The sequence below is a fragment of the Acartia tonsa genome, chromosome 6 (genome assembly GCF_053477335.1).
Source record: "Acartia tonsa isolate MP-2025a chromosome 6, ASM5347733v1, whole genome shotgun sequence".
Taxonomy (NCBI): Eukaryota; Metazoa; Arthropoda; class Copepoda; order Calanoida; family Acartiidae; genus Acartia; species Acartia tonsa.
Genome location: NC_137265.1, coordinates 9,479,981 through 9,765,835, shown reverse-complemented (window position 1 = coordinate 9,765,835; position 285,855 = coordinate 9,479,981). Strand labels below are relative to the sequence as shown.

The 285,855-nt window shown below is 32.8% G+C and overlaps 7 protein-coding genes and 4 long non-coding RNA genes across 15 annotated transcripts; 7 read left to right on the top strand and 4 right to left on the bottom strand.

Moving 5' to 3' along the window:
- Positions 1–21,931: 21,931 nt before the first annotated feature.
- On the top strand, positions 21,932–24,055 carry LOC145322090 (uncharacterized). Its single transcript, XM_080163860.1, has 3 exons — positions 21,932–22,054; positions 22,816–22,875; positions 23,900–24,055. Exons 1-3 carry the CDS (start codon positions 21,932–21,934, stop codon positions 24,053–24,055), a joined length of 339 nt encoding a protein of 112 aa, XP_080019986.1.
- Positions 24,056–29,438: 5,383 nt separating this feature from the next.
- Positions 29,439–31,373, top strand: LOC145323256 (uncharacterized). The gene is made up of 3 exons (XR_013880897.1): positions 29,439–29,557; positions 30,029–30,119; positions 30,912–31,373. It is a non-coding gene; the product is annotated as an uncharacterized LOC145323256 (long non-coding RNA).
- Positions 31,374–50,245: 18,872 nt separating this feature from the next.
- LOC145321778 (uncharacterized) lies at positions 50,246–51,164 on the bottom strand. The gene is made up of 3 exons (XR_013880406.1): positions 51,106–51,164; positions 50,716–50,765; positions 50,246–50,414 (listed from the first exon to the last, which is right to left on the bottom strand). It is a non-coding gene; the product is annotated as an uncharacterized LOC145321778 (long non-coding RNA).
- Positions 51,165–54,022: 2,858 nt separating this feature from the next.
- Positions 54,023–55,096, top strand: LOC145323255 (uncharacterized). The gene is made up of 3 exons (XR_013880896.1): positions 54,023–54,103; positions 54,638–54,728; positions 54,930–55,096. It is a non-coding gene; the product is annotated as an uncharacterized LOC145323255 (long non-coding RNA).
- A 14,974-nt stretch (positions 55,097–70,070) lies between these two features.
- LOC145321807 (heat shock 70 kDa protein cognate 4-like) lies at positions 70,071–87,278 on the bottom strand. 2 transcript variants are annotated; one of them, XM_080163431.1, is made up of 19 exons: positions 87,118–87,278; positions 86,139–86,244; positions 85,419–85,492; positions 84,989–85,033; positions 84,741–84,822; positions 84,230–84,300; positions 83,641–83,725; positions 82,891–83,035; positions 82,395–82,583; positions 81,674–81,827; positions 81,012–81,089; positions 78,706–78,796; positions 78,262–78,365; positions 74,676–74,838; positions 74,162–74,253; positions 73,875–73,967; positions 73,109–73,173; positions 72,298–72,401; positions 70,071–70,256 (listed from the first exon to the last, which is right to left on the bottom strand). In XM_080163431.1, exons 1-19 carry the CDS (start codon positions 87,214–87,216, stop codon positions 70,159–70,161), a joined length of 1,938 nt encoding a protein of 645 aa, XP_080019557.1. In that variant the 5' UTR covers positions 87,217–87,278; the 3' UTR covers positions 70,071–70,158. The 2 variants fall into 2 exon arrangements, with proteins under 2 accessions (XP_080019557.1, XP_080019558.1); XM_080163432.1 differs by lacking the exons at positions 84,741–84,822; positions 84,989–85,033; positions 85,419–85,492; positions 86,139–86,244; positions 87,118–87,278 and adding an exon at positions 84,612–84,646.
- Positions 87,279–93,673: 6,395 nt separating this feature from the next.
- LOC145321806 (uncharacterized) lies at positions 93,674–256,872 on the bottom strand. 4 transcript variants are annotated; one of them, XM_080163426.1, is made up of 42 exons: positions 256,644–256,872; positions 256,041–256,300; positions 255,455–255,508; positions 254,402–254,516; positions 253,523–254,081; positions 235,758–235,950; positions 234,181–234,220; positions 232,794–232,930; positions 231,425–231,504; positions 227,189–227,290; positions 226,524–226,584; positions 225,434–225,515; positions 213,811–213,864; positions 210,483–210,567; positions 208,375–208,429; positions 192,753–192,867; positions 184,998–185,101; positions 181,157–181,298; positions 173,366–173,466; positions 173,095–173,185; positions 172,275–172,343; positions 156,735–156,830; positions 156,095–156,161; positions 155,684–155,742; positions 155,048–155,093; positions 154,335–154,355; positions 153,785–153,854; positions 149,663–149,742; positions 148,965–149,046; positions 147,103–147,196; positions 146,619–146,866; positions 144,502–144,717; positions 142,180–142,309; positions 141,355–141,420; positions 139,499–139,561; positions 138,966–139,091; positions 108,085–108,237; positions 107,631–107,801; positions 105,470–105,664; positions 105,154–105,207; positions 100,575–100,650; positions 93,674–95,944 (listed from the first exon to the last, which is right to left on the bottom strand). In XM_080163426.1, exons 1-42 carry the CDS (start codon positions 256,715–256,717, stop codon positions 95,840–95,842), a joined length of 4,791 nt encoding a protein of 1,596 aa, XP_080019552.1. In that variant the 5' UTR covers positions 256,718–256,872; the 3' UTR covers positions 93,674–95,839. The 4 variants fall into 4 exon arrangements, with proteins under 4 accessions (XP_080019552.1, XP_080019554.1, XP_080019555.1 ...); XM_080163428.1 differs by having other exon boundaries at positions 100,581–100,650; XM_080163429.1 differs by having other exon boundaries at positions 253,886–254,081.
- LOC145321776 (uncharacterized) lies at positions 244,395–246,380 on the top strand. Its single transcript, XM_080163383.1, has 2 exons — positions 244,395–244,740; positions 245,435–246,380. The coding sequence occupies exons 1-2, from the start codon at positions 244,644–244,646 to the stop codon at positions 246,253–246,255; spliced, it is 918 nt and encodes a 305-aa protein (XP_080019509.1). The 5' UTR covers positions 244,395–244,643; the 3' UTR covers positions 246,256–246,380.
- Positions 248,062–248,715, top strand: LOC145321777 (uncharacterized). The gene is made up of 2 exons (XM_080163384.1): positions 248,062–248,251; positions 248,555–248,715. Exons 1-2 carry the CDS (start codon positions 248,062–248,064, stop codon positions 248,713–248,715), a joined length of 351 nt encoding a protein of 116 aa, XP_080019510.1.
- LOC145321773 (uncharacterized) lies at positions 248,894–250,664 on the top strand. The gene is made up of 2 exons (XM_080163381.1): positions 248,894–249,956; positions 250,138–250,664. Exons 1-2 carry the CDS (start codon positions 248,894–248,896, stop codon positions 250,662–250,664), a joined length of 1,590 nt encoding a protein of 529 aa, XP_080019507.1.
- LOC145321774 (uncharacterized) lies at positions 251,424–253,370 on the top strand. Its single transcript, XM_080163382.1, has 2 exons — positions 251,424–251,629; positions 251,853–253,370. Exons 1-2 carry the CDS (start codon positions 251,424–251,426, stop codon positions 252,964–252,966), a joined length of 1,320 nt encoding a protein of 439 aa, XP_080019508.1. The 3' UTR covers positions 252,967–253,370.
- A 15,164-nt stretch (positions 256,873–272,036) lies between the features above and the next one.
- Positions 272,037–274,936, bottom strand: LOC145321805 (uncharacterized). The gene is made up of 3 exons (XR_013880420.1): positions 274,889–274,936; positions 274,233–274,302; positions 272,037–272,135 (listed from the first exon to the last, which is right to left on the bottom strand). It is a non-coding gene; the product is annotated as an uncharacterized LOC145321805 (long non-coding RNA).
- Between the last annotated feature and the right edge of the window lie 10,919 nt (positions 274,937–285,855).

Genomic DNA, 285,855 nt, shown 5'->3' with positions numbered 1-285,855 from the left:
GATCCTTGTATCAAATGTCTCTTTCTTCCCATAATCTTTGTGACACCATCTAATAAATATTCAATTTTAGGGTTAGTAGATTCTGTGCTAGAGATGTGGTCGTGGCTGATGAAACATTGTCTGGGGTGTAAAGATAAATTCAGAAGAAACAAGTCAGAGAGGAAGAAAGTCATCATTGATAAATGGTATTAGAATCCCCTGAATCATTCGAATACATCCCCTAATCCCTCCCCACCCCACATCAATATTTGATACATTTTATATTTTCTAGCTGTTGCGCTCCTAGAATCTAGGGGGTCTATATGAAGGGTTAGCTTAAATGGCCTAAAATCATGCCAAGAATTTTTAAAATGAAATAGCCTGTAATCATCCCATTCCATATGAAGGAAAAATTATAAACCTTCCCTGCTCCTAAAAGAAGATTCACTATAAAGGTGAACCATATCAGTTCAGCGGTTAGTGAGATCCTTCGTTACAGATAAATTAATACTTTTTAGAATATCAAAATTTATGATGTCCCTCTAAGCTATTTTGAGGTAGTGGGACTCCCAATAAAAACATATACCCCTCCCAAAAAATTACAAATAAAGTATTCAAGTTTTTATACCTTTATTTAAGCCACTCGAATTATATAATCTTACTTTTAAAAACACATAAGCATTTATGCAATGCTTTAAAATTAGTAATTTGAATTATGTACTACCTAACAAAATGATGATATATTATTATGTACTATATGTAAAGGCACAAGTCACATGTAAAAATTGAAATAAATTGTAAACATTAAATTTTGACATACAAATGTTCTGAAGCGTAGTAACTCCACAAGTCAACAATTAGATCTGTTGGTAAAGCTACTGGTTTTGCCCAATATAAGCTGTGAAAATTCACAAGATTGGAGAGATTGGAGAAAGTCGCTCAATATGTCGTCATAAAAATGAGGGAGATGAGAGGAGAAGGGACAAAGAAACCCCCCTAAAAAAGATATGGACAATCACCCATTCTTATGACATCACATGTCTTTTTTTGACCGACTTCCTCCATTTACGATTTGGAGTTACTCTCCCACAACCTTTATAGGCTTAAACCTGAAGACTAATACTAAGCATTCCGAAAAAATGGACATTTTTTGTTCATATATGTATGAAGGATGATTAAAAATCTAAAACTTTATTGTTGCGTCTCTTTTGTTCATAATCATTCTGTTTAAATGTGTAGGAGCTTTGCAAACCATTTATTTAGATAGATAGATAGATATGTTTTTCAACATAAGCATACAAAAAAAATAATAAAATTATTACACATATTCACATATTTTTATGCATAGTTTGGTACTTTCATAACCTGGGATGGCCGTTGCATAAACTGAAAAGACCAGTTTAGGACAAACATATTCAAATAAATTTTATAAGGTTTCTAGCTACATCGAATTTTAATAAGATAATTATATCGTATATAACATATGACATAAAAATTGGTTTATACAGAACAAATAAATAGTATGGTATTAGAAATGCTATTTACACTATGATACAATGGGGTTAGAAAATTGTTAAAATTTTACAGCAAATTTAGGTAGATTTTAATTATTTCTACATACAAAACATTTTTGCTTATTGCAATTAAACTCTTGTACTTATCTAATGATTTCTTTATAATGAGATTTTTAGTGGAATTTTTAGTTTCAGAACACCTTATAGCAGTGTCTAGGTTGTTCCATATTTTAACAAAGCAAACATTGAGAAAAGTTATTATTGAATGAGTTTGGCATTTGTCCTGCAAGGAAACTTTTTACAAAGTTACCTATATTAACTATCTTAATATCTTCAAGTTTAAGTAAATCAAGCTTTACAAGTAATGCATCTAAATGAGCATTGTACTTTGCATTGCGACATATCTCACAGCTTGCTTTTGTTATAATAATAATCTATTCATTCCCTCATATTTAGCTTTACCCCATGTTATAATAGAAAATTCCAAGTGCGATTTTTCAATTTTAGTTGGTACAAACTTTTTCAATTAATTTAAAACAAAATTAGCACTAGCAACTTTGTTAATAACTGAGTTTATATGGTGTTCCCATGTTATAAACTCATCTAAATGAACACCTACAAATTTAAAATATTTAATATTACAATCATTCCCTATTCTTTCAATTTTTTCACCACCTATTTTTATGTTTAGTGAATCTTGGACACACTGCATTTGTTTGATTCTAAAAACCATAAACTTAGTTTTGGCAACATTAAGTGAAAGTTTATTTGCTTGAAATACATATTGAGAACGATTATTAAAATAAGAATGAAACCATATATTTGATAAACCTTTAAAACCATAATGGTTTAGCTTGGTTAAAAGAATTTTGACATTGCAAGTATCAAATGCCTTTTTTAAGTCAATGAAGCATCCCAGTGTTTATTCTGGTGTTTGAGAATCAAGACCTTGGTATATTTTATTCAATAGCTGAATTAAAGGCTGGGATGTGTTGTGCTTGGGTCTAAATCCATACTGATGTTTATAAAGAATATTGAACTTGTTTAAACATTTGACAGGCAACTATTTTTTCCAGAAGCTTAGAAAAGGCATTTGATATACTAATAGGTCTATAGTTATCAAATGAATTATTTCTTCCTGATTTAAAGATTGGCAAAATTTTAGCGCATTTATAACTGTTTGGAACAAAGCCATGTTTAAATGATAGATTAAATAGGTGTACAACAGGATCTATAATACTTGGCATAATTTCTTTTAAAAGTTTAGTAGAAATATTGTCAGGCCCAAAACAAAAAATAATAGTTCTAAGCTTACTTTTGAACGTCAACCTGTTTTTTTGTTAAGAAAACTTTCTTAATATAACTGAACTAAGTAACAAGTACAGTTTTCATTTTGGGACTTACCTTCTTGGGGCTAGTGGGGCAAAAGACCCCCCAAAACACTTCTTACATGAAATCTGTAATGGTTACTAAGTTTGGTTATGTTAAAAAAGTGTTCTTAAAAAAAACAGGTTGATATTCAAAAATAAGCTCAGAACTCATATTTTTAGTGTTTTGGAGGGTCTTTTGGTCCACAAGCCCCTAGAAAGAAAGTCCCAAAATGAAATGTGTAATGGTTACCTAGTTCATTTAAAGTTCTTTAAAAAAATCAGGTTGATATTTTTAAAAATAAGCTCAGAACTCATATCTTTAGTTTTGGGGGTCTTTTGCCTTACTTGCCCCTAGAAGTCCCGAAATGAAATCTGTAAAGGTTACTGAGTTCGCTTATGTTAAATTTAAAAAAATAGGTTGATATCTTTAAATATAAGCTCAGAACTCATAATTTTAGTGTTTTTTTTTTGGGGGGGGGGGTCTTTTGCTCCAAAACCCCCTAGAAGGAAAGTCCCAAAATAAGATCTGTAACAGTTGCTTAGTTTGGTTATGTTTAAAAAGTTTTCTTAAAAAAAATCAGGTTGATATCTTCAAAAATAAGCCCAGAACTCATATTTTTAGTTTTTAGTTTATTTAAGGCCCTAAAAGGAAAGTCCCAAAATGAAATCTGTAAAGGTTACTGAGTTTAGTTATGTTAACAAAGTTTTCTTTAAAAAATCAGGTTTATATCTTTAGAAATAAGCTCAGAACTTATATTTTTAGTTTTTAAGGGGGTCTTTTGCTCCAAAACCCCCTAGAAGGAAAGTGCCAAAATTCAATTTTCAAAGTTTTAATTGTACTTTGCTTTTTACTGTGGGTTGATATCTCTTTTACTTTTTGAGATAACTACTGTTGGCCGAAGATGGAGGCAAGTAGGGGCACAGTAAAACGCTTCTATCTTATATAATATCATCTCAGAAAATTTTTTCGTTTAAGCAACTTTTTTAAATAAATAATGAAATTAAGTAAAAATCTACGAAATTAAAAAAAATAAAAATATTTTTCCAATAAGTAGTGTCCTGATTATTAATGTTTTTTAAAGGTAAAAACATATCTAATTTTGTTTTTATGAAGGTGGTTGGGGACCTGACAAAAATATCAAACTTTGTCTACACCCAGATTCAATGACAATGCCTCTAAAATTTAGAAAAGAATTTGTAAGTTAAACTTAAACGTTCTTATCGCCATAAGCCTCAACGAAATTAAGCTATTAAAATATTGAATTTAATTACATATAACACAAAAAGATAATTTTCAAGTCTTGATATTTTAAAAACTACGTGGTAGAAAATTGAAATTCTTCCAGATATATGCCATATAAATGTAGTTTTAACCATTAACTAGAAAAAAATATGCGGTTCACAAAATTAAGTTCAAATGCATTTCGTGCAACTACCCCTTTAAAGACAATGCCTCTAATTTAAAAACTTGACTTTTTGCCATTATCAAATAAATTTTTGCAGTTGCGTGAAGCAGCTTATAGTGCCTATACAAAAACTAAGTCATATAATATGAATAACCAATGATACTTGATAGGCCAGTGGGCCACATTTATTAAAACCAATGGTAAAATGTATATTGATCTATCATAGGTCATTTGTATCATATGACGTCATTTTTTACAGGCACTATAAGCTGCTTCAGTGGCGTGCGGTAGGGAAGCGTAAGGGGATGTCAACACCCCCATAAAATTGAAATTCCGATGCCTGTCTTACATTTTTTCATCCCAAAATCACTCCCACACCCCTGGTAAAGCCACTGTTAAAAAAGATATTTAAAGATAATTTTTAAAAAAATTTAGAATCATTAGTTGATAATAAAGAATATAAAAAGTTTCAAACTTACAAAACAAACTAATAAATGGATTATGTCAAATTATGCTTCAATAATTAATTATGTTTTGTTAACAATAATGAAAACATTTATGAAAGAAAAGATAAACTAAACAAATTCTTTAATTAAATTAAACTTTTGTGCAAAAAATTGTAGAATAAAATTTCTTTTGAGTCATTCCTATTCAGTGATGTCTGCAGGATTTTGACAAAATTGTTTAAACCCCTTGTTGCTGTCAACAAATGGGGTAAGCACCCCCCCCTTTTTAAAGTTTATGCTTTTAACATTTGCTTAGCTCCTCAAGAAACTGATACTTCTGGTTTTGAAACCAAAGGATTGATTCAAACCTGGGATAAGGGATAGGAAACCTGGCCATTAATTAGGTCCTGGCCTAGATTCTAAAGGGATATTGCAACTTTTACCAATTCCTAATTAAATAACATCACTGGCGGACGCTCTCAAGTAGCTATTGCTCTAAACAAATAAGGATCGGCCTGTTTTGTATCAACCAATAGACAATTGTCGGATGAGAATATAAAAAAGAAATGTTGTTTTTTAAATTTTTAAACTTTATACGGAATTGATTGAAACACCTCAGTACTATTATATGCTAAAAAGTACAAAAATATTATTCATGGAACAAGAAGAATTGATAGAATGTTACCCAAGTGCTAATTTACTTGTACTAAATTTATTTAGAACTTTAAAGGAAGCCTGCAAGAAATACCACGCTTTAACTGCTGAAAGATTGCCACAAGTAGACCAAATACCCCAAATTTGAAGCCTTCAGCTTCTATAACAAAAAAGTTCTAGGCATTTTAAAATGACATTTTATGTACAATGGAAATTTTGAAAGAATTGCAATGCTCATGTTGAAAACTTTAAAATTAAACTACGTGGCCTAGAAACAAAATTATAAGCTTATTTTTGTCATAAATTTAGGTTTCCAGTAACTAATTATATTTTTACAATAAAAATACCAATTTTTATAGTCAAAATCATTAAAAAAAATTAAGTTTTACTTGCGTTGTACCGAATGTACTGTAGCCAATCAGAAGGCTGAATCAGCTTAACAACCAATCACAGCTAAGCTTGTATTAGTTTACCCCTTTGTTTCCGCTATGATTTTCGTTTAAAAATGCAATTTAAATCGAATTTTTTTCATAGATTTTGACTATGAAATGTGGTGTTTTTATTGTAAAAATGTAATCAGTTACAGGCAATCTGAGTTTCTGACAAAGATAAGGTTAAAATTTTATGTCTAGGCAACGTAATTTAATATTGTTTTTTTCTTTTATGCGCATTGGAAATCTTTCAAAAATTCCATTGTACATAAAATGCTATTTTGAAATGCCTAGAACTTTTTTGTTATTGAAGCTGAAGGCTTATAATTTGGGGTATTGGGTCTTCTTGTGGCAGTCTTTCAGCAGTTAAAGCGTGTTATTTCTTGCAGGCGTCCTTTAATAAGCAATGATAAAATAATGTTTCAAAATAAAATTTTACTCTTTAACCCTTAACGGTCGGGGGGGGGGGGGGCGTTAAACGCCCCCCCTTCCGTTTTTTTCTATCTCATCTTCTGTGTGTGAAAGATAAAGAGCTCAAACTTCGTGACTTTTTAAGTATAGGTATGACACATAACTGAGAGTTGAAATTTTTTTAATATCTCCATCCTGGCAGGGTCATCCAGGTAAAGAGCAAAAATATTTTTTTTGACTAAAATAAAGCATTTTATCATACCAAAATACTAAAATATCCTCTAGTAGTACATCCTTATATGAAATACAGGTGTTCAAGTCACTTTTAGGTTCCAGGTATGATCCTGCAGGTCCTGATCCTCCAGGTCTCCAGAAATCTTTGCAGCTGCCAAGTACAGCTGCGGTCGCTGAAATTTATATTTTGATATTTCTAATGAAAAATTTACATAAAGATAAACATTTTCTGGAAAAAAATTGTTCTTCTAGCTTCAAAAATAAAAAAATTACAGCCGTTTGAAATTTTTAACCCCTTACAGTCGGGCCCCTTGCCGCACCTTAATCAGTCGGAGGGGGGGGGGGCGTTCAACGCCCCCCCCCTATCATCTCAGTTCCTATTAGAGCTAGAGGGCTAAATTTTTTTGTGCAAGTCCCATGTGTTATGATGAATTTCCGACCTTAAGTAAGTCAAGGTCAATTTTCGCTTCCTTCACCCTTTTATTTAACAACCTTTGTTTTTAGGTCCTATTTTACTTATAAATTTCAAACAGCTGTAATTTTTTTTATTTTTGAACCTAGAATAAAATTTTTTTTGCAGACAATGTTTATCTTTATGTAAATTTTATATTTGAAATATCAAAATATAATTTCAGCGGCCGCAGCTGTACTTGGCAGCTGCCAGCCGCCGCAGTCGGCGGTCGGCGGGAAAACGGCGGCGGATCTTTATGAAATTTTAATACATTATGTAGACACGTAAGATAAGCTTAAGTTTGAAATTTGAAGTCTCCAAGTCAAAAATTGCGGCCACAGGAGCCTTTTAAAGATTTCTGGAGACCTGGAAGATCAGGACCTGCAGGATCATACCTGGAATCTAAAATTGACTTGAACACCTGTATTTAATATGAGGATGTACTACTAGAGGATATTTTAGTATTTTGGTAAGATAAAATGCTTTGTTTAAGTCAAACAAATATGTTTGCTCTTTACCTGGATGACCCTGCCAGGTTTGCTGGCATCCTGTGCCCGCCAGGATGGAGATATTCAAAAAATTTCAACTCTTAGTTATGTCTCATACCCACACTTAAAAAGTCAAGTAGTTTGGGCTCTTTATCTTTCACACAAAGAAAATGAGATAGAAAAAACCGGATGGATATTTACAGCCCTCTGTTGAGGAAAATGAACTTTTATGCAGACAAAACACATACATTTCTATCTATCCAAGTTGAAATCCTAATAACTAAATTAGGAAAAAGAATATTTTTAATTTAACCTAAAGTTGAATGAAATGTTGTATAAAGTTTTCATTAATTTATTAACAATAAATTGGTAGCTTGTCTCCACCCATAAATTAAACATTTTGTTTGTTGAGTCATTACCTTACAACAATGCTTATGAGTTTTTCAAAAAACATGTGACCTTAATTTTATTAAATTTTAAGCCACGTGAAATACTATTTGACTTATGAAAGCTTATTTTTAATAAAACTGTGTACAACATCTTTTCTATAAGAAGTACATCAGTTGATTTGTTTGTTTCATATGAATTTTTACATTGTATTTTTTGCAAGATAAATCATAAAATATTCTAGAGATCACTTTCTTCAATTAATGTTTGATATGGAAAATGAAAACATTTTTTTCATAAAAAAAGATAGATAGATATTTATTAATTCCACTAATTATAACAAATTTTTATATAAGCTCATTACATTGAATAAACAATAGCAATAATAATATATTAAATATAACTAGGAAGATCATGGCACTACATTTGTATAATAGATACTATTGTAGGTTTACCCATGACTTAATTTTAATTTCTATGTTACTGATTGTGAGAAGACGGCGAAGGATAAGGCAGGCTGAAGGCTGAGAGAATGTTCATAAGTAATTATTTTATGGACATGTACAAGGGTTATTGTGTAGGTTTTAGTAGCAGATATTGCAATTATGATCGCTACAGTTTATGAATAGTTTGTATTTATCTATAAAGTGTTTTAGTATTGCTTTTTAAAATTTTTTTCTGTTTTTTATTTGTTTTAATTCTATATTTAGTTCATTCCAGTCTTTGGGAATGGTAAATTTTGTTATAGATGATTTGTTTGCTCCGTTTATTTCAAGTTCCAAATATTCCTGCGTAGTCTCTCATGTGGAACTTCTTTTTTTATTAAGTTTAGAATTGCAGTTGGTGCGTATTCATAGAAAACGGAGTGTCCTATTAGTAGGTTATTGTATGTGATTAGATCTTTGAATTTGAGAATTTTGTATTTCTTAAAGAGTGGTTCAGTGTGGATTCTTCTGGATGAACCATGTATGTTTAAAATGATACGTTTTTGTATAGTAGTGATTGTATTTAAAGCTTTTGTGTTGTTTGGTGCCCAAATGCTAATTCCATATTCTATGAAAGGCTTACCTAGTGCATTGTAGCATAGTATTTTTTGCTTTGTTGGAATCTCTTTTTTTATGTTTCTTAAGATATGATTGCATGTATTTAATTTACTTATTGTTTTATTGATGTGGCTATTAAAATTTGCTTTTTCATCTAATAGAAATCCTAGGAATTTGAAAGAGGATTCTTGAGTATTAATGTGATTGCTTTTAACAGTTTGTATGATGGTATCATTTATTTTAATGTTAATTTCTTGTTTTGTGTTGAAATTTATAATTCTGGTTTTAGTGGGGTTTAGTGTTAGTTTATTGTGGTTGAACCATTCAGTGATTTCTGCCATTAAAGTGTTTCCTAGAGCTTCTATTTCTGTTTTGTTTTTGCCACTTACTGCAATCATGGTGTCATCTGCAAAGAGATTTATGAAACATTTGATCATGTCTGGTAAATCATTTATATAAATGATGAAAAGTAATGGTCCTAGTATTGATCCTTGTGGCACCCCAATTTTTGAAGCTAGAAAGTTGGAGAATTTTTCTCCGATTTTGCATGTATGTGTTCTGCCATTTAGATAATTTTTGAACCAGTTGAGTTCTGTATTTTGTATTCCTATTTTTTTGAGTTTGGTTAGTAGTATGTTTATGTCAACGGTGTCAAATGCTTTGGTAAGATCTATGAATATGGAAGATGTTGACATCTTTTTATCTTTGTCCTTTTCAATTTTTTCCATAGTTGCAATCATTGCATGGATACATGAGTGTAATGATCTGAATCCAAATTGCTTGCATGAAAGTATATTGTTTTTTTCTAAGTACATTCTTAGTTGGTGAGCAACAACTTTTTCAAGCACTTTGGAAATGGCATTTATAAGAGCAATTGGTCTGTAGTTGTTAGGATCGGTTTTGCTGCCTTTTTTGTAGATTGCAACGATGATTGCTGCTTTTAATCTGGTGTGGACAATACCTGAGTGTAGCGAGCTGTTTATTATATTAACTAATACTCTGGGTATTTTTTGTAGGATGGTTTTGATTATGACACTTGGGATTCCATCTGGTCCTGCAGATAGTTTAGGTTTTAGTGTCTTATTTATTTTTGTTATATCATCAGCTGTTATGTTTTTGAATTTGAATCTAGTGTTTTGTTCATGTATGTTATTTATGTATTCTTGTTGTTTTGTATTGTCTGTATGAATTTTATTTGATAGCTCTGTACCAATTCCATTAAAGAATTTGTTTAGCTCTGTAGCAATGTCGATATCTTCAGTTAGTTCTTTATTGTTAATTATTATTTTGTCAGGTTTAGTATTTTTTTTGTTATTAGTGTGTCTATTTGTGGCTTTGTTGATTGATCTCCACATAGCTTTGGAGTCGTGTTTAGTTTTTTTTAATTCATTTTCATAGTATTTAATTTTTGCTTTCCTAATTTTGGATTGTAGCTCTTTTTTAAACTCTACGTGTTGATATGATAGAAGATAGATAGATAGATAGATAGATATGGATTTAAACATAAGAATACAAAATGATAATAAAATTATTACACAGATTCACATAATTTTATGCATAGTTTGATACTTTTAAAACCTAGGTTGTCAGTTGCAAAAGCTGAAAATATCAATGTTTCTACTTATTTTTTAGACCCTTCTATTTTATCTATTACTAGCAGCTTTGCCCTATATAGAAGTGTTCTTAAAGCTATTGAGATATTATCTAAAAATATTTCATATCAAATTTAGTCTCTAGCTAAATTAAACCCAGGAATATTATCTATTATTACAATGTTTCAATTGCAGTTATCTTTCATATATATATATATATATACAGTATGACCCTCGAAAAAGTATTTTTTAGGGTATACAGCCCTTATTTCTTAATGTATCATAAAAAATAGCATATGTCCTTGTTCTTTGTACATTTCCACACAAACATATATAAAAATTCTAATTTCACCTCCATTAACACCTGAGATTTTTAGAAGTTTTAAAAAAGTGACTGAGAAAAAGAATTTTTTTTTGTTTCCCACTATTTTTGGATGGTTACATTATGTCTTTCTGGTAACTGAAGAATGATAAACAAAGAAAAACAAGGTAACTAATTATTTCTTTTTTATTCCACCAAAAAATATAAATTTTTAAAGGCAAAAAATACTACTGAATGAATTGATTATTTGCAAATTTCAGGCTATTTACTTACCCTTATTTTTGAAAAGGATTAATTATGACTAATTATGACAGTTGCTCCGCCCCCTTTTTGACATCTAAATCACTTAATAGGGGGTTAATTAGGCTTTTTAGACTAAAATATCATTATAATGTAATTTTATTTACCTTATAACTTTTTTGTTATTAAAGTTAGGATTTTTAAAGAAAAACAATATTCCTGCTATATTCATAAAGATTTATTTGGTTTTTAAATCTAAAACAATTTTGCCTCATAAGTAAGTTTTTCAAAATATCATTTCACAAAAAAGACTCAAAAAATATGTGTAAAAAAATGCTTTTAACTTAAAACCTAAATTTTTTGTTTCATTTTTGTATAAAGTTTCTGCTAGTAACAAAAATAATAGGACTTCTATCTTAATTTTGCCAAAAAAAGTCAATTTATGTTAAAAGTTACTTTTTGCTCAGTCACTTTTTCAAAACTTTAGCTCTAAAAATCTCCAGTGTTAATGGAGGTAAAATTAATTTTTTTATATATGCTTGTGTGGAAATATACAGAGAACACGGATATATGCTATTTTTGATGATACATTAAGAAATAATGGCTGTATACCCTAAAAGATACTTTTTCGAGGGTCATACTGTATGTTTTATATGATTTAAAATTAATTAAATTTTTATCTACGCGTAAAAGCATAATACAGTAAATCTTTTCTATAGTAATTTTTTAACAAGTATATCACTTGATCTTTTTATTTAACATTGACTTTTGTTTTTCATTTATATTTTTTTATCATGCCCACATTTTTAGATGTAATAACTACATGATTAAAATATTATATATCATATATTAATATTTTAACTTAATAATGATATCATCCTTGTTACTAAGCTCACTATTCAAAAAATAAATGTAAAATTATAGATGTATATTTCAGACATCTAACAAAGACCCTTATGTTAACAGACAAAAACAAAATTTGCTTTCTCAATTCACCTGTGGAAAGGGACAACTTAATAGAAAATATATTTTCAGCCTGAACTTTTATTAAGTTTTAAGGGGGGGGGGGGTAATTACACCCCCAAGGAAATTTTATCCCCTAGGTAAAAATGTTATGGTGGTTAAAAAAAATTGCTGCAAGCTTCGCGCGCCTTTTACTTCCACCCCAAAAAAAAGGCTTGGATGCCCCTGTGCTTGCCAGGTTTTGTAAAAAGAAGTCTGATTAGCTCATAACCCTCTATTCTTTTATTTTAATATTTAAATGGGCATGTGACCTCTACCAGCCAAAATATTGTTGCTCAATTGATATAATTAAGGGTTAAGTAAAAAAAACCCTAAAAACAAAGGTTGTTAAATAAAAGGGTGAAGGAAGCGAAAATTGACTTAGACTAATAATAGGTCGGAAATTCATTATCAAACAGGGGACTTGCAGAAAAAAATTAGCCCTCTAGCTCTAATATGAACTGAGTTGAACGCCCCCCCGACCGATTAAGGTGCGGCAAGGGGCCCGACTGTAAAGGGTTAATAAGGCTAACCCAATTTAGATTTAGGGTAGCTGCATTACTTAAAAAACATCTAGTATTCAAACCAATCAGCTGATCAAATTGTAATAGACTTCATTTGTTGGGTTGTTATTATCTGAAACATTTATTTTCTTTTTAATTCTAAAACGTTTTACAAAAAAAAGGACCATATCGGTTCAGTGGATAGCAAGTGCCTTTGTTACAAATAGATATACATACATCCCGTTATTTTCCTATAAGGACTAGCGGCTACATACCCTTAAAGCCTCTAGGGGCACTTGGGGAAAGGGAGGGGAGGGGGGGGGGGGAGAGTCATAACTACACTTAAGATCATAGTTTTTTCAAAAATTTTATAGGGATATGTTTTGTTCAGGAGCAATTTATCTTTAAATGGTGGAGGCACCCTTTCCCAAAATAGTTATTAACATTCCCAGGACATATAAAATGCTTTAATGTAAAGAAAAACCATATCTGTCTAACAGTTAGCGAGATCCTTTGAGATAAATAGATATAAGGCATCATGTTACTTTTTTTTAAGGATAAAAATCAAGGATCAAAATTTGAAAAAAAAGAGTTATGCGACAGGTTTGTGGGTAAAATGATGCGCGGAGTATCAAAATGCTGTTTTGTTCATTAATCCATTTATAAAAATCAATATTATAAACATGAACTTACAAACAGACATTGTATATTATCATAATATATTTAGTCTGCTATGTAAACCAAAACAAACCTTTTTCTTCCTTCATACAGGGATGATTTTTGTACAAAAAAAAACCAAAAACATAAATTATCTTCAATTTAATTTGATATTATTGTACAATATTTTTATATATATAATTAAAGAAATATATCCATAAAATCTTTACCTGTCATAAAGACAACATATGAAAACAACATCCTGATAAGGAATTTAAAATTTATATTTAATTTTCAAATTTATTTTATGCTCAAGAAGGGACGAGAAGGAATTGAATCTCAACAGTAACTTGTTATTTTGCTTGTATATTTTTTATCATATTTATTTGTTTACAGTTTAGTGGTAAAGTGTGTTAATACTTTGTTTCGAGTCTATGCCATTGTGATATGTATGTGTTAGTTTTGAATAATAGTAATTGGTCAACTCTCTTCATAAAAACACTTATTATTTACCGGTTTTTAGAAAATACAATTTAAAAGAAGAAATGTTTGCCTTGCTTTCATGAATTCATTAGCATTTCATATTTACAGAATTTATAGTCCAAATGAAGCTATGAACAAACAAATTTAGAAACATACATCTAAATTTCTTTGGTCAAGTCCTTCTGGCTATAGATTTAAAGTAGCTACTGTATGGCCACATTCTTTGATAAAATATATAATAATGAATGTCCAGAATTTATTTTTCTAAAAGAAAATTTTTATTCATTTAATATTTATTATGAGTGTTTTAAAGGGGATGACTTCATACAAATAACTTTACTTATACTTATAGCAAAGGATTGGGCTCTAAAAGCAAGCAAAGAAGAATGCATTATAAGGTGGAATAAGGATAACTTTTTCTACCAAACTTTACTTTTAGCGCCATTTACCTTAAAACTACTTAATTCCATTGGATTAAATTACAGTTTAGTTACTAATTTTAAAGATTTTGTTTTAGGATATAAGGACAATACAAAATATTTGAGTTGTTAGATAACATCCGATCTCCATTCTTATAAAAAAGTAATATGATATCAATATAAATTGAAAGATAACATAATGTTTTAACACATATACATATATATAAATATGTGTATTATGTAATATTATCAAGTTTAATTTATTTATGATTTTTCTAGTAAGAAGAATAAATCATTTAAACACATTTTAAATAAATAGTAATTATTAATTGTAAAAGAAAAGTAAGGAATCACAAAGTCAACTAGGACTGTACAAATACGTGATCCCTAATTAGTTTTTAAGAATTTGTTGATACTTGGAGATGTAGATAGTTGTTGGTAAAGGTTATCAGATAATATTTTCTTTACAAAAAATTAGAAATATATAAGAAAAATTAATTATATAAGGAAAAAAATACTGATGAGCTATTACTGAAATTAAAAAGAAAAAAGAGGTACAGTCCCTTTAGTGGCAACACACATTAAGGGGCGATTCTTCGTATTTTTCATAGTAGCTTTTCTCTTATTTATAGGCCCTGCGGTGGGCTCTAACCCTGCGGGGCCAATTGCCTAACCCTGTGGGGCAATCACCTAACCCAATATAACCTAACCTAAAATAACCTATACAAAGCCATTTTGAAAATACAACGAATCTCCCCTTAAGGGGCGTTGCCACGAAAGGGACTATTCCCGAAAAAAGAATAGAGTATTAGTTTTAACTTATATATAGGCGCTAATTAGATCAATATTTTAAACATTAAAACCTAGTCTAAAATCGCTAAAACTTCCTAGTGCGAGTAAAAATGTCAATGTTTACTATAACAAGGATGACAGCATCCATAAAAGTGAAGCTCTGAAACTGTAGGACAAACGGACATGAACTCTAGTATAGTGTCAGTAGAAGCAAATTTTAATTAAATTTGTTGCAAAACTGCAGAAATACATAATAATGTTTAAGGACATTCTTACATTTTTAGGACTTGATTATAGAAATGCTTCGCTTATAACATTGTACTTTGTTGTAATAGGAATCAGAATTTCAAAAATCAGATAATTCTAAAATACAAATATTTAATATCAAAAAAGTAAAAAATCAACATGTTTAAAAGGACATACGCTTTCTAAATAGTGTCCAACGTTAACTACTACAGGAATCACCATGCAAAGTTTGAAATCGATAGAACAATTCTAACATGCCTAAATTAACTAAAAAAGCTATTAGTAACGGACGGACGTATGGACGGACCGACCCTAATTATAGAAAAGCTTCGCTTTTAAAAATATTGATATTCTTTAATGATGGAGGTAGAAACGTTACCTTGATTTATACATTGCACATAGGGGCAACAAGGGGATTCAATTCACCACCCCCAAATCAAGTTTTAATCATTCTATGAGTATTATCATACCCAATGTACATCAGATTTCAAAGGAATTGTAAAAATACGCTTTTTAAGTAAGCTTTCTAAAGTCTGAAAGTCAAGATATGCAAAAATTTTCTTACAGAAAAAGGCATATATTTTGTGTTTCACCAACAATTTTAAAAGTATTATAAAATCTCTTAGAATTAACGTAATTAGACAAAATAACTTCAGGTGAGTCATGCACTACATGTATTTTGACAATATAAAAGAAAAAAACACAGATTAAAGATATTAGTCCTAAATAATTCTAGTTGAAGTTAAGATTTTAGTTTATTTTTGTTTGTTTTATAATCAACATTTAAGTAGACAGTAAGAGGAAACACGTTTTCACTGGTTGCCACTGACTAAAAATACGATATTTGATTACCCAAAGACATATTATAATCGCCTGTACTGGTCTCATTTACCCCCCCGCGCCCCCGTAGGGGTTTTTAGCGCGTTTTCTGAGGTTGGGTGCACGAAAAGTTTGTTAGGAAAATCTTTTAAATGTGCTTTTAAAGTCAAAATGTGAGATGTAATACATATAAATAAAAGACGCAAAAACATAGTTATGAGAAATATTTATTTGATCAGACTTTGAATTAAAGTTGATAATGAATATTTTCAAGTTCTATTGCACTAAATGATTGAGAGGGGAGGAAGGGGGGGCTAAACCTAAATCTAAACCTCTTTATGTTTGATGTTTTAATGTAACTGAATAATCGTTTCTATGGATTATTACAAATATCAGGGATCTAAAGGGATAAGACAAAGGTCAATAAATTGATGTACATCCCCAATGGTAATACACAAAATTACCCCTTGTGTAGATTAAAGTTAGTGGTTAAAACGTTTGAACGCACAACTGTAAAACTTTGGGGACTAGTTTTTTAAACAGCCCAATATCCCCTCTCTCACTGCGGAAAGGTAAAGATAATATTCAAATAACGAAGTGTTCTAATAATCATTCTAAATTCGAATTAGCAAGTAGTCTATCTGTCTGTCTATTGGTAATGCTTTGTTTTTAAATTATGTAGTTACATGGTCTTCATGTTTAGCATAAGCAGTTTTATTTAGAAAGGGAGAGGACATTGCACTAGTCCCAAAACTTCAAAGTTTAATAATAACGTTTTTATATTCGTTGGCATAACAACTTTAGGAAATTTGATTGATGTTTTTTTGGTTGGTTCATTAAGATGAGTATCAAAACTTTTCAACCGCTAATTGTCATCTACAGACAATCAATTTTGTAATATGATTTATTATTTTATGTATCAATATTGGGGATGTACATACATTAATCGGTTATTGTTTTGTTCCTTATATCCCTGGGCGTTAATCTATAATAAAAAGTAGCTTAATGTCTGTTTGTCTGTAAGATCTCGGTAACCACTAAACCGATTATATTCTACTCTTCAGGGAATATATCTACTGGTCCTGTGGTGGTTTAAAGCTATTTTACAAAAAAAATCCTCTAATTTTTTTCATATTTCTATAATTAGGATCGGTCCGTCCGTACGTCTGTTACAGTTAGCTCTTTTAGTTAATTTAAACAGGCTAGAATTGTCCTATCAATTTCAAACTTTTCATGCCGTTTTCTACAACAGTTAGGTATGACTTAGAAAGCACAGCAACTCTATTATCGTTACCAGAAAGTCGATACATCCATTTATAACAAGCTGATTTTTTAATTTTATGACAACAAATAATGGTTTTGAATGTTAAAAATATCCTATTCATCTGATTTTTGAATACTGATTCCTAGTACAATAAAGTATAGTGTTATAAGCGAAGCATCTCTATAAAAAAAGTCCTAAAAACGTCAGTATGTCCTTAAACAGTAACATGTATTTAATCAGTTTTAATTACAATTTTGTATAGACATGCATTAATATTTAGTTCTGACACTTCACAAGTGTTAGTGTTCGTTTGTCCTTCCATTTCAGAGCTTCGCTTCTATGGATGTTGTCATCCTTGTTTAATTACCTCTTAGAGCAAAGCCCATAGAGGCTAGGGGCGAAACTGCTAGTATACATATAAACAGTAAACAAGAATCATAATATCATCCTTATACTAAAGTAACAGGATGTCTGTGTTTGTACCAAAGGATCTCGCTAACCGCTGAACCGATCGGGTTCTCCTTAACAGGGTAGCTTTTCATATGTCCCAGGAAGGTTTATAACTATTTTGGGGGAGGGTACCACCACCCTCCCAAGAGAAATCACCCCTAGAAAAAAATTACCCCTCCCGAAAAAGAGACGTGAACGAAACATAAACCAATTATTTCTGTAATTAGATATTTTAAATAAAAAAAAACATTAAAAGTGCCACTAGAGGCCTCTAGGGTTGTAGCCGCTAGTTATAAATATAGTTATTAGCCAATAAAAATTTATGTCAATCATGCTCAAATTTATAATGGATTTATTAATAAGTGAAACTTGTAGCTTGCTAAAATAAGAATACCCATCCACCCCTTTACACCATCCTCTCCCCTTCTACTGAAGACAGATGGATAGACAGATTGGTAGACAGATGGATAGAGGGATGGATAGATGGATGGATAGATAGATGGATGAGTAGATGGATGAGTAGATGGATGAGTAGATGGATAGATAGATGGATGAGTAGATGGATAGACAGATGGATAGACAGATGGATAGACAGATGGATAGACAGATGGATAGACAGATGGATAGACAGATGGATAGACAGATGGATAGACGGATGTATAGATGGATGGATGGATAGATAAATGGATAGATAAATGGATAGATAAATGGATAGATAGATGGATAGATAGATGGATGGATATATGGATAGTTGATGGATAGATAGATAAATAGTTGATGGATAGATAGATGGATCGATAGATGGATAGATAGATGGATAGATGGATAGATAGATAGATGGATAGATAGATAGATGGATGGATAGATAGATGGATAGATAGATGGATAGATAGATGGATAGATAGATGGATAGATAGATGGATAGATAGATGGATAGATAGATGGATAGATAGATGAATAGATAGATGAATAGATAGATGGATATATAGATGGATATATAGATGGATAGATAGATGTATAGATAGATGAATAGATAGATGGATTGATAGATGGATAGATAGATGTATAGATAGATGTATAGATAGATGAATAGATAGATGGATCGATAGATGGATATATAGATGGATATATAGATGGATAGATAGATGTATAGATAGATGTATAGATAGATGAATAAATAGATGGATAGATAGATGGTAAGATAGATTGATAGATATTTGGATAATTAGATGGATAGATAGATAGATGGATAGAAAGATGGATATATAGATGGATAGATAGATGGATAAATAGATAGATTGATAGATAGATAGATAGATGGATAGATAGATGGATAGATTGATGGATAGATAGATGGATAGATAGATTGATAGATAGATGGATAGAAAGAAGGATGGATAGATAGATTAATAGATAGATGGATAGGTTAAGGAGGCGCTATTTTTGGGGAGGGGTTATTCCGGTAATTTTCCATCTACCTTCATTAAATGACCTTTATCTCCATGTTTCTTTCAAATGACAGAAAAAAACATAAAAGCAAATTTGTTCGTTGTTAAATTGCCTACAAAAAAGTATAAAATGAAATTTTTGTGGGATGAATTTTAAGGGTACTAAATAATTAAATCCCCTTTTTGATTGATTTGCCCCAATGTGCATTGCAGTGTATAAAATGCACTCTAAAATAAAACATAATTAGTGCGTTCACATAAAGTGTCTATTGAGCACTGATTTCACATCCCCCTTTAAATTTTAAATGAACGAAAAAAAAGGAAGTAAAATTTTTTCTTATCCTATTATATAAAGTAGTAAGCGTTTTTTGTTTGTCTCGAAGGATCTCGATAACTGCTAAACCAATATTGTTCTCCTTTACAGTGAAGCTTCCTATAGGTCCTGGGAAGGTTTTAAACTATTTTTGGGGAGGGTGAGTTCAGCCTTCACCAAAAAAATATTTTTTTGCTCTTTTGTATTTCTTCAAAACAAAGCAAAAATGCAAATAAAACTATTATGACAATGTCATTTAAGTCTCCTTCCATTGTTGCCCTTTATTTTAAGCAAATGCACAAGCAAAAGATTTGGTCAGCACATCCTTCTTTGAATTTAAGAAAAATTGACAAAAAATTGTTTCCAGACATGGAAAGTTTTAAATATAGTTTTAATATTATACTTAATTTACCCATAACTATGTATTTTAAGGGTTTTCTTTTTGAACAATTTACTCGTACATTAGTAAGCTCTAACAAGCTTTTTAAATGGAATATTATTGAAAGCAATTTATGCAAATCATGCAAAATTATAAATGACAGTGAACATGCAATTTTTGAATGCAGGTTTGCAAAATATTTCGCTCACTGTATGGCCACATTTTTGGATAAAATATATAATAATGAATGTCCAGAATTTATTTTTCTAAAAGAAAATTCTTATTCATCTAATATTTATTATGAGTGTTTTAAAGGGAATGACTTCACACAAATAACTTTACTTATACTTATAGCAAAGGATAGGGCTCTAAAAGCAAGAAAAGGAGAATGCATTATAAGGTGGAATGAGGATAACTTTTTCTCCCAAACTTTACTTTTAGCGCCATTTACCTTAAAACTACTTAATTCCATTGGATTAAATTACAGTTTAGTAACTAATTTTAAAGATTTTGTTTTAGGATATAAGGACAATACAAAATATTTGAGTTGTTAGATAACATCCGATCTCCATTCTTATAAAAAAGTAATATGATATCAATATAAATTGATAGATAACATAATGTTTTAACACATATACATATATATAAATATGTGTATTATCATAGAATAAGGAGGAATAGAAGTGAAAACCCTAAAAATTTCTGGTAAATTAGAAGGAATCTTTGACTTGCGCAGTAAAGACAATAATGCTAAAGTACAAATCACAATGACTAGTTGGACAAAATTAGAAAAGAATAAAGAATAGAGTAATGGTTCCAACTTATATATATAGGCGCTAATTAGATTAATATTTTAAACATTAAAACCTAATCTAAAATCGCTAAAACTTCCTAGTGTGTGTAAAAATGTCAATATTTACTATAACAAGGATGACAACATCCATAAAAGCGAAGCTCTGAAACTGTAGGACAAACGGACATGAACACTAACTTATAGTGTCAGAACTGAATAACCATAATATAAATGAAGCAAAATTTTAAGTAAATTTGTTGCAAAACTGCATAAATACATAATAATGTTTAAGGACATACTTACATTTTTAGGACTTGATTATAGAAATGCTTCGCTTATAACGTTGTACTTTGTTGTAACAGTAATCAGAATTCCAAAAATCAGATGAATCGGATAATTCTAACATACAAAAATTTAATATCAAAAAAGTAAAAAATCAACATGTTTAAAATAGTCTAAATAGTGTCTAACGTTAACTACTACAAGAATCACCATGCAAAGTTTGAAATTGATAGGACAACTCTAACATGCCTAAATTAACGAAAAAAGCTATCCGTAACGGACGGACGTACGGACGGACTGACCCTAAATATAGAAAAGCTTCTTTTTTAAAAATATTAATAATCTTTAATGATAGAGGTAGAAAAATTACCTTAATTTATACATTGCAGTGTATAAAATGCACTCTAAAATAAAACATATTTAGTGCGTTCACATAAAGTGTCAATTGAGCACTGATTTCACATCCCCCCTTAATTTTTAAATGGACGAAAAATAAGGAAGTATAATTTTTTTCTCATGTCTAACAAAGCAGTTCCTATACCTGTGGTGTTATAACCCTGCGGGGCTACCCATTGCCCAATATTTGAACTTAGCCTGACCTACAGTAGTAAAAATCAAACGAAAACTACCTCAACTTATTTATTTTAAAAATAAGTGGAAGGGGGTTATAAGTGAAAGTATTATAAGCATTTTGTGTTCAAGATTAAATACTAAATAATGTTCTTCAATATTTTTGTACTAAATAAAAAATTCAAATTAGAGTGAAAATGGTTAATTATAAAATTATTTTATTTTTTCTAAAATGTGTACTTAGTGTTATTTTCTTTTTGCAAATGATCAGGAAATCTTATAAATCAATAATTTTTTATATGTTTTAGCAAAGGCCTTAGACCACAAAATTTATCCGCTAAAGAAATGTAAGGGGGGGGGGAGGGGACTTTTGAAACAAAAGTGACAACATTTATTATACGCGAAGCACAAAAAACTTGAAAAGCAGCCAAGAAAATCTTATCTCCCCAATACTTTTCTGAAGTAATGGACGAGCAGAAAGACAAAATCATTATAAAGTAGTTCGAGGTTTTAAATGCGGTTGAATAAATAGTTATAAGATATATGAATAGAGCCGTGGACCATTATTTTGCCAAGCCAGTGGTGTATGAGAAATCTACAACATCCTTCGATAACATTGCAATGCCCGATGTTTACATGTGTCAAAATGACCAATTTAGCTATCAGGTTTGGTTTATATTTAATAACAATGCCAAGGACATCCAAGCTTTAGTTGAGGGGGTTAAACAAGGTGTCACATGTATTCATTCCAACTTCTAATTACAATAATTAATATCATATAATGTATGGCGCAGTTTTTTTTTAAATCAAAGCTTTTCTATAATTATGGTCAATCCGTCCGTCTGTCCGGAGCGGATAGATTTTTTCGTTAATTTAGGCATGTTAGAATTGTCCTATTGATTTCAAACTTTGCTTGGTAATTCATGTAGTAGTTAGGTACGATTTAGAAAGTGTAGCATCGGTATAATTGTTACCAGAATGTCCGTATGTTCATTTTAAACCTATTGATTATTACCTTTTTAAAAATAAATTTTATGTGATTTTATATTCCGATTTATCAATTTTTTTGGAATACTAATTCCTAGGACAACAAAGTACAATGTAAATATATTTAGGCAGTTTTTCAACATATTTACTTACAATTTTTTTCGACTTTTATACATTTATATTCTAATTATTCAATTCTGACACTCTACAAGTGTTAATGTTCGTTTGTCCTACCATTTCAGAGCTCAGCTTTTATGGAAGCTGTCATCCTTGTTTTAAAGGGAATTGAACCAAACAAACATAATATAATACTTTAATTGCTAACATGTAATTCTAAAGTTGTTAAATTTTAGAACGATTTCGGTTACTCTGCTAATGCTGGCCTAATAAAAGGTGAAATAAGCAAAAATAAGGTTGGTCCTTTATATAATTCTATTTAGAATGATTTTGGATATACTGGTAATGATGAACTATTAAGAGGATTAATTAGCAACTATGAGGTTGGTACTTCATCAACAAGGAATGTAATGTAATGTCCTTATTATTTTTGTTGTTGTTTTATATTCTAAATATTTTTTTTTCTTTTAACTTGTATATTATCTACTATAAAGGCTATCCAATATTATCTCTTTTACAAGATTGTCTTTTGACATTGTAGATAATTCTTATTTGAATGTTTTTTCCTTTTTTTTTTTCATTTAACTTTAATTTTATTGTTTGTCTATAAATGTTTAATACCTGTATTACAATACTGGTATCATCATTTTTTGTTATGTGTTAAACAGATAGGAAGGTGAAATTAGTTTTCTAAAAGCAGAAATATAATCTATGATTACGGTTTTGTCCCTATAAAAAAAGGTTATGTATGATTTCATTTTTACCTCTCCTGGTAATGATATCATCATAAGCCGATATGATTTTTGTAATGTACTATTCCACTTTCAATAGAATCGAAACTGGAATGGTACATTAATGTTTACATACAAGCATAATCATAAACATTGATTTCATTACATAAATTGATATAATAGTAATGTTAAATGTACCAGTTATTTTTTAGTTTTTTACATAAATTTTTTCAAAAAAACATTTTATTTTATGCATTACTAGCGGCTACGCCCCTAGAGGCCACTAGGGGCACTTGAGGAGGAGAGAGTCGAATTTGATAATTCAATTTCTTATTTTAGATTTTAAAAGAAAAAGTTAAAAAAAATTTACGTTTGACGTTTATTTTTCGTTGAACTCTCTTTCTAAAATTGGTAAATTAAATAGTTATAAACCTTCCCGGGACATATGAGAATCTACCCTGTTAAGGAGAACCCAATCGGTTCAGTGGTTAGCGAGATCCTTCGGTACACACAGACAGACAGACACACAGACAAACATCCTGTTACTTTAGTATAAGGATAACGGTTAACCCTTTCTCCCTCTAATGTTTTACTTTAATGTTTTAATTAGATAATATTTCCATTTTTAAGGTGTATAACAATACCATATTTCTTAAAATTACAATTTTAATTTTAGCCTTATGATTGGAGAGGAAAAAGATTAAATAATACGTTTGAGGAAGTGAGAAATGGATCATATTCCGCGGATTATTCAACTTTTGAGATCAGAAAACCAGGAAATATTATCCTTTCTTCTACATACATTTTTTTTTCATTATTATACACAAAGTAGTAAGCTCTTTTTGTCTATAGTGAAGGATCTTGCTAACCACTGAACTTATATGGTTCTCCTTTACTATGAAGCTTCTTTTAGGTCCTTGTATGGATTTAGACTATTTTATTTTTATTATTAAACCTAATAATTGTCTGATGGGCAAATTGATGCTTTACACCGCAATCATAGGGCTTAGGGCTGACAACCCTATCCCATATCCATAAAAAGCCACATTGTTACAGAAACACTGACAAATTGTCAGCGGCCTATGCTCCAACTGTGGAGTGAAAAGGGCTTGTTACTGTTTTACTTTTTATCTACCCAATCTACACGCTTCCTTCATTCTGTTTTTTTACAGAGAGGCAGAGGGATATTTTGAATTACAAAGTAGCTTCTTTAAATTGAATGTAATGAAAGTGCAAAGATAATAGATTAATTATATCAGAAAACATTACAACTGAAGATTTGTTTATTCAATCTGATGGATTTTGTAAGAAGCTTGGTAATATACCAGGGATGAAGGGATCAGTTATAATACATAATACATTGTAGAACGATGTCCGTCTGTATATCTGTCTGTATAAAGCTTAAGATCTCGGTAAGCGCTGAACTGATTGTGCTCTACTATTCAGGGATTATAGATACTGATCCTGCAGTGGAACATCCCCATTCCCAAACCCAAAAATAATGATTACTGTGATAACTTTTCATCATGCAATGCAACTTTACTTGATTTATCTTCTCATTGGGCGAAGCCTCAGTAAATAAATATAATAGTTACCCTTTTAAAATACACAATAAATTTTACTTGCCATAGATACTAACCTGTCAACCTAAAACCTTCATAAGATCAACATAAGTAAATCTTGTCTGGATCTAGTATAATCATAATATGAGGTGATTTACTTAGTTGGCATCTGAACAATAGAAAATTTATATTATTGGTGCTTAGTTTAGGTTGGGTTAGGTTTAGTAAAGTGTAGAAGTGCCCAGAAGGTATATTACCTAATGGGTATATGTCCCTTTAGGGGTAAAGCCTCGAACAAGAGGCTAGAAATAGGCTTTTTTCTAATGCCGCGGTTATTATCGAGTAATTTTTTTCATCTTAACCCACTGAACCTCTGATATTGTGCTGTAGTTGGAATTGAAGTTGACTTGGCATTTAAGAATGATGTCCATCTGTACATGGTTGATCCATTCACAGCAAATACAGTTTTTATTCAAAAGGAACCATATTTTAAAACACTTGACGATTAATCTTTGATGTGTTGAACTTTAGAGGATCATCTTTTTAAAATCTAATCTACGAAATTATTTCTATGTAAGCTTTTGATTTTTAGTTGCAAATTAAATTACACTGTATCATTTTCATGTAAAAGTTCAGTTAAAAGGACAAATTGGACCAAACATGATGTATGAAAATTATCCGAAAAGTTGTGATAAAAAAGGTTTGTGTTTAAATAGGCCATAAAATGTTCTAAAAACATAATTATGTCTTTTTATTGATTATCCATAGATTCGTAGTGTTTGGACCTAATTCGTCATGACAACTTTGTTTGGGACACTAAGAAACTATGACTAATCAATCAGTTAATCAATGATTGAATAATAAAATGTGGTTTAACAAGGATGGCATATTTGGAGACACTATGTCAGTTTTGAGAAATACTGATTTTTACATTGGAAAAATATTCAAAGGAAATGCTCAATAAAATATTATTAATTTTCAAACTTCTTATGTTCTTTTATAGATAACAGGGTTTTTAAACGGATAGCTCTTAATACATTTAGGTATATTAGAATTGTCCTAGTGATTTCAAACTTGGCATGGTAATTTCTGTAGTAGTTAAAAGCGATTTAAGAAGTTTAACAACTCTAAATCGTTACCAGAATGTCTATAGATTGCAATTTAAAACAAATTGATTTTTAATCTTGTCTTGACAGGCAGTTGAGTAGAGATCTTATACTGCTAGCAGCGTAGTGGCAACAGACAAGCACCATAACAACTGTCCAACGGAGTTAATGACTTTGTGTTTACAAATTCTATTTTATTGATAGAATGAAAACAAAGGACCTAAAACAAAAAGAATAACATTAGAATTATCAAATACATATAAATACAGTGGATTAAATTCTTTTAAAGGATTGCTTTCATGAAAAAATAAAGAGGTTTTGTTATAACCATGTTTCTTTGGTTTTGGAAATCAGATCATTTTTAAGCCTTAAATAATAAAACACATTAATGTAATTAAGTAAAACTATTATTAAAATATTTGGAAAACATAATAATATTATCAACATAACATTTTATATATATAAATTGGCCCTTTTTTGATATAAATAGATGAAAAGAATAAACTTATTTTTTACTTTAAAATAAAGGCAAAAACATTCTATAATTCAGTTCCTACATTCGTCACGCATGAAATAAACATACCTGGTCAATTATCCGTGCAAGCAGGACAGTTTTACAGGTGAAATTTAACATACAGGCATGATTCTTTCACAGAAGAAACACACACATCATACTGCGCTTATTCTCCGATAATACAAAGAAATTGGCGTAGAGAGATGCGCACGCTTCAAAAAAATGCTGCACTTAGGATTTTGCTCAATTCGCCAGAAAAGGTTGCCGTCAACATCTTCATATAAGGAATTAAACAAGGAAATTGATTTTCACATGAGTGCACGACAAAAAGACATGAAAAACAGGATTCCTGTCGATACAAACCTTTTAACGATAACTTTTTTATGTGATATAGTTCCTAAAAAATCGTGTAAATTGATATTTTCTATACTAAATTATATTGCATATACTTTCCTTGAACTGAAGCACTGGAAAGTGTCATGTGTGATGTCATAAAATAAGTATATTATCCATCTGCTTTTTAGGAGTTTCCTTTTCCACTTCTCCTCCTGTCCCTCTTTTTTTAAACATATTTTTATGACGTCACACAGGACACTTTCTAGTGCTTCTTCACATTTAAGTTAAAAATTAACCAACTGTCTATTTCATTATTAAGCATTTTATGATATTTAGTTAATTTTGAGATGTATGATAATTCAATTGAGAAGAATGATTTGTGTACCTCATATGAAGAGAAAAATAGGAAAACTATCTTGATTACATATTATAATTAATATTTACATCTTAAAGCATAATTCGTTGTAAGCGAATATGTATTCCTTATATAAAGTAACACGGTCTCTGTCTGTCTATTTGCACCAAAGGATCTTGGTAACCGCTGAATTAGACGGTTCTCCTTTATAGCATAGCTTCTTCCCTGACTAATTTATAACTATTTTTGGGGAGGGTAACACCACCCTCCTTTGAGTATCGCCCCTAGAAAAAAAATATCTCCAACAATATTTTCATTTTTAAAAAAATTTGACAGTGGGAGGGCCTACTCCGTCGCCCCCCCCCCCCCCTCTTTATTAAGGGCTTCTAGGGGCGTAGCTGCAAGTAATGTATAGTTCGCTAAACTATCAGGGAGGGAGGAGACATTGATCTGTAAATTACACTATCAAGTAAAGTTTCATAACTGACTCCAAAACTTTTATTGAATTTTGATTGGTTGGTTCTAAACTTTTCAGAAAAAAATTTTATTCTTAAGAAGGGGTCAGTTTCATTAACATAATTGTAAATGTTCATCTATGTATCGTCCATTGTCTTATCCCTTATATATGAAATAAAAGTAAAAGGGAGAGGGCAGTGTAGTATTTAACATGAGAATAGGATCAATAAAAAAATATACTTCAAAAATTACATACATGAATACTGGTCTTTGGGTTTGTAACAAGCAAAAAAACAAAAGAAGACGAAGAAAGTCCCTCAAAAAATCAGCATGTTACGTCATAAAAACGAGGAATTATCCATCTTTTTTAGGGGTTTTCTTTCCCACTCCTCCTCTCAGCATCCATCATTTTTATGACGTCATTGGGGGACTTTCTTCGTCTTCAAAACAAACATTAATGAGATAGTAATCAAGAACAATGTTTAGTTCCTATGGTAAATGTGTTGAGAAGGCAATGAAAGATAAATTTCTGACCTGGATTGGATGTACACCTCCCTGGTTTCCTGACCAATCTGATGTCTGCCAGGGTTCTGTTTATATCAAGGAATATAGAGAGTGTATGATCGCTAAGTATGTGGATGAACATGCGACTGTGGCATAATATGCTCGTTGTCAGAAAGGAGTTAGGTTCTTATCTCGACCCAACAATGTGTCATTACTTAATTAAAAAGGTTATTTTCTGATGATATGTAAGATGCACGACATTAATACTTGAAAGTAGGGGGAATACCTGGGCCAAAAACAGACACAACTATTCACCAAGCAATAGGTTACCTAAATAAAAATAGATAAATCAATAGGTTGATTGTCTGTATGAGTTCACATGGAAGATTTAACTCAGAGAGCCATCAAAATAAGATCTAATTTACAATCAGCTAACTATTAGTCATTTTATAGGACTCTAACTTTCCTAATTTCTGCATCTTACTTTCCATATTACTTTTTACAATTACAAGGACCCTGCCTTTACAGCTCCACTGGATGATCTGGCCTATAATCTTCTGACCAACAATGATATTGGATCTACTTGTCTACCCTCCTGCAAACATTTGATTCTCACTGCTAAACTCATTTTTCACAGGAATATAAAAATCTGGTTACTTTAACTTTTCTTGATTTCCAATTCACATTACTTAATTCAATTCATCTACGTCTGTCTGTCGGCCCGTCTGTAATGCTACAAGGAAATGTAATTTTCTCGGTTGATATTTTGAGAGACTGTTAAATTTTTTTGTATAAAGATACCTCATACCAAATTTTCAAGTTTACAACTTACTTGTTGTGTTTCTAAGCCATTTTACAAACCAAATATATTTTTAATTTAAGGAGAGGGGTTGGATATTAGAGTTTAACATCCCCTTGTCTGTGAAGTGGGTGTAATACCTAAATTTTGCCATTGAGGAGGAATATACCCTCTGCTTCTCTCTTTCTTTATCTTACTTTATGATAATTGAACATCTTACTATAACCAGGGATAAGGGATAGGAAACCTGGCAATAAATTAGGTCCCAGCCTGTTTCGCTAGGGATAATGCAACATTTATCATAAAAAGTTATATTTTTACTTTAGACTAGCTACCTGAATTTTATTCTATACTTTATCTACACATACACACAGCTATTTCATTAGCGTTGATAATGAACTAATGCACCATACCATAACTGTTTTTTTAGGCCTAGGCTTGAAATAGGCCTGAAATAGTATTTTCCTACGTTTCATATCCCTTATCCCTGTCTATAACTCTCTTCATCCGTTGTTCCATTCTTGATATTTTTACTTTGCCACCTCTTGTGTTAAGAGCACCTAGATGTTAGTGGCGCAACGCGACGACAAGCATAAACAAGAATGAAATTAAACAAAATAACCTGATTAAATAACAACAATATACAGAGAAACCTATGTAAAGACAAGTAGGCTAAAATTCACCATCAACAAAAATATAAGCGTAAGAATTTATTGTTTTAACTTTTCAAATGTGAAATTTTTCTATAATTAGGGTCAGTCCGTCCATAACAGTTATAATTGTCCAATGAAAGTATGTCCTTAAAATTTACGCAATTTTACAACAAATTTATGTAAAATTTAGTTTAGACTTACAAATTAATGTTATGCTTATAGGTTCTTACGCTCTTCATGTGTTATTGTCCGATTTAAAAATTTTTTTTTGTTAAAAGTATCAAAATTTTATTTCCCGTTGTTTTGAGCATTCAGTATGTAATTTACTTTGACCGTCAGTCTGTTAGTCTTAGTACTGATATATAAGTATTAAAAAATTAAAAACAAATGTTGAAAAGGTTTCGTCATTTTTTCCCCAATATACATGTTTTTGACAACTAATCTTTAAATTCTTATACATAATTTTTGTGCTTCGCTACTTATGGATGTTGTCATCCTTGTTAATTTTCTATCTATCTAGGTAAATAAGAAAACGCATAGTTATGATATGTTTACACTATTGGTTGAGGTTGGTAGCGCTCTTGGTCTCTGGCTTGGCCTCAGTGCCCTAGGTATGCTAATCCTTATATTAAAGTAACAGGATGTCTGTCAGTCTGTCTGCCTGTGTGCATAAAAGGATCTCACTAACCGCTGTACCTATATGGTTCACATTTACAGTGAAGCTTTATCTAGGTCCTGGGTAGGTTTATAACTATTTTGTGGAAGGGTACCTCAAATTTCCTAGGAGAAATTAACCCTACCCCCCCATTATTTCTTCTTTTTAAAACTAAATGTAAGATTTGACTCTCTCAACCCCCCCCCCCCTCTTCCCCTCTCCTTCTTTGGTTCAGTGGAATTTAAAATGTTTGGTCTAAATTGGAGGTTGAACGTTATTTAACAAATCCTCTTAAAAAATTATATTATTAACATAATGACTTAGATCTTTGCAGGGATCTTAGGGGATAAGACAATGGACGATAATTTGTGTACATGTTCAATAGTAGTAAAAAATTCCCCGTATGTGTATTAAGGATATTGGTTGAAAAGTTTTGAACCAACCAATAAGAATTCAATTCTAGCACAAAAAGTTTTTGAGCCAACAAATAAGAAAAAGTTGTTTACTAAAGTAATTTGCAGTTCAATGCAGGGAGGGAGGAAACATTGGTCTTTTTATTACACTAGTCCCTAAAGTTGCATAATGACGTTCTCGTATTTGATGGCTTACCAACTTTAGGGGACTACTTCAACATTAGAGATGTACATCAATTTATCGGCCATTGTCTTATCTCTTTAGATCCTTGTATCAAATGTCTCTTTAGTTCCCATAATCTTTGTGACACAATCTCATAAATATTCAATTTTAGGGTTGGTAGACTCTGTGCTAGAGATGTGGTCGTGGCTGATGAAACATTGTCTGGGGTGTAAAGAAAAATTCAGAAAAGACAAGTCTGAGAAAAAGAAAGTCATCATTGATAAATGGTATTAGATTCCCCTGAATCATTCAATTACATCCCCTAACCCTCCCCAATTCCATACCAATATCTAATACATTTTATATTTTCTAGCTGTTGCGCTCCTAGCATCTAGGGGGTCTATATGAAGGGTTAGCTTAAATGGCCTAAAATCATGCCCAGAAATATCCTGTAACCATCCTGTTACCTATAAGGAGGTTCCCTATGAAGGAATAATTATAAACCTTACCTGCTCCTAAAAGAAGATTCACTATAAAGGAGAACCATATCGGTTCAGCGGTTAGCGAGATCCTTCGTTACAGATAAATTAATACTTTTTAGGATATCAAAATTTATGATGGCCCTATGAGCATGGTCGTAAGCTATTTTGAGGAAGTGGTACATACTACTTCCAATAAAAAAAAACATATTCCCCTCTATAAAAAACGTGACTGTAAAAAGACATTTAATTATTTATGCAATTTGTTAAAATTATATAAAATATGAATTTTGAACTACCTAACAAAATGATGATATATTATTATGTACCATATATAATGGCATACGACGCATATATAAATTGAAATAAATTGTAAACATTTAATTTTGACTTAAAAATTAATAATTTGAAGCGTAGTTACTCTACAAGTCCACAATTCATATCTGTTGGTAGAGCTACTGCTTTTGCTCCTTTCCTCTATAAGCTGTGAAAATTCAGGGGATTTGAGGTAAATGGAGAAATTCGCTCAATGTGACGACATAAAAATGAGGGAGATGAGAGGAGAAGTGGGAAGGAAACCACCTAAAAAAGAGATGGATAATCACTCATTCTTATGACGTCATATGTCTTTTTTTGCGCGTCTTTCTCCATTTACTATTTAGGCGTACTCTCTCACAACCCTTATAGGCTAAAACCTGCTGAAGACTAATGCTGAGCATTCCAAAAAAATTGGACATGCTTTTTTTTACATATGTATGAGGTATAATTAAAAATCTACCATTTTATTGGTGCGTCACTTTTATTAATGATTATCCTTGTTAAATGCGTAGGAGCTTTGCAAATCATTTATTTGTCTTCTTCATAAAAAATAATACCAAGTATAAGAATATTCATAAATAGCGAAGCGACAATTAAACTAAAAAAAACGACAATAAACTGTTATGCAAAATTAGTATATATAACTGGACTAATATGTTTTTTGTTTTAGCATTTGATAGGTTATTTTAGGTGAGGATATATGATTGCCCTGTGGGGTGACAGCCCCCCACAGGGGCAAAAAATATGAAAAAAAGCTACTGCAAAAATACGACGAAACCCGCTACTTCGTTTTCTTTCCATGATCCATATAATTGCATGTCACATTAAGAAATTAAAAGATGAAGTATTTTAAATATAGAACAAAAAACATATTTAAATTATCCTTTTTTGTTTGAACCAGTCTGTACAGGTTTGTGTATGCATGCATGCGGGATACATCAGCAGTATGTATAAACTGTTCTCATTCGTTAACTAAAAATTTTTAAACTTTAACCCTTTACAGTCGGGCCCCTTGCCGCACAAGCGGTGAATCTTTATGAGATATTAATATGTTATGTAGACATGTAAGAAAAGCTTAGTTTAAAATTTGAAGTCTCTAAGTCAAAAATTGCGACCACAGGAGCCTTTTAAAGATTTCTGGAGACCTGGAGGATCAGGACCTGCAGGGTTATACCTGGAACCTGAAATTGACTTGAACACATGTATTCAATATTAGGAGGTACTACTAGAGAATATTTTAGTATTTTGGTCAGATAAAATGCTTTGTTTAAGTCAAAAAAATAATTTTGCTCTTACCTGGATGACCCTGCCAGGTTTGCAGACATCCAGTGCCCGCCAGGATGGAGATATTCAATAAATACCCATACATAAAAAGTCACGCAGTTTGGGTTCTTTATCTTTCACACACAGACAATGAGATAGAAAAAACCGGAGGGGGGGGGGGGTCTTCAACGACCCTCCCCGCCCCGACCGTTAAGGGTTAATTCAAACTTGATTGGTGGGTTTAAAAGAGTTGTGTTTAAACTTTTACACTAATTATTTGAATCTATAAAAAAGGGATAATTTTGTTTATCAGAGATTTACTTCAATTAATTGTCTATTGTCTTATCCCCGATAGTAAATGTTAAAGTCATGTTGCGCAAAATCGTTCGATCGAAGCGGCCATGCCAAAGACAAATGGACAAACGAACGTACGAACAAACGCACTAAATATAGAGTAGATACGATTACAATAATTTATCATTGTTATTAATGCTCTTCATGTTGAATATTAGTTGACATATTTTGCTAAAAATGCCAAGGATACAGAGGTGGATTCTTAAAAAAAAATTGCCCCACTAATCGCTCAGTGGGGCAAAATTGTTTTCGTGAAAAATCCACCAAAATCACAGTAAAAATCTACAAAAATTAAACAAAATCATATGTGTTAATAACCCTTTTATGATTTTGTTTAATTTTTGTAGATTTTTAATGTGATTTTGGTGGATTTTTCACGAAAACAATTTTGCCCCACTAAGCGATTAGTGGAGCAATTTATTTTAAGAATCCACCTCAGGGATAAGACAATGATTGATAATCAATCTTCAAACCCTTAGTTTTTTTTCAAGGGGGAAGAAAGGAATGTAGACCTGATGCAGTGTCGAAACACTTCCCATTACGCTTAGTATTTATTCCTTTCCTTAAAAATCCCCTGTCCCTCATTTATGAAATTTTAGGTATAAGGGTATAAACCCTGTTTGGCTACTTAGCTCCCAATATAACCTAACCTAACAAGACCTAAACTAACCCCTCCCCCTTTTTTTTAAATTTAATTTATAATTAGAGTTATGGGGAATTGTGTGCTTGACAAGGCACTTTGTTTAAATTGTTTCTAACAAATATTTTGACAAATAAACCTTTTATAATGAAAAGTTTATAGAAAGCATATTTTTATGTGTTACTACAGGATATTTACTGAATTGTACAATTTAGATTTTTTAGTTATTTAGTTTGGTTATATTGGCAGTTATTTTTGCCAAAATTAATGTATGTTTGAACTAAATAAAACCCGCGACCGTTGCTCAACACGTAGCGCATCCGCTCGTCGTCGGGAAGGTGATAGGTTCGAATCTCGGTCCGACACCACGTCATAACTAAAGACGTTAAAAATGGTTTCTACTGTTGCTATGTCAGGTGCGCGACATAAATAGTTAGCCTTGGCCCAAAACAGGCGCAACTCACTACCATGCACAGTCAGGACTTCTCAGACAAAGGTCGTGCAATCAAAGGGTTGGTTGTCTGATATGGCAAATGGACGCTTTACACCGCAATCATAGGGCTTAGGGCTGACAACCCTATCCCATATCCATATAAAGTCACATTGTTACAGAAACACTGACAAATTGTCAGCGGCCTATGCTCCCCCTGTGGAGTGAAGAGGGCTTGTTACTGTTACTGAACTAAATAAAACATTTGACTTCTTATTTGTAGAACCGAATAAGCAAATTTAGTTGAGTGCACAAAGTTTTGCAAGGTAGGGGCGAAAACTTTAACATACATACCCCTTTGACATACCCCTTGACTTGAATTAAAAGGGGTGTGGTATTATCTCCAGGATGGTATGATGCTTAGGGTGTAAGACAGGAAAGAAGGGAGAGTAGGGGAAAGTAACCAAAATACTCGGCAAAAGAAGGAGAGTAGGGGACCAAAATACTCGGCAAAACTTTTAAAATGTATATGGTGGTTGTTTCTACCCCCCTCTACTTACACCCCCCATCTGAGCCATTTATTAGAGATAGATTGTTATTATTTTACATTAATCACATTCCTAATTTTTAAAACCTAATAGTTCTTTCTCTGTCCCACTCTGTTAATTAGAAATTACAAATCCTTAACTTATATTTTAACATCTGATGAAGGATACAAATTTAGGTGAATTGATTGTCTGTCAGTTTTCAATTACATACTTGACATTGTTTTGATAAAAGATTTATGCATTATAAAAATCAATAAATCAATTGTCTAATAAAAGAGTACTATTTAGTATGCTTGTTTTTTTCGACAAGAAAGTTTAATACAGAAGAATAACTGAATAAAATTCAGAGAATAAAACTACTTTATAAGTCTAATTATTTCATTAGTCCGCCCTAAAACACATGTTTGTGATGTTGGCTACTTTTAAGTAGCGAAGCTACTGTATACTTCGACTAGTCTGTTTGTCAGTCCGTAACGATAATTGGAGGTTTTTTCACAAAAAAAATTTTGCCTCACAAGCGAGTACGCTAGCCTAATTTTTTTTAAAGAATCCACCTCTGTTTTGAAGTTTTCACATTTTAAAAAATGTACGACGAAATTTTTGGGTAATTATGTCTGATTCAGCAAAGCTTTGTACTAAGAAATTATACTGTTTACAGCTGACTTTTATCTATGTGTGAAATGAAAAAAAAACATCTGTTTATAACAAAATGTGTTGTGTACACAATTTCAACCAATGAGATCTTTTGAATGTTCCTTAAGGATTCTCCTATTGGTGGAATCAGACATTTACTTAGTTAATCGGTCTGTCAGTCATGCTAAAAAATATAAATATTGTATATAAAAAAATTTAAAAACAGATGTGAAAGGTTTCGTGATTTCTATAAATTTATCTTGAACAAGGATGACAACATCCATAAAAGCGAAGTACTGAAACGGTAGGACAAACGGACATTAACACTTGTATAATGTCAGAACTGAATAATCAAAATATTATAGTATAAGAGTTGAAGCAAAATTGTAAGTAAATTTGTTGAAAAACTGCTTGATACAGGATAATGTTAATGGACATACTTACATTTTTAGGACTTGATTATAGAGTTGCTTTGCTTATAATATTGTACTTTGTTGTCCTAGGAATCAATATACCAAAAATCAGATCAAACGGATAATTAGATCGCATAAAAAATCAACATGTTTAAAATGGACGTACGGACATTCTGGTAATGATTATAGAGTTGCTACGCTTTCTAAATCGTACCTTACTACTTCAGGAATCATAATGCAAAGTTTGAAATTGATAGGACAATTCTAACATGCCTAAATTAACGAAAAAAGCTATCTATCTCGGACGCACGGACGTACGGACGGACCGACCCTAATTATAGATAAGCTTCGCTTTCAACAAGTTTTCATTGAGGATGAATTTCATTATGATAATTTTATAGATAAAATATGAAAAAGATCAAGTTGATATTGATTGTATTAAGATGTTCTCTATTTGTTATATTCTTCTTACAAATGATCAGGACGGTTTTTAAACAAAATAAAAGATTTCTAAAATTAAGAGTTATAAAAAATTTGGACATTTTAGGTTATAAATAATCCTATGCTCAAAATTTAAAAGTAAATGAGTTATTTAAGCAAACAAAATATAGCATAAATGGATATTTAAATCCCAAGGTATTAAATGATCGAGCGATAGCATAAGAAATATGAAATTATGTGTGTCATTTAAATGAAAATTAAATGGTTCTCATGTTAAAAAAAAGTTTCCCACGGGTACAAAAATGAATTTAAATGAAATTTAAATATGTACCATTTAAATCAAAATAAATGGTTCACACGTTTGAAAAATTTTCCCACGCATGAAATTCTTGAAAAAACCTAATTAAATGGATATTTAAACAAACCCAATATCGCGTTTTTTGCAATGGAATGAGTTATTTAAATGTCTGTTTGATAAGATCTCGAAATTAGCTGGTAGAGGGTTACAAGAATAGAACCTTGAAAGACAAGTTAATACACCCCAAATTGTGACAAAATTACCTCTCAATTAAGTAAAATAAAATTATTTGTTCAAAAGTTTGTATACTTGTCATTTATATTTAAAATCATGATATAAACTTTGCTCCAAAGTTTTTTACACAGATTTTTCAGTCATAGCTAGATGACCTTTCTTCTTATTAAAGGGAAACTTATAACGTTTAGAAATCATTTTTTTAAAGCGAAGCTTTTCTATAAATAAGGTTGGTCCATCCATACGTCCATATTTCCGTATCCTGTATCTAAGCTCTTTTGCAAAAAAAATTATTTACAATTTTCGCTTAGGCTTAAATACTGCTTTTTCAGTTCAGACACTCTACAAAGTTAATGTTTGTTTGTCCTATTATTTCAGAGGTTCGCTTTAATAGGTGTTGTCATCCTTGTTATTCTTATGTAGCCGAAAAATATAATAAACAACATTTTAAAAATTATATTTTATGAAAACCATCACCACTGCAGAGCAGTACAACACTATCTGGCTAAACCAATTGTATTTGAGGATGCAACAACTAACTTTAATCAGGAATTTAAAAAGATATAAAATTACAAGATTTGTATTAATGATTTTCCTTGTAATCATTCTGTAAAATCTATCTAGAAAATAAAAGGTTAGGGGGGTTGTCTGTGGACAGTAAAGTTTTTTTTGTGCACAAAGTTGATTGAATGTTGATTGATAGGTTCAAACTGGTAGTAACCAAACTTTTCCACCAATAGAATTAATCTATGAAAAGGGTAATTTTGTTTATGAAAATTAAGAATTACAACATTTTATTGTCCATTGACTTGTCCCTCTAAAGCCCTGAGGTGAATTCTTAAAAAAAAAATTAAGAACTAAAATTTTAGTGGGGCAAAATTATCCCCTCTAAATTTTTTTAGTTTGTCCCACTGATTTTAGTGGGACAAACCGATTTTAGTGGGGAAAAAGTTTTTTAAGAATTCACCTCTGGACTTGAGATATATTTTTTCATCACTGCATGAATTCCAATAGTGTTAATCTCTCTCATTTATAAATCCTTTTAATTTCTGATCTTTAATAGATTCCGTTGCCTGATGTTTATGTATGTGAAAATGATCAATATAACTACGAGGTTTTCAATTAGGATCAATTTAAAAATCCTTCAGATATGTTTGTTCTAATTTATGATATGTTGCTCTTTAAAATTAATTGAACCTAAAGTTGATGGCAAATATTTTCATTGTAATCAAATGTTTTCTAAGAATTCATTTAATTTAGGCTTAGTATTGTTGTTCTATCCTATTATAAAAGTAACAGAATGTCTGTTTGTTTGTTGCTTAAGAACTAATAGACTGATATGGTAGTCCTTTACAATAAAGCTTCTTATAGTTCCAAGGAGGTATAAAACTGTTTTGGGAGAGGGCAACTAAACCCTCCCAAGATAAAAAAGGACCCTAAAATTTGTTATTCTTTTTTTTCTTTTTAAAACTAAAATTCTGTGTGAATATTCGATTTCTTTTCCTCCTTTCATTAAGTGTCACTTGAGGCCTTTAGGAGTGTAGGTGTGTAATGTAAACAATTAATTTTATTTAAAATTGATCCTAAATGTCATGTCAGAATGAATTTGGATATTCCAGCAATGCAGGATTATTAAAAGGACACCAAGGCGACCAAAAGGAATTTTAACCACATCAAAAATATAATAATATGATATAACATGTAAAAAGATTAATTGTTTGAACATTTTCTTAAGATACGTCAAAACTATGTTGAAATGTCAGTCGTATATAGGCATAAACGAGTAAATTGTAAAATTTAGTACAATGCTAATTAGAAAATAGAAAATTAGAGGGGAATGAAAAGGTTGGTTGTCCGTTATTTAAAATTTATAGGATCCATCAGTTGGTTATAGGTAAGTTTAAATAATAACAAATATAATAGAAAGCAATAAGTAAAAATATCTTGACTTTTTCGAGTAAATTTTGCATTACGGAAGGGTTTTTCTAAACATGTAAAGCTTTTTCTCTGCCTTTTTTTGCTTAATCTGCCTCCCAGAGGCTTGGGGCATAGCTGCTAGTTTAATAATTTGATGAAAAAATAAAGTTTTATGACTGGAGAGGAAAAAATCAAAATAATACCTTTGACGAAGTCATCAGCGGAACCTTTATTGTCAATTATACTACATTTAAAATAAATTTTCCAGGAACATTAAATATTCTATGTAAACTAAAATATTAGCATAATATATTTTGCAAGACTTTAGCAAAGCATTTGTTGAAATATTTCAAAGATAATCTTTTGAGTTTGAATTCGGGACTTTTCTTCTTTTAGATGGGGATTTAATTTCCCTACACCAATAAATTAGTTCAAAACCTATGTGAATCTTATCTGAAATTTTCAGCCTTACCAAACAGACAAATACACATCACACTACTTTTATAAAGACACCAATAACAAAATAATGTTTACATAACAATAAATGGGAATAGTCGTAACATCGCCCAATAAGGGGCGGTTCGTCGTATTTTTGAAATGGCTTTTTATAGGTTATTTTAGGTTAGGTTAGGTTATATTAGGTTAGGTGATTGCCACACAGGGTTAGAGCACCCCGCATGGGCTAGAAATAAGCTACTGTGAAAAATACGAAGAATAAGGTGCGATGTTACGAAATGGACTAGACCCCAATAAATAAATAAAAATATTAATGTTTCAAAGATGGAATCGGATTGAGGGATCTATTTATCCAATCTGATGGATACTGCAAGAAGCTGTTAAATCTGACAGTAGAAACAGAACTAGATTTGTATTTTAAAAATAATATTCATCTCTACATAGTGAATCCGTATACAGCAAATAACATTTTTATACACAAGGAACATATTTTTACTCAAAAGTTATTCCTTATGTAAAAGTAACATGATGTCCGTCTTTGTATGTGTAGCAAAGAGAATAGAAATAGAAGAATAGAAGCATATTCTGAACCCTTTTTTCGTCAAATCTAAGAAGGAACATTTCTAGCAGACAAAAGTATAGTTTACTTTCGACTCAAGCTGATGTGGATTCTTAAGAAATTATAGACTCGCTACACGATAGTGAGACAAAATTATTTTTGTGAAAAATCATCCAAAAGCACATTAATAATCTACAAAAATTAAACAAAATCATATGTTAATAACCCTTTTAAGATTTTATTTAGTTTTTGTAAATTTTTTATTCGATTTTGGGGGATTTTTCACAAAATAAATTTTGCCTCACCAGCGAGTAGCCAGCCTAACTTTTTTTTTAAGAATCCACCTCGTTACTAAGCTTTCAAATTTAAACGAAATTTTTGGGCAATTAATTCTGATTCCGCAAAGCTTTCTACTAAGAAAATATACTGTTTACAGCTGACTTTTATCTAAGTGTGAAATGAAAAAAAAACATGCATTTGTAACAAGATGTGTACAAAATTTCAACCAATGAAATTAAATGTATGTACCGATGCGATTCTCCTATTGGCTCAATCAGACATTCCCTCTCTTTCTTAGTACCTTTATTGCAAAGAGTGTTGCTTACCGCTGAACCAGCCAATATGTTTCTCCTTTACAGTGAACCTTCAATAGGTCTAGGAAAGGCTTTATTTAAGAAATTTTAACTCCACCTTGAGATAAATCACCCATGTAAAAAATACTTCTAAAAATAAAAAAATAATAAAGTTAAAATTAAAATTTCCTTGATGCAGGCTAGGCCTAATAATATCTAGGTATTTTGAATCGACAAGCTTAACACAAGGGCTTGTATTGTTTATGAGAGAAAAGAGTGAAATGCGGTAGAAAGATAGAAGTACAAATTTGCTTAAAGAGTGGCATTGCTACTAAGTTAGAATATTAAAGAAAGGCAAAGTTCATGTATATGGAGCATAATATCAAGCAGAATTGCAGTAAGGAAGAAAGCAGACACGGTTACTTATAGAAAAGCCTTGCTATTAAAAACTATGTTTGAACAAGGATGGGGTTCTTGGCGACAGGATGTCAATCATTAGAAATAATGATAAATTCTTTATTGGAAAAATATTTAGAGGAACAGCTGAATTACTTAAAAGGACATAATTATTTAGGGAAATTAGTTTCATATGGTTCTTCTATAAAAAAAATTTTTTGCTTGCTTTTTAGAATAGCCCTCTACATTTATTTTTAATTTATTTTTACTGGGGTCGTTACCGAAAATAGTTAATACCTGTAAAGCTATGTAAAGCTTCACTTTAAAAGAGAACCATGTCATGGCAGCGGTTAGCGAGATCTTTCGCTATACACTGCAGGAAGACAACCTGTTACTTTTATAAAAAAAATTGTATCTTAGAAATATGTTACTACCAAAAAGTAGAGAATATCTCGTAGTAATCTTTATCCTTATAATAAAGTAAAAGATGTCTGTTTGTCTGTTTGTTTGTACTGAAGAATCTAGCTAACCTCTGAACCTATCGGGTTTTCCTTAACAGGGTAGCTTTTCATAGGTCCAAGAAGGTTTATAACTCTATAGGGGGACCACCACCCTCCCAAGAGAAATTACCCCTGAGAAAAAATTAATCCCTGCCCCCTCAAATTAAAAAAAAATAAAATGAAAATTATGTTGGGAGGAGTCAACCTAACCCCTCCCCCCCCTCCCAAAAAATTAACTTTTTTTAAAAAACTAAATTAAAAAAAATTGTTTTGGGATAAAGTAGTAAAATGTACTTAAAGATATATATATATACAAGGTGTTTCAAATAAAACTGCGTTTTTCGGTTTTGGGAAACAACCAGTAGGAGTATGAAAAAAATAATTATATATTCATATTCTCTATAAAAATATGGATTAATTTTATAAAAGGTGTTTTTTAATATCTCTTAAAACAACAGCGCTTTTTAGAGCTTTTAGAATTCAAAATGTATGTGTGTTGCTTTATTCTTGTAGAATTTAGGGCTATAACGTTCAAGTAAATTCTTCTTTTGACTTGAAAACCACATTATAGCATGCTAAACGAAATATTCTAATAATTACATTTAAAATTTATTTTAAAAATGCTTATTTTTAGAGAACAAATGATTAACTTTTTTCTTGATTTAATTATGATTCAATTTGCCAGTATTACAATAAAACCCATGTTCGTTCCTCACTCCTCCCCCTTTAATCTCCTAATCCCCTTTGATTGATGTATGACATATTAACTCACATAACAAGTAATTAAAGAAAAAGACTTTTTAGTGACTATTTTGAATCAAGATAACTTACTTATTTTTAAAAATATTGAAATATTATGAAATAAAAAGTTACTTGTTTTATTCTTCAATGCCCACAGTATTATAAGAGATTCTTTACTAAAAATGACTTTGCCCTAGAGAAGTAGAAAAACTAAATTCTGAAGAACCTAAAAAGCTCTTTGCATGTAGCAAAAAAAGAAAATATGTAAAAAATTTAAAATGGGGACATTGATTTAACCTTTTATTTCTTTAATATTGTACTTTACAAACTATATGTTGCAAAATAAATGAGTTATTTGATTATAATTGTTATCACAGTTTTAGCATCAGGCATTTTTACCCTACATGTACCTATCAGCACAGCCGCATTTTTAGAGATATCGAAAAAAACCTTAAGTAAATGTTATGTACACTTTTACAGAGAATATGGACCTATAATTATTTTTTTCATGCTCCTTCTGGTTGATTCCCAAAACTGGAAAACGCAGTTTTTTTTTAAACACATTGTATATAGATATATTTGATGAAAATTCAGTTTCAATAAAAATAGTGACTTATGAGATGTATGACAACTCCATAGAAAAAGATGAAAAATGTTTTGATTATGAAGATACAAATAGGAAATATTCTTAATCATTCTTCATTATATAATACTAGCGGCTACACCCCCTAGAGGCCTCTAGTGGCATTTAAATGTTTTATTTTTATTTTAAATATCTAATTTGAGAAATAATTTGTCTATGGTACTATCAGCTGTTAAATTCATGTCTCTATGCAGTACCACTAGGCTAGCGACACTACGCAACGGGAATTTTTCAATAAACCTTTCCGGGACCAATGAGAAGCTACCCTGTTAAGGAGAACCCGATCGGTTCAGAGGTTAGCAAGATCCTTTGGTACAAACACACAAACAGACAGACATCCTGTTACTTTAGTATAAGGATTTGCTTTTTATTGACACACCCCTTATAACTTTAATGCCCCACTAAAATCAAACTCGAGGTTCTTATAATGTAGACAACAGGAGTGGTGTATTTTTATTGTCAGAGGTTGATACGTCCCCACTTGGAGCCCATCCTTTTACATGATCAACAAGAATATTAATAAAACTTATCAGTACCTATGGTGATTGCATAGAGGAGAATATGAAGAATAATTTTATTAAATGGCTAGGCACATAAATTCATATTTTGTTTTTGATCAAGGATAATTATGCTTAATTGCAGCGAAATAGTGTTTTGGGTTATTTTTAAAAGCGAAGATTTTCTATAATTAGGGTCGGTCCGTCCGTCCGTCCGTAACGGATAGCTTTTTTCGTTAATTTAGGACTTAGGTTAGAAATGTCCCATCGATTTCAAATTTTGCATGGTGATTCCTTTAATAGTTAGGTACGATTTAGAAAGCGTAGCAACTCTATAATCATCACCAAAATGTCCATACGTCCATTTTAAACATGTTTTTTAACAACAAATTGTTATGTGATCTAATTATCCGATTGATCTGATTATTGGTATATTGATTTCTGGGACAACAAAGTATAATTTAATAAGCAAAGCAACTCTATAATCAAGTCCTAAAAATGTAAATATGTCCATAAACATTATCCTGAATCAAGCAGTTTTTCAACAAATTTACTTACAATTTTGCTTTGACTCTTATACATCTATATTATGATTATTCAGTTCTGACACTATACAAGTGTTAATGTCCGTTTGTCCTACCATTTCAGTGCTTCGCTTTTATTGATGTTGTCATCCTTTTTTTGTTTGGGATTCAAGGGAATGCAAAAAGGTTTCTTGTTTTTTTTATGACAATGAAAACTTGCTTTATAACTTACTTTGTCTGTTTGTCGATCCACATTTTTTGTTGTGCTTCGCTACTTATGGATGTTATCACTCTTGTTCCCTTTTTTAATTCGGTCTATTTACAGAGTGCGCAACCTAGGGACAACAGATAGCGTCAAGTGTGGCGTAATAAAAATGATAGAGTTTAACTTAAAGTCGAAAGATAAAACATTATGATAACCGGTTCTACCCCATCCCTTATTCTCTTCCCCACTTTCAGATTGTAAAAGTGACGCAAATTTCAGACCCCAGATTTGGCGATTTGAAAAAAAATTTCTTTATATTATAGCGAATTAGATAATCTATCGAGCATCGCTTTTATCTTATAGAGAAAAATAGTAAATCAAACGGCGAAAACTGAGATCTGAAATTTGCGTCACCCTGCCAATATGACGCAAGACGCATGACCGCTACGACCGTGGCAATATATTAAACCCAATCAAAAATACGTCTAAAAAGGAGGGATGAGAAGAGACGTGGGACAGGAAACCCCTAAAAAAGAGATGGATTATAGACGTATTTGTAATACGTCAAACATGACACTTTCAGCTGTACCAGCAATCTAATATTTTAGATATAAAATTTGAAATTTCTATTACAGGGTGTACTCCCCCCTGGTTACCTGATCAGAAAAATGTGTGTAAAGATACGGTTTACATCAAGGAACTTTAATTAAGGACATTGAAATTGTTATTCCAGTATGACTCCGAAACAGAGTAATATCCGCTGGATCTCAGCCATACTGAAAAATCATGTATTGCATCATATTACAGACATTTTCTATGAATATTAAGATAAAAATCATAAAATTAATACCAGTTTTGCTAGTCTGAGCTTACCCTCTTGAGGCCAAAAATTTTTTTAATCTAATGATTTTCAATTTTAATATATGTTGGACATTCGGTGTTTTCCCTCCTTGGTTTTCATATAACAAGTATACAATAAAATCCAGACACGACAAATCGGACGGACAAACGAACATTGAAAAACACAAAATGACTGTAGTTTTGATATAAAAACTTAAAAAAAAAAAAAAAAAAAATTCTGACATCTGGTTAAAAATTTTATTTGAATGTGTTGTTAAATAGCTAAATCGGAGTCGGACCGAACTTTTAAAAGTAAGCTTTGCTTTTATAATTAAAATCATTTACTTTATATGTGCTTAGAAAACTAATATTTGTTTGAGAGATAAGAGCTAGTGTATATAGAAATACTTTATATAAAATCCAATTATATAAAGAAAAGGTTTTTCTCGTATTCATTCGAATCCAGTGGATAGGAACCGGTTCTCATCCATACGAAAAACTATGTCTAGCATCGTATTATATCCAGTTTTCTACGAATATAAAATGTACAATCATCAGATTGAAATCAGTCTTTTTAGCGCGTGCCTTCGGCACATCGGGGCTAAAAAAACTGGTTTTTATCTTATAATTGTACATTCTATATCCGCGGAAGGCTGTTTATAATACGATGCGAGAAATAAATATTTTTTTTGTCTGTAGCTCAACTACTGAACAATTTGAGTTTCCCATTGTAGTAAAGCTTCAAATGGGTCTTGAGATGGTTCTAGGCAATTTTTTTGCCATTTCCTTCCCCTTTGATTTATCCTGTAGATGCTGGAGACTAAGCCGCTAGTGATAGTTGTGTCATCTAGCCCTAATCTAGATTTTAGTAACAAAATTTATTGTATTTAATGAGATAATGTTGCTATTATCATATTCAAAATAAATACAATAATAACCTTTAAAATATTTAAACACTAGTCTCTTATTGGACATAAAATGACATCCAATAAGAAACAGGAATAAAAATATGGGAAAGAAAATTATTTTTTTTTTCAAAATTAATTCTAGGCATATTGGAATAATAAATATAGGGGAAAGAAAATTATTTTTTTTCAAATTTATTTCTCTTTATACTGGAATAAATATTATTTTTTTTAAATTTTACTATCAACCAATAAGATATAGGCATGTTATCATAAAAATTTAGAAAACAATAATTTTTATTCCAACATTATCAAAATTAAAGGAATCGACAAAGAAATAATAATTTTTTCCAAACTTTTACTACCTCATGCCTATTTCTTATTGGTCAACATCAGAGATCGGTTTTTAATAAATGCCGCGTTTTTTCGACAATTTTTTAGACATTGTTTGATTGAACGAAGACGATGGGAGAGTATACAACATAAGAATTTAAAATTTTAAAATTGTTATTTTAGCCATACAACTTAAATCCATTTTCGCTGCATATTTATCAATGCATCTTATTAGATCTGTATTAGACATTATACAAATGGACAAAATAATAATCTTAAAATTTTGAATACTTTAGTTGTATACTCTGCTAAAAACCTTATTCCATCTTGAAGATCAATGCCCCGTACGATTTTAACAGAGTATACAAAACTTGAAAATTATATTTTTTCCAACATTTACATAATTATACAATTTCATATTTTAAAGAAAGGAATTGATAAAAAAAATTTTATTCCAAACTTTTACTACATCATGCCTATTTCTTATTGGTTGACACCAGGATTAAAAAAAAATAATATTTTTTCCAACATTTTCATGATTATACAACACTGCGAATTTTAAAAGAAAAAAAGTTGACCCTTAAAATTCCACCTTGAAGTGATACTTTTCTAATAGTTTATAGTCCACTAAGTCGTAAGCAGTAAAAATTAAAATCCATTAAGTCCCTTCTAACGAGATATTGGCAACTTTTTGCACACATTTTCGCAAACGGCAATTATTTCCTTTATTTGGAGTTTTGGTTAATAACATTTTCATAAAAGTTTTCAGTAATAATCATTTAAGATCCATTGTTGAGAAGAAATGACTGAAAAAGTGTGTTTCCATGCAAAATAAGCTTAAAATCTAATGATTTTAAAAATTAGCGATTTAATAGTAAAAAAAAAATATTTTTAACTTTTTGATAGCCTGAATATGTTTAATTTAGTTTTTTTTATATATTCTATTCTTTAAAAAGACAGGCATATTCTTTCAGATTTGAAAAAAATTTAAAAAATTAAAAATCGGAATTAATCAAAATTAATCTATAGCCTTTAAAAAATACTTTTGATATTTTTAACCTATATAATCAATAAAATCAATGGAAAATAAAATATTTTTATAAAACAAACTTTTGGAAAAGGTTTAAGATAACTTCATAAAAGTAGCATTTAAATAGAATATTTTTCTTGTCTTTTTAAAAAATGCAAATTAAACATAGTTAACGACTATTTAATTAGCAAGAATGGTAATAAAATATTTCAATAACTGCTTAAACCTTTTTGTGGCCATGTTATTTACTTAAACAGAAATTCTATTTTGTCAGAATTATAAAAATAATGAAGTATTTTCAAAAAAGCTTGCAAAATAAACGTAATTTTATCAAACCTCCTCACAGTTTATAGAGGGTATTGTTGTAAAATGTTAATTATCAAAATAAAATCTTCAATTTACAACGTTTAAAACACCTAAAAGTAAATTCTAAGCAAAATTAGATTTATTTCCTAGATTTAGAGTAGCTGCGCTACTTAAAAAAACATCTAGTATTAAAACCAATCAGCTGATCAAATTGCTATAGACATTATTTGTTGGGTTGTTATTAACTGAAACATTTATTTTCTTTTTAATTCTAAAACGATGCTGGCCATGCTAAAAACGCTACGCCCCCAGCAATCATTATGGGCACTAGAATTTAATCCCCTCTATTTTTTAATTTAAGTTTTACAAAAAAAAACAAGGACCACATCTGTTCAGCGGATAACGAGTTCCCTTGCTAGAGACAGATATACATACATCCCGTTATTTCAATATAAGGACTAGCGGCTACGTACCCTTAAATCCTCTAGGGACACTTGGGGATAGGAAGGGGAGGGAGGGGGGGGGGGTGGAGAGTCGCAACTACACTTAAGATCATAGTTTTTCAAAAATTTTAGAGGGTTATTTTTTGTTAGGAGCAATTTTTATATTGTGGAGGTACCCTTTCCCAAAATAGTTATAAACATGGCCAGGACATATGTATATAAAGCTTTAATGTAAAGAAAAACACTATCTGTCTAGCAGTTAGCGAGATCCTTTGAGACAAATAGATAAATAGACATCATGTTACTGTTATATAAGGATAAAAATCAAAGACACCCAAGCTTTTTTTGGGATTCAAATTAAAAAAAGAGTTATGCGACAGGTTTGTGGGAAAATGATGCACGGAGTATCAAAATGCAGTTTCACACTAACTTGAAACTTATATTGTGGGATCAGAACAAAAATTTTAGTATTATTTTTTTATGAACATTCTTCTTATTAATATTTTTGACAAACTGAATTTGTGATATATTTTTATTCATGAAAGTACCCCCTTGCAAAAATTTCAGAACAAACTAACATGCTAAAATTTATTGGGTTATACTTTGATCATTGTCAAAATAAAACATTTATGACAACAACCATTAGTAGCAAAGCACAAAAAATCTTGTAATGGTCAAATGCACAAAGTGAGAGCAGATGTTAAGTTTTCTTAACAAATACAAATGAGAGGAGAGAATATGTAATATGTCTTTTGAAGCATGACCAACAGACAGACAAAAAGACATTGTAAAGAATAAATGTCAAAAGAATCTTCACTGAATATTTCAGCTGTCTCCAATAAGACCTAAGAAAATTACATTTTCCCCTTAGTGTTACGGACTAACTAACACACAGAAAAAGTGAATTATAGAGTAGCTTCACCACTAAAGATTTGATTCTGAATAGTATTAGCTCAAACACCCCCTCACTCCTAAACAAAGCAGCTTCACATTGCTGAAATCTAATATGAATTATCATAAACATTAACAGTCCTTTTAAAGAAGATTGTAATTATAGAGTAGCAGCACTTAACTACTTAACTATAATTAAAGAAGAAAGTTATTTGTAGATACAAATTTATTTAAATATGCTCTGATGAAAATTCAATTGTAGCTCTCAGTAGAAAATAAAATATTAATAAAAAATAAAATAAAGGCAGCCGTTAGTAATATTTAAGTAAAAAAGGACCTAAAAACAAAGGTTGTTTAATAAAAGGATGAAGAAAGCGAAAATTTACTTTGACTCACTTATAGTCGGAAATTTATTATCAAACAGGGGACATACACAGAAATTTTAAGACCTCTAGCTCACATAGTGGCTCAGATAATAGGGGAGGGGGCGTCGAACACCACCCCCTCACCCCCGACCGATAAAGATGCGGCAAGGGGCCCGACTGTTAAGAATTAAGTAAATTATACAATATGACATTTAGTCAAATTTCAAACAAATATTTTTTCATTAATTCATTTATAAAAATCAATATTATAAATATGAACTCACAAAGAGACGTTGTATGTTATCATAATACATTTAGTCTGCTATGTAAAACAAAACAAATTTTTTTCTTCTTTCATTGCAGGGATGTTTCTGGTACAAAAAAAACAAAAAAAATAAATTATTTTTAATTTAATTTGATATTACCGTACAATATTTTTTTATATACATAATTTAAGAAATATATTCATAACATCTTCACCTGTCATAAAGACGACATATAAAATCAACATCCTGATAAGGATATTAAAGTTTATGTTAAAAATTTTCAAATTCATTTTATGCTTAAGAAGGAACGAGAAGGAATTGAATCTCAACATTAACTTGTTATTTTGCTTGTATATTTATCATATTTGTTTACAGTTTATTGGTAAAGTTTGGTAATACTTTATTTCGAGTCTATCATGCAGTGACAATTTCATATTTTAAAGAAAGGAATTGATAAAAAAAAATTTTATTCCAAACTTTTACTACATCATGCCTATTTCTTATTGGTTGACACCAGAATTTAAAAAAAAATAATATTTTTTCCAACATTTTCATAATTATACAATTTCATATTTTAAAGAAAGGAATTGATAAAAAAATTTTATTCCAAACTTTTACTACATCATGCCTATTTCTTGGTTGACATCAGGATTGTTAAAAAAATAATATTTTTTCCAACATTACACAATAAGGAAATTTCTTATTTTGAAAAAGGAATTTATACAAAAGAAATAATTTCTATTCCTAACTTTTTCTATATTATGCCTATTTCTTATTGGTTGATTCTAGGATTAAAAGAACATAGTATTCCAACATTAAAAAAAAGATGCAGCTAAATTATTTTGGGGTATATTTTTTGTTACAGACAAAGCCCAAGCTTTTTCTGAGGGGGGAGACCCCCCTCAACCCCCCCTTCCCCTGAGGGGGGAAACCCCCCTAGACCCCACCCCTGACGCTCACAGAATCTTTTAAAACATTACACTTAAAACTAACAAAAGTTTAAACATTCAGGAAAACTCGAGTTATAGAGTAGGTTTGCCAAACAAAAATTTTATAAATACACAAATAAATCAAATTAACATTTATTTTAGGGTAAACATTTAACAAAATAGATATAAAATAACCAGTTGATTTCTTCATGTGTAATTTTGCAAGCAGACACCAAAATCGTTGCCACATCTCCAAGTGACTTTTACATAATCAATAACAGGCAGAATGGAAGGAAGCTAATTCTCCTAAAATATAACAATTATTTTGATAGGTTGGTAATAAAATCTATTTGTCTTTCTATTAAAGCATTAATCTTTGCAATTTTAAAATCACAAGTTTAATATTTATAGGACAATTATAACATGTCTAAGTTTGTTAATATTGATGTACTTACCAACAGAAAGTCCGTCAGGCAGACACACGGACAGACAGACTTACGGACACAGATTTACAAACAGACAGATGTGGATAAACAGTTGAAGTGACATACAGACGAATGAACAAACGGGCATTAATTATAGAGAAGCTAGATTTAACAAAACTTACCATGCAAACTCTCGCAGCAAAAAATGGTAGATTCAAGTTTTCTGACAAGCCTAAAATATTTTATATAATTATATTTCTTATAAAAATATTGATAATAATAGCTGCGCCCCCAAGCTTCCATGTACAAAGAATGGACAGAAAAAAATGGCCTAAAACCATCCCAGGACCTTTGTAAAGCTAAACTGAAAAAAAAACCATTCGGACCAGTAATTTCTGAGATCATAAGTATCAGACAAAAAACATTAATACTTTATGTAATAGTTCAAGACATTAATAAAGCTTCCCTGAAAATTACAATTTAATCGAACAAGCATTTTTTTTAGATAATTAGCTTCAGGCAAAAAAACAATGTACTTTATATAATAAAATAACACTGAACAAAATACCTACGTTTTATCTGACATAACCTCCGCCTAAATTAATGTTCAAATGATTACTAAGTTAGAAAATATTGTCGTACATTATATTAAAGAACTTTATAGGTCAGCTGAATCTTAGTTTCCGATTTTGTATGTGTCACCGTCATCCTATCTAAATATTTACTACTAGTTTAAAAAGCTTCAAACTTCTAAAAAAAATCAAAATTTAGTTTTCACAACTATTTTTACGTTTTATTAAATGGAGTTCCAATTAAAAAAAGGGAGGACTTATACTATGGGTAGGGGGGGGGGGGCGTTGGGGATTAATAGAAAAACTATTATACCCCCCCCCCCCTTTCCTTTCAGCTTTTCCCTTTGACTGGATTAGCTGATAATAGCTTTTGCAATAGTTAGGTTATCTGTCGTACAACTTTGGAAATCAGGGAACAAACGGGTAATCAATTTTTAGTTGATCATTTTATTTTCAGAAAAAAGGGGTAAATATAAAGATTTCAAATAATTAGCTAAAATGAAAAATTAAGTTATTTTTATAAAACAGAAAAATTTCATTGTTACAAAAAGGAAGGTATAAAAAATATATTTTTGAAGAAAATATTTATCTTTTGAAGAGAGAGAGGGGAAGAGATAGAAATAGCATGTGAGTGAGAGAGAAAAAAAGAATTAGATGAAGTGGTGGGGGGGTAAATATATAAGTGAAAGAAGAGAGAATGAGATGGGGTATGGGGAGGGAGGGGAAAAGGAAACAGACAGAAAGAGAGAGAGGGGAGGGAAAGAAAGGCACAGAGAACCAATGAACGTACAGTATAATTACCCTTGTAATATGTATTATTTCAGTTTTGAGTTTTTAAGACAGAGTTTTAAATCCAACAAACCCAAGTATCGTATTTTAATAATATTGTTAATACAATAAAGGTCATTTAAAATCATTTCATCAATATTAAGGTCAAGTGACAAAAATTTTAATTTCCACCTACTTCGCCCCCACAGGGGGGGCAACAGTAGACGGACAATTCAAATTTTTGATCACATGACCAAATTGTTGAAATAATTTTAAAATCCTTTATCGCATTCACAATATTACGTAAATATGATAAATAACTATTAAAGTGTAATTTTAGTAATTGATATGGTTTTCAGCCATTAATAAAGTTAAGTGAAAACTGATAAAGAAAGAATTATGGATTATCAATGAAATTGATTAGATTGTATTTATATACAAATATCAAACTTATACACTTACGTTTCTTTATATATTATAGAAATTTATTTTGCATAGTTCAAAATTTAATATAATTAATTGATAACAAAAACGATTTAATATTTTTTGTTAAAAATATCTTAATAACTTATAGAATTTTAAGTTTAAAAAAAATAGACCTCTTGCGGGAATGAATTAAACTACGTTATTTAGACTTTTGGTATAAAGTTTGAAGTTTATGCATCCAACTATATAACGAAGAAATAAATGTTATGGTTTGTAGGGCTACGCCCCCTAGAGGCCTCTAGAAGCACTTGAGGTGGATGGTGGAGGTGAAGTCGACCCCCACCCATTTTCAATTTTAGTTCAGAAAAGAAAAAGTAAAGCGAAGTTTTGGAGCTAATTTTTTCTAGAGGCAATTTAACTTGGGAGGGTGGAGATTCCATCTTCCTGAATAGTTGAAACCTCTACCTGGACAAAAAAGTAGCTTCACTGTAAAGAAGAACCAGTTCAGCGATTAGCGAGATCCTTACTACTATATATCATAGGACTAGCGGCTACGCCCCTAGAGGCCTCTAGGAGCACTTAAGGAGTGGGGAGTCGAATTTGATAACCCATTTTTTTATTTTAGATTTTATAAGAAAAAGCAAAAAAAAATTTTGGGGGTGGAAAAAATTTTTTTTTTTTTTTTTGGTCGGGGTGCCCCTCTTCATAATTTATAATTTTAGTTAAAAAACGTTACATTTTTTTATGGGGGGGGGGGGGTATTTTCATTTTTTGGGGGGTTGGGGGTGTCCCACCCCCCAAGAAAATAGTTATAAACCTTCCAGGGACCTATGAGAAGCTACCCTGTTAAGGAGAACCCGATCGGTTCAGCAGTTAGCGAGATCCTTCGGTACAGACACACAGATACACAGACACACAAACATCCTGTTACTTTAGTATAAGGATAAGATATTGCAAATAGCTTGCAAATAGGACCTAGAAATATGCTCCTAAAGTTAAAACAAATCTAGGATAAAAATGACAAAGCTGCTTATGATAGTTTGGCCTACAACTTACTTACCAACAATGATATAGGATAGAGGACCCGCGGATTTTGTTTTGTTGGAGTTTTGAAACCAAGCCATAATGTTTTTACTAGATGGTGTTTTATGACTAGTTCAAAAGCACCAGTCTCTAGAAAATTAGACAAAAAGGCTTTATTAATACTAATGTTTTCTAAAACAATATATTAAATGTCCTTAATAAAATTGCCTGTTTAAAATAATTGATATTTTTGTGATCTTGTTTTTTTATTTCTAACATTGCAAAATGCGTGGATCCTTTAAAATAGGTTCTGACTGTTTGCCACCCTGTAAATCGATGGTTCTAACTGCTAAACTTATTTTTCACAGGACATTAGTTGCTTGGTTTTAGTATAAATGCATATGTAAAATATAATATTAATTCTTGGTTTGTAAATTTTTAAATCACATTCTATGCACTAAAATTCTAACTTTTCCTACTAACGAACTAAATCAGAAATTTTAAACTTACAGAAAATCATAAAACCACTTTTCGTCTTTAGGGGAGGATGGATTTGTCAAGAAAACACCTTAAAACCATCCCAAGACATATATAAACCTACCCTAAAAAGAATTGCTCATTCGAACCTGCTAGTTCCGAGATCTTTAACTGCAGACAATAACCCCTTACGACTTTATATTATAGGATACATTTAAACATATTTTAAAACCTTGCAATTTATTTTAGAGAAACTTATACAGTATCCAACAGATTAAAGTTCACTCTGAGTAATGAAATAAATGTAAGCCTTTATATCTAACTACTAGCGGATGCGCCTCTACCATCTAGGGATTCTCTAATCAAAGGGTTAAGGAATTACAGCCAAAGAAAGTTAAAATACAGCCTAAAACCATTCTAAGACTTAAATAAAAAATAGCATAAACTCATTACCAGACCTATGTAAAGCTTCTCTTAAATGGAGAACTCAATTGGTTTATTAGTTATCAAAATCTTCAGAAAAAAAAACTTACTTCTTTATATAATGGGATATCCTTCTGCCTATCTATATCCTTAGCTGTCTATCTATCTATCTTACTTATCTATCTGTTTATCTATTTATCTATCTATCTATCTAGGTATATAAGAAGACATATAGCTATGACATGTTTAGCCTTATAGTATAAGTTGGTAGTGCCCATATATCTATCTATCTATCTTTCTATCTTTCTATCTTTCTATCTATCTATCTATCTATTTATCTAGGTACATAACAAGACATACAGCTATGCCTATAGCCTTATAGTAGAAGTTGATAGTTCCCTATCTATCTATCTAGGTACATAAGAAGACCTATAGTTATGACATGTTCAGCCTTATAGTAGAAGTTGGTAGTGCCCTGGGGCTATGGCTTGGTTTAAGTGCTTTAGGTAAGTTTTAAGAAGTTGCTTATAGTGCCTATAAAAAAGAACATCATGCAATACAAATGACCAATGATAGGCCAGTATACATTTCAATTGACCAATGGTAAAATATACACTGGTCTATCGGGTACGACTCCACTGCACACGCCACTAGTTTAATTTTTTAACTTCAAACTCATTAATGTCGTCATCCTTGTCTCATTTCAGGATTAGTAGATTCGGCGTTGTCAGTTTGGTCTTGGTTATTGAAACATGCTATCAACATTGGAGTAATTTCTAGTAAATCAGCTAGAGGAAGAAAAAATAAATTGAAAAGAAAGAAAATAACGACTTCTTCTGCAAAAATATGAAGTTTTTAAAAGATTATATAAGGATAAAACAGGGTCTATAATCTATTATATTTTTCTAAATTTTCATGCCTTCAATTTATCCATAAACCTTATACTTAACTTATTGTTTTTTTTGTTTCGAAAATAAATGTTTTATTCATTTACTATATTTTACTTATTTTCAAAGAGAAAAATACAGGTTGCGTGAAAAAACTTGTTTATGAAAATTATAGTACATCAATAAGAAAAAAAGATATTTTTATATGCAGGTTACTAACTTGGCTCAATATATATTGAAAAACGCTTTGTCGGTGTCCTTGAAATGCCTATGAAGCACTATATTCCCTACCTCACATTTTTAAATTAAATTGAAAATAAGGGGGAGATTTTATCCCTTTTCCTAACCCCTGCGAGGTAACTTAGTATCAAATATAACCTAACCTAACCATACCTTAAGTAATAAACAAACAATTTCCCCCTTCTATTTTCAATTTATGTGAAAGTAAGTGGGGTTCCTTGGTTCGACAAGATTCTTTGAAGAAAATTACCAGTTTTTCTTTAGAATTGTTACCTTAGCAACAAACTTTAATAAATGCAAAATCAAAATGACAATCCGTGAATTTTTAAGTGTTGAATATTCATAGACCGTAAAGGATAGGACAATGGGGATAAAAATAATGAATGTTCATTAGGGTGGGTCGATTTTGAACAATGTTTTTCTGAGACCAAAGCGGGGATCTGCAAACGATTTGTATGAGTATAATACACCTCTGGGTGATTTAAAATTTATCCTAAGTCTTAAAACCGCTGACAACCAGACGTTCAATTGTATAGCTATTTGTAAATGGGTGTCAAAAATTTATTGAATCAGAACTATGGCTTTATGGTGCTCCCAGGAAAGGCATTGAGGAGTAGAATCAGGAACTTTTGACCGTTTCAAAATATCTCGTTCCTAGCCTGAGAAAATCTAAAAAAAACTCTACAAATTAGACAATTCTCAATACACCTTTAAAAATGGTGGTTTTTTATTCATTTCTAAGGCTAGGAATGAGATATTTTGAAACGGACAAAAGTTCCCGATTCTACTCCTCAAGGCCTTTCCTGGGAGCACCATGAAGCCAACATTCTCATTCAATATTTTTTTACTGTCATTGACAAATAGCTATACAATTTTATGTCTGGTCGTTGGTAAAAGGTTGGTAAATAAAGGGTAAGGAAGCGAAATATGACTTTGACTGACTAATAGTCGGAAATTCATTATATAACTGGGGAAATGCACAAAAATATTTAGCCCTCTAGCACTAATAGAAACTGAGATAATAAGTAGAGATGACTTGAATATTGTCTTTGCATATTTTTTTTTATTAATGAAATACATTTTTAAGTGGTCGCATTCTAAACATCATTTTAAAAAAAATCTTTTTTGGTCAGAAATTTTTTTAAAGTTAGTTTTATCTAGCTGTTGCACATCCCCTCTTTGTCTAAATCCGATATGAAACGCCCTAATGTTCATCCCCATTAATAACAAACAAACGTAGATTTGATTAAGTTGGAGAAAAGTGTGTACAATACTACTTTGAAGCGACAAGTCAAGAGTTTAAATGAACCCAAAGTTTTTGATCTAAGGAAGGAGTGAGCATGTTTATGGAATATTGGGTACAAATATAATTTATAGTCGATTGTTTCCTCCCTCCCTGTCAGTTTTAGAATTATGAACAAAAAATAAATTTTAAAACTTTATAAAGACATTATCATTATTTTTTAAAAATTACAGCATTAAAGATTTAGGTAATGTTTTTTTTTTCATAAAAGTTGCTTTGAATGCTGTTTAAAGATGTCGGATAACAAGGATTAGACATATATATCTTCAATTATAAAGTTTGACTACAACTTAATGGATGTGTATTAGAGAGATAGACCAATTTAGAAATAGGGAAACCAATTTATGATGATGTTAAAAGATTTTTTTTATAACTGCAAAATTTATATTGTGACAAAGTACGTTTGATTTACAACTTAATATTTATTATTATCTTACCTCTATTTTGAAATGATTCTCCTTTGCAGTTAAGCTTTTTATAGAAGAATTTTAGAACTATTTTGGGAGGGTACAAAGATAAATCGCCCCAAGAAAAATATCACACCCATATTATTGTTAGTTTAGTTTTTATTTTTAAAATTAAAAAAAAGTGGAGTTGGACTTTTGAAAACCCTCCCTTCCATAGATGCAAAGCAAAAATAATCCAATGCATTTGTGGTATTCGGCAACCGTGAGCCATGCCTATGGCACCCCTGACCGGGGTTCGGGGAAGGGCCACAGGCCCTCCCCCGAGTCCTGGGGAAGGGGTCTGCCGACCCCCTCCCTATGCCTAAAATTAATGATTGAATCTGACAAGCTTTATTATGGTTAAGCTGCATTGTTAATTCCCCCCACCCTTTCCAGGGATGGGGGATCATTATTGCCCAAACTGACTATTGTATATGTATTATAATGCTTTTATGTTATGATTATTTATTCCTATCTGTGTAACTATTGTTTGTTGTATATAGCTTTAGTATTCCTTAGACCTTCAATAAAGGGACAACTGAAATAGATGTTGTTTGTTATTTAGTGATTATTAGAGAAGCGTAGCTTCTCTATAGTAAGGTGTCCACGTCTGTTCACACTGCCGTAGTCTAACCGAACTCTGGTGTCTGCCATTTATCCTCGGCGGATACCACACATTGTCACAGTCAAAAGTACATTTAAGTAAATTCTTAGGGCAAGTTTTAGATCTTTATGGTACAGTTGTTTCAAATTGCTAAAGCTTATTAATATGTTCTGATGTCTAAAACTAACTAATTCAAACTCTCGTTTTCTTTGACTGTAATTATGTAACTTTACAAAGTGTCATAAAAATCAGCTATGTGACGTCATAAAAATCAGGGATTATTCATCTCTTTTTTTATAGGTTTTCTGTCCGACTTCTCCCCTCATCTCCCTCATTTTTATGACGGCACATGCCTGATGTTTGAGACACTTGGTAAAGTTACTTAATTTTTAGTTGAGCTCTTAGTCAATTTTAGATCAATGTAATCAAAAGTTACCTTTTGTAACTAAACGTTTTTCAAAAAGTTTAATTTGAACAAAAAAAGAAGTGTTCCATTACAATGTAAAAAGTTATATTTTTGTAATGCAGAGATTTGTTGGTATTGAGGCGTGCCCGCCCATGGAGAAAAAGCAAGGACAAGATCTTAAAGTAGCTTTGAAGCAAGTGTATTATAAAAAGTGTACCATATAACTCCGACCCCGTCCCTAGCATCTAGGGGAAAGAGAAAAAAATCCTGAAACCATCCAATTATTCCCAAGACTTAAATTTAAATATAGGATGGCTTAAAACCAACCTGGTAACTATATAAAGTTTCCTTGAATTGAAGATAGAAAATAGAATAGAAAATTTGTATACATACATTAAATATAATGTATTGTTTGTTTTATTTGTGTTGATTAAGGATTGCGTGTCTTGAGACACTAGACTGCTTGAATACTGTATTCAAAACTAACCTTTATGGATGGGAAAACAGACAGTTTTAAACAAATAATGCACTGATTGAAAATGTTATGAGTATAAGTGTGTGAATATTGCAAATTTGACTGTGATTGTTGCTATATTACCAATGGAGGCAACTCTGGTACAATACACATACGTCATACTATAATTATACAAATGCTTTGTCATATAAAAACTAAAGCAAGGCATGGCCTGTGTAGTGTGTATATGTATTCTGTATTCTGTATTGCCACCAAATCTTATCCTAATGCAAAAATTAACATAATGGGCAAAGACCAGTCCAGATTATGACACTATCCAACAGGAGTGTCACATGGTATTATTCTTAACAGAGGTGCCATATAGAAATATTCTTGTGCTATATGAATTCTGTATTGTCACCAAATCTTATCCTAATGCAAAAATTAACATAATGGGATTGGGCAAAGACCAGTCCAGATTATGACACTATCCAACTGGGGTGTCACATGGTATTATTCATAAAAGGGTTGCCAGATTAATTCATTATTGACAGGGGTGCCAGAATGTTAAATCATTGACATACACTATCTAAAAAGTTAAAGGGGGTATTATTCTTAAAAGAGGTGCCAGATGGTTCTATTATTGACTGGCACTATCTAACAGAGGTGTCACATTGTAATATTCTTGTCAGTGTTATCATTTGGTTATATTCTTGATGGACACTATCTACCAGGGAAGCCAGATGTTTGTATTATTGAAAGGGCTGCCAGATTGTTGTATTTTTTACAGACACTATCTAACAAAGGTGGTTTTATTCTTAACAGAGGTGTCAGATGTTGTATTACATTTTAATATTTTGCTTAACATCAATGCCAAAATTTAAGAAATTGTGCAGTTTAGCTTTAAGCTATGCATGATTTAATAGGCAAAAATCTTTCCAAATTAAGACACTATTTAACAATTTAAATAGTAAATTGCAATATCTTGAAGGAAGGACCTGCTTTGATTTAGTTCCTTTGTCAAGAAAACTATAATAACTAACAGTTGGACAATCTTTACAACACTTTAATATTCTTTTGTCTTTGTAATGTTATGTTATGACCTCGCAGTGTATTATTTTGTAGGATGATAAATAATTATTGTGACTGCATAGTGAATACTACAACAATACACACCACAACCATACTCCATACTGCTGCATTATTAACCAACAATGTTTGTGCTATAAAGTTTGGTTTCCCTTACTCTGTCTATATATCTGCATTATTAACTAACTTAGTTTGTGCTATAATGTTTAGTTTCCCTTGCTCTGTATGTCTATCTGCATTATTAACTAACTTAGTTTGTGATATAAAGTTTAGTTTCCCTTGCTCTGTCTGTCTATCTGCATTATTAACTAACTTAGTTTGTGGTATAAAGTTTAGTTTCCCTTGCTCTGTCTGTCTATCTGCATTATTAACTAACTTAGTTTGTGCTATAAAGTTTGGTTTCCCCTACTCTGTCTGTATATCTGCATTATTAACTCAATTAGTTTGTGCTACAAAGTTTAGTTTCCCTCGCTCTGTATGTCTATCTGCATTATTAACTAACAATGTTGATTCTATATAGTTTAGTTTCCCTTGCTCTGTCTGTCTATCTGCATTATTAACTAACTTAGTTTGTGCTATAACGTTTAGTTTCCCTTCCTCTGTATGTCTATCTGCATTATTAACTAACTTAGTTTGTGCTTTAAAGTTTAGTTTCCCTTGCTCTGTATGTCTATCTGCATTATTAACTAACAATATTTGTGCTATAAAGTTTAGTTTCCCTTGCTCTGTCTGTCTATCTGCACTATTAACTGACAATGTTTGTGTTATAAAGTTTAGTTTCCCTTGCTCTGTATGTCTATCTGCATTATTAACTAACTTAGTTTGTGCTATAAAGTTTAGTTTCCCTTGCTCTGTCTGTCTATCTGCATTATTAACTAACTTAGTTTGTGCTATAACGTTTAGTTTCCCTTGCTCTGTCTGTCTATCTGCATTATTAACTTAGAATGTTGGTTATATAAAGTTTAGTTTCCCTTACTCTGTTTGTCTATCTTCCTGTGTAAATATATCTGCAATGCTAAGCTTTCTTTAGATATCTCAATTGATTCTAGTTGGAATTGTATAATTTATTGAACTTGCTTACATATTGTACCCACCTAAAAGTTCACTCAACAAAAAATGATTGAAAAGGTATGAAATATTGTAGTATATGAAAAAAAGTTGTTGTTTTAATCCTTTGTTTTTGTAGATAGGGAGGTTGGGGTCAATTTTTGTATTAGGAGCTTCAAACCAAGGTTTTCTATAATTAAGGTCGGTCCATCAATCCGTCCGTAAGTCCGTTCTTCGTCAGTCCATAACGGTTAGCTCTTTTAGTTAATTTAGGCATGTTAGATAGGGAGGTTGGGGTCAATCTTTTATTTGGGGCTTCAAACCAAGGTGTCGTCGTAGTTCCATTAACCCCCATATTTTTGTTCTCACATAAAAAACGGTTGGGGGATGATGTTTCATATCTTGGGGGGTTGGTTTTCCCACGAAAATAGATTAAAAATACCAAAGAACCAGTTAGACATAGTTCTACTTTATATTACAAATAATTTGTTACAACTAATTGTTTACATTCGAGTAATCAGTAAACTTCGGAAGCGATAAGACGTGTCTCACCCTAGCTTAGAGACAGGTTATGTATTAATCCTTCCGGCCGGATTTATAGTGTAGGGTGCTCTATAAATTTTGTTATATATTTTTTTGGAAAAAAAAATAAACATGGCTAGTGAAAGAGATATTGCTGACACATCTAATATGGCTAGTGAAAAAGATACTGCTGACATATCTAACAAGGCTAGTGAAAAAGATATTGCTGACATAACAAAGATTCTAAAGGACAATAACATGAGCATTGAAACTTTAAAAGAGCTAGTATCAGTGATATCAGTCAAACAGAATAATGCTAACTTTAGATCAACTACCATAAGTGACCTTCAGTTGGAGAGTAATAACCATCAGCAGTACTTGCGGAATTGGTCCATAAGGCTCCATGGTGTTTCTGTGCCTGCTGACCTACTGCATGAAGCTGGAGAAGACTTTGCTTGCATGTTCACAGCTTACAACAAAGTTATCTATCCTGTTCTGGCCACGTTGGTTGTACATCCTGATAGCTGGAAGCCTGGCCTTCTAACTAAAGTACCAAAATGCTCATCTCTATTAAGCAATGGTCACTTTGTTGGTAAACAAGTTGAAGGTAAACCTAGGACAATAATCATCCGGTTTACCTCCAGATACCTTAGAAACCTCTTCCTCAAACACAAATTTGAAAACATGCCTAAGCCATCAGCATCTGATATTACAAAAGGCATTCGGTTTTATGCTGCCTACCCAGACCTAACTCACAGAAACCATGCCTATGTGATGGGTTTGAAGGAGGACCAAAGAGTTAAGGCTGCCTGGGCATTTGATGGTCACATAAAGTTTACACTAAAGGCTGACAAAGCCTTTACTGGTGCTGCGGCTAATCCTGTCAAGCCTGAAGTTTACAGAGTTAAGGATATTAGAGTCCCACCCTCTATCTGTGTTGACCAGGCTGCAGCAAATAAAACTGAATTTTCTCCCAGAAGAAGCAGGAAAGATTATGATAGGCGTTATACTAGATCCTATGTAGCAGAGAAGCATAATGGAGAACCAACCAAAAAAGCTGAAGAAAACCATGGTGGAGGGCGTGGAGGCCAACCTGGAGGCCCCAGTGGACAATCTGTTGGACGTGGTAGACACTCAGGAGGCCGTGGAGGTCAATCTGGAGGACGTGGCAGACAATCTGGAGGTCGTGGAGGTCAGTCTGTTGGACATAGTAGAGCCCCAAATGGCCGTGGTGGAGCTTCTGGAGTGAGAGCAGATACAAGAGCCCGCAGTCCAGCACCATCAAGAAGCCCCCATGAGAGATGGCAGGCAGCCACAATTAATTCCAATTCTAAATCATTTCAGGATAAATTTAAAGGTGAATCTAATTTTGGAAAATTACCTACTGACCAGGATATTTTAATCAACAAATTCAATGCTGCAAATTTGAATGAACAATGCTAAAACTTATATAAAATATTATTTAGCTTTTTTTCTGTATTGCTATTCTTATCCTAACTATGAGTTTGTTTCTTCAACAATTTACCTTTAAATTTTCATAATCATACAGAAGTTAGCAGGTTTTTTTTCACATTTCTTAAATTTCTTACTGTGTTTGGTTTTCATTTTCTTTTTTATTAGAAATCCTCAAGGCCCTTTTTATTTTTTTTTTAATTTAATGATTATTTAAGGCACCCTAATATATCTATAAATCCATTTTAACCTGACCATAATTTTCACCTGTGCTCATTCACAGGATCAATTTCTCCTTTCTGCACGGATTATCATCCCCCTTCCCCTTTATTCTGCCGCCATAATTTTATATCTCCGAGTTCCCATAAATCTTTTAAACCAACTCCTCCCCTTTCCCTTTTATTCTGCCGGCCCCATTTCATATCTTTGTTTTCCCATGGTTAATTTAAAGCAACTCCTCCCCTTTTTTTTGCGTGTATGTGAGAAATATTATCTTATTGGATATTATGTTTAAATGGAGGAATTAATTCATCAAAATGGAGTTAATGCATTACAAAATCGAAATTGGCATAGGCTTCTTTTTTCAGAAAACTCTGACTTTGATGTAGATTTAGATATATACAAAGACATTGATATTGATTCTTCATATTATTGCCCAGAAAGTTTTAGCCAAAAATTTAAAAATTCTAAAAATATCTCACTTCTAAGTATAAATATACAATCTCTAAACTCTAAATTTTCTAGTTTATCCGATTTAATTGCATTCTGGAAAAGTAAAGGGGTTGTATTTGACATAATTTGTTTGCAAGAGACTTTCTCCATAATTATGCCATCCATGTATGGACTTAATGACTACCATCAAGTTTTATACAAAACAAGGAAAACTTTTGTAGGTGGCGGGGTTGGCTTTTATATTAACAAATCCTTAAAATTTTCTATATTAAATGAATATTCTATCTTTCATGAAAAAATAATTGAATGTTTATTCATTGAAATTGAACTTGGCAATAGAAAAAAACTTCTTGTAGGTAATTTCTATCGTAGCCCAAGTAAAGGAGTAAATAATATAACAGCTTCTATGCAAACTGAAATGTTTCTTGAGCATTTTCAGGGTATTTTAGACTCTATTTCTCAACGCAAATGTAAAGCAATCATTTGTGGGGATTTTAATCTTGATCTTCTTTCCTTTAATTCTCATAATCACACTGCTGAGTTTATTGATATGTTGTTTTCAGCTGGCTTTTTGCAACTTATTTCTAACCCAACAAGAGTATCCAGCCATAATAATCTTAATTCAGCAACCTTAATTGATCACATTTGGACTAATGATGTTAAAGACCAAATGGTGGCTGGAATAATCACCACCTATTTAAGTGATCATTTCTCAACTTTTCACATTATTAAAACAAACAAATATCAGCCAACCCCAAAAGTAATTTCAAGTCGAGATTTCTCTGAAAATAATATTGCAAATTTTAAAGAAAAATTAACTAACTTACCTTTTACTGAAGTCTATAACCATAATAACCCTACAGATAGCTATGAAACTTTTCAGAAAATATTTAAGGAAGCATTTGATCAGAACTTTCCATTGAAAGAAATTCGTTTTAATAAAAACTATCACATGATAGAACCCTGGATGACCAGGGGGATTCTTAGGTCTAGGGCTAGAAAATTTCAGTTACAGTCTCAGCTTTCAAAAAATCCGTCGGAAGTGAATAAAGAATTGTATAGAAAATATAAAAATGCTTACAACAAAGTTTTAAAAACGGCCAAAAAAGTATATTACAGCAATCTTCTTTTAGCTAACCAGGGAAACCTTAAAAAAAATTGGCAGATTATAAAACAAGTCGCTGGGCTTAAGTCAAATAATAATTTCTCAACTGAAAAACTTGTAATAGATGGTACTGATATTATTGGTGAAAACAACATGGGTCAAGCATTTAATAGGCACTTTTCAAATATTGCACATAATATTAGGCAAACTATCAATCCTACTGACAGGCCACCTGATAGTTATCTTGAAGAATCTGAATTTTTATTTAACATTCCACGTATTACACCAGCTAACATTATTGAAATTGTCAATAATTTTGAAAGTAAAAAGTCTGTTGATTATTTTGGAGTATCCTCCTTCTTGTTAAAACAAATTATTACACCAATTCTAGATCCATTGTGTTTTATTTTTAATCAATCTTTAGAATCTGGAAATGTACCAGATCAATTTAAAATGGCAAAAATAACTGCTGTATTTAAAAATGGCGGTGATCCTTTTAATTTAAATGACTATAGGCCAATTTCACTTCTTTTAATCTTTTCTAAAATATTAGAAAAATACATTGCTAACCACTTGCAAGATTATTTGTCTGAAAATAATTTGATTAATGAACTTCAGTTTGGCTTTCAAGCTAAAAATTCTACATTTCATCCTATGATACACTTACTAAATCATGTGAGTAAAGCTATGAATAAAAAAGAATACACAATTGGCATCTTTTGTGACATTAGAAAAGCATTTGATTGCGTGCCTAAACAGACACTTTTAATGAAACTTCGTAAATTTGGTATTCATGGTAATATGCTTAGTTGGTTTGAGTCCTATCTTTCCAATCGAACTCAATTTGTAAGGCTTGGGCTATTTGACTCTGAACCATTAGAAGTAGATAGTGGTGTGCCTCAAGGTAGCATTTTAGGACCAATCTTGTTCTTGATATTTTTTAATGATCTTCCAAAGTCAACATTACTTAAACTTCTCCTTTTTTGTGATGACACAACAATCTTAGCCTCGGGAAAAAACCTTAATGATCTTATTTCGTTTGTTAACACTGAACTTCAAAATATTTCTCAATGGTTCAGAGCCAATCAGATGTGTTTACATCCCAACAAAACCAAATTTACAATATTTTCCCCATCCCCATCCCTTATACCTTGGAATGAAATTAACCTTTACTTTGATGAAAATGATCCCAATACACTGAATCCAAATCCATTACTTAAACATAAAATTGACTTTGTAAACCATGAAAGTGAAATCCCTGCAATCAAGTTTTTGGGCATTTACCTAGATCCAGCCCTAAATTTTAAGTTTCATATAAAAGAATTAAACAAAAAACTATCTAAATCTCTCTTTTGCTTAAGGAAATGTCAAAGCCTTTTAACAGAAAGTGCTATGAAATCTTTGTATTTTTCTATTTTTCACTGCCATTTGGTTTATGGAATTCAAATATATACTTGTGCATCGCCTTCAATTCTTAATGCCATCAAAATAAAGCAAAAAATGGCTGTAAGATGTATAAAACAAGCAACATATTATGGTCACTCTGGTCCGATCTTTAAAAATCTTCAAATTCTACCTTTTGACTCTTTGTGTATCTTTTTTAAACTTAAGCTTATGTATGAATACAAAAACGATCTGTTGCCTAGGTCTTTTAACAACATGTGGCCCCGTAGGGGTGATTTAATTGCCAATTATAATCTTAGAAATGATGATAATCTAACTATACCTGCTTCTCGCCTTTCTCTAGTTGAAAGACTACCTTACTGTTCCTTACCAACTCTATGGAATAATTTTAATGATATTGACAACATAAGAAATAGTTTGACTAAAAAGCAATTTATAAGCAAGCTTAAAAAGTGCCTACTAAATAGAATTGTAACCACATGTAATAGAATTTTATGCCGCTCATGTCTTTTGAGAAATTTAAATTAAGTAATAGCTTTAACTCCATACTTCATCTATTATCAATTTTATTTTTAAAAAATATTCTAATATCTAATGTTCTAGTCCTCTCACACACACCCTTCCTCACTCCCTCATTTTCACATTGGAATGAAATATAATCCGTTTAGTTAATTTCTGTTGTTGTTTCATATTCCTATTTTATTTTCTTTAAACTTGTATATCATCTATTGCAAAGGCTATCCAATATTACCTCTCACGAGATTGTTTAGTCCTTTGACACTGTACATAATTATTATTTGATCTGTCCTTAATATTTTATTCATATTCAATTTTTTTGTTTGTATATGAATATTTAATACCTGTATTATAACACTGTTATTATTTTTACTTGTTATGTGTGTCATAAAATAAATATCTAATCTAATCTAATCTACATTATGTATTTCTAATATTTTTATTTTATCTTTGCTTGTTATGCCTGAATTCGTTCTTGTTACATACACAAACATAATATGGACTATTAGAAACATGTATAACATGTAATTTAAATTTATGTTATATTTTTACATGTAGATAGTATCTCTTTGGTCAAAATTTTGATTTATTTTTGTAAAAATCAATGGTTTTAAATTTAACTGTTAAAAGATATTTATATTATGTTTGGTTCTCCTTCAAAAGATTCTACACAGCTATTAAAACAAATATTTAAGTTTATGTTAAATCTTCTAAACTTTTTCAAACTCTGCCAAAGGATTTCTGATACTATAAGGTAAACTGAAATCTTAGCAATTCTATAATCAGCATAAAAGATTCCATAGATTTTTTATCATTTTTTTAAGAAAAGAAAATATAATTATAATACATAAGACTGATTTTTTTCATTAAAATGGCTATTTTTAAAGAAAAGTATGTAAACGTTAGTATGTCCAAAAAGACGTATATTTGACAATTTTAGATGTAAAAATGCCAGTGTTAGATCAATGTATATTTGTCAGCATACCCAGTAATTTGTTGTCGAATCAATACAAGCAATTTTGACAAGAAAACATCCACTTTATTTCTGTAAGTTGTAGAAACGGGAAAGTACCGTCCGGGGTCCAAATACTGTAGAAGTAATATTTTATTCTTGGATATAGTTCTAAAATTTAATTGCACAGCTATGACTATTACCAAAACTACAGAAATCTTATAAATCCCTTATTCTGTAACATGAAATTTAAAATTATGAATTTAATTCTTTTTTTGTCCAAGATTTGTATGTGATACATTAAGAAATTAGAAATATTGGCGCAGTCATTTAGGCTTGCTCGCATTCTTTCTCAAATATATTTTACACCAGTGAACCTTTTTCTATATTTAGCTTATCCGTTGTGACTTTTTTTCATCAAAATGTTTATTTGACAACAGATTTTGATGTAATTGAATTGATAATGTATTTTTGAAATGATAAACTTGTGACGGTAAGGCATATTTTTCTTTTTATGATTTTAATTCTTAACAACAAATGTTCAATCGTAAATGTTCGTTTTTCCTTTTCCATGATTTATCAGATTCGTCGCTGAAAGAAATTGTATCCCTATTTAAGATAGAGAGAAAAGTTTGATAAGTTTCTTAAATAAAAGTTTCTTTTGAAAATGCACTGTCGAATGTTTTGCAAATGTCAAAAATACTTTAACCCTTAACGGTCGGGGGGGGGGGGGGCGTTGAACGCCCCCCCCCCCATCCGGTTTTTTCTATCTCATTTTCTGTGTGTGAAAGATAAAGAGCCCAAACTGCGTGACTTTTCAAGTTTGGGTATGACACATAACCGAGAGTTGGAATTTTTTGAATATCTCCATCCTGGCGGGCATAGGATGCCAGCAAACCTGGCAGGGTCATCCAGGTAAAGAGCAAAAATATTTTTTTGACTTAAAAAAAGCATTTTATCTTACCAAAATACTAAAATATCCTCTAGTAGTACATCTTCATATTAAATACAGGTGTTCAAGTCAATTTCAGGTTCCAGGTATGATCCTGCAGGTCCTGATCCTCCAGGTCTCCAGAAATCTTTAAATGGCTCCTGTGGCCGCAATTTTTGACTTAGAGACTTCAAATTTTAAACTTAAGCTTTTCTTACATGTCTACATAACGTATTAAAATTTCATAAAGATCCGCAGCCGTTTTCCCGCCGACCGCCGACTGCGGCGGCTGGCAGCTGCCAAGTACATCTGCGGCCACTGAAATTTATATTTTGATATTTGAAATATAAAATTTACATAAAGATTAACATTTTCTGCAAAAAAATTTTTATTCTAGCTTCAAAAATAACAAAATTACAGCCGTTTGAAATTTTTAAGTAAAAAAGGACCTAAAAACAAAGGTTGTTAAATAAAAGGGTGAAGGAAGCGAAAATTGACCTTGACTTACTTAAGGTCGGAAATTCATCATAACACAGGGGACTTACACAAATTTTAGCCCTCTAGCTCTAATAGGAACTGAGATAACATGGGGGGGCGTTGAACGCCCCCCCCCCCCCCGACTGATTAAGGTGCGGCAAGGGGCCCGACTGTAAGGGGTTAAAATCAAAGTCCATGTCAAATGACCAAACTATATATTACTTTAAAATATATTAATAATAGTTAAAAGATTAAGGTACAGTACAAATAATATGTTAAATTAATTCTTTTATTCCCTTCAACTTGAAATGAAATAAAAACAACTTTGTATTTGTTGCTATATTTGTTTAAGCTCCAATCGTAATGGTATTTTTTATACAACGTCCTCTGCAGTTGTTAAAATTTAACATGTGAGATAACAAAATAATATTTTTTTGACTGATTTGAAAATATTAATTTGTACAATAATTACCAATGATTTTTTTACTACAGGGTCATTCAAGAGAAATGATTTTTTTTAAAACTTAATAATGCATAGAAAATAAAACAATTATGTAAAATCCTTTGGATATTTCGAAAACCTATTATGAGACATTTATGTTTCAAACATTTGAAAATGATTATTTCAACAAATTATGCCCTAAAAACCGGTTTTTCCAAAGGCCTTTTTTTCGAAGATTTATTGATTTAAAGGTTGTAAAAAAAATGCGCACCTTTTTGAAATTTAAATTGCGCAGCTTGTATTAATAGTAGAAAAATGTTATGCATATTGTTAGAATCGTCATAAGCTCTGTATTTTTAATATATAAAAACCATTCATGTGCTACGTATAGTATAGGAGCTACGAGGTAAAAAGTTCCAATTACTTAAAACTTTTCAACCTTTTTTCTCACATTTTTCAATATAGCTCCTAAACTACAAATAGCACAAAAACGGGTCTTATATTTCCAAAAACTAGAGCTTATGACGATTCCAACAGTATGCGCAACATTTTTCTACTATTAACATAAGTCACGCAATTTGAAAATTAAAAATGTATGTATTTTTTGCACAACCTTTAAATCCATAAATCTTCGAAAAAAAGGTCTTTGGAAAAACCGGTTTTTTGGGCATAATTTGTTGAAATAATAATTTTTTATATTTGTAACATAAATGTCTCATAATAGGTTTTCCAAATATAAAAAGCATTTTACATAATTGTTTTATTTTCTATGCATAATTAAGTTTTTTTAAAAATCATTTCTCTTGAATGACCCTGTATATTTGGCTTGTTAGCTTGTTAATGCTACATAAAAACATTGCCCATGTATTTAATATATTGATAATGAATAAAATAAAATAAATTAATATATATTTATTGATTCTTTAAGTTAGACTTTTTTATTATAATCTACAAATGTATAAAGTGGAGAATAGAGATCTTGGATATTTAATCAACTTCTTCAATGGTGGGACCAGCACCTCCCTGGCCAGCTCCGGGAGCTGCTCCGGCTCCAGGTGGAGCTCCAGCACCGGCTTCTGGACCACCTACAAATAATATATATTTCTAAACAATTTTGCTGGGATCCGAACCTTTAACGTCTAACTGGTATAATGTTATAAGTATAACTCTTATTTGAAATTTTTTGCAATTGTTAAGTTTTTTAAAATTAATCATTTATAAAAAATCTTTAGCAATCTACAAGTTAGGAAAATAAAAAGATTTTGTTTTTGTATTTCACAGCTTAAAGTTTTCAATATGTTTTGTTGATCTAAATGTTTGTGTGTGTGTGTGTGTGTGTGTGTGTGTGCGTGTGTGTGGATTTGTGTGTGGTTAATTGTGTAAATATAAGTTGAAAGTTTTGTGTTTAATGTGGTGTGCGAGTGTGTGTGGGTATGTGTGTGAGCGTGTGTATTTGTGTCGATCAAACTTTCTTTATTTGTTCATCTGTCTAGGTTAGGCTGGCCATAATCATCTTTTGAATTTAAAAATGCGGAGCATCTTCAAAAGGGTTCGTTTTTTTCACACTACTCTATTTCACACTATTTCATATGAGAATTTTTTTTTGGGGGGGGTGGTGGGATTTTCCCTTCTTTAAGTTAAAATTACCCTCAGTATCAAGATTTTCAACTCCCCTCCCCCCTCTATAAAAAAGCTGCTTGCATCTCTTGTTTAAAAAAAGTTTTAAGCTTTTAATTGCGTCTACATAAGTAGATTTCCTCGACCTACAATAACTTATTTTTTTTAAAATTGCCTTATTGTTTCTATCTATTTTAATACAGTGCAGTGTTAAAATATCAATAGATTAAAACGAAATCAGGCTAAAAACAAAAAAACCCACTCTAATATGTAACAGTCTTTGTTTGTTTGTCATTTGGTTTGTTTCACAAATAAATTATTCACACAGTTAGATTTTAATCATTTCTTCTTTAATAATTGTTCGTATTCCAATATGGATTCGAAACCGATTAATATCCAATCTATTAGAAATTTTTCTAAGCCATACTGAAAAATCATTTATCGTATCTTATTATAGACAATAACCATCACATAATTTTCATTTTACTATCTGTAGAAATCAGTCTCATACGATGCGATAAATAAGAATTAGGGTTGGGCCGGATATCCGGTGTGGCCGGATATCCGGCCATTTTCAATATCCGGCCGGATACCGGATATTGAAACTATCCGGCCGGATATCCGGCTCTATAATTTTTTATACTTTACACCAAAAATCTCTGCTTTTTAAAATTTTAAATGGCTATAATTTTCTTATTATTGAAGCTAGAAGAACATTTTTTCTGAACAAGTTTAACTTTATGTAAATTTATATAAGATTTCTGAAGAAATTTTTTTTTGCTACTTTAGTATCTGGTAATTTGGCCGGTTATCCGGCCGGATATCCGGTAATTTTGCCGGATAACCGGATATTTGCCGGATATCCGGTCGGTTACCGGATATCCGGCGTTTGAAATCAGCCGGATATCCAGTATCCGGTATCCGGCCAAAAAAGTATCCGGCCCAACCCTAATTTCACTTCAATCAAAAATAAATCTAAAAAAAATTTGAAAGTGAAACTTTGGTTAAGTAGGTATTTTGAAAGCCCCGGTAAGATAGGCTCTGCTACAAGAGCTGCAAAGCTTTAATTTAAGAGGTGTCAGTGGTTCACTTGAAGGTTCAAGGGATATACCATATTTATTAAAGCTAGATAACACAAGTAAAGTGTGAATTGTAGAATCTATAATAGGGTAAAATTCCTTTTTCTGCCAGTTAAAACCCACTTTTATTATTTAATAACTGATGAAATTATTCGAATGCTTCTAATTGTTAAGTCTAATTGGGGGGGGGGGGGGGGGGGGGTATGAATATTGGTGGTATAAGAAATAATCAGGTAGGAAGCGAAATATGGACTGTAAATTCGAGTTTTAAAAACATGTCCTCTGATTTGTTGGATTAACAACTTTGGGCACTTTTCAAAATCTTAATTGTTTTGTTCAAACTTTTCAACCAATGCTTTAATTCATAGTCATAGGTGATGTACAGTAATTCATCGTCCATTTTCATATCCCTCTGTAAATAAAACTTTACCTGCACCATAGAGGTTCTGAATAATAGGATTAAAGATTCCCTCCAGTTCTTTTTGTTTATCTTCAAACTCATCCTTTTCAGCCGTCTGGTTAGCATCCAACCATCTTAATTTACAGGATGTTTCAAGAGAAATGTATTTTATTAAAAATTAATTTGCATAATAAAAACAATTATATAAAATGCTGTATATTTGGAATACCTATATATGACATTTTTGTTTCAAATATTTAAAAATGACTATTTCAACAAATTATTCCTTAAAAACCGGTTTTTCCAAAATGCATTTTTTTAAGATTGAGGGGCCATGACAAATTTAAAGTTCAAAAATGCAAACATTTTTAATATTCCAACTGCACTGGTATAGTTGATACTAGAAAAATGTAATGTATATCATTAGAATCGTCATAAGCTCAAGTTTTTAGAAATATAACTTTCTTTTTTTGTGCTATTTGTAGTTTAGGAGCTACTTTTAAAAATGTGAGAAAGGTTGAAAAAATGTTTTAAGTCAGTTTAGACAATTTACCACGTAGCTCCTATCCTATAGGAAGCACATGAATGGTTTTTATATATCCAAAACCTAGAGCATATGACGGTTCCAACAGTATTCATAATATTTTTCTCCTATTCACACAAGCCGTCCAGTTTGAATTGATATAGTATTAGATACAGGGTGTCAGGTAAGTATCCAGCCAGCTTAATATTTTATCAGATACAGAGCTCATATAGAGAAATTTTATGTGTAGATTTCATCTTTACACAAAATAACATTGTATATAGTCCAGTGATGATAAAAAAAAGTAGAATAACTTACTTAATAGTCTCATCACATTTATCCATGATAGTTTTTCTATCACCGCCAGGAATCTTGTCTTTCACCTAAACAAATAACTGTACAATATCAATGTTGAAATATAAATATATATTTATATTTTTCTCTTCTTATATTTAAAACCTATATTGTTAGTTAAAATCCATCTTGGACTCTCCTGGCTTTTCTTAGCCCAAATCTAGCTTATCATCCTCTATAGTGGACTTCATGTTGAAAAATAACTCTACAGGCTGCTCTAGACTCCAATCTTACCTTATCATCCTTTATAGTGGACTTCATGTTGAAACAATACCTCTCCAGGCTGTTCTAGGCTCCAATCTTACCTTATCGTCCTCCATAGTGGACTTTATGTTGAAATAATAACTCTCCAGGCTATTCTAGGATCCAATCTTACCTTATCGTCCTCCATAGTGGACTTCATGTTGAACCAACAATCCTCCAGGCTGTTCTAGGCTCCAATCTTACCTTATCATCCTCAATAGTGGACTTTATGTTAAAGCAATAACTCTCCAGGCTGTTCTAGGCTCCAATCTTACCTTATCATCCTCCATAGTGGGCTTCATGTTGAAACAATAGCTCTCCAGGCTGTTCTAGGATCCAATCTTACCTTATCATCCTCCATGGTGGACTTCATGTTGAAACAGTAACTCTCCAGGCTATTATAGGATCCAATCTTACCTTATCATCCTCCATGGTGGACTTCATGTTGAAAAATAACTCTCCAGGCTGTTCTAGGCTCCAATCTTACCTTATCGTCCTCCATAGTGGACTTCATGTTGAAGCAATAGCTCTCCAGGCTGTTCTTGGCTCCAATCCTGTCTCTCTGCTTTTCATCTTCAGCCTAAATGGAGAATAATATATATTACTTGTAAAAAAAAATTCCATACCGGCCAACTGCATCAGTCTGTATGTTAGTCAGTATAGCTCAAATGTTCTTAAATTTACTTCACTACTTTTACAATTCCACCATCCCTATATGGCTATCCCTATATGGCTATTAGAAGAAGGAAGGACATTTGAATTAGTAAAAAGTACCTTATATTGTTCAGCATCATTAACCATCTTCTCAATATCTTCCTTGGACAATCTTCCCTTGTCATTGGTAATAGTGATCTTGTTCTCCTTGCCTAAATATTATTACCACTTTTTTTTGCGTTAGGATATGATCTCAGTTTCATTGGAAAACTTTTTAGAAGCACAAGGGTTGTGGGCAAAATATCACATATTTAGTAATGTAAACTATTTTTTCTCCCCATACTGTAATGTAAAAGAATAAAAATCTAAAGACGTAATATTTACATGCTGCCCCTCATTGGTCAATGTAACCATAATCTTTTGTGATTGGCTGTTTAATTTCTAATCCTACTTAATTGACCAAATATGACTCATGCAATACACAATGTTTCTTCAAACTTTTCTCAAATAATAAAGTCAACATTATTGTATTTCATACAATAAATAGCAAACACATTATTACAGTTGAAAAAAAGAATAATTCAAGCTTGTAATAATAGTACATGTATGTGATTATTAGAACAGCAACCAATACCTGTAGATTTATCCATAGCAGACACGTTGAGGATACCATTGGCGTCAATATCAAAAGTGACCTCAATCTGTGGAACACCCCTAGGTGCGGGGGGAATACCGGTCAGCTCAAACTTGCCCAGAAGGTTGTTGTCCTTGGTCATGGCACGCTCACCCTCAAATACCTAGATAAAACAATAAGAATAAATTTCATGAGAAGACATCCCAACACTCAACTTTAAAAGGGGAGAGACATTAATCTGTAAATTACACCGGTACCCAAAGTTTTATGAAAACCCTTTATCATTATTTAACTTTGGGAACTTTTATGAATTTTAATTGGCTGATACCAAATAGCAGTGTCAAAACTTTTACCCCATAGTTATAATCTACAGAATATTAAACCTTATTCTTTATATTATGGGGATATCATCAAATTTTGTCTTATACCTTTGGGCTTTTTTTTAATCGGATTTATTATTTCTAAAAGCATTAATTGCATTTAAAATAAGCTCTCTAACCAAACTTGTATAATTATTGCAGATAAATCTTATGCCTTAAATTTATTATTACAATTTCATTTTAAGGACACAACATTTGTAATTTAGAATCAGGGGCGTGCCCAAATTTGGGGTACAACAATTAACCAAACTGTACTATGTCGTCACTTCAGGTTTTTTCTCTTATCGAGCCACTAAAGGATCATTCCCATATAAACGACCCCTTAAATAGTGGATGTAAATATTCATTTATTTCCCCGGTTTCATTATTTATATCCCTGGTATCATTTTTAGAAGATTTTAAATTTTTTTTGGAAGATTTTAGAAATTTTATTAATTACTAAAAGAAAGAAAAATGATACCAGGGAAATAAATGAAATTTAAAGTGTGTTACTTTTTTATATGTTTCATCAATATTTGGCCACAACTCAGTCAAAAATGCTTACAAAATAGACCTTTTTCGACCTAAGATGCTCAAATACTTCCTTTACAAGCCGCATCAATCAGTTTTGAGATATCTCTATATTTCAAGGAAAATTTATAAAAAAAAGTCAAATTTGGGTGTTACCTTTTTATATGCTTAGATACCATAAAATCAATAAAAAAATACTTATTTATACTTTTCTCTCATTTTTAAAAATTTGATTCTGTTAAAGTAAATATTCTTGAAGGGATTTTTGCATTGATTTTACAGGAACATAATATTTGGTGGAAATAAATGATCTTCAAAGCATATAAAAAGGTAACACACAAATTTGCCTTTTTTGTCAATTTTCCTTGAAATATGGAGATATCTCAAAACTGATTGATGGGGCTTGTAAAGGAACTATTTGAGTGCTTTAGGTCGAAAAAGGTATGTTTTGTAAGCATTTTTGACTGAGTTGTGGCAAAATAATGATGAAACATATAAAAAAGTAACACACTTTAAAAACCAAAATTAAACCACATTTTAGCATAAAAATGAGTTTTTGTTTAAATGAGAATGATATTCCTATCCAGTTTTTTTGTTTAGGAATGAATATTTTTTCTAAACAAAAAACTGGATAGGAATACCCCATTTACACTTCCCTAATCATTTATGATTCATCTTCCTAAACCAACGAAATTGCATATTTTTTGGGTTGTACACATTTTCTGTGTGCTTCGCACACCCCCCACTGGTAAATTTACGAGCACGCGCCTGTTTGTAATCTACATAAATGAATTTTGCACTGCTGCTCTTCTGTAATTTCGGACAGGGACAATTGATGTGAAAAACAAGGATGACAGCAACAATGAGAAGTATTATTTTATCACCCATTATCCTCTTCTTCTTTGAATAAAAACAGCTCTGATATATACAATATCACACTCAAAAAACGGCCAGATTTACAGGCACGAAAACAACACCTAAACATGCAAACACACACACACACACAAACATGCACATAGATACACCAAAATATGCACACACACGCACAAACATGCAGATACATACACACACACACCATTGCACCAATATATTTGGCCTACATGTTCTGAGAAAAAAAAAATCAAGAATCACTCAATTTATTAGTAGACTACAACACCCCCCCCCCCTTTAACAGCTGTATCATAATTTATTTAGAAGAAAACTTTATAAGGGGTACATAGCTCTACCGGGGACGATTTTAAACCTTGCTTAACATAACATAACAGTTTCACAATAAGTAAATAATTAAAGGGAGATACTTTGAGTTGTGCCATTTACATAAAAAGAGAATTTGCTGAAAAAATGTAAATGCAACTTTGGAAAGTGATTTGAAATGCAAGGAGGGAGGAAGGTGCAAAATATAAAAGGATCAAAGGGTGACAGCCGCTGAAAATGTAAAAGGTCGTTCAGATTTTACCGTGTGCATTTTTGGGACTTTAGGATAAAGGTTGTTGTTAGTTTACCAAGAGGATAATTAGACAGATTTTTTTTATTTTTGTTAAAAGAGAAGCTACATTTACTGTCGACCCGTCTGTTATTGATATATTATCGTTAATTTAGGCACGTTAGAATCGTCTATAGATTTTAAACTAAGTATAATATAATCCTGTAAAAGTTTGAGAAAAAAAGTATATAAAATAATTATCCTATTCACTTGATTTTTAGATTCCTTGGCGGCACGATTAAGCATGATGTTAAAAGGGAATGATCTCTAAAATCAAGTATGAAAATAAAGCATCCTTCATTTATATATATGTTTTCATACTTGTTTTATATTATGCGACGGCCATTCCCTTTAAACAAAATTGAAAAGTGGCAGGAAGCCAACAAATATTTAATTTCAAAATATTTTTAAATCCTGTGAAAATATCAAGTAAAGTCACATGAAAGTACCTTCCTACGTAAATATAAACCTCTTTTCCAAATAGGTATGCTTAACTACAACATAGCTTAACCCATTGATAGATACCTAACCTTATTGAGTTTATATAAGCTTTTTAAAACTTATTTAATAAATCATATATTTTAATTGTATGAATTAACTTTGATTGCAACACACTCCCCAAACGGTTGGTTTCTGTGTTATTTTTCAAGTTAGGGGATGATACTTTATCTAAAAAAAAATATTTTGTCTTTAATTTGTATTCAAATCAAAATGGTAAGCATTATAATGACGATAAATTAATCAACCCTCTGAAAATTAATAAATAATATCTGCCTTTTTATTCTTAAATTTTTTGGGGGTAAAGGTTGTATGTGAACAATCCCACACAATTTTAATCTCCCTAGGGGGTAGGTTAGTTGATTACAATTGGGTAGAAGATTAATTTATCTTTAATAGTTGTATCCGTGGTATAAAACTGCAGATGTGACACAAATGATTTATTACAATTCTACATTTATGCATCTTTCTTCCTACATATTAATTCATTTTATCTCTCTATTTCTATCTTTCTCGCTCTCTCCTTCTCATCTCTTTTATTCTTCATCTCTCTTTCTCTCTTTATATATATGTTAATAAAATTAAATAGGGGAAAGGGTCATTTTTTCTGTTCGGAGGGTGATGGTACCCTCCAACAAAATAATTCCAATCCTTCCAAGGACCTATGGTTAATGCACAGACAGAAACATATCATGTGACTTTTCTATAATTATACCTGAATAAGTACACCAGGCTGGTTGTCACTATAGGTTGTAAAGGTTTGAGTCTGCTTGGTGGGAATAGTCGTGTTCCTCTTGATCAGACTGGTCATCACACCACCTAAATAAATATTTTCTTTTATGGTGCTTTCCCTTAAAGTGACCCCCAAACTTTTAAAATAAATTGAAAATAAGGTGGGATAGCTTTTATCTAATGTCTAGTCCCTGCCTAACCCAATATAAGATGATGTAAAAAGTAAAAACAAAACCCACAGATAACTCGTACCCCCCCTCCTATTTTAATTTTATTTTAAAATGAAATTGAAAATGTTATACTTAGGAAACTCCAAAGCCTAGTCTAGCCTTAAAAATTTCATAGAATTTGGCCAAAAATTACAAACAATTAAAAGACATCTTTGAGACATCTAGTGAGTGTAAAATGAACTAAATTTAACACTGACCTGCAGTCTCAATACCAAGAGAGAGAGGGCTGACATCAAGGAGAAGAAGGTCCTGGACAGCCTCGCTCTGGTCACCACTTAAGATAGCAGCCTTAATATACAAATATTATATATCAATACCAAGAGAGAGAGGGCTGACATCAAGGAGAAGAAGGTCCTGGACAGCCTCGCTCTGGTCACCACTCAAGATAGCAGCCTTAATATACAAATATTATATCCCAATACCAAGAGCGAGAGGACTGACATCAAGGAGAAGAAGATCCTGGACAGCCTCGCTCTGGTCACCACACAGGATAGCAGCCTTAACATTGAAATATTGAATCCATTTTTTCTTTTAGAATAAGGATAATTATGTAGCGTCTATAGTGCCAATAAAAAAATGACGTCATACAATACAAATGACCAATGATAGGCCAATATACATTTTATTTGATAATAAGATTGTCTGATAAGATCTTTGGAGTAATGGGACACGTTTTCCGTGTTTAAAAGAACAATTAACTGTTATGCTTTGATAATATCATAATTCATCATTTATTTGTGAAAATGTTGAGATGGGTAGGACTTTGTCAAGTAGGTGTGACTATAATGCTACTGGTCCCCAAAGTTTAATAAACACGTTCTTCCATTTGTTGGGTTGCAAACTTGAGGGAGTTTATCAGATTTTTATTAGGTTGCATAAACTATCAGTATAATTTTTTCCACAGTTGATTAAATCTACAGAAGGAGTAATTTTGTTAATCATAATTGGGCGTGTGTGAACCATCGTCTGTTGGATAATGATTGTTGTCTAGAGAGTTGAGTTTAACAGAAAATAAAATGAAGCCTTTTTTGTACACAAAGTTTAAAGTTTGCAGTTGACAGGAACAAAATTGGGGCATCAAGTCGAAAATATAGAAAAGGGTCTGTTTGCGGCCAAAAGCCCATGTTCCACCCGCAATTGATATAATTGGGACAATTAAAGGTCTACAAATTATTACTATTGCCAATAATGAAGCAGCTTACAATACCTATAAAAAATGAGGTCTTAATTGAGTACAATTGGTCAATTTAAATCATATTTGTCCATCAAAGTATTGTATGACGTCATTATTGTATAGGCCTCCCAATAATGCAAAGTAAGCGGGTGTTTTTGTGTATTTACGGGTTCAGAAAAACCACTTAATAGTAACTTTAAACAAAATCTTATTTACTTCAGATTATGCATTTCAGAAGAATTTGCAAATGTAGTCCGTAAGACAGAAAGACCTACTTTCGTATTTTCGATCTGATCCAAATTATGTCTGTTGCTTTATATCAAAGAACATTGAAGAAACAAACATTTACAACAAACGGACCTGACTTATCTTGAAGAAGGAAAAAATTACTTAATGAATTAAGTTTTCAATAAATACACAAGAAAGAAAAAACTCTAATAGTCTGAAGGGGGGTTGGGGTACAAATTCCCTTCTAATATAACGTCAATAAGGATAATTTGGCGAAATATTTTAACGTTTGTTCACATTTTTTGGAGAGAGTATAAAGAGCTTCCAAAATACATGCCTTTAGCATGACTTTAACAAAGTATTTAACTTTGGGAAAAAAATAATATAAAGATTTGCTCCTAATTGTGATAGAAAAATATCAACTTCTTTAGATAAAAGTTATTGGGGGGAAAGTTTGGAAACTGCTTGATTGAATAATCCAATCAAGATTTTTAAAATGTCAAATGTCTCTTCCCTCCATAATACGAAATACGAAAAGTTCAGGTATAGATAAAGTTATGGAAAGTGTCATGTGTGACGTCATAAAAATACGTAGAAAAAGAATGCTTGAGAGAAGTGGGAAAGGAAACCCCTAAACAAGAGGTATTTTATGACGTCACACATGGCACTTTTCAGCGCTTCCCTCTGGCAAAAAGTAAACTATACCTGAACAGCAGCCCCATCGGGTACAGCTTTATCAGAATTGATATTTTTGTTCAGCTCCTTACCATAATCTGAACTGTACGCTGGTAAAATATAAACTATACCTGAACAGCAGCTCCATAGGCAACAGCTTCATCAGGATTAATACTCTTGTTCAGCTCCTTACCCATAATCTGAACTGTGCGCTGGTAAAATATAAACTATACCTGAACAGCAGCTCCATAGGCCACAGCCTCGAGTCATCAGGATTGATACTCTTGTTCATGACCTACAACTCTGGCAAAATGCAAAGTATACCTGAACAGCAGCTCCATAGGCCACAGCTTCATCAGAATTGATACTCTTGTTCATGTATACAGATAGATATGACCTGCAACTATAGTAAAATATAAACTATACCTGAACAGCAGCGCCATAGGCCACAGCTTCATCAGGATTAATACTCTTGTTCAGTTCCTTACCCATGAACAAATCCTGTTGAAATTTATGTCAAGAATTTTTATTAATGCAACTTTTTAAAAGATAACGAGTGGATTTTTTAGCGCAGTTACTGTTTTCATCTGTCTGAACGTCGTTCAAAAACTAAAAGATAATTAAGAGTACAGTCTCTACGCATCTTTCTCTACGCACATAATGAATACTACAAACACCTAGTACACTAATAACAGAAATACGCTTTTGATTTAATTTTTTTAAAAATAATCTACTATATCCTTTATTATTACTACATATTAGTTTGCATATTAGTAGATATGTCTGTCCGTTCGTCTTTCTGTAACGTCTTAGGGAAATGTGATTTTCTCAGCTGCTATGTAAGATAGACAGTTGAAAGTTTTTGTGAAGATTGCCTTTTTTATGGTGCGTGCATACAGTACATAATTTACTTAGCCCGTCGATCTGTCAATCATACTTAAAAATACTTTTTACTTTATGATATAGTTGGTGCTCTGCTTCTAATGGATGTTGTGATCTTTATTAAATCTAAAATGCTACTTTTGGACAAATTATTCCTTGTTAAACTTATAAATTCCTTTTGTTTATAAAAATTCTTTACATTCCTGAAGCAGTTTCTGGATCTTGGGGATCCTGGTGGAACCACCAACCAAGACAATCTCATGGATATCAGACTTGTCCATCTTGGCGTCCCTCAGGGATTTCTCCACGGGCTCCATGGTGCCACGGAACAGGTCAGCGTTCAGCTCCTCAAATCTGGCTCTGAATATGATATCATTTATGTCAGAAGCTAATCACTGTACCATGCAGGACTTAAATCTAAAAATTAAAATAGCCTAAAACTATCCCGGGAACTATGTGAAGCTTTTCTTAAAATCGAGAACTCAATCTGTGTAACAGTTATTGAAATCTTAAGCTTCAGACAAAAAAAAATCTTAATACTTTATTGTATAGGATAGTAAAAAATATAGGTAAAATTTTACGAAAAAAAATGATAAAAGCCAAATTTAATCAACGATTAAAACATTAAAATTTTATGTAAACAAAATGTTTCTGTGTTAAAAAGGTGAAACTAACAAAGGGAGAGGCGACATTGGGCTGTTAATTTCACTAATCCCCAAAGTTTTATAATAACGTTTTATTTTTCGTTGGCATAACATCTTTTGAGACTTACGTGAATTTTGATTGGTTGGTTCATCTAGTTGAATGTTCAAACGTTTCAACCTCTTATTTTAATGTACAGAAGGGGTAAATTTGTGTATAATCATTGGGGATGTACATACATTTATCAGCCATTGTCTTATCCCTGTAGAACCCTGGAAAACTAACCTTGTAATGCTGGTATAGAAATCAATACCCTCGAACAGGGAGTCGATCTCGATGTTAGCCTGAGCACTGGCCGACAGGGTTCTCTTGGCGCGTTCACAAGCTGTGCGCAGACGTCTGACGGCGCGCTTGTTGCCGGAGCAATCCTTCTTGTGCTTGCGCTTAAACTCCTGGATGAAGTGGTTCACCATCCTGATGTAAACAAGAAAACAATCAGATATTCAACAAAAAAGAAAATTTTGGTAGATACAAGTTTCTAGTAGTAATGGAAATATTTCCAGAAATGGAGGGGACATTGGGCTATAAACTATGGTGGTAACTAATGTTTCATAAACCACATTATATCATTCGTTGGCTCAAAAGCTTCTTACTAAATATGATTGGCTTGTTCAAACTCAAAGTGTCCAAACCTTTCAACCAATAAAATACACTATAGTAGGGGGTAATACTGCGGATAAACGGACATACATCCTATTACTCTATATATCATTATCCATACCTGTTATCAAAATCCTCTCCACCCAGATGGGTATCACCGCTGGTAGCCTTAACCTCGAAGATACCATCCTCAATGGTAAGGATGGACACATCAAAGGTACCGCCTCCAAGGTCGTAGATAAGCACGTGCTTCTCTCCGGTAACCTATTTGGCCAAGGTCAAGTTTTTTTTCATAACAATTTATATTGATTCTATATAATGTACTAGCGGCTACGCTCCTAGAGGCCTCTAGGGGAACTTGAGAAGAGGGGAGTTGAATCCCAACAGCCAATTTTAAAAGAAAAAGTTTTTTTAAAAATTGTGCGATTTTTATGTTGCGTTCAATTCTCTACGAATATTTAAATTTTTCAAGATTTTTTTGTGATTTCTCTTGGGAGGGTGGTGGTACCCTCCCCTAAAATAGTTATAAACCTTTCCGGGACCTATGAGAAGCTACCCTGTCAAGGAGAACCCGATCGGTTCAGCGGTTAGCGAGATCCATCGGTACAGACAGACAACGGACAAACACACATCCTGTTACTTCATTATAAGGATAATGGGGAAATCGTTTTTCAATTAAAGGAAAACTGCCAATTGCTGTGATTAATATCAACAAAGAAAATACTGTAATAAAGGGAAATATCTTACCAAAATTAGAAGGCAAGGTATTTGAAAATTTATTTGATTTTAATTATTTAATCTTTCCAAATATTAAGTAAAAAAGAAAAAAAAAACTTTATTTAGACAGGGAAAAAAAAACTTGTTGATTCCTTTTTGTCAAGACCATAGGCGATGGCAGCGGCTGTAGGCTCGTTGATAATACGCAGAACGTTTAGACCAGAGATCACACCAGCATCCTCAATTTTAGAATAGTAGCGCTGTTACATTATAAAAGGCATCAATTTAGGATGCTAACATGGACATCATTTATTGGTCAGTTTATTCATCCACAAGGAACGGATGGGAATGGGGTAAAGGTGGCGGATAGGGGTGGATCTAAAGATTTTAAAATAAAATGCATAGAAAGTATGTGGATACTGAAATAATTTCTAATTTCTATTTGGTCCCCTGTATTTTTGTACACATAACTTTTTAAATTTGTTATCAGCCTGTATATAATAGCTGTAAGTTTTTAGTTTGAACTTAGATAAATCATAGCAATTCAGAGAAAAAGCTCTAAGGAAGCTAAGCAGTACAAGTTTTCTAGCATTTTTTATCTAATTTAAAAGTCAAATAATTTGGGTTTATATATTTTAAATACTTCAAGTATTACTGAAATTAGATGCTTTATCCCTCGTGGAAGGTTAGGAAAAAGGGGGAGGGAAACAAAGTAAAAAGACAAGAAAAACATTAAATATTACCTTAGTAGCTTGTCTCTGAGAGTCATTAAAGTAAGCAGGTACAGTAATGACAGCATTGGTTACTGTACTACCTACAAAATTAACAGTAATTACAGTAATTCAGTGTGTATGGACCATGACCAATTTAAAAGGTGTTACTGTTCAAAAATATTTTGTATATCGTTAGAATTGCCATAAACACATTTTTTTGGAAATATATGAAACATATTTGTGCTGTTTGTAGTTTGGGAGCCACGTTGAAAAACGCAAGAAAGATTTAAAAGTTTAAAGTCAGTTGGAACATTTTACCACGAAACTCCTAAACTATGAGTAGCACAGTAATGGTTCTTATATATCCAAAAACTTGTATTACTTATCCAGGTAAGAAACTATTGTCACTTACCCAAGTAGGCATCAGCAGTTTCCTTCATCTTGGAAAGGACCATGGAATAAACTATTATCACTTACCCAAGCAAGCCTCAGCAGTTCCTTCATCTTGGTAAGAACCATGGAAGAAACTATTATCACTTACCCAAGTAAGCCTCAGCAGTTTCCTTCATCTTGGTAAGGACCATGGAAGAGACCTCCTCTGGGAAAAATGCCTTATTCTCTCCCTGAATAAACAAAATTATAACAAGGTTTGAAATTTTTTAAAAGTAGAAATCCAAAAAAAACTACAAAGTATTATAATTAAATTGTGTAAAAACGAAAAAGTCTTAATCTAAAGCCGTGGAAATATTTGTTAAACTCTAAATATTTGACAATATAAAATCTAATTACCTTGTATTCAACCTCCAGCTTAGGCTTGCCACAGTCATTAATGACCTAAAAAGAATTTTTATTACTACTAAATAGTTCTTATGTATTTTCTTCGTTTATAACAATTGCAGCACAATATCAAACAATTTGATGACACACTATTTTTATCTTTTTGATTGTATTTTTGGTAATAGTTATTTCTCGCATCGTAGGAAAGACAGCTTTCTGCGAATATTAAAATAAAAAATATGAGATTAAAACCAGCATTGATTTTATGATTTTCATTTTATTATTTGTGGAAAATTGTCAGTAATACGATGCTATAAATGATTTTTCAGTATGGCTAAAATTGGTTCTAATCCACCGGATATCAATTGGTTTCGAAGCCATATTATAAAAGTTTTACAAAATACATGTAGCTGTAATTCCGCAGGCTGTAAAAATTAATTACCTTGAATGGCCAATGTTTCATATCACTCTGAACAGTGGCATCGTCAAACTTACGACCAATCAGACGCTTAGCATCTAAACACAAAATTGAAAAGGTATGTTTTTTTTATGGTAATGCCATAAATAAAAGCAAAGCTTAACAATTTAACCTAGAAAGATTCACTTTTAAAACTTTTCGATGTGCATATTTTGAAACAACTCCTAGCAGTTTGACTTTGGCAAAATAGTTGATTATCATCTTAACTTTTATTAAAAATCTGATTTTACACAAAAAAAAACACAATTTTATTATTATTTTATTGGGAGATTTTTGTTGTTTTTATTTAACATTAGATAGTTTTTTATATCTAATTGTTTAAAGCCCTTTTTCTTTGTAATAATTATAACAATATAAAATCAATTCACATGAATCCTACTTTAGATTAGGTCCACCCCAATATCCTTCTGCATAGAAAAATAGAAATAATAAAAACACTACTCAACAGCCAAACTAATTAGGTAGTTTAACTCAAACTAATACAACCCTACTTCCCTATTTATAATTAAAATAATTATATTTCCACCTCTGTACGGGACAAAAAACCATAATTCCATAATAAGGCTTTTCTAAATCTTACTTAACTTAAATTGACATTAAATAAGCATCAAAAATATATTTTTCAATATATTTTTTGGTGGTCCATATACAATTGAAGGGAAATCACTACTAAATTATACTTACCAAAGATGGTGTTGTTAGGATTCATAGCAACCTGATTTTTGGCAGCATCACCGATCAGACGCTCAGTGTCAGTGAAGGCAACATAACTGGGGGTGGTACGGTTACCCTGAAAAATAAGATCAGACGCTCAGTGTCAGTGAAGGCAACATAACTAAGGGTGGTACGGTTACCCTGAAAAATAAGATCAGACACTCAGTGTCAGTAAAGGCAACATAACTAAGGGTGGTACGGTTACCATGAATAATAAGATCAGACGCTCAGTGTCAGTGAAGGCAACATAGCTGAAGGTGGTACGGTTACCCTGAATAATAAGATCAGACGCTCAGTGTCAGTAAAGGCAACATAACTAGGGGTGGTACGGTTACCCTGATAAACAATTGTCCTGTTTTATAATGTAGTAAGGCTTTGTTGTATTAAAATATCAATAACTATTCAACAAATTGATTTTTCATTTTTAGCATATCTTCGAATTGGTCTTAGAACGGTTTTAGGCTATTTAATTTTAAGATACAAGTCTTGGTATGTTATTATTCTATTTTCTTATGTCTGTCCGTTTCTTTGTTTGTCTATAGCTTAAGATCCCACAGAAATTAAGGTATCCAAAAGTGTTAACTTTATCTTTATTATATTTCTATTTGACCAGCAACTTTAGTGCAAAGTGCAAATAGTTGTCAGTAAGATATTAGGTTCGATTCTCATCCCTGACAACGTAATGGCTAATGTTTAGTATAGATTGTTCCTACTGGTGCTATAGTACATGGATAATATCCTTTTATAAAAGTAACAGGGTGTCTTACTGACTCTGAGTCTGTATAATTGTTTGTACTTAATGAGTTTCCTTTCAGCGAATTTCAAGAACGGTTTGATATATTTAATTGCCCGTACAAAAATTAAATAATCACCCCCACAAGATGAATTCATATGAAGGTGGTGGTTGGAACCCGCCCGCCCCCCTCAAGACCCTTAAAGAATGTCTTACCTGGTCGTTAGCGATGATTTCGACCTTGCCATGCTGAAACACGCCAACACAAGAGTAGGTGGTGCCGAGATCGATTCCCACAGCGTTATTCTTACCCATTTCTATACTGAAATCATATCAATATATATTTTAATAATTAATTTGTATGCAGATTATAGTAACTGGACAAAGTGTCTCAAAAATCAGCTATGTGACGTCATAAAAATGAGGGACAATCCATCTCTTTTTTAATGGTTTTCTTTCCCACTTCTCCTCTCATCTATCTCATTTTTATGACGTCAAAAAACTGATTTTTGAGACATTGTTTCCAGTAACTAGAGTATAGAGTAAACATGGTAAATCTATTTTCTTTATTGATTTAAAATAAAAGATAATAATTTATACTTGATTTTAATAAATAACGAATGACATTTTGGTTGTGTTATTTTAGAAGGCCTAACTCTGATTTAATCTACCCCACATTCCCTTAAGAGGCAAAATTTCACGATTTACCACCCTTGCTTCTAGTGTATAACTGTATAATATAAAATATTATAATATAATGGAGCACGCACACGAGACAAAATGTTAAAATGTGCGTCTGCATATCATTTAATTCTTATATGCACATTCACATAGTGGCACAATTCCAACTTTTGCCAAAACTTCCTTTATATGGAATAGTTAATTATCACAAATCGTATCATAGACAGTTTTCCTCGGGTTAGTAAAGTGAAAAATTTAAGGATTATTTCCAGTTTTGTTAGCCTGGACCTTCGTAGAAAATTGTCTATTATACAATACGATACATGAATTTTGAGCAAGGCTCAGATCCAGTTATAATCCAAGCGGATATTAATTGGTTTCGAAGCCAAACTGTAAAAGATATTCCTTGTTGTTTAATAGAATTGTTTCATACAAATGAAGGTATACCCCTCCCTAAATTAGATAAAAGCCTTTATAACATTTTTTGCTTCGCCCCTAGCCCATTAGGAAGGACAAGAGAAGCCATTTTAAAATCCTACCTAAAAAGAACAATTAATTCCGACTAGCATTTTCTGAAATCTTAAAACAAAAACTGTAATTTCCTAAATTAACCATTGTTACTAGATGCCTTTGCCTACCCGGTTGTTTTAACGCTTATTTAATAATGAAATGAATTAAACGAAATAACAGTATTAATATATATAATATAGGCATTGAGAATAAAGTGCGTTTCTGCCACGTTTCACAAATAGATAGAAAGCTGTATAATAGAAAAGGATGGAAATAAGGGTTGGGGAAATGGGAAGGAAAGGGCAGGGGGGAAATTATACAAGTTACTCTAGTGTGTAACACTAGCAGACACCGGTCAACTTATACTTAGTAGAGCCCTGACAAACTATCATTATTTGTTGAAAGGATAAATTTTTTTTCACATTTTGAATATTTTTTTGTTGTTGAAGTTTATACTATCACATTTTACTTTAAATTAAAACATGTGTCAGTGTGACTGTGGGTATCCAGCTAAATATAGAAAACAGCTAAGAAATAAAAAAAAATTATCTTTGGATTCAGACCCATTAAGCTGTTTTTGAAAGGGGGAGTGGTGATCGAACCAAAAAATAAATTAAGCTTTAATTATTAAGCTTTCTTTAGGCCCTAAAAAAAACATTTTTTGTATGTTTTGCTTTTTTAAATGGTCAAAGAAGTAATCATATGTATTTAAAGGTAGTTTTAAATGGACCTCCATCATTTAATCATAGACTAATATTGTATTATAGATTTAAAACAAATGTACTTTGTTATTAAAGATCGTATCAAATATTTAAAACAACATAAGATCTAAAGAGACAAACCAATGGAAGACAAATAGAGGTACACCCCCAAACTAAATAACCCCTTCCACAGACAAATAGATAAATAGTTTCTACAAAAATCAATCAATATCTAATAAAATAATCCATTTTTAGTCTATGAATGAGAGTACACTTTTTAAACTTTGGGTACCAGTGTAATTTACAGTCGAGTGCCCCTTGATTTATTGTCTCATTTTATCCCTATTTCAAGTTTATTCATCCATTAAAAACTTTTAGTTAAGATTTAACAAAATTGCAGATATAAGTTTAATATTTAATCTTTTTCTTATTATTACAAATTTCTTTGCAATATGTCCTAGCTTCTATTTATAATTTTTGAAGGTATCTGTACTTTCAATATAATTGTAAATATTTTCTTAAATCATTTGATGAGCACAATTTTCCTTGCTAGTCTCTAGGGAAGGCGACCAGAAGTGGATTCTTAAAAAAATTAGGACAGCTGAATCGGCTTTGGTAGCTAAATCACCAAAATTAATTTTGTAAAAATCCTCCAAAATCATTTTAAAAATCTACAAAAATATAATAAAATCTTTTGTTAATAGTACCCTTCTTTGATTTTTAAACACTCTTCTTTAAATTTATAGTTTAAGTATAGAATAAAATTTTGTGATCTGGCTACCATAGCCGATTCAGCAATGCTTAATTTTATAGTAACCCACCTCAGCTGTCAGTTGCTTCGTGTCAAGATGAAGATGGGTTAACCTAACATTTAGTTTTTAATAATGTAGGGTCCTTTTTAATTGTAATTGGGGGGGGGGGGGGGGGTACTACTGTAACTCCCTCTCTCGCCCATATAAGATATGACTACGTAGGTACGACCTTCATTTAGCAGTTTTCGGGATCTTAAGCTTCATATGCGTTATGGACAGATAATTATTTAATTTGCATTATAAATAATGAGGCTTAACCGATATGGTTCTCCTTTATAGTTTAGCTTATTATAGGTCCAGGGAAGGTTTAAAACTATTTTTTCCAAGGAAAATCACCCTTAGAACAAAATCCCCCCCCCCCCCCTAAAAAAAACTTAAAGTGTAAAATGATGGTGTAGCGTCTCGAATTTCTCCCCACTTTTAGAGGCTTCAAGGGGCGTAGCCGTTAGTTCTTCCAAATAGGATTTTTAAAAGTGAAGCTTTTCTATACTTAGGGTCGGTCCGTCCGTACGTCCGTCCGAAACGGATAGCCTTTTGCGTTAATTTAGGCACGTTAGAATTTCAAATTTTGCATGGTGATTTCTTTAGTAGTTAGGTACGATTTAGAAAGCGTAGCAACTCTATATTCGTTACCATTATGTCCATTATGATATAATCATCCGATTGATCTGATTTTTAGAGGACTGATTCCTATTACAATAAGGTACAATAATATAAGTGAAGCATCTCTATAATCAAGTCCGATGCTGCGCAAAATGGTACAAAAAAATTGACGTCATATAATAAAATAACCAATGAAAGGCAAGTATATATTTTACCATTGGTCAATTACAATGTATACTGGCCTCTCATTGGACAACTTTATAGTATGACGTCATTTTTTTGTACCATTTTGCGCAGCATCATCAAGTCCTAAAAATGCCAGTATGTCCTTAAACAGAATTGGGTATTTTCGCAACAAATTTACGTATAATTTTGTCAAAACATATGTTAATATTTATACTTTGTATATTCAGTGCTGACACTTCACAAGAGTTAATGTTCGTCTGTCATACCGTTTCAGAGCTTCGCTTTTATGGATGTTGTCATCCTTGTTTTTGTGAAGTTTACCATATCAAAAATAGGATTATAAAATAAGATAAAAATGCAGACATACTTACTACTTAGTACTTACATTTTAAGAGAGGTTATAGAAATGTTTCGCTTTTTACATTGTATCCAAATGTTACAGGAATCACCATGACAAGTTGAAACCTTTATGTCCATTATAACATGCTTAGATAAAGCTATCCATTTGGACGTTCGACTTTAAATTAGAAAAGCTTTTTATACTTTCAATAGACACAAGCTAATTCACCCTACCAAAACACAGTAATCTAACCCCTTACCTAACTATATTAGATTACACTCTGTATAAATTTACTTAGTGTATGTATGTGTTGTAAAAACCAGGTAAAAATCTCTCGAACATACAAGTGAACCTATGGATCCCTCCCCACTACTTGTTTTCATTAGAGAATTATCACCCTAGATGGTATGTCAGATGCAATAATTCGTACAAATTAAAAAAGATTTTCTAACAGACGATTTTTGTTTTGAATCACATATGACTCATTCCTTTCCAATAATACGACGAAATACTTTTGCCATCCTTTTCGTATGAAATCTAACTATTATAGGTGACGTATTATAGATTAATGAAATAATAGTTATTTCTCGCATCGTATTATTAACAGCTTTCCGCGGATATAAAATGTACAATAAGGAGATTAAAACCATACAATGCTAGACATGATTTTTTTCGTATGGATGAGAACCAGTCCTAATCCAGTGGATATTAATCGGCTTAGAATGAATACGAGAAATAATTTTCCTTTTCATACCAAAGTATGTACATGTTCTAACCAATATGATGAAGCCAGATTGATTCTACACTGTCTTCTTTTTGGTCCAATTTACTGTTAGGTATCTAGATCTACTATATTTAGCTCAACCCTTGCGGAGAACTCTGGCTGTAGGACTTATTTAACCTAACTATCTAAAAATTAAAATAAGCATAAATTTTTTTTCATTTTTTCAAAAAAAAATTGTGAACCACTTTAAGTTTATGGGAAATTGTCAAAAAAGCCTAATGATTGGTAAGATTAATCGTATTAAAGTGCGTACTACACAAGAATTAATACCTCCATAAAAACGAAGCTCCATTAATAAGTAAAAATCAAAAGATAATTTTGAGACAAAATGTGCTATTTAAATGTCAAATGTTATAAAATTGCATAAATATAAGATGCTTAATACTTAAATACTTACCAATTATATATAGAATACGTGGAGAATTGTGACATGGGAATTTTGTAGTCAATTTAGGTTGCTAATGTAGCCCTCAGATATTGGTCAATAGGTTCCTCCATTGTCAGGGGGGATGGGAGGTATCATGATATTAACCAGCGGGGTGAATCATTTTATCGGGGTATGCAAGAATCACAATATCCACTCTATATATATCCATTAATACACCATTCGGACGTATAAACTTACATACTTACCTAAATTTTGATACGCTTCGCCTTTAAAAGCTCAAACAAGGTTTTAAGCAAAAAGAGGCATCAATTCTTAACTGCAGAGGAAAGGCTTTTACCTGGAGTTCCGGCAGCCGCATATTTTCATCAATTTCTAGATTTAAAATGGCGTCTGCGGATGGATTATAAGCGGTTCAACAGTTTAGCTGCTGAAGATTGTCAATAAAATAGTACTGGCATTCGACTGCGGATTTTCAAACAATATGGCTGCGGCTACCAGATCTTTCTTTTCTTTACCTACATACGTTTTTGTATAACACAGATCTTATGTATACTCTAGAAGTTGTATGTTTGTCTGTCTTTATTTCTGTATGTTTTTCTATGTTTTATTAACATACATCGGGCTGTTAGATTTTTTATATAAGCCAATTGGACGGACAAATGAAATGATAGAGTAGATGTACATTCATGAGACAGCGCAAAATTACACCAAAAAATGACGTCAAACAATAAAGTTTTCCAATTAGATGCAAGTATTCATTGTAATTTACCAATACTCGCCTCTCATTGGTTATTTTATCTTATGACGTCATTTTTTGTGCCATTTTGCACTAAAAAAACTGGTTTTAATCTTATGAATGTACATTTTTATAATTGTAGAAAGCTGGATATAATACGATGCTAGACATAGTTTTTTCGTATGGATGAGAACCGGTTCTTATCCACCGGATTCGAATGAATAAAAGAAAATTTATCATTTATTTACCAATATTTTGTAAAATGAATAAGTTAATTGAATCTAATTGTTATCACAGATTCAGCATCAGGCATTTTTCCCCTACATGTAACTATCACTACAGCCAAATTTTTAGAGATATCAAATAACACCTTAAGTAAATTTTTATGTATACTTTTACAGAGAACATGCACCTATGTATAATTATTTTTTTATGCTCCTTTCGCTTGATTCTACAAACCAGAAAAACGCAGTTTTTTCTAAACAATGTGTATGTAGCAACTTTACTAAGTGTCTAAAAAAAATCATTTATGTGAAGTCATAAAAATGAGGAAGATGATAGGAGACGTGGGAAAGAAAACCATCAAAAAAGAAAATGATAATCCCTCATTTTTATGACGTCAAATGGCTGATTTTTTAGACCCACCCCTTTTATTTACTCGTATGTTACTTAAACTTTCCCCTTCTTATATATCTTAATATAAAACAGGTGCATTTTTGTCATGAAAACTGTGAATTTGACAGCCTCATCGAATTTTATGTGTGTGAAAATGACAATACAACTGTGTTTATGACAGCAGTAAAGATGTAACTTTGACAGTAGATAAAAAAATATTGCCAAAGATTCAGCAAAAAACGAAATTGATAAAATCACAATTACTGTATTTTTGCTAGTGGTAGAAATGGCAGCACCCCGTCCCCTCCCTTCTTGATAACTTTGACTAACTTTGACATGGTAGGTCAATGACATGGCTATGACGTTCAGACATAATCTAATAAATTTTCTAATCAACAACCAATAAAAATAAGGTATTTTGGTTTGCAAAATTTATTCTAAATTCTATAATTTTCTAATATCACAATGAATAGTGGTAAACGCTTGAAAATAACAGTTTTGAGCAGATTCAAGCTTTATACACACATCATTAATTAATTCAATCACACACTCACGCAACCTCGCGCTCTTCAAGGTTTCTACAAGGTTCCCTTGATAGTTCTTTTGTTAATCAATTAAAGGGAATGGGCATTAAAATTTTCTTATAAATTTGGACTTTTATTAGTAATTGTTGTAAATAACAAATGTAATTTTCAAGTATTATTATTAGATAAACACAGAAGTAGTATTTTTGCTTGATTTTTAATATAATTTTTTTAATTACATTCCCTTTAATTAAACTTTTCAATTAAAAGTTTTGTAATGTAGAAACCATTGAAAAGCGTTCATATAACAACAAATGTAAAGATAGAAATATATTTTAGAGTTGATTTTGCAAGCATTTTGGTTTAATTAAAGTTTTCTTGGATAATTGTTGGGAATATTTTGTTAGAACGTATGCTGTTTATATATATATATATATATATACTGTTTTTATCATATATATTCATACAATGGGCATAAACCGCAGTCTTATTTGGGGGGTATAATTTAAATAGGCGTTTAAGCAGTAGAGAACATATCAATTTATAATGGTTTAATATCTTTTTAATTGGGTGTTGGTATGAATAAATAATTTTAACTAAGATAATAAAAAAAATCTCCTTTCAAAATAATTAAATATTGGGGTTGACTATTGAGATTTTTTTCTTCTAAGAGTTAAGGCTCTAAAATTCAAGTCTTACAACAAAGAAACACAGCCTAAACAACAATTTTCCCTTTTTAAGTTTAAAAAGGAAGAAATAGTTTATTATAATTACAGTTTCTGTTATAGAGACTTGGTTTAGTAGTCCCCACTGATTGAAAAAAAAGTGTAAAACTAATGAAATAAATGAAGTAATGATTACTCTATCTATCTTTTTTTAACGCGGCATTGAGTCATTTAGTTTTATCAAACAACATTTTTAAGTATTTTCGGAGATTTTAGCTTCATAAGGTTTCCAATAGCTTCATCATCTAATATATTTTTTTAAAAACATTAATATGATATAAATAAAAATTCTAATCAAGATTTGATCACAAATATTTTAATAAGAATAAGAAGAAAATATCTAATTTTAGATTGATTCACAAATATAACAATTTTACTCTTTTTGTTGTAATGAATTGATTGTTTTTATCAAATAATAATCTTTGTAGAAATTTATAACGGATATAAATATTTTTCATAACTGCTCTACCATGTGGTAACAATTTTCATTAACTAATAACTATACATAACTAATTTGTATTTAAAGTGTTCGTGAACATTTTAAAAAATCCGTTAGCAATTAGATTTATTTTTTTCAGCAAAATGCTTCATGATCACTTTAAACCCTAAAATGTTTGGAAAATTGTGAAAATGTTAAAGTTTTCATTTTTTATTAATATTTACAAGCGAAGCTTTTAATAGTTTTTTTTCATTAAAGAAAAAACGGATAGTACAAGATTTCTTTTTTTATTATCACTGATTAACTTATTTGTATTTTAGTCGTCTAAAATATAAAAGATAGAAAAAGCTGTTTGTGTTTTTAATTAATGTCTTTTACACTAAAATGCTGAAAAAGGAAGGGAATATTTTTTTGTGTCTTTGTGTCAAGAAAGAAAAAGTGTTATGGAATATGTAGTATAATATTTAGCTAGCGTATAAAAATGAAATATGGTCCCTAGTTTGTAGTTAGTATTTTGACACAAGATAATGCAAAATTCTTCCTAATTTGAAAATGTTAAAAACTGTGTTAGAAATTGAAATATTAAATGACTGCATTTCTTAATATAATAGTCCACTTGATATAGTAACTGAATTTTTAATTTAACAAAACTAGTTTCTACCTTAAAAAAAATTTTAATTGTCAAAGATTGTCATTGGCTCAAAAATTTCATTAAATATTTCTAAACATTAATTTTTATTGAAAAAAAAACATTATTTCTTATATTGTTAATTATTTTTTTTATGTAAATAAAATTTTGGCAGAAACAAGTTTTGTTAAAAATTCATGTGTGACATAGGAAAAACTGTAGATGTTAATTGTTGTTGGATATTTGTGGTATAATTGAGTTATGGACTATCTTTTCTCCTTTTTAGATTTGTTACTAGAGCTAGCTCCGAATACAACGCAGTGTCGAACTCTTTTCCATAACATCATTCCCTCCTCCCCATTGCTTGTTACCTAAATAAAATACATAAAGGTTAGGTTTACCTATCTATAATAAAAAGTAGAATGATGTCTGTCCGTCTGCCTGTCTTTCCGACCCTTAGGATCTCGGTAACCACTGAACTGATTGGGTTTTACTCTTCAGGGAATATACCTACTGGTCCTGTGGTGGTTTTAGGCTATTTTATTTGGGGGTGAGACAACCCCAACCCCCCTAAAAACAAGAAATCCCCCTTCCTTTTTTTTTGGGATGCAGAAGCAGGTAATTAAAATATTGATGCAGCACCACCCTTAAAACTATTTTTTTAAGGCAGGTAATTAAAACATTGGTGCTGCACCACCACCTTTTTTTAAATTACCTCTGGGGGCAAAGCTAGTAGACTACAAAAAAAGATTTTGACCTATATATTAAACAAGGATGACAACATCCATAAGTAACGAAGCACAAAAAATCGTAGATGGGAATACGTACAGGTAGATTTAAAAGGTTTTTACTAAAATCAAGAATAGATTTATTGGATAAAATAAATATTAAACCTTGTTTTATTTTGTATGATGACGATGGTCAAAGTAAATTATATTAAAGATGCTCATAACAATGGGAAAAATTATTTTGATACTGATATCCCATTAAATTGTTAAATTGGATCAAAATAAACAAAGATCTTGGGAAATATGTAAAACATATAAAAATAGCCAGAAACCAGATAAAGGGCAGTCTGGCCGCCATGGTTGTTTTCTTAAAAGACGGGAAATTTAATTTTGATATCTACAACTGAAAAAATTTTGAAAATCGGACTATAAACACTAAAGATATGGAGAAAAATGTTAAAAATATAAAAAAAACAGCCTAAAACCTGCTGAAAAGGCAGTCTGGCCGTCATGGTTGTCTTCTTTAAAAGACGGGAAATTTAATTTTCATATCTATAACTGAAAAAATTTTGAAAATCGGACCATACACTGAAGATTTGGAGAAAAATATAAAAATAGCCCAAAACCTGCTAAAAAGGCATTCTGGCCTTCATGATTGTTTCTTTAAAAGACAGGAAATTTAATTTTGATATCTGTAACTGAAAAAATTTTGAAAATTGGACCATAAACACTGAAGATATGGAGAAAAAATAGCCTAAAACCTGCTAAAAATCGGTCCGACCGCAAATGATGTTGTATAGTCAATTGTGCTCCTTGATAATGTGAATGTTGTCAAAAAATTTCAGCATTCTATCTTTTAAAGGAGCTGAGTAAATCCCATTTCCCCCATAGTGTTACGGACTGACGGACTGACGGACTGACGGACTGACTGACTGACTGACTGACGGACGGACGGACAAAGTGAATTATAGAGTAGCTTCGCTACTAAAAAGCATACGGACATTTTTTATACAGGAATACCAACAAGCTAATAACTTTAAAACAAAGGTCATTATGAGTGTAGCAGTGCAAAATAAAAAAATCAAATAAACATTAAAATAAAAAAGCAAAGATTATATTGACATATATAGCTTAGTAAATTTTAATTGAAACAAGGATGACAAAATCCTTTGAAGCAATGATCTAAAATCAGAAGAAAGGACAAACGAACAATAACACTCGTAAAGTGTCAAAACTCAATAAGCAGAACATTAATTTATAAGTAAACCCCGAACCACTTCATTATGCAATCTATATTTTGCTGGATATTTTGTCTATGGTAGTCCATAAGTGTACAGCTTTACAGTATATTGTTTCTATTTGTTAAAGCAACACGTAGGATAAAAGAAAAAGATTCTTGTTAAAGTAAAATGCTTATATATCAATTGAAATCTAAATTTTTTATTTTTTACTGATCCACTTCATTATGCAAATCAAAATAAAATCAATGGGAAAACGTTCGTTTTGCACTTTTCTCCACTTTTCAAAATTGATTATGATAAAATAACAATTTTTTAAGGGATTTATGCATTAATTATAATGAAAAACAGTTTAAGGTAGATTTTAATGATTTTTCTAACTAATAAATAATTTTAAAAAAAGAAATTCTATTCCTATCACTTTAGAGGACAGCTGCTGACCCTCAGTCTTATGGATGAAGCTAAATACATGTTAAAAATAAAAATAACCCTCAAAAATATACAAAAATGTTTTTTGATGTGTTAAAAAAATCCATTTTAAAATCTTGATTTTGAGGACGATGGCCTTTAAGATGCTCTTACTGGTGGGGATGGTGAGCTAAATGTTATCAAAGTGCATGCCCATAATGAATACTTATATATTGAACTATGGTCCAATTTTTGTAGTCATAGCAGCCTCCAGCCACGCAATATTAAAAAAGAAAAAAAATACAATTTTAATTACTAAAATTCATAAAGTAAATAATGTAGTTTTTTGATAATGGTTATGTTTCATGTCGTGAGGCTCTATTGGAGGCTGCTATGACTACAAAAAATGGTACATAGGTTAATAGACAAGTTGTTGTAATGGTCATGTACTTAGATAACATTTGGCTCACCATCACCACCAGTAAGAACATCTTTAAGGCCATCATCCTCAAAATAAAGATTTTAAAATGGATTTTTTTAACACATCAAAAAATATTTTTGTGTACATTTGAGGGTTATTTTTATCTTTAACATGTATTTAGCTTCATCCATAAGACTGGGGGTCAGCAGCTGTCCTCTAAAGTGATAGGGATTGAATTTCATTTTTAAAATTATCTATTAGTTAGAAAAATCATTAAAATCTACCTTATACTGTTTTTCATTATAATTAATGCATAAATCCCTTAAAAAATTGTTATTTTATCATAATCAATTTTGAAAAGTGGAGAAAAGTGCAAAACAAACGTTTTCCCATTGATTTTATTTTGATTTGCATAATGAAGTGGATCAGTAGAAAATCAAAAAATATAGATTTCAATTGATATATAAGCATTTTACTTTTAAAAAAATCTTTTTCTTTTATCATACGTGTTGCTTTAACAAATAGAAACAATGTACTGTAAAACTGTATACTTATGGACTACCATAGACAAAATATCCAGGAAAATATAGATTGCATAATGAAGTGGTTCGGGGTTTATATACAAAATTATGTTGCAAAATTCATAAATACAGGATACAGTAAAAGGACACACTTTCTTTTTAAGGATATGATTATAGAGATGCATCGCATATAATATTGTACCTTTATGTCCTAGAAATCATTATCACAAAATCAGCAGATGAATAGGATGATTATATAATACAAATTTTTTTTGTCAAAAAGTTAAAAATGGTAAAATGGACGTACGGATATTCTGGTAAAAATTATAGAGTTGTTGCTACGTTTTCTATATCGTACCTAACTACTACAGGAATCAACAGGCAAAGTTTGAAACCGATAGGACAATTCTGGAGACGCGATCCCCAATTTTCAAATTCTTTGAACGTACATATAAGACTTTTACGGAAATGCTTCGCACCCAGATTATCTATCTATGTTCAATATAAAGTTAACACTATATAAGAGTAGAATCTAAATATTTGATTGATGTGCCTCTGTAATTATCAAGTAACATTCAGGCACGAGACACAATTACTTTAGCTAGGCCCAAGGCATTGTTTGTATCCTTTTATGTATTCATAGGCCTACCTTTACCAATATAACACCATATATGGGTAACGCTAGCCTATTCATGGTAAATTGAATGTGATTCCTTAATATTATATGTTTATTAAAGACATCTAGTTTATTGTTAAAGTAATCATGTAACCAATTAGTACAAGTATGTATGCCTACAACCATGCCTGATTTACGTCACAAGTTAACATACAGACACTTTATTGAACAGACAAACACTAAGATCCTTATTATAAGCTGATGTTATAGCATGTATCTCTTAAAATAAGTTAGTTATTTATTGACTCTCCTACCATCAAGTTCTCTTCTGGCTTTAAAAGGTAATGACTTAGTTGTTTGGCATGCATTGTAGTTTAAATTTAGGACCCTTAGTACTTAGCATGAATTGAGCTTAGGCCTTATGTTAGAATTCTAACACTTAGCACAATTCAATGCTTGGGACTTAGGGCACTTTTCTGTCCTACACTACTTATAATTTTAACACTTATCCTGTAAATATTTTCATACTTAACTTATTCACTTGTAATATAAATACACTTTATAAAACATTTTCCTTCCTTAATACTTAATATACTTATATAATTCCGATCGAATATCAAAACCAACCATTTATTCTTAGATTAAAGCAATATAATACTTCGCGTGGGTCTTTTGTTGAGCTTCCACCAGCTCAACCAAATTCGTATTATACTTGTGGGAATAGAGGGATAAGCATTCTAAATAGACGAACCGACGATGAGAATGTCTATGTGTATTGCAGTAAAAATAGGTTTTCAGTAGTACTCATAGAAGAGCGTTCTCCATACCATAATATTGGACAAACGCCCCATTCGCACTACCAATTCTAACCTGTTTAAACTTACGAAAAGAGCTGTCCCAGAAGGACGTACGGACCGATCCTAATTGAATAAAAGCTTAGCTCTTAAAAACATATGAAAAAAAGAAACTTATATGCAAAGAAAAGAACGTCCTTAGAAGAAAATAAAAAGTGGCTTCGCTATTAAAAATGTAAAACAAGGATAAAGCTAAAGCAAAGAAGCGTGTATACCTTAACCTGATTAAGTTGGTCCATGCCACTGAAGTGAGTTGGAACACTCTGAACTTTGGATACTGGTCCGTGACTTCTAAATATTTTCATTATTCAGGGGGTGAAACATGAGAATATTGGGGTTTAGTCCCTTTCGTAACATCGCACCTTGTGGGGCGATTCATTATATTTTTCACGGTAGCTTTTCTCCTTTTTCTAGCCCCTGCGGGGGGCTCTAACCCTGTGGGGCAATCACCTAACCCAATATAACCTAACCTAACCTAAAATAACCTATAAAAGCCATTTTAAAAATATGACGAATCGCCCCTTATGGGGCGATGTTACGAAAGGGACTATTCCCGAATATTGTATTTATTTATGTGAAGCACATTACTATAAATAAATTAAAACGGATATAGAATACGTGGATATTGTGCCAAGGGAATTTTTTTCGTCAATTTAGGTTGCTAATATATTCCTGTGTTATTGGTCAGGGGAGGGGATATGGGTTAAAGTAATAAGAAAGTGGGAAATGGGGGGTATCGTTTTATTGGCCAGCTAGGAGATACATTTTGCTTGTTTATGGAAAAATCTCTCACAATATCCATGTATTCTATATCCATTGCTATCAATCTTGGACACACAGAAAACTGTCCCGAATTTGTATTAATTTTGAGGAACAAGACTCCAGTTACGTCATATTTTTCTTTCCCGAAAAAGGGTAGGGTGAAAGAAAAAAAAAGGGAAGGGGGAAAGAAAAAAGAGATGGGAGAAAAGGGGGTTTTCCCCATCTCTTTGGAAGAGATTTTCTTCCCCCCTTCCCTTTTTCGGGAAAGAAAAATATGACGTCACTGGTGTCTTGTTCCTCAAAATTAATACAAATTCGGGACAGTTTTCTGTGTGTCTCAATCTTGTAAATTAATTGTGGGTTAAATCTGAACCTACCTTAATAATAATCTTTCACGTTTTACCTCCCATATATTTTGTAAATTAAATCAATAATTTTTGGGGACACAACCAAATCTGTCCCGATTTTGTATCACTTTTGAAAAGTGCGATTCCTGTGACGTCATATAAAAAGAGAAGGGGGGAAGAAAATCTCTTCCCTTTTCTCCCATCTCTTTTGAAGAGATTTTCTTCCCCCCCCCTTCCCTTTTTCTTTCCCAAAACGTATATGACGTAACTGAATCGCACTTTTCAAAGTGATACAAAATCGGGACAGATTGGGTTGTGTCATTTTTGGGCCTTCGCCCATTTTCAATCATAATTTTAGATGACAGAAATTTATGTATTTCTTTATAAAACAAGGATGACAACATCCATAAAAGCTTAGCTCTAAAACGATATGACAGACGAACATTAACTTTTGTTAGTGTCAGAACTGAATATACAAAATATGAAAATAGAAGATTTAACAAAATTATACGTAAATTTGTTGCAAAACTTCTTAAATACAGAATTCTGTTTAAGGACATACTGACATTTTTAATACTTGATTATAGAGATGCTTCGCTCATAATATTGTACCTTATTGTAATAGGAATCACTAATAAAAAAATCAGATCGATCGGATGATTTTATCACATAAAAAATTCTTTTAAATGTTTAAAATGGACGTACGAACATTCTGGTAACGATTATAGAGTTGCTACGCTTTCTAAGTCGTACCTAACTACTACAGGAATCACCATGCAAAGTTTGAAATCGATACGACAATTTTAACATGCCTAAATTAACGAATAAAAGCTAACTATCTCGGACGGACGTACGGACGGACCCTAATTATAGAAAAGCTTCGCTTTAAAAAAAGTATGATGTATGATCAAATAAGAAATTATAATAATTGGGAGCACTTTGACTTAAAAATGGCGTTTGTTATTGACTTACATGTTTGGATTAATTTATTGTTTCATATATTTATCTTGTTTCAATCCTGGTTTCAATGAACAAGAAAAGAAATTTCATTTAGAGAAACTATTTTGCCTCTAAGTTTTCCCATAATAATATAAGTATAACTACCAATGCAAAAAGAAAATCATAAATCTATATCAAATGTACTTTTTACAGCTGGAGAATTTGGTGGCAAGCATTTTTGTCAATAAAATATCACTTCCTTGTTATGTAGAAGCATTAAGTACATGTCGTAAAAATAATTTCTATTGAATTTTTGTAAATATTTGATAATTATTCATTTCATAATACAGTGTGAAAGGAATAAATCTATTTCGCAAAAAACATAATACCAAATGATGAAATAAATTGCGAATAAGCTTTTTATCCTATGCCCAACCCCGGCGGGGGCCCTAACACTTAGGAGCTATCAAGTATCCAATATTACGCAACCTAACCAAGACCCAAAGAAATAAATTAAACACCAAAAAAATCATTCCTTATTTTCAATTTATTTTAAACTAAGGGGGGGGGGGTATATGTGCTCGAATAGAAACTTTAAGTGAAACCACCAATTGTTCCACCCTGTAAATTTATATTAAAGCCATACAAAAAGCGATCATAGATTAATGTTTCATTTGATTAGCATTAATTATCAGTCACATAAATATTCAATAAAAAACAAGGATAACGGTGACCATAACTAGCAAATCAATGACAAAAAATAAGGTTTAAGTCAGGATACTAAGAAGATAATGTACATCCCCAATAATGATACACAAAATTACCCTTTATTTAGATTACAATTAGATGCTAATACGTTTGGACACTCAGCCTAATGAATTAACTAATCAAAATTCGATAAAAGTCCCCAATATTGTTAAGCCAACGAATAAGAAAACGTTATTATAAAATTTTGGGGACTAGTGTAATAAACAGTCCACTTGTCCCCTCCCTCCCTGGGTTTAAGAGCAAGAAGAGTAAGAGCCAATTTAATTTAAAGCAGTTTTTATTTCCTAATTATAAAATCCGCCAAAGAAATTAAAAGAAATACAAATTCATGTCCTCGTCAACTACAGATATCTGACGTACGTACGTACTTTTATTTATAGAGTAGCTGAAACAATAAAAATATTTGTTGAATAATTCATTAAGTAAATATTTATGTTTATTGATTGGATTTATACAAAAGCTGTAATTTTTATGTTCTAAGAAGCGTAGCTGTTATGTAATTAGCTTTGTCTGTAAGTAATTAAGTCTGTAATAGATGATTTTTAATGCACCGACTACTTTACAACTAGAGCATATCTTCAAGTCATCAAAAAGGGGACAGTAGAAAGTGTCATATGTGACGTCATAAAGATACGTCTATCATCCATCTCTTTTTAAAATCTCCTTCCTTTATAGACTTATTTTTTTGACGTCACACATGACACTTTTCGCTATTCTATCAAACAGTTATTTAACAATGTTGGAATTTTCTGAGCTTACTAAAGCTTCACATTTTAACACAAAACAATAAAAGCAGCTGAGCGGCTAACCCATGGCTGCTTTAAAAAACTGCTTTATATCTTTTATCCGCAACCAGGCGATACAATTTTAAGCATATTTCTCTACCTAAGAGACTTGAAGCATACAAAAAGCTTTTAATTATTTTTTCATGCCATTTATGGCTTTACTATAAATCTATTAGAATATTATTGTTATTCAACTATATTTTAAAGCAATTCAAGCAGTTCCTCTATTTATACCTATCGGGTCAAGAAAAAATAAAAATGACCTATGATAGACCAGTATACATTTATATTGGTCAATTGTAAAATGTATACTGGCCTATTATTGGACATTTGTATTGTATGACGTTATTATTATTATTAGGCACTATAAGCTGCTTCTTGATCCTACATATCTTACATTTAAACAGAATTGTATCGAGGAATAACAAATCCACACTCAAAATAGAAACATATTTAAACTTTTATATTTAAATTATGATGCATCATTATCGTATTTTAACTGATAATGTAAAAATAAGAGCATGAAAAACGCACACTAGAATTCATACATTTTCGCTTAAAATACTACATAGTTACGTATCGCATTTTCGTAATATTGCACATACGGAATGGATTTCCAATAATTCTGTCAATAAAATAATCACATGGCAAAAAGTTGTAAATATTACGAAAATACGAAAGACAACTTTTACAATATTTTCATATTTTTCACTATGGAAAGGCGTCCTGTCTTATTGGGTGTTTTAAATTACCAGGCCTAGCTATTCTAACAATCAATTCTACAAAAAAAATCACGAAACCTTTGAAAGTTATATATTTTTTAATGTAACTGAAGAGGGGTGGGTGAGAAGGGGAGGAAAGGGGGTTGTAAGAAAATTTCCCTTTAGATTTGATTGTCAGAATATTCATTCCCTTTTCCCTGTAAATTACAAATATATCTTTAAACAGAACTAAATCAGCTTTCATGAAAAATTATGCCTTTAGAATTTTAAAGAAGCTCACAATTCTTTCATATATAAAAAAAATCTTAGGAGAAAAGGAAATTTTATTCTTATAATAAAAACGATAGATAGATTAACACACTTTATGGAGATCACCGTTTTAGAGAACATATGATGAGAAGCCATAAAATGTTTGAATTGGTGGAAAAGGTGAAAGCAAAACTCCTTTTTTTAAGAAGGCGTAAAAATTACCTTGAAACAGGAGCTGTAGTTTGAGCAGAGTTTGTGTTCGGGACAGTTGAAGCTCTAAACAATTTAATTCACTACAATTTAAAAAACATATACCTAATAATACCTCTTTACAACCCACCTATCACACGCCTATAGCTGAAACATATATTAAAAACCAACCCAATCTTGAATGTACCCTTCAGGTAGTCTAGCAATACCGTAGGGCTATCCTATATCAACTTTATGAAAAAACTGATGAACCCAACTTAACCTAACCTAAAAAGCTTTCCTACAATTGAACGTTATCTCTTTCAATTATTGTTTAAATATAACTTACACAGACGAGGGTTGATTCATAGCATTAGCTGTACTTGTGCTCGGAGGGTAGCCCCCACCCCCGGACCCTGAGTAGGGAGGGCCCCCAGAATTTGTTGAATATGGGGGACCCTGTGGCCCCACCACTCCGCTGGAATATGGTGGCCCCGGTGGGGCGGAGGGAGACCCACTTCTCCCACATTCATCTGGATTATCCCTAAAACAAGGAAAATAATGTCAATAAGAAGCGAAGCAACAAAAAGTAAATATATTAAAAGAACAGCAAACTGTAATACAGTATTAATTTAGAAAAGCGTTCAACGAATAATCGGTGGCTTCCCTAAAAAAACAGAACCACCCTTATTTTGAAAAAAATGTAAATAAGGGTTTTTGTGTTTTTTACATCCTTATACTAAAGTAACAGGATGTTTGTCTGTTTGTCTGTTTGTTTGTCTGTGTGTCTGTATGTTTGTACAGAAGGATCTCGCTAACCACTAAACCGATCGGGTTTTCCTTAACAGGGTAGCTTCTCATAGGTCCCGGGAAGGTTTATAACTATTTTCTTGGGGGTTGGGACACCCTCCCCCCCCAAAAAAAAAATTTTCTTTTAAAATCTAAAATTAGAAATTGGGTTATCAAATTCGATTCCCCCATCCTCAAGTGCCCCTAGAGGCCTCTAGGGGGCGTAGCCGGTAGTCTTCTATATGAGGTAGTAATCTTTTTTTCTGTATCTAAGGTTTTCGCTAATCGCTGAACCGATATTGTTTTCTATATAGGTCCTTAGAAGGTTTGAGGCTATTTTTCTGTCCTTACATATCCTTTCGAATAAAGAGCCCCTAAATGCTAGGGAGGCAGCCACTAGTATTCCTATATTTTAATACTTGCGAAGATACAATCATAAGAACATTATATCCTAGATATAGAGTAACTGCGCTCTAAACATTAAAGTTTTCTTTAAAAACTTTGTATTTCTTGGATTCTCTCTGCATTTGGGACATATTTATTAACCATAAAGTGAATGGATGAAAAGAATTTTCTTATAAAATAGTTTTGTGTGGATATCTGTTTTTTTTTGTTAAACTTTCAATTCTGTGGTAATAGGCATTCATCCTTACATAAAAAAAACAGGATGTCTGGGTGTCTGTGTGAAGCTTAAGATCTCGCTAACTGCTGAAACGATATGGTTCTCCTTTGCAGCGGAGCTTCTTATAGGTCTAGGAAAGGTTTATAACTAGGGTCATAGTAAAGGTACCTCCTTCAAGAGCTCTCAAAGGCCTCTAGGGGCGTAGCTGCTATTTATACTAAAGAAATAGCTTAAAATTTACTTATTTGTCGTGGAAGTGAAGGGTTCGAACCCAATTAATGTATTAAGAAACACATGTAAAAAATGCTACTGGTGCTTTGTTAGACACGTGTCAATTATGGGAAAATGTCCTGGGAAATAAACAGAGAAAATTCAATACCATGTAAAATTAGGACTTACAGAAACAAGGATGACAACATCCATAAAAGCGAAGCACTGAAACGGTAGGACAATCGGACATTAACACTTGTATAGTATCTGAACTGAAAAATCGGAACATAAATGTATAAATGTCGAATCAAAATTGTAGGTAAATTTGTTGAAAAACTGCTTAAAAACAGGATAATGTTTATGGACATACTTACATTTTTGGACTTGATTATAGAGTTGCTTCGCTTATAATATTGTTCTTTGTTGTCCCAAAAATCAATATAACAAAAATCAGATCAAACGGATAATTAAAACACTTGAAAATTTGTTGTTAAAAAAGTAGAAAAATCAACATGTTTAAAATGGACGTACGGACATTCTGGTAATGATTATAGAGTTGCTACGCTTTCTAAATCGTACCCAACTACTACAGGAATCATCATGCAAAGTTTGAAATCGATAGGACAATTCTAACATGCCTAAATTAACGAATAAAAGCTATCTATCTCGGACGGACGTACGGACGGACGGACCTACCCTAATTATAGAAAAGCTTCGCTTTTAAAAATTCAAATTATGAAAGGGTTGGTTGTAATCATAAAAGAAAAGAAAATACTTTACCTTTACGATTAAAATCAAGAATTGTACCAAAAACCTTTGTTGTTCAAATTTCAATGCTAAATACAGGATTTTTGAAACCTTAGACAATTGTGCAAGAAATATATAATACCTGTACATTTTATCAGAAAGCCTGTTACCCCCTGGCCCTCCTCTGGGGTCCATACCACCCCTGTCACCCCCTGGCCCTCCTCTCGGGTCCATGCCACCCCTGTCACTTCCTCCCCGGGGGTCTCCACCTCCCCGTCTGTCCATGTCACTATTCTGATGCATACCATCATCTATTTCAAAGGATATATTATTTGTTTGTTATGAATTTAATAATGTCAACTTTTCTTGGTGTACTGATGTACAGACCCTAACTTTACCTTCCAGTTGAAAACTAAAAGATGAAGCTTTTTATAGTGTCTATAAAAATGACGTCATATTGGCCAATAATTTGTAAATTCAAATGTATAATGACCTGCCATTGGTAATTTAGTCTGTGTCATTGGTTATTGTATGATTTCATTTTTTAAAGGCACTATAAAGAGATAAACATATAAAAAATTTTAATATCCTTTCCTGGATCCATTTTTCCTTGTGCCGGGCCCCTGCCACCCCCACCATCATACATCCCCCCATCAGGACCACCGCCACCGCCACCTCTGTGGTCGTTGGGATGATCCTCCGTCTCAAAGGACGCGTCATAATGGCCTTCGGTGACTATTGATGAATCTTGAAAGGAGGATTAGGTTCTTTTTTTTTTCAGCAGGGCAAGTTGGTGGCGGAAAGCAAAAAATGCAACCAAAAAATGATTTAATGTAATGAAAACATTAAAAATTAAAAAAAGAACAAAAGCTCCTATCATATATGATCACCATTGATGTAGAGTCTTGAAAAAATCACCTGGTGCAACACAAAGATTCAGTTTTAGCTGGCAAATTTTTTTTAAAAAATGGTCGCGGATTTTTTAGTTCGAGGATTTATTTTTTATTTAAGTTATCAAAATCAGTTGGAATCACATGAAAGTATCAAAAATGATAAAAAAAAATTTTCTCGTATTCATTCTAATCCGGTGGATAGAAACCGGTTCTCATCCATACGAAAAAACTATGTCTAGCATCGTATTATATCCAGCATTCTACGAATATACAAATGTACAATCATAAGATTAAAGCCAGTTTTTTTAGCCGGCGCCTTCAGCACCTCGGGGCTAAAAAAACTAGTATTAATCTCATAATTGTACTTTCTATATCCGCGGAAAGCCGTTTATAATACGATGCGAGAAATAACTATTATTGATATTGATAAATGTAGCTTACTTTTATGTGATTCCAAATTTTGTAAAGGCTTTATCTTATTTTTAATTAAAACTTTAATATCTTATTAAGCAATGATTTAGATAACTCTTATTTAGAATCTACAAATAAAAAAAAAGGAATTTGACGCTACTTAATAACTAGGGATATAGGGATAAGACAATAGACGATAAATTAGTCTTTATTTTCATTTTTTGGTGACTGAAAAATATAAGGGTAAAAAGGGGGTAGACAAAATTAACCGTCAAAGTCCTCTCCCTTCCTGGTAATGACTAATAATAATAAGGAATTAGGCATGCAGTAATCTAAATAAAAATATATAAAAAAAGTTCTATAATCAAAATATAAAAGTGTAATAATAATTTAAAGAAAATCTGTCCTTTATTACAAAAAAAACTTTATATATAAATTCTATTCTTTAAATTTTTTCTCGTAATAAAGTGACTTGTTCTAGTTCCTTCTCCTACTTTAGCCGTTATTCTAAAAACCTTCCTTTGATTGGTAATTATATGCGCGAAGGGTGCAATTTTTTTAACATCTCCTAAAATTTAAGGGTTGTGTATTTTTTATCTTGTTTTAGGATGGTGTAGACCCTTAGCAAGTGGGGTATAAATTGGGGAGGGGGGTTGTTACATCTCCCTTCTGCACGTCTCTGCTTTCAATGTATATTGCACTGCTGGATATTAGAACACAGAACACAAAAATTCAGCAGTTATGTTGCTAAGATTAATTGTGCTATACATGGGCATCTACATTTATATATTTTACACACAACTGGTAGTCAGAGTTTTTTTCTTACAGAAGATGCTTAATTTTTTTATTATTTGTTCTTTTCTGAAGATTAGGATTTTAATGACTACTGAACCGATTGAGTTCTCTATTGTAGTTAAGCTTCACATAAGTCATTGAGTGGTTTTAAGCTATTTCTTAAAGATTCAAGTCTTGGCTATTTTTCAATCTTTGAATACAGAGCCATTAGGTGCCATGAGAAAGTTTATAAGGGGGTATTATTCTTGGGTTCAGTTTATCGATAAACTTTTAATTGACTAAAACCTTCCTAGGACAAATACAGTTTAAGAGATCTTACTGGTCAAAGAACACTCAAGCATACTTTAGAATGTGGAATAGATTTTGTAAATGTTTTGTAATTGTAACCCCTCATGTTGAATGTCCAGTTGTGCAATGTAATCTACAGGGTCTGCATTATGAGTTGTCCTTATTTGTAAGAAAATTATTTATCATTTTAAAAAAGTAACAGGATCTGTATCTGTCTCTGTGTGTGTGTATCAAATGATCTTGTTAACCACTGAACCGATAAGGTTTTTCTTTACAGTTGAGGTTTTCATAGGTTCTGGGAAGGTTTATAACTATTTTGGAAGAACGCCAACCTCCCAAGAGAAATCGCCTGTAGGGGATGGGGTCGACTGTTTCCTCACCTTGCCTCAAGTGCCATATAATCTTGAATAAAATTCAATGACTAAATTTTTAAAAATGACAAATAATCTCTTTAACATAGTAAAGTCATTAATATTATAGGATAGAGTCAAAACTCAAAAAATACAAATTATGTTATTTGCAGTTTTTTTGACTAAACCAACTTGTCTGAATCGCAAAATATACCTAATTCTAAGTGTCAAAGCCATAAATTATAAAGAAAATATGAAAAAAATCAATCATCCAAGTTAAAAAAGATTTTAAAAGTTTTTAGGAAAAATAAAGATTTAAAGTCAGAAACAATACAGTTTTGGGACCCTGTACATTGGTAGCCTACTACAAGAAGAGAATATGCAATTCTGCATTCAGTTAGTGCATCCGCTGGGATACATTAACATGGAGGGTGGGCGTAGAGGGGTGGGGGTAACATCTAGGGTGGCCATTCACTTCCGCCTATTGTCATATCCGTAGGGAGGGAAGGGACATTGGGCTGTTTATTGCACTAGTCCGCAAATTATTATAATTAGGTTTTCTTATTCATTGGCTTGAAAACTTTGGGGACTAGAATTTTGATTGAATGGTTCATTATGTTAAGAGTTTAAACGTTTTAACCCCTTATTGTAATCTATAGAAGGGGTAATTTTTGCTTCATCTATATGGATTTACTTCAACTTATCGGCCACTGTCCTATCCCTTTCGACCCCTGCAAAATAATCCCTTATAGCAAACGTAGGAAATAAATATGAGTTAAATAAGAAAGGAATCCAAAGACTATGAATTTAATTGTGGTTATCTAGTAATATACGATTCTGCTAAAGTGATATATTTGCGGAAGTTAATGAACACCAACATTGAGTTCTATTTCAAGATACATCTTGCTGGCTGTTAGCTCCCTCTCACTCACTAGCTCTCAACCTAGCAAACATCTCAACCATGTTTTATACTTTTCCAGTCGTCATTCTTTAATTTTATTTTATTGTATCAAAATTTGCAAGCTGCATTTTATTACTTTAGAGGGGCCACTTTTAATTTAATTTAAATTAAACGATATTTTTAAAAATCTATGGCATAAATAATTTTAAACAAGATTCTGCTTCAAATTGTGTAAGGCCATATACTAAGTAGTTAGACTATACATATAAATCATTTTTGGTATATTTTTAGTTGCTTATGTAAATGCATTAAGAAATTTTTTTTTGTCTATAGTGACATACATGACCAATATAGTATCCCATTTTTTTATGTCCCTTCATTCGCAGTCAAATTGTCCAAAACTTCTTAATTTGTTTTTTCTCTTTTAATCTCACATCATAACTAATTAATTCTTTCTATGTAACAATTAGTGTTTAGAAAATGTCCTTAATTGTTTTTGCTTCTTTATTACATTATTTTTGACAAAATTGTTCTTGTTTTGTCAATTTTAAGAAAATTTTAAAACATTGTATATATGTTATTCAATATGAGCCCATAGTGTTTGGTGTGACTGGCTTACAAAGCAAAGTAAAACAAAGATGTCTATATTATGATCATTACTAGCCCATAGTGTGTCTGAGTGACTGTAAAAAAGATGTATATATTATGTCCAACACTAGCCCATAGTGTGTGTGAGTGGCTTACAAAGTCTAGTATAACAAAGATGTATATATTATGTCCAATACTAGCCCATAATGTGTGTTAGTGGCTATAACAAAGATGTATATATTATGTTCAATACTAGCCCATAGTGTGTGTGAGTGGCTTACAAAGCCTAGTATAACAAAGAGTGCATTGTCTTTAAATGAGCACAAATTTATGGTTCTATGTGTGGTGTGTGTTTGTTGGGGCATCCACGGAGTTTGCCCTGTGGAACTACATAAACCATACAAAATGAAATTAGAGGGAAATCCATTGAAACAATAATGTTTAATATGTAAAATTTTAAAATTTGAAATTAATCAATTTTAGAAATTTAAACGGCATAATTATTCAATGAAATGCCGTATTAAAGAATCTCTTTTTATTTTGTGTTTAAAGACTTTTAGGTTAAGATGAATTCCTAGCATAAATTATCATCTTTAAGGGTCGAATATTTAGAAAAGGGTATATTATTTCAATTTATGTGAGTGTAAACTGGCAATTAATAGTGGAAGAAAAAGATGGTATATATATGTAAAAACCAAAGGAATTTTTAAAAAAAATTGTTACCAAAACCTCCTTAAAAAATCGCTTACACTGCTTGACACTGGAAGATTATTTTAAACCTTGTTTTATTTATTATGGTCCGGGTTATACAATTCAACATGGCCAAACCCGTGGTACCTCGCTGTGTGTGTTTAGTTGAGTGCAGGACATTAGATTTATAATATGGGGTCTAGTTTAGTTTAAATACAGTATAGTGCAGCTACAAAATAGTTCAGGCAGATCAAGGGATAGGACAATAGAGATTAGATTTATAATATGGGGTCTAGTTTAGTTTAAATACAGTATAGTGCAGCTACAAAATAGTTCAGGCAGATCAAGGGATAGGACAATAGACATTAGATTTATAATATAGGGTCTAGTTTAGTTTAAATACAGTATAGTGCAGCTACAAAATAGTTCAGGCAGATCAAGGGATAGGACAATAGACATTAGATTTATAATATGGGGTCTAGTTTAGTTTAAATACAGTATAGTGCAGCTACAAAATAGTTCAGGCAGATCAAGGGATAGGACAATAGACATTAGATTTATAATATGGGGTCTAGTTTAGTTTAAATACAGTATAGTGCAGCTACAAAATAGTTCAGGCAGATCAAGGGATAAGACAATAGAGATTAGATTTATAATATGGGGCCTAGTTTAGTTTAAATACAGTATAGTGCAGCTACAAAATAGTTCAGGCAGATCAAGGGATAAGACAATGGACATTAATTTGATGTTCATCACATATTAAGATGATAAAATTACCCTTTCTTTAGATTTAAACTAATATACAATTCTGGTTTGAACGAACCTATCCATCATCATTATAATAAAGTAACAGGATGTCTGTCTGTTTGTACCAAAGGATCTCGCTAACCGCTGAACTGATATTATTCTCCTTTACAGGGTAGCTTCTCTGGGTCCTTGGAAGGTTTATAACTATTTTGGGGGAGGGTACGTTTTAACTTTTTCTTTTTAAATGTAAAATATTAAATGGTTAGTAGAAATAAACATTTCTCCCCCTCAAGTGCCCCTAGAGGCCTCTAGGGACGTAGCAACTAGTATATAATTAAAGTACCGAAAGTTATTAACCAATAAATAAGATTATAAAACTGTGGGTACCAGTATAATTTACGGTCGAATGTCCCCTCCCTCCCTGAAATATTTACATTATTTATTATGCTGCCAACTGGAAAATTAAACAAGGACATGTATGTCCCTATCTGGCGCAGCAATAACTAGTAGAAATAAAGAAATTAATACAAAAATCTAATTTTAATAAGTTATTGTCTTTTGATTATCAAACGGAAAATAATGGATTTATTATTACTTGTTCTCTAATAAAGTGAAACTCACAGCAGGCTAAAATAACAATACCCCCCATCCACCCCCTTTACTCCATCACATCCCCTACTACTGGATGAAAGAGCTGACCAAAAATTGACGTATAAATTAATATAACTCTTTCAAAATGAAAAACTTAAGCAGAAAAGAATAGAAAATTGGCTCGAGCAATACACAGTAAACCTGTGTGTGCGAATGGGGCGTTTGTCCATATTTAGGTATGGAGACCGCTCTTCTATGAGTACTACTAAAACCTAATTTTAATGCAATACACATAGACACTCTCATCGTCGGTTCGTTTGTTTAGAATGCTTAACCCTCTATTCCCACAAGTATAATACGAATTTGGTTGAGCTGGTGGAAGCTCAACAAAAGACCCACGCGAAGTATTATGTTGCTTTAACCTAAGAATAAATGGTTGGTTTTGATATTCGATCAGAATTATATAAGTATATTAAGTATTAAGGAAGGAAAATGTTTTTATAAAGTGTATTTATATCACAAGTGCATAAGTTAAGTATGGAAATATTTACAGGATAAGTGTTAAAATTATAAGTAGAGTAGGACAGAAATGTGCCCTAAGTCCCAAGCAGTGAATTGTGCTAAGTGTTAGAGTTCTAACATAAGGCCTGAGCTCAATTCATGCTAAGTACTAAGGGGCCTAAATTTAAACTACAATGCATGCCAAACAACTAAGTCATTACCTTTTTAAAGCCAGAAAGAGAAGTTGATGGTAGGAGAGTTAGTAAATAACTGAATAAATTCAAGAGGTACATGCTATAACATTAGCTCTGGACCAGGATTTTAGTGTTTGTCTGTGCAATTAAATATCTGTGTGTTAATATGTGACGTAAATCAGGCATAGTTGTAGGCATACATATATGTACTGGATGTTTATATGATTACATTAACTATAAACATAATATCTTTAATAAACATATACTATTAGCAAATCACATACAGATTACCATGAATAGGCTTTCGTTACCCATATATGGTGTCATATAGGTAGAAACAGGCCTATGAATGCATAAATTGATACAAATAATGCCTTGGGCCTAGCTAAAGTAATTGTGTCTTGCCCCTGAGTGCTACTAGTTAATTGCAGGGCACGTGTCAATCAAAGGTTCATAATATGATCTATATAGTGTTGATTTTATATCAAGCATAGATAGATAGTTGTGGATGCGAAGCATTTCTGTAAAAGTCTCATATGTACGTTCAAAGAATTTGAAAATTGAGGATCGCATCTCCAATGGGGGTAAGTTGTTAAAAAAGAAAAAAGAGAAAAAGAAAAAGTTTAGTAGTCCCAGTATATAGGCATATATAATAAACTATAAATGTATTCCAAGCTAAGTTAAATACGCTTTCCATTAAGAAAGTATGATTTGCGTATCTTCATAGCTGGGTATACAAGATGATAAACCTCCCAAATAGAATACATTCTTTTCTTGAGGGGTTTAGTTTTATCTAACTTTGTCACATCAATAAATGTTTTTGCATTGGTTGTTCTGGATAGTTCAGCTTCTTCTGATGATGAACTAGGTGGTGAAGTGCTCTCGTTCGAAGTGTAGGTTGAGGTTGGGGGTGAGGTAGATATGTAGCCAAGGGCGTCCACTTGTGCTACCTCGTTTCCATTCTCGTCCAAGGTGATTGAGTGATTTTCCAGGTCATAGTAGAGTTGGTTGAGGTCATCGGTAGAGAGGGATAGTGTGCTGCTGGAGCTGGTGTCACTATCGGTCTCCACTCTACTATCTTCTCTGGTAGTCAGGGCTGTATTTAACAGGAAATTCCTGATGGTGATGGACAGGTTCTCTGAGAATCCATCGTACTCAGGTGTGGTGATGATGTTGTTGTTCTCGTCTATTGTGTCAAGGTGTTGACAGGAACACAACCGCAATCCGTCCAAGGTAGGGTGGTGGTAGGGCTCCAATACTCCATGATCATCTAGGTTATCTCCAGGCTGGTCCATGGTAGATCCTAAAAAGAGTTAGTGCGCGTGCTCCAACCGGTTCCTTGGGGTATCCTGGCTATGGTAATCTAAACAAAAGAAATTTTAATAATCTTTTATTAATCCTTTTATCCCTGGGATATTCTAGAAATTCTTTCGTTACAGATAGACCTATAATGGATTGGTTAGTTATCTCTATTTCTGTTAAATATAACTGTTTCCTGAATATAAACAATATTTTATATAAAAATGTATAAGTACAATTAGTATTTACATATCGTATTATTTTCTTTGGTTACATTACTCGTATATATGTAAAAATATAAGATTTTACTAACAAAAGTTGGTAACCCTTTGTTTGTATATTTTGTATATGTACATATGGTTTATACCATTGTTGGTATTAGCCGTATTTATATTAATTTTAACATGAATAAATTTTAATCATTTTAAAGACTAATATCTTACATTACGTCGCTATTAAGTGTACCTTTTAAACTTAATATCTATAAAATATATCGTTCGACGTCCGTAATTAAATTTTACGTAACAATAAGTTGTCAACCCTTTGTTTATGTTTGGGCGGTCAAAAGTGATAGGGGTTGGCTTTGAGCGAGGTTATAAAAAGCTGGCGGCCCAGTAATTATGCTCATTTATATAATAATTGTCTTTGCGAGCGGAGCTTGCGTTCGAGTGTTTAATTTTACCGCTAAATTCCAAGAGAAATTATATAAAAGTGATAAAATATAGTAACCCGTTTGTTTTATATGACTGTTTTTATGTTATAGATTGTTGATGTGCTCATTATTGCATTCGTTAGCCATTATTTAAGACCCAAGAATCTTATTTTTCTTCGTCGATAAGGCCTTTATCACTGTATTTTTCAAATGAAAGTGGGTTTGAAGCGATATGGGTACATCTTCAATATATGACAATTTTGTTCTATATAATATTTGTAGTTTTGATAGGACATATCTGAGTCAGCAAGTAAATTGACGTACCTTGTTTTGGTTACGTTTCCCGTCTGCAAAAGTTAAATTGGTTCATCGTAAACAAAACTTATAATGACACAGATATATTCCATCATTCTACTTGTTTTAACTTTTGATTACAGCGTCCCCTTTGTATAATCAAAACTTATTTGTGTCCTGATTCAAATTTTCTAAAACAAAAATTTTTTTTCTATAGGTTTTAAAATAAGGTTTTCTTTTTACGTAATTCAATTATAATGACGTTAATTGATAGATTATTTACGTTACGAGTAACTCAACCATATTATATAAAAAAATGGTCGCTTACAAAAATTATATTTAGCTAGCTTTATCTAAAGTGTTTTTAAAACATCATTGAAGATATTCAGATTTAGCTAGTACATAAGTTTCTAATTGCTTGATACATCATAATGAATATGTTTTTGATAGCTCAGCGATAGCTATTTTTAAGCGTTGAATCATGTAAAGTTAATTACATATTCTTTAACTTAATTGAGTCTAATAAAACAAAGTTTTAATGTTTAAATAGCTTAACGATAGCTATTTTTAAGCGTTGAATCATGTAAAATTAATTACATATTCTTTAATTTAAAAATTTTACTTTTAGATACTAAATCAAAGTTTTAATGGTTAGGAGGTTCAACCATAGTTGCTTAAAATACAAAAAAAATTATTCGTGTGTACAGTCTTTTTCATAAAATTAACTTTACTATATTGCCTTTCAGAATCACTAGTCCTCTTATTTTAAATTTACATTCGCTCATAATGTATGTGCCTGACAGCCTGGACGCGCATCAGAATATTAAGGAAAGATTCGAGGAATCAATGAGGGCGGCTGCGGCCACTCTCGCCAATTCCTCGTTTCTTGAAAATTCCTTAGACGACTCGAGTTCAGTGTACAGCGACCAGTCTGGGATGCCAAGCCTTGCTGATGTCGATGACTATGGGGGCACAAGTACTGTAGAGTCCGAAAGGGATCAAGGGGAGATGTTCGGCAACGAGCATCTCTCACTGATGCTTAGTAGAACGATACAAATCATTTGGTCTCTCCTCAATTCGGTGATGCAGAACTCCTGCGGTGACATTGGTGACGATGTTGCCGGAGGTGATTCTGGGTCTGCCGAGTTGGGGAGAGACCAGAAGACGAGTCTGGACACCTTCAACATGGATGGCTTAATTAACATGTTGTTGGGGTTTGGCTTGTTTTCATGTGCTCTTATAGTGGTCTTCTTCGGCGCTGTAGGGCTTGAGACTCTCACACGTGTTGACAACACCTCAGACAGGTCGTTGGCTCGCTGGATAAGAGATGTATGTACGCGCCTCCGAAACATAGGCGTCAGGACCATTGAGCTTCTCCACTGCAGTAACAGGACCAACAGGACTAGAGCTGGGGCTATGTTGCCAACTGCGGAGCCGTCGGACACCATGTATGAAGCCGCGTCCTCTGAGATTGATGATATTCTGTCGGATACACAGGTGAGTTTTCTTCTGTTGTATATTTCTTTTTTTTTGTTTTGTATAATTTTCTTCTAGCCACCCGTTTTGTCTAATAAAGCATCATGTTGGTGTATGGTTGTTCTGTCCTATTCTCACTTCCTCAACATTGACTTTCGGCTCTTCCATATATATCACTCACCGTTTGTCGTCGTTTTATGTCGCCAGAGAAACCTGCTCGGTTACCGCAATTAAGTTGAGATACCAGTTAACATTTACTAAAATCTTAAGTAGCAACCTAATATTATTTCCCTCTGGGGAAGTTAAGAGTTTGCTCGTGCCGTACGTTTCTCATTGGGGTTTAAATGTTAGATCAAGACTTTAATGTTTTCCTTTTGTTTTAGGCTCCCTCTGCTAGTCCATCGACTCCAGCAGAAGTGAGGTCCAGGATTGGCCTGTTTGCCGTACACTGTTTGTCTGCTACTGAGGATCGGATTACTGGAAGAAGTGTGCCTGTGGGCTTGGAAACCTCGACGGGAAGTCCTGGCTTCCGTCCGTTGATTGTGGATCAAACAGAGCGCTTACATGTAAGTATCCATGCTTTAGTTTTCTATTAAATTTCAGAAAGAGGCTGTATATTTGTACACGTATCTAGAGGTATTTGCAACTAAAATTCTTTTATTGGTAGAATATTAATCTTAAAATGTATGGTTGCATAAGCATTTTTGAACCGATCTAAGATTTTAATTCTAGTATAAAGTGGGTTGAATTGCTACCTAATCATATAGCTTTACAGGATTTTAGGCATTCTCATTTCCTGATTTTCCTAGACTCATTGTTAACATTGCGATTAAACTAATAAGATTTATTATATTTTAGGCGACCAACTCAGTTAATCTGGAGGAGCACTATACAAACATGCTAAGGTTTAGCCCACCCAGTTCTGGAGGGTCTGCAGAAGGATCTAGCTACAGTTCATCCCTATGCTTGAGTCGAATTGATTCCCCATCTGCAGCGGACCTTTCAGCGGTAAGTTTGCTACATTCGTTTAATATTATTAGTCGCCAGAACTACGTGACATGAGGTACAGAAGTTGGTGACTTTAGCTATGCGTATTCACAATAAGTTATTTTAATCATGGTGCTATTTCCGTTCCATTGGTTAGCATCATGACTTTAGCAGAATTAATAAAAATTTTCTAAAAGTATCAAGGCTGCTCAATTATCTATATGGGTAGACATTATTATATTTCTCCCTGATTATTTGTTAAGATTTTCTATTTTCACTAATATTTACTTCCCTATTTTAGGAAGCGGAGAATACCCTTCCTCTGGTGAACGTGTTCGAGATTGATATACCCTCCAGCCAGTTCGGTTCCATGGGTAGTGAGATTCGGTTCCCATTGCCAGAGAGAGTGGTTGGAGGTTTAGAGCGGCTGCGTCTTACAGTCGAGACTCCCACCCCATCTCTTCCACCAGAGACTGCCTCAGAGACTGCTAGCCTGACCTCAATTGTGCGTTCGTCGGATAACAGCAGAGAGGAGTCCGATGCTGAAGGTGTCCCTCGGCGACGGGGTTCTGCTGGCCCTAAGCGTACGCGTTGAAGTGGCGAATGTTAGCTTGGTCATAGACATTGTAAATTTTATTAGACAAAGACTGCTCAGACACCTGTGACAAAATTCTTAATCTATGTAACTAGTCGAAATAGTGATTACTATTCAGTAAAATATTAACGTTATGACTTTCATACTGTACAAGACCAAATAATTTACACCATTGTTATTTTGTTATACCATTACATGTTAGCTTGTAAGGAACCTAGTATGTAAGGAAATATTGGTATAAGGTTGTATTTTCTTTCCCCTAATTTAAAACTTCGTGTAATCTCAATTACTTTCGTCCTAGTTGAACTAAATTTCTTTCCTCAATATTATACTTACAATTTTAATTTCAGCCTTATATCACAATTTATTCATTCTTGTTAGCTTTAAGGGTTATGTATATAGATATTTAATCGAACTTGCGCCTCAGTACCTTTTCTCTGATCTTTTCATTTATATCCATCCCTGTGCATTAATCGTGAATTTTAATTGTGCTGTGATATATATATAGAGGACCTGTAAATAGCATATATTTTTGTAGCCAGTATCTAAGTAGACTGAAGGACTGATGTTTAGCCAAAGCTATTTAAATATGCTTATTCAAGTACTTATTGGAGAGATATGTAAAGACTGTTTGTAAATTTTAATATTTGAGCAACTAAAGTAGTTCCATGGATCGGGTAATTTCATTAAGGAAGATTATTTAACTTACTAAGATTTAGAATATATATCATTCCTCTTCAAAACTATAGATCTTTTATATCCCTTTAATTCTTGCTACAATAACCGTAAAACTTAAGTTTCGGGGTAAAATTTTCTTAGGTCTGTTATTAAAGTTAAATCTAAAAATTTTTTATTTCCACTAAATAGAATTTTCCTAATTCAAGTAGAGTTGTTGATAGGCGGTGTGCCTATATATATATATAAGTTTTTGCATTTATTGCTCAACTATTTTTAATGATCTCGGAATTTTTCTTATGTGCCAATATACAGCTTAAGTCCCAAAAAAAAAATATTAACTAAATTTGTTAAAACTTGTCAGAAATCTTTCTTATTATCACAATTTTGTTTTTCAAAGAATTTTGTTAAATGAAAGTGTATATTCTGTTTTCGAAACTGTCTTAACTTTATAATTTTCACCAAAGAGAAATATTTGTCAAATTTTTATACCTTTTCTAAAGATTATCTACTTTTGTTAAAATAAATATAGAGATTTTTAAGTAACATACATAACTTGTTAATTACTGGTTTAATATTGTATAAAATTACGTAGCTTACTCTATAAGCGTTACTTGTTTGTTTGTCACGTTAATAGTGATAATAATTAAATTAAATTGTTACCTTTAGGAAGCGTTTAGCTTAGTTTTAAAGCTTGCTTATTTTATAACAATTAAAATGAGTAATAATATTACCTACTATGTTCTTTTGGTATCATAGTCACTATATATGTGGTTTATTTTCTTACCGTTTCTATCATTATCCTTTTAGATAACTCATATAATAATAACGTGGAGATTTTTATAAGAAGCATACAAGAATACAAGTACAATATTGTATAGGTAACTACGAGAGTATTATATTTTCCGGTTGGCAAGGTCTTTTATATCATTGGGAATGTCCGTTAGTCTTTCCATCTGAATGCTTTAGAAGTTAAGTCATAGGAACATGTTATTTTGTATATTTATCTAACTATTCTGTTTGAGTTTCTAGGTCGATAACTAGCGGTATGTGCGGCGGGGTGACCTCTCCGGCCGTAGATTACCGTTAGGTTGTGATGATGTGCGTCTGGTCGTTGAGGGACAAGCGTTCTACCGCGTATACGCAAACTCCTCTGAAATACTCTTAATATTCTTTTCAAGAGTCTGACTAGGAATGTAGTGATCCTGTCTAATATTATATCCATGATAATTGTTATTGACACGTATATAGCTATTTCTTCTATATGAGCGAAGATAGTTCTAATGGTCAATGGTTCTTTAGGTTTTGGTGGGCACAGTGCTTCTGACGCAAATGGTAAAGTTCGTGCCGTGGTCTGTCGGTCATATCCTAATGCGAACTGTGCTATTGTATCTCCTAATGTGAGATTATATGATCCTCCTGTTATAATAAAAGGAGTGGATGTAATAGTTATTGATGCATTCTCTAAACTGCGATTAGTATTTTCGCTCAAGCTAGTAAAGACAATTCCATCTTGCACATGAGTGTAGGGATAAGTCTGTTTTGCCAAAGGGCAGTGCTTGGTTATCAATGTTTCATTAACGCTAAGTAGTCCTTTAAGGCACTGGTCAGCTTCAACTGGTAGATAAGCGTTATAATAAGATTGTCTGTAAACTCTTTTGGTTTTATCCAAGTAATAAATGGAATCGATATAGCACTCATCAAAAGGAATTGGTGCGTATCTGTAGATTTTTATTGGCTCAGAACTTAATTCCATGGATAGGATAGTGGTGAATGATGTGGTGCCACCACTTAAACGACTTTGGACTTCTAATCCAAGATTATGAGTATAGTCCAAGTTAAGTTCTTGCCTTACAAAAGTTTTAATAGAGTCTGTGATGTCTGTCTTTGCAAGATCTCGAATTAGAGTAAGTCTGAAATTCAAGTCTGCTTTAAGATCTTCTAAGTTTGTGATGGCTAAGTTGCTCAAGCTATCAACATAAGAGTATTCTGCTGTTTGCACAAAGTTAGCTGCTTTGGCATGAAGGATTATACCACTTACAATTTGTGGTACTATCTCCGCAAGCAATAACTGTGTAAAGTCAAACTTATCATGATCTAGCTTATAAGAAAGCTTATTTACGTTATTAGTCACTTCAATGCGGTTAGAACTTATTAAAGGAGTTATTGTTTCAATAGCTTCCTTGATGTCGCGAATAAGTTTTATTACTTCATTAAGCAAGTCCTTAATCTTTTTGGTATATAACTTGCCTATAAGTTTAGTTTGTGCTGAAGTGAATGTGCGTCCGTCGTAGCTAATGTCTACTTGATTCTTCAGGCCATCATAGATTGCTATTTCAGGCGCTGTATTGTCTACAGATATATCAACTTGAATGGATCGAATTGCTACAGCTGTGTAGCCTATATATTCTCCACTTTGATAGTGAGTGGGTATCAAGTCTGTCATTGTGTCTGCTGTTGTACTATAGTAGTACATACTTAGTATTATTAATATTATCTTAGAATACATTGTTAAACAGTTAAGTTTATTTACTAGATGCTTATATTCACAATCAAAAGCTATTTTTCTGACTGGTACACTTACACTAATAGTTAAGGTCTTCACTGCTTGGAGTTCTATGATAAACTGACTTATTTTTCCAAAATCTATTTATTATCCCACTTTCGCTACTGCTAGATCCTGAGTGGGCGTTTCCGGTTTCAAACTATAATTAAAGTTTTTGACATATTTTTTTTGTATGTAGATTGGTTATAAGCTTAATAACTAATCAAGTTCATCTCAATTCAAGGCATTTATATATAGGTTGTCTAATAATGTTTTTATGCTTGCGTGATTTACACAAAAGTATTAGATATTTTAACTTTTAACTCAATTTTGTATATATTGGGTTACGCAGTGACATGCGTATAATTGTACAGTTTGTATTACTCGTTTGACTCTGTTTAGATTATACAGATTCAAAACTTATACATATACAATTTTCCTTTTATTATATATTTTTGTGTATAAATATTTTTGAAGGGATCGACTTATTTAGTCGACATGTATTGTATATGGTTGGTCTCCCCCTGTCAAGAGAGAAGACGTAAATTTTACCACTGGACACATAACCTTGAGTGGGAAAATTCTACATAAATTATGATATCTCTGTTATCAGATTAGAATAACATGCTATTATATTGTTCCCGAGTTTACAGGGTAAACGGAAATGCAAGTGATTGTTATTGGATTTGATTTATATCTCTTGAAATTTGATATTATAATTTATGTTTAATGTTATATAGATATGAATTCTGTACGTGTGCCGAATTATAGGCTTTGTATTAATTAAGTTTGTGTTTTGTTATGATGATAGTCATTATGTTGCTTATTTGTGCATAAATGAATGACTTGTGCACATAGTTTTTTTGTCGCAGATTTTTGCTTTGGCCAAACTTGTAAGCGGAAGCGTCTAGCTTAGTTAGTTATCTTTTAGTCCATGACTTTATTGTAAGACTTTATAATTACTCTTTTGTATTCTCTATGAAAGTGTCAAAATATTAGCCGATTGGTTTGAAACTCTTTAATTTTGAAAGGGTATTTAACTTGTCTGTATTTATATCAGATCTCCTTTCAACCATGTTTATTTTGAACACTTGCAATTTATTAATATGTGAGAGGGTATGTGTGATATTAGGATTGGTCTCACGTGGAAGGTATTTAGTTAATTCCATGAATTTCTGTAAGTTTACTTTATATATATATTATTTTTTTTATGTGATTTTTAGTTGTAATTTTATCTTTAATTTAGCAATTAAAACATGTTTTGGTATCCTTTTTTTTTTAATAGATATAGGGGAGTTTTATTATTTAAACTTTTAAATATCCCTGTTTTATCAAAAATTGCGTACAGCATATAATATTGCGTAAGGAAAGAAGAGCAAAAGTGTTCCCTTCTTATAGTATGAGCTATAATTAGTTCATATGATTTATAACTTAAATATTTTATGGCATTATTATTAGTTGTGTTGTTGTTATAACAGTTCAAATCTACTTTGGTTAGAATTGTAATATACCTGTTATTTATTTGTTTGACAAGATGCATTGGTATTTGGGTTATATTTTAGTTCTGAAGGAATTTTCGCTTGAAGTTTTTAAAGTTTTAAAGAAGTCTGAGTACAATATGCAAGAAAGTAAAACTTAATTTTGTTTTGACTGAAATTTTCTTTAAGGGAAGGCAATGGGTTTTGCGTAATTACTAGATCTTTAAATAAAAATCATTGATGGGTGAAATTGTGGTATATCACAATATATACTGTTATTGTGTTTCCATACTAAAAGTATGAAAAGTATAGTTTTGTTCGTACAGACTTTAATCAATTTTGTCTTTATCACTATTATATACAAATTAGATGCACTTTTGCCACAGTATGGTTTTGGGTACATGTTTCAGGCATTATTAAAGACTGATGGGTTAAGTATCTGAGATGTGTTTCTTAGACTTAATGTTAACTGCAAGGTTACTGGGGAATTATAATTCATAGGGTTTTCAAGATAATCAAAATTCAAGCGATTCAATACGGTTTTTCCTTGCTTGCAAATGCAATGATAAGTTTAGTATCTTATCACCAGGGGTGATATAGTATTGTATGCTTATATAAAGATTAGATCAGGTGGTAAAAGTGGTTTGTGAGTTCTAATATTGCAGTATATAATAAGACTATTACATAAAAGCTAGAAGTGGTACTAGCTTTATTTGACAGGGTTATTTACATGTCAATGTGCTAGTTAATTCTACCAAAATTGGTCCAATTGCCAAACTTTCATAGTGTCCTCTAAGTTTCACCGTTGTGCTAGGACTGAGATGAAAGTTCATCCAACCCGAAGGTATACGTGGGATCGAATGTGCTATTGGTTCATTTATGCCTATTGTTATGAATATGCACATAAAAAAGTTTTTTTTTGTAAAAACTGTAAGTTCATATATCTTTTGAAAACTGCTATGCTTGGTTCAATTTATACTGCACTAGACCTGTAATTCTAGAGCCAAGGAAAAATTACAACTTTTCAAGGTAAGTGAAATTTTCTCAAACTAAATTTTTGTCTTTTATGTGCGTATTTTCCACAACTTTCTTCAGAATATTCAAAATATATGTTCAGTAATTCTGACTTCGTTTTTTTTTTTTGAAATAGTAGTGTATGAAATTTTCAATCTTGACCATACACCTTAACCTAATTTCTACAACATCATTTATGTGTTCAATGAATTTACTGTATTCAGGAGTAGATGAGACTGGAGTTTTATTTAGCATTAAGATGATAATCAGATTAAGATCACTCATGATGTGTGAGTGCCCTGTTTGACAGCTGTATGAATTAAAGTGTATATATCAGCTTAATAAGTTAATCAATGTAATAATTGATTTTGTGTTTCAGATTGGTATAAGAGTGTCATTGGTTTGGCTACTAGTAACTAGAGTGATCTAATTAATAGCTGGCGTGTTTCGTGCTATGGCAAGTTGATCCAATTCGTCATCAGATTCGTCTACTTCTGGTAGCATAGGTAGTCCATATATGAATGATCCTGAGAAGTCAAAATCAACGACTACCTCTCTGACAATAGATTGGTCGCTGGACTCTATGTAACCAGTGATAACTGTGTTGGTGATAGTGTGATCGGAGTTGTTGATTATTAAAGCTCTGCCACTGAGTTGTCCATCATCATTGATAATGAGTTGTGTTTGTCCAGGTAAGATTTTGATTCCTGCATTTTCGTTTGAAATATGATCGTCGCTGAGGATTACTTGTGTTCCAGGTGCTAGGTTGAAAAAGTGGTTGATATTCATTACTATTACTTGGGTTTCTTTAGCTTTGATCTTTTTAACTACTCCTGTACAGAGCTGGAGCTCAAGTTCAGAACAGAAGATACTGCTCAGCGGTCCTTCAGGGTGAAGAATAGAATACAAACACGGTGCTAGCCGGTATTTGTCTGTGACAGGCGTCCATGTTAGCTGTAGGCTTCTAATACCATTTAGTCCAATTATCATAGGTGCGACATCCTCATGGTTTTCAGCTACAATTGAGAAGGGAATTGGGTAGTGACGGCTTGAGAATGATGTGGGGCGAATCATGAGAGTTACTTCTCTGGGCTCGGGGATCTTGTGATCTGCACGTGTAACTGGTAGATCATGACTTTCTTCCAGCTGATTTTCATCATCGTTCATTACTATACCGAACAACTTGCTATAGTACCTGGCTGATATGATGTTTTTATCTGTTGCTGAGTCAAGTAAAGCTGTCATGCGTACATCATAGTCATATTTACAATCTATTTCTTCCGGCATACAACCAGAGCAATGGAGGTACAATTTTCTTTCTTCCTCTTTTGCTGGTGTAATGTTATTTCCTACTTGATCTTTAGGCTCATTGGGAACCATTTCTGCTGTGGCAGCTGTGATTCCACTGAGGGTACAATCTCTAGATGATTCCTCAGCATTGGCTTTAGCCCAGTCTTCATATGTTTGCCTGAAGACACCACTAGGTCTCACCTTACCACTATGGTATAATTCCATCATGGCTGGCCTTCCAGGACATAAGTGTCGAGAATGGTATAACTCTTTACCATATGTCTTATAACAGTTTGTACAGAAAGCTGATGTCAATACAGTTGGGTATAATCGCCCTGTATCATCACATAGTAATCTGCATCCATCAGATATGTCATGAGAATATTGTCCACATGCTACACAGTAGCGTCCAGGTGATAACCTATAAGAAGCCTGATAATCCCGTTTGGTATTCCTCTGAGAATGCCTGTCCCTGTTATCCCTGTGATGAGGTTTGGGATTGGGTGACTTTGTAGCCATTTCTTTAACGGTGGATTTTCTTCTATGATAATTTGAGATGGCCTCTATTTTGGCAACTTGTCTGTCTCTATAGTTAGCTCTTCTCTCTTTAGATTTCGAAGTGTTGGTGGTGTGGATTCTCTTGTGTTCTATACTCGTTGTACAGTTTGTGCAGAGATGCCTTCCAACTTCAAGTGAGCCACTCGTATTAGGTCTACCAAGTTGTATTGTGTTCAGTTTTTGCGAGAGTAGAAGTTCTTCTGCTGGTTCTGCTACTCTTGTCCGCCTGTGGGAAACAGTTTTCCATGAGTCTGATAAGTTAGCTTGTGTTGCTAGTGAGGCCAGAGATATCGCATTCACCTCAGGGCTCATATTCCTTTTGTCAATTTGTTCTGACTCTTCTAAATTGGATATTTGTATTTCCTCATAAGCATCGGAGTCTCTAATGTCTGTATTAGCTGAAGGGGTGTTCATACCAGGTGTTGTCGAGCGTCCCCGACAAGGAGTGGTTTCCTTACCAGCTTCATCATCCTGCTGGCCTTGCTTGCGGGCAGATGACATGATAACAGTTGTAAAGTCTTAGAACTAATTGTAAGTTCTTTCTAGATGCCAGTGGAATGTTGTACTATTTTTATGATAAAAATAGCGGAAGTTCGAGATGATTACAAATAATGGGTATAGTTTAAAACAATCAAGAATCTGTTTAAGTTAACAACTCTTTGCTTTAACTTGTGTTTAGCTATAGATGGGTATGATATATGCTTCACCTATAGTTGTTTCTACGTCGTATATACGTACGTGTGAGCTTTTGATTGATATTCTAAAGATGTGCGCTAATGCACCCTTATCCTTAATTAGGCTCAACTGTAGAAACACTCCTACTTAACTTTTATATAGTTTTATTTATGGAGTCAATTTGAGCTAGTTAGCTATTCAAATTGGTTATTAAGTTAAGTAATGTTTGCAGCGGAGTTAATTTGGGTATGCTTATATACTATCACAAATTAACTTTTAGTTTGCTCAGGAGTCGACTTTCCTAGCAAATTATGGTTGTCGAGAAAAGAAACAGCAATTTATAATCCTTGTTGAACTCTTACTTCACTTCAAGGATATGTGTTTATAGCTTACGATCTACTTATTCCTGTAAGGCTATTATGAATATAACTTACTAAGGTTCACTCCCAAAGGATCGTCTATATTCTAATAATATTGCAACAATTTTGCCTGAATGTCAAAGATCTCGCCACCTCTTACTTATAGTTGTATTAGGGGTTTCCTTCCAATCCTATAACGTAATTTGCGCAAAATTGGGGCTTCACTTATGACTTCAATTCTTATAACTGTAGTGGGATATACAATTTAGATATACCTATATTTATATATGTAAAGATTGTTTTCAAAATTATCTGACCGGATGTAATCTAATTATAATTAGTAGTATTACAATATTCAAGTGCAAGTTTACTCTGAGGAAGTGTGAGATCCTACACTAGGTGGCCAACCTAGAATGTGGAGGTTGTCAATCAAACTTCAAAGGAGCCTATCGACTTTGAATTAAGCAATACTTATTCTTTTTTTTTTTCTGAAAACTAATCTGACTGATTTTAGTGCACTTTTTTTTCTAACTTATCTAAAAGTAATTTGTTAGGTTATAAAAATTCTGGGCTATATGTAGACACACTTTTATGTTACTTGGTTATAGTCTATGTGCTAGTAAGCCTAAGTAAACATACGTTTCTCGATATAAAATTTTATGATTCCGGATATTTAAAGACAGTAGGGTACTTTTCCGTAGTACTTCTGCTACTTCTTTTAGAGACGTCCTACTCTCCCAAGGTAGGCTGCTGCAACCTCCTGCTGCGTTTGGTGTATAGAACTTTGTCTCTTAAAGTGTGCTATTCAGTACATATAGGGCCTATATTGTTGACTATACTTTTATATCACTAATGGTCACTATCACTAGTAATTAACTTGTCTTCACTTTCACTGCTGAATCCTGGTGGTACATGAAATAGAAATGTTAGCATTTGCAAAGTGAGTAAAAATTTAGTTTTCATGTCCTACTTATTGATGAGTGAACTGTTTATTGTATCTATGTATGTGTTTGTAAGGAACATACAAACAAAAGATTTTCTAAGTTAAGATTGAATTAAAAACTTTCTAAGTCAAAATAAAATAGAATCACTCTAAGTCCAAAGTTGGAAAATTTTGACTAAGTCCAAAAAGTTTCTAATGAAATTATTCTAAGTACAAAATCAATAAATTTTGGCCTAGGAAAAATCAAAGATTATCTTAAGTACAAAAAGTTAGCAAATTTTAACTAAGTCAAAAAAAATTTTTTTTTTTTTAAAATTATACCAAGTACAAAATCAGTGAATTTTGACTAAGTCCAAAAATCTTTCAATGAAATCATGCTAAGTACAAAAATAGTGGAATTTTCTTGAGACAAAAGAAATAGAATTACTCTAAGTCCAGACGTGGAATATTTTGTCCGAGATGAAATTTCCTAACAGTTCATTCACAAAGCTACTTTAGAGATTGCCTATAAGTCAAAAGAAGTAGAATCGCTCTAAGTCCATTATTGGAATATTTTGACTAAATGCAAATCTAGCTAAGTTAAGGATTTTAAAATTTATAAAGTATTAGAGTGTTAGAATTATCCTTCACCAAAAGAAGTAGAATCTCTCTAAGTCCATGATTGGAATATTTTGGCTAAGACAAAAATACTCTAAGACAAAATTTTCTTTTAAGTGTGGAAAATGAAATTTGTTAATCTAGTTGGAAAAATCGTGATTATTACAAGTCCGAATTTTGGTAAATTTCCAACCAAGTTCACAATTTCATAAAAATTTACTATAAGTCCAGAAATTCGAGATTCTCTCTGTAACAAAAGAAATAGAAACGGTGCTAAGTCCAAAAGTGGAATATTTTGCTCAGAGTCTCAGGAATTATTTCTCTGATTGCATATAGCAATTTGTCTACACTTATATCATTCCAACCGATCGATGTTGAGAATATCTTTGAGACTTTGAAATATTTTGTTTAACTCAGAATTTTAGAGGCGATAATTATTTTGATACATCCGCATATAAATCAGAATTGCATTAAGAATATAAGTCCTAGGCATGTATAAGTAAGTGCAAATCTCAGAAAATCGGTTCTAACGGCACCAAAGTATTAGTACAGTTTAACTTGTGTATAAATGCTACAAGTTTGTAATAATCTTTTGGCCCTTTACTACGACTCAAGAGTACTAACTGCTTTCGGCATATTGTTTCAGAAACATGGCTCCAAAGACAATATGTATCCCAACTAACAGCGTTTCCCGTGTTCTATAGGATTTGCTCCTAAGTTTTCATTTAATAAGGCAGTTCAAAATGGTCCTTTACAAATAGTATTTTGATAGCTTATAAATGAAAAGTTACTCCATGCTTGATTCTTAATAAGTTCTGGTTTAAGTATCAAAGATTCAAGTATTTCAACACTTAGAGAATTTTCGAATAAGTAAAAATCATACTAAGTCCGAAGATTTATATATATACTCCGCCACCTAGCACAACTCCTAAATTTCAAAATTCTGACTAAGTCCAGAAATCAAAATTTTGCACATAGCTCAATCATAGATTATTCCAACCCAAGTGTTTTACTAAAGGGAGGCGGACATGGAGGTGCCGGTGTGCTGGTATTCTCTAGGGCCTCTAGAGTGTCAACCAGTGCGAGTGTCCTTATAGGGCGGCGACCAATGGCCACAAATATGCTAGCATTCTCTAGGGCCTCTAGAGTGTCGGCTAGTGCAACTGCTCGTACACGAGGCTCTCAATTGCATTTGTGTCGTGCCTTTCAGTCCCTATCTCTTCAAACGCCTCATAGTCCTAACCTTGCTCTCAAATAGTATCACAGGTTTTGGTAAATCCGATTTTGCCATAGCTACAATTATTCGATTTTGGTAAAAATACCTGCCTTAGGCGGTTCGGGTACGGTAAGGAAAAAAAGAAAAAAAATTTATGAAGTAAAATTTTCCAAGATACAACCGGTAAGTTGCACCATTGTGTGTGCGAATGGGGCGTTTGTCCATATTTAGGTATGGAGACCGCTCTTCTATGAGTACTACTAAAACCTAATTTTAATGCAATACACATAGACACTCTCATCGTCGGTTCGTTTGTTTAGAATGCTTAACCCTCTATTCCCACAAGTATAATACGAATTTGGTTGAGCTGGTGGAAGCTCAACAAAAGACCCACGCGAAGTATTATGTTGCTTTAACCTAAGAATAAATGGTTGGTTTTGATATTCGATCAGAATTATATAAGTATATTAAGTATTAAGGAAGGAAAATGTTTTTATAAAGTGTATTTATATCACAAGTGCATAAGTTAAGTATGGAAATATTTACAGGATAAGTGTTAAAATTATAAGTAGAGTAGGACAGAAATGTGCCCTAAGTCCCAAGCAGTGAATTGTGCTAAGTGTTAGAGTTCTAACATAAGGCCTGAGCTCAATTCATGCTAAGTACTAAGGGGCCTAAATTTAAACTACAATGCATGCCAAACAACTAAGTCATTACCTTTTTAAAGCCAGAAAGAGAAGTTGATGGTAGGAGAGTTAGTAAATAACTGAATAAATTCAAGAGGTACATGCTATAACATTAGCTCTGGACCAGGATTTTAGTGTTTGTCTGTGCAATTAAATATCTGTGTGTTAATATGTGACGTAAATCAGGCATAGTTGTAGGCATACATATATGTACTGGATGTTTATATGATTACATTAACTATAAACATAATATCTTTAATAAACATATACTATTAGCAAATCACATACAGATTACCATGAATAGGCTTTCGTTACCCATATATGGTGTCATATAGGTAGAAACAGGCCTATGAATGCATAAATTGATACAAATAATGCCTTGGGCCTAGCTAAAGTAATTGTGTCTTGCCCCTGAGTGCTACTAGTTAATTGCAGGGCACGTGTCAATCAAAGGTTCATAATATGATCTATATAGTGTTGATTTTATATCAAGCATAGATAGATAGTTGTGGATGCGAAGCATTTCTGTAAAAGTCTCATATGTACGTTCAAAGAATTTGAAAATTGAGGATCGCATCTCCAAACCATTTGTGGGCCCCACTGGTAACTTTAAATAAAAATAAATAGAGCCATATTTTTATTGGTTTGCTTAAGATAATAGAGGCAATAAAAAGATTATTTAATGCTTTTTATAATAGTTATTTATCTCATCGCTTTATAGACAGCTTTCCGGTGATATAAAAATGATAATTATAAGATTAAGACCAGTTTTGTTAGCACTGAGGGGCGGAAGGGCCGGGCAAATAAAACTGGTATCAATTCTAAGATTTTTATTTTAATATTCGTGGAAATTTTATGTAATTCAATGATATACATGATTTTTCAGTATTGGCGAGTACAGGTTTTAATCCACAGGATATCAATCGGTTTCAAAGCCATACTTGAAATGTTATCCTTTTGCAATTATATTTCTATTTCTGTAAGTTTTTAGAGCACTTAGATTTTTCGTAAAAAAAAACAAATACAATTGTTTATGCTTATTTAGAAATCTAAAATTAGTAATTATTTTTTGTGTATATTTAAATTAAGAATTTCAATTTTACAAAGTAGCAAAGCTTGCCACAAGGACTCTAGCTACTTATAAAAGCGGGAAGTTTGTAAATATTTTACTCAACACACTAAATTGTTACAATTTTCATGAGAAATACGCATTTTATAAGGCATACAAAACGCTCTAATTTTCGTTCTATTTACCGTAATTTTGTAATTTTTTTTGCTTGTTATTTCATTTTACATATACTTTTATCATTTTATCAAAAAAAAATTTATCTTTTTTCATCAATTTTTGGAGAAATTAATGCTTAAACTAAGGGTATCTTTAAACGCAAAATTGACGCACTTAGAATTAAAAATGCGTATTGAGTACAAAGGGGGGATAATTTCAAGACATGCATGTTCTAAAGATATCTTTATTTCCATAAAATTTTAATGTTTAGTCCACCGGAGATTACCCTGAAAATCATATATCAATTTAGGAAGATAATTTTTGTAGAATAGTTACTGAATTTACAACTTTATGTTCTCTGAAAGTATAGTTAAGATCAAAGGCGTGCAAAAGGTTGGTGTAGGGGTTGTTTACACCACCCTTGTAAAATTAAGGGGGATGGATACACCTCCCTAGGTGTCCACCCATGTCCACCCTCTTGACAAGAGCCTACACCCTCAGATACACCCCTCTATAAATTCCAAGCGGGTATAAAGGAAATAAATTTACACCCCTTAAAATAAAGTGGGGATGGGGGTGTTTAAGGAGGGTGTATTTAAGCAAGTCACTGATTCAGATAATTCTATGCTATCTATTTTAGGTAAATTAATTACCAGACTTTACTAACAAAAATCTTGCAATATTCTGTACAACTGTACTGTACAACTTTTAATTAGTAAATTGAGACATGAGGAAACTCTCATACATATGTAGGGGGGGGGGGAGTTAATGCAACCATCCCATAATCAATTAATCCAAATTTTGTTATGAAAATTGGCATGTGTAATCCTTAGTAGGTCTGTTTTTCAAAATTTAACAAAAAGTTAAGCTTAGGGGGGGGGGGGATTAAGGCAACCATCACGTAATCAATGCACAAATGGCACCTAGATTCGAGTTTCATGACAAAACTTGGCATGAGTAATCCTTGGTAGATCTTTTTTCCCAAAATGGAACAAAAAGTTGGAAAAGTAATGGCTAATGGCTGTTTAGCCATTTTTGGGCTATTTTCAGGGCAAATCCAGCAATAATTACGTAGGAATCATCCATTAGGGATAGGTTTTAATGGGTGTTGAGCTGAAAAATACTACCAAAAATAGTGGCAGCTGGGTAATGGCTTATAAGTATATAAAAAATTGAACATTTCCATGGAATTAAACTTTTCTGAATTAACATTATAACTTTATGTCATGGACATATTACTAAAAACACTTTTTTAATTTCTAGATTTCGCTGTCATAACAGCTGAAAACTGCCAAAAATGGCTGAGAACAGCTGTCAACAGCCAAAAGTATATATTGTAGATTAAATCATCCCGCCATGAAAAACTTTTGAAAAAAATTTGCATCCAGTAAAAATGTGGTTGATTTAAGCAAAAAAATGACCCATTCTAAATATTTTTTTCTGTGATGCAATAATTGTGACCTTACAAGCACTTCAAAGTTTTTGAAATCTGCTAAAAGAATGTTTTTTTAGTTCTTTGTGTGATCTCAACTTTAAAGATTTTTACAAAATTTCAATTCTAGTATGTAAATATAAACCTGAAATTTACCAAAAAAATGGAGCAGTCTCAATAATAACATATGAAGGTGTAGCAAGAAATCTGTAAAGTCAAATTCCATTTTTGCAGTTTTTCTTACCTAACTTAAAAAAAAATTTTAATTTTGTTTTTCTTTTAGATGTAGTAACTACTGGACCAGGCAATTACAAAATTTTAGCTCAATATATATAAAATTTGCTCACCCTCCAGCACCAAACCCCACTTTATTGATAAGAAGACCATTAATTTTATTTGGGGTTTCCCTCAAAGTTTTTACACAGATAGTGTTCATATTTATAGTAAATTATGGCCTCAAATATTGTATTATTTATGTATGCAATTTTTAATTTGGAAGATGTGACATGTCTAGGGTAGGTTTTTTCAAAAACATACCTTTGCTTTAATGTATGTTAAATTATACCAATAACCATATTTTAATTTTCAGTACCACCAACTTCCCAGCTAGAACTGGCTGAAAACAGCTGGGAGTGGCCAAGAGTATGATAAGTAGATAGGGCTTTTGATGTATCTAAGGGTAGGTATTTATGGGTGCTGAGCTCAAAAATACCACAAAAAATTCATTTGGCAGCTTGCTAATGGCCGCAGCTCAGCTGGGAGCGGCCAAGAGTAGAATGAGTAGATAGGGCTTGTGACATGTCTCTAGGTAGGTTTTTAACAGTCTGTGTAACAGCCCCAGCTGCCAAATGGATGGACCCCCACTATTTATAGTAGTATTTTTGAGCTCAGTACCAATAAAAACCTACCCCTAGACATGTCACAAGCCCTATATACTCTTCATACTCTTAGCCGCTCCCAGCCATTTTTAGCCAGATCTAGCAGCTGGTACAAGAAATTTTAAAAATGGATATTTAAAGCAAAAATATGTTTCAAAAAGTTGATTCCTATGCAATTAATGATAGTTTCGCCCTGAATATAGCCCAAAAACGGCTAAATGACTGAGCCGCCAGCTGTTAGCCGTCACTTTTCCAACTTTTTGTTCCATTTTGGGAAAATAGATGTACCAAGGATTACTCATGCCAAGTTTTGTAACGAAATTCGAATTCTAAGTGCAATTTGTGCATTGATTACGCGATGGTTGCATTAAGCCCCCCCCCCCCTCCCCCTTAAACTTGAGTTAATTCCTTTAATGATCTTGATAGATATATGTTTATAACTTTTAATATATTTTACAATAGTTTTTAAAGTTAATGTTGGGAGGGAGATATATCCCAATCCTCTTTTTATAAAAAAAATTTTAAAATGTAATAAATTTCTTATGTAAAGTAGTTGTAGTTTTGGTAAAATCTTAATAAAATCGCCCTTGATTTTAGTTAAAGGCTGTTAAAAGTCATAAGTGGGGTGTCAAAAAATTTAGTTGTTAATAAATTAATGGAATATAACCTGATATTATAAATTTGAAAAATATTTTTGATGTACAAAGAGATTAAAGGAACATGTATTATACTTTTCTTCATAGAAGAAATTGAATCATTTTTTATTTGTTTTTTTCAACACAAGGTTATTTGTGTACCTCTTGGTACAAGATACCACCATATTATTATTAGTTAAATCTAATTTTTCATAAATTAAGTGAATAAGTCTGTTAGACCAAGGAGGGTAGAAACTCAGCAGATAGACAGACAGACGGGCAAGAAGAATCATCAAAGTTTTACTAAAATAGACAATTAATTAGATAAAATCCAATAGAGAACCTGTGTATGATCAGACAGACAGAGGGACAGACAGACAGAGGGACAGACAGACAGACAGAGGGACAGGTAAATAGTAACAGACAGTGTTTGAGGCATTAACAAATTACAATTAGGCTATGCTAGATGATTCATTGAAATCCAAAAGAGAGGCAGTTAGACAGATAGACAGACAAGTGGTGGGACAGACAGACAAAAGGACAGACAGACAGAGGGACAGACAGACAAATGGGTATTGCCTAAAACAGTTTGGCTGCTATATGAATCATTAAAACCCACCGTAGAAAAGAAATTTACATTAGTTTCTTATTACGCTACTCAACGCCCCCCCCCCTCCCCCACTCAAAGGGGTATATTATTTCTTAAAATCAATAAGTGATCTTTCAGATTAATAAAATTGAATGTACTTTTTATTTCATCAATTTATCTTAAATAGAACGAAAGTTATAATCATTTTATTGTCTACAAGAAAAATGCTTTGAGTAAAAATCAACATAATTGTCAGTAAAAACGTCATATTTATGCATATTTACACAGTAAATAAATTTTAAAATTGTATTTTATTGTAATGAGTTACTTAAGGGGGTTGTATGAATTATCAAAAAACTAAAAAAAACCTAATTTGGTTAAATTAGTCCAAGTAATGATTGATTTAGTACAGTACGTATGAATAAGGTGTCAATTTCCTTTCAGAGTCATTGTGTTGCGAATGTATAAAATTTTTCTAAAAGCTAAATACTAAAGAGAAAATGTAAACACAAAATTCTTATATAAAAGTAACAGTTTGTCTGTGAGTCTGTCTGTCTGTGTGTGTACCAAAGGATCTTGCTAACTGCTGAACCGATATGGTTCTCCTTTACAGTGAAGCTTCTTATAGGTCCAGAAAGGTTCATTTAGGGGAGGGTACCTACACCTTCCCAAGAGAAATCACCACTGGAAAAAATATCCCCCCTGCCTCCCAAAAAAGTAAAATAGTAAAGCAAGAAAATAACAATACCCTAAACATATTTATTTGGGCATAAAAAATTAAACATATCATAAAATCAACCCTCGTAAAAGTGTTGTAATAGACAGATGGACAGATTAAGTTAATTAAATAATAAATGTTTCTTGGTCACCAAAGCATCACAAAAATCCGGCTAATTACCGAAGGACAGATGTAATGTTGAAATTATAGAATAGTTTCTGTACTAAGAATATTTTGTGTTCTCTAAGATTAAAATAATGTATAAATAAATAAGATAAAATTTATAATAAAAATTTGTAAAAAAAATAACATTAGGGACGTTCATTTTCACAAACTGAAAGATAGAGCGTAAAAAACCCTTGCTCAAAATATAATCATTGTTATATTATGAATACAATAAATAGTTATAAATGAATCTTATGAAGTTTGTTGTGTTGTTTATAGGTTTTTTGTAGTAATTGATAATTTTGTAGGGTTGGCAATCCGTGTAATTTTTGGACCGGATTCGGATTCTTACAAGAATCCGTTTGAAAATAAAACGGATTCTCCGCGGATTCCGTATTCTTTTTTTTGACGGATTCTGGATTTAGAATTCTAGCAATATTTTAAAGGCTTTTAAAAAAATAAGTTAAGGATTCCGGATTCGGATTGCCAACCCTAATTTTGAAATTATGTAAACGTAAACATAACACATAACACAATTGCATTGATTTCTTGTATATTAATAAGGTTAAAAAGATATAGTATAAAGCATGAAAAAAGCCATTGATTTGCCTGGATTAATAGAAACTGAATTTTTCAGAACCACCAAAAAATTTTGGGAAAATTTGCGTAAATTGAGCCTTTTTTCAGATTGTACTAAATGAGCCACCCTTATAAACATGCATCATATTTTATTAAATCTTTAAAAATCGTCTAAATATCAAATATTTTATATATAAAAAAATATTCCTAATTGTTTTCATATAAAATATTTAATATTAAACTATTGTGTGATAACAAAAGATTTTAATTACAAACTAAAAATTGTTTGAAAATTTTACAAAAAAAACAGTAAATAAATAATAACCTAATAGCTCTGTGTTCAACCTAATTGATTTTAAACCAAGGACAATAATATCCATAAGTAGAGCAGCATTAAGAGTTAATATAAAGGGTAAAAAAGAACAACAAACTGTATATTACAAAAGCTTGTTTTTGCAACTAAGGTGGATTCTTTTTAAAAATTGAGGTCGCTGCATCGCTGGTGAGGCCAAACTGTTTTTGTGAAAAATCCAGCAAAACCACCTAAAAAATCTATAAAAAAAAATTTTTAAATCTTATGTTAACAACCCTTTATTTATTCATTTCATTTTTGTAGATTTTTGAGGATTTTCACAAAAACAATTTTGCTTCACCAGCGATGCAGCGCCCCTAATTTTTAAAAGAATACACCTCTGTTGTGTACATAATACAGAGTTAGATATAAAGAAGAGGCATGCATAATTCTAATGAATTTACGGAGTTACGCACGGACATGCCGTAATCATTGAGTAGCTGCGCTTCCAAAGATAAATTACTCTTAATTTTTGGTAAATCAAAATTAGGGAAACTAAAGTTAAAGTAATATTCTTCTAATTTTTATAATAATAGCCCACTTAACATAATAAAAGAGTGCAAATTACTAATGCAAACTACTGCAAACTAATTACTAGCATGAAAGAACCTTTCCTATGCTGTGCTGGTGTAAGCGGTCATACTGAGCAGACACGGAGCTGGGGAAGTGACCGGTCATGTGACCACCGTGACCGCGCATACCACCCTCCATTGCAAGATCTCTTGGTCCATGACCACCGTACCTGGAAATAATTATTTGCTATCGCTGCTCCATAAAACGAAATGTCCGTACGTCCGTCAGAAATATTTTGAGGCAACGTATTTTTTCTAAAGGTAGACTTTCGGTTTACATTTTCCGTATGTCTGATTGGCTTTTCTTAGATGTAACAATTTTTGTTTGGATGTAGTTAGTGAAAACAAAAACAAATATTAATTGATTTTTTAGCAGTTTTGTTTTAAATAAAATACATACATATCCGATATTTAAAACCATTATATAGGAAAGCCCATTTACAATAAATCAATTATAACTGTTATAATCCTTTTTTTTATATTCAGAATATTTTACTAATAAATCCTACCTATGTACTAAATGAGTAAAAAGTCAAGCGCCTGACAAAGCAGCAATTATATAAACAAGTGTTGTTACCTGGAATTTCTATTTTGTTGTGAGTTTGAACTTGGCATGTCTAGTCCTGGTACGTTCATCACACTAAAAAAAGATAAAGTTTTAAATCAATAGGATTATTCTGTTGTCGGTTTGATTTAGGCCACTTTAATTATAGTATGGGGAATGTCATTGCTTGTAAGCAAGTTGATTAATTAATTAAGCACTTTCCAATAAAGATCGTGCAAGAAAAGGATAGGTTTCCAGTTTGCATACACAAAACAAAAATATGGTTTAATTCAAAAAGTTTAATTGATCCTCCTATTAAAGATTTTAGTTTGTCCGTTAAATATCTCTAACTACTTAACTGATTAACTACAATTTTAGGAAAGCTACATATAGGTCACTATAATGGTTTTAGGATATTTGTTTGAACCCTCACCACCCCAACTAATACAGAGCACCAAGTGGTAATGGCACACCCGCTAGTTCTTTTATAATATGATTGGATTGGATGATTTTTTTCAGAAATGCTTTATAATGTTAATTGACATTTTGGTAAGATTAGCTGAACCCTCCATAAAAAAATTAATTGCCCCAGGATAAATATTACTCCACCCCCTTGATAAAGACGGTAATGATTTTATTCCAAAGTTAAGGTAATGTCCTGTTCAAAATTGCATTCATCAAATATACCATCTACACACACACACACACAATTTTTGCAAAAGTTGTATGCACTTCTGTGTGTGTGTGTGTGTGTGTGTGTGTGTGTGTGTGTGTGTGTGTGTGTGGTGTGTGGGACACAAATTGCACACATCCAATTTTTGGCTAACAAAATTGGGCCATCACTATTCACCAGATTTGATTCAGCTATAGCTCAAACTCATACTATATGCTCGTACACACACACACACACACACACACACACACACACACACACACACACACACACACAAACCCACAAACACAATGCACAAGTATCTACACAGAAAAAAGCAGATATTTAAAGTGGTTTAGCGACCACAATTGCAAAACAAGAACATTATCATTTAAAAAAGCAAATATAACAATTTTAAAATTTCAAGTTTTTTGCAATATTTAAAAAAAATCCTTAATTGTTGCCCAACTGTGGACTGCAAAAAAGTTTGCGAGTTAAAATACAAAAGTTTAAGATTTGAATGAAGAAATAGAGAGAGAAAATAGAAAGAAAGTGGGTATTGGCAGGGATCTTAGGGGATAAGATTAATAAAGAAAGTGTCCTAACTTTTTTGATCTTTTAAAATAACTAGTCGGTGTTTTTATTAAGTAGTAGATGTGAAATGATCCATAGAATTTAGATATGCAATAGGTTTTTTTTGTAGACCTCTTATTTTTGAAGTAATTTAAGTTTTTAAAAAAAAACTAAGTTGGTTTTAAGGTACTAAAACGCAACAAAAAAGAAGAAAATTGCCATTACGACAAAAAATTGTAAGATCTTTAATTTGACACCTTACTTTTTTAATTCTGTTGAGTAATTATTGAAAAAATCTATTTTGTTGAACCCCGTTCAATAAAAAATTTGAACTTTGGGAGCTCGTCACGAATAGGTTTTAAAAAATTACTAAAGTTAGAACACGTTCTTTATGAAAATACCCAAAAGTAGTTCTGTGGTCGCTAGACGTTTTGTAGGAAAAATAGATGTAGAATATACGTGGATAATATGACAGTGGAAAAATTGTTGGCAACATACCTTGCTAACATAGAAATCGTTTATTGGCCAGTTCGATCATCCAGTATGAGGGGAAAGGATAAGGGGACGGAAAAGGGGAATCGTTATTTTAGCCAGCTGAAAGTTTTACTTTATTAGAAAACATGAAAATCTGGTGTGATTAAGGGAAATCACCAATATTGTTTACCTGGGATCTAAGTCTTTAGTTTTGATGTTGTTGATTTCTGCTAAGCTCGGCGGCCGGGATGAATACCTATAATAAAATAATTTTTTTTGAAACAATTATAATTTTGTCTATAAAATAAATTTTTTACTAGATTCTCTATCAGACATTGTCAATAATTAACTGAATAAAATATATTTGTAGTTTATTTAACCAAAGCATTTAAAATCTGCTAATAAACAAGGAGGACATATTTCTATGGTCAAACGGTCTGATGTATGATTCTATAAATATAATGACGTTTTTATTTTGTTCATAGATACATATAACACTCTCAATCAATCAAAAACAATTAAATTTTTGTAAAATGGCATTTCTTGATTTTAATCAAACTCTAATTTTTTGAGTGAACAACATTTATATCAAAGTTCTAGTAGAACAAAGCATTCTCATTAATATGTTTAGCATAGTTACACTAGTTACAAATGTTAAGGTCTTTAGTATGACGGAGTGTGGTCCATAACTAAACCTTACGACTATCCTATAATAATTAATCGTATTTACCGCGCAGAGAGAGGAGACATTGTACTTTAAATTACACTCGTACTCAAAGTTTTATAAACATTTGGTTTGTTTCAAATTAGTATTGTCCAAACTTTTTAACCACTAGTTTTAAGGGAAGGGATAATTTTGTTTATTATCATAAGGAAAGTATACCAATTTATCATTTAATGTCCTATCTCTCAAGGCCCCTGCCATTTGCGCCAATGCCGCGAGTTAGATAATGGTTAGACTAAAATATCTGAACTATGCACCAGATTCAACTCATCCAGTGTGTCCAGATCATACCTGGAATCTGAGAGGCCAGGAATTTCTGGAATAATGGACAGTTTTCTGTGTGGGGAGGAGGGAAGGCGCGGAGAGCCCCCCGGGGCCGGGGAGGGCACCTCTTCACTCCCGTCTACGTTTCCGATATAACCTGAAATTCAAATTAAATATGTAAGAAAGCAATTCTATATTTTACAGTAACAGGATGTGTGTTTGTCTGTACCGAAAGATAGTTCTAACCACTAGACCAATATTGGTCTCCTTTATAGTTAAGCTTAGTAATAGATTTTTATTTTAGTATTCGTGGAAAATTGTGTGAAAGTCGATGTTATACATGATTTTTCAGTGTGGCTGAGAACCGGTTCTAATCCACTTGATAATAATCGGTTTGAAAGCCATACTGGAGAGAATTTTTTTAGCATCGTTTACTGCCAGACTGACTTACGTATGGCCATACTAATAATGCATTGTTAAAGTTTTGAAGAAAAAAAAATGTTGGGAAAATGTAAAATATAGAAAGATAAATTTAAAATTTATTTTTATCCGCAGAGGTCGCCAATTTCTTTCACAATAAAAACTAGAAGCCAAAATTCTGGATCAGGTCGAATATACAAATTAAGATACTTTTTTCTTCTTCTAACTTTATATAGCAGTTTTTTTTTATCTTTATGCAGTTCAATACGTTTAATAAATTAAATATATGGCTTTAATAGTTTATAAGATAAAATTGACATGGTATTTATTCTTTAAAACATTAAATTCGAGCTATTATATTTGCCGACATTAAGGCTTTACAGAAAGTAATCTTGAAGCTCTTTATAGATAGTGCTAATATAAATGGGGATGAATTTAAAAACTTTTGGCCGAAAAATACCGAATAACGTCAAATTAGAAATTTATCCCTTTTTTTAATGGCACTAAAAAGAGCTTCAGTGGTCTTTGCTGACATATTATCGACATAACAATGTTTTCATAAAATTTTGTCCACATATTACATACTATAGGCTTCAAAGTTCATGGTTCTTGTCGTTTAACCGTTGGCAGTCTTTAAATTTGCACGATAAAAAAAACTTTCTTCGCTTATCCGACTTGACCCCAAAATTTTTATTCCATCTCAGAGAGACTTTGAATTGGCAACAGTTGAGTGCATTTCTTCTCATGCTATACAGTAAGGTAAATAAATAGTTTACTGTGTAATGGCATGGGGTATCTGTATTTTCTTCTCATGCTATACAGTTAGACACATAAATGGTTTGCTGTGAATTGGGAAGGTGTATATGTATTTTCTTCTCAAGCTATATAGTTAGGTACATAAACTGTTTGTATGTACTGGGAGAGGGAGGGTCTTTGAATTGGCAACAGTTTAGTGCATTTTCTTCTCATGCTATACAGTTAGGTACATTAATGATTTGATGTTTAATGGTACCCTGTAACTAATATAACAAAATCTAAATCTATTTCAAAATAACAGGGGTGGGGGAAGGACAAGCTGGGTCTATGATCGAATAGGCATTTTAAGAGCTTCAATTTACCAAAGAAAAATAGAAACGTATTCATTTCTCATTACAACATAATCTATTCGTATTTCATAGAACTTAAAAGTACAGGCGGATACTAATCCATTATTATTATCATTTTTTTTATCTTTCATCAAAAATCGTTTGTCTTTTGCTTTCAAAATTAGAGTAAAACAATAGAGGAAGAAAGGATAAAATAACTCCCCATTGTACTGTCCTAACCTTGTCCCGACTTCCAATTGGGTCATTGAAAATCAACCAATTGTGTGGTGTGTATTAACACAGCCAAGTAGCAGAAAACTATTTGGTAGCAGACGAATAAGGTCATTGAAAAATTTGGGGAGGTAGTTATCTGTATACACAATATACATCTATACTATAGATCTGTTCATTCAAAAACAAAAGTAATGTTGAAAAAATGAATATGCATTGTCTAGAGACTCACTATGTAGAATGAGGAGTCAAGCACTTTTTGAAAAAGGTTAATATTAAGATCTAATTATTATTTTTTTAAATTTGTGGAAAGGTTTTTTAATAATAAAAAATAAGATAAAAAAGTACATTAAATAATCTTTTAGTATGAAAAGTTTGATTCCATACAGTAAGACGTTTAAGCTTTTTTTTCGAAATTCCCCCCCCCCCCTCACCCAATTTAAGCCGGGGTAAACTTTACATGGCAATGTCACCGCTAAATTCTATTAGGGGTAGGTGTGATATGTCAGAATTTGTTTTAAGGGTTTCAAGGGATTTGGAGTCTAAGGGTATCACCCCCCTCCCCTCCCCTCCCGACCTCATTATCGTCACTGCCATTGTCTATCACTTTTACCTGGCAGTTTAGAAATAGAAAAGTCTTCAAGGTTTGGCTCCAGTGTGAAGGTTGATGGCAGCATCGAAGTTGGGGGCGGAAAGGCGGGTGGGCCGCCCAGGGAGGTTGCAGACATCATGGAGGCTGCCTGGCTGACTGAGGGGTTCAGATAGCTGGAGTACTGGTGCCAGCTCTCCTCGTCCATCCGTCCATACTCACCTTCCAGCCCACCATAAACTAAATATTATTCCTGTAAGGTTTTTATTTCTCTGTAGCTTAATATTTCGATAACTACTAACCGATTGAGTTCCTTCTATTAGGAAATCTTCAAGTTTGTCCGGGATTGGTTTTAGGTAATTTTATTTTTAGATTTAACATCTGGGGTGGTTTCAAGCTATTATTTTCTGCCCATACTCCTTACCCATTCGAATACATCGCCTCTAGATAAAACTATAAATAAGGACAATTATGTCATAAAGTATTCAGGGATAAGACAATCGATATAAACTCTTATTTTAATACACAATTATATAACGTAGATTATGCTTATTTGGTTGAAAAGTTTAGACAGTGAAAATCTATAACAACAATAAAGAATTATCCAAAGTATGGAATGTTTCAAGTTAACGAATGAGCATTTTAATACAACCCTATTTTTCAGTACCTTTCAGGTAATATTCATTTATATAGCACTCGGGAGGGTTTTAGGCTATTACATGAAGACGAAGAAAGTCCCTAAAAAAATCAGCATGTTATGTCATAAAAACGAGGTATTATCCATCTCTTTTTTAGAGTTTTTCTTTCCCACTCCTCCTCTCCTCATCCCTTATTTTTATGACATAATTGAGGGACTTTCGTTGTCTTCCTATTACATCTTTGAATTGGTTTTAGGCTATTTTTCTGCCTCTTTAACTTTCCCTATCAAATAAAGATCCCCTAGTTGCTTAGTTTATAATTGAAAAGAATAAGACATAAGAGCTATTGTTAATTGTTTTTTTTGTTGTGAGTGTATGTATGTGTGTGTGTGTGTGTGTGTGTGTATGTGTGTCTACCTTGTGAGATTAATTTCTAATTTAGATTGTCTAATGTATTGCCAATTTATTTCTTGTGGTGTTATATCACTTCCCCCTGTTGTCACATCCAAAGAGAGTTTAATTGTTGCACAACACACAATAAAATCCTTGAATAAAATTAACAGGATTTGTGTCTGTCTGTGTGTACGAAAGGACCAAGCTAACCGCTGAAACTTTATGGTTCTACTTTTCGGTGTAGCTTCTTATAGGTTCTTGGGAAGTTTATAATTATTTTGAGTTTGGGTACCACCACCCTCCCTAGAGAAATTGCCCCCATATCAAGTCGCTATTGCTATATAACTTAGATTAGGTAGTTAATAGTGGTTCGAGAAGCATAGGTAAAGAGGCAATTTGTAATCATGGAAGTTTGATTAGGTGATACATTAAGCGGAATTGAGAAAACACCTATTCTTCTGAATGGTAAATGAAAACAAGTAAGAGACGGGGAACAAATCCCCTTTTTTCTTTGGTGGACCCCCATAACCCCCATATTCGCTAATGTAATTGATCTATTTCTGATTATCCCTTCAGATTGGGCTTCATAAGAGTACCACGCTTTGTTTTTGCCTCACTGAGCCCCGCCAAATTTAAGGTCTTTGCATATTTTAAAAAATAATTTGGATGGGATGTGGTAAATGCAACACTAGCAAAAAACGTGATTATACCAGAGACGAGATGTCGTGAAGGTTAAGAAAAGAGACAAAAAGATAATAATACTCTAAAAGTTAAATTTTATTTAATTTATAGAATTTAGATAATACTAGATTTTGTCAGAGAGAGAAGGGACCATAGGCTATTAATTACATTAGTTCCCAAAGTCTTAAAATAACGTTTTCTTATTCGTTGGCTTAACAACTTTGGGGACTTTGTTGAATTTTGATTGGTTGATGCATTAAGTTGAGTGTGTAAACGTTTCAACTACAATTTTAAACTACAGAAGAGGCAATTATTGTGTCATCATTGAGGATGGATATCAATTTATCGGCCTTTGTCTTATCCCTTTAGATCGCTAAGATTTTGTACCTTGATATTAAATGTCCAAAACCAGGCAAAATTAGTTGTTACCTTGTTGATTTGTGATAAAATCTTCTTGGAAGCTTAGGTTAGTTCTTCCCCCCTTGCCTCCAGACCCTCCAGAAGCTCCGCCCCCCAGGTATTGTGAGGCCAGGGAGCCCTCCATGTGAGAAGGGGCGGGCAGACTGCTGGGACCCAGCACCCCCTCCATGTGTGGGGGGAGGGAGGAGAATGTGGAAGTTGGAAGGGGAAGGGAGGCGTGTAGTGAGGGATTTGATGAGTTTCTTTGAGCTGCTTCTCTATAATATAAATATTATATTATATATTTTGATTAAACAAGGACATTTATATCCATAAGTACAGTAATTACGATCAGACAATATCTTTCATGGTGAAAATGAACAATAAAAATATTTTTTTTAGAAATGCTAATAACAAAGAATTTTTCATAGTTCTTCTGTAAACTTACCATGAAAAAGGACTCATGTACAAACTTACTAAAATGCCCTAGTCATAGAGTAGCAACTATACTAACCTTGCATGAAGATAGTCTACAATATTGGAAGGATTTGGACACCGATTATAAGGCAAGTTTTCAGGTAGCACTTCGCAAAACAACGGCTTCAAATCTAAAATATAAAGCAATTGAAATTTACAGCAAAAAATAAATAAATTAAAAAGAATTTTTAAAATCAACAGAAGAGACGTCAACTATTTTAACTATTTTACCTGGGTGTACAGAAAAAAAATCCCTGTCCTCCTTTGCCCCAGCTATATTCATATAATACTGGGTGTGTACTTAAAGGTGTGTACCTGGGTGTATACTACTAGGTGTGTGTGTGTACCTAAGTGAATAATACTAGGCATACCTGGGTGTAAAGCAAATATTTACTGTCTTGCTTTGCCCCTGCTGCATTCATATAATACCATATGTGTACCTGGGTGTATAATACTATGTGTGTACCTGGGTGTATAGCAAATATTCCCTATCCTGCTTTGCCCCTGCTACATTTATATGATACTAGGTGTGAACCTGGGAGTATAATACTATGTGTGTACCTGGGTGTATAATACTATGTGTGTACCTGGGTGTAAATAATACTAGGTGTGTACCTGGGTGTATAATACTAGATCTGTACCTGGGTGTATAAAACTAGGTGTGTACCTGGGTGTAAATAATACTAGGTGTGTACCTGGGTGTATAATACTAGATCTGTGGATCTTGGACAAAGTAGCTTCGGACAAAGTAGCTTCGGACAAAGTAGCTTCGGACAAAGTAGCTTCAGGACAAAGTAGCTTCCGGACAAAGTAGCTTCAGGACATTTACTTAAGAAAAGTAGCTTCTAATAGTAATAAAGGTTATGGCCGCAGCGCTCGGCCCCCTGGCCTGCCTAGCCGCGGGCGCTCGGCCCCCTTGCCTATAACCTAACCTAACCTAACCTATGTAAGAATGTTTAATGTACATTAACTTCTAATTTTATTGAAAGACAAAACTTTAACAATTTTAACAAAAAGTGGATCGTGGATTTTACTAAAAAGGGTTCGGCGATTTTTTTATAATTTTTAATTCGTTTTAACATTTTTTCAAATTTTTACAATTTCTGTCCGCCTTTCTGTCTGTCTGTCTGTCATTTTGTCTGTCTATTTGTCTGTCTTTATGTCTGTCTTTATGCCTTTTTCTATGTCTCTCTTTCTGTGTAGACATTTCTGAAGTAAAACGTCCTAAAATTTTTCAAAAGTTATTAAATAAAAAAATCTTCCAAATTTAAGGATAAAATCCACCACTGCTGTTAAAAAAGTTGAACAATAAAATCCAATATGGCGATAAAACACACAGGGACGAAATTCAAAACCGAAATTTCTTTCTTGAATAACTTTGTCTACAGGGTGAAATTTAAAAATCCGTCCGACAGTTGTCCCAAAGTCTGTGTTGGCTACCCAACGGCATGGTTTCGAACCCGATACAACCTTGCATTAAAAATATCGACCCTTACCTCACACTTAATAAATGTGATATCACTTGAAAAGTTTTTAGGGGGTTTTACTTAAAAGATGTCGCATTAGGAGGTTTGTCGTTTAGGAGGTTTTTTCTATTTATCCACAAGAAGCTACTTTTCTTAAGTAAATGTCCGGAAGCTACTTTGTCCGGAAGCTACTTTGTCCGGAAGCTACTTTGTCCGAAGCTACTTTGTCCGAAGCTACTTTGTACGAAGCTACTTTGTCCAAGATCCAGATCTGTACCTGGGTGTATAAAACTAGGTGTGTACCTGGGTGTATAATACCAGATGTGTACCTGGGTGTATAATACTATGTGTGTACCTGGGTGTATAATACTAGATGTGTACCTGGGTGTATAAAACTAGGTGTGTACCCTGGTGTATAATACTATGTGTGTACCTGGGTGTATAGCAAATATTCCCTGTCCTGCTTTGCCCCTGCTACATTCATTCACATAGAAGCAGAACAACAGATAACAGCCCTGAAATATAAATTTCTAATCAAAAAGTCTTCAAAGAAATATAAAGCAAATCTAATTTATCCTTTAATTGCTGTTTTGAGCAAATAAAATCTATTTAATCTTTATTATATTCTATCTGTAAGTTCCCTATTTGTGAAACAATCAAAATGTCTACAAAAAAAATTAGTGAACATATATTAAAAAACTTAAAAAGTAGTTTCTCTCAAAGAGTTTAGTGAAGCACAGAAAACCCAAGCCCCTCACCCTTTTTTGAAATAATTTGAAAAAAAATTGGGGTGGGATTGTTTTACTTTATGTCAGATTAGGTTGGGTACAGATATCACAGGTAAAAAGTAAGATTATTAAAAAATAGGGGGGAAGGGGGGTTCTGTGCTTGCTGGGCTCCTTTAAAGTGAAGCTTTTTATATGTCCAATGTAAGTTCATAACTATTTTGGAGTTAGGGTAACTCCAACCTCCCAAGAGAAATCGTTCTGTAAACCACCCCCCCCCCTCCCCCAATTTTTAGGCCTTTTTTTGAAAATTAAAACTGAAAGTGGAGTGCATACTTATTCCTACCCTCCCGTTCTATCAAGAGACCTCTCGGGGCGTAGCCACTAGTATTATCATTTAGTTTACCTGAAATAGTTGAGGTAGGGAGAGAGTGTCCCATCTGTGAAATTGATTGCAACGCATATGAAATCTTTCTTGTGGAGAGCCTAAACAAAATTATAGTTAGATACTTGATTTGAATGCTATGTAACCCTTTTAAGTTCAGCTAAATACATGAATGCATTAATTACACAGATTAGCTTTTATGATTCGAAGGCATATTTTTTGCCATTTAGAAAAATTCCGCAAAAACTTTTGAGTTTTTAAAATTATAATTTGAAATAGATAAGTATTTTTTCAATCCAAATTTGGAATTTGAAAATAAATGTATTCTAATTAAGAAATAATTTAGAAATAGTATTGTAAAATTTTTGTCTAAATATTCAAATATTCAAGAGAATTTTACCAAATTTGTGGTACAAAAATTTGCATGCTAATTTATACTACACTATAAAAAAAAATCCTCTCTTTCATTACACTTAAGAATTAGGTCTAATATCTGTATCAAGCCAGGAATCTTAATGATAAGAAAATAGATGATAAACTTATGTACATCCCCAATAATGATAAACAAAATTACCTCTTGTAGATTAAAATCCTTAGTTGAAAACTTTGGAATTGATCAATAACACAATAAAAAGTTGTTATGGCAACGAATAGGATAACGGTGTTATAAAACTTTGGGTACCAGTGAAATTGACAGTCCAACGCATCCATTTAGAACACAGTAATAGTGTCTGAATGATTATGACGTAACAAAAAAATTAGCCAAGGAGAGGCCACTATAAATTTTACCATTGGTCAATAACGGCCTCTCTTTGGTTAATTTTTTTTTGTTACGTCATAATCAGTCAGACACTATTACAGTGTTCATCCATTTATGCCAAAACACCTAATTTTGAATGGCATGATTTATTTTCGATCCGAAAAGATAAAATTTACCCCGAGAGAGAGAGGGGACAGTAGGCTGTTTATTACACTAGTCCCCAAAGTTTTATAATAACTTTTTTCTATTCGTTGTCTAAACAATTTCGATTGGTTGGTTCATTAAGTTGAGTGTTCATACGTTTCAACCTATTATCTTAATCTACAGAAGGGTTATTTGTCTTATCCCTTTAGATCCCTGGATTTAACCGCCTTTTTTATTTGTTTGTTTGCAACTTTTAACCCAGTAGTAAATATTTTTACAGTGTGCTGTACAATACAATCCTCGGAATCAAGACAAAGACTCAAAAATTTGTTGTCAAAAAAGTAAAAAATTCAGCTTGTTTTGAATGGACGTACGGACTTTCTGGTAACGATTATAGAATTGATGCACTTTCTAAGCCGTACCTAACTATTATAAAAATCAGCATGCAAAGTTTGAAATCGATAGGACAATTCTAACCTGTTTAAATTAACGAAAAGAGCTAACTGTGACGGACGGACGTACAGATGGACGGGCCGACCATAATTATAGAAAAGCTTTGCTTTTTAGAATAAGCAATATTTTAGTACATCTCGTTAAGACAAAATGCAAAAAGAAAGTAAAATAATATACAGTAAAAATGTCATCACAATAAGACGATTAAAAATAAGCTTATGGGCAACATTAATAATAATAGTATGAATTTTAACATTTGTACTTCAACAATTATGTCGTACAAACGGATAAGTTTAAAAGTAGCTGCGCTACTAAAATTTGTTTTAACAACCCCCAATCAAACAAGAAGAAGAAAGCCAAGAAAAAATTTAGTTTCTAGTTTATGGGTTTGCACTTCTGAGGCGGTTTTTATCAATGTTTTCCGTTATAGCTCAACATTACATAAATTTTAACATTTTAGTACATGGTTTTAGTTGCTGTATATATCCAATATAGGCTGCGTCCCCAGTATCTAGGGATATTTGTATGAATATGAAAGTGCAGAAAAATAACTTAAAATCATACAACGACTTTTTTTATAAAAAAATAGCTTAAAACCATACTGGGACTAATGAGAAGCTATAATGTAAAGGAGAACCATATCAGTTCAGCGGTTAGCGAGATCATTCGCAACAGACAAAAAAAACTTACTACTTTATAAAATAGGACTAGTGGCTACGTCCCTAGAAGCCTTTAAGGGCACTTGATGAGGGGGAATTGAAATCATTCAATTCTTTATTTTAGATTTAAAAAGAAAAAAAATTGGGTTTGATGTTTTTTGGGTGGGTGCTAAATTTTTTCTAGGGACGATTTTTCTTGGGAGGTACCCTCCCCCAAAATAGAAATAAACTTTTAGAGTATCAATAAGTAGCTACCCTGTAAAGGAGAACCACATCGGTTCAGCAGTTAGCGAGATCTTTTGGTACAAATAGAAAGATCCTTTTACTTTATTATTATTAGGACTAGTAGATGTAAAACTAGCCTCTAGACTCTGGGGTTATCTTATATTTGAAAAAAGTGTATGTCATACTAGCGGCTACGCCCCTAGAAGCCTCTAGAGACACTTAAGTTAGGAGGGGGAAAAGTCTACACCCTTCCCAAAAATAGTTAAAAACCTTCCCATGACCTATAAGAAGCTTCACTGTAAAAGAGAACAATATCGGTTTAGTGGTTAGCGAGATCCTTCGAGACAGACAAAAATCGATTACTACTTTATATAATAGGATAGAAATAACAATTTTAATCCTCACAATAAAGTAACAGGATCTCTGTCTGTCTGTGTGTAAGGATTTGATAACCGGTTTTACTAATATGGTTTTATTTTACAGTGTAGATTCTCTTAGGCCCTTGAAAGGTTTATAGCTATTTTTTGGGACGGTACTACCACCCTCCCAAGAGAAATCGCAAAAAAACATATAATTAACCCCATCTAACGGCGAAAAAATTTAACAAAGATTGAATAAAAATAATTTCGTGCTTCTAGAGGACTCTAGGAGGTAGTCGCTTAATTAATTTAATAAAATTCTCTTTAACTTGTGTAACTAAGTAATTATTTATTATTTTGCCTCAAGTTGTCATAAAATATAAGGAACAATTTTAAAATGTCAAAAATATAAAGCAAGAAATTTTCTTTTGAATTCAAAGTAAAACCTTTAAACTGACATTAAGAAATAATTTGAAATGTCAATCTATACAGCTATATAAAGAATTTCAATATATAATTATTTATTCAATACAAATGAATGTAGAAAGGGTTATCTAGATTTTGTTATCTAGTACTTTATAGAAGGCAAAAATTCACATAAAGCTTTTTATTTAGAGGTATTTATTTTTATATAAATCAAACACGTTGTCAAAGTCAAACTGATTTAAATCATTCGACAAAGACCAAATTGTGTCAAAAATGATCCATGTGACGTCATAAAAATGAGAGGAGAAGTGGGAAAGAAAACCTCTAAAAAAGTGATGGATAATCCCGCATTTCTATGACTTCACATGGATAATTTTTTACTCAATTTGGTCTTTGTCAATTATTCAGTAAAACCAAAACAATATTTCACGTTCGTTGCCTTACGAAATTTAGGACGCAACTCAATCTTTCCCACTTTTGTATTAATTTTGTTGGAACATGATTCCAGTTAAGTCATATTTTTCTTTCCTGAAAAAGGGAAGGGGGAAGAAAAAAAGAGATGGGAGAAAAGGGGGTTTTCCCCATCTCTTTTGAAGAGATTTTCTTCCCCCCTTCCCTTTTTCGGGAAAGAAAAATATGACGTAAATGGAATCATGTTCCAACAAAATTAATACAAAAGTGGGAAAGATTGGGTTGCGTCGAAATTTAGGTGATTTAATTAACATTGATTGGTTGTATCAAACTTTTGCAAACTTTTGCCTATAGAAGGTTTTTTTTTAATTACCATCATTGGCAATGTGCATAAATAATCGTCCATTGCCTTATACCCTCAAATCCCTATAATTTAAAGAAAGAAAGGGCCATTTTTTATTTAAGATGGGGTTTCGGTAGTCAAAATAAGTTCCAGTGCTTTTGTTAACGCCTTGCCAATTATCTGAGGTGGATTCTTAAAAAAACTTTTTGGCTCACTACCTCACTAAAATTAGTGAGGCTCGCTAAAAAAATTGATGAAAAAAATATTTTAGCGCACTCACTAATTTTAGAGAGGCAGTGAGCCAAAAAGTTTTTTAAGAATCTACCTCTGTTTTAAACCGGTTTGATACTGAATGATGTTTACCTGCATGATTAAAGAAAGTTTCATCATATACATGATGTTCCCCCAGTGCCCACTTTCCAAGTCTGTTCGCCTAAATAAATATTCATCAATGTCATAGAAAAATTCTGCGCTTTACCTGAAAGTGCCTTGTTGAGCAAAGAAAGTTCTCACCATAATTTTTAAATAAATCAAAAAGAGGGAGGTAGGGGGGGGGGTATATTTTGTTTGTTTTTGAGGAAAAGTCATTAAAATTTCAATGAAACAATGAAAAAACACTTAATTAAGTTCTGAAAAATTTTTAACAAAAAAAATATCTCTTAAGGGATTTATAAAACATAATTTACATCAAAATATTCATTATTCAGCAAAAAAAAAATTTTAACTGTCGAAGAGATGGAGGCAAAATATTTTTTTGGTCAGATAAAAAATCCTTTCCTAATTAAAATAGGAGGAAATTTACCAGAAACATAATTAATTACACAAGTGTTACAAACAGACATACAGATCGACAGACAGACAAATATGACTTGTTAAGTAGTTTTGCAACGAATAAAATATATAATATACTTACTTTTGGTAGTATTCTCTCCCTTTAATTTAAATATGTTCACATTTCATTAATCATAATATTAGAGTAAAACACTAGAGGGGGAATGGGTTAAAATAACTGTACATCCCAATGTATATCCAAGGACCTTGTGCCGACTCTCAATTAGGTTTTTGAAAATCAACTAATAGTGCCGAGAATATTAACACAGGCAAGTAACAGACAACAATTTGATAGAAGACGAAAAATGTCATTGGAAAAGGGGTGCAGGTAGTTTTCTGTATATACATATATGTATACTATAAATCTATTGTCATAAAATCGACAATCACTTAAATATTTGCTTAAAATTCTAGATAGATTGACTTCTTATGTAAATAGGCATACATGTCTAGAGAGGTAATAGGTCTGTTTGTGTGTATCTTAAGGTCTGAGTAACAGTTGGACCGATATGGGACTCCTTCAAAGCGAAGCTTTTTGAAGGTCATGGGAAGGTTTTAACTATTTAGGGGATGTTGCTAAACCCTTCACAAGAAATCGCCCATAGATTTTAAAACCAAAATTAAAAGTGGTTCGACTCAACCCTACTCCCCCCCCCCCCCCTTCTACCACATACCCTTCTCTTATTTTCTTCTAGATGAATCTAGGGGCGTAACCGCTGAAAATAAGGGTAAACTAAAGAATATTAGAAGGAAAATTTAATCTAAATAATTCCACGTAAAACATATTTTTTTCCTGAAATAGTTGATAAAGTCTCGTGGCCAAATTCCTTCAAATTCTTTCCTAAACAAGAAAACAAATTTCCATGAAAGCAAAAGTTTTAAAATATTAATTTTTTATTTGGTTTAATAGACAGTTTGATTATCCGCGGATTTAAAAAAGAGGATTTCCAATTTGCTGTCAATTGGATTCCAAAGGCAAAGGCTAACAAAGCATGATGTTTGTTTTTATTTACGTTTCCATGGACAATTACTATAAACTAAAATTTTATTTCATATTGGTTTGAATCCACCTGATATATTGATCGTATTCAGACGTGAAGGCAAACTTATAATATTAACGACAAATGCCTGACATAGCAGCTAAAGTAACCCTTAAAAACGTCTTCATTTATGGCGAGATTTTAGCAAAATTCAAACCATGCAATGATCCATTAATTTTGATATATAAAATTACCATATATAAAGTATAAACTACATAGAATGAATATCAAAAGATTATTTGTAAATCATCATGTTTCATGCATTATAGCAATCTTCAGTTACAATTGCCTTTTAATGCTGTCAATAACAATAGCATTTACAGATTTTTCACGAAAATTTAGAGGATTTTAAATAAATTAAATTATTAATAAACATATTTTTTTAATTTACCTAAATTTATCCTGCATTTCGTTTCTAGAATCTGACATCAACAAATATTTGACACAAGCCTAAATATTTAAAATGTTTATGAATTCTAATTTTCAATATTATACTATTTTTTTTCTAAACGTCCGTTTGCACGTAAAAGTAAGTTAACAAAGTTCAAAATTTAAGGATCTAATAACACTCAAAAAAAGGCGACTACTCCGTTTTCATAACAACCATAGAAGTAAGCTTGTTATTGCTGCGCTAGTTATGATCTAATGATAACACTCAAAAAGTGTAACCTTGAAATAACTTTTATATGGAAAGCTTGTTATTGCTACACTACTTTCTAAATTAGATATAACACTCAAAAAAGGCGCACCTTAAAATAACTACGAAAAAAAAAAATAATTTTAACACTCAAAAAAAGCGTACCTTAAAATAAGCGACTGCGTGTGCTCCATATCCTTTGTCTCTCATGTACTTTTCCATATCATCAAACCTAAATATATTTAAATAGTAAATAGGTATACCTAGTAAGTAGTAAAACTTTTTTGTCTATAGCAAAATATCTCAATAACTGCTAAATAGATATGAGTCTCATTTAGAGTGAAGCTACTTATAGGTCCATGGTAGGTTTTGCACTTAGTTTTAGGGAGGGTGATAGCCCCTAGATAAATATGACCCCCCCCCCCCTGCTAGTAATCTATATCTTAGCTAGGCACACCTAACAAAATAACATGATTCCAATAATAACCAAACAATAGTAACAATTAATAAGACATTTTTATGGGACGGTTTTTGATAATTTTTGGTTAAAGTATTGAGAGAAAATCAGCCCCTTTTATTACTCGACTTTTGTCACAAAGTACTTACATTGCAATGAGAATAATTGTACCATTTCGTGTTCTAAGGCATTACCCTAAATGCTACTGTTAAATTTTCGCATTAATATGTAACATTTTCAAGTCAGTTACTAAGACGATGTTTGTTTTTGACGGAGATTCAAACCCAACACCTGCCCAAGAAGAATCTCATTACCTGTGTACCCATCCTTACTAAGCCAGGTTGTTACCTGTGTACCCATCCTTCAAACTGAACCAGGTTTGGAGCATGAGCTTTTACTGCCAGATGGACGGACGGTTCGGACTCGTTTATCACAAGCGGAAATCTGAAAATAGATAAGTTTAATTTATATTCATATTTTACTTAATCGTCCTAAGGAATCACTATTACAGTATGGCTTCTAAACCAAAAATTTTCTATCAAGTACATTAGATGGACTCTGAAAATGTAAAATTGTTAGAATTGTCCTATCGATTTCAAACTTTGCATAGTGATTCCTGTAGTAGTTAAGTACGATTTAAAAAGCGTAGCAACTCTATTATCATTACCAAAATGTCGGTACGTCCATTTTAAACCTGACGATTTTAAACTTTTTTTAACAACAAGTTTTTATATGCTATAATTATCCGATTGATCGAAGTTTTGGAATACTGATTCCTAGAACAACAAAGTACAATGTTGTAAGCGAATGATCTCTATAATCAAATCCTAAAAATGTATTCAGTTTTTCATAAAATTTGCTTACAGTTTTGTTTTGACTTTTATACATTTATGTTCTGATTATCTAGTTCTGACACTCAACAATTGTTAATGTTCATTTGTCCTACAGTTTCAGAGCTTTTTATGGACGTTGTCATCCTTGTATAAACTAACACCAGCATAATAAAAGAATGTAAATATATAAATACACGTAACAACAACATAACAAGGATGACAACATCCATAAGTAGCGAAGCACAAAAAATCGTGGATGGAATTACGTAAAAGTAGATTTAAAGTGTATTTATCCCAAAAAAGTTTGAAAATTGGACCAAAAACACCAAATATATGGGGAAATATTTAAAACATATAAAAATAGCCAAAAACCTGATAAAAGGCAGTCTGACCGCCATGGTTGTTTTCTTTAAACGACGGGATATTTAATTCTCATATCTATAACTGAAAAAATTTTGAAAATTGGACCATAAACACTGAAGATATGGTGGAAATGTGAAAAATACAAAAATAGCCTAAAACCTGCAAAATGGCGGGAAAGTTAATTCTCATATCTATAACTGAAAAAATTTTGAAAATTGGACCATAAACACTGAAGATATGGAGAATAATGTGATAAATACAAAAATAGCCTAAAACCTGCAAAAAGGCAGTCTGGCCGTCATGGATGTTTTCTTTAAACGACGGGAAAGTTAATTCTCATATCTATAACTGAAAAAATTTTGAAAATTGGACCATAAACACTGAAGATATGGTGGAAATGTGAAAAATACAAAAATAGCCTAAAACCTGCAAAATGGCAGTGTGGTCGTCATGGTTGTTTTCTGTAAACGACAGGAAATTTAATTTTGATATCAATAACTGAAAAAATTTTGAAAATCGGACCATAAACACTGAAGATATGGAGAAAAATGTGAAACATACAAAAATAGCCTAAAACCTGCTAAAAAGGGGTCCGACCGCGCTTGATGTTTTATAGTTAATTGTGCTTCTTAATAATGGGAATGTTGTCAAAAAATTTCAGCTGTCTATCTTTAATAGGAGCCGAGAAAATCACGTTTCCCCTATTCTGTCTTACACGGACGGACAGACGGACGGACAGACGGACGGACGGACGGACATTTCGAATTATAGAGTAGCTTCGCTACTAATAAAAAAGGTGTTTGCTAATTTTATAATGTGAGTATCGATATATTGGACTCAATTCGGGGGTTCAGGGATATGACAATTTGTATTGTATGAATATGATGTCATTTTTTAATTTCTATAAAGAGCTTCATTTGTACATTCCAGTTGAAAAAAAAAGATTAATATACTGTCAGTTGCCCTATCCCTGTATTCATGGGCAAAATAACATTTTATCAATACTTGATAAATTACACTATTCACCTCCATTATACTGTGGTATTCGGCAACCGTGAGCCATGCCTATGGCACCCCTGTCCGGGGTTCGGGGAAGGGCCACAGGCCCTCCCCCGAGTCCTGGGGAAGGGGTCTGTCGACCCCCTCCCTATGCCTTAAATTAATGATTGAATCTGACAAGCTTTATTATGGTTAAGCTGCATTGTTAATTCCCCCCACCCTTTCCAGGGATGGGGGATCATTATTGCCCAAACTGACTATTGTATATGTATTATAATGCTTTTATGTTATGATTATTTATTCCTATCTGTGTAATTATTGTTTGTTGTATATAGCTTTAGTACTCTTTAGACCTTCAATAAAGTGACAACTGAAATAGATGTTGATTATTATTTGGTGAATGCTAGAGAAGCCAATGATAGTTTTAGTTTATAGTATTTTTCAAAACATACTCAAAATCGTAAACGATGGGTGATTTCGTAGAGAAATGTTACTGTTTTCAATATTTTCAAAATACTAAAATAACCCTAAAAATATACAAATTCCCCGATATATTCAAACGACCGGAAATTGAGACTTCACACCTCTGTTAACATTTTCATACGGAGAGAAGGGGTCAACTTATGCTAGATTTGGGATGTATTTGTAAAATACTACATATGTTCACATATCTTTACGGTCAAACATTGTCAGAAAATCATAAAAATTCCGGAAAATATTAACATACGAATAAGGTTTATGACCTCAGTAGAATTTTATGACTTGAATAATAGAGGTTTGGTGAATAGTTTTTTTTTATAGCATCACGCAATCTCGTAGCCAGATTATCAAGATAGTTAATCTTAGTTCTTATTGCTAATTTCGCTTGTTTTTTTATTTCCATTTTGGCAGCATTTCATGCTTAATAAACCAACCAATCACAATTAAAGAAAAAAAGTCTCCAAAGTTGTTATTGCTAATTTATCTTTTGACTTTTCCAGTTACTTTATGTTCTGTTGTGTTTGTCAGTTCAAATAAAGAAATAGGATTTTGTAGATTTATTAATTATGTATTATTTTTTAAAAATGTTATGTAACCCCCCCCCCCCCCCCCCAATCATATTTCTTAAAATATCTTATACGTGAGTCACACACAAAGTAGAGAAACAGGTGCACATATATTGTTAATGAATTCTGGCGTGGGGGGGGGGGGGGGGGTTACAATGATGCATCAGATTCAGAAGTAGCTAATATACCAACCAAAGGTTTTTTTATAATATCTATATGTGATACTTAATTTTTCAAAATATTGCTTGACTTTGATGTATCAATGATCAGAAATAGCTATTTATTTATCTAATATACCAAACAAAATTTTTTTTTATAATAATTAATATAATATCTATATCAGTTACTTAAGTTCTCAAATTTAAAATATAGCTTGAATTTTCTAAAGAATAATTCTTACAACATTTCTGTACGAACACCTTGGCTGACCGTAATATCATGTTACCAGTTACTTACCACCACCCCCCCCCCCCCCCCATATTCCGAGGGTTAATCCCCATAAATCATACATTTAAATAAATACAGGAGACTTTATAATAATAATACTCGAGTCCCCTCCCTCCTCTTTACTACTTACTAGTAATATAAATAAAGACATCTTCTTAGCTTTAACTTTACCAATTCCGAGCCTAACCAAGGAGAGCGCAAAATCTGTCCGACGACACGAAACAAACAGACCAATGAGAGTTCGAGTTGGGTGGGTTAGCGTTGCAACTATATAATACTTACTTATAATTTTGATTATACTTATACATTTATGCTTATGTTAATGTTTGATTGTACTACCATTTCGCTTTTATGGATGTTGTGATCCTTGTTGATATAATTAAACCTTAAAAATATTCCTCACCCCCCCCCCCCCCTTCATATTCATATTTGACTTGCAACTTTGGATGGAAGGAAATAATACCCTTTAGGATGTAACTTTCATTTGACCTATACTGAACTCCCCCCCCCCCCCATCTCTTTTAGCAAAAGTTGACCGATGATCATTCATCATATATCATACATCATAATAGGGGGAGGGGAGGGATCTTTTACTTACAACGAGACTTAAATAAATATAAGAAGAGTATTTGTAGTAATTGTAGTAAAAAAAGGGGTAAATTTGTGTATTAATATTAGCGATGTACATCAATTTATCGGCCATTGTCTTATCAATTTAGATCTCTGATCAATATCCTTGTCAACATGCAATTTTATTGGTTTATATCGACTACAAGAAGAGAAAAATTTAGGTTGCAATATTCCCTCACTTTTGTTGGTCGGGATGGAAGGGAAGGGGTAAAGAAGAGGAATGGGGGAGATATAAATTTTAGCCCGCCGAATAGTTCACTTTTTAATAGAACATAAAAATCTGATGTAATGTCCAAGTAATTATAAATCCATTTTAAAGCCGATACTATCCCAAAAAAGGACCACTGCACTGTTAAGGACATTTGATAATTAATGACACAAGTACTCAAAGTTTTATTAATAAGTTTTTTTACTCGTAGGTTAACAAAATTGAATTGTGATTGGTAGGGTCCGAACTTGTAGTGCCCAATCTTTTCAACCAATGTTTTATATTGTATAGATTTTTATTTATAATTTTTGGTGATGTACATCAATGCAAAGTCCATTTTCTAATCCCCTCAGATTCCTGGGTATGAACCATAGATTATTTGTGTGTGTGTCCATTCCATTTTAGAGGCGCTACTACAACGGAAATATTATTACTTGGATGCTGCATCATATTTTCATGTATTCTGATAAAGTGAAACTCATAGCTGGCTAAAATAACCATACCCCCCACCCCCCAATCTACCCACTCCCCTTCTACTAGATGAACTAATGAACAATAAACGAGTTCTATGTTAGCAAGCTAAATTAACTACAAATTTTCTTTCTCAATATATCCATGTATATTTCATATTATTTCATTGTTTGTCCATTTTTAAAAACCCGGAAGGCAAGTAGGGATTGAATGGACTGTAAAGTGTAAATTATACTGGTACCCAACCTTTTATAATCACGTTTTCTCATTCGTTTGATTGGACTTATAACTGTATTATTTTTGACAAAATCATACGTCATTTTTTTGTAAAATTGTTAAATACAGAATACTGTTTAAAGGACATACCTAACCGTAATTGACGGACATACCGACTCTAATCATAGAAAAGCTCTGCTTTATTAAAAGTAAGGTTTCCAGTTCGACCCCTTGCTCAAATCAAAACCTCAACTTCTTTTCTATTATAAGAGTCGGTCTGTACGTCTGTAACAGTTAGCTCTTTTCGTTATTAGAATGTCCGTATGTCCATTTCAAACATTTTTCTAAAAAAATAGCTGTTTTAATGCATACAAAAATTATTGCATGAGAATACTGAAGGGGTTGGAAAGACAAAAGTATAAGTACAGATTCTATATATAACATATCTCCGCCCATTTCCCTATCCAATTTAAATTTTAGCTAAAAAAAAATAGCTATTTGTTCTGAACGGACGGAACGATCCTAATCATAGAAAGCTTCGCTTAAAAAAAGCTTATTATATAAGTTTTACAAGCAGAGAATCAATACAAAACAAACAGATTCTATTTAAAAAAAAAGATTAATTTTGCAGATTTGTAATTGATTGCTTTCTACCTATTCCCTAGAAAGGTCCAGGTCATGCTCTAACTAAGGATCTCACTAACCACTGAACCAATGAACAATAAAGCTTCTTAATAAAGTGAAAAGTTAAATTTTGTTTCTTTTAACTTTTAAAACTGCTCATATTTAAACATATCAAGTTCCTATTGTAAAGATTTATGGGAAGGGGTGTTAATTATATCTACTGCTGTTAAAAACAAAGCTTTTCTATAATTGGGGTTGGTTTCACGTCTGTCCGTCTGTACATCTAGAACCGATAGATTAAGAAAGTGGAACAACTTTATAATATTAACTTATAATTCTGTTTATACTTATACATTTATATTCTGATTATTCAGTTTTGACAATCTACAAGTGTTATTGTTTGTTTGTACTACTGATTCGCTTTTATGGATGTTGTCATCCTTGTTGATAAACCCTCCGATTTCCTTTATTTGGCTAAAGTTAAACAGAGTTGCCCCCCCCCCATATCCAATTGAATATGATTTACTACTATTTTCTGCCAAAATAAAAGTAAAAGGTAAAACATGGACAATAATAGTTATTTCTTTCATTGTATTATAAACGGCTTTCTGCGGATATAGAATGTACAATTATAAGATTAAAACCAGTTTTTTTAGCCCCGAGGTGCCGAAGAAAAAAACTAATTCTATATTCTAATCTCCCTCCCCCTCCCTATAAAAAAAGTTGCTCTTAAGAATTCATTTGTAGTTCAGGAAGGGAGCAGAGAAAATAAGAACGGCTTGTTTTTTTCCTATGCCTTGTAAAGTAAATCATATTCAATTGAATATGGGGGGGGGGGGGTTAAAAAACCCTGTGAACACACCCCACCCCCCATAATCCTATACAATAGGAAGTTTAAATATGAGCATTTATAGAAACAACAAGGATGACAACATCCATAAAAGCGAAGCGCTGAACTGGTAGGACAAACGGACATTAACACTTGTATAGTGTCAAAATTGAATAATCAGATTATAAATGTATAAGAGTCGATGCAAAATTGATTATAGAGTTGCTACGCTTTCTAAATCTTACCTAATTACTGCAGGAATCATCATGCAAAGTTTGTAATCGATAGGACAATTCTAACATGCCTAAATTAACAAAAAAAAGCTATCCGTTACGGACGGACGTACGGAGTGACTGACGGACGTATGGACGGACCAACCCTAATTATAGAAAAGCTTCGCTTTTAAAAATTAACTTTTATGTGAGACAATGTTAGATATACCTTTGTAAGAATGTGTTTCTAAGGACTAATTTTTAAAAGCGAAGCTTTTCTATAATCAAGGCCGCTCCGTCCTTTACTGATATCTCTTATCATAATTTTCTTTTCTATAATTGGGGTTGGTTGCACGTCCGTCCGTCTGTACATCTGGAACAGATAGATTTTTTAGAATTTAGGCATGTTAGTATTGTTCTATTGTACAATTTAGAAAGCATAGCAACTCTATAATATTCACTTATAATTTAGTTTTCACTTAAACATTTATATTCTGATTATTCAGTTATAACAACAGACAAAATACAAGTGTTAATGTTTGTTTGTACTACTATTTTGCTTTTAAGGAAGTTGTCATACTTGTTTTTTATCTCTCATTTGATTCTTAATCCTCTCCCTCTCCCATATGTTGACCCGTTTATTAAGATGAACTGTTAAAGAGGGGAGGGGGGGGGGGGGGTGGAGTATTATCATAAGAACCTCATAAAAAGGAGGGAAATTTTAACTGAAGATAAATTTTTTTTTGCAGTGCCGTTACTTTACAAATACGAACTGTAAAATTACAAGTCAAACAAGATAAAGTGGTTCTTTGACAATCACTATTTAATCTGGACAACATTTTGCTTCAGTAAACAATGTTTATACTTTATAATGACGTGCATATTAAGTAAATATTAAGTAAAAAAACCTTTCAGTGTTAAAAATCTTATCTATTATACAAATTTTATATCTATTTAAATTTTTTTCATGTATATTTCAACAAAAAAAAAAATTTGCTAGAAATTTTTTTTTGTAATATGCGAAGGTTCCGTGATCATATGAACAGGCTATTTTATTTGAGAAATCCAATACTTTTTAAAAAACTCAAATTGCCCAATAAAATTAAACGGTCTAGCTAAGTTTTTGAAAGGGATAATTAGTGATTTACAACGATATCCTGGCCGTATGAAAATGTATAGCTATTTCAATATTTATCAAATACCTATTTAACCCCTTTCTTTCACACGTTTAACCCCCAGTATGAAAATTAGGGAATTTAGCAATATTTGGCACCAATTTTAATATTTTGAAGCCGTAAATTAGTTTTTGAAACTAACGATATGACTGAGAGAAGCGTAGCTTCTCTATAGTAGGGTGTCCACGTCTGTCACACTGCCGTAATCTAATTGAACTCCGGTGTCTGCCATTTATCCTCGGCGGATACCACAATACTACTAGGCACTATTTTTGTTGGCAGTGGCTGCGTCCCTGCCATTGTTATTTTATGAGAATGGGGGGTGGGGGGGGGGGGGGGAGGCATAGTAAATTTATATTTCCGTATATTCTACTATATAAAGTAGTAAGCTTTTATTTTGTCAATACCTCAAGATTTTAACTACTAAACCGATTGAGTTCTCCATTTTAGGGAAGCTTTAAATAGACCCTGTGATTGTTTTAGGCTGTTGTATTTTTAAATTTAAGTCTTTATATGGTTTTAGGCCATTTTTCTGTCCTTCCCTACCACTTTAATAGCAAAGTCCCTAGACGCTATGGTTGCAACCGCTAGTTTTACTTGAAGTGTTTTGTTACCTACAGTACAAAATTGTGATATTATGAACCTCGTAAAAGTGTCTGACTATGACGTCAGAAAAAATTAACAATTAACCAATGAGAAGCCAGTATTCACTGTAATTGACCAATGGTAAAATATAAGCGATCTCTCATTGGTTAATTGTTAATTTTTTCTGACGTCATAGTCAGACACTTTTACGAGGTTCGACATTATCATAACATATTATAGTCAATATGAATGACAATAAACAAAAATAGGCATGTGTACTAAGTAGCAGTGATGGAGAAGACATTTGACTTTAAACTATAATGGTACCAAAAGTTTTGTTATTGCGTTATCTTGTTCGTTGGATAAAATTTCAATGGCTAGTTTCACACTATATGTGTTTAATCTTTTTAACATATAATCTACTAAAATTAATGTTTGCTATTATAATCTTAATATAAAACTAGAAGAGTAAAACTGAGTGATTAATCAAATAAAACGAAAGGTAAGAAAAGAGATACTATAATTTTTTGTATCAGAGCTCAGGGATATTAAGTAATAGGCAATGGACGATAAAATAATGTGCAATAAACAAAACTACTTCTTATATAGTCCCCAAATTTTCATAAAATCGTGTGACAGAACATATTTATCAACAAGACAATGGACGATAAATTGATTTCCATCTCTTTACCCTATTTGTTGATTAAAATTATTGATTGAAATATTTTGAGACGTCTAGTTTAAACAAAAAGGTTCATTTATATACATTTGGTTATAATTAAGAACACTTTGACATAATAAGATCATTTGACTACAACCCAAAACGGAATAAAGCGAGAAAAATAATAAAAGATAAACTTTAAAGCAATAGGAGAAAAAAAAATTGTGGGTACTAGGAAAAATTACATCCCAGTGTCCCCACCCTCTCAGATGATAGATAATGTTTATGATAAATATCTGTATGTATGTAAACTATTGCACTAGAGAACCATAAACATAAAAACATCAACTATTTGTCTTTAGCCGTCACTTTTACTGTCATAGAGTATTTATTGTCCTGATATTCAGTCAAAATCACCATTTCTACAGTTAGAATATGTTCGTCTGATATTTAATAATTTTCATTTTACGAAACGATACGGTAAACATAAGAATCGTATTTACTATATTAACAAGACATTGGTAAAAAATCAATTAATATTAATATAATTAAATTTTATATAATTATAATTAAAATTTAAAAGGATTCCCAGGACAATCAGACATAAACTTGAAATCGTAGTTACTATATTGGCAAGACATTGGTAAAAAATCAATTGGTCCATTAATATTAGCTGCTTCGCCCCTAGCATTTGGAGGAAGGATGGGGGATATCAGAATAATAGAAGATAATGCTTGCCTAAAAACAAAAGCTGATAAGGACCAGCAATTTCTGAGATCTTCTGCTTTAGACAAACAAAAAACTTACTTCCTTATATTATAGGATATGCCTTTTTATATTGGTTTGATTATTTGGCATTGAAATTGTGATTCCTTTCGAACAAAGTAAAATCTGACTTTAGAAAAAATGCTGTAGAAAATATATCAGCTATAAAGTGAATATTTATCCTCAGAAGGCAAATAGAGGGTGGGAGTAAGGGCTGGTATGAATACAATTACGCACATGCAGAACATTAGCAAATCAGCAAAACCGCACATTGCCATAACACCAAGGGAGAGAGGGGACATTGGGCTGTTTATTACACTAGTCCCCAAAGTTTAATAATGACGTTTTCTCATTCGTTGGTTTAATTTTAAAAGAAAGAGTAATTTTGTGTAGCATTATTGGGGATGTACATCAATTAATCGAACATTGTCTTATCCCGTTAGATCCCTGATGCTGATGTGATAATATGCGGAAGTGAATAAACACCACAAAGGCTAGAGAGATGGCTCAGAGGGTTAGGAAATTTAGTGTTCGGTAAATAAGCTAAACATTCTTATGGGTCATATTTTTTCTTGTAAAAACCCCAACCTCCACTAAAAAAACAAATTAGAAAGATTGATTGTTTTTACAAATTTACATGTAATAAAATTGAAAAATATGACTGCAAATTTATGCAATAACACATCTAAGTAACAATTAAAGCAATTTTTAACATAAGATTTGATAGATATGTCATGAATTTTTCTAAATCAGTAGAACTTTAAGAGATGCAACAATCACTTAAAGTTATCAAGCCAGCGAATGAAAGAAGAAGTTGGTCATTTTTAGCGGTATTATTTACAATTCATAGACCCTTCCCATGCTGATATTAGTTGTTTAATATTTTACTGTTCTTTTTTGTCTAAAATGTATTTAAATGAAGAGAAATTGAAGCTGAATTATGTATCTCTTTTTCTAAGGTCTAGCTGCCCTTTTGTATTGTTTACATGGTCTCTGTCATTAGTAATGTGACCCTATACTAGTCCAGTGTGTGTGTGTTTGTGTGTTTTACAGGGTGTCCCATGTATACCTTAATCTATGATTTAGCTGCCCTTATGTATTGTTCACATGGTCTCTGTTATTAGTAATGTGACCCTATACTAGTCCTATGTGTGTGTGTGTTTACAGGGTGTCCCATGTATATCTTTATTTATGATTTAGCTGCCCTTTTGTATTGTTTACATGGTCTCTGTCATTAGTAATGTGACCCTATACTAGTCCTATGTGTGTGTGTTTTATAGGGTGTCCAATGTATATCTTTATCTATGATTTAGCTGCCCTTTTGTATTGTTTAAATAGTCTCTGTTATTTGTAATGTGACCCTATACTAGTCCAGTGTGTGTGTGTGTGTGTGTGTGTGTGTTTTACAGGGTGTCCCATGTATATCTTTATGTATGATCTAGTTGCCCTTTTTTATTGTTTACATGGTCTCTGTCATTAGTAATATGACCCTATACTAGTCTTGTGTGTGTGTTTTATAGGGTGTCCAATGTATATCTTTATCTATGATTTAGCTGCCCTTTTGTATTGTTTAAATAGTCTCTGTTATTTGTAATGTGACCCTATACTAGTCCAGTGTGTGTGTGTGTGTGTGTGTGTGTGTGTGTGTGTGTGTTTTACAGGGTGTCCCATGTATATCTTTATGTATGATCTAGTTGCCCTTTTTTATTGTTTACATGGTCTCTGTCATTAGTAATATGACCCTATACTAGTCCAGTATATGTGTGTGTGTTCTTTACAGGGTGGCCAATTTAAATTTTTCTTTAAATATGGTTACTCCTTTTCCAATGGCCATAAAAAGCCTAACATTTACTGTTTTTTTTCTGAAACCTTTGATTTTAAATGTTTTAGATGAATTATATCAAGAAATATAATATAAATATCTGGAACACCCTGTATGTGTGTTTATAGTATAAGCATGCATAATGATGGGATAAAGAAATATGATAGAAATATCTGGGAAACCCTGTATGTGTGTATAGTATAAGCATGCATATGATGGTATAAAGAAATATGATACAAATATCTGGGACACCCTGTATGTGTATATAGTATAAGCATGCACAATGATGGTATAAAGAAATATGATAGAAATATCTGGAACACCCTGTATGTGTGTATGTAGTATAAGCATGCATAATGATGGTATAGAGAAATATGATATAAATATCTGGGACACCCTGTATGTGTGTATGTAGTATAAGCATGCATAATGATGGTATAGAGAAATATGATATAAGTATCTGGGACACCCTGTATGTGTGTATGTAGTATAAGCATGCATAATGATGGGATAAAGAAATATGATCTAAATATCTGGGACACCCTGTATGTGGTGTGTGTATAGTATAAGCATGCATATGATGGTATAAAGAAATATGATAGAAATATCTGGGACACCCTGTATGTGTGTATATAGTATAAGCATGCATAATGTGGGATAAAGAAATATGATAGAAATATCTGGGAAACCCTGTATGTGTTGTGTGTATAGTATAAGCATGCATATGATGGTATAAAGAAATATGATAGAAATATCTGGGACACCCTGTATGCGTGTATATAGTATAAGCATGCATAATGAGGAGATAAAGAAATATGATAGAAATATCTGGGACACCCTGTATGTGTGTATATAGTATAAGCATGCATAATGTGGGATAAAGAAATATGATAGAAATATCTGGGAAACCCTGTATGTGTTGTGTGTATAGTATAAGCATGCATATGATGGTATAAAGAAATATGATAGAAATATCTGGGACACCCTGTATGCGTGTATATAGTATAAGCATGCATAATGAGGAGATAAAGAAATATGATAGAAATATCTGGGACACCCTGTATGTGTGTATGTATTATAAGCATGCATAATGATGGTATAAAGAAATATGATAGAAATCAATGCAGATACGGATATCTAAGAGATCTTCAGCCGCCGCTCAGATTATATTTTCCAAATTATGCGCCTTCTATGTATTAGATTTCAGTAAGTCAAAAAAAGCAAACGGCCGCACATTATGATTTGCGTCCATTTGACGGCTAAGGTACCCTTCCAAAAAAATATTATGATAAATGTAGATAACCATGATTTGATTACACATCTAAAAAACCGCATAAATTAATCATTAAGTTTCAGCTTGTTTAAAACCGCTAACCACTAAACTAACATGGATCTACTTTACAGCGAATCTTCTTATTGGTCCTAGGAAGATTTATATTCATTTTAGGGGAGAATACTGAAACCCCCTACCCTCCCAAAAGAAATCGCCCCCCACTTTTTCATTAGTAATACATAGTGTATCACCGATACTAAAAGAAAATTAAGCTCATAATTTAACAAAAAAAATTAAATCCAAATGAAATAAGAATGAATTTCTATTTTCTTGTGTTTTAAATTTCTGACTAAAGACTGAATGGCTTAGCCAACATATTTATCACGTCATATGACTACAACATAAATTACATACAATAGAGTTAATATACTAGAGTTAACATATTTATAGAGTCATATGACTAGAACATATATTACTAAAAATAGAGTTAATATACTAGAGTTAACATATTTATAATAGAGTCATATGACTACAACATATATATTACTAACATTAGAGTTAATATACTAGAGTTAACTTATTTATAGAGTCATATGACTACAACATATACATATTACATACAATAGAGTTAATATACTAGAGTTAACATATTTATAGAGTCATATGACTACAACATATATTGCTAAAAATAGAGTTAATATACTAGAGTGAACATATTTATAGAGTCATATGACTACAACATATATTACATACAATAGAGTTAATATACTAGAGTTAACATATTTATAGAGTCATATGACTACAACATATATTGCTAAAAATAGAGTTAATATACTAGAGTGAACATATTTATAGAGTTATATGACTACAACATATATTACATACAATAGAGTTAATATACTAGAGTTAACATATTTATCACGTCATATGACTACTACTTATATTCCATCCAATAGAGTTAATACAAAATAGTTAGTTCAATTTTTTCACACCTTACTTAAATTTGAGGGATGTGTGACCTTTTTACCCTTACATCATTTTGGGTGTTTAGGGGGGTGTATTGAAAGGTTGAAGACCCATGTTGGGAGGGGTTTAGGGTTTTGGACACCTAAGAGGGGTAGTAATTTCCACCCTTTTAGTTAACTTATATCATAAAATTATACTGCCAGTAATAAACTTTAATAAAATATAAAATGCTTGTCTGATTGTCTCTTTGAATTAGATTATCTTATTTTTAGAGAAGCTTAATATTTTAAATCGGTGAAGCACACCCCCCCCCCCCCTCTACTCCTCCAACTCAATCTAAACAAAAAGCCATAAAAAACAGTTTGCCGATTTATTTGATAAACTTTTAAGAATCTGACATTACACATAGACGGAGGGAACATTGGTCCGTTTATCACACTAGTCCTCAAAGTTTTATAATAACGTTTTTTTCTTCGTTTGCTTAGCAACTTTGGGTACTTTTTATTTAATTTTGATTGGTTGCTTCATAAGTGTCCAAACGTTTTATCCACTAATTATAATCTACAGAAAGGGGTAATTTTGTATATCATCATTGGGGTTGTACATCAATTTTTCGGCCATTGTCTTATCCCTATAGATCCCTGGACATTACAAGTTTTCTGTTCTTTGTGTATATTGTCTATTATGTATATTCTTGGTTCTAATTCTATGTCTGTAGTTATAGCCAGGGAGGGATAGATCATCTCATGATAAAATAATTGCCTCTAAAATTTTAGTTATTAAAACCTATTCAATATTCAAAAAAAGTCATATTTTAATGGACCGCTAGAAAATTTTACATTTACATTATTAGATGTTTTCATTGGAGGATTTTTTCTCTAGCTCAATGATTTTAATTTCGAAGGTTTTTTTCGCACTTGCGATTTTTTACCCTCAGGTTTAACATAATCAATGTTTGTTTGATCATAGTGGAAACAATATATAATTGTTTATAGTGTATGTTATAGAAAAATTAACTTTTTATTGAGACAATTTAGTTTTCTTGAGATAAACTATCCCCTCTGCTTCAGACTATTTGTATTTAATGTGTATGAATACAGAAATAAGGGACTATAGTGTAAATAGCGATGCATAAAAAATTCGGGTATAGTCCCTTTCGTGGCAACGTCCCTTTTCACTGTAGCTTTTCTCCTATTTCTATCCTAAAGTGAAGGCTCTAAAAAAACTATGTTTCCCTTCAAGAATTCTACCCGAACAAGCTTGCATCAATAAGGATTGTCTTTGACTGATAAAAATACTTGATTCTAGGATATCGGCTTTCCTTTTTATTCCTGATATTACAATGAACATATAAAAAGTAATGTGTGGGTGTGTGTGTGCGTGTGTGTTTGGTATAAGAATTATGTAAATTATATTCCCCTAAATTTTAAAAGACAAGATAACCAGCTAATATTGGACAGTTTAATTCTTAATTCTACTTTTTAACAAACAGTCATCTCTGGATATTTTAAATTTAACAAGGATGACAACATACATAAAAGAGAAGCCCTGAAACTGTAGGACAAACGAACATCAACTCTTTTAGAAAAAGGAGTATATATGTATTGTAAGAGTCGAAAGAAAATTGTAAGTAAAATAGTTGACAAAACTGCTTAAATGTTTTACGACATACTTACATTTTTAGTACTTGATCATTGAGATGCTTTGCTTATAACATTGTACCTTGTTGTGTGCCATTTAAGATCTCATAAACGGTAACTAACCTGTATTTAGCAAGAGCGGGTATATCACAGAGAACACGAGCCCAGAACATCGAGTGGCTTGATTTAAACCTATAATACAATAGATTATCTATCCTAGATGGGCAATTGCAGACTCAATAATCCTTCCTATCAAAAATGATAATTCAAGATTACGAAAGCTTTATTCACCCTTAGTCACACTTGATTAAATTTCAAATCTATATTATATACATTAAATTAGAGCATAAAAGTAGTAAGGTTTCTCGTCTGTAGCCTAAATCTTTTGATTTTCCATTTTGTGGAACCTTTTATGCTTTTAACCTATATCATTTTATATTAAGGTCACAGGATGGTTTTAGGCTATTTTTCTGCTTTACCTATCCTTTCGAATTGAGTCCAAAGTTGCTAGGAGCGAAGCGTACGGACATACAATAGTTGTTTAAAAGAAGCAGTGCTACTAAATTATAAAACCTCACGTCTAAAATATATTTCTTATGTTGAGTTGTCCAAACTTGAAAGGTAAAAGTGGATATTATTGAACAAAGTATAAAAGCTCTGACGTAAAACTTTTTCTAAAAAATTTATTCTACGTATTTATTGAATTTTAATCCGGGTTGGAAGGGGCATTTTTTTTTCTTCAAGGACGTAAAACTAACAAGTTGTCTGTAGGTTAAGATCTCGCTAACCGCACAACCGATATGGTCCTCCTTTACAGTGAGGCTTCTATTAGGTCCTTGGAAGATTATATCTATTTTGGGGGAGGTTACCTCAACCTTCCCTAGAGAAATCACTACTAGAAAAAAGTTACCTCTTTGATATTTAAAGATAGATAGATACTGACCTTCGTTCATGAATGTTGACCGCTAAAGGCATAACAGGAGACCCCAGGTAGAAGTAGTTAGTGTAGGTCAATATGGTCAGGTACAAACTACCTATAAAAATTTATAATCATAGAATAATAGTCGAATTAGAATTTTCCAAATTTTAAAATGTATGATCTTAGAATATTTTAACTAAAATGTACCTATTTGAAATGTATGATCATAGAATAGTTTAATTAGAATGTACCTATTTGAAATGTATGATCATAGAATAGTTTAGTTAGAATGTACCTATTTGAAATGTATGATCATAGAATAGTTTAATGGTGTCCTCAGCTAAATCTCCAGGACATCTTTCAGAGTAAAGAATCCGACAAATATTCTCAAACTCCCTGAAAAAAAAATAACATAAATTATTAATATGATAAATTCACAAAAGCAAAGTTAAAAAAAAGTTGAATTTTGCCAAAAGTACTGAAAGGTTGGATGGTAGATTGTACCTGCGGAGCCCTAACCCTAAAGGGCTACCCAATTTAACCTAACCTAACCTGAAATGAAATAATATTCCTTCCTTATTTTCAATAATAAGGGATTGTGGTTTCTGTGTTCGACTAGGCAAGTTAAGAGAAACACCCCACAAAAGTCAAATGATTGAGTAAACTGACAAATTAATTTTGTTGTTGTTTAAAGGTTTAGAACCTTTCGTGTCGAGGTATAAAAAGTTTAAGTTTTAGACAGCCAAGCACAGTTAAGGAAGCTAAACTTTATAAAACACGTTTTGAAATTTTAAAAAAACTAATTGATAAAAGTGTATTTAATTGATTTTCATTGATTTCTGTTCGTTATCATTATGTGCATTACATAATTAAATGAAAACTGTTTTTCTTCGTGTAAAATAATCATAAAGGAGTAAAATGAAGTTAAAACCTTTTAAATATATTAAAAATTGTTTTTCCCCATTCAATAAAACTATTTTACAAACGTTATTAAATATTTTTATAATGAAATTATCTCAGAGTAGCTCAGCAATAATAAGCTTACAAAAACAAGAAAGTATTGTACAGTAAAACAGTGAGATAATATTCTTAAAAGGTCATGTTTACTAACTAATAGTAAACAGAAATTTTAGGCAGTTTTTGGTAACACTTAACTAAATTTTACATTGTTAAATTTTGGGGTTTTTATATCAAGTTATTGTTTTGTTTTTTTATATATGTAATTAAAATGATTTAATCAAAATTGTAAGGAATGTGAGAAAATGTGTGTGTGTGTATAATAGTCAGCTGTTTTATAACACATAATCCGGATATACAGACTTGGACTAAATATATTTCAAACTTTGAGAACTAAGATTTATCATAATCTTACTTTTATGTTTGAAATAGATGATGATTAATTTGCTCTAAACTCTTTAGACTAAAATTATGCTATTGGTAAATAATAGCTATTAAGGAAAAAAAGATTAAACGTCATGCATGCCCTATCATTCTCATGTAATGTTTCAATAAATTTCTAGATTTTTATCGATTGCTTTGTTAAATTCAAACTGACACAAACTAGAAATTCGATATTTTGAATGTTTTTACTAAATGATATGTGTTTATTTTGAAGGTTATTTAAAATCCTATGTATAATGTATATTAATGCTGAGTCTTTGTTCTTTTCGAGGTAAATTTGATACTTTCAATATCCTAAGTTAGATTATAATTGGTCTAAGTCTACACAGAAGGTATTAGTAGTTTCATTTTGTATTATCAAATATTTTATGTTTATTTATGCTTAGTTTATGTTTTTTTTAGGTAAATTTGGTACTTTTAATATCATATGTAAGGTTTTCTTTGTTTATCAAAAAGGTATTTAAAATTTTATTTTGAATTTTCTAATAACCTTCATTTATTTATGCTAAGTCTGTGTTTTTTTTGAGAATAATTGTTGGGTATAGTCCTTTCCATGACATCGCTCCATATGGGGCGATGATTTTAATTGATCGCCTCTTATGACAAGGGGCGATGTATTGGCTCCTTGAAAGGAGCGATTTAATAGCCCCTTATAACAAGAGGCGATGTTATGACTCCTTGAAAGGAGCGATTTGATAGCCCCTTGCCCTAAGAGGCGATTAAATGATCCTTTATCGCTCCATAATCGCTCCTTCTAAAGAGGTAATGATATGTCCTCTTATCCCAAGGGGCTATTTAATAAAATATCGCCTCTTCATGGCCCCTTCACGATTTTATATATATATCTGAGTTCCTTGATGGCCCCTACATCGCTCCTTCATCTCTCCTTCTTGAAATTTATATTACATTGTACTTACTTTGATGGCCCCTACATCGCTCCTCCATCGCCCCTTCATCGCTCCTACATCGCTCCTTCATCTCTCCATCTTGAAATTTATACTACATTGTACTTTGATGGCCCCTACATCGCTCCTACATCGCTCCTTCATCTCTCCTTCTTGAAATTTTTATTACATGGTACTTTGATGGCCCCTACATCGCTCCTCCATCGCTCCTCCATCGCCCCTTCATCGCTCCTACATCGCTCCTTCATCTCTCCTTCTTGAAATTTACATTACATTGTACTTTGATGGCCCCTACATCGCTCCTCCATCGCCCCTTCATCGCTCCTCCATCGCCCCTACATCGCTCCTTCATCTCTCCTTCTTGAAATTTACATTACAATGTACTTTGATGGCCCCTACATCGCTCCTCCATCGCCCCTTCATCGCTCCTCCATCGCCCCTACATCGCTCCTTCATCTCTCCTTCTTGAAATTTACATTACATTGTACTTTGATGGCCCCTACATCGCTCCTCCATCGCCCCTTCATCGCTCCTCCATCGCCCCTACATCGCTCCTCCATCGCCCCGTACATCGCTCCTTCATCGCCCCTTCATCGCTCCTACATCGCTCCTTCATCTCTCCTTCTTGAAATTTATATTACATTGTACTTTGATGGCCCCTACATCGCTCCTCCATCGCCCCTTCATCGCTCCTACATCGCCCCTACATCGCTCCTTCATCTCTCCTTCTTGAAATTTATATTACATTGTACTTTGATGACCCCTACATCGCTCCTCCATCGCCCCTACATCGCTCCTACATCGCCCCTACATCGCTCCTTCATCTCTCCTTCTTGAAATTTATATTACATTGTACTTACTTTGATGGCCCCTACATCGCTCCTCCATCGCCCCTTCATCGCTCCTACATCGCCCCTACATCGCTCCTCCATCGCCCCTTCATCGCTCCTACATCGCCCCTACATCGCTCCTCCATCGCCCCTTCATCGCTCCTACATCGCCCCTACATCGCTCCTTCATCTCTCCTTCTTGAAATTTATATTACATTGTACTTTGATGACCCCTACATCGCTCCTCCATCGCCCCTACATCGCTCCTACATCGCCCCTACATCGCTCCTTCATCTCTCCTTCTTGAAATTTATATTACATTGTACTTTGATGGCCCCTACATCGCTCCTCCATCGCCCCTTCATCGCTCCTACATCGCCCCTACATCGCTCCTTCATCTCTCCTTCTTGAAATTTATATTACATTGTACTTTGATGGCCCCTACATCGCTCCTCCATCGCCCCTTCATCGCTCCTCCATCGCCCCTACATCGCTCCTTCATCTCTCCTTCTTGAAATTTATATTACATTGTACTTTGATGACCCCTACATCGCTCCTCCATCGCCCCTACATCGCTCCTACATCGCTCCTCCATCGCCCCTTCATCGCTCCTTCTCCAAATTTATATTACATTGTACTTTTATGGCCCCTATATCCCCTACATCGCTCCTCCATCACCCCTTCATTGCTCCTCCATCGCCCCTTCATCGCTCCTACATCGCCCCTTCATCGCTCCTACATCGCCCCTACATCGCTCCTTCATCTCTCCTTCTTATAATTTATATTACATTGTACTTACTTTGATGGCCCCTACATCGCTCCTCCATCGCCCCTACATCGCTCCTACATCGCCCCTACATCGCCCCTACATCGCTCCTTCATCTCTCCTTCTTGAAATTTATATTACATTGTACTTTGATGGCCCCTACATCGCTCCTCAATCGCCCCTTCATCGCTCCTACATCGCCCCTACATCGCTCCTTCATCTCTCCTTCTTGAAATTTATATTACATTGTACTTACTTTGATGGCCCCTACATCGCTCCTCCATCGCCCCTTCATCGCTCCTACATCGCCCCTACATCGCTCCTCCATCGCCCCTTCATCGCTCCTACATCGCCCCTACAATGTAATATAAATTTCAAGAAGGAGAGATTTAGGGGCGATGAAGGAGCGATGTAGGAGCCATCAAAGTACAATGTAATATAAATTTCAAGAAGGAGAGATGAAGGAAAAATGTAGGGGCGATGAAGGAGCGATGAAGGGGCGATGGAGGAGCGGTGTAGGGGCCATCAAAGTACAATGTAATATAAATTTCAAGAAGGAGAGATGAAGGAGCGATGTAGGGGCGATGGAGGAGCGATGTAGGGGCCATCAAAGTATGTACAATGTAATATAAATTTCAAGAAGGAGAGATGAAGGAGCGATGGAGGAGCGATGTAGGGGCCATCAAAGTACAATGTAATATAAATTTCAAGAAGGAGAGATGAAGGAGCGATGTAGGAGCAATGTAGGGGCGATGGAGGAGCGATGTAGGGGCCATCAAAGTAAGTACAATGTAATATAAATTTCAAGAAGGAGAGATGAAGGAGCGATGGAGGAGCGATGTAGGGGCCATCAAAGTAAGTACAATGTAATATAAATTTCAAGAAGGAGAGATGAAGGAGCGATGTAGGGGCGATGTAGGAGCGATATAGGGGCGATGGAGGAGCGATGTAGGGGCGATGGAGGAGCGATGTAGGGGCGATGGAGGAGCGATGTAGGGGCGATGGAGGAGCGATGTAGGGGCCATCAAAGTAAGTACAATGTAATATAAATTTCAAGAAGGAGAGATGAAGGAGCGATGTAGGGGCGATGTAGGAGCGATATAGGGGCGATGTAGGGGCGTTGTAGGAGCGATGAAGGGGCGATGGAGGAGCGATGTAGGGGCCATCAAAGTACAATGTAATATAAATTTCAAGAAGGAGAGATGAAGGAGCGATGTAGGGGCGATGTAGGAGCGATGGAGGAGCGATGTAGGGGCGATGGAGGAGCAATGAAGGGGCGATGGAGGAGCGATGTAGGGGCCATCAAAGTAAGTACAATGTAATATAAATTTCAAGAAGGAAAGATGAAGGAGCGATGTAGGGGCGATGTAGGAGCAATATAGGGGCAATGGAGGAGCGATGTAGGGGCCATCAAAGTAAGTACAATGTAATATAAATTTCAAGAAGGAGAGATGAAGGAGCGATGTAGGGGCGATGTAGGAGCGATATAGGAGCGATGTAGGGGCGATGGAGGAGCGATGTAAGGGGATGGAGGAGCGATGTAGGGGCCATGGAGGAGCGATGTAGGGGCGATGGAGGAGCGATGTAGGGGCGATGGAGGAGCGATGAAGGGGCGATGGAGGAGCGATGTAAGGGCCATCAAAGTAAGTACAATGTAATATAAATTTCAAGAAGGAGAGATGAAGGAGCGATGTAGGGGCCATGGAGGAGCGATGTAGGGGCGATGGAGGAGCGATGTAGGGGCCATCAAAGTACAATGTAATATAAATATCAAGAAGGAGAGATGAAGGAGCGATGTAAGGGGATGGAGGAGCGATGTAGGGGCCATGGAGGAGCGATGTAGGGGCGATGGAGGAGCGATGTAGGGGCGATGGAGGAGCGATGCAGGGGCGATGGAGGAGCGATGTAAGGGCCATCAAAGTAAGTACAATGTAATATAAATTTCAAGAAGGAGAGATGAAGGAGCGATGTAGGGGCCATGGAGGAGCGATGTAGGGGCGATGGAGGAGCAATGTAGGGGCCATCAAAGTACAATGTAATATAAATATCAAGAAGGAGAGATGAAGGAGAGATGTAGGGGCAATGTAGGAGCGATGAAGGGGCGATGGAGGAGCGATGTAGGGGCCATCAAAGTACAATGTAATATAAATTTCAAGAAGGAGAGATGAAGGAGCGATGTAGGGGCGATGTAGGAGCGATGAAGGGGCCATGGAGGAGCGATGTAGGGGCCATCAAAGTACAATGTAATATAAATTTCAAGAAGGAGAGATGAAGGAGCGATGTAGGGGCGATGGAGGAGCGATGAAGGGGCGATGGAGGAGCGATGTAGGGGCCATCAAAGTACAATGTAATATAAATTTCAAGAAGGAGAGATGAAGGAGCGATGTAGGGGCGATGTATGAGCGATGTAGGGGCGATGGAGGAGCGATGTAGGGGCCATCAAAGTACAATGTAATATAAAATTCAAGAATTAGAGATGAAGGAGCGATGTAGGGGCGATGTAGGGGCGATGTAGGGGCGATGTAGGGGCCATCAAAGTACAATTTAATATAAATTTCAAGAAGGAGAGATGAAGGAGCGATGTAGGGGCGATGAAGGAGCGATGAAGGGGCACTGGAGGTAAAGGACTATGGAGGGGCGATGGAGAGGCTATGAAGGAGCCATCATGGGGCTATAGTATAGCCTCTTATCATAAGAGGCGATATTAACGCCCCTTCAAAGGAGCTATTAAGAGGCCATGAAGGAGCTATAGCATAGCCTCTTATCATAAGAGGCGATATGAACGCTCCTTAAAAGGGGCTATCACATCGCTCCATATGATAAGAGGCTATGCTATAGCTCCTTGAAGGAGCTATAGAAAATCATCGCCCCATATGGAGCGATGTCATGGAAAGGACTATACCCTAATTGTTTTTTTGGTATCGTATGTTTATCAGTGTAAAACACTAGAGGGAGAAAGGAAGGGAGGTAGTTGTCTGTGTATACATCTATACTATAGATCTGTTGTATGTTTAGTCTTTGCTTATTCAGGATATGTGTTACCATAAATCTTATGTTCTGATATTCAAGGTTAGTTTATGTTTAGTCTCTGGTCTCAGGATGTATTTGGAGGTTAAGCTACATATGGATTAGCATTGAGTCCATTAATTAACTTGAGAACCAGGGTTACATTATTATATTATTAATATACAGATTTGTGATTTGTTTTGTATTTAGGCATTAAACATATATTCAGTCACATTATTAAATGAAAATTTGATTAAATTTAATAATCTTTGAGGTAAAATTTTTAGTATAAAAAGAACTTTTAAAAGTAAAAAAATTTGAACCTAAAAATTTGTAAAATAAATTATTAGTTACTTATTCCGTATTAATAATTACTGGATAATTAAAAGTCAAAATAATTGTCAATTAATCCAAATGAATATACATATAAACTTGTTTTTTAATATAAATTGGTTATGCCTATTAAAATTATAATTATCAAATAATTCATGTTAAAAGAGGGCAAAAAGACAAAATAGCTACATCTTACTCTTTACATCTAATTAGGAAATGTAGAATTAAAAGTACAATCACGCAGTGTAAATGGAAAATCAAGTCAAGCAATATAACAGTGAAATAACACATTCTTTATGTGTATTAGCAATGACGCCTAATCTTTTTTTGGGAGGTTCTTAAAATAATCTAAAGGGTAATTTTTATTTGGAGGGGATTGGAATAAAATTTGCTTGAGGGTAGTAATCTGAAATCTATTGGGAGAGGTAAATAACCCCCAATAATCTTTTGAGAGGGTAACTCCCCCCCGCCCCGAAAAAAAACATTATGTTCCTCGGGGGGTAAAATTTATAGGAAGGTAATTAGATCATGTGAAAAAAGTACCTATCTTATAATGAAGTTTAAACATATTTATTAAGTAGAATTTACTATATGATTATTTTTAATTCCTATACATGAAAACACAATAACTAACTCAAAATTATCTAATGAACCGATTGACCAACAATAGCAATTTGTAGAGTATCTTTACCACTTAAACTTGAATGAAAATTTAAATTACCTGGTCATATGTGGATGTACAAGTGTGATCATTGGGGAGAAAAAGATAGGGAGGGGAAGATTGACTAACAATAGCTAGTTATAGAGTATCTTTACCACTAAACTGGCATAAAAATACTAATTACCTGGTCATATCTGGATGTACAAGTGTGACCTGTAGGGATGGAAATATGCTGATGTTCTTCACAAGTTTTCCATTGGACAGATTTACAGACAAATCCATCAACAGCTGGAACTTGTTTTTGCTGGGGGCACTTTTGGCATTTACTAAACATTATCAATAACTATAATTTATGGAAAAAAAACGGCAAAAAGTTATATAAAGCTTGTAAACATATATTGACATTTTTTTCATGTATCGTCCTTTAAAAAACACGCTTGAAATAACCTTTTTGACACTGTTATAACTTTTGTTTCTTATGCAGGTTTTATTCTATTTCCCTAACGCCTAACAACTAGAAGTTTAGTCATTATCAATTCTAGAGTCCATGGGTATACATATCTCAAATATAAATTATGCTAAACATTTGGTCGTGCCTGTCAGACAACCAACCGTTTGATTGCCCAATCTTTGTCTGAAGGTCATATAAATGTCCTTTAATTGCTGTTGAAATGTGCCTTAATTCTACAAATATTGTCACGCAACTGACATAGATTTAGACACCATTATTTGCAAGTTTGGAGGGCAGGAGGTACTTCTTGAAGTACTGGGGGATATTGACGTCCCTCCCCTTACCAGTCACCCTTCCTTCCAGGGATATGAAAGGTTTGCGTAGGACTAACTATCCTACCTGTAAAAAATCATCACAGTTAGCGAAACCACCCACAAAACCTCAAACACTTATGGCTTTAACACAGCCAGAGGTGTGCATGAAACAAGAACTGTTGGAACTGATGCTCAGTTTACTGAGAATATGAAAGATGATGGTGAAACCCGAAAGGAAGCTATCAACTTGATGACAGGACCAATAAGTTCTAAGCAAAGCTGTAAGATAGGAACCTGGAATGTTAGAACAATGTATGAGTCAACTAAAACAGCCCAAGTAGTTAAAGAAATGACAAGTTACAATATCGGAATACTTGGAATTGCAGAATGTAGATGGACAGGACAAGGACAAACCACAACCAAAGATGGCCACCTAATACTTTATTCTGGTCATGAAAGTCAACATATGTATGGGGTTGCTATAATTATCCAAAAACGACATGTCAATTCACTAATAGACTGGAAACCTATATCAGACAGAATAATTAAGGCTAGATTCCAATCAAGGCACTGCAAGTTGACCCTTATCCAATGCTATGCCCCAACAAATGACAAAAGTAAAGAAGTAAAACAAGAGTTTTATGATCAACTGCAATCAATCAGAAACTCAGTACCCAAACATGACATGTGTCTAGTTCTTGGAGATATGAATGCTAAAGTAGGAACTGACAGGACTGGAGTGGAAAATGCAATGGGACACTTTGGCATAGGTACAAGAAATGAAAATGGAGAACTTTTACTTGAATTCTGTTTAAATAATGATATGGTCGTAGGAGGTACATTATTCCAACACAAAAACATTCACAAATATACCTGGACAACACCTGATGGACAAACAAGAAACATGATTGACCATATTATGATCAATAGAAAATGGGTCAAATCAATGCAAGACTGTAGGAGCTATAGAGGAGCCGACATATTCAGTGACCATGAACTAGTTGTCAGTAAGATTAAATTAAAGCTGAAGCGTACTGGCCATGATAAAAAGAGTGAGATTGGCAGACAATATGATTCTTCAAGATTAAAGGACCCAGTGATAAAGAATGAATTTGTCTTAAAACTCAGAAATAGATTTCAAGTCTTAGAGGACCTAAATGACGAGACTGAGATCACATGGACTTCAATTAAAGAAAACTTTCAATCTACTGCTAAGGAAATCCTAGGACACAAGAAACCAGAGAAAAAGGACTGGATCTCTGAAGAAACATGGAACAAAATAGAAGAGAGAAAGAATCTTAAAAACAAAATTCATAATGCTCAACATTTGGCTGACATGGGCAATTTAAGAGCTGAATATACTGCTAAAGACAAAGAAGTCAAAAAGCGCACAAGGAAAGACAAGAGAGATTACATTGACAATCTGGCTGAAAAGGCCCAGAGAGCAGCTGACTTCGGTAACATGAAAACAGTATACAACATAACCAAGCAATTAAGTGGCAAATATAACAAAAAAAGTGGTGAAACTATCAAGGCTAAAGATGGTAAATTACTCACTACAGAAAAAGAAGTTGCTGAAAGGTGGAAATCGCATTTTGAAGAAGTGTTGAACAGACCTGAACCTGAAATTACTGCTGAACCAGAACCAGGACATGAAATAGACATAGACACAAGACCACCAACTATTCAAGAAGTTAAAGCTGCTATACATAGTCTAAAGAACGACAAAGCACCTGGACCTGACTTGATAACTGCTGAAATGCTTAAGGCAGACATAGATCTTTCTGCTAGGACTCTGACTGATCTCTTTGATAAAATTTGGAGACAAGAAAAGATACCAACTGACTGGTCTAAAGGTATAATCATAAAACTACCTAAGAAGGGAGATTTGAACAATTGTGATAATTGGAGAGGAATTATGCTGCTTTCTATCCCAAGCAAGGTCCTGTGTAAAGTTATTTTAAACAGAATTGATGAGAAAATTGACAATAAACTAAGAGAAGAACAAGCTGGGTTCCGTGCTGGAAGAGGCTGTGTTGACCAAATTTTCACCCTTAGGACAGTTATTGAACAATGTGTTGAATTTAACAAGCCACTCCATGTAAATTTTGTTGATTTCTCTAAGGCCTTTGACTCCATACACAGACAAACACTCTGGAAAATACTAAGAAGTTATGGTATACCTGAAAAGATGATAATTATGATAACTAAATTTTATGACAACTTCCAAGCCTGTGTTTCAGTTGGAAACAATAAGACATCTGATTTCTTTAAAATAAGCACTGGAGTTAGACAGGGATGCATTTTATCACCTATTCTATTTATATTGGTCATTGACTGGGTGATGAAGAAAACCACAGAGGACAAAAAACGTGGTCTCCAGCTGGGCATACTAGGACACCTAGAAGATCTGGACTTTGCTGATGATCTGGCACTGATTTCAGAAACAATTAAACATCTACAAGCTAAGACAGATAGACTAGTCAAATACGCAGGACAAGTCGGGCTCTTTGTTAATGTCAAGAAGACTGAAATTATGAATATACCTACAAACCCTGATCAAACTATAACAATAAATGGTGAACAATTGAAACAAAGCAACAAATTCACCTATTTGGGGAGTGTTATCAGCAGTGAAAATGGCTCAAAAGCTGATATTAAAACCAGGATTGATAAGGCTAGGGTTGCTTTCAACAGTCTACACAACGTTTGGAATTCAAAGAAACTTGCTCTGAAAACAAAAATCAGACTTTACAACAGTTATGTAAAATCAGTTCTTCTTTATGGAGCTGAATGCTGGAGAACTGTGAAAACTGAAACAAATCAACTTAATGCATTTCACAATAGCTGCCTAAGAAGAATTTGCAAAATATTCTGGCCAAACAAAATATCAAACATTGAGCTGTATGCTAAGACCAAGTGCAATAGTATTGAAGCAGAAGTGAAATTTAAAAGACTAAGATGGCTAGGACATGTGCTCAGAATGGAACAAAATAGGTTTCCAAAAAAGTGCTTAAAATGGAACCCCACCACTGGTAAACGAAAACGGGGACAACCAAAAATGACCTGGAGGCGGAGCACTGAAAAGGACCTCTTTAATTTGAAATTAACATGGGGAGAAGCTGAAGCACTTGCCAAAAAAGGAATTCATGGAGGAGCAGGGTGGCCGTATTCTCTGGACTCCACAGTCCAAAAGAGAGACGCGACTGAACTGAACTGATTTGCAAGTTTGCTACTATTTTTTTTGTACTGGACTTTACCTAAGGCTTGCAGGTATTCTTGTTCAACTAGCTGAGCAGCAACCATATCAGGATCTGACAGGTACCGGTTCACTCCACACATGCCAACCATACCAAGTCCATTCCTTGAAAATATTCATTGTTAAAAGTTAGTTTCTTAAAAAGAATACTTTATAATTGAGCTCATAACATATCAGTATCTGATAAGGTACCGGTTCACTCCACTTATTCCAACCATACCAAGTCCATTCCTTAAAAATAATACTTTATAATTAAGCTCATAACAGTTTAGGATCTTACAGGTATCGGTTCACACCACAAATGCTAACCATACCAAGACCATTCCTTAAAAATAATTATTTTGAAAAGTTTATTCTTTAAAATAATACTTTATATTTGAGCTCATAACATATCATGATATGATAGGTACCGGTTCACACCTTTTATGCCAACCATACCAAGTCCATTCCTTGAGTTTTGCTTGTGGCATTATCATTTTATTATTGCCGCTAAAACATACTCATAAAGACATACAACGTATATCTAAGAGATGTACAAAGCTCATAGAAATCATTTTAGTTTAATTCAGGGATCGGAAGCCGCGCGTAAGCCGCGTGTAAGCCTCACTGAAATCGTCATTTTATCACTATAAAATTTAGCTGGATGTATAAAACTGCTCTTTGGCAGACAATCCTTCTTTCTGAAATTTATTTTTCTGATCACAAGCAGGTTTAAAACTGAGGCTTATGCGCGGCTGAGGCGCGGCTTCCGAACCCTGGTTTAATTTTCATAATGCAGCAATTTGCAAGTCAGGCAAGAAAGGGAATCTAATGGAGTGGGCAACAGGGGTAACGTACCACGCTCAACCCCTAAAAAACTAAGATCACATCAAATTCTTTAAGAAAAATATTTGAGCTAATATCCAGGTATCTATAGAGATAAATGATCGATAAATTGATATATTTATTTAACCAAAAATTACACACAAAATCAGATTACAATTGAAACGTTTAGACACCTAACTTAATGAACCAACCAATCAAAATTTACTAACACACCTCAAAGTTGTTAAGCCAACGAAAAAAAAACATTATAATAAAACTTTGGTGACTAGTATAATAAACAGTCTAATGTCCCCTCCCTGCCTAGGTTATTACACATAAAAATATGCATTTATAAATGTATCATAATAGTAGCCACCATGCTAAAGAAAAATATCTACCAAAGAGGTTGACCCTAATATGTCAGGGATCTCAATGCATAGGACAATAGAAATTCATAATAATGATATACAAAATTACAATATGTTCAATTATTGGGTGAGGGGTTTGGACACTACTATAAAATAAATGGACCAATCAAGATCTGATAAAAGTACTCAAAGTTTTAAATCCAACCAATGTGATTTTTTTATTTGGGTACCAGTGTAATTTACAGTTCTATGTCCCCTCACTCCCTGCAAAGAAGTATATTTTAGTTAATTATATAGGTAAAAGAAATGGGTTTCTAAATAAACGCTCAAATATAAAAACATGAATCATAATTTGATTAACTCATATCAAAACATTGGGACTTTCGTGTATTTTTTTTCTGAAGAAAATGAATCTCTGTTCCTATTTATTTGTATGAAGGTGAATCCACGAACAGATATATAGATCCTTAAAAAATAATACAAAGTTGATCAAAAATATTTTTTATAAATATAGATTAATTTAAAAAGAAGGGAGGGAGGGTACATTGAAATGTAAATTAGACATGATAGACATAGTTTTTTCGTATTGGTAAGAACCGGATTCGAATGAATACGAGAAATGATATTCTTATCCCCATCCTTAAGTGTATATGAGTGTATAAAGTGGCACTTGTCCATCTTCTTCAAGAGCACAGATTTAGAATATGTTTAACAATCAAGATTCATGGTTGATTTCAGTGATGATTTTTATATTAACATAAGAGGGGGACTGCCATTTACACATCCAGCAAATTTACAGTGGATGTGTTTATGCCAGTACAATGGATGTATTTATGACAAACTGAATTTTTACTGTATAAATGACAGTAAAATCGATTCTCATGCCATAAATACATCCAACACTGGCAAAAATACATCCAACATTTTTAAACGTATGTCAAAAATACATCTGACACTGGCATTTACACATCCATACTTTTTCAATTATTTGTCATAAATACTATATACATAATACAATATTATGATGTTATTATATAGTTGTAAAGTAGCGAGCATATATGTACTGTTTTGTTAAACACTTTTTTTAGTAGCGAAGCTACTCTATAATTTGGAATATCCGTTTTTAAAAAGAAATATTATGATATTATTATATAGTTGTTAAGTAGCGAGCATATATGTACTGTTTAGTTAAACACTTTTTTAGTAGGGACACTGCAACCCCCCAAGATTAAAAAAAATCCCCACTTTTTCGCTTAAAGTAAAAACGATGACATTGTTTGATATACTACGCTGATAATGACACACAAAACAACAATAAGGGGAGGGGATTGGACTTTCATACGTGTCTTGGGATGAAGCCCCTAGATGCTAGTGTCGAATCCGCTAGTATATTCTATAGCAATAATTTGACCACATGCGCAAATGTATTGATGATGTTTTGTTGGGAGCATCTTGAGAAAAAGGGAAGTAAATAGGGGGAGAGTAACTAAAATAGGGTAAAAAGTTTAAAACCTATACATACTGTACAAAATCTAATTCATTGTAAACAAATATTCATATAAATTAATCTAGATGTGTATTTGCCAGTGTTGGATGTATTTATGACATATAATTGAAAAAGTATGGATGTGTAAATGCCAGTGTCAGATGTATTTATGGCATGAGAAAAAGGAAGAAAACATTTTGCCAAAAATACATCAACTGTAAATTTGCTGGATGTGTAAGTGCTATAGCCCCACATAAGACAGTTACTTAAACACAATTTTCTCGTAGTTATGATTATGGTTGGACACATTGTTGAAGTAAATAACAGGTAAAACAGTTTGCTATTATGTCTATGTCTAAGTGAAATTCAGGCTTTTGTATAAGCTTTCAAAAAAACTACTAGGTTATTCTGATTTTCTATTTTAAAAATATGTTTATGAGAATGTTAAACCTTATCCCTGTAACACACTTCTTGAGACTTGTGCCCGTGTGTACAGTGTGTGTGAGTGTGTGTGTAAATGTGTGTGTATTGGTGTGTTTGTGTATGTGTGAGTGTGTGAGTCCGTATGGATAGATGTTTGAGTGTGAGTGTTTGTGTGTGTGTCCGTATTGGTAGGTGTGTTTGTGTGTAGAGTGCTTGTGTGTAGTGTCCCTTCTTAAAACTTGCACAAATTGTAAAAGTTTCTTCCATGGAAAAAAGTTTAACTGTGTCCTGGCATGTACTCTGGCCTGACCTGCTGCATCCTAATATGTCCAGCTGTGACCTGGCATGTACATTGGACTGACCTGCTGCATCCTGACCTGTTCAGCTGTGTACTGGCATGTTCTCTGTCCTGACCTGCTGCATCTTAACTTGTCCAGCTTTGTCCTGGCATGTTCTCTGTCCTGACCTGCTGCATCTTAACTTGTTCAGCTTTGTCCTTGCATGTTCTCTGTCCTGATCTGCTGAATCCTAACTTGTCCAGCTTTGTCCTGGCATGTTTTCTGTCCTGTCCTGTTGTGTCCTAACCTGTTCAGCTGTGTCCTTGCATGTTCACTGGCCTGACCTGCTCAATCCTAGCCTTTCCAGCTGTGTCCTGGCAAGTACTGTATCAAGTCCAGCTGAGTCCTGGCATGTACAGAAATTTGTCCAGCTGTGTCCTTTCCAGCTATGTCCTGGCATGTACTGTGGCCTGGTCTGTCTAGCTGTGTCCCGGTAAGCACTGTGTCCTGTCCAGCTGTGTCCTTGCATGTACTCTTGTATAAACTGACGTATCCTGGCATTTACTATTACCTGGCCTACTGTTTCCTGGTCAGTTTAGCTGTGTCCTGGTAACCCTGGCTTGACCAACTGTGTCCTACTGGCGTCTCTGTTCTACCTTAGCTTGTCCTGTTGTGATATTTCCTGCCATGGACTATCCTGACCTATTCTGCACTGTCCAACAAGATAGTCTCATGAATACTTAAGATTTTTTATAAAAAAAAGCTTACTGATCCTTCATGTTTAGATGTACTTAACCAATAAGAAACAGCTGAAGTATGGCAAACAGATGTAAGACTGGAAAATAACATTTTTCATAGGCATGAAATGATTGAAATGAAAGAACTGATGTTTGAAAACTGATAAATTCTGAAAGATTGTTTGGAACACTGTGTTTAGTAAATGTTTCACAGATATGCTCAAAGTTTGTGTCTTGCTAGAATGCAATATTTCAAACTTTTAGAAAGATCCATTATTTGCAAATAAGATACATAACTCATCCCCCTGTCAAACCATTATAAAAATATTTTTTCTTATCAACCTCAAAGAAATATAATAATTATTATTTTTATGAATTATCGATTTGGGTTTAAGAAGTTTTATGTGGTTATTAATTATAAAATGAAAAAATACTACTAGGAGTGATTCATATTTTTCTACACATTTTTTCAATCGTTGGCTTAAAGACTATGTTTTTTTATTAAATCTTATTTGGTTAGTTCAAACCAAGAGTTTTTTTTAAATTCTTTAATCAGTAATTAAATCTACAGATAGTTTTGTTTATCATCATTGGTGTGATATATCTCAGATTATTATGCAACTTTGAGTTTTACAAGGGGTTAAGGTTAAGGTTAAGGTTAAGGTTAAGGTTATTTAGGTTAGGTTGAGATAGGTTCTGCTGAGTTTGGGCCATTCAGGATTCGAGCAACCTGCATGGATTACCAATAAAAAAAAAACCTAAAGGATAGAAATATATATTTTTTTAATTATGGGGGCTGGGTTAAGGAGGTCCCACTTACAGAATAGAGGATTCTACCATTCTTTTGTCTTGTAACAAACTATTTGGTGCTATCCATCTAAGAGTCCATCGAACACCGAACCCCTTGTCCCCTTATTGTAAAATTAAGTTGAGAATAAGGGGTAAGTTTTTTCTTCGTGGTGACTCCCAATATAACTTAACCTAACCTAAAGCAAAATATAAAAATACGAAAAACTACTTTCTCCTTTATTTTTATTTCTATTTCAAAATAACGGGGAAGGTTGTTCTTTGCTTAACTAGGAACTTTGAAGTGAACCCCCAAATATTTTGTAGAAAAGAAATCACTTCTTCTTAACTATTATGTAATAACAGCCACACATAAGATTGGCTAGTTAAAAAAATAGACTTTGAAATTATGCAATAAGATTATGAAATGCATAAATAATTGTTTTAGCCATAATATTTTCTCTTAGCAACATATAGTTATAGTACAAACATAAAAGTTTATATTATCACGGAGGGAGGGGACATTTGACTGTAAATTATACTGGTACCCAAAGTTTTAAACTTAATAATAATTTTGATTGGTCGGTTCAATGGATGTAGCATTTATATGGATATTATAAATAGGAAAAATTTAGGTTGTTTTTTCTTCTGTCATTTATTGGTCAGTTAGTTTAACCAGTGGGAGAGGATGGGATGAGGTGGATAATTATTTTAGCCCGCTACAAGTTTCACTTTATTAGATTACACGATAATCTGGTGTAATAATAAATCCGTTATTAATTCCAAACTTGTAGTGTCTGAACGTTTTAACCAAACATTTTAATGTAATTTGTTTATCATCATTGGGGATTTATATCCTTCATTGTCTTATCCCTTAATATCCCTGCTACATAATACAACTATACAATTATAAACAAAGGAAGGGAGGGGGGGAGGGGTACAGGTCCTGTGCATTTAAAGGCCTAAATATTAAACAAGGAATACAAACAATATACATTATATAATGGATATTTAATTCAAATAAGCAAAAGTTAGGCAATAAAAATTTGTTATAATAACAGCAAATATAAGTATTATTTTGACAAATTGAAAACTTAATACTTCTAAGCAATAAATGAAAATCCGTGAAAATAATTGAAGTTAAGCCATCATTTCACATATACAGACACACAGACAAACTATTTAGAGACCACTGTTTTAGAAGTCCCAAGGGACCTAAAAATAACGAGTGAGCATTTTAAACATTTTGAGTTGGTAGAAAAAGTTTTAATTTTGTTTTGTGGAACCTCTTTTATTTGATTTGTGCATATAGGTTGACCCAGATATTTTCTCCAGATATTTAACACAAACTATAAATCTTTTCCTTCCATCCACTTTTTGTCCGTTTGCAAGTTGACAAATTAATATTTTCCTAGGTCACAGATCAAGATAAAATAATAACCTATTTGTGAAAATAAACCTTTTAGAGCTAACAAAACTGAAATTTTGTTACCACTTTTTGCCATAAGCGAGTTGACAAATTATTTTTTTGCTAGGTCGTATAACAAGTAAAAACCTAACCTTAATATCTTCCATAAAAACAAAACCTTTTAAAACTATAACAGTTATTTATTGTATTTTATTATAGACAGCTTTCCTCGGATATCAAAATGAAAAATTAAAACCAGTTTTGCTAAAACCGAGGCTAAGAAAACTTGTATTGAATTTATGATCTTTATTTTAATATCCGTGGGAAATTGTTTGTAATACGATGCTGTACATGGTTTTTCAGAATGGCTGAGAACCAATTCTAATCCAGTGGATATTAATCGGTTTTGAAGCCGCACGAGAAATTGTTTTGCGATTTTTTGCCCTTTGTTATTTGACAGATTAATACTTTTATGTCATAGATCATTTCAGTTTCATTTATTGTATTGTATAAAGGTGGGTGTCCTGCATGGTTATATAGCTTCTTAAAGGTTAAGTAAATTAATTTTTCAAATCTATAATACAAAGTAGCTTGATGTCTGTCCGTCTGTCCGTCTGTCTGTCCCTTAAGATCTCGGTAACCGCTGAACCGATTGGATTCTACTCTTCAGGGTATATACCTATTGGTCCTGTGGTGGTTTTAAGCTATTTTCTTGGGGGGTGGGACACCCCCAACCCCCCCAAAAACAAAAAAAATTCCCCCCATTTTTTTTTTTTTTTTTTTTTTGTAGAAGAATTCTTTTGTAGAAATATTCTTTTGTAGAAGAATTCTTTTGTAGAAAATTTCTTTTGTAGAAAATTTCTTTTGTAGAAGATTTCTTTAATTCTTCTTATTTTTTTTTTGGGAATTTTTTGTTGTTGTCATCTCTTGGGGCAAAGCCCCTAGAGGCTAGGGGCAAAGCCGCTAGTATACTATAAGGTATTATGTTTTCCTGACAGAAGCTAAACAATTTCCCATATAGTTAAAACATTAAATAAAATATTTAGGCTTATTTCTCAAAATAAGTTTATAAGTGGATATGTAGGATAATAGAGATAATCTAGAGACATACTCTCTAAATCAGCCAATAGGAGAACAATGGAAGTAGATTCCAGACAAGTCATTGGTTAAAATCTAAATCAGCCAATAGTAGAACAGTGGAGGTAAATTCCAGACATGTCATTGGTTGAAATATAAATCTAAATCAGCCAATATGAAAACAGAAGAGGTAGATTCCAGATATGTCATTGGTTAAAATTATGTAAAAATTTAGGAGTTAGATTATTCATCTTTACATATTATTTCTATTGGTAGGAGAGTGTTAATATTAAATATTAGAACTTTTAAGCATATTCAACAATTATTTAAGGACGTCATTGATCAAAATAAATCAATTTACTTCAAGGTGAATGATTTTTAAAAATTACCTGAGTTGATTGCTAGTTCTCTCTAGGGACTGTGACCTCTGCCTGGCCAGGTGAGGGTGGGACCCTCCAGCTCCCCCGGTCAGTCTCATGGCGTTACCTGACACACCACCACGACCTTAATATATATTTCAATTTTAATTTCTTTTTTGAAGATTTGAGTGAGGATGTTGAATTGGTAACAGTGTTATAGAGAAGTTAAAACAGTAAATTTACATACTGTCTAAAAAATCAGCCATGTGACGTCATAAAAATGAGGGATTATCTATTCCTTTTATTAGGGGTTTTCTTTCCCATTTCTCCTCTCATCTCACTCATTTTTTTTTACTTTTCCTGGCTGATTTTTGAGACACTTTGTAAAGTTACTTCATTTCACTGTAAGCAATTCAACTTCCTTGCTAGGAGATTAAAAATAAACTTTAAGGGGTTAATTTAAAGGGAAATGAATTTGAAGATTAGTCAACGAAACAAGGATTTTCTTATGATTTAAGACACTAATAATTTAAAGGTTCAATGATAATATAATTAAATACGACCTACTTAAAAATTAATATTATAATTGACTAAAGCATACATGATAATTTAATAAATAGTGACTTAACTTCCTAGCAACTGTAGTTATTGTTTTCAAAGCATTTTTTACCACAAAGTCCTCTTTGTAAAATCGTTACAAATCCCCCTTCCCTTTACCAGAAAGTGGTTAAAGCCTGGTCTTAACCAATTCTAAACTTCCCAAAAATGAGAAAGACTAAACTACATAACTTTCGTGTCACTTTTGAGGAAGACGATTCCCTTTTCTCCCATCTCTTTTGAAGAGATTTTCTTCCCCCCTTCCCTTTTTCTTTTCCCTTTATATGACGTCATATAGGAATCGTCTTCCTCAAAAGTGACACAAAAGTTATGTAGTTTAGTCTTTCTCCCCAAAAATTGCAAAAAGAATCCTATAGAACATACAGACAATCACCCTGCTACTTTAATATTTAACTTTTTAAAATCAAACAAATCAATATAACTATGAATTAATCATTGACACCACAGGTGAGTGTAAAACAATGTTATATTTTAAAGCCATTACTTGTGAAGTGCGTGTATGCGCATTTGTGAATTTAGATGTTTATTTCATAAAATTACTTTTCAGTATGGCTACCAAACAGATCAAACTCTGCTACATTAAAACCAGTTCTGAGCCATAATGAAATACCATGTATATAATCGTATCTTAGACAATTTCCCATGAGAAATAAAAATCATAAAATTAATACCAGTTTTGTTGACCCCGACTTTCGTCCCTTCGGGTCCATCAAAACTGGTATTATCCTTATACGTTTTATTTTACTAACCGCGGAAAACTGTTTACAAAACGATGCGATAAATAACAATTATTTACTTAAAATCAGAAAATGAAAAAAATCTTTGATAATCAAACCGACAAAATAAAACTTTTAGAATAGCTTTTACAATCATTTTGACTACATAACAAACTTTTGAATTAAGTTACTTCTAAATACTTTAATAAAATAATAAAATATTAACTATTTTTAGTTCTACTAAATATAGATTTATTAAGGTAGTTATTGTAATTTTAGTAATTTTAAATATTTTTTATATTTAATTTTGATGTGTTAACAGTTTATACTGAAAATTTCAAAACTTGATTCTTAATCAAGTTTTGTTTGGGAAATAAATTTTTAGTTACATTAGTTAAACTTTTAATTTTTTAGAATTAATGTTCAATTTAGAAAAAAAGAAAGTGTTTTTTTGCAGTCAAAAAGCAATTTGTTCAATTTATTGGGAAAATAAAAAAAACTAAACCTAGACTAGAAAACCTGTCCTCGTCGGTCCTAGCCGTCCGGCCGTCTGCGGTCATAGAGAGGTCTTCGACAACCGAACCAAGGTTGGGGTTTGCCCGTTCGTTCGACGCCGTCCGTGACCCGCCGCTTCCGGTGCCACCTCGCTCCTCAAAATGTGTCCAGAACGAGGCAGAGTGTTGATGCACTGAAACCGGAACCGCCGGCTGTGGCGGCAAGAGGTCGATCATGGGCGGGCAGCCGGTTGTCGGTGACGATACCAGACCGAAGGCATCAAGTTGTTGGTGCTGACCTAGCTGAGAGTGGAGAAGTGGATGTTGGCCAGTTGAAAATTGGAGGCTGTTGTTGGCGGAGCTCCCAACCGCCGCTGATTGTTGTTGATTTAAATTCAATTTTTTAAGGTCATCGTGAAGTCGACCCGTCAGTCTCTTTAACTCGTCAGCCGGAAGCTGGCTAGCCAGCCGGCGCAGCTCCTCAGCCTGAATTTGGCTGCCGCTGCTGGCAGTGATGGCGGCTGACGAGGTTGTGGGCGCCGCGCCCAAACGTTGAAGCTCTTCGGTAAGGCGGTCGGGTAAGGATAAAGCCAGGTGCTGTAATTTTTTTTATGTTTTATTCATCAAAATAAATAACTAATGGCCTTACTTAAAGTGTAATTAGCACAGATATACCAAATAAGAAACAAGAATGATAACTTTCATAGCTAATCACGAAAAATACACAATTCATAAATAAACAAACGGACAAAGTGAGTTATAGAGGAGAAGTTTAGTTTAAAACAGAAAATTTTAATTTAAAAAAAAATATTTGTGTCTTTTGAAGCTTGTCTATATTTAATATAAGCCGAGAAATAACATTTCTCCTTTGTGTGTTACGGACAGACGGGCGGACAGACAAAGTAAATAACAGAGTAGCTTCTCTACTAAAAATATGAAATTAAGAAAAAACATAAATTCCTTGCTCAGCTGTGATTTGCTATCAGTCTGCGCATTCTCTAACCTAGTATTAACATCACAACAATTCAGAATTAAAACAATTTATTCCAGTTAAAATAGCCTAAAACCATAACAGGAGCTATGTAAAGCTTCCCCAAAATGTATATCTAAATCCATAATTTGCGCCTAGCCACCAGGGAAGGGCAGGGAACAGCTTTAAACCTCTAAGTAAGTAAATGATGATACGTACAAGCTTCCATGATAAGTACATCCAATTCGGACCATTATTTTTGGGATCTTTAACTTAGAACAAAAAAAAACATTACTTACTACTTTATATAATAGAAGGGTGGAATTCAATTAGGACACCTGCCAAATACAGGGCAGTAATCATTAGAATTTCGACGTTAAAAACGATGAATTTTTTAAATAGAATAAAAAACATACTTTTCTCTTTACAAAGAAAACACAGAACTCAACAAAAAAACTAATGGATCATGGAAAGAAAACAAAGTCATTCCTAATTAGGACAGAAGTCACTGGAAATTGGTCTAAGGAAGGCTACTTATGTCCTTCATCTAACAAAATCTAACTTAAGGGAGGTGACTTATGTCCTTTGTCTGACAAATTCTTACATTAGGAAGGCTGCTTATGTCCTTCATGTTGCAAAACTTAGCTTTTCTGTCCTTTACATAGCAAAACCTTACTAAACATAGCTTTTCTGTCCTTTACATAGCAAATTCTTGCAAAACATAGCAATTTCTTGCAAAACATAGCAAATTCTGGCAAAACATAGCAAATTCTTGCAAAACATAGCAAATTCTTGCAAAACATAGCAAATTCTTGGAAAACTTAGCTTTTCTGTCCTTCACATAGCTAATTCTTGCAAAACATAGCTAATTCTTGCAAAACATAGCAAATTCTTGGAAAACTTAGCTTTTTTGTCCTTCACATAGCTAATTCTTGCAAAACATAGCAAATTCTTGGAAAACTTAGCTTTTCTGTCCTTCACATAGCTAATTCTTGCAAAACATAGCAAATTCTTACAAAACATAGCAAATTCTTGCAAAACATAGCAAATTCTGGCAAAACATAGCAAATTCTTGCAAAACATAGCAAATTCTTGCAAAACATAGCAAATTCTTGGAAAACTTAGCTTTTCTGTCCTTCACATAGCTAATTCTTGCAAAACATAGCAAATTCTTGGAAAACTTAGCTTTTCTGTCCTTTACATAGCTAATTCTTGCAAAACATAGCAAATTCTTGCAAAACATAGCAAATTCTGGCAAAACATTGCAAATTCTTGGAAAACTTAGCTTTTCTGTCCTTCACATAGCTAATTCTTGCAAAACATAGCAAAATCTTACAAAACATAGCAAATTCTTGCAAAACATAGCAAATTCTTGCAAAACATAGCAAATTCTGGCAAAACATAGCAAATTCTGGCAAAACATAGCAAATTCTTGCAAAACATAGCAAATTCTTGCAAAACATAGCAAATTCTTGGAAAACTTAGCTTTTCTGTCCTTCACATAGCTAATTCTTGCAAAACATAGCAAATTCTTGGAAAACTTAGCTTTTCTGTCCTTCACATAGCTAATTCTTGCAAAACATAGCAAATTCTTACAAAACATAGCAAATTCTTGCAAAACATAGCAAATTCTGGCAAAACATTGCAAATTCTTGGAAAACTTAGCTTTTCTGTCCTTCACATAGCTAATTCTTGCAAAACATAGCAAAATCTTACAAAACATAGCAAATTCTTACAAAACATAGCAAATTCTGGCAAAACATAGCAAATTCTTGCAAAACATAGCAAATTCTGGCAAAACATAGCAAATTCTTGGAACACTTAGCATTTCTGTCCTTCACATAGCAAATTCTTGCAAAACATAGCATTTCTGTCCTTTCAATTTATGAGATCTTAAGCTACAGACAGAAAAACTTTGCTTTTTTGTTTTCAATAAACCAGGATATCATAACACTAATGGAGTAACAATGTTGTTTGCAAAGTACAGTTGAAGCTTTCTGACTGCCCTTGTACTATGTGTGTTAGTGTCTGTGTATGTTCTCACAGCTTTAGTGGCCAGGTGGAAATATTGAGAGCCAAAATTATCAATTTAAAATTTAGAAATGTAGATTCTCTACAAAAATGTAGTCTCTTGATTTTTTTACTAGGCTCATTACATATTTTTTTGTATTTTTTAAATATATTTTTTTGGCCACCTAGGAATTTCATTATAGTATAGAAGGCAGAAAGTAATGTACTGTTTTAACTTCTATCTAACAGGAGATGAGAACTAACCTAACAATAGTAAATAAGGTTTAAAGAGTACATTTTTATATTATCTTATTCAGTGTTTATTTAAAATAACCAATAAAATTAAATCTTTATTCCACAATTTCATGTAACTGAGACACTGAAGAAGATAAATTTAAATCCATTGTCCTAGCATTGAATTAAAGAATTTATGTAATATATTTAAGAAGATTAATTATTTTTCATGTGACAGTTCCAATTGGTAGATCTTAAGGAGTAGTTTAATTCTAATTAATTTTTCGGGTATAGTCCCTTTCCTGACAACGCTCCTTAAGGGGCGATTCTTTTTTTTCACCCTGTGAGGCAATCACTAACCAATATAACCTAACCTAAACTAAAATAACCCATCAAAAGCCATTTAAAATATATAAGACGAATCGCCCCTTAAGGGGTGTTGCCACAAAAGGGACTATTCCTCATTTTTCTAATATTGAAAATATAGAATTTTGATTTGATTTTTTTTTATTTTACAATGTTTTTTTTTCAAGTTGTTTTAATAAAAACGTTCCCCCCTTTTCCTCTTGTTAATAATGTACTTACATAAATTGCGTCGATTATAAATTAATATTATTTAAATATTGTCTGCTAGCAATATGCAGTGGATTAGAACCGGTTCTCAGCAATACTGAAAAATTATATAAAGCATAATATGTACATTTTTATGGCCGCGGAAAGCTAAATATAATACGATGCGTCGTATATTCCTGAACGATGAATCATAAAATTATTGGAGATAAGATATCCTGTGGGGCAATCACCTAACCCAATATAACTTAACCTAACCTAAATAACCTCTAAAACACCATTTTAAAAATACGACGAATCGCCCCTTAAAGCGTTGCCACAAAAGGGAATAATCTTATGATCTAATTAGGGATCTAAAGGGAAAGAAAATGGCCGAAAATTGATATACATCCCCGAGGATGATGCACAAAATTATCCTTTCTGAGATCAAAATTAGTGGTTGAACATTTAAACACGTAACTAAACTAACCAACCAATTAAAAAATCAACGTTCCAAAAGTTGGTTAATTTACGAATAAGAAAACGTTATTATAAAACTTTGGGGACTAACGTGTAATAAACAGACCAATGTCTACTCTCTATCTGGATTAATCTAAATTTAGATTATTTATATACAAACATGTATAAGTATAAACAAAATTAAACAAGGATGACAACATCCATAAAAGCGTAGCTCTAAAATCAGTAGGGTCTGTTATAGGAATCATCATGCAAAGTTTGAAATTGATAAGACAATTATATCATGTCTAAATTTACGAAAAGAGGTAACTGTTACATATAGAAAGAACCAACCTAATTATAGAAAAGCTTCGTTTTGAACAGAAGTCTCAGGGATCTCTAGGGATAATGGCCGGTAAATTTGTGTACATTCCCAGTATAATTAATTTAAAATACCCCTTTCAATACTTTACTTATTTAAAGTCTAATGTACTTTCCCTCCCTGGGTTTACCCTTATACTAAAGTAACAGGATGTCTGTGTGTTTGTATGTTTGTGTGTTTGTACCAAAGGATCTCGCTTACCGCTGAACCGATTGGGTTCTCCTTAACAGGGTAGCTTCTCATAAGTCCCGGGAAGGTTTATAACTATTTTGGGGGAGGGTACCACCACCCTCTCAGGAGAAATCGCCCCTAGAAAAAAATTACCCCTCCCGAAAAAGAGACTTGAACGAAACATAAACAAACTATTTCTGTAATTAGATATTTTAAATAAAAAAAAACATTCAAAGTGCCACTAGAGGCCTCTAGGGGCGTAGCCGCTAGTATAAAGATAAAAGATTAAACAACAGTTACTCTAATAATTAAACCAAGTATTTTTTTCAGGGATGATTTTTCATGGAATGGTTAATTAGTTTTATTTTGTATTACAAAAATAAAAAAAAACTCTAATTTATTCAATTCTAAATATTTATGGGGAGAAAAAAATCTAACTTTCTATCCGCTTTCCTAAAAATTCGAAGAAAGCCCTTGCAATCATTACATAATTTATCAGCTGATTTATTTGAACCGCTGAAAATGAAGTTGTCAACTATCTTTAGAGTTTGTACCAGATAAATGGAGAATTGCATTAGATGATACTAACAGCTATGACACTAATATGCCTATGCTCTATGTAGAGAGGTGGGTACTTTTCATCAAATACAAATGTCCAACTCTAGGTATGGTTTTTATCTTCTTTAAAAAGAAACCTAATTTTTATCTTTGGGGAGGGTTAGTTAATTTTTTTTTCTTGGGCAATTTCTCCTGTTTCTTTTATATAAGCATTGATTATTGTATAGGTATATTTTATGAAGAAAAAAATAGTTTGATATAATAATCAAAAATAAATATGTAGAAATATTAGATTCATATTAAATACTTTTTGGTATAATATTTTATGTGTTGGCTACTGTAAAGGATTATGAAATAAGTTTGATAGATAGATAGCCAGTTAGGGAGAGGGTAACAGGGAAGGGGAGAAATGATAATAACAGGTGGCCAAAAAAAAATATATATTATAAAAAATACAAAAAAAATATGTAATGAGCCTAGTAAAAAAATCAAGAGACTACATTTTTGTAGAGAATCTACATTTCTAAATTTTAAATTGATAATTTTTGCTCTCAATATTTCCACCTGGCCACTAAAGCTGTGAGAACATACACAGACACTAACACACATAGTACAAGGGCAGTCAGAAAGCTTCAACTGTACTTTGCAAACAACATTGTTACTCCATTAGTGTTATGATATCCTGGTTTATTGAAAACAAAAAAGCAAAGTTTTTCTGTCTGTAGCTTAAGATCTCATAAATTGAAAGGACAGAAATGCTATGTTTTGCAATAATTTGCTATGTGAAGGACAGAAATGCTAAGTTTTCCAAGAATTTGCTATGTTTTGCAAGAATTTGCTATGTTTTGCCAGAATTTGCTATGTTTTGCCAGAATTTGCTATGTTTTGCAAGAATTTGCTATGTTTTGCCAGAATTTGCTATGTTTTGTAAGAATTTGCTATGTTTTGTAAGATTTTGCTATGTTTTGCAAGAATTTGCTATGTTTTGTAAGAATTTGCTATGTTTTGCAAGAATTAGCTATGTGAAGGACAGAAAAGCTAAGTTTTCCAAGAATTTGCTATGTTTTGCAAGAATTAGCTATGTGAAGGACAGAAAAGCTAAGTTTTGCAAGAATTTGCTATGTTTTGCCAGAATTTCCTATGTTTTGCCAGAATTTCCTATGTTTTGCCAGAATTTGCTATGTTTTGCAAGAATTTGCTATGTTTTGCAAGAATTTGCTATGTTTTGTAAGATTTTGCTATGTTTTGCAAGAATTAGCTATGTGAAGGACAGAAAAGCTAAGTTTTCCAAGAATTTGCAATGTTTTGCCAGAATTTGCTATGTTTTGCAAGAATTTGCTATGTTTTGCAAGAATTAGCTATGTAAAGGACAGAAAAGCTAAGTTTTCCAAGAATTTGCTATGTTTTGCAAGAATTTGCTATGTTTTGCCAGAATTTGCTATGTTTTGCAAGAATTTGCTATGTTTTGCCAGAATTTGCTATGTTTTGCCAGAATTTGCTATGTTTTGCAAGAATTTGCTATGTTTTGCCAGAATTTGCTATGTTTTGCAAGAATTTGCTATGTTTTGTAAGATTTTGCTATGTTTTGCAAGAATTAGCTATGTGAAGGACAGAAAAGCTAAGTTTTCCAAGAATTTGCAATGTTTTGCCAGAATTTGCTATGTTTTGCAAGAATTTGCTATGTTTTGTAAGAATTTGCTATGTTTTGCAAGAATTAGCTGTGTAAAGGACAGAAAAGCTAAGTTTTCCAAGAATTTGCTATGTTTTGCAAGAATTAGCTATGTGAAGGACAGAAAAGCTAAGTTTTCCAAGAATTTGCTATGTTTTGCAAGAATTTGCTAAGTTTTGCAAGAATTTGCTATGTTTTGCAAGAATTTGCTATGTTTTGCAAGAATTTGCTATGTTTTGCAAGAATTTGCTATGTGAAGGACAGAAATGCAATGTTTTGCAAGAATTTGCTATGTTTTGCAAGAATTTGCTTAGTTTTGCAAGAATTTGCTATGTTTTGCAAGAATTTGCTATGTGAAGGACAGATAAACTATTTTATGCAAGATTTTGCTATGTGAAGGACCAAAAAGCTAGGTTTTGTGTGGTGAAGGGAGGCTACTTATGTCCTTCATCTTGCAAAATCTTTGTTAAGGGAGACAAGTTATGCCCTTCATCTAACAAATTCTCACAAATTTGCTATGTTTTGCAAGAATTTGCTATGTTTTGCAAGAATTTGCTATGTGAAGGACAGAAATGCAATGTTTTGCAAGAATTTGCTATGTTTTGCAAGAATTTGCTAAGTTTTGCAAGAATTTGCTATGTTTTGCAAGAATTTGCTATGTGAAGGACAGATAAACTATTTTATGCAAGATTTTGCTATGTGAAGGACCAAAAAGCTAGGTTTTGTGTGGTGAAGGGAGGCTACTTATGTCCTTCATCTTGCAAAATCTTTGTTAAGGGAGACAAGTTATGCCCTTCATCTAACAAATTCTCACATAAGGGAAGCTACTTATGTCCTTCCTAGGAAGGTGACTTCTGTCCTAATTAAGGAATGACTTTGTTTTCTTTCCATGATCCAAACTAATAAATAAAAATCTATTTTTAGTAGCAAAGCAACGCTTTATATAACCATGTACGTCCATAGGTCAGTCAATCCGTAACTTTTTAGAGAAAATGTGATTTATTCGGCTGCTATTCAAGTTAGACAGCTGAAATTTTGGGTGAAGATTACCTGTACCGATAAGCTACTTGTTGGTATTGTTATCCTTGTTTTTTTTAATATTTAATAATCTTGTTGTGATAATTTCCTTGAAATATTAGATTGTGCTGTATTATTATTATTATGTGTTGATGTGTTGACACCAGAACTTACGGCCAGGTGATCTACGTCTAGTAGGGTTCAGTGGTTGCAGCTTTATGAATATTTAGAGGCCTCTAGGGGCACTTGATAGAAGGGGATGGAGGAGAAGCCCACATTAAATTTTAGTTTTAAAAGGAATTTTTTGAGTAGGTTTATTTTTATTGGGGTGATTTCTTTCGAGGTTGAGGGCACCCTCCCCAAAAATAGTTCCCGTAGACCTATAAAACCTTCACTATAGAGGAGAACCACATCGGTTCAGTAATTAAGGAGATCCTTAGCTACACAAACAGGCATTTTTATAAACGGTCAGGATACGCAAAATTTCCTGTAAAAGACACCTATATCCTATTACTTTTTTCAGACATCTATACAATAGCTAAAAATATTAGCAAAGATTAAAAATTCGACTAAAATCAGCTAAGATACCTTAAATTCTGAAAGGGTTACAAACAATTGTTGTAAATGACGACAAAGCATAAAATTTTAAAAAATTGCTGGAAAAGTAAAAAGCTATATGCCTTTCTGAACCTTTTTTAAAAAGGCATAAAAATTGTATAATTGTGCAACCCCTGCCTGAAAATTGACTGGCCAGGCCCTTGAGATCATCAGGGAGGAGAGAAACTATCTGTTCATTCAGAGTTCTGTTCTCCTTGGAGGCCAGGTAGATATCACACACTCCTTCCTCAACCTGCTTCTCTGTCAGGCGCCGCAGGTCTTCCGTCAGTCTGTTCTTGTCATCTGCAAGCGTGAGTGGTTAGAGATACAGGGATAGCACAATGGCAGGTAAATTATCCTCCCTCCTAATCATTTCTGTTTTACTAGTGCAGAATGATTTTTATAGAAAACAATGCTGCCTTTAGTTTAAAATATTGAAAGAGAATATCTGGAAAGAATGATTTATCTGCTTTTGCCACCATTCCCAATCTCGGTTTTTATGATATTAAAGGTTTCATACAAAGTTTGAAATTATATAAAAAAAAATGTAAAAGCTTTAAATTGTATAAAACCTTCATTTTTAAATATTGACATAAACCAATATGATATTGCTTATATTTTATATTTAATAAATTTTATAATATAAAATTTTATATAAAAGTAGAAGAATATCTCAAAAAAAGATGAAACAATAAAAATGAAATATTTTTAATATTTGTCTCAGATATTTCAAATATTTAGTGATGCAGCAACTCTATAATAAATTTGTTCATATTAAATCATAATAATCATTTATCGCATCGTATTATAAACAGCTTTCCGCGGATTTAAAAATGTACCATTATAAGATTAAAATCAGTTTTGTTAGCCCCGAGATGCCAAAGGCACGGGCTATAAAAAAATAGTTTTAATCTTATGATAATACATTTTTTTATTCGTAGAAATCTGGATATAATACGATGCGATACGTGATTTTTCAGTATTGCTGAGAACCGGTTATAACAGAGGATATTAGTTGGTTTCAAAGCCATACTGGAAAAAAATTTAATATCCTTATTTTAGAAATTACTCGTTATGTATTCGATTATGTAAGTTTAGCATTATAAAGAACTATCTGTAAAACTACACTTAAAAAGTATGATAAAATGTTTTACTTTAGGTTTTTTCGTTGTTAGAAAATAATATTGTTGCTTTATAATGGTACACATAAATAAATTTACAGGGTAGCATCATTAAATTTGCCAAGCATTTACAAATAATTAATTTTTTAGCGATAAAACTGTATTTTAAATGAGAAAAAAATCTTCAAGACGGCGTTGAAAACCCGGGGAAGGAGAGGACATTGGGCTGATTATAAAATCGTTTCAAAAGTTTTCTTATTCATTAGCATAACATCTTTGGGAACGAAAACAAAACGCTGGAAAATTGACTTATTATATGCTTCAAAAAAGGTATCGACACCCGCAAACAAAATAACATATTAACGCATTTTTTGGCACGTGCTTGATGAAAATAAAAGATGTTGTTTATCCTTATACTAAAGTAACAGGATGTCTGTGTGTCTGTCTGTGTGTACCGAAGGATCTCGCTAACCGCTGAACCGATCGGGTTCTCCTTAACAGGGTAGATTCTCATAGGTCCCAGGAAGGTTTTTAACTATTTTGGGGGAGGGTACCTTCACCCTCCCAAGAGAAATCACAAAAAAATGAAATATTCTCGCCGCGTAGCGCTTGGCGCTGCGTAGACACATGAATTTGAATTTAAACAGCTGATCAAACATAGACAAATTATTTCTCAGATCAGATATCTTAAATAAAAAAAAACATTTAATTGCCCCTAGAGGCCTCTAGGGGCGTAGCCGCTAGTTATGAAATAAAGCAACCAATTATTGAAAATTTACGACACAACTTTTTCTTTGACCACCCTGTACTTTGAGTGATGTATAAACTACTAATACTCAATGTATTGAAATATTCTTAGGAGAGGGACTCAAAGTAAAATTGAATATATTTCATGGTGCTCAAACGTTTCTTCCAAAATAATTTTGACTTTAAAATACAGCTTTTAAGTACATGTAGTTATGTTGTTATATTAGACATTACCCAAAGATATAAAATATGTTTCATCCCAAACTCAAATTTTAAATTATTATCAAAATCAATTTTAAGCAACTTTTAAAGAGTTTTTATTTAAAACTTGTTTGTTGGGTTGTATGGATTCCTTATTGAAGAGCCTACATCACCCACTCCACGTTTAATACAGGGTGCTAACAGAATAATAATTCGACCAAATAATATATATAAGCTTTAGATTCAAAACTATAATTTGGTATACAAATTAGGGACCCAGACAACTTTAAACAGCTAGCTTTTTTAGAGAAAAAATTGAAAATTACAAAAAAAAACAGTTGTAACAAAAAAATAAACTAATTGGAAAAAAATATTTTTCATAATTTTAACAGATGTTGAGGGCTTTCTTTTTTAATTGGTGCGCCCTGTACTACACTATGTACATTATTGTACTCTTATACATTCACTGTTCTATCTTATCTCACTCTTTGAATTTATTGGTCCACCCTGTACTCTTAAACACTCACGGTCTTCTCTTATCTAACTTTCTTATTTATACCCTGTACTACTCTAGATACACTGTATTTTTTCTTTGGACACCCTGTACTCTTAAACATTCACTGTACCCATTCTTTGGGACACCCTCTAATCTTAAACATTAACTTTTCTCTCTTATCTACATCTTTGAATAACTTGGTACACCCTGTACTTCACTCTTTACATACATTGTATTTTTTCTTTGGACAGCCTGTACTCTTAAACATTCACTGTCCTCTCTTATCTAACTTTCTGCCCATATTTGAAAAATTGGGAAAGGTTTTAAACATTATACTAATTTTTAAGAATTTTGAAAAATATTTTTAAAAATATCAATATTTTTTGCTCTATGAGTGCGCAGCTAAGTTAATTGATACGCGCTTATTGTGTATTTAAGCGTGCGCAGGCTGTGCATTCAACTTTTCAGCTGGTGGTAGGACTAACCGTTCGGTAAAAATATATCTTATTGTATTTTGACTTGGTCCCGAAAATACAAGGTAACTTGTAATAGAACGCAAGAATTCCTTTATTTAACCCACCAACCCTTATTAGAAATTAATCTTTAATAATATTATTTTCTTCATTGCCTTAGAAAGTTTTATATATCATAAAAAAATACACATTTACAGTTTTATATAAATTATGCTTTGATTTATCAAGTAAATAATCTTTGAAATGTTAAGATCGAGACAATAAAAGTTACTCTTTTGAAAAATAAATAACTCTGAAAGAAGATTTATCCCAAACGGTTAATTTGATTTGACATTGATTCATTAATATTTCCAAGATAACCTACCTACTATGGCAAATAGAATTTTAAGGTATAATTTATTCAAAAATGTTCATATTTTTTCTTCTTAATTGAAAATCCCCAAGATACAAAAAATAAAATATTACTGATGGATTTCTGTTAAGGGTAAGTGGGTTAAATTAAGCAATACTTTAATTCTATTTAAAATAAACACCCAGTACTTTCGTTGTAAAGATAAGATTTAGTTTAAAAATTCACCTTGTAAATAGTAATGTAATTAATGAAATACTTTTAGAGGGCTTCATAGCGTTATAAATATATGCATTTACAATATTATTTGGAAAATCTAAGTACAAATAATTTATGTAATCACTTCTGAATGTTGAATTAAATAAGAAATTAATTAGAGATTAAATAGGCCAATAATATACATAAGTTTAAAAAGTACAAAAATCGAATAACCACTAATAAATAACAAAATTACAAATGTTTTTTTCATCTCTTTATTATATTTTATTAATTAACTCGTTTAAAAGATATTTGTAAAACTCGAGGAAGACTCCTATTTAGACAGTTAGGGAGTTGAATCCATTTTTATAGAAGCAGAAATATAATCTATGATTATGGTTTGGACCCTCTAAAACTGTAATCTACCCTTCCACTTTCCCCTCTCTTGGTGAAGATATCTTCAACGCCGATACGATTTTTGAAATATAAGATTCCACTTTTGTCTCTGTTGTTGAAGATATCTTCACCAAGAGAGGCAAAAGTGGAATCTTAAATTTCAAATATCGTATCGGCGTTGAAGATATCTTCACCAAGAGAGAGGAAAGTGGAATCTTACATTTCAAAAATCGTATCAGCGTTGAAGATATCTTCACCAAGAGAAGGGAAAGTAGAATCTTACATTTCAAAAATCGTATCGGCGTTGAAGATATCTTCACCAAGAGAGGGGAAAGTGGAAAGGTAGATTACAGTTTTAGAGGGTCAAAACCATAATCATAGATTATATTTCTGCTTCTATAAAAATGGATTCAACTCCCTAACTGTTAGATAATATGTGCTGTACAAATTAAAATTGGGAGCTCTAATAAAAACAATAATCATTACAGTTGAAAAATATTTATAACACATAAAGATAATTCTAAAAAAGCCTTCCTTTTATCACTTTGTATGTCTTTGAATATACAAAGCAAGCTCCATTTATTTAAATGTATAATGTTTTAAAAGAATATAGTTACACCCTCTAAAAAAAATGATTATTGTAACTAGATCTTTAGGTTTAAAACCTAGCAAACGACCCTTTCAAAATTTAAGTTTTATCATTAAGCATTAACTAACTAAAGCTACTTATGATACCATCTTGCTTGAAATTTATTAAAATAATCTTTAATTTTAACATAAAGAATTAGAAGATTTTTTATATGACAGTTCTTTTAGTTAAAAAAATTAAAATTTATCTATGAAAATATAAGAATTGCAAAAGTAAATTGTAAAAGATTCATATTATTAAAATTAGTGTTCAAGGATAGGACAGTAGGAAAAAATGAATTGTGTTAGAATTGATTTTTATTTAATTAATTTATTTGCTATTGCCCATTCCCTTCTTTATTATAGTAACTTTTTTATGCAAGAAAATTGAAAAGAAAAAAAATAGCAACTGTTACTAAGCTGCTATAAAATTTCAAATGTTTTAGCCAAATTTTATAACAGCTTAATTACAAATTGCTGATTATTTTTAAAGGTCATATAAAAGTGAGGTATACATATGAAGAATATAGGTGTACCTACATAGATCCACATTGTACTACATCACAATGTACAATAGCATGCATGGATATTTGGACTTACCAAGTAATCTTTGAACCATTTGATCTCGTTCTATTCCATTGCTACTTCCCATATCCTGAAAAATGAATATTTTTTGTTAGCTAAGGCATAAGACAGTAAGAGGCAGGGCTCGGCAGCCGTGACTAAGCCTCAAATTTATATTAATTTGGAATTTGGATGCTTTGAAAAAATGTTTGAAAAGAGGGTTTGCCATATTTGGATCAGGTTTAGACTTCCAGCTGATTTGTAAAATTGTAAAAGGTTAATTTTCATGAGGTTTACAGGCGGCTGAAGGCTGCTGAGCCCTTGTAAGAGGAATAAGGATAAAGAGAGAAAAATAGATAGATAGATAGAGAGAGAGAAAGAGAGAGAAAAGTAGAGAGAGAGAGAGAGAGGGAGAGAGAAAGAGATAGAGGGAGAGAAAGAGAGAGAGAGAGAGAGAGAGAGAGAGAGAGAGAAAGAAAGAAAGGGAGAGAGAGAGAGAGAAAAAAAGAGAAATTTTAAAGGTAAAAAAAAGAAAGAGAGAGAAAAGTAGATAGAGAGAGAGAAAGAGAGAGAGAGAGAGAGAGAGAGAGAGAGAGAGAGAGAGAGAGAGAGAGGGGGAGAGAGAAAGAGATAGAGGGAGAGAGAGAGAGAGAGATGGAGTGATAAAAATATTAATATTTAGTTAATTATTAGGCTTTGAAGATAATTTAAGAGATAAATAGAAGTAAAGAAGAGAGCAAAAAAAAGAAAATATAGAAAAAGAGATATAGAGTGAGAGTTAATGATTAGGTTGAGTGTTAAACATAATCCGAAGGATAATCCGGCCAAAGTCACTACTTAAACAGTTGGGTCTATGAAACTATTTTTGTTTACTAGAAACTACTTGAAAAGCAGAATAAAATTGCAATATATCCTAAAAATTCCACGGTGTATTCTATTTTGTCTAGTTATGCATGTTTAAAGGGATAAAACAATCTGATTTTCTCCAATAAAATCCTAGTTTAAATTTAAAGTATAGTATAAATCCGTCCAAGTCACTACTTAAACAGTTGGGTCTATGAAACTATTTTTGTTTACTAGAAACTACTTGAAACGCAGAATAAAATGGCAATATATCCTAAAAATGCCACGGTGTATTCTATTTTGTCAAGTTATGCATGTTTGATGGGATAAAACAATCTTATTTTCTCCAATAAAATCCTAGTTTAGAAGGTAAATTTAAAGTATAGTATAGATCCGTACAAGTCACTACTTAAACAGTTGGGTCTTTTTGTTTAATATTAACAACTTAATGTGGTCTCTTAAATCGCAGGGTAGAAGCGCAAAGTATTCTCATAATGCCGCACTCTATTTTTTAATAGATCAACAAGCCTAGTTTGATTTAAAAAACATATTATTTACTTTATTAAAATAAAAATAAATTAGTAGCATTCTAGGTCCAAAGTTTCTACTGAAACAGTTGGGACTATGAAACTAATTTTAGTTGCCAGTTACTTTTCAAATGCATTAGCGGCTACAACCATAGAGGCCTCTAGGGACACGTAAAATTGTTTCTTTTCAATCTATTTTTAAATCAGCTACTTACCAAAATATTTTTCTCTCCGATAGATGATGTTAGTTATGTTCTTAGCTAATTGCAAAAATGGCTAAGGAGAACCCGATCGGTTCAGTGGTTAGAGAGATCCTTCGGTACAAACAAACAGACAGACAGACAGACATCGATCTACTTTGTATTATAGATATTCTATTAGTAGAAATGCAATTTATCTATAATACAAAGTAGAACGATGTCTGTCTGTCTGTCTGTTTGTTTGTAGCGAAGGATCTCGCTAACCGCTGAACCGATCGGGTTCTCCTTAACAGGGTAGATTCTCATATGTCCCGGGAAGGTTTAAAACTATTTTGGGGGAGGGTACCACCACCCTCCCTAGAGAAATTAAATTTTTAAAAAAATTATCGATTTCAGAAAGAGAGTTCAACGAAAAATAAACATCAAACGTAAAAAAAAACATATTTTAAATATATAATAAAAACATTTAAAGTGCCACTAGAGGCCTCTAGGGGCGTAGCCGCTAGTGTCCTTATAATGTAATATCACATTATTTTGCTTCAATCAGATAGGACAATTCTATTAAGTATATTACCTGGAGCTGTTTATGAATATTAGCTCTAATATTATTTTCATTGTGCTTCTCTGCTAAACTCCTCTCTCTACGTCTCACAATATCACTGAAAATAAAAGAGCAATGAGGTTTTAAATGGATAGGAAGGCTCAATCATGTCAGTTTTACTACCTTTATGAAGTTTTTTTTCAGTCAGATAGATATCCTTTTAATAAAGTAACAGGATGTCTGTCTGTCTGTTTGTACAAGGGATCTCGTTTACCGCTCAACCGATCGGGTGCTCCTTAACAGGGTAGCTTCTCATATGTTTGGGGAAGGTTTATAACTATTTTGGGGAGGGGTAACCCCACCCTCCCAAGAGAAATCACATAAAAATCTAATTTTTTTAATATTCATAGACAAATTATTTCTCAAATTAGCTAGTTATCTTATAATTTATTGGTTTAAATGTCTACACTCATGGTCTACTTAGCATCATGCCTACAAAGTTACAACTTTTTTTGACAAATAGCAGCTTCGTTGAGGCTAGAGGCCTCTAGGGGCACTTAATCTGGAGGGGGGGAAGTCGATCCTTCACTTTAAGTTTTAGTTTTAGAAAAAGAAATTTTAATCAAATTTTGGGGTTGTTTTTTTTCTAGATATGATTTCATATTTGTTGAAGGAGGTACCCAAAATAGTCAAAAACCTTCTGTGGACCTTTGTAAATCTTTACTACAAAGGTGAACCATATCGGTTCTCAAGATTCTATGTTATACACACACAAGCAGACATCCTTTAAAAATTACTTAGCGCAAACACATTATTTCACTTGATAGACAGAAACATATTTACAGTACAACATGAGATGATGATATGCTTTTAGGCTTTTTGACGAGGAAATGACGTTTTTTGAGTATAGTCATTACAAACATAACAAGAAATACATCATCATATAATGGTGTGAATATAAAACTGCAAAATTTTGGCGCTTTTTAAGCCTGGTATTTAATGAGATAGATTTAATAAATATATTTTTCTACATTTATTCCAGTAGTTGTTAATAATCTTTTCCGTTGCATGTCTATTAAATTGCTAAATAATTTTATTTTTTGAAAAATTGGCACGAAAGATTGTGCTAAATGAAGGAGTAACCTTCCTGCAGTACTTTTTAGTTTACTAACATACGCAGACTTACATACAAACAAACAACTACCTTCGCCCCTAGCCTCTAGGGGCTTTGCCCCAAGAGGTGATCAAAAAAAAAGTAAAGGTGAAATTCGTAAAAAAAGGGACCAAGGAAATCTACAAAAAAAAAAAATAAAAAATGGGGAGGATTTTTTTCTTTTTGGAGGGTTACGGGTGTCCCACCCCTCAAGAAAATAGCCTAAAACCACCACAGGACCAGTAGGTATATTTCCTGAGTAGAATCCGATCAGTTCAGTGGTTACCGAGATCCTAAGCTTCAGGCAGACGGACGGACAGGCGGTTAGACATCAAGCTACTTTGTATTATAAATAACAGAAAACTAAAACTAGTCTTTTTTTATCTTATCTAGTTCATTTATTTTTGGTTAGTTTACGTTTGATTTGAGGATGAGTACTATTAGGACACAGCTTACTTGCGTTTGAAACAGGTTTTTTTTATGCCAGTAACAAAAAAGGAATATTTTAAATCGTAAAAGATGTTATATGAGTTTCATAGTATCCAATATTAAAAAACCATACATGTTACTTGTAAGCGAAAATTATATAATTTTTACAAAAGTTTTTTTCTAAATTTTTTAAAGATAATCTGATAAATTATCAACTTTTAAAATTAAGTAATTTTTGTGTTATGTAATTTTTGTTAAGTTGCTATAAGTGATTTATTTGAAAAATTCATTAAATGTATATGAAAACTTGCAAATATTGAATTTATTTATTGTTTGTTCTTGTTCTGGCATTTAAACTAAAAAGTAATTAAACAACCTAAATATTGCTAAAGACAACTGTGAATTTTAGTATCTGTTAGTTACTCATAACGCTTGTCAGAACATATTCATCAATACAAATACAATACATTATACAATATATAGAGTAGACCTGTCCATTATTTTTTTTAAAAATGCAATAAATTGTACAATGCATAGCGTAGACCTGTACAATATTAAACAATTCAAATACAAAATAGACCCGTCAAAAATTCATCAATACAAATACAATACATTATACAATATACAGAGTAGACCTGTCCATTATTTTTTAAAAAAATGCAATAAATTGTACAATGCATAGAGTAGACCTGTACAACATTAAACAATTCAAATACAAAATAGACCCGTCAAATATTCATCAATACAAATACAATACATTATACAATATACAGAGTAGACCTGTCCAAAATATAATAACACAAGTACAATACATTAAACAATACACATATTAGACCTGCCCAATTCATGTGAACAAATTGTGTAAATACACCTTGCTAACCAGCAATTCAATTATACTTAATTATAAGCCAAAAATGCAAATATTGATCGGGTCTAACACATATTGTCAGTCTTTTGTACTACCCTTCAATTAGTGAAAGAAGCCATTTAAGACTGCTGCTATGTATGGATTGGCTTGATGTGTAGATATCAGGGACAAAGGGATATAATATAGTAGATAAAGAAGCATTTAAGACTGATGCTATATATGGTTTGGCTTGATGGGTAGATATCAGAGATACAGGGATAGAACTATGGTAGACAGATAATTCTTTCTGATTTATCTTACTTTGTTAAGTTCTATACTCTTACTTATTGGATGGGTAGATACCTAAAGTATAGGTAGGACAATGTAGAATAGATTATTCTTCCAATCTTTCACATACAGTAAAATAAAAAAAAATAGTTTGTTAGCTTGCTTGATAATGTCTTATTCAATTTAATTTGATTTGCCAAAGCTTACTACAAAATATAACACAAAATCTATTAAAAGATCGGATCATCGAAAGAAAACAAAGTAGCGGGTTTCGTCATATTTTCACAGAAGCTTTTGATTATTTAGGTTATTTTAGGTTAATGATTGCCCCGCAGGATTAGAAAATTGGTCCCGCAGGGTTAAAGCCCTCCGCAGAGGCTAGAAAGAGAAAAGCTACTGTGAAATTACGACAAAACCCACTACTTCGTTTTCTTTCCATGATCCAAATGATCTTAATTAACATACTTTATATGTATATTATATCTATAAAATTATTTTCATACATTAGTTTTATAAGTTCCACGGCAAAACAGAAATGATAAGAAATAGTTAGCATATAATAACAAACTGAAAGTAAGTAACATACGGACAGACCCTAGTTATAGATTACCCTCACTACTAAAATTATAAAATGATTGAACTACCTTTTTCCAATATAAGCCACTAACGTGTAGTCTCCTAATCTGTAAGCCTCTTTTCTGAAATTATATATTTTCATATTAATTTGATAAAATTACTTAAACATATTAGAAAGCTTATTTTCTGAAATATAATATTATACATTTAAAGCGACTGAAAAGCATCAAGGAGCTGTGTAATTAAAGGGATAGGAAAAGCAGAAAATAGCCAAAACATTCCCAATTATAAAAATTGAGTACCTTAAAACCTTCCCAGGACTTTAATGAAATGGAAAACACAGTCGCTTCCGTGGTTATCAAAATCTTAAGCTAAAGATAAAAACCCTTACTACTTTATTTTATTGGTCCCTTCCCTCTCCAGCCCACCCCCATAGTTTCTAGGGTTACAAATATTTAAAAATATCTTTCATTCACCGATCAAATGTTTTGATATAGTCAAAAGACGTTAATTACAATCTTAATTAAATACAATTCTTAATGTATTTTGTTTCTTAAAGGCTTCAAAGGCAGTAAAACAAAATCAAAGGGTTTAAACTGGTTTGAATATGTCGGAAAAGAAGCGGATTTCAGAAATATATTTTAATAGAATAATCATTTCTTTAGAAATAATTTAAATTTATGTATTTCCAAGATTTTCTTGATATTCATTGGCATACTTGAAATCCAACAATCAATTTATGTTCCAGATTTATTTGTGTGTATGTGTATATGTGTGTGTGTGTGTGTGTGTATGTGTAAATGTGTAAGTGTGTGTGTGTATGTGTGTGTATGTGTATGTATGCGTGTGTATGTGTGTGTGTGTGTGTTTGCAGGGCTAACCCTCCATTGTCAGCACTATTGGGCTCAGGGAATTAAAGGATAATGTCAATCTACAACCATATCTTTCCCCAAAAATTATCAGGAAAAAATGGAAAAATTATAATATACCATTTTGAAGAAAATAAATTTTTCTTGCATTGTCCTATCCCTGATTATACATGTTTGTCTTAGGGGAGTGAGAGGACAGTGGGAGAAAATGGAGGAACAGTTTTTACAATTCTTAGGGGGAAGGACTTTAAGATATCGGAGTGTGCCTATAAAATTGCAAATTAGAAAAATAGAAACATTTCCTTTGATATATTTATAAAACTTTTTTTTTTTAAACATTAAGTAGATATGACCTAGGTTTTTTTACTGAGTTACAGTTTGCTGTTCTTCAAACCCTAAATTTTGTTAGTGTGTTATGGGTACACAACAAAAGTTCTAGGTAATCAATCAATACTAGCGGTTTGGAGGGCAATGAAATATAAAACCCCAACCCTTTCCCAAGACTTGAATTTAAAAAATGAATTAGCCTAAAACCATCACTGGATGCAAGCAAAGTTTTATTTTGTGGCCACTATATTCTACAAATTTAGCTGTTTTTGATAAACATTTGGATGAGGACTTTTGGTTTATGTTACTGAGTTTGCAATCTTTTGTTGAAAGCATAATCTTTAGACACACATCCTTACTCAAAACAATTACAATTTTCTTCATTATTATATAACATTGTAAGGATAAACCTTTAATGTCTATTAGTTAAGAGCTCACATCTTATTAGGTTAGCTTTTTAATTACTTTAAAGACATGGGAGGGACATGACAAAGGAGTCTAAATTGTAATGTCCTCTAATCTTATTTCAACGTTTGGCCACTTGATAGCTTAAAAACTTGAATCTTGATTGAGTTTTGAAAATAACAGTGTCCAAACTTTTCAATCAATTATTATTTAAATAAGAGGTGATTTTTGTTTATCATAATGGAGGTACATTATTTAATCGTCCCCTATGATCTTTTGTATGACTCATTTAATTGATACAGTACTGAAATTAAAGAAGAATTCATGTCTCTTATTATCAATTTTCTAAAGTTTGAGATGTAAAAAGATAATTTTAAGGTTTTAATTGATTTGCAAACTGAAATATGTATTAATATAAATAAAATATCTCACTGTAGGTGTACCTATCTTTAAAGCATGGTCCTTACACACACACACAACCACGCACACACACACACACATGTATAGATATATTTAGGGGTGTGTGAAGTGATGTGAGAAGATGAAAGGTGCTTTCTGTTGTCCGCGAAAATGAATACAGCAATTAAATGATTCTGCAAATATCACAATAGCAAAATTTGATAGAATTAAAAGCCCCCTCTGATTTCTATTGATTCTAATAACTTTTGTGCTTATCTGACCAATTGCATATACAAAGTTGTTTGGTTTTTTTTGTCTGTACTTTTGAGATCTGCATTTTGGATTGCTTTATATTCGCCCTAGGAGGGTTTAAGGCTATTTTATATATAAATCTTTGGATGGTTTTAAGCTATTTTTCTGCACCCCATTGAATTCCAATACATAGCCCTATATGTTTGATTGAAGCAAATTATCTCATAAATTACTGGGTGGGTTAGATTGTGTTTTCAGAGAAGGCTTGTAAAGGCCATGGGATGGTTTTAGTCTAATAATAAAGCACCATTTAACCCAATATTAAGCCCCTAGAGGCTGAGGGCGCAGTCACTAGAAATACATTAAATTAAAAAAAAATTTACTTTTATGCTGGAACACCATGAAGGAATACTCATTGAATATTCATAACTATAATGATGCAGGTATTAATACCAATATCAGAGAGATGGGTTTTCAAAAATATTTATTCTATTTACTACAATTCTATTACAAGTTTCGAACCAAAATAGGATGTTTTTTGGAAATCAATCAATAGCTATTAACACAAAATTTGCGATACAATGCCGCGTAAACATTTATTTAATACTGTTGTAATATATTTTTTTTCTTTTTATAATGTCGTCTTTTATTTTTTTGAGACTATAGGCTGTATACAATCTTATTATTTTTGATTAAAACAATTCCAAACTCATGCCAGAAAAAAGGTATTAATACCAATTCAAAGATATCAGTTAGGACCAGGCATTCAATACCTATACTATTCTAAGGAATATATCTACATAGTCAGATGCACAAATAGATTACTATGTATTGTACAATTTATAAGGACAAGTGGCTTTGACCTAAGCCTCTAGGGCCTTCACTTCAAAAAGGGGATAGTGAGTTATCTTTCAGCCAATTTAAGGTAGAGGAGGTATTTCTCCAAATAGTCTACAACTTTCGCTGGCAAAATATGAAAACTTCCAGTAAATTGGAAATGATCCAACCAGTGGTTTTATGAAATCGTAGCTAGCACACATAAATACTTACATTTATACAGAAAGACATCTTATTACTTTAGTACACAGGAATGATTCTTAAAAACATTTCAACCCCTAGCACTATGCATGAAAAGATAGGAATATTTGATAGAAATACACCTTGTCTCTTTCATAAGCAAGACTTTTCTACATGAAATATTGATTATTAGATATGATTCCTAGAGCGTTTAGGAATACTTAGGAAGCATCTTAATAATTAAGTATTTCAAAATTTAAATTTTGATCAGATGTGAATTCTTTAAAAAAGATTTGGCTCACTAAAAATATTGAGGCAAAATTATCCCTCTCTGAATTTTTAGCAAGCCTCACTGATTTTAGTGAGGCAAAAGTTTTTAAAGAATCCACCTCTGCTCTATCTCAAAAACAGTAGTCCATTAGTGTATCTAACTGGTATATAATGTGCATATTTCTTTAGCCTTTTTGTGCTTTATGCAAATAAGGAATATTACATAATGAGAATAATAAATAATAAAACACAAAACATGTATATTCAGCAGTAATGCAAACTATTGATTTTTTGAAGCACAGCAACTATATAATAGGAAGAGAAAAAGCATTGGGATACCTTTGACAAACCTTACTTTGTGGGTAATTTGTTAATATGGGATTGTGGGAATTGCCCCTAATACACCAATAAAATATTGGGTATAGAGAGTTGTCTGCAGATAGGTAAATAAAAAATTAACAAATATGGATTAATTTTATGATATAATTTCTTTTCCCTGGAAAGTTGTCTGAAATCTAATGTTTTTTTTCTATATTGCCTGAACCGGCTTTAATCCGGTGAAGATGAATTAAATTTTTTTTTTCCGTATAGCCTGAACCGGTTTTAATCCGATAAAAATGAATAAAATTTTTGGCCAGACAGGAAAATAAATAAAACACAATAAGGATTAACAATTATGAAATTAATTTACTCTGGCCAGAGTGAGTGCTAAACTGAAAGTATATAAAATCATTTCAAGGTCTTCTATTCGTATAATATTTCCATTTCTTAATTCTGACAGAGTACCAGGGTAGTGAGAGTACAGCACAACACAATTTGAACTCTCCCTACATTCTTTTTTTGCACCATGAACCCCTCCCCTTACTTAAATTTTGAATTGAATTAAGTAAGGGAGTCAGGAAAAAAAGTTGTGTCTACTAAATCAAAAATTTAAATAGAAGAGAAGTGAAGGGCAAGATTCAATCCATCAGGGTTGGATGGAAGGTGGGGGAGATTGGGGGGGTATTTTGTGCTTTACTTAATGCCAGGTGGGATATTGACACACAATTTATTCAGATTATTAAAGAATTTTCTCTCAGGCAATTTAGATCCTTTTCTTACTTTCTTTCAATAATATCTTTATTGTACAACATATAATGTAAAAGAATAATAGTAGAAATTTATTTTCAATTTTCTTGTCTTATATTTTTATATAATGGAATTTTTTCTCCAAAATTTAAATTAGTAGTACATTTTATTGAAAGATTAAAATTTGATAATAGAATTTCGATCTTTCAACATAGTTTGGTAATCCTCCTATAATATAAAGTATTAACTTTTTTGTTTAAAGCTTAAGATCTCGGATGATCCAAAAGGGTTGTACTTTCAGGGAAGATTTATGGATTCTCTGGGATTGTTTTATGATATTTTCTGACCTACCCCACCCTCCCCTGGAGGCTTGTGTAAAGAAATTAGTATTTATTATTTAACTAAAATGAAAACTATTTTAAGTAATTAGTGTAGTTTAAACTTTATAAAAAAAACAATTAACAATAAAGACATACAAATCTTAGGTATCTGTATTATTCTTCCTTTTAGTATGATTTTCTCAAATTAATTTTTTTAATTTTCATTCTTAGATTCAACGTTTCTTAACTCTTAAATATCTGTGTAAAGTGAATACTGAAAAATGTCTCTTCTGAAACATCATATTGTGCAATTAAGCCCTGTAAGGTCAAAAATATAAAATGCACTAATTTTGACTTGAAAGAAACAAGAACATCAAGTAAATGGTGCATTACATTTATTTCTCTTTAAAAGATGAAATATTTCATACACAATTTTTAGTAAAGATAAATAACCTTGGTTGCATTTCTAAACTTTATTGCTTTTTCCTTGAGTTGGTTACCTTCCTAAAATAGTGAAGATTTGGATCTACTGCAGTTCATGGTAAAATATTGCTGGTAACGAATATTTCCAAAAATCTATGAATTTTAAAGGCTGCTAGCTGCCAAACGGCTAAACGTACAGATCATACACGCACACCATTTAAAGTGGCATAAGAAGGCCTACAAATAATCTGGAATAACCAAGATCAAATGATGCACAGGGAAAGCTTCACTAAAGAAAAACACGTAAAATAGGTATTTTTCGCACATTTCTCTGCACTGCGAGATAATTATGCATTATTGATTTATTGCTATTCCAGATTATTTGTAGGCCTTCTTATGCAGCCTAAAACAGTGTGCGGACATTATCTGTACGTTCAGCCGTTTGGCAGCTAGCAGCCTTTAAAATTCATAGATTTTTGGAAATATTCACTACCAGCAATATTTTACCGTGAACTGCAGTAGATCCGATGATTTTAATCTTCTCAAATAGTTCTCTCTGTGTCTTATTTTGAAATAAATTGGAAATAAGGGAGGATCCCATTCTTCTGGTTATTTCCTTTAGTCCCTGCAGGGATAGAGCTACGTTAATGTAGACACCGCAGGGTTAGAGCTTCCTGCAAAGGTTAACGAAAAAGAAAAACTATCACTCTCTTATTTTCAAATTTAGAAAAAGGTGTGAGTATTCCCAAAGTAGCTAGAAACAAGCATATACAATGAATAAAAAAGAAGCTACACTCTTATATTAACAATGTAATAATTGAATTAAAATATCTTGAATACAAGCTTAAAATAAACAAAAACAGTTAGAACCAGAGATTTCTACATATTCTCATATTCTCGAAGTGTTTCACAACTGCTAAAAGACACATCATAAAGGATATACTTAAAGACGACAGGGATAGTTTAAGTTGTAATAATAATTTGCGATTCTGATAATGTGATACAATTTGCGGAAATGATGTTACACCAGAACTAAATGAATCTGGTAGTATCTGGATAGTATCATGGCCATATCATTAAGGATACAGGTATGAAACAATGGATGATAAATTAATTTTTACCAATCTAATTCTTATATTTTCAATTTTCACGGTTGCAATAACGTACTGTAAGGGGGTGTAGGGGAGTCAACACCCCCCCCCCCCCCTCAAAATTGAAATAGGGAAGTCTTGCCTTTCCCCTTTTAACCCACTGTTATCCTCTACCTTCCTTCAGGGAGTTTTGAGGCTTATATAGGTAAGACTGTTATTTATTTTTTTGATTGAAAATATGGGGGGGGGGGGAACTCAGTAGTCAAGAAATGGTTTTCAGTGAAAGCATATGTAAATATACTTGTTTATTATCTTATTTTCAACACAAATTATAAATACTTCCACCTTCCTGCTATAAGAGAGAGAGGGAACAATGGGCTGTTTATTGCATTGGTCCCCAAAGTTTCATAATAACGTTTTCTTATTCGTTGGCATAACGACATTGGGGAATTTAGTAAATTTTTATGGGTTACTTCATTAGGTTGAGTGTTTAAACGTTTCAACCACTAATTTTAATCTACAAGAGGGGTAATCTTGTGTATCATGATTGGGGATGTACATTTATTTATTGGCCATTGTCTTATCCCTTTATATCCCTGCCATGTAACATACTTGTGTATTATCTTATTTTCAACACTAAATTATAAATAAACCCTCCACAGAGAATAGAACAAGGTTGATAGTATCAATAGTAGCAAAGCTCTAAATATATCAAATGCATAAAAACAAAAAGGTAGCGTAATATTTTAGTAGTTTCAAGGAAATATTCAAACAAACTATTACATAACACTACATTTGATAATAAGTTTTGGGGGCCAAGACATTCCCCCTTTTTAAAATTAATACGCAAGTGAGGCAACAGTAATAGAGATAATTTTTAACATCTTGAGTTTTGATACGAACCTAAAACCTTTATTACGATAACTATCTCACACGCTTATAACATTTTTTGGCAATAAAATACATTTTTATCAGGTTTTAAACAGATATTAGTGATTGGCAGACAGACGGACAAACATATATAAACTAGTTGTAGAGTAGATGGTCTGCTAAAAGAATAAAAGTTATCGTAGATAATGTTTTTGTTGCCCATACATAGATTAATTGTTATTCTCAATGTTTATTACATATTAGGAGCCTTAACATATTACGAGATCAAGTCTATTATACGACAGCCTATTTGTGTAACTTCAAAGGCCGAAGGACTGGATGTACTGAAAAAGTACATCATTGAAAAGTCACAGAAAAACATAAAAATTATGGAGAATATATTTATTATTGAAATTAAGCCGCGCCGCTAGAAAAATTGGGCGTAAATTTTAGGGATCTTAAGCGACAAAATTGATGTGCATTATACACCCCCACGTTTAATAAACAATCTTATTCTTTCTTTAGATTTAAACTAGCGGTTTCGCCAATAGAGGTAATAAAAAAATGATGTGGGTATGTGAATCATTACATATTTCATTACCTACCCAGCCGAAAAAAAATTGCAAATAGGTCACAAATTTTCCCGAAAAATGGCGAATTCGCAAAATATATGCAAAAAAAAATCTTTTAAAAATAATAGTGGGGGGATCTTTTTTGGAGAGGGGTTGGGGGTGTCCCACCCCCAAGAAAATATCCTAAAACCACCACAGGACTAGTAGGTAAATTCCCTGAAGAGTAGAATCCAATCGGTTTATTGGTTACCGAGATCTTATGGGACAGACGGACAGACAGACAGGCAGACATCAAGCTACTTTGTATTATAGATTATAGGTTTAGTACGAAGTTTTCATCAACCAATCAAGATTTGTTAAAAGTCTCCAAAGATTCTTAGTAAATGAAAGATCGAGAATATGTTTTAAATCAAAGGGTAGCAGGCAAATTTACAGTCCAATGTCCTCTCACTCCCTGGTGAATTTTGCCTTTTTTTCACAGGTTTTTCATGTTTATTATTATTTCTTTAATATTAAAATTATTTGTAAGCTTTGCTTTAACGTTTGCAAAAACTGGGAAAAATTTGTTTTAAAGAACATGTCCTTTCTTTCTTTTTTTTAAATAGCTAGTCGGTGTTTTTAGTCAGTAGTAGATGTAAAATGATCCATAGAATTTAGATATGCTATCGTTTTTTTGTAGACCTCTTATTTTTGAAGTAATTAAAGTTTTTTTAATTAAGTTAGTTTTAAGGAACTAAAACGCAACAACAACAAAAAAGAAAATTGCCATTATGAACAAAAATAGTAAAATCTTTAATTTGACACTTTACATTTTTAAATTCTGTTGAGTAATTATTGAAAAAATCTATTTTGTTGAATCACGGTGATTTAAAACTTTAAACTTTGGGAGCTCGTCACGAATGGGCAAAAAATCACAAAAGTTAGGACACGGGTCTTTTCTAAAAAGGTCTAACTGCATAATTTTAAACTGATCCTATTATTGTAGATATATATTATTTGTGTGTTAGGATAGATATACATGTGCATATATACAGGGATCTAAAGGGATAAGACAGTGGTCGATAAATTAATGTGCATCCCCAATGATGTTACACAAAATTACATCTTTGGTAGATTATAATTAATTGTTGAAACATTTGGACGCTCAGCCAATCAAAATTCTATAGTTCTCAAAGTTATCAAGCCAACAAATAAGAACACGTTGGGGTCTAGTGTAATAAACAGGCCAATGACCTCTCCCTCCCTGACGTGTATCAAATGTACAGTTTTTTTTAGGAAAAATTACTTTGGTGAGAGAAAAAACATTAATAACTGTTTGGACTCAAGTATAACAAAAACATTTTGGTTCATAAGTAGAAAAAAAACGAACCACATTTTTAGTTAAAAAATAACAATAAACTGTATAATAGTAATATTATAGAAAACCGCCTTAAGGCTTAAAACTGCCGGTCTGTTTTATCTTAACTAGCATTAAATAACGGTCTAACGGATGGAAGGTTAAGCGGAGGATATGACCTACTTATCAAATAAAAATAAGCTAAATCGGGGCTAAAAAAATGGTTTTAATCTTATAATTGCACATTCTATATCCGCGGAAAGCTGTTTATAATACGATGCTAGACATAGTTTTTTTTTGTATGGATGAGAACCGGTTTTTATCCACCGGATTCGAATGAATACGAGAAAAGATATTACTGAACTTTTAAAAAAATTTATTTCACCGTTCACTTTAGATTATTTAAATTGGTGGATGGGTGATTTGGATACGAATTAGATAATGCTCATAAAAATTAGGGTGTTTGTGCTTGTTTGTGTGTGTTTTTCAGAGTCAGTTACTAGCACTGGAAAATTCCAAATAAAATTTTATGAGATATCTTTATCACTCAATTTTAGAGCTATTTTAAATAAAAATCTCAATATTTCATCAATATTCTAAAAATATGACATTTATATACTGTGAATGGTTAAGTAATAGTTACTAAAAGAAAACCGCAATTTATCATTGAACATTATGATAAGGTCAAACTGTTCGTAATAAGACAATAATAAAATAATTTGATTTTAAACCAGTTATTTCAAACACAATTTTCTTGCTTATTACTCCATCCCTGTAGTAAAGAAAGTGTGGGCAGGCGAATAGATGTCCAATCAATTTAGCAACAGAATTTTTTTTTTACATTAATAAAACATTACAAAAAATATAACAAAGCAGGGGTATAGTCCCTTTCATGGCAACGCCTCTTAAGGATCGTTTCGTCGTTATTTCACAGTAGCTTTTGATAGGTTATTTTAGGTTAGATTAGATTATGTTGGGTTAGGTAATTGCCCAGCAGGGTTAGAGACCCCCGCAGGTGCTAAAAATAGGAGAAAATCGACGAAACGCCCTTTAAGAGGCGTTACCACGAAATGGACTATACCCCAAAGCAGCAAAACGTATTACTGAATCTTCTAAAGTACCATTTAATTAATCCTAACTTTCTTCCTCTTTAATTTCATTCATAAATTCTTTGACTAACTATTGAATTTGCTGTTATGAAAACTGCGCGGAATTGATGAAACACCAAGCAATAGCAAATATGTGTATAAGAAAGAAGAAGAAGGAAGATTCTATTTTTAGAAGATGATGTGTTTTATCGGAAACATGCCTCTGAGTCATTAGTAATATGTGTATGTATACTTTTATGCTAGATAGGTTTAACTTAATGGTAGATAGGTATATGTGTATCATTAGATAGGACACCAATGCAGAAAGACTTTAAAATATGAACCTAGTAAAAGTGTCTGACTCTGATTATGACGTCAGTAAAACTAACCAATGAGAGGCCACTATAAATTTTACCATTGGTCAATTACAGTGTAGACTGTCCTCTCATTGGTTAATTTTTTTTACGTCATAATCAGAGTCAGACACTTTTACTAGGTTCTTAAAATATAGGTATACCTAGAAAATAGATTGGTATGTATTTGACTTTAAATAATATTGACCCAAAAGTTTAAAAACACATTCTCTCATTTATTGATTAACTACCTTTAGGGGTTTGAGTTTATTTTTTTATTTGTAAATGGATTTGGTCGGGTAAAGCGGGGGGGGGGAGATCATTATTTTAGCCCGCTACAGAGTACACTTTATTAAAGAACATGAAATCTGGTGTAAGATTCGAGTAAAAGTACAACCATTTATTTGTATATTATGCAATATATTAACATTGTTCAAACTTTACCACCAATATTTTTCATCTTTTTTCCACAAAATGGGTGATTTTGTTTATCATTAAGGGGTACATTTATTTCTTCCATTGTCCAATATTTTAAAGAATGATTTATCATCATTTGTATGACCCTAGAGACCTCTATGATAGTGGTCTTTAAAAGTTTGCCTGTCCGTGTCTTTTATTATTCTTCCCTCTTTATACAATACTAGCGGTTACGCCCCTAGAGGCCTCTAGGGGCACTTGAGGAGGGGGGAGTCAAATTTGATAACCCAATTTCTTATTTTAGATTTTAAAAGAAAAAAATTGGAGGGGTGGAATTTTTTTCTTTTTTAAGGGGGAGGGTGGTGCCCCCTCTGTTTTAAATTTTAGTTTAAAAAATTAAATTATTTTTGGGGTGGGAGTATTTTTCATTCGGGGGGGGGGGGGCGGGGTGTCCCACCTCCAAAGAAAATAATTATAAACCTTCCTGGGACCTATGAGAAGCTACCCTTTTAAGGAGAACCCGATCGGTTCAGCGGTTAGCGAGAACCTTTTGCACAAACAGACAACCATCCTGTTACTTTATTATAAGGATACATGTTATGAAAGATAATTACCTGAAATTTGGAGAGGATCTAATTTTATCTGAATGTCTTGATGCTAACTCTATGTAGAAATGATAGTAATCCAACTCATTTCCTAAATAATAATAATAATATTTTTTGTTATCTGGAGATTAGAGTAAAAACTATAGGGAGAAATGATTGAATAACTGTATCTCCCTATCGTAATTACCTTGTACAACTTTTCTTTTGGGTCATTGAAAATCAACCAATGGTGTCGCTTATATTAACACAGCCATGTAGCAGAATAATTTAGAAGCAGACGAAAGAGGTCTTTAAATAAGGAAAAGAGGTAGTTGTCTGTATATACATCTATACTATAGATCTGTTATCTGGAGTAATTGTGCTTTTGATTTTGTTAGGTTATATTGGGTACTAGTAGCCCCGCAGGGTTAGAGACCCCGGCAAGGGTTAAGCTTATAAAAATTCTCCATCCCATTATATTTATTTCATAATAAAATGAGGAGATTCTTTGCTTAATATGCACTTTGAGAGAAAGCACCGAGACTTTCTAAAAATAGGTCTTCCCATACAAGGGTGTTATATAATACACTGCCCTTTTTTGTCTTCAACATTTACACTTTTTCTTTTTAAAAAAATATCGGCTGCGACCCTAGCATCTAGGGGCTCTGTATTCGAAAGGCAAAAAAATAGCCTAAAACCATGCCAAGACTTATTTTTTTAAAATTAAATAGTCTAAAACCATCTCAGAGCCTATAAGAGGCTTCACTGTACAGAAGAACCATATCGGTTCAGCGGTTAGCGAGTTCCTTCGCTACAGATAAAAAAAAGCTTATTACTTTATATTATAGGATAACTGTTTAGTTCTCTATCTGACACTTACAACTTATTCCTTATTTCTCACTCAATGCCAGAAAGTCATTTTTTTGGCTTTTTGAAAATAATATTATTATCTAATTCCCTTGATTTCTTAAAATAGATTCCTATAACAATTAGGTATAGAATTATAAGCGGAGAATCTCTTTGATCAAGTTTAATGTTCGTTTGTCTGACTTTCTAATGTTTTGATCTTTACTCTCATGAATTTTTCATCCTTGTTTTATTTTTAATATCTGTGACTTACCTTTAGCTGTGTGCAGGGCCATCTGATGAAGTATTTGTGTCCAGTGATAACCATCTTCATCCTACGGAGAAATAAAAATTGTAGAAAATTTTGGATAAATTTGAAAATAGTAAAAGAAATCCAAATATAAAATTTATGTTATCATAGATTTTATATAAAGATATATATATAAACATACCTTCCATGCATAGGGTCTCATTGTTATGAAAATATATAAACATACCTTCCATGAATAGGGTCTCTCTTTGTTATGAAAATATAAACATACCTTCCATGGGGTCTCTCTTTGTTGTGAAAAATATAAGCATACCTTCAATACATAGGTTCTCTCTTTGTTATGAAAAATATAAACATACCTTCCATGCATAGGGTCTCTCTTTGTTATAGAAAATATAAACATACCTTCCATGGGGTCTCTCTTTGTTATGAAAATATAAGCATACCTTCCATACATAGGGTCTCTCTTTGTTATAAAAAAATATAAACATACCTTCCATGCATACGGTCTCTCTTTGTTATGAAAATATAAACATACCTTCCATGCATAGGTTCTCTCTTTGTTATGAAAATATAAACATATCCTCCCGGAGGTCTCTCTTTGTTATGAAAATATAAACATACCTTCCATGCATAGGGTCTCTCTTTATTATGAAAAATATACATACCTTCCATGCATAGGGTCTCTCTTTGTTATGAAAAATATAAACATATCCTCCCGGAGGTCTCTCCTTCACTTCATCTGATATATCCATTGTGCTGCATTTTCCCTAAAAACAAATTAATTTCAATCAAAGGCGTGCACAGATGGGAGTTGTAGGGTGGGTGTAACTATCCACCTGGCAAAATTAATTGATAAAACGGTAGGTGTCCAGACCCTCCCCCCCCCCTCACCCCATAAAAAATGTGTTTAAAATGTTTGTTGAATGAATATTGCCATATTTTTGTTAGCATTTTTTTGTGACAGACTTACGCCGAAATACTAGAGTTACATAGAATTTAATTAAATTACTTAAAAAGTTGCATAAATTATTAAAGTTTTGTGTTTTAATTATCTACTCTGTCACTTTGCAATTAGCGCAGCTACTCTATATCTCACTTTGTCCTATTACTTGTTGTCGTATGTTCGTAGGGCTTTATATGAAATTGCTTCCTAGAAAAGATTTATATGACAAAAAAACATCTACATTAAACTTCTCGTTAACAATTTTTCGAGAAAATATCTGGGCTGGTTTATGGCTATTTTATAAACCATCTTTTAAAAATCCACTTGCCTATTTATAAAGGTTTAAATTTAATTTCTATGGCCTTGAGAAAAAGTGGGAGCCTAGTGTATACATTACACACACACACACGCATACGCACACATATATCTAATAAAATAATGGATTTTTAAAAATCAGCCAGGTACCTCTTTGAATTACAAAGTTATAACCGGCTCAAAATAAATTTCAAAATAGCTTTTTAAATAGGTTTTACAATTTAAAGATCATTATTATAATGGGAAAATGAAGGATGTACATTATATCGGTTGGACATCTTAGCCTTTTAAGTTGTTGTATTTCTTATTTTTTAGCTAATCCTATTAAGCTTTAAAATTATTACATTTAAATGCCTAGTCTTATGTTAGTAAAGATTCAATTATTTTAATAGAGAGAGGTGTGGCTATCCATCTAAATTAGCAGACAAATTTGTTAGAGAGATGTGTGACTATCCAACTAAATTAGCAGACAAATTTGTTAGCTAGAGGTGTGGCTATCCAACTAAATTAGCAGACAAATTTGTTAGAGAGATGTGTGACTATCCAACTAAATTAGCAGACAAATTTGTTAGAGAGATGTGTGACTATCTAACCAAATTATCAAACAAATTTGCAAGAGAAAGGTGTGGCTATTCAACTAAATTAGCAGACAAATTTGTTAGAGAGATGTGTGACTATCCAACCAAGTTAGCAGACAAATTTGTTAGAGAGATGTGTGACTATCCAACTAAATTAGCAGACAAATTTGTTAGAGAGATGTGTGGCTATCCAACAAAATTAGCAGACAAATTTGCATACCTCAAACTACCAGACAGACTCAGGAATGCTAGAGGGATATTTAATATTAAGAAAAATTATCAAACATCTATTTTAATTTCTTTTCATAAGTAGTAATGAATTATTTTTACTCATGACAAAACTGCTGAGGTCAAGACATTTTTTTCACCAAAACATTTTTTTTGAGAGATATATCATTCCTGATAAAATTAGGTTTATAAAAAGAAAATTAAGTTTAGCCATAAAAAATGTTAGTGTGGAAAGGAGTTAACCAACAAAAAAAAACTATAAATGGTTAGAACAGCAAAATCTTATCTCTACGTCTTTAAGACACATAAACATAAACACAGAAAACTGTAAGAGGACTATTTATTTTTATTTATAATAAGCTTTTATTTAACTCCAATTTTTAAAAAATGTAATGAAAATCAAATATTCTGTGTTTGTGTCCAGTTATACCTCAAAAAAAAGTTTTAAAGACAGTTTCACGATTTTAAGAGAGCTTTGCATTTGATTATGGCTAGGATTTAGATTAATTTTACAAGGGAGTTATTTAACCCGTCCTAAAGAGAAAAAATATTTGTTTACATTCTAAAATAAGAAATGAAAGTTGAGGGTGAGTGAAGAAAGTTGATCAAAAAATCAGCATGTGACGTCATAAAAATCAAGGATTATCCATCTCTTTTTTAGGAATTTTCATTCCCACTCTTCCTCTCCTCATCTCTCATGTTTATGACGTCATAATTTTATGTTGTGCGACTTTCTTCACTCTCAAGTTGAGGGGGTGTATTTATTTGTGATATATCTTAAATGATTTCCTATATTTATATTTTCAAGTCTTTTACATGTATACATTATTACAGATATTCAACTTTATGGTTCCCATTTATCTGTTTGCAGTATTACAGCTACTCTATAATCAAGAAATATCCTTACTTCCGTAAAAGATAGCTCTGATAATAATTTCGGGCATGTTTATGTTATCTTATTGATTTTAAACCCAATGTGAGGATTTCTGTAGTTATAAGAATAATCTTGAAAGCGTAGCAACCCTATAGTTATCACCAAAAAAGATTCAAATAATAAAAGAGTTCTGTTAAATTGTTATTTTATGTTGATTCATAGGAGTAGGACGATTGGAAATGATGTTGTAATTGTAGCATCTATATTATCACTGTTAAAAGTATGTTAACAATAAGATAAAGCACTAGCAATTTTAAGTAATTATTTTGCTTTTTTCCAGACAATGAAATTATTTTTTTTCTCATGAAGAACTGCTACTCTGCTTAATTTTTATTTCAAATCAATATATCTTCTTTTTTTGAGCTTTGTTTTCCTTGTTATGTAAGCTTTTATCCTAAGAAAATGTGTCTATTTGAAATGTGTCTAAGCTGAGCACCCCATAATTTGGTGGAAATGGGTTTAGCTGTGCATAGGATCTTTACTACCCATATATATTTATCAAAACAAGCATGACAGTATCCAGAAAAGCAAATTTCTAAAACAGTAGGACGAGAGAACATTAACACTTGTGGAGTGTCGAAACTGATAAAGCAGAATATAACACAAAATTGTTGCAAAACTGCGTAAATACAGAATATTCATTAAGGACATACTTATTTAAAAATCAAGATCTTTTAAATGGACGTAAGGACATTTGGTAACGCATATAGAGTTAGTACGCTCTCTAAATTGTACTATATCGTATTATATGCATCATCATGTAAAGTTTTAAGTCGATAAGACAGTTCTAACATGTTTAAATTAACGAAAATAGCTATGTTCATAAGTAGCACAGAAAAAAAAGTGTTTATGACAGCAGTAAAGGTCTAATTTTTATAATGGATTAAATAAAATGACAAAAATACAGCAAAAAATTGCCAAAAACACACCCAATTTTTGTCAATAACATAGTGTGTATTTTTGCTAGTGGTAAAAGTGGCAGCACCCCAATGATTTGAAATCTAATGACTTATATCTAAAAATTTAGAAAGTTACACATTTTAAGACGGATTGACGAATGTACAGATGTACATTTCTTATAGATAGGAAAGCAGTGCTGTAAAAAAACGAATGCAAAAAATAGCATCAAATGATATCACGTAAAACATATTCTTTCAAACATTGCTATAAAAAAAAACATAAAAAAATATATCCATAAATAAAAGTGATCTATGTAATTTTGCTTAAGTTTTTCATATCTATCCACTTTATAACTAAAAATGCATATTATGAATTAAATACCAATATCTATCTATTTTAAAAGCGAAGCTTTTGTAAAATTAGGGTCGGTCCGTCCGTATGTCCGTCCGTCCGGAACGGATAGCTTTTTTCGTTTATTTAAGCATATTAAAATTGTCCTATCGATTTCAAACTTTGCATGGTGATTCCTTTAGTAGTTAGGTATGATTTAGAAAGCGTAGCAACCCTTATAATCATTACCAGAATGTCCTTACGTCCATTTTAAACTTGTTGATTTTTTTACTTTTTTTACAACAAATTTTTATGTGATCTATTGATTGATCCGATTGATCTAATTTTTGGTATATTGATTCCTGGGACAACAAAGTATAATATTATGAGCGAAGCAACTCTATAATAAAGTCCTAAAAATGTAAATATGTCCATAAACATTATCCTGTATCAAGCTGTTTTTTCAACAAATTTACTTATTTTGCTTCGACTCTTATACATTTATATTCTGATTATTCATTTCTAACACAAGTGTTAATGTCCGTTTGTCCTACCGTTTCAGTGCTTCGCTTTTATGGATGTTGTCATCCTTGTTATACTTTTACGGCCCATCATTAAGCGACAAATGACTAATATATGAAACTTTAAATTTTCTAGAGTATGAAATTTTTACCTTTTTAGCTAAAAGCAGGAGCTCTTCGGCATATTCCAGGGTGATCGGAGAACAGGCGGCTTCCGGCTGGTGAGGCAACCCTAAATAATCATTTTAGTAGCGGAGCTACTCTATAATTCACTTTGTATGTATGTCAGTAAGTAATTCAGGCGGGGGGAGGGGTGGGATTTTCTTGGCAACTATATATTTAAGATAAGACGGCTAAAAATTTGTGAATATTCCATATATATAAATGAGAAATATATTTGGACCGCCAGTCTGGCATTCATGCTTTAAAATACAAATTTTAAAATGAATAAACTTAAAAGTGACGCGTGTTTTGTGATTTTTATAAACTTATTCTTAAGTTATAACCACTAAACTTCTGCTGTTGAAATCTTTGTCTATATTTCCATCCATTAATTTTTGTGCTTTGCTACTTATGGATGTTGTCATCCATGTTTCATTTATATATTCTACATCATAATATTGTAGACTTACGTGCTAAAAACAATATATTTCTACTTAATCATAACCATTTTTTTGAATAGTGAAAAAGAAAGGAGCAAAATATTATCATAATTCATAATTCAATAAAAAGAATGTATATAACATCCATTCTCAAAGATTATATGAATATTGTCAAACGCTGTTGTAAAGTCAAACTGTTCTTAATTATTAAGCGAGCAAAAAGCAATCAATAAAAAAGACAATAATTAATGCAGCTAGAAAAAAATAATGTTACGAGTTTTTTTAAGTTTTAAAAAGGTCCAGAAAAAAAATATATCTACAGGTATCTTATAACATAAGAAACATAACAGTTATAAATATTAGTTTGTTAAAAATAAATTTTCAATTGATTCATGTTTTTAAACATTTAAAATATCTCAATATACTACGTACTTACTTTCATTTTTGCAATACAACTTAAACGAACGGACGGTCATACCTTAGTTAAAGAGTAGCTAAACTACTAAAAAGAAGGAAAAAATACAGTAAAACTATGAATTGAATATGATTATTTTGAATGAAAAATTTGGTGTGATTGTCTCATCAATTATTTACAATTTTCTAGTGACATATTTCAACATGATATATAATATTTAATATTCATACCTAGCAAGCAAAAATATTAAAATATTACTTTCTTTATTTAAAGAAAAACATTTCCCGTATCGCTTCGAAACCGAATAATATCCGGTGGATTAGAACCGGTTCTAAGACGTACTAAAAAACTCTTTAGCATAGTATTACAGACAATTTCCCACAAATATTAAAATTAAATTCATAAAATTGATACCAGTTTTGTTATCTCCGGGACTCGAAAGCTGTCTATAATACGATGCGATAAATAAATATTCTCGATAATTTTTGCTGGAATTAAGTTTACCTGATGGTAGGGATGTTGGAGGTCTGGGAACTCCCCCCGACTTCCTAGATTTACTGGAATGTTGGTGGTGGCCCCCATGGCCCCCGTGCATGTGGTCCACGGGATCATACACACCCTCCTCTCCATTTAGGTACAACCTGAACATCAGATTTTCTGTTTAAATATCCTGTTTTTGCTTAATCTGATAATTTAAATATCAGCCATAAATTAATGCAGAATAAGTGTATATTGTGAAAGTTCGTACGTTCTTCCTTGGTCAGGGGAGGGCATGGGGTAAAGAGGAAGGGACAGGGGATATCGTAAAATTAGCCAGCTTGGACATAGAATTACTTTAGACTTCATTGTATACAGTTGGATTTTAAATCATAAATTGTAATAAATAAAATAAACGAAGACGAAGAGGGACTCTAAAAAAAATCAGCATGTGACGTCATAAAAATGAGGGATTACCCATCTTTTTTTATGAGTTTTCTTTCCAACTCCTCCTCTCCTAATCCCTCATTTTTATGACGTCAGAACTTTTTTTAAGGGACTTTCCTCGTCTTCAAATAAACGTTTAAAAGGAAATGAAATTTTCTGTGATCTTAGTAATTTGGACAATGACTGCTAAAAAACGTTTTGCAATGATTTTTCTTATGTTATAAAATTATACTTCACAGTGTACACAATTTTCTATTTAGTAAATATAATTTTTTAATAGTAATTGTTATCAGGAGTAAGGTACAACAAACGAGAAAATAAAACAAATAAAAAGATATTTAAAGTAGCTAAAAAGACTAAAATCAGCTGTTTTGGTAACAAGCCTATTTTTTGTAATCTATATTTAAGTCTTGATTTATATGATGTTATTTCTTTTCTATTACAAACCCACACGAGCAGTTACTATAAGTGGTTAGTTCCATTAGAATTACTTGTTGGTTTTGCCAGGGGATTGCTCCGCAATTTCTAGACGTGATCGTCCTTGTTTTGATCTATTATGTTGTTTAGTTCTTTCTATAACTTTCTACAAAAATTGTTCGCTCAAGAAGAAAATTAATTTTCAATGTGTATGTGTGTGTGTGTGTGTGTGTTATCGGTCTGTGTTTTTTGTGTGTTGTATGTATGTGTGTGTGTGTGAGTGTGTGTGAGTGTGTGTGTGTGTGTGAGTGCTTTTAAAGTTTATACAAAAAGAATTATCCTTATATAAAAGTAACAAGATGTCTATCTGTTTGTTAGTAGCGTAGGTAAACACCCACGATTTTTTTCCTTTTTTAAAACTGAATTACATAAAGAGTCCTTTCTGGGCTTAGTCTCTAGTTATATATGTAAAAATACATTTTTGATGAAGCCTTAAAAACGAACATATCCTGGTTATAACTTAGCTGCGCTACTAAAAATTAATATTTACCTTCCCCCTGACATTCCTGCTTCATCAATAGTCTTGGAACCTAAACAATAAAAGTTATTTCTCGCATCGTATTATAAACGGCTTTCCGAGGATATAAAAATGTAAAATTATAAGATTAATCTTATGCTCGTACTTTTTTATATTCGTAGAAAACTGGATATAATACGATGCTAGACATAGTTTTTTCGTATGGATGAGAACCGGTTCTAATCCACCGGATTATAATCGGTTTCGATTGAATACGAGAAAATAATATCAATCAATTTTTCAATATTTATTGTATAAACAAGGATGACAACATCCTTAAAAGCAAAGCTCTAAAACGGTATGACAGACGAACATTTACTCTTGTAGAGTGTCAGAACTGAATATACAAAATATGAATATATAAGTTGACAAAATTATACGCAAATTTGTTGCAAAACTTCTTAAATACAGAATTCTGTTTATGTACATACTGACATTCTTAGGACTTGATAATAGAAATGCTTCGCTCAAAATATTGTACCTTATTGTGATAGGAATCAGAAATCCAAAAATCAGATCAATCGAATGATTTTATCACATAAAAAATTGTTGTTAAAAAAGTTAAAAAATCAACATGTTTAAAATGAACGAACGGACATTTTGGTAACGATTATTGAGTTGCTACGCTTTCTAAATCGTACCTAACTACTAAAGGAATCACCATGCAAAATTTAAAATCGATACGACAATTCTAACATGCCTAAATTATCGAAAAAAGCTATCCGGTACTGATGGACGGACTGACCGACCCTAATTATAGAAAAGCTTCGCTTTTAAGAATAACAATGTATTTGCTGAAAATCTTTGATGAGCCCATGCAAATACATCCAACCCCCCCTCCCCCCTTATTTAAAAAAAAAATTAAAAAGGGGGGTAGTATTTCGATTGTTTGTTTGTTTATTACTTTGACAAATACCAAAGTGTGTCAAAAATGAGCTATGTGACATCCATTTCTTTTTAAGGGGTTTTCTTTCCCACTTTTCTCGAATCTCCCTTATTTTTATGACGTCACATAGCTCATTTTTGATACACTTTGGTCTTTGTCATTACTTTAGGTAAGGTTAAAAACTGTCACCCTCCATGTCACCAACATAAATAAATTAAACTTCTTTTCATTTTAATATGTGTAAATACATATTTTTGATAATTATGTACAATTATCAAAAGGTTAACGAAATCATTTTGATTGTAGGTAATTTCAAAATTCCATTAAATATTAAACAATAGGATAAAGCAACACAAATCAAGGGTTTGAATCATAGCATAATATTAAAAATAGCCTTAAACCATTATCATCAAGTCGATTTTGTTACCTTTATGAACACACAAACAAACATTAACTTACTTTAGTTTTAAAGAAATAAGGTAAGGTGTTTATGCATGTACGTTCACCAAAATACTACTGATAGAGTATTCTTTTTAAGAGAAGCTTCACATAAGTTAAGGGATGATTTTAAGGTATCTTTTTGAAAATCTACTTTTTGGAATGGTTTTAGGATATTTTTTCAGGACAGCTTGTTGGGCGCACCCGCTAAGAAACTAAAATTCACCTGAATTGCCCTGAATCCTTCCCTTGGGGCCAGGACTTCTTGACCTTCGGGGTCCACTGCCGCCCCTACCACGTCCCCTGGCCCGGGGAGAGGTGGCACGATTGTTGGGGGCCCCTGGCTGGTGCTGGCCCCCCTGACCCTGGCTCACTTGGGGGTTGTCCAGCGAGTCACCTGATTCCTCACCCGTAGGACGCTGAAAATCAAGAAGATGTATTAGAATGTAGGGATCTAAAGGGATAAGACAATAGCCGAGAAATTGATGTACATTCCCAATGATGATACACAAAATTCAATAAAAGTCCCCAAAGTTTTTAAGCCAACGGATAACAAATCGTTATTATAACGTTATATTAGAGGCCTCTAGTGGCGTAGCCGCTATTACTAAATATGATAATGAATTAATTTCTAACCAAAAGGTAAAATAAAAAGAATAAACAATAAAACCTTTTTTGATGTTTTTATTTGTGGTTTCTTTTGTGGTTATTAAATTGATAAATGTCTACACGATACATACATCAATTCAATTAAATGGGTAATGATTAATATTTTAATCATCAAAAAAAGATATTTGTTTGTACCTATTTTTAAAGTGAAGCTTTTCTATAGTTTTATGTTATTACAGAAATTTCATGGGTGTGAAAATGACAGTAAAACTGTGTTTATGACAGTAGTAAAGGTGTAATTTTGACAGTGGATAAAAAATATTGCCAAAAATACAGTTAAAAACGAAATTGACAAAAACACACCCACTTTTTGTCAAAAACACAGTGGTTGTATTTTTGCTAGTGGTAAAAGTGGCAACAACCCAAAATGACACTGCGTTTTTATTAGGATTGTTTAAAGCTAAAAAATCATGTACGATCATATCAAATGTAAATACATTGAAATTCAGGTTTTTTAGATAATTTTAGAATGGATTGTTATATTTCTTTAATGATTATTAGTGCACACCTACTGCAAGTTATCTTTTAAGTTCTGTCACATTTTCTCTCTATATGAATCTTATTCTTTAAAGCTCTTTTTAGCGCCTGTAATAAAAGGGGATAAATTTAAAAACATTTGGCTAAAAATATCCTGAATGGCGTCATATTAGAATAATCAATTACTCTGATATGACGTCATTCGGGCTACTAGTACTTAGGCCAAAAGTTTTTAGATTTATCCCCTTTTTTATTGGCACTATAAAAAGCTTCTAATTCGTTAGATTTTAACCTTTTTGTTACATCTTTATCTAAAAATTAATATTTATTTATTACATAAGCATCCGTTTTTTCTTATTTCTAAAGCTGGAAATAAACAAAAAAGTATTTTTTCCATCGAGTATTGTAGGTTGGTCAAGTTTTTTTAGTAATTAGTAATGAATAAATAATAACTCATTTTTTCTATTTGTTTTTTACTTAAGTAGTAATACAAACAAACAATTTATTTTCCTAAATATAATAATTATATTTTTAGTAATTAAGTAAAACTAAGGATAACAACTTCCACAAGTAACGAAGCACAAAAAAAAGTAAACAGTTATCAACTATCTTTATCAATAACCTAAAAAATATTCGCATTGTATTTTCATAAGAATGTCTACCACGCGTCTATCTCGAATAGCAGCAGAGTTTCCATAATACAATTTCATACTGATGGAATGACGGACATTTTGAATTAGGAATTGCAATATTTTTTTAATGATTTAATTCTAGGTAAATTACTAGTAGCTTTGCCATTAGTCTCTGTGAGAGCCTAAAACCACCCAAACGTTTATAAAGCTTCCCTGAAAAGTTTAACAAATTAGAACCAACAATTCCCAAGATCTTTAACTCCAGACAAAAAAAAATTTATCCTATTTTAGTTTGTCCTTTTATATTTTGATTACTACAGTTCTTCTTCACGTTTGGGCACTTCATCTATAATATAAAGTAGTAAGGTTTTTTGTCTGAAGCTAAAGCTCTTGAAAAAGGCTGGTACGAACTTATGCACTTTTCAAGTAAGCTATATAAATGTCTTAGGGTGGGTTTATGCTATTCTAATCCCCTACCCCGCCCTCCCATAGAGGCTATGGGCGAAGCAACTAGAAACCTGAAGAAATTGTGCCAGCCTATTTTTGTGTTTTCCCCCATATGTCAATAATGAAAAACAAGAAGACAATCTAACGTTTCACGTGCCTACAACCAAACATACACACACACACACACACACACACACACACACAGTACACACACACACACACACAAAAAAAAAACACAAACACACACACACACACACTCATGTACGTCATCGCACAGACAAAACACATGCTTTTTGGACATCATCTAATCTTACACACATACTCTCACACACACACACACACACACACACACACACACACACACACACACACACACACAAACAGTTTTGCACATAAACATAAACAATAAGTAAGCATGCACATAACCATGAAAACCCACACAGAAACTTTATTAATACCTACAGAATACACAAACCACACACACCTACATGCACAAACACATTTACACAGACACATTCATACACACACACACACACAGATATTTAGACAGATACACATATACTTACACACCAAAACACAAGACCAAAACAAAGTTGAAACTCTTTGCATTAATTTTTCTGGATAAAAGTTGTGTCCTTATTTCTAATAAAGTTTAATTAATTATTCAATACCAAAAAAAAAATAAAAGATATTCCTAATGAAGCTTCTCAAAAAATAAAACATGGGTGGTACTTTTGTAAAGGATAATGAACAACTTTAATAACTTTACAACAAGCAAGGTTAGGTTAATTCTTTTTGGCTAAATGACCCCGTAGGGGGCTTTAGTGCAATTTTGATGAAGCAAATACCTATATACCTTGGTTCACAAATGTATATTCTGTGACTGCTGAGGTTCTGCTAAATATTTTCTCTTCAATAAATATATAGATAAAGGAATATAGGACAAAAAAGCAATAATAAAATACAACATTTTGCATTTTTGCCTACTAAAACGCTTTCAAGGAAAAATATATACAAACAATGATGATAACATCCATAAGTAGCGAGGCACAATATATCATGGAAATATGGAATAGTGTGAATTAAAGAGCATATGTTCAATGGTCATTAATCAAGAATAAAATAGAAAAAATCTCGAAAACTATCACACATATTCTTTTCATGTTTCAATATTTATATTTTTGTTGCCAGAATGACAGACCAACGGACGAAGTAAATTTTATATTGGATGAAGAAAAAAATGAAGAACAGCATCCAAGAAAATCATATTTACCTAAAAGCGTTACGGACTGACAGACGAAAAAAGTGGATAGATTCTCTACTCAAAGTCCTACTGAATTATTAGGTTGACAAAACAAAACTTTATACATGAAATTGATTACAGGTGTTTACAGAAATAGCTTAGAAATAGTTAAAAACACAAATAAATTAGGATATGCATGAGTCAAGGTGTTGTTATCAGGCATATCAGTCAATGTCAGGGAAATCTACACACACAAAACAGACAACTATCTTTAATAGCAACTGAGATTCTATATTCAATTTGTTAAGTAACTTATATGGAAGTATAGACGTACAAGCCTAGGTTAAAGAGTAGGTGCTTTATTAAAAATTACCAGGAATCTAAAGGGATAAGACAATGACCGATAAATTGATGTACATCCTCAATGATGATACACAATCTAAACTAATTAATATTCAATGAAAGTTTCAAAAGTTGTTAAGCCAATCTTTTAAAATCTTTCGTGACTTGTGTAATAAACAGCCCATTGTCCTATCCCTCCCTGAAAAATGACAATAGTCCTGTAAAACTAAAAGAAATGGTTGATATGCATGGCTGAATGAGAAGGTATTATTAAAGGTATAATTTGTATATATTTATTGGAGAAAAGATTACAGCTAACGTGTGTCTGTGTGTGTGTGCTATCATTTCCCCAGAAAGAGAAAGTCCAAATTGTGTCAAAATGATTCATGTGACGTAATAAAAATGAGGGAATATCCATCTCTTTTTAGGGGTTTTCTTTCCCACTTCTCCTCTCACCTCCCTCATTTTATTACGTCACATGGATCATTTTTGACACAACTTGTCCCCCAGAAATATCTTTGCAAAATCTCTTGCAAAATTAAGGAGGGTTGATACACCCCCATAGGGTTTCCATCCTCTAAAGTGTACACCCCTAAACTTTACTTCACCCCCCTTGTCAGGGGTCTAAAATCCCGGATACACCAAATTACAGGGGTGTGTAAAGTTTTTAAAAAGACACACCCCTCAGTCCCCTTACTATTTACATTCAGTCTTTGCTATCCCTCTCGCAAATTAAGGCGGGTTTCCATCCTCTAAAGTGTACACCCCTCAACCTCACTTCACCCCCCTTGTCAGGGGTATAAAATCCCGGATACACTAAATTACGGTGGTGTGTCAAGTTTTTAAAAAGACACACCCCTCAGTCCCCTTACTATTTACATTCAGTATTTGCTATCCCTCTCACAAATTAAGGCGGGTTGATTCACCCCCATAGGTTTTCCATCCTCTAAAGTGTACCCCCCTCAACCTCAGGGTTTAAAATCCCGGATACACACTCCCAAGAGAGTGCCAAGTTAAAAAAAGTCACATTTCGAATTGCCCTTATTTACATTCAGTCTTCTTAACAGCAAAGCATATAAGTCAGTCTGACTGACTGGCTATTAAGATAATATGTCAGACATTAGGATGTTTTGTTATAATAAAATTATTATTTTCATTCTGCGGAAGTGAAGTTTGACCGTGTCTGTAATGTAGCATATAGGAAAAATGATATCAAACAGATGAGCTGAATTTGATTTTCCGAATGTGTACACAGTTTCCTCGGTGTTTCCTCAAACAGAAATTTTTTCTTTCTTTAAATAATACATTGTTTCCTAGTGAAATAATGCAGTTGGGGAGTTGAATCCATTTTTATAGAAGCAGAAATATAATCTATGATTACGGTTTAGACCCTCTAAAAAACGTAATCTACTATTCCACTTTCCCCTCTCTTGGTGATGATATCATCAACGCCGATACGATTTTTGAAATGTATCATTCCACTTTTAATAGAGGTGAAACTGGAATGGTACATTTATTTACTAAGTATATTTGCGATTACTTTTATTTAATGAAATCTTCCAATTTTAAACATTTACAAAACAGCCTGCTTTATTGCATCAAGATCCATGACAGATCTATATAGGAAATAAACGTCTATAAATGAGCTCGAGTCTTCCAATGGTAAAGTGTTTAAAACTCATAGTGCTCCAATAATCCTCATTAAACTCTCATTGACCAAAGTGATAAGACCTTTATTCTATTTGTTTATGGAATGAATTAAGTTTTTCACTTCATGTAGATATTTGAATTACATTGAAGTATTTAATCCTTATTTCATAAATAAAAAATATACGTTCATAATAGAGTAAATCTAAGAAAACTCTATTTTAAAAGAATTTGATTGTGGCGACACTTCCTTTGAGATAAATATTAAAACTAAAATTTTAATCATATTAACCCTTTGGTGATGGTAATGTGAAAAAAAATATAATTGAAAAAATCTTTTTAAAATCATTTAAATTAATTAATATTTACTTCTTTCTTTTAGATAGTAATGGCGGGGGAGGAAAATTTATTTATTGAAAAATAGATAAATAGATATGTACTTATAGAAAACTAGCCAATAGCGATATAGTTATATTGAGCCAACTCTAGTGTTTACATATCAGCGTATTCATAAATATTGATTTCCTTATTTAAATCGACATAATAGTAATGGTATATTCTGGTTATTTTTTTTTATTTTACATAAAAAAATTTTGATTATAAATAGTATTTTAGATATTCCTACAATTAACATAATTTTAAAATAGTATGTATGATTTCAATTATGTCAATATGTTAAAAGTGTAAACCACCATTCCAGTTTTATCTTTGAAAGTGGAATGGTACATTTCAAAAATCGTATCGGCATTGATGATATCATCACCAAGAGAGGCAAAATTGGAATGGAAGATTACAAAAATCATATTGGCGTTGATGATATCATCACCAAGAGATGGGAAAGTGGAATGGTAGATTATGTTTTTTAGAGGGCCAAAACCGTAATCATAGATTATATTTCGGCTTCTATAAAAATGGATTTAACTCCCCAACTGTAATGTTTCATTTATCAATGAGGAAATAATCAATAAATCGGTAAACACAGAAACAAATTATAATCATATGTTTATCATTTATGCTCAATATTTGTGCAAGATAAAAAAATAAATAAATAATATATGGTTTTATAAAACATGTAAATAATATGTTATTGGATTTTAAAACTGGTGGGCTTAGCAGGGCTGATACATCTCCCTTATTTTGAAATAAATTGATATTTATGGTTTGTTTGGGTTTAATTTTCGGTCAGTTTAGGTCTGGTTTGGGTCTTATCGGGCACTAGGTAGTCACGCAGGGTTCAGGAACCGCAGGTATAACCCCCGCAGGGTTGAAATTTGCAAGTTTAGTCCCCACAGGGTTAAGGCTCCCCATAGAGATAATTAGATTATTAAAACTAATTGAAAAAAGTATTAATTTATACCAAACGAGGGTAGCTGGTGCGCCAGAGGTGATCCACTTGGTAAGCCGGATCACCACCAATGCCATTTGATTTAAAAATCGATATGAGGTGCGCCAATCTGGATCACCTCTAGCGCACCCCAATCCGGCTCACCACTTAATGATTTAAAGATCCAACTCTGATGTAAATCTTTCCTTAATTGACAATCACCGCTAAGTAATAATTTTAGAGCCCCCAGGCAGGAATTAAGTGGCTTATGCGTCGCTGCTGAGCCCTGATATTTAGTTTGTCAAGTTATAATGTATAAACCAACACTTTTTAATTTCCCCGTTTTGTGAAAATATGTTTTTTTTGATTTAATATATGAAGTAATTTTTATAACTTTGTACTGGTAATGTTTATGTACAATAAAATATTTTCATCAAAGTATGATAAACAATGTACTGCATTTAGAAAATAATAAAAATATTTAGGGCTACGAATGTTATTATTCTGGAATGAACAAAAAATATTTTTCAGAACCTATTCGAAAATAGGTTTTCCTATTCCAAGGAGATCCAATCTTTTATTTAGGAGGGGTTTTTAAAATTACGATGGGAAGAGGTAAGAAACTAAGGGCTCTTAACCAACCCCATTCCAAAAGCATGAGCACATTCGTTCAGTTGTAATAAGTTAAATCACAGACAACCAACTGCTTTAATACATAGGGTGCATAACTATAACTATAATAACTAGAAAGCAAACAAAGTAAAAGCTAGGAAAATAAAATTTTATTTCAAACAAAAAAAAATTCATCACAAAACAACTTTACTGATTTGTTATGACATCCCCTCTACCCACAATCATTAGAGGAAGCGCGGTTATACCGCAGTTTGATCTATGGCACAACCCTGTTAAGGTCCATTAAGTCCATTTGTTTCCCTCTTCAATTATTTAATTAAGAGGATGCGCAGTTTTCTGCAGTTCGGTAAAAAATATTATTTATTCCGGACGGTAACGTCCGAGAGTCCGGAGATTGAATTTAATACATTCATACACAAAACCGGACATTTTCTCTCTCCGCTTTTCGTAACGGGAGAGAGGATTATTATACCCCTAGGGGAAGGCATCATATTCTCCCTTTGGGAAGGCAATTTACTTTGCGTTCCCCCCACACCTTGGCACAAAGGGGACGGGGGGAAAATACACTCGAGGAGACGGAGTGAGCGCCCACGGACTTACATATACACACGCACACATATACTCTACGGACAGACGTACACCACAGAGGGTCGGTTTACTGATTACATATCCGCGGGAAAGCACAGAGCGAGGGTTGTGAATTAAGGCCACGGGACACTCAACAGAAGAGAAGGGGGGAACACACACATACTCTCGCACGGACACTCACACACACACACATACACACACACACACCCACTTACATACATCTCTCGGACTCGCTTAGTCATACATTTGAAGAACTAGTGAACGCATAACTGCTCTACAAGCGATATGGCCTTTCGGCGACAATTAAATCGCGAATTCCAGTTTTTATGTAATTAAGTTAATATGTTATAGTAAAGGATATGACTATTTCTTTATGACGTTTGTTATGACGTCCAATTTTTGTCATGTTTATTTAGATTATGTCCAGTGCATGTGATAAAACGATTTCAGCCAGAATATTCGGCGGTTTTTTATAATGAAAACGTTTTTTATTTGCCTTCCCACCCTCCCTACTAACTACATAATTCCTCTTTGTTATTTTTAAGCCTTTTTTCCACGCTTGGTTTAAATTACATCAAGTTGTAATATCATACCACGTGGTAATATTCCCTTTGAATTTACGCGGCTTTTTATTCTGCACGTTTTCTAAATAAAACGTTTGCAAATTACGTCGAACTATCATTTTATTCTTTTTTATTTATATATTAAACAACTAAAATTAAGATTTATTTATTCTATAGGTTTACAAATGTTTTTCGACCATATTGGAATTTTCCACGTGTTTTTTATTCGGAAGCAGTCAAGAAAGAATGCCGCGTTTTCGAATTAAAAAATTTTTTCCAACTATCGGGGCTTAATATACATACATAGTAACATAATCGCCCCTTCAGAGGCGCTTACACATTCGCACACGAATTCTTTTGGCTAACAGCACTATATAAAGAATTCTTTATTTTTTTTTGGCACGCTTTTAGTCAGTATTCCAACAGACGTTGTTTTTTACTCAATACATTTATTCTTTTTTACGCTTAGCGCCTTTTTTACGTCATTCGCCTTGTTTATATGTCTTTTATTTCAGAATTGATTCATACTTTCGGATTGTAATCGACTATGGCTGATCCCGAACTGCCTGCCAACTTTTTGGATCAAGGAGAGACAGAGAATGACGACGTAGCAGATGCTGCTCTGAATACTCTTCGCAATATGGGTAAAATACTTTTCTTATTTTATCTTACAGCCAAGGATTTATGGCTCAGCTTGTCTAAAAAATCCTTTAATTATCGCCAGTTTTCTTTTTTCGATTTCTGGTATGTTATTTCTGTCTACACGACTTTTATTGTAAATGCCTCAATGCTGCTATTTTTAGTCGGAGTCATTTTTCTCAATTTTTAAAGAATTTAAAGATTTTCTACATACGCCCCTTAATCTTCATCTATTTTCTATCGGGCTGTCTCATTTTCTTATTGCACGACCGCGTTAGCTTTACAGAAATTACATAAGTTTGTGCTATGGCCACGTGTATACACGATATTTGAAGCCATTTTATAAAGAACTCTTTATTTTTAGTTCTTTTTACGTCGTTAAATTCACAGATAGTTTTTTATAATATATTATACACGCCCCTAATGAGCAAGTTTTTATTTGTCGGCGGCGCCAGCTCCTTAATGTTTTGTTTTTTATTTTTTCAAACAGATATTTTACGGTTTACATTTTTATTCACTCTTTTTTCGGCGGTACAGCCAGTCAATCCGGCTAGGATTTCAAACCCTCAGGGTGAGATGTTACACACGTTTTTCCTTTTCAAGGTTTAAGATATTTTTAATTCGCAGTAGGTTAAGAAATATTTTTCCCTGTCTTCGGGAAATATATGATTTCTCTAATCTATTTATATTTCTTTTTAGTGATTCCCGCCAACATCAATGATCCGACGGGGAACGGCGGTAACAACGGCACGGTTACGACACAGAATCCTTCTGACACCCCCCCGGCCAATCCACGCAAATCAAGATCCCCGGAAAAAACTCCTCCAAAGAAAAGATCTAGGCGTGAGTCAGAATCATCTAGGCGTTCACATAAATCCAATGCTTCCAAGAAGCCCAAAGCCAACGGGGAAAAGCCGTCAGCCGCATCTGCTCCAGACGAGGACAAGATTCAGATGCTACAGGCACAAATGGATTCTATCCAAGAATTGATACAGAAGATGGCTGCATCTAATGATCCCTCTACTTCTAAACGGAAAGCCGAGGAACAAGCTTATGTACCCAACAAGAAAAGGAAACAAGAATTTATCCCTCCCGAATCTGAGGATGACTCTGAGAAAGATGTCGAGTCTTTGGACGAGACAATTGACTGGGGCGGCGCCGCCCAGCCGACATCCCTGCGGAAAGAGACGGCGGCCCCCGCGTCCAAGATGGCAACCAAGCCCTGGCTGAGGGATGCATCTGATTCAGAAGAGGACACCCAGGACTATTTTAATCGCCGGCCACAGTTCGAACCTGGCACAAAGGCTAGATCCAATCAAATCCACCCACAGTACAACGCCAGATATGAACCAGCATACGTGATGATGGGTTGTCCCCGCATGCGAAATATTCAAGGTTCGCTGGTGAAATCTCGTGCCCCGGATTTTTGCACCATTTCTTACCAGGGAAAATATGTTTGTATAAAATATTTCTTTTCGGATTTTTATTTCCTTTCTTACTCCTATTTTAATTTTTTATAATTATAATACTATAGGGCAGCCTCTTTCTTTCGTTGTCGGCCCCTTTGCTTCCTACAAATTCTTTTTCAGGTAAAGGCTTTTACATAGGTACGATTTGATATTATTCTTTATCACATCTCATACATGTGAGCTTCGCGTCGGTTTTAATTTCTTCTTCTTGTTAACGAAAGTTTATGTACTTTATTTCAACAGGCGTTTATATTCAACTTATTCCTTTTTTACCTAACACCTAAGCCTTTTCTATGTTATGGTATACAAGACATATTTTATCGCTGCAGGGGCTTCAGCAGGAAAGGATTAGTAAATACGGGATGTATCACAATTTACCCGTTGCAGGCCGGAGTGAATTAGTGTTTCTGCAATCCTGTCTCGTCGAGTCTTTGAATATTGAGCAAGCATTACAAGAAAATGCTCGACGCCTATATTCTCTGATGGCCCCTGTCAAAATGAGGCCTGAAATTCATTCAGCTCTCGATGATTCCCTAAACGCGATAGACGCTCTGCGCAAGCTGCAACGAAACATGAACATCATGTTCCAGCCAAACGCAAGATTCTCTACGGCAACACAATTTGCAAGCCAAGCTGGTTTTGGAGGAATGCAAATGAACAGCAAAGAGATTAAGCTTTGGGAGTCACTCTGCAAGGTATATTAGATTTTTTATCTTTGCCCGCAGACCATAGGTCACGTCACGCAAAAAATTTTTTTTCCTCAATCAAGAAATATCTTTTGCCCGACAAGTAATTTTATTCGGTTAAACTTAATAATTTTCATTTCTGATTTTTTCGCGCCCTGGGCCACGCGTCCGTTTATCCTTTTAGTACGGCTACAATAAATTTTTTGCTTTCTACCAGCTAAGCCTTTTCATTTTTTGCTTTATACTAGCTAAGCCTTTTCTCTCAAGCATCTGGATTAATTTCCAAACCAGATAGTCGCGTAAAAAATCATGCCTATTATTTTTTCCTACAGTGTCTTTTTTCGTCAACACAGGAAATACGATTATTTCACACTTTCTTTTTTCTTCTCCTTTCTTTTTATATTCTTCTTTGGCGGCGATTATATGCGTTTAACGCTATTATTTACTTTTATAGGAGTCAAAAGAGAGGGAAGACGAAGAAAAAAGAAGCAAACAGTCTACTAGTTACTCCAACTTCAAAGGCAAAGGCAACGGTAAACGTCAATATAAGAAGTTCTATTGCGACTATTGCCAAGAAACTTCGCATACTATCGAGAGGTGCCGCCACAGAATAAAGGAGGAGCGTGCCGCCAAGCCCCGGTCGGATAAAAAATGACTAGTTCAGCCTTCCGAACAAATTTCTAAGCCTTCAACCTCATTTTCTGCTACAAACCAAAACAAAATTTCTCCTCCCGCTTATGCTGATTCTCTCCAAGAAATTTCTGCTATTTTACAAATCAAGCCTGCAACAAACAATTTTGAAAATAAAACTTTATCCGAACCACTATTTAAATCGTTGGCCACCCCACCAAGTACTTCCTTCTCTCACTCGGTCAAAGCCGAAAAAAGACTTCAGTCTAGTTCACTTCTTGCCCAGACACAGAAACCGTCTACTATTTCGGATTCCGATCAGGTCCTCCTTAATTCTGCTACCACTTCTACAGCGCCCGACGTCATTCAAGACCACTCCGATCAAGATTTCGAGGATTTCATAGACGCGAAAATTAAAGAAATCACAGATAAAGGTTTTTCCCCTCTTCCCAGGGGCATCGGCCAGCCTCAAGCCGTCGAATTTTACAAAACTATTTTGTCGGCCAACAATGAAGTCCTCTCCATCCTAGAACACGGCTACATGCCCCGATGGAAACATTCTCCACCACCTCCATCGTCCATGGCCAACAATAAGTCAGCAGCGTCCGAGATGCCTTTCGTCAGGGACACTGTGCAGGAATGGCTAGAGAAAGGATATGTGATGAAACTATCCGAACCTGCTACAGTCAACGCTCCCTTATCTGTTGCCTCGAAATATGACGTTATGACAGGTACTTTTTTAGTACAGATTAATCCTATATTTCCGCCCGTACTGTCTTTCTTAGCAAGACTATAGCTTTAGTAAACATAAATAATTTTTTCTCTAATTCGATTTTTATTTAAAATTATTCGAACAAATAATAGCTATTTCACAGTTACAACAACCTTTTTCCGGCTCCGTCTAAATTTCATTCTTTTAAGCGCCTTTATTGCTATCCGATCCGTTTGACGCTCCTTAACTTCTATCTGTAGGGTTGTTTTTATAGTTTCCCCAGGTTTCACAACTTTCGTTATATTCTTATTTAATTTTACAGGCCAACACAAGAAACGACTCTGCATAGATCTAAGCAGGAGCACAAACTTGTATGTGGAAACGAAATCGTGTCCTCTCAGCGACCTGTCGACATTTTTACCCAGGTGCGTCACAAATTTTTTCGGGCAACCGGGTATTTTACACAGCTGTTTTCTTATATAAGGCCTAGTCCGGTCGACGTCACCCGCAACCTTTTGTATTCGTCTTACCCATCTTTTTAACTCGAATGTTCGTACAGACATGTCGTGCGTTGCAATGAACCTGTTCCTCATGATTTTTCAGTTTATATTTGTTTAGGATCGAGAGGGGCAGTTTCATTGCAACGCACGACATTAGAGCGATGTATCTCCACGTTTCCTTACATAGGGAAGCGTGGAGATACTTCGGTTTTTCAATCACCAATGTTGCCGGCATCGTCGAGCATTACTGTTTCATTGTAGTACCCTTTGGGTACTGCAATGCGACAGCAATCATGGCCAGCCTGCTCCGACCTATCGAGATACATCTACACTCAGTGAGTGTGGATGTGTCTTGGTATGTCGACGACGGCGGCAACATCGGTGTGTCGATAAGACGTTGCTCGAAATACCTGCAATACACCTTTTTCGTGATGTCATGCAGCGCGTGGGAGATCGCCGAGGACAAGACAGTGCTACCTTCACAAAGAGTCAGATACCTAGGCTTTGTCATTGATACTCTCAGCATGAGGATTTGGGCACCTGCCCGCAAGATATCCAAGCTCTTATCCGATATCGACGACATTGTTTCGGCAGGACAATCCGGCACAGCTATTCCGTGTCGGCAAACAGCCAGTCTGCTTGGCACTAACGCCCACTTATTACAATCCCACGGAGAAATACTGAAAATTGTTTCCAGAGAGTCACAACACCAGCTGGGAAAAGTCGTCATTGCGTCAGGGTGGAACGCCGTTATGAATGTCTCCCCCAGAATGATCGAAGAATTGTCCTTGTGCAAGATTTACCTGAATTCGTACAACGGCAAACCTATCAGATACGAGTCCAAACACACCACCATCGTTAAACCTGCCCACAAGACCTATCTACTAGAGAACTGGGATCCTAACAACGATGCCAGAGAGCTCATAACCATGGTTAGCGACGCCAGCGTCAAATCTGCATATATCTTTCAAGCAGACACTTTTCAAATTGTCGCGGAGTTTCCGTTCAACGACAACGAAGCGCAAGCGTCCTCGACTCTACGCGAGTTAAGCGCTATACACAAGCTGCTTACCGTCAACGAGGATTTTCTAAGGAACAACAAAGGGCGTTTAATCCTATGGTTAACGGACTCCCAGTCCTTGTGCCATATCATGAGACGCGGGTCCAGAGTGCGCCAGCTCCAAGGAATGGTTTTAAAAATCTTTGAGCTCCAACACAAATGGGGTAAGATTCAAATCTTGTTCTAGGCGCGCTTCCGTGTTCGTCTTTTTTAGCGTTTTTTACATTCATGTATAAGTAGGCTATTATTAAATTTAGATTCATCTAAGTCAGACACAATATTCGAGTTTTTCCTAGTTATATTTAACCCTAATTTTCAATATCATAATTATTTCTGCTTTTTCAGACGTACGGATTTTCTGCTTCTGGTCTGAACGGTCCGACGACAATCTATCTATCGCGGACATGGGCTCCAAGAAGTCTAACACCGACGAGTGGTCTCTGGACGATGCTTCTTACGCTCGAGTTCTGTCAAAATTTGGCCTGACACCGACGCTTGACGCCTTTGCGTCACAAAGCAACACAAAGTGCGCTCGTTACTTTAGCAAGTTACCTGAAACTAATACAGCAGGCGTCAATTTCTTCAACCAGACAATCAACCTTAGTGATATTTTATATGTTTGTCCTCCTATCAGTTGTATTTCTAGAGCTTGGCGCGTGCTAACTAAAATCTCAGGTCTTACATCTATAATAGTTGTACCTTATTGGAGGTCACACGCCTTCTTTGCGGACTTTTTGGAGAAAGACCAGTTTAAGCCTTGTATAAAATCCCATTTTATTTTTGACGCTTCTTTTATTTCTAAGTCAGATTCATGTATGTTTAACGGATCCACTAAATTCGCCACTTTGGCCATGTTAGTAATAGTGGATTAATATATTATATTTCATAGGCTAGTAACGGAAAATCACGCTGGATTGTTTCTGTGATACTTCAACAATTTATACTCTATATTTTGCTACACAAAAGTTTTTTGTTTTATTCTTATTCTACGAGCTTCTTCTACGCGTGCTTAATTCCGTTATTCTCCTATGATTCTAATTTTTATTAGTGTTATTTTTATATTCACATTCTATGCCAGTTACTGTACAGGACATTATTCTCGACAATACCAGTTTATTTATCTATCACGCCATACGGTTTTTTTTCGAAAATCTTTAGTTATATACAGCTTTGCTGTCCATGGCCCCTTTTTTCGAGACTGATATTTTCTATATACCAGTGTTATATCTCTGTTTAATGTTTATAAGAATATTACGTTTCCTAAAGTTTTATTTCGACCCAGCCGTTTCATGCTGACATATATATACTCCGAGTTTTTCGACAAGCTCGTATTTTTTAACGATTCACTGCTATTCTTTTTACTTCAAAAATATTAGTATTCCACCGGTTATAATTCCTAATTAGAATCATGCGAATTTTTACGTTATTATTACTTTTCTTCCAAACGACCTTTATCGGTCAAATCTTTACGCTTCCGCTCAGATTATTACCACGCATTTTCATCTCTTTTTAGCTATTATAACCATTATTTTTCTTGACCGAATTACGTAATTAGTATTCGGTTTTATTTCCACGAATATTTTTTCTTTTGGGTCTTTTTATTTTTCGTTATTTTTCATATATTCATATATATGCATTTAATTTTCTTTTTTCAGAAAATGGGTCTAGCCGCAAAAATTAAAAATGTACCCACTGATAAAGGCAGATTTTCTCGGCTGCTCCAGAAAAAAGTCTCAGGTTCCAGCCACACACAAATTCCAAGCGCTTCGAAACCGGTCCGAACAATGACTGCTCTTCAAGAATTAGGCTTGGCCGGAAAGAAAGAATTACAAGCAAGGTACAGGCTATTTTTTATTTTCGCTCTAACTTTTCGGCCAGTCATTTTTTATTATCGTTCGCTTTTACTGATAATATTAGACCAAATGCACGTCATTGTCGTACTACAATTTTAGTTACAGCATTTCTTACCATTTACTCAAAAGATTACAAACCCATAAGCGATCCTAGCTATTCCCATTTTCCAAAATCTGATTATAATCTACCTCCCATTCTGTTTTCAGGTTAGCCGGCGCCGCTAGGGCCGAAGGCACCAGAAAGAGCCACAACAGGATCATCAAGGATTTGACGTCGTTCATCGCAGAACAAGGCCTGGAACCACTCGATTTGGACGAAGCCACCGTCATGAGTTTCCTAATGAAGGTATATCAGGACGAGAGACCCTTTGGTTACACATCTGCTGTGAAGGGGGCCATATACGCCTATTTGGCAGCTATGGGACTGTCTGCAGAAATCTGGTCTCTCGCGACGGACCGCGTGTACCAGGGCGTCGTGCGTTTAGCCGCTTCGCGCAGGAAACGCCGCCCCCGCGTCCAACAGTTGCCAGGCTATATCATCAGAAGAATGATTGAATGGGTAATTCCTTGCTGGCCCAGAACCACGCAAGAACTGGACAGAATCCCTCTACGAAATTTCCGCACGGTTATACTTCTCCTGTTGCAGTTCTATACCCTCAGCCGTATAAGCGATGCGAGAAAGCTGAGGGCTTGCGACTTGAAATTAGTCGAACTGGACGGCACCCCCGCCATCGAAATCCTTTTCCGTTCGATGAAAAATGACCAGCTCCACATTGGCAGCACGGCTCACATCGTCAAAGAAGGCGGCGCAGCTTGCCCTTATACATTATTTAAACTGTACTATGCCAGGACTGCTTATTATTTTCGAGATAATAAAATAGAGGATCTCAATTTTCTCTTCCCAAGATTAAGAATGGCTAAAATCACCCGGGTACTCATTCCCGACGGCCGACACGCTGTCTCTCAGAACACGCTAGTTACCAACATCAAAGCGTTGGCCAAGAAGATCGGCTTCTCCGGGGTTGTGTCCGGGAAGTCCGCCAAGATTGGCGGTACTTCCGCGGCCTTTGCCAGCGGATTGTCCGACGCGGACGTCCGCGACAAGGGCCGCTGGCGCAGCCTCGAGTCAGCCCAACACTACAGACGAGTCAGCGATTCTCACAAATTGAAGTTGGCCAAGGCTTTTTCTATTCAACGCAGCACAGTCATGGATACCCGCAACCCGAGAGTCTTTGACCCGGACGTCCACTTCGTGTTCGATGACGATGAAGCTGCGGACGAAGATGTGTTAATCGACCAACGCCTTTTTCCAAATTTATAATCTTGTGTTTGATAATAGATTTTGTTAATCATGCAATATTTATTTATTATATCTGCTACTCTACAAGTTTTGTCGATGATATTACAATACTTTGAACAGGGATGTATTAAGTATGGGATTTTTTCCTACATTTCTGGTACTTCGAAAAGATTAAGGATCATAGGACCACCAGAAAACAATAAATCTTGTCATACTTGGGTTGAATTAAAATGTTAGTGAAATAATCCTTTGCTTTAATTCATCCCTGTTTAAATCATTTCATATGCAACTTGGAAAACTTCTTTCTAAATACGTAGTATTATCGATAACCCTTCATAAAGGTCGTCATAACAATATGCTATATTAGTGTTTCTTCTCTAATGACCCCTCTATGGGGATAGAGCTCACAAATCCTATTTTTTATGACATTGCATATAAAGTAAAAAATTTTTCATTGGAATAGAAATCTTAGCAACTTTCAATCAAGCTTAAATGGAAAATATATGAGTAGCCACCGTATTTTAGAGCTTCAGTTTTGAAAAAATTATTGAGATTCCTATTCCAATGTTCAATTTACCTGGAGAGCGAATCTTGTTCTCTTGGAGGCTGTAACATTGTTGCCGCGCCGGGCAGGCATGCTGTGGGGCGGTCGAACAGGCGGTATACCTCCGCCAGGCGGCACAGCAAGGCTCTGAATACCTGGCGGTCGCTGGTAGGTCGGGCCACACACAGCCAGCTCCGGGGTGGACATGGCTCTGTTGTGCCCCCCACCCCCCGCCATGTCAGAGTTAACTGTACTGTAGATGACCCCACTCATAGCACCACTCATACCACTGTTACTAACACCGCCGACTGATTTTGAAGAAAGGCTACCGCCGGCGGCAGCGGCGGCTATTTGGTGGTGGGTACCACCATCGCCGTGAACAGAGCTCACTTTTACCTGGGTGTGTGCTCCGCTGTAGCCAGGCAGAGAGCCGCCACTCCCTATCCCAGCTGCTCCCAGCACACTCAGGCTGTTGCTGCTGCTCTGCCCAGGAGCACAAGATATGGCAGTTGGCAGCAGTTTAGCTGTGCTGCTGCTGCTGCCGACAGCTTGTTGAGCACTAGAAAGAAGGTCAGACATGCTTGTCACACCTTCAAAAAAAATAATATGTCTTCTTTTAATAGAAACTGTTTCACATTTTGTAATAGCAAAGCTTCTCTGTAATTCGAAATATTCGCCTGTACGTCTGTAAGGAACGGAATTGTTTAAATCTGAATTTCTCTGCTGATATTCAAGATAGATGGCTGATATTTTTAGCGAATATTCCCAATACCAAAATGAAATAATCATTTTTTATTTATCTCTGTTTTTTTTACCACTGACCATCTGCTTTATTATTATCTTTGTTCGCTTTTTTGTTTTGCTACTTATGGATGTTGTCATCCTTATTTAAAAGAGACATAATATTTTCCTATAGAAACATGATTAATCATGCTTGTTGGTCCACCTGGTCCTAGAGGTATCCCAGGTCCTCCAGGTCCACCTGGTCGCTGGTGGGAAGTCACGTGATTTCCGAGGGGTCCACTTCCTGTAGTAAATTGATTATTAGAACAGTAATTAAAATAGCTACGCCCCTAGAGCCTCTAAAGGGAGGGAGTGTCGACCCTTTCCAACTCTTAATTTCAGTTTCAAAAATAGTTTTTAAAAACCTTTTCAGGATCTATAGGACGCTTTACTGTAAAAGAGATCCATGTTGCGGCTAGCGAGATCCTACGCTACAGACAACAGAAAGATATCGTGTTACTTTCATATGAGGATAAAAAAAAACATTTTTACTTTTTGTATATTGTCCATCAAATAATCAATAACAACAAAATGTGTACAAGGTGTTTTTACAAAATCATTAAACAAAGATTTGGGGGGAAATTGTTAAATTTCACAGATTGACGAACTGACTCTATGTATAGAATAGCTGGAAGGTATATCAGACTGACCTGGCAATGGCATTGTTGATTGCAGATTGTCCTGCATTTCTCCCTGGAACTATAATAATACTGACCTGGCATGGTTGATTGTCCTGTAGTTCTCCCTGGAACTATAATAATACTGACCTGGCATTGTTAATAGTCGCGTAGTTCTCCCTGGAACTATAATAATACTGACCTGGCATTGTTGATTGTCTTGTAGTTCTCCCTGGAACTATAATAATACTGACCTGGCATTGTTGATTGTCCTGTAGTTCTCCCTGGAACTATAATAATACTGACCTGGCATTGTTGATTGTCCTGTAGTTCTCCCTGGAACTATATTAATACTGACCTGGCATTGTTGATTGTCCTGTAGTTCTCCCTGGAACTATAATAATACTGACCTGGCATTGTTGATTGTCCTATAATAATACTGACCTGGCATTGTTGAATGTCCTGTAGTTCTCCCTGGAACTATAATAATACTGACCTAGCATTGTTGATTGTCCTGTAGTTCTTTCTGGAAACGCACTTAATACCAAGGTATAATAATACTGACCTGGCATTGTTGATTGTCCTGTAGTTCTCCCTGGAAGTGCATTTGATACCATTCCTAGAAAATTAACAGTTGCAATAAAATTTTTCCAGAATGGCTTCGAAGAATCGACACCGAATAATATCCTCTGGATTAGAACCCGTTCTTTTTATTTCTTACAAATCGTGTTTCGCATAATATTATGAACATTTTTCCACGAATAATGATATAGTACAACGGCCTCTCGGGGCCAACAAAACAGAAATTAATTTTCCATTTTATATTACAATTATGGGAGAAGAAGGTTTGAGGTTAATTAGTAGCGAAGCTGCACTCAAATTCAATTTTCTGTCCCTCCGTCAGCTCGTAATGTTATGATGGGTTAAATGTGATTTTCTCAGATGCTATTCAAGATAAATGGCTGAAACTTTTTTTGTGAAAATTACACTTAGGAGCATTTAGCTTTTAATCATTCACAGACCGACGACGGATAAAATAGATGTTACAAAAATATCTAAAATATGGATCTGATGTAAGTATGTTAATTATCCATCAAATAGAACACATACCAAATTTATTTTATCTTGTTGTATTGATAGATTGAACTGACCTAAAGCATTGTTAGCAAAATTTGGAGGGTGGCCATTGTTGCCAGGCGGCCTCTGGTGGCCTCGCTGGGGACTAGAGACAGGGTTGCCAGACATACCACTGACACTACTGACACCATAATTAGAATATGCGGCGTAGGCACCTGCACCAGGCACAGCAGACACAGAGGCTAGAGAAGTGCTAGCCACACCAGAACCTGGAGGTAGAGAGGGGCCACCAGCAGCCACTCTACCACCTCCTTGGTGCGGCCCGTGGGATCCTGTCAATCATAAGGAGAGATACTATCAAATTCATTAAAATTCATTTAAAAAATTGTAATTAGTATGCTTAATTTAAAGCCAAAATAATAATTGATTTTAAGTAAGGGGAAGAGGGAGTAATTTTGAGTTTGTCTGTTTATTACTTTAGTTCAGGTTGAGTTAGGTTTTATTTGAGTACTGTATAGCCCTGCAGGGTTATAGCATCTTAGGTATAGCCCATGAAAGCTTAGGTCCACCAGCATGGCTTAGTAATAGGGAAAAAACAAACCTCCCTTATTTTCAATTTTAAAAAAGGCAGGCACCGAAAAAAAATTTACAATAATTAAAGATAATTATTCTTCCCTAGTGATTGTCCTTGTTGAAGAGCAACAGATCCTGGGGGTGGTAGGCTTGACTCCCCACCTGACGAACATTTCATCCCGAGTACCACCACAGGTCAGCTAGCCCTGAATGGTTGGTGTGTGTGCCCGCAGGGGTGCTGCACAGCTAGCCCTGAATGGTTGATGTGTGTGCCCGCAGGGGTGCTGCACTGCAAGCTAGGTTAACTGAGGAAGACAGATTTGTGAGCAGCCTGGGGTAATGGAACACCGTCAAGAAAAAAAAAGGTTATGATCTAAGACAAATATTTAAAAAAGAAAAATGTAAAAATAATGTATAGTGCACAAAATATAGGAAAAAAGTATGACAATATCATTATATGTGAAGAACCAAAAAAAGGTTAGACAGACTGACAAAGTGAGTTATGAACAAATCTATGTTCAGTGGTCATAAAAAAGATGAAAGGTGAGAAAAAACGAGAAGATTAATTTAATGAATAGAAAATACAAAAACTTTGCATATAAAATTTATATCCTTTGTAGCAAATACTCTTTGGTATGGGTGATCTTCAGCAAAAAAAAACAGCAGTCTTTCCTAAATGGCAGCCGAGAAAATCACATTTCAGCCATAGTGGGGGGACGAAAAAGTGTTCTCAAAATTAAGAAGTTGAAATGAGAGCATTACAGACTAACAGAGACATTGTTGAGTGTAACTTGTAATAGTTATTTCTCGCATCGTATTATAAACGGCTTTCCGCGGATTTCTATATTCGTAGAAAGCTGGATATAATACGATGCTAGACATAGTTTTTTCGTATGGATGAGAACCGGTTCCTATCCACTGGATTCGAATGAATACGAGAAATTTCTTTAAAAGAATCGAAACATTTTGCACATAGAGTTTAGGTATTTTTGTTGCAAACATTTTAGAATATTTCGTTATTAGGTGAGAATAGTTATTAATAGGCTAAAAAACTGGTTTTAATCTTATGATTGTACTTTCTATATCCGCGGAAAGCCGTTTATAATACGATGCGAGAAATAACTATTCTCACCTAATAACGAAATATTCTAAAATGTTTGCAACAATAATACCTAAAGCTGGATATAATACGATGCTAGACATAGTTTTTTTCGTATGGATGAGAACCGGTTCCTATCCACCGGATTCGAATGAATACGAGAAAAAAATATTTTCCTTTTATGACAAATATCCCATTTTCCTATAGTATGTGGAGGACAGAATGAAATTGATTTGAGTGATCAGCTTGAAATTTGTGAAGGCTGAAGTGCCCGAAACTATACACTCAAACACCTAGTAAAATTACAATAAATATACATAGCCTAGATGATCATTCTCTTAATTGAACCAATAGCAACACAATCCAACCATTTTATATAAGTACACATTTTGGTTCGACTCTTTTTAGTATTGAAGCTACTCTATAATTTGAAATGTCCGTGTGTTCGTATGTCTGAAACGTTCTGATTGAATCGTCTTTTTCTCGGCTCCTATAAAAGATAGAAAGCTGAAACTTCTTGTCAACATTCCTATTAATATGGAGAATAATTAAGTTTAAAACATTCAAAGCGGTAGGACTGCTTTCAGGCAGGTTTTTAGCTACTTTTATGTTTTTCACGTACTTCCCATAGTTCTATTGGTGGGTATATTCACAAATTATAATTACCTTAACTCTCATGAATAATGACCACCCTAATATTGGGGTGTATATTCACAAAATGTCCTGAACCACATTTTTATCACTAGTCCACTCCATCACTCTGAAAGAAAATATATATTTATCCCATCATATCATTACAGCTTTCTGCGGAAAGAAATATGAAGAAAATTAATTCCAGTTTTGTTAGGCCCAGGGTCCCGCAGGCCAGGGCTAATAAGGCTTAAGTTAAAATCAATATTTCAGCTTTTTTATAAAAAAAATTAAAAAAATTATTTCATCTACACCCCCCATGTTGACGCCCCTGCCAATAATTGTAAATCATTTTCGGGCACATAAAATGATATATTAGAAGAGAAAACTTTGTTCTTCTTTATTGTACATTGTTCACTTATAATATATTGCATATTAATAAAATATATTCTAAACATAAATCAGGTGTGTCAAAAGGATTTTGCATGGGGGCAAAAATGTGAAAAAGTTTGGAGGGGGATAATAGCTATAGCTATATGGCAACCCCTTAGTTTGTAAGTGAAGAAAGTCGCTCAAAAAAAGATTCTGACGCCATAAAAATGAGGGATGAGGAGAGAAGGAGTGGGAAAGAAAACCCCTAAAATAGAGATGGATGATCCCTCATTTTTATGACGTCACATGCTGATTTTTTGAGCGACTTTCTTCACTCACCCTTATTTTCATTGCAGAAAAATATGGTTCTTATATTATTTTCTTAAAGGATTCGAATGAACACCTCTAAATGTTTTTCAATATTTTTTGTTCAATTTATATTTTTAAATATTATATTGATGATGAGATGTTAAAAGAAAAAGTAATAATTTAATAAAAAATTGCTCTGCATCGATTTAAAAAATTAAAAAGATATTATACATTGACCGCTGATTCGAAAATTAAAAACTGGGATTAATTCAAATTTGGCTTGGCCTTAGTGTTGAAGACCCATAAATGCAAAAATAGTTTTGTATTATAATTTTATCTAAGTTTCAGTGGACAACCATTAACTGGTTTGTGGCCCGCGGAAATTAATGGTATTCTGAAAATTGGTATAGGAATGGTATTTATAAATTTGAAATTAGGTCACTTCCAGGCTCATTTTATTTCCCTACACTCAGGGACAAGGGATATTGACACATGAAGAAAACAAGAATAGTTGTCATGAAAATTGATGACTTTTTGAACTGACATAATAAGATTTTTTGTCTTTTTAAGCATAACATACAGACAGGCTGACCGTATAGAGCAGATCCGTATAAATATAAGAAATCTTGACTAAAAATTGCAGCTGTCTATCTAAAAAGGCAGTTAAGAAAATCACATTTCCCCAACTATAAGTTTTTGTCTTTTCAATAATGACTGACCGACAGACGGAAAAAAATAATGTATAGAGTAGATGCACATATATAATAGGAATATTCACTAAAACTTTCAGCTGTCTATCTTCAATAGAAGACGAGAAACACATTTCCTCAATAGCATTACGGACGGACTGAATTGGTGGAAGAATCGAACACTAGATGCCTTTTTTTTTAAAGTCAGAAAAAAAGTTTCCCAATCAAAGATATTAAGTTTAAAACAGTTGGAATTATTTTTGATGTTGATAGATATTTCCAGCTAACAATCCTATTATTATTATATTCATAGAGTAGTTATTTTTGTCTGTAGCTTAGTACATTTCAATAACTACTGAGCCGATTAAGTTCTTCATTTTAGGAAAATTTCACATAGTTCCCGGGTTTATTTGAGGCTATTTAAATTTTTAAAATTAATCTATACCCACTCTTTACCTACCACTTTAAGCATAGAGCACTTAGATTCTGGGGTTGTAGCCGCTAGTGCTATATAAGTTGCTTAAACACTAATTTTAACTTTTAACTGAGCTGGATCTTTAAATCATTTTAGTGGTAAGCCAGATCGGAGTGAGCCGACTTTCCACCAATGAGAGCACAGCATTTTATGAAATGCCGCGCTGTGATTGGCTAAAATTCGGCTCACCCCAATATAGCTCACCACTAAAATGATTTAAAGATCCAGCTCTGATAAATAGTTGAAAACCATATCCGTTTTCCCTGGTAACATTACACTATACATCTTTATCTTTCCAATACACAGTTAAATTACACTAGAAATTTTAATTTTTGTCATTTCAGAAAGAAACATGTTTTTACAGAAAATTTAATTTGGTGCTTTACTTTTAAAGTTACTGCTTAATAACTTATCTTTCATAATAATGGTATGCTAAAAAAATTGTCAAATGCTTTGTAAAGGTCTTGAAATTAAGATTAATTGTTGCTATCTCCATTTTTAATTTACTGTGAATTCTCTTTTCTATTCTTTCTCTCACACACACATTCTCACACACACACACACACACACACACACATGTATACTTTCTTAAACTCTCATACAATTTTATTTTCTGATATAGAATTTGGAAAATTTCTCCAGGTAGACCATCGCAACCCCCCCCCCCCCTCCATAATTTTTTTGTCGAAAACTTATTTATAGAGCCATCAGGTCCTCAAGGCCCTTCAAGAATCTTTGATTACTTTACCAAAATTAGTAATACATAATATTTTTTTAAATAAGAGAGGGGTTTATTATTAATGAACTGGCATTTTGGAGGATTATGCCTCTGGTAGAATCATTCTCTTACTTTAGTGCACATTCTTTTACTATTTCCTTTCTCTATCTCTTTCTCTTTCTCTTGTATGGTCTTTATTTCTTAAATAAATTAAGGGGGGGGGGGGGTATTTTTGTGTTTGTTTGTGTATTACTCTAGGTCAGGTTAGTTTAGGTCATATTAAGTACTGTGTAGCCCCAAAGGTTAGTTTAGGAAAAAAAACTCCACACACTTTTTTCCATTCATTTTTCAAAAATAATTGGTGAGGGGTATCATAACATTTTTAAGAACAAAATAAGATAATGAACATTGAATATATTACTAGACCAACACAAAATTTATCCCACTGAGGGGTTAGCTCGCATTCAGTCCTTTGACTACTGCAGGAGCCTGGCAACCGAAGACAGTAGACAGACAATAAAAATGGACTAAGAGTGATCTCATATAAAGAAAAAGTCTAAAATTGAAATTATAAAAAAAGAAACTGTCTTAATGATTATGTTAATTTTGCTTTAAAAAAAATCTAGAATTTGAAAGACTATACAAAAACAGTAAAAAATGGTAGCGTTCAGGGAGGGAGGAGACATTGGGCTGTTTATTACACTAGTCCCCAAAGTCTTAAATTAAAGTTTTCTTATTCGTTGGCTTAACCATTCTGGAACCTTTTCTTGAATTTTAATTGGTTGATTCATTAAGTAGACTAAAAAAAACGTTAAACCATTAATTGTAATCTACAGAAGGGGAAACTTTGTCTTTCATCATTGGGGATTTATCGACCGTTGTCTTATACCTTTAGATCTCTGGATATGGTTACTTTGAAAATAAAATCTCTCCCTCTCTCTCTCTCTTATATGTATATATTATATCTCACATTTCTCTCTCCCTTTCTCTTTAGTAGTTGTAAATAGTTGGTATACAGGGTGCCCTTTTATTATTTTTCCTATGAAAAACAATATGATGTACTGGAATAATTCATACACAATTGAATTACTTTGCTACGTTCTTAGCTTCCAGTGGAATTTGGATTCTTAATTAAATTTTAAGACTTTAGGTACTAATACAAAAAAAACGCTAAATAGTTATTCTTCTAGCAGATCAAGCTCACCGAAAATAGATATATATTCTTTGCACGGTCTCAGTACCAAAGCAAGAATGTAGGATATTCCCAAATATTAAATTATAAGTAAAAAATACTTTCCAGGGGCGTCCAAGCTTGTATGTCTCACCCTGTATATGAGTATGTATGTGAACCCAAGCTAACATCTCCCTTGGGAGTCAAGCTTAGACTATATTACACAATACCTACATTGAACATACAGGAATTTAGGAATAGAACAATAGTAAACTTTTCTATAATCAGGGCAGCCCCTCCACATGATACGGACAGCTTAAATTGTGAAATTGAGCATGTTAGAATTGGCATATTGATTTTAAACTTTGCATGATTATTCATGTAACATCAAGGTACGATTTAAAAAGCGTAGCAACGCTATAAACTTTACCAGAAAGTCCGTACTTCCATTTAAGACATACAATTTTTTTTTTAAATTGATAATTTAAACTCTATTTTTTGCAAGGGTATATATTAAAGTTTTAAAGCATATGTAATTGTATATATTCTTACTCTTAGTAAGACTAAGGCCATTTTTTAATAAAAAAGGTTCAATCCAAAGCTTTTCTGAAATTGAGACTGGTCGATACAGCCATTTTTGAGATCTTGACATCTAACATTCAATGATTTTTTTTATTTATAGCCATTGTTTTTACTAACATCAAAAGAAGACTCTTAATATCTACAACAAATTTTTTGCCCTACGTTGGTTAATATGAAAAACGCTGAAACTTGATACAGATACACAATCTATTATGTACTAGTAAAAAATCAATTTAAAGTATGCATATTTTCAACTAAATGAATGAATATATGATTTAATACTGGCATTCCGTCCCTTAAAGAAATCAAGATATCTTAACCTTCAAATATTTTACCTGATTTTTATCATTTCAACCCTTCAAAATTTTACCCTTCAAAAAATATTGTACGTCCATGTTAACCCCCTCCTTTCATAAAAAAAAGCAAGGAAGATTTGTTTTTAATTCTTCAAGAGTGAATAAGGTGTATTTATGCAGTTATTGCCAGTGATCTAAAGGGATAAGACAATGGACGATAAATTGATGTACATCCTCAATGATGATACACAAAATTACCTCTTGTGTAGATTACAAATATTGGTTGAAACGTTAGGACACTCAAATTAATTAATCAACCAATCCAAATTCATTAAAAGTCTCCAAAGTTGGTAAGTTAACAAATAAGGAAACGTTATTAAAATCTTTGAATACTATTGTAATAAACAGCCTATTGCCCCCTCCCTTCCTGGTTATTGCCCTTTTTTGATTTCTCATCTCAAAAAAGTCTTGATTATATTCAGGAACAGTGTGATATGCATATTGATTGAAATAAGATATTGGTCCACACTTTGTAAGCTTCTCTTAAGTAATATTAAAAAGTTCGTTTGTATTATGCAATAAGAATTGTAAAAACAATATTAAAACTTGTAAAAATCTACCAACCACTTTTTGTAAAATCCACGAAAGTCTAAACCATCTATTTATTAACAGTTGAAGATATTTTTCTTAAATAAATATCCTGAGGATAACATAGGTTAGGTTAGGTTAGGTTATAGGTTAGGGGGCCGAGCGCTCGCGGCTAGGCAGGCCAGGGGGCCGAGCGCTGCGGCCATGACCTTTATTAACAGTGGAGACTACTTTCCTTCGGAGGCTACTTTTCTAAAGTAATTGTCCCCAGGCTACTTAGCCACGGGGCTACTTTGTCCGAGGCTACTTTGTCCAAGATCCTTTCAAAGGACTTTAACTAATATGGGATTTAATTTTTTGTAAGATCCTATCAATGGATAAAGAATATACATGGATATCATAAAAGAGGAAAATTGTCGTCAATTTATGTTGCTAACATAGATCTAATTTCGTTTATCCAGTAGGAGGGAATGTGGTAAAGAGATGGATGGGTGTATCGTTATTTTAGCCCGCTGCGAGTTTAACTTTATTAGAAAATCTGGTGTAAGATCCAAGTAATAACATAACCATTATCCTAACCTATACGACAACCCAATCAGGTCTAATTGTTATTGTGTTTTTTGGATACAATACAGAAGTAGACAACAGGTGCAAAAATTTAATTAGATTTCCTTGAGGGGCGGGGGGGTGGGAGTTAAGTAAGATAAGAGGAAACGATATCATAATATAAAATCAAAAAATTTAAAAACCTGTGGGATTTACCTTTTTAGCAACTTGAATTAATTGTCCAAGACCCTAACCCATGCAGGGGGCTTAAATTTTTGCAGTGTCTTAACCAATACTTGGAGCTAGCATAAACTCACAATATTAAATCTTAAAGAACCTAACTAAACCTAACCTGTCTAATGAGTATTTTGTAACATGAGTGGAATTCCATATAACAATAGATATGAATAATTCATTTTGTGAGTTCTAGTAGTGGCTGGATTAAGTGTTTCAAAAATCCGCCATGTGACGTCATAAATATGATGGGAGATAAGAGGAGAATGTGGAAAACACCTAAAAAAAGAGATGGATAATCACTCATTTTTATGACGTCACAAAGCTGATTTTTTGAGACACTTTGTTCAGTTACTTTTAGTTTATTTTTAACAATTTGACAAGTGCAAATTTTATTATATGTTTTAGAAATAAAAAAGTTTGTTTGGCATGTTGGGTTTCATTATAATAATAAGTAAAATATTCTGTATAATTAATCACTAAAATCATATCCTACTCTTTTATAAAAAAAAAATATGTAAATATCTAATAATATAGTATATAAATATATTTATTGAAAACTAATGTAAATATAATATCTGAATCTGATTGATATAATATAATTAAGTGGATGTGCAACCACTTCCCCTCAAAAAAACTATGTAATAGAATCGCCAAAATGAATATGCTAAAAGATTATTATAACTGCAAATTCCGAATATAAAAAGATTACAAAAGCAAACTCCCAAAAGAGAATAGATACTATTTTTTTCTTTCACAAGAGGATATGCGGTTAGAGACCTCTAGGGGCACTTATTGGGGAAGTGGGTGAGTCGACCCACCGTTCTCAATTCTAGTTATCAAAAGAAAAAAGGGATATAGTCCCTTTCGCGGCAACGTCCCTTATTTTCTCCTATTTCTAGACCCTGCGGGGGGCTCTAACGCTTCGGGGCAATCACATAACCTAATATAACCTAACCAAACCTAAAATAACCCATCAAAAGCTATTTTGAAAATACGACGAAAGGGGCGTTGCCATGAAAGGGACTATACCCAAAAAAAAGTAAAAAAATCAGGAGATGGTTTTTTTCAGAGGGCGATTTCTTTTGGGAGGGTGGGGCAACCCTCAACTAAAATAGTTATAAAACTATTCTGGGTGATAAAAAGCTTCACTGTAATCCAAGCCGGCAAAGCAGTTATCGAGATCTTAATCTACAGAATGACATCGTGTATCCATTTTTTAGAAACTCGTTTTTATAATATCCTAATAATTAATTTATTAATTGTATTTTTGCAATATCTTAATTTGCTATTCTTATTTTGTTAGTAGTAAAAAATTGCGAAATTATTACCTATTCTACGGAACTGATCGCATACTAATTAAGTGCATTCATTCGTCAAAAATCAAATTAAGCCATCCGTATTTAGAAGAAAGGGGGAAATTTTTTTATTTGCATATATGTTTTATACTAATCTTAAAAGCTTATATTTATAAGCAAAACTATTCTATAATTCTTCATATCAATCCATACGTTGGCTACAAAAGAGGATAAATGGGATTTATAAAAAAAACAACAACATATAGAAAGATGGCATATAATCTTTGACTCACTTTGTCCGTCCGTGTGATAGCTACAAGTAGCTGCGTCCCTAACTTCTAGGGTTTCAGGGGAAGATATGGGCAGAAAAACAGCCTGAAAGCAACCCAAGATTTAAATTTTAAAAGTAAAACTGAATATAATAAAACCACCCTGTGGCCTGTGAAGCTTCCCTGAAATCAAAAACTAATAAGGTTCAGTAGTTCTTGAAATCTTAAGCTACAGACAAAAAACTTACATCTTTATATAATAGGATGAGATTCGGAATTCTTAGATGTTAACATTAGTGTTTATAAATTCATTTGAAATTACTTTTCCCCCTGGGGTAAATTAATGAAAAAAATATTTGAATCTGTTGCCTCAGTTCACGGTAAAATATTGCTGGAGTATATCATTTTACAGGAATTTTAAAAGCTGCTAGCGCATATTATTGAAACAATTAATAGAAGGCCTACTAATAATCAAAAATAGGCAATACTCATAATAGGTAGTCATCTCGCAGCGCGTATAAGTGCGCGAAAAAAAAAACCTTATTTTATTTTCCGCGTGTTTTCTTTAGCTAGTCTGTCCTTGTGCATAATTGGATCTTGGCCATTCCCGATTATTTGTAGGCATTCTTATGCAGCTTTAAACGAAGTGTGGGTAAAACATGTTCAGCCGTTTGACAGCTATAACTCTCTAAAATGTTTAATTGTTTAAAATAATCGCGATATTTCCAGATACATCTTAATATAATCTATTCAAATCCAAATATCTATTTGAATAAAATATTCGAATTTATCTAATTGCTTAAACAGATAATTAGTGAAATTAAATAATAGTTAAACATAAGTGATTATTAAGAATAACTTTTTCAAAGATAGATACACCATAAACCTCTATGTAGATAAACTTATCTTTATAATATAAGTTTTTTATCTAAATTTGGTCAAAGTCATTAATAGAAATTTTTAATCAATAAAAAATATTTATAAGAATAAACTAAAAATGAATAAATAAAATAATTTCTGTTTAGAAAAAAAATCTTTAGAAAATAGATTAGATTTCAGATAAAGTTAAGCATCTTAGATAGATTAATCTCAGGTCAGCAGATTATTCAATTCACCACTTTTGTCCTCATAAAAGTAATATGCTTACACTAGAATTCAAAAAGCACTATCATCACTTGACGAAAACTACATGGATGAAACTTAAACCGAGCACTTGGGTAAAATCACTGTTTTAAGTCGGATATATGTTAAATTAGATTTGTGGCACGGCAGTTGTCCCACATTATGCCTGAGCCTAGTGGTAGTAGGTACCACACTGTCTCTGGGACATCACAGAGCCTCATACCCATCCATACTTCCTCCTCCCCCCCCCCCATACCCATCCGTACTTTCTCCTTATCCCCCCATACCTCTGACTTACCCCCCTCTCCATACCTTTGCCATTCCCCTCCCCATACCCATCCATACCAACTCTGAGAAGACCTCTTTACCCCACCCACCCTCCTTGTAACCTCTCTCTCTCCTCTCTCTTAGATATATATACACACATGCTTGTATGTACCCACCCCAAATCAGCGTCCCCCCTCCCCTTCCCATCCTTCTCTCTCTCTACAATACTCCTCTTATTTCACATGCTCAACCATAAAAGGACTTTCCAAAGATATTTTTTTACCTTTTTCTTGAACTAATACAAAAAACGCAAGAAATTAAACAGTGCCAGTTCAGATGCTAATAATATAAATGTTTAAACTTATGTAGCTTAAATAAGGGAATCAAAAACATCAATAAATATGTCTATTCAATTGTAAGAAACAGACGGACAAATATATTAAATACTTTTATAATATAGGTGCTACAGTACTATTAATCCTTACAATTTTCATTTGTAAAAAAGGAATAATTCTGCCGTTAAAAATACTTTTTTTATATTTGAGAAATTTGAATTGTACCGTCCTGTTATCCTCCCAGAAACCATCTAAGCTGTTTCATCCTCCCTCAACCAAGATTTTATACACACATACACACACACACACACACACACACACATACACACACTCAAACACATAGAACACAGCCTCAACTTCCCCCCCCCCCTCTTCCCTCCCCTGATATTTCTGGTAAAAAGACTTAATGTTTGTAGAAGGAGAGTGGGGGGGGGGGGCGGGGAAATGACAAGGGAAGGAAGAAAAAGAAGAAAAGATATATGTATTATATTATTTGTGACCATAACAAAACCTCAGGTTTCATTTCTGTTTCATACAATTCTCTAGTAGCTTCGCTCCAAGCAAGAAGCATCTAAAGGCACTGTTTACGACAGAAAAAAAGGCTAAAACCGTCCAAAGACTTAAGCATTCTTTTGACTTAAGCACAGCATTAGATAAAAATCTAAATTTAGCATATTTTATATGAAAAAAAAGTAAATTACACCTGTATCAAAACTTTGGGGACTTTTATTAAATACTGTTTGGTTTTCAATGGTTTCCAATTAGTCTACAAACGAGGTAATATTGTTTATCATCAATGTGATAATAGTTATTTCTCGTATCGTATTATAAACGGCTTTCCGCGGATATAGAATGTACAATTATAAGATTAAAACTAGTTTTTTTAGCCCCGAGGTGCTGGAGGCACCGGCTAAAAAAACTGGTTTTAATCTTATGATTGTACATTTCTATATTCGTAGAAAACTGGATATAATACGATGCTAGACATAGTTTTTTCGTATGGATGAGAACCGGTTCCTATCCACCGGATTCGAATGAATACGAGAAAAATTTATAGTAACCCTACAGACAAAACTCGTCATATCTATGAATATATACTACATATATGTATAGTAAAGGTAAAGAAGAAAAAAGGAATGGAAAAAATCTATCTTTTTTTTCAGAAAGAAATCCTTTTTATTCTTCTCTCTCTCTCTCTCTCTCTCTCTCTCTCTCTCTCTCTCTCTCTCTCTCTCTCTCTCTCTCTCTCTCTCTCTCTCTCTCTCTCTCTCTCTCTCTCTCTCTCTCTCTCTCTCTCTCTCTCTCTCTCTCTCTCTCTCTCTCTCTCTCTTCTCTCTCTTTCTCTCCTATTTACAAAGGGAAACCCTGTATTTAGTAGAAGGGATTAGAAATATTTTGAATTTCAGTTGTAGAGTAGCTGAGCTCTAAAATTTTTAGACTCAAAAATTTAAAATTTTAGACTTTGTATAAGATTAAGTTGCTAAAAATGAAAGATTTTACAATTATAAAGTAAAGTAAGGCAAAGCTTCACTATAATTAGGCTATGCAATCGATTAATAGACGAAATGATCTATTTAATACTTGGATTTTTAAGATAAGAATTCTAGTCTTTTCTCCTATTGTTCCAATGATCTTAAAGAAGCCTGTTATTGGTTGAATAATGACTAAAATCAAAATATTTGGTGACACTCTCTCTTTCTTTTCTATCCTATCTTCCTCTAACACCCAAAACATTCTCACAAATATATATCCTTATATTCAGAAGAGATAGGACAATGGATTCAATTAATACTTCCCCCAATTTTTAAGTGTGAAATTCTTCATTGGTGTCATATAAATTTTAGAATGAAAATAGGGTTTTAAGTAATTTTATCGTTATTGTCATCCCCCTCCCTGATAAACATCCTCATAAGAACACACATCAACCCCACCCCCCCCCCCCCACCTCCCCAAGAATATTACAACAGCCTCATTTGTTGGACCTAGGTCAGTAATTCTACCCAACAACTATCATATATTGCCCCCCCCCCCCCCCTACAACCTTTTCTCAGATTGATTATCCTTATGTCCATATCTAACCCCCCCCCCCCCCCCAACCCCTCCCTTTGCTGGACCTCCCATATTCTATATGTATTTTTTTTAAACTTTTGTTGGAAGAAATACTTTTTTTCACCACCCCATCTCCCTCTTCTCACATATCTTTACTTCTCTTTGCCAAACCCTTTAAAAAGATTTTCTCCACATTATAATCTCCCCCCCCCCCCCCATCCAACCAGTAACCTTCCTCTTGCCGGTTTTTTAAAGGCCCTGCATTACTCTCCACCGGTACCTTGAGACCTGTGGCCACTTAAATTCAAGCCTTGTCATACTTTTGACCATTTCCATGCATACAACATTTATAGGCTTTAGTACATCTCACTTAAATCCTATTAAATTGGAACAAATTGATAAAAAAAGATAATTATTTTTATTTATTTCTAAAATAGGATACACTATTTTGGATATATTTTGTATGAGATGATTTTGAAAGCAAAATATTATAATTAAAACATTTATGATATTTATGACATACGATCATAACACACATAGATAAATTTTAAAGAAATAACGAGCGATTACGCCCCTAGTATCTAGGGGGTCTATATTTAAAGGTGTAGGGAAGAAACGAAAAATAGCCGAAAACCATACCAGGGCCTATGTGAAGCTTACCTAAATTTAATGAAAAACTCAATCGTTCCACTTGTTTTAGATATATTTAGCTACAAACAAAAAAAAAACCTTACTGATTTATTTATTGTAGGATTAATCATGTACTAAACAATAACAATAGTTATATTATCTTAAAATTACTTTTTAACATCACAGGATATAAGCTTTATAGAAAACACTTTGAGTATTACAAATTTCATATTAAAAGAGACAACATAGGTAAAAATACAGTAAAATAGAATATTCGATATTTTACGACAATTAAACTGGGACAGCGAAAATGTCATGTTTGACGTCATAAAAATACGTCTAAAAGTATAAAAGTTAACTCCTAAAAAAGGTTAAATAATAGATGTATTTTATGACGTCACACATAATACTTTTCGCTATCCCTTAAAACTACACAATTTAATTTTAAAAAGACTTTTTTTAAGATTTTCAAAAATAAATTAGAAACAGGTTATAAATTACAATTTTAAAGCTTATAGAATTGCTTTCTATAACAGTTTTTTTTTTAAATATGGCAACATACATTTTTAATTTTTAGCAATGAAAAAAATGAGAAGTCTGAATAATATAATTTCTAGTAAATACTTCAGCAAACAATAAATATTACAATATTACACCAATAAACAAATTGTATGCTGATTTTATTTGATAAATCAAACAATAGTAAAATATATATTTTTTTATTGTAAACAACAAGTACAATTTTGTCTCAAAGTAAACCTTTCATGTAAATAACAAGGATGCCAACATCCATAAGTAACAAAGCACAAAAAAACAGACGGTCAAAAGGGGTTATAGTATATGATCAGCGATCATAAAATGAGAGAATGAGAAAGAAGAATGTAGAAGCATGATTGACAGACCTACGGACCAAGTGAGTTGTATACTGGGTGCTATTTGAAAAATGTGATCTTCACAAAATTCAGCAGTGAAGAAAAATCACACTTAGAAAAAAGTTAATTATAGAGTTGCTTAGCTAGTAAAAACAGCAGTACAAGCTTTGACAAAGCCCATATTTTCCTTTAGTGACGTTATAAATTTCGGGAAAGGGAAGGGAAAAGAGATTCCCCCCCCCCCCTCCTCTTCTTTATGACGTCACAACAGGACAATATGGGCTTTGTCCAAGCTGTAATAGCACACGTAGTCTCACAAATTTCTTAAGGTTAAATTAACGAGCTACAGACACAACTAAATTGTATAATTGCTGAGTTGCAAATCAATCTATATACTGTATACTAAGTTGTGTATATGTGTGTAATTTTATATCCATTAAGATCTCGTAAACTGGCCCACCTCCTCATGGAGCGAGGCCTATAGGGAAGGGGTGGAGTTACTGGTTATTTAGAATAGAGAACACTGTATAGTATTTTTAGTCGTTATTTTTTAAAAATAAGTAGGTATACCTATCAAAAAGTTTTAATGATGTTTTTTCACACTTTCTGAATTTTAAATTTCCAATGATCTGAAAATGATTTAATGAAAGTCAATTATTAGAAATTGAGTAATACATTTATAACAAACTGCCGGCTACGCTCTTAGAGTCCTGCAGGGTCGCTAAACCTTTTATTTTTAATTTTGATTTAAAAAAAAAACATTTTCTTTGAGTATTTTTCTAGGGGCGATTTCTCTTGGGAGGGTAAAGCTGTAATGGAGAACAATGTATGTTCAGCAGTAAGCGAGATGGACACACTGATACACATACAGACACCCTATTACTTTTATATGATAATAGTTTATACAAAGAATACAATTGTTATGTAATTAATGTTTTACCTATGAGAGAAAAGTGAATGTTTTTCTGGGGTGACAGGTAAAGACTGAGAGCTGTAAAGTGATGGATTCTGGTGGGTTGGAGCAGGTCCTAGTACTGCTACCATACTGAAATATAGATATATTTGACAGATAACTGTATACAGGTATATATTCTGGTAGCTAGGGACAGGTCCTAGTACTGATACCATACTGAAATATAAATATATTTGACAGATAACTGTATACAGGTATATATTCTGGTAGCTAGGGACAGGTTCTAGTACTGATACCATACTGAAAAATAAATATATTTGACAGGTAACTGTATACAGGTATATATTCTAGTAGCTAGGGACAGGTCCTAGTACTGCTACCATACTGAAATATAAATATATTTGTCACGTAACTGTATACAGGTATATATTCTGATGACCAGGTACAGGTCCTAGTACTGATACCATACTGAAATATAAATATAGTTGACAGGTAACTGTATACAGGTATATATTCTGGTAGCTAGGAACAGGTCCTAGTACTGCTACCATACTGAAATATAAATATATTTGTCACGTAACTGTATACAGGTATATATTCTGGTAGCTAGGGACAGGTCCTAGTTCTGCTACCATACTGAAATATAAATATATTTGACAGGTAACTGTATACAGGTATATATTCTGGAAGCTAGGGACAGGTCCTAGCACTGCTACCATACTGAAATATAAATATATTTGACAGGTAACTGTTTACAGGTATATATTCTGGTAGCTAGGGACAGGTCCTAGTACTGATACCATACTGAAATATAAATATAGTTGACAGTTAACTGTATATACAGGTATATATTCTGGTACCTAGGGACAGGTCCTAGTTCTGCTACAATACTGAAATATAAATATATTTGACAGGTAACTGTATACAGGTATATATTCTGGTAGCTAGGGACAGGTCCTAGTACTGCTGCCATGCTGAAATATAAATATATTTGACAGGTAACTGTATACAGGTATATATTCTGGTGACTAGAGACAGGTCCTAGTACTGATACCATACTGAAATATAAATATATTTGACAGGTAACTGTATACAGGTATATATTCTGGTAGCTAGGGACAGGTCCTAGTTCTGCTACCATACTGAAATATAAATATATTTGACAGGTAACTGTATACAGGTATATATTCTGGTGACTAGAGACAGGTCCTAGTACTGATACCATACTGAAATATAAATATATTTGACAGGTAACTGTATACAGGTATATATTCTGGAAGCTAGGGACAGGTCCTAGTACTGATACCATACTGAAATATAAATATATTTGACAGGTAACTGTATACAGGTATATATTCTGGTAGCTAGGGACAGGTCCTAGTACTGATACCATACTGAAATATAAATATGCTAGGGGTTCTATATTCAAAGGTTAGAGAAAGCACTTATGGGACCTATGGAAAGCTTTCATAATTGAGTCAAAGTCAATTTTCGCTTCCTTCCCCCTTTTATTTAACAACCTTTGTTTTTAGGTCCTTTTCTACTTAAAAATTTCAAACGGCTGTAATTTTTTATTTTTGAAGCTAGAAGAACAATTTTTTTGCAGAAAATGTTTATTTTTATGTATATTTTATGTTAAAAATATCAAATTATAAATTTCAGCGGCCGCAGCTGTACTTGGCAGCTGCCAGCCGCCGTAGTCGGCGGTCGGCGGGAAAACGGCGGCGGATCTTTATGAAATTTTAATACGTCATGTAGACATGTAAGAAAAGTTTAAAATTTGAAGTCAAAAATTGCGGCCACAGGAGCCTTTTAAAGATTTCTGGAGAACTGGAGGATCAGGACCTGCAGGATCATACCTGGAACCTGAAATTGACTTGAACACCTGTATTTCATATGAAGATGTACTACTAGAGGATATTTTAGTATTTTGGTAGGATAAAATGCTTTGTTTAAGTCAAAATATTTTTGCTCTTTACCTGGATGACCCTGCCAGGTTTGTTGGCATCCTGTACCCGCCAGGATGGACATATTAAAAAAAATCCAACCCCCGACCGTTAAGGGTTAAGAGGTTTTTCTATAGTGCCTAATAAAAAAATGACGTCTATAATACAATACAAATGACCAATGGCAAGCCAGTATACATTTTAATTAACCAGGATTAGGCTAGTATGACGTCATTTTTTATAGGCACTATAAAAATCTTCATGTTTTGGCATAAATTTTTACCTTTTTCTTGCAGGAATCACTGAAATACTAAATATATGATGACGTCATACAGAATTTCCATTCCCATCATCTAATCAAATATTAGAAATTATATCTTCCCCTCAAACTACCTGATAGAGCACTGACTCCCCCCCCCCCCAAAAAAAAAAACAAATTTTTTCATTTCAATTTATTTTCTAATTTTCACGTTTACTTTATACTTTTCCATTTGATTTAACTTTAATTACTTAAAATTACGTATATATAAGCATGGTTTTGGGATGAAAATAATACTCCCTTTAAAAAGCATTGTTTGCTCAACCCTGGCAATTCGTCCTGAGATATATTGTGAGCATCCCTAATTTCTATTTTCATATCTCATCCCTATACAGGAATAGTTATTTCTCGTATCGTATTATAAACGGCTTTCCGCGGATATAGAATGTACAATTATAATATTAAAACTAGTTTTTTAGCCCCGAGGTGCCGGAGGCACCGGCTAAAAAAACTGGTTTTAATCTTATGATTGTACATTTCTATATTTGTAGAAAACTGGATATAATACGATGCTAGACATAGTTTTTTCGTATGGTTGAGAACCGGTTCCTATCCACCGGATTCGAATGAATACGAGAAAACTTTATTAAAGTCTAAAGAACAACAACAATTTATTTTACCTTTAGATTTGGTAGAAATACTTATTTTTCCTTGTCCTGGTCCTTTCTAAATGTAAATAATTTCAAACTCGGAGCTTTTCTATAATCTGGGTCCTATTAGAATTGTATTATCGATTTAAAACTTTGCAGTGACTCTATAATCAAGTCCTTAAACTGTAAGTATGTTCTTAAATAGTATCCAATATTTACTTAATTTTGATGAAAATTTTTCACAATTTCTTTATAAGCTTTTAAATTAATACTCTGCTTATTAAGTGTTTACACTCGTTTTTCTACTGTTTGATTTTAAAGCTTCGCTTTTATGGATGTTGTTATCCTTGCTTCTTAAATGTACAATGCATTATACATGATTTTCACATGGCCTCTGGGTCTTTCGCTTTTTAAAAGCGAAGCTTTTCTATTATTAGGGTCGGTCCGTCCGTCCGTATGTACGTCCGTCCGTCTGTAACGGATAGCTTTTTTCGTTAATTTAGGTATGTTAGAATTGTCCTATCGATTTAAAACTTTGCATGGTGATTTCTGTAGTAGTTAGGTACGATTTAGAAAGCGTAGGAACTCTATAATCATTACCAGAATGTCCGTGCGTCCAATTTAAACATGTTGATTTTTTTACTTTTTTAACAACAAATTTTTATGTGATCTAATTATCCGATTTATCAAACTTTTGGTATACTGATTCCTGGGACAACAAAGTACAATATTATAAGCGTAGCAACTATATAAACAAGTCCTAAAAATATAAGTATGTCCATAAACATTATCCTGTATCAAGCAGTTTTTCACAAGTTTACTTACAATTTTGCTTCGACTCTTAAACATTTATATTCTGATTATTCAGTTCTGACACTATACAAGTGTTAATGTCCGTTTGGCCTACCGTTTCAGTGCTTCGCTTTTATAGTTGCTGTCATCCTTGTTATCTTAAATATTATTAGAGTATTGGAAAGTTTGTTATATTAGTTAATTTTTATACTTCTTTAGCATTATTTGAATATAAGCTTACTTTAAAACGAATCATGTAATGAACTTTTACGCAAAAATATAAGAAATTAGATTTAAATTATTTAAAATGTTAGTTGGATTACGATTATTAATTGCAATCTGTCCGTTGCGTAGGGATGCCGAGCCTCGTTTATCTTTCTAGATCTAGTAATATCACTTCATAAATTCGTTTTAACAAATCCACTTTTAATTTTAATTTTAAAAATACCCTCCCCAAAATAATTATGACCTACCCAGGACCTACAAGAAATTAGAACTTAAATGAAGGAGAACCATATCTGTTCAGGGGTTAGCGGATTCCTTCGTTACAGACAGACAAGCATCTTTTCTTTTTTTGTATATTATTACCATTTCTTAATTTTTACAATACCTGGTTTGATGATGTAATTTGATTATCCTCAATTCTTGTCACAATTAAATCATTATCCTATAATTATAAAGTATTTAGCGTGCTTACTATGTTGATAGGGGTCGTGATTTTTAGGACAGTATTTCAACTGTTAATTTAAATGTGTTTTATGCCTGAATTGTTCAAGTTAAGATATAATTAGGAAAAAACAATTTAAATCTTCGGTGCTTTTACACAAATTGCCGTGCGAGCGCTATTAACCTCCTTCCCTTAAAAAAAAAAACAATTGAAATTAGCTTTGTTTTGTATTTATAACCCACGCGGGACCTATACCTGCAATGACATGACCTTGTAGGGCTACCCAGTACCTAAAATAACCTAACCCAACCTTACCTAAGTAAAAAACAAACAAACTAAAAAAATACTACCCCCTTATTATTTTCAATTTATTTTTCAAAACAAAAAATAAGAATTAATATTAATCGTCCTTTGTACTTACCCCATCTTCAGGTAGAGTATTTATTTCCTGTGGCGTTGTATTTCTTGTTGGACAGCACAAGGATTTTATCCTGAATAATGAAGTGTAAAGGTTCTACTTTATAGAGTGGCTTTGCGCCTAGTCTTGCCCACAACCTAAGTCCTATGATATTCTAATTATTAGTTAATAATGCCTAATGAACAGAAAAATAACCAAGAAAATAAAAAGGTTCCATATAAAATATGTCTGTATCTGTGTAGAGAAAGAACTGATTGAGCTGATTCTACTTTGCAGTGAAGATTATATTAGGTCCATGTTTGTACTATCTAGGGAGAATGTATCCATAGAATATACTCCCTTCCCCCAAATTTTTTTAAAATTTTGCTTTTAATTTTAAAATTAAAAGTATAGGGTGATACTTTCCCCCAATCTGTACCTCGAGTGCCCTTAGGTGCCTCTAGGTTTAAAGTGAGCCGTCAGTGTTTTAGGGAAAAGCTAAGCATTCATAAAAACTTTCAAATATTGCCCATGACAAAATTTAATACATTTTAAAAAGAGAGTATGAGAAGGAGAGAGATGGACATTTATAGAGACGCAGTTTCTCTATAATTATTTTAAAATTACCTTTGAAAGAAAGATGTGATATTAGAAGCATTATTATTGTCATTATTTTGAATGATATCAGCTGTGCTCAGTGAGTCTATATCGTCAACCAGAACCATACCAAAATAAATCTGGAATATAATGCAAATAAGTATTAGGGTTGGGTCGGATACTTTTTTTTTGCCGGATACCGAATATCTGACTGATTTATAATGCCAGATATCCGGTATTTTGACGGATATCTGGCCAACGTTCGATATACGGCCGGATAACCGGATATCCAGCATTGGATATTATCCAGATATCCGGTATCAGGCCGGACATTGAAAATGGCCGGATGTCCGGCCTTACCCAAATAGGTATAGAAGATATAGATGTTCAATCCATTAATTTTATCATTTGGAACACTGTAGAAACAATTCGACCACATTTGGTTGAAAGATGTAAAAATGTTTTAACAAAAGGATTTTTTTATTTGACATATGCAACATTATATAGCTTTGTTTGAGGATATTGATTAATAAGGATGACAACATTCATAAAAGTGAAGCTCTGAAATGGAAGGAAAACGAACATTAACACTTGTAGAGTGTCAGAACTTAATAAGCAGAATATTAATGCATTAGATTATAAAAAAAATTAAGTAAATTTGTTGCATAACTGCTTAAGTACATGATAATGTTTAAGGACATACTGACATTTTTAGGACTTGATTATAGATATGCTTCGCTTATAACATTGTACCTTGTTGTAATAGGAATCACTATTCTAAAAATCAGATGAATAGTATAATTTTAACATACAAATATTTGTAAAAAAAATCAGCCTGTTTAAAATGGACGTAGAGACTTTTGGCAACGATTATAGAGTTGCTGCGCTTTCTAAGTCGTACTAACTGTTATAAGAATCAACATGCAAAGTTTGAAATCGATAGGACAGTAACCGTTACGGACGGACGGGCCGACCATAATTAAAGAAAAGCTTCTAATTAGATTTTTTAAGCTTGGCGGATTTTTGTGTCTGATTCTCCATCTAAGGCAAATCATCTCAAATCATTTACTTGTTATAAGTAAAATGATAATCAAAATTAACCCAAATCTAGATCAAATTATTGGTTGAAAAGGTTGGACACTGCTATTTTGAACAAACCAATCAAAAGTTAAACCAACGTATCAAAAATCGTATTTTGGTTTAATTTACAATTAAATTTCAATATATTAAAAAATTCCTAAAGAATAAAACTTTATAAATGAAACAGTGTCACACTTGATTTTATTTTCAACTGTTTTTGTAGCGTAATATTCAAAATTATGAAAATTATAAATACAAAATTCAGAGAGGCTCTTCATGGTGTTTTATCAATTCCGCCAAAAAAGCGTAAGAGAATCAGAATAGCTGGGTTTCACAACAAAAAAATATTTTATTTCAATCTCACTTATAGTCTGTGCCCCCCCCCCCCCCTCCGTTTCCACAACTTTAAAATTATTAGTATTAAGCTATTTTCATCTGATGGCATTTTTATATTTTCACATATAAAATGCCTTTCAGATATTGTTGTTTGACATTGAGAATTTCCGGTTTCTGATACTTTAATAACAGATACATATTTTCTGTAAAACAAGAATGACAACATCCATAAGTAGTGAGGCTTACGTGAAAATATAGGAATCTATCTAGCAACCCAGCCAATTGGCAAATATTAATGTAACTTTGTAGAACTATGTAAAATGTGAACTTATTTAATCCCTAAAAATTTCAGCCGTCTATCTGGAATAGGAGTTGAGTAAGTAATGAAACTTAAAAACCTAGAAATCGAAGTAGCCTTCTATCTTAATGAAACTTGGGGAAAAAATGAAGAATGTAAAATTATTTAATCCCTGAAAATTTCAGGCGTCTATCTTAAAAAGGAGCTGAGAAAAGCATTTTCTCCCAAAACGTTTCAGACAGACATACAGACATTTTTTTATGATAGAGTAGCTGCGCTACTAAAAACAAACTTAGTTAGTTGCATGCATAGTTACAGGCATAGTGAGGGAGGGGAAGGGTTAAATAACTATTTACTTTTTTACGCTAATAATATGATTTTCTGGTTTGGGCGGTAATATTAATTTATATATATTTATGCGGGAATTATATCACACCGTACTTTCTCTCTCTCTGTTTAAAGTGTAATCTCCGTGGTAACGTATTATTAATCTCTCCGTAAACAAGAACTTTTTATATACTTGTTTATTTGTTTTTTCAAATTATTTGAGGATTCTAAAAATTATGATATACCACTTAGCAAAACCACTCTATAATTTTAATAGTTATTTCTCGCAGCGTATTATAAACGGCTATCCGCGGATATAGAATGTACAATTATAAGATTAAAACCATTCTTTTTAGCCCCGAGGTGCCCATTGCCCAAGCCACGCACTAAAAAAAACTGGTTTTAATCGAATGATTGTACATTTTATATTCATAGAAAACTGGATATATTACGATATGTAAGACATAGTTTTTTCGTATGGATTAGAGCCGGTTCTAATCCACCGGATTCGAATAAATTCGAGAATAGTTATTTCTCGCATCGTATTATAAACAGCTTTCCGCGGATATAGAATGTACAATTATAAGATAAAAAACTATTTTTTTTTGTGGGGGGGGGGGGGTGGCGCGCTTCGCCGAAGGCACCGGCTAAAAAAACTGTTTTTAATCTTATGATTTATCATGTTTATATTTGTAGAAAGCTGGATATAATACGATGCTACACATAGTTTTTTCGTATGGATGAGAACCGGTTCCTATCCACCGGATTCGAATGAATACGAGAATAGTTATTTCTCTCATCGTATTATAAACAGCTTTCCGCGGATATAGAATGTACAATTATAAGAGTAAACCAGTTTTTTTAGCCCCGGGATGCCGAAGGCACGGGCTAAAAAAACTGGTTTTAATCTTTTGATTGTACATTTTTATATTCGTAGAAAGCTGGATATAATACGATGATAGACATAGTTTTTTCGTATGGATGAGAACCGGTTCCTATCCACCGGATTCGAATGAATACGAGAAAATATTTTAAGATGGCTTGATTTACTCAGCTATCCTTATACAAAAGTAACATGCTGTCTATCTGTCTGTATCAGTAAGATCTTGCAAACCACTTGACCGATATGGTGCTCCTATGCAGTGAAGCCTCTTATGGATCCAGATTTTCTTTTTAAAACTAAAATGAAAGGTGTTAAGGCGACTTACCTCTACCCCGAGAGAACTCTAGGGGTGTAGCAACTACTTATTGAATAATGAGGATGTTTTTTTGTGTAGATTCCTCTGACCCAAGAGCCTTCAGACCATAACTTTCGTAAAAGATAATTTTGTCCATTAAGCAATGCGTTTACAGTCTGTAATTTTTTTGTTTGTCAGTAATGCTATTTTGTGACATTTTATCATTTATCAAAGATAGGCTAATATAAAATATATTGTGTTAAGATTTCTTTGATTGATTAACATCTACTTTAAAACTTAGTTTGTCCATGTGTCCGCTCATATTTAATAGTTATTTATCATATTTTCGTAATATTGTGAATGCTAGAAAGGATATTAAAATTATTTCAACAATTTTGGTCATGTGATCAAAATTTGAATTTTCCTTCTACTATTGCCCCCTCTGGGGGCGAAGTAGGTGGAAATTTAAATTTTTGTCACTTGACCTTAATATTGGTGAAATAATTTTGAATGACCTTTCTTGTATAAGCAATATTAATAAAATACGATACTTGGTTTTGTCTCATTCTCTATCTTTTTCTTAAATTCAAAAAAGTCTATCAAAAAATTTACATCATCTAAGGGTGAACAATAAATATCTCTGTCTATTATTCTCTATATTTCTTCCCCCTCCCCCCTCCCTCACTTTTCTGTCTATTTCCGTCTCTCTCTCCTCCTCTTTTGTACGTTCATTTATACAATAGAGATAACCTAGAGACAGCACAAGGGAATTTTGTTTACATTATGTATCAGCTATAAATTGTTGAATATCTTAGGTTAAAGCTTTCCTTGGGTGAAATATTTGAAGAAAATATTTCTTCCAACATATAATGTGAAGCGTATGACCATAGGCGTCCAAGGGGGGGGGTAATGGGCCATTTGGCACCCCCAAAATTTTTTGAACAATACCCCCCCCAAAAAAAAATTACCCCTACCTTGGGGGTGCCGTAGGCACCCCCAACGATTTTGGGGGGGGTATTTACCCCCCCCAAACCATTTTGGGGGGGTAATTACCCCCCCCAAAATAAATGTTCTTTAAAAAAAATTTTTTGGGGGGGGGATTTACCCCCCCCCAAATTGAATGTTCTTAAAAAAAAAATTTTACTGAAAATTTTTTTTGGGGGGGGGGATCTATGATGTAATTGTAAAGCACTGAAGATTCCATAAAATAGATACCTAACTAAATTAAATATTTCATTAAATAATGAAAAAGAATTTCTATAGGCGATTTCTTTTGGGAGGATGTCAGGGTGTCTCAAAACTAGTTATAAAACTTACAAGGACCTATAAGACGTTTCACTTTAAAGTATAATCATATTGGTTCATTGGTTAGTGAGTTAATTATTTTATTTTTATGTTCTAAAGAATTAGATACTACTATATATTTGAATAGTAGTGGCGCCCTTAGCATCTAAGAACTCGTGTTTTCTAAAGGGTAAAAAGGAAGGAGAAAAATAGCCTAAAACCACTCCAAGGATTGACCTATAATAGTGTGGAACCATCATGGGATCTATGTGAAGCTTTCCTAAAAAGGAGAACTCAGTATTAAAAGTAATGAAATCTGAAGCTATAGTCAAATAAACCTTACTTACTACTTTATGTTATAGGATAGTACTTATTAACTTAATAGATTAGGTAGGTGCTTTTTTTACATAATTAAATTACCCCCCCCAAAAATTTTACCCCCGGGGTAAATTAGTTTGGGGGGGGTAATTACCCCCCCCAACAGATTTAGGGGGAGTATTTACCCCCCCCAACAGACTTTAGGGGGGGTAATTACCCCCCCCAATCAAATTTTACCCCCGGGGTAAAAATTTTGGGGGGGGTAAAAAAAAATTTCGGCGCGCTTCGCGCGCCATTTTACCCCCCCCCAAACACAAATTACCCCCCCCCCCTAAAATTTTTTACCCCCCCCAAAAAAAAAAGCTTGGACGCCCCTGCGTATGACACAACATATAATAAGTTAGTTATAAATAATTTAATTTCTTATAATAAAGTTATCTTTCTAAAAATTATATCATTGCAAAATTTAGTTGCAAATAATGTTGCCTATAGGGCTGTATTTCAGAAAGAAAAAAATGGGGTCAGATTGACCATCTATGTCTAATGTTTATACCCACATCAAGTATTAAATGTACAGTAGAGTGGATCAATTTTGGACATTGAATTTGTAATCACCATCTACAGTTTATACGTCATATAAGAAACCTAAATATAAAAAATTGATTTTGTCCTTGAGAGGAAATGGGGGGAAGGTGTTTCCATGCATTAAAAATTTTAGAAGTTTATTCTGGAGGTGCAACTTTTTTTCTTCCAAAGTATTGCTTTATGCATCTTTTTGAATTTGTCTTGTTGATTAATATAAGAATATCAAATTGGTTTTAAAAAATATTCATCCAAGCATGAAAAATCTTAAATTAAATGTAAAATCTCTTGGTTTTTAAATTTATTTATGGATTTTTCTTGCTAGGATCAATAGTTTTAAAAACAGATTTTTTATTCTTATTCTACTCTTCAAGACAAAATTGGGAAGGTGCATAAAGCTATACTTTGAAAGAAAAATAATTGCCCCCCCCCCAAAAAAAAAAAAAAAAAATTCTCCCCACAAGTGTCTTTCTAAAAGTTTACATGCATCAGCGAGCCTCCCCATTATTCAAAATATTTTCTTTTCATTTTTTGGTCTCTTATATGATGTTCAGACAGAAAGTGTATGTAGCACATTTAAATTAGAAAATCATTGAAAATCAAGCCACTCTAATGTACAGCATTTATTTCTTCAATTCCACAGTACAAAATTATTCCTGTATTTTAATTTAACATATCATATAGGAAAAAATATTCTTGTATTTAAAATTAAAAATCATGTTGGAATTTTTTTTACAATTTTTAAATTTTTTAATAATGTACAGCAAATTATTTCCTTTTATCTGATGTTTTGAAATTTATAAGATAGTTAGAATAAATTACAGAAATAATGAAAGATTTAAAGAAGAGAGCGTCAGGTGGGGGGGTCGAGGGGGGTTTCCCCCCTCCGGAGAGGGGGGGTTGAGGGGGGTCTCCCCCCTCAAAAAAAGCTTGGGCTTAAATCTTCAACAAATAAAGAAAACAAAATTATTTTAAAAATTTCTTTTTTATGTTAAATATTATTATTTTTGTGACACTTGATTTTGAATGACAAAAAATGTTGAAATAAATATTACCCACTGTATGAAATGTTAAATTTATTCTCATTTTATACTCTGAAAAAAGGAATTGACAAAAAATAATAATTTTTATTCCAAACTTTTAAAACAGCATGCCTATTTCTTATTGGTTGACACTCGAATTAAAATAAAATAATGAATATTATTTCAAGACCAGAAATAAATTTGAAATAAATAATTTTCTTTCCCCTTTATTTTTTATTCCAAAATGCCAAGAATTAATTTTGAAATAAAATAATTTTCTTTCCAATATTTTTATTCCTTTTTCTTATTGGACGTCATTTTGTGTCCAATGAGAGACTAGTGTATAAATATTTTAAAGCTTATTACAGCATTTATTTTGAATATGATAATAGCAACATTCTCACATTAAATGTGATAAAGGAATATACATATTTTTCCTCTCTTTGAAATGTAATTATCTTAATTTTTTTTACATTCTAATCTACAGAGGGGACAATTTTGTGTGTTTTTATTGAGGATGTACATCAACTTATCTTATTTTGTCTTATCCCTTAAATGAATATTATTTTAATATCAATTTCAAGTTTCAATTTTGAATTATGTAATCTACACATTTAACTATGGGAATTTAGTAATTTAAGGTATGAGTAATAAAAATACCGTAGATTGATTAAAACATGGGTCCAAATTCTATAAAATTTATAATCCTTATAATAAAGTAACAGGATGTCTGTCAGTTTGTCTGTGTGTTTCTACCGAAGGATCTAGCTAACCGCTGAACCGATCAAGGTCTCCTTAACATAGTTGCTTCTCTTAGGTCCCGGGAAGGTTTATAAATATTTTGGGAGGAGGGTACCACCACCCTCCCAAGAGAAATCACAAAAAAATGGATTTTTTTACGTAGAGACTTGAACGCAACATAAAATTTTTTATCTCAAAACAATTAAAGTGCCACTAGAGGCCTCTATTGGCGTAGCCGATAATTGTAGTTATAAAGGAATATGCAAATCCTGGGAGACCCCAACTCCTAGCCTAATAAATTTCATAACGTTTGACTTATAGAATCATTATGGTTTCCATTGGAATACCAATTAGGGATTGAAACTTCTGGATATAAGCCCGTATGCCATGTGGGGAGCCAAAACATTGGGATAGCTGAACAACTGTAAGGGGCTAATAAACTAAATAAATCTAGAATGACCCAACCTAACCTAACCTATGTAATGTCTTTTTTTTCAGTAAGTGAAATCAAGTGCGGGTTGCAATTCCATGTTCACCACTCTTTTTAGATTGTTGACTTACTGGCCAATGCAGCAGATATTAGTCTTCTTGTTTGGCGGCTGATGCTGTAAATTACTGTGTAATGCCTGTTTTCGTCGGCTGTTTAATCTTAATTATCATTAGAAAGGCAGCTGTTATTTCTAAAGAAAATAGGGCGGCTAATAACAGCTTTTGGTGAGACGGTCAAGCAACTAGTTGCTAGTATTAAGACAAGTTATTGCAAACACAGGGGAAAATTATTAGTAAAGCCCCAATAAAGACTGTTCTGCTGTATAAAGGATTCTGTTTACATATTGGGTAAACATTTTTAATTCATAGATTATTTTAGATTATGGACCATGTAGCTTAATATTGAAAACATAGAATAGTTATTTCACGTATCGTATTATAAACAGCTTTCCGCGGATAGAAAATACGATGCTAGACATAGTTTTTGTATGGATGAGAATCGGTTCTAATCCACCGGATATTAATCGGTTTAGAATGAATATGAGAATAGTTATTTCTCGCATCGTATTATAAACAGCTTTCCGCGGATATAGAATGTACAATTACAAAATTAAAACCAGTTTTTTAGCGCCGATATGCCAAAAGACCGGCTAAAAAAATGGTTTTAATCTTATGATTGTACATTTTTATATTCGTTGAAAGCTGGATATAATACGATGCTAGACATAGTTTTTCAGTATGGATGAGAACCGGTTCTAATCCTTCGGAGATTATTGAATACGAGAAAAGTTTATACATGTATATATATCTACTACAAAATTTTAGTTATGGGGTAGGTAAAATTATCTTATTGGAAGACACTGCTTTTTGGTGATGGCTATTAATATTC

What these genes read in the sequence shown, in the direction of transcription:
- LOC145322090 (XM_080163860.1), top strand. Translation starts at nt 21,932, where the DNA reads ATGAATAGAGCCGTGGACCATTATTTTGCCAAGCCAGTGGTGTATGAG. An exon ending in ATGACCAATTTAGCTATCAG is followed by an intron (nt 22,055 to 22,815) that starts GTTTGGTTTATA and finishes AATTCTATTTAG; the next exon opens with AATGATTTTGGATATACTGG. An exon ending in GATTAATTAGCAACTATGAG is followed by an intron (nt 22,876 to 23,899) that starts GTTGGTACTTCA and finishes TTTTAATTTTAG; the next exon opens with CCTTATGATTGGAGAGGAAA.
- LOC145321807 (XM_080163431.1), bottom strand. Translation starts at nt 87,216, where the DNA reads ATGGGTAAGAATAACGCTGTGGGAATCGATCTCGGCACCACCTACTCT. An exon ending in TCCTAACAACACCATCTTTG is followed by an intron (nt 85,493 to 86,138) that starts GTAAGTATAATT and finishes TTTTGTGTTTAG; the next exon opens with ATGCTAAGCGTCTGATTGGT. An exon ending in CGCCTATGGTCTTGACAAAA is followed by an intron (nt 83,036 to 83,640) that starts AGGAATCAACAA and finishes CCTTGGCCAAAT; the next exon opens with AGGTTACCGGAGAGAAGCAC.
- LOC145321776 (XM_080163383.1), top strand. Translation starts at nt 244,644, where the DNA reads ATGGCTGATCCCGAACTGCCTGCCAACTTTTTGGATCAAGGAGAGACA. An exon ending in GAATACTCTTCGCAATATGG is followed by an intron (nt 244,741 to 245,434) that starts GTAAAATACTTT and finishes ATTTCTTTTTAG; the next exon opens with TGATTCCCGCCAACATCAAT.
- LOC145321777 (XM_080163384.1), top strand. Translation starts at nt 248,062, where the DNA reads ATGCCCCGATGGAAACATTCTCCACCACCTCCATCGTCCATGGCCAAC. An exon ending in GAAATATGACGTTATGACAG is followed by an intron (nt 248,252 to 248,554) that starts GTACTTTTTTAG and finishes TTAATTTTACAG; the next exon opens with GCCAACACAAGAAACGACTC.
- LOC145321773 (XM_080163381.1), top strand. Translation starts at nt 248,894, where the DNA reads ATGTATCTCCACGTTTCCTTACATAGGGAAGCGTGGAGATACTTCGGT. An exon ending in TGAGCTCCAACACAAATGGG is followed by an intron (nt 249,957 to 250,137) that starts GTAAGATTCAAA and finishes CTGCTTTTTCAG; the next exon opens with ACGTACGGATTTTCTGCTTC.
- LOC145321774 (XM_080163382.1), top strand. Translation starts at nt 251,424, where the DNA reads ATGCATTTAATTTTCTTTTTTCAGAAAATGGGTCTAGCCGCAAAAATT. An exon ending in AAGAAAGAATTACAAGCAAG is followed by an intron (nt 251,630 to 251,852) that starts GTACAGGCTATT and finishes TTCTGTTTTCAG; the next exon opens with GTTAGCCGGCGCCGCTAGGG.
- LOC145321806 (XM_080163426.1), bottom strand. Translation starts at nt 256,717, where the DNA reads ATGAAATGTTCGTCAGGTGGGGAGTCAAGCCTACCACCCCCAGGATCT. An exon ending in ATGATTAATCATGTTTCTAT is followed by an intron (nt 254,082 to 254,401) that starts AGGAAAATATTA and finishes TATTTTTTTTGA; the next exon opens with AGGTGTGACAAGCATGTCTG. An exon ending in AGAGACCCTATGCATGGAAG is followed by an intron (nt 226,585 to 227,188) that starts GTATGTATATTT and finishes ATTTCTCCGTAG; the next exon opens with GATGAAGATGGTTATCACTG.